Source organism: Dasypus novemcinctus, chromosome 6 (genome assembly GCF_030445035.2).
Source record: "Dasypus novemcinctus isolate mDasNov1 chromosome 6, mDasNov1.1.hap2, whole genome shotgun sequence".
Taxonomy (NCBI): domain Eukaryota; kingdom Metazoa; phylum Chordata; class Mammalia; order Cingulata; family Dasypodidae; genus Dasypus; species Dasypus novemcinctus.
Genome location: NC_080678.1, coordinates 98,722,247 through 99,010,604, shown reverse-complemented (window position 1 = coordinate 99,010,604; position 288,358 = coordinate 98,722,247). Strand labels below are relative to the sequence as shown.

The 288,358-nt window shown below is 45.4% G+C and overlaps 1 protein-coding gene, 1 long non-coding RNA gene and 1 pseudogene across 3 annotated transcripts; 2 read left to right on the top strand and 1 right to left on the bottom strand.

Annotated features, from left to right (window-relative positions):
* Positions 1-126,052: 126,052 nt before the first annotated feature.
* LOC131278897 (tyrosine-protein phosphatase non-receptor type 20-like) lies at positions 126,053-213,633 on the bottom strand (annotated as a pseudogene).
* Positions 213,634-213,703: 70 nt separating this feature from the next.
* LOC131278994 (anthrax toxin receptor 1-like) lies at positions 213,704-269,464 on the top strand. 2 transcript variants are annotated; one of them, XM_058299629.1, is made up of 15 exons: positions 213,704-214,066; positions 231,730-231,801; positions 232,479-232,550; positions 234,430-234,514; positions 234,619-234,652; positions 235,669-235,748; positions 235,826-235,894; positions 236,232-236,309; positions 236,428-236,488; positions 244,355-244,450; positions 263,441-263,510; positions 264,421-264,585; positions 264,941-265,429; positions 268,068-268,094; positions 269,380-269,464. In XM_058299629.1, exons 1-15 carry the CDS (start codon positions 213,876-213,878, stop codon positions 269,408-269,410), a joined length of 1,620 nt encoding a protein of 539 aa, XP_058155612.1. In that variant the 5' UTR covers positions 213,704-213,875; the 3' UTR covers positions 269,411-269,464. The 2 variants fall into 2 exon arrangements, with proteins under 2 accessions (XP_058155612.1, XP_058155613.1); XM_058299630.1 differs by lacking the exons at positions 264,421-264,585; positions 264,941-265,429; positions 268,068-268,094; positions 269,380-269,464 and adding an exon at positions 263,897-264,083.
* Positions 269,465-270,765: 1,301 nt separating this feature from the next.
* Positions 270,766-280,064, top strand: LOC131278993 (uncharacterized). Its single transcript, XR_009186340.1, has 2 exons — positions 270,766-270,845; positions 279,749-280,064. It is a non-coding gene; the product is annotated as an uncharacterized lncRNA (long non-coding RNA).
* The last annotated feature ends 8,294 nt before the right edge of the window (positions 280,065-288,358 follow it).

Sequence of the window (288,358 nt, the reverse complement as noted above, 5' to 3'; positions counted from 1 at the left end):
GTTTAGTGAGACTAACAAAGAAAAAAAGAGAGAAGATGCAAATACACAAAATAAGAAATGAGAAAGGCGATATCACCACTGACCCCACAGAAATAAAGACTATCATAAGAGGATACTTTGAAAAACTATATTCCAACAAAAATGACAATTTAGAGGAAATGGACAAATTCCTAGAAACACATAAGCAACAAATATTGACGAAAGAAGAAATTGATGATCTTAACAAACCAATCACAAGCAGAGAGATAGAATCAGTCATTAAAAATCTCCCAACTAAGAAGAGCCCAGGGCCAGACGGCTTCACAGGTGAATTCTACAAAACATTCCAGAAAGAACTAACACCAATCCTGCTGAAACTATTCCAAAAAATCGAAACAGGTGGAACATTGCCGAACTCCTTCTATGACTCCAACATTACCCTAGTACCAAAGCCAAACAAAGACACCACAAAAAATGAAAATTACAGACCAATTTCTCTAATGAACCTAGATGCAAAAATACTTAACAAAATACTTGCTAATCATATTCAACAACACATTAAACGAATTATACACCACGACCATGTGGGATTTATTCCAGGTATGCAAGGATGGTTCAACATAAGAAAATCAATCAACATAATACACCATATAAACAGATTGAAGGAAAAAAATCACATGATTATATCTATAGATGCAGAAAAAGCATTTGACAAAATACAGCACCCTTTCTTGATGAAAACACTCCAAAAGATTGGAATACAGGGAAATTTTTTGAACATGATAAAGAGTATATACGAAAAACCTACAGCCAGCATTGTTTACAATGGAGAAATCCTAAAATCCTTCACTCTAAACTCAGGAACAAGACAAGGATGCCCATTGTCTCCACTCCTATTTAACATTGTCTTAGAAGTACTTGCTCGATCACTGAGGCAAGAACCAGATATAAAAGGCATTCAAATTGGAAAGGAAGAAGTCAAAATTTCATTATTTGCAGATGACATGATCCTATACATAGAAAACCCTGAGAGATCTACAACAAAGCTTCTAGAACTCATAAATGAGTTTAGTAAAGTTGCAGGTTATAAGATCAATGCGCAAAAATCTGTAGCATATCTGTACACCAATAATGAGCAAGATCAGGAGGAAATCAAGAAACAAATACCATTCACAATATAAAATAAAAAACTCAAATACTTAGGAATAAATTTAACTAAAGAGGTAAAAAACTTATACACCGAGAACTATACAAGACTGTTCAAGGAAATTAAAGAAGACCTAAATAAATGGAAGAATATTCCTTGTTCATGGATAGGAAGACTGAATATTATCAAGATGTCTATCCTACCAAAACTGATCTACACATTCAATGCAATCCCAATAAAAATCAACACAGCCTTCTTTAAGGAACTAGAAAAACTAACTATGAAATTTATTTGGAAAGGAAAGAGACCCCGAATAGCCAAAGACATACTGAAAAAGAAAAACGAAATTGGAGGAATCACACTACCTGACTTCAAAACATACTACAAAGCTACAGTAGTGAAAACAGCATGGTATTGGCTTAAGGAGAGACACACAGACCAATGGAATCGAATTGAAAGCTCTGATATAGAACCTCACATATATATCCATATAATATTCGATAAAGCCACCAAACTCTCTCAACTGGGAGAGAGTGGCCTTTTCAACAAATGGTGCCTGGAGAACTGGATAGCCATATGTAGAAGAATGAAAGAGGATTACCATCTCACACCTTATACAAAGATCAACTCAAGATGGATCAAAGACCTAAATATAAGAGCCAAGACCATAAAAACCTTGGAAAGCAGTGTAGACAAACATCTACAGGAACTTGTAATAGGAAATGGCTTCATGAATATCACACCAAAAGCACGAGCAGCAAAAGAACTAATAGATAAATGGGACTTCCTCAAAATTAAAGCCTTCTGCACCTCAAAGGAGTTTGTTAAGAAAGTAAAAAGGGAGCCCACACGGTGGGAGAAAATATTTGGCAACCACATATCTGATAAGAAACTTATAACTTGCATATATAAAGAACTCATATATCTTGAAAATAAAAAGATAAACAACCCATTTAAAAAATGGGAAAAAGATTTAAACAGACACTTCTCCAAAGAAGAAATGGCTAAAAAGTACATGAAAAATGCTCCAAATCTCTAGGTATCAGGGAAATGCAAAGCAAAACTACAATGAGATACCATCTTACTCCCATAAGATTGGCAGCTATGAAAAAAACAGGAGAATACAAATGCTGGAGAGGATGTGAAGAAAGGGGAACACTCATCCACTGCTGGTGGCAATGCAGAAGGATCCAACCATTCTGGAGGACAGTTTGGCAGTTTCTCAAAAAGCTAACCATAGATTTGCCATATGATCCAGCAATACCACTGCTGGGTATTTACCCAGCAGAACTGAAAACAAGGACACAAACCAATATATATGCAATGTTCATAGCAGCATTGTTCACTATCGCCAAAAGTTGGAATCAACCCAAATGCCCATCAACAGATGAGTGGATCAATAAAATGTGGTATATACACACAATGGAATACTACACGGCTGTAAAAACAAATACACTACAAACACACGTGATAACATGGATGAATCTTGAGAACCTTATGTTGAGTGAAGCAACCCAGACATTGAAGGACAAATACTACATGACCTCAATGATATGAAATAAACAAGCTGCCTCAGAGAGCTAGAGACTGAACAATAGGCTTACAGGAAATCGGGGGGTGGAGGAAGGATGTGAGCCGATGTCTGCAGGGGTGGAATTTATGATGAGCTGGTGGTAAGTATGAACACAAAGAAGAGATAAAATGGAAGCAAGGGGTTGCCTTTGGGTGGGGCTTTGCGGGTTTGAGGGGGCCTGGGGATGGGCGGATGGGTAATATTGCCCAAAAAGTGGGGGGAGGGAGGGGTAGCATACGAACACAGGAGAGTGTTAGGTGTTGGTTGAGAGTAAAATGCTGAGAAAATCGTATCAAAATATCATTAAGAGGGTTACCTGTTTAGGATGCTCGGAAGGGATGGTCCAATGCGGGACGGGCTCCTGGGGAATGTCTGAATGCTCATTTTGCCAGAGTAGGTGATACCATTGGGTAGAGACCCAAGTAGTGAGAGTGGGGGTGGACCCACATCCTGGGGAAGACTAATGCCATCAAATAGAGGGAACTGTATCTCTCGAGAGAAAGGGTGGCTCCCAGGGCATTGGGGCAGCTGAGCAATTTAGGACTTGAACACTGTTGCAAGTATCTCTGGACGTGGCTCCTTGGGAAACGGAGGTTGGCTGTCACTGTGGGCACCAAGGGGATGGGAAAACGGATGTTACATGTGTGTAACCAAGGTAAATGTGGGGTAAGAGAGGAGTTTCATGAGAGTACACAAGGATGGATATAAAATATGTAATATTACATCATAAACATATAGGGGACGACAGAATGATAATGTAAACCATAATGTAAAACATAGGATAACTAAAAATGTTAGAAAACTGCGTGTCCTAAAGTATGCACGACAATGTAAGCACAGATGTCACCTGGTTTGAAAGCTATTGTCTCAGACTCTGTACATCACTTTAATTAAATATGTTGTGAATAGGCTGTTAGAGTATTGCTGTGGAAGGGAAAAGGTTTTGTGGTGGATGTGTGGGAGTGCTGTATATTGTATACATGAATTGCTGTGGTCTAGGGCTCTTGTGAAGAGAAGATCAATAATTAGGGGGAAAAAAAAAAGGAAAAGAAAAAGATAGGATGCAGAATTTTTCCAAGTCAACACGTATTCTATATCTAACCTTTAAACCCATCGCTATATCCCATTTTGCTAGTAAGAGATCCTGACATGATATTGGGGCTTCAATATTCAGGAAGTTCTGGATCCCAGAGTGGTCCAACAATGGCAGCGGAGGAATACTGGTATAGGATACTATTGACAGGGGATATATGGCTGACAGGGAGCTATACAGGGCATATGTCCAGGGTGCATGGTAATGTTTGGATATACTCATAGTGGCAACAATTAAAAACTAAAGCTGGGGGGGTACTGGGTCCCTGGCTGGGGGTGCTGTGCCGTGGTCCCTAGGGGAGCAGTGGCAGTCCCCCAAGTGCAGCAGCAAGGACCGAGAAGGAATGAGGGTCCAACAGTGAGCCCCTGATACTAATGACTATGCTTGTGAGCCTATATGCCTGAATTAAGAACAAGGCCTAGAGTAGCACTGTGCCTGGGAATTTCCTCCTGACAGCCTTTATGTTACTCAAATGTGGCCAGTCTTGAAGCCTAACTCAGCATCTAAATGCAATGCCTTCTCCCCAGTGTGGGACATGACACCCGGGGATGAGCCTCCCTGGCACCGAGGGATCACTATCAAGTACCAACTGATGATGCAACTGGAAAATGACCTTGAATTGAAGGTTCAATGCGGATCTAGCAGAATATCCCTGTCTACATATAATAACATGACTTTAAAATGCTGTTTGACCTAATGTAAGGGGGAAATGGAAAGGAGAAATGAGTTTATATGGCTACGAGTCTCTAAAAAAGAGTCTGGAGGCTGTCAGAAGGATTGCCCTTATGCACAACTGAGCAGAATCTAAGAGACAGATGAAGTAGATACAATCCCCAGGTATTGGTTCCTTTGAGGGCTAAAGGGACCCACGGGTTCTATGGTCATGGGAGATAGGGTTCATTGCCATGACAGATGGCCCTTCTTTGGAGCTGGTGTTTCTGCGTGTTGAAACTGGACCCAGAGGGGATCTCTTTTCATAAGACTATCATGCTACTTTACTGGAATTGTAGTTGGTATTGGGGTTTCAGATATATTTAGGGGATTGGATCTTTTTACTGACAATATGATAACCAGGCCCTGAGCCTCAACAGACTCCAGCTCCTACAATCTGATTTATTGGACTCACCTCACTCAGCTAAGATGGAGTTGAAGAAGGACAACCACCACACCATGGAGCCTAGAGTGCCTACAACTAAAAGCAGGAGGATTGCATCCAGTAACCAGGTGGAATCTGAGCCTCCTCTTGACATAGAGGTGCAACGGACACAACCAATCCAAGGACCTCAGAGAAAAGGTGGCATTGGAGTGGGAAAAGTGGACATGGTGGCTGATGGGTACGGGAATGGCAGGAAGAGATGAGATGTGGAGGCGCCTTTGGGACTTGGAGTTGCCCTCGATGGTGCTTCAGGGGCAATCACCGGACATTGTTAATCCTCCCAGGGCTCACTGGATGGAATGGGGGAGAGTGTGGGCCATGATGTGGACCAATGACCATGAGGTGCAGAGATACCCAGAGATGTACTTACCAAATGCAATGGATGTGTCATGATGATGGGAGTGAGTGTTGCTGGGGGGGGAGGGGTGCGGTGGGGGTGGTGGGGTCAAATGGGACCTCATATTTTTTTTAATGTAATATTTTTACAAAATCAATTTTAAAAAAAAGTCAAAAAAAAAAAAAAAAACAAATACCAGAGTTTATGAACTAATACAAGAGCGCACAAAAAATTTAGAAACCTGGAAATGAAAAGCAGTTATTGAAATCCAAACAAATCATGATGGGATGGATAAACTGGGAACTTAAGAGAGTCAAAGAGGAATGAATGCTTTAGAAAACAAGCTGTGAAAAAAATGTCTTGTAATCTAGTTAGCAAATAGAATGATAAAGAGACAGAAAATGTGAAAAAAAAATAGTAGACATGGAGGATAGATTAAGGATCTCCAACATATGTCTACCAGGAGTTTCATAAAGAGTGAAAAAAGCAAGGCAATATTTGAAGAGATAATGATGGACAATTTCTCAGAATTGAAGAGAGACAAGTGTCCACAGATTGGAAATTCTCACAGAATGCCAAGCTAAATAATTTTTTTTAACTTACCTGGTACATTTCCTAATATCCCTGCAGGGGGAAATCTCCTATAGGAGAAGAACCCATAGCACATGCAATCCCTCCCAAACTGCATGCCCTACTCATCCACTGCAGCAACACCCACCTCCTGCTAGTTGCCCTCTGCTCACACACCTGCTGTACCATCACCCCCTCCTCTACACCCCATGCCACCACATTTGCCCCACACCATCCACTCCACCTCACTTGCCCACATGGTGCTCCCTTTGGATGTTACGGTCTTCTCCTCTCTTCCTAAATCCTCTCTCTCCCCTCCCTGCCCTCATACACCCTGTGAATTTTCCCCTTCAGAAATGAATCTGTGGCCAAGAATTTTAGGTAGTAATAGGATACTTTGGAGTTGAACATTCCCAGGTTTCCTCCTGACCCTCTCTTGCCAGCTACCATCTTTCCACCTGTTTGAGGTCAGACAATCACATAGTCTCTAGGCAGGCCAAGCCCTAGCCGATGAGCACATTTTTTCTAGACATTCTCCCAGAGGGTCCATCCCAGCCCTGTCCCTGCTGGGACATTCCAGGGATGGAGAACCCATCTGCATGTAAGTCCCTCTAGGTAGAAGGGATAAAGGTGTACTAACTCAGGAAGCAAACTCTCAGTCTGTTCCAGTTCTACTGAATCGCTACTCAAGTCTCATGCCATGAAGGCGATGTAAAAAGTAAATCCAGTCCACTGGGAGCCTCTGTTCTTCCCCAAGGTGGTGATGATGTCATAAGAGGTCTTAGGTAGAGGCAGCACTGGCCCATGAGTCACCTGTCGGTTTGGGAGTCTGTCGCAATGAATGTAGTCTCATCTTGCCCTTGCTCATGAGTACCTGCTTGGGGTCTCCACTGAGGCCCCCATTCCTGTTCCTGTGGCTCCTGAAGGATGCGAGTGGGTTCAAGCCCATCGATGCCATCCCTGGGGTGTCCCAGGAGCCTGTCTGCGTCTTGGGGGACCACACGGGAGCACAATAAGCGTGAAAAGGCTCTCGGGGGCACCACCACACAGCTGGCTACTCTCTGGGGTCTCTACGGGGCCTGTCCAAGATGTGGGGGCATCTCCATCCTCTCCAGGTGCCCAGCCTCTGCTCTCCACCTGCTCAGCCTCCTCCATGCCCACCTCACCACCCTCAGCCCATTTTTCTAGTCTCTAGAGGATGACCTCTCTTCCACCAATTGCAACTATTTTTTATCTCAGAGGGACACACATTGTCTCTTCAAAGAGCTATGCTTTTGGAAACACAAAAGTCAGGGAAGGTCACTTTGCCACCATCACTCCCAGGCTTGGAAGCCAGGAGGAAAGGAGCAGTCACTGGAGAAAACAGAAACGGTTAAAGCTCTAACATCCACTCCATTCCACTCCTACTGACCAGAATGCACTTTCCTTAGCTCCTGCCCACTGGCACCAGCTCTTTCCTGGTGCCCATGGACTTGCCCCATTCCACTGCCTGCTGTCCCCATCTCCTCTTCTCCAGGAAAAGCCTCCCTGCCCCTTCAAGCAAGTGACACTTTCATGGCCTTTGATCTGTTCGGACAATCTTTCTGTTTCTAAGAAAGCTGAACCACCTTGGACATTTCCCTGACTTTTCTTTGTTTCTTTGCCCCAATTTCTTTATCTGCAGGATGGGGATAAGAATAGCCTGGGCTTCCTTGGCCGCTATGAGCTCCAGACATGAGCAGGGGGTAGAGCTGGACACTGGACCTTCTCTCTGGCTCCTCTCTGCAGTGTTCCCGCAAGTGACAGGGACTGACTCACTCAATCACTGCAAGACCTTTGGAGGTACCCTGTTATTATTATTATTATTATTACTATCCTCCCCATTATACACGAGGAAACAGGTACAGTAGGTGAAGTAAACTGTTAAATCAAGTGGGGTGGGCAAGATTTGAATCCAAAGGAAGTTAGTTTTCTGGCTAACTTTCTAATGGTGTGAGCCATTGCCTCCAACTCTTACCTTTTCCCGGATGTTTCCTCTGATTTTTTTCATTTCTGAGCTTGTCAGTTTCTGATTTCTCTCTTTTCTCTTAAAAAGTATTTCCTCTGGCTAATCAGTTCGGCAAACACATTATTCCTGAAGAATTGTCCCACATGGGTTCATTTGCTGAGTCCTTCCCTCTAGTTTATTTCTCCCCGTGTTTGTCTTGTTTCCTTCCTCCTTGTTCTATGAACCCGTGTCTTTGTTTCTTTGTTCACGTTTTAGGTCATCACAACTTCCTTAGCATTTTTATTAAAACTGCCTTTTAAAGAATGACTTTCCCTCCGAATGGTTGGCCTGAATCCATACACTTTGCTAGAGTGCCTACATTTTAATTGCTCTCGTAAATGCTCTCTTACTTGAGTTGAATTTCTTCCTTTCCTGGTTGATAGTTAGGAGACTATTTATAGATTCCGGGTGCTGAGGGACTTTTAGATCCTGCTTTTTGCTGCTTGTTTCTCATTTTATTATTTGGGGCACAGAATGCAGCACATATAATGGAGGTTTTCTGCAAGCTGGGCCTTGTTTGCCTAGAAATTTCTCCCTTCTGGGGTCCCAAGCTCAGGCACTCAGGAGCCTTCACATCAGTGAGGGTTAAGAGCCTGTCCCCTGGGTGTGTTTTCCCAGTTGCATGGAGCTTCCCTGAGGAAGGGCATTCCTGAGGGTGGGGGCAGTGACTGGGGCAGAGGTGGGGGCATTGGAGGGGGCAGTGAAGGGGGCAGTGGTGGGGGCAGTAGAAGGGGCAGTGGCAGGGGCAGCGGTGGGGGCAGTGGAGGGGGCAGTGGTGGGGCAGGGGCAGTGGAGGGGGCAGTGGTGGGGCAGGGGTGGGGGCAATGGTGCGGCAGCAGCAGGGGCAGTGGAGGGGCAATGGTGGGGCAGTGGTGGGACAGTGGAGGGGGCAGTAGAGGGGGCAGTGGTGGGGCAGTGGTGGGGGCAGTGGAGGGGGCAGTGGTGGGGCAGTGGTGGGGGCAGTGGTGGGGCAGTGGAGGGGGCAGGGGTGGGGCAACAGAGCATAGGTACTGGCCAGGACAGCCAGGGCACCCATCCCTGGGGAACCAAGGCCAGTTTGTCACGGCCACAGCCACAGCAGCCCTGACACCTCTGAGATCACATGCAGAAGTACCAGGACCACCGTGATGCTGGAGGCTGAACAGTTGGACTCTGTGGAGCTCAAGCATCAAAATTACCATCTTGTGTTCATGGAGTAACTTGTAGTACTGATATAGAAATTATTGAGGTATAATTCACATAACATTAACCATTTTTTAAGAAGGTACTGGGGATTGAACCCAGGATCTTGTACATGGGAGGCAGGAGCTCAACCACTGAGTGACAGCTGCTCCCCAATGTTAACCATTTTAAGGTGGACAGTTCGATGGCATTTAGCACATCCACATTGTGTGCAGCCACTGCCTTTATTTAGCTCTAGAACATTTCTATCACTCCAAAATACAACTCTGCACCCATTAAAAAAAAAAAATTGACGGGACCCAACCTACATGGGCTTCCAGCAGACAAGCAGGTGGGAGGGTTTTGAATCAATGGAGACAAACAAGGACACACAGCACTTAGCCTTAGGCTTGTCAGTCACTCTCTCATCCATCCATCCATCCATCCATCCATCCATCCACTAAGCTAGTATTCATGGAGGGCCTACTGTGTGCCTTCCCAGCCCCTGCTAAAGCATTGCCTTTGGTCCAGTGGCAAGTAGATCTCTGGATCTCTTGGGGTTTCACTCACTCCTTGAACAATGGAATATTTTTTCACACCTATTTCTAATTCCCATGTTTAGGGGGGCTTCTGTGGTGTAACAAAAGAACACGCATTCTTTGCTGCATAATCCTGTTTGAGTCACCCAACCTCTTGGATTTTCTGTTTCCCAAGCCACAGATGAAGAATAAGGATTCCTGCTCACAGGGCTCCCATGAGAACTCAACTGGAGATGGCCAAGGGAGAGAGAAAGTGTGATGAATCAGGAACCATGGGGTGACGCTGGTGCTGGTTGGGGGAGAGGGGGTGTCTTGGCAAGTAAAGCCCATGATTAGACCTAACTGTAGCCATTACAGAAAGATTGAAAGCAATCCACACAACTGCTTGAAAGTAGTCTCCCTCCTGGGAGGACCTGACATGTAAGGAATAAGCAAGGTCCTTCCCACTGAGCTCTGATCCTCTTTCTGCCATGCAAGAGACATTTTATTTCTAAACAGGCAAGCTTGTAAGTCTCAGCCTCCACCACAATGAGAAGGGAAGTTGCGTGCCTGGCCTGCCTCACCCAACCCTGGCCTCTCTCTTTTTATACCCCAGCCTGATAGGAGGTGGGGGCGTTTCAACGGCATCAACTCCTCACTTAGGGCTGAGTTTAAGGCTCCCCCTCTGGCCTGCATTCTGCTCTGATCATTGGATTTCTGCCTTGCTCCTAAGCACACATCCTCAACTGGACCCCAGCTCCTCTTGAGCTAGAACTTTCTTTTGCTCAAGAGAGGAGTGCCCCCAGGCTGAGACCAGACTGAATTCTGCAGGGGGTCTGGGGCCAACCTGTCACCTGCCAGGCTTTCAGGAAATCAGCATAATGTCCAAGTCCACCACACTCATGGGTGACCATCAGGCATGAGTTAGAGTCTTTAATGTCTTTAGGTGCTGGGACTGCCCCTTTTGCCTGTCCCAGGCCACTTATGCCAAGTGCCCCTTGGCTACCTGGACATGCTGGTTGGCCTGTGGGAGCAGGTTTGTCCAACTCCATCCCACCCCATTCTGTCATTGCCTCACCTCCCAGTTTAGCTCAGATTACAGATCTAGGATATTTTCATCTTGGCCAATCCTCTGTGCCCAGCCAATATTGGAATTTCCTCCACCTATGCTTCAGGTGGAGCCTGGGAGTAGCCATTTGAGAAGTCCTTGGGAACCCCAAACACAGTGGCTCCCATAACCGTTCCTGCAGCTGGTTTACAAATGGAGAAATGGTGCATGGGGGTCTGAAGGCTCAATAGGGAAAGGCTGGTAACACGCTAGAAAACAACAGCTGATGAACGAGAAGGCTACTTACTTGGGACCTTTTGTCCACAATAAATGAAAACGAAGGTGCACTGGGCTCATGACATATCAAGGTACATCAAGGAGCACAGCTAAAGCCCCAGCCCTTGGGGAACTTACAGGCCAGCTGGTCTCATGCTCCCAGGAAGACAAGAAGGAAGTGGCAAACTCACATTTAGTAATTAAACGCGAGTCTGTCTGAAGCCCTTGTCCATGGCTGCCTTGACTTTTAATTCAAAGCTAAATCCATACAGAAACCTGGAGTCAAGGGGTGCTGCTCTGCTAGAAATTTCATTGCAAAAATGTCTATACACCTCAGTCGAATTGTATTGATGATTTGGGTTTGAAAATAGCTCTGTAGTAAAACAAGTAATTGCTCTTGCTGAATTGTTTCTTCTTAGGGACAAAAGAATCTAAAAAAAAAAAAAACAAAGTATGAGCATTAGCCAAAGAAGCCACTCCTTGGCCAAGCTTTCTAACCATTGAAACCTAACCAGATTGGGGGCTTTGATTCTTTCCCAGATCTTGGGAAATCAGAGCTAAGTTCCATGCAACTTCCTGTCTTGAGAATGGAGTGCTGGGAACAGTCAACCACTCTTAGAGAGCAGCGTTAGTGACTTAAAGGTAAATGGATCCAAGACATAAGGCTTGCATTTCCCTTGACATACAAAGGGGTTTAAAAATTAGTGGGTGAGTCTGTAGGGAAGGGAGATTTTTGCTGAACCCAACACATTTTGCAAAACAATCTAAAAACAGCCACGGGCTTAGAGCCAACTAAACTCCAACTTCTTAATTTCATGTTAAACAGAACAAGCTTGTAGACTAATTTATACTGGTAACCAGGTTTCCCATCTAGACCAGAATCCCTGGAATCTGCAGGAAGGGAAGAAGTCGAGCAGCATTTTATGGCCTGCCCTTGGAAAGAATAACTGGTCCAATGATGACCCTGGAGGCCTGTGGCTTCCAGCTCCAAACTCAGAGAACCTGGGGCCTAAAGGACCCTGGGGGACAGTGGACTCCACTGGGAATCAGCAGGGGGAGGACCAGCAGTCAGCCAGCTCTGATTCCACCCCAGCCAGACCCTCCAAACACAGCCAGAGAAGCAGCAGGGCCAGCTCACCGAAGCCCCCCAACTCTCAGAAGCAGGTAGTACTATCCCATTCTTCAAAGAGGAAACCTGGGCCCATGAGGTAAGTACTTCTCCATGGTCAGAGATCTGCTGGTCCTGGAGTTGGACTTGCATTTGGCTGTGTCCAGGTGCAACCACCTGACCCCAGAGCCTTCATCGGAGGCATCTGTCTGGGCCAGAGCTGCAGCTGGTCCTGTGGGGTGCAGGGAAATGAGTCAGAGGGGCTGGGCTCCACTGCCCAGTTCTACCACCTTCTTCCAACCGAAGGCCTGGGTACATTTGATGGCACATGCAGAGTGTGCGTGGAGAGCAAGTGAGGCAGCAGGGAAAGCTAGGTATCAGACTGCTGCAGGTGGTCAGCCAGCGCACGCTCCCTCGCCCCCACTGGTCACCGCTCTGCAACCAAGGGCAGTGACCCCTTGACCTCTGTCCCACCAGAGCCCCTCCACACTCACCTGGTCTCAACAACAGCTACGTCACTTCAATTTCATTTTTAATGCAACAGGAACAACAAAATCTCTGCCTCACTTTAAGCTTCCTTGTGAAATTACTCTTATAATCAAATATATATCTTTAAAAAAACAGTTTTGACCACAAACAAGCCTACATAAGCCAGTCTGCCTATCCCGAACAAAAGTGCTTTTGAATGACAGAGGCATGATTGAAAAGCTTACTGAGACTAACCACACATCATAAAAATCAACATCATGACTCAGTCCAGCTCAGGGTGGGGGTGGCATGGGGTGGTGGGGGTTGGAAATCAGAGGCCATGGTGGGGGGCAGGGGCCAAGCCACAGATTCTTGGAGGGAGGCAGAGTCCACAGAACCAGGTTAAGACAAAGAGCCCATTGGAAGGTAGGGGCTCAGGGAAGGGGTCCCCACAGTGGTGGGTGACTGGCAGGGTTGTCCCAGCACCCTTCAGGGAAGCCCAAGCATCCTGCAGGAAGCTGGCCCCAGGAAGTCCAGGGAACTCGACAACTGATCCCAGGCTTTGCAGATGTCCTGCCGAGGTGCCGGGAATTGTAGCTGCAGGGAAGGTGACATTTGGGTACCAGAACATTCTCTTTATAATGCCCTTTTCAAGAGCAAGGGAGTCCATAAAACATGTGGGGCTCTGGTGTCCGACGTTGCTGTGTATTCAAGAATGAAACGGAGCTGTGTTTGGAGCAGTGCGGGGCACACTGACTGCTCGCACAGCCTCTCTTGGTTCACAAGTCTTTTCCCTGGACTCACACAGGTGGCCGCATGTAGAGAACTCAAGAGCTCTCATTTCTGAAAGCCCTTTTAAATAAGATTTGGAAGCAATAGATTTCGGAGTGATGTCTTCCGACTCCCTTCTTGTATTTTGAACCTTTCTGGTAAGCATCGTTGCTGCACTTACTTTTTCTCGAGGACCTTGAAGTGTGTCTTGCTGAGCTGTTGTACAAATGGGGAGATGGAGTCCACAGGGAGCTGTGGTCTCACAGCTGGTGAGGGGCTCAGAGCTGAACTGTTAACCCCAAAGTGCCTGGCTCCAAAGGTGGCCCTCCTGCAGCAAACACCCAAGATGGGACAGGTGCCAGGACTGCGGCAAGAGTCCATCTGTCTCCCGAGAGGCCCCATCCATGCGTCCAGGGCTGCTGGGCAGACATGCAGAGTTCATCTGTCTTTGGGAGCAGAGTTGTACTGCTTGCTCCAGTTCCAAGAATGATGTATCAAACCTCAGTTGTGTCATTTGCCCCACAATAAAAGGCTTCAGGGGGCTAGCAGGTAGAGGAATCACGCTTTTTCTCTTGCTCAGCCTGGAGAAAATACACTGAAAATGAAAATAAAATCAGAAAACTGCCAAAATCGCCTTATATTTCCATATTCTCAGTCTGATCTTACATCTGCCTGGGAACCTAACCAAGAGGTGGCACAGTCCATTCCCTGCACTTGCTTCTCAAAGGGTGGTCCACAGACTGGCAGCAGGTAAACCTTGATGCCCGTTAGCCATGAAGATTCACAGGCCCACCTGGAGCTACCCGCCAGCCTCCCTTGAGCATGTTAGGTTAAGCGGCACTACTCCAGGGCACCTTGCCCTGGGATTCTGTCTGATCTAGGCTTCCCAGGTTGAGTGTCTCCTTCTAGGTGACCTCCACCAGGATGGCTGGTGGTTTTGCACCTAGTTGCTTGAATTCAAGTTCTAAGGAGAGTCTGGTGGGACTGTGGATCAGTTACCCAATCTCCCAGTGCACCAATTCCCTCACTGTAAATGTGAACAGTAATGGCGCCTGCCACTGGGATTCTTGGGAAAGGGGGCTTTACAAGCCCAAGCATGTAACCAGCCCACCGTCAATGTCCATGGCCCTTCTGATGGGGATGTGAGTCAAGGCAACCCGTGTGGTGTGGTTACAGTCAGAACTTACTGGCCTGGGAGTCTTTAAAAGGATTTTATTTATCTCTGCTCTGAATTGAATATACTTTTTTGATTAAGTGTCCCCCTATTGCCAAGCTCTGGTAGTAACTTTCATAAAGGGACAAGACTTTCTGCTAACGAAGGTGGCTTCATTCATTCATTCATTCACTCATCCAGCTACAGACATTTATAGAGGACATACTGTGTGTGGGTTCCTGGAATTGAAAGGTTGTTAAGACACTGTCTTGGGGCCCAATTGGTGATGCAAGTGATGAGGGCCAAGTTGAAGCAAGAATGAGTTTCCATGGGAAAAAAAGAAGCATTTCCTAACCCAGTTGGGAGAAGGTTTCAGGGAGGAGGTCACACTGAAGCATGATCTCCCAGAGCTGAAGAGAATGGGTTAAAAATCCCTGGGGCATGGCAGATGCTTCCCCATAGCTGCCTTGTTTTCTTGCTAAGCAAACCTCAATTGTGAACATCAAATGAGAGAATGAGGAGAAACTCTGGTTCCTTAGAGAGGAAACCCAGAAATAGTGAGATCTGGTATTTGGACAACATCTATATAGATAGAAAAGAAATTTCCTAAAGTTAAAAGGAGGGGGTGGGGGAGACTTAAAGTCACAGGCTCTTATTCTAATCATTTAATTAAGTAAATTGAAAATCCAAACTACCCTTTGGCATCATAAAGAGTCTTCAATTCCAAGACAAGCAGGCATAGCTTCCTGTACAGGTTCTTCCAGTGCAGCTCTATGGACAAATTCCTTTACCTTGAGACCCTCAGTTTCTTTATCTACAAAATGGAGCAAAATCATATGCAAGTCACTGTGAATGCTTCGTAAGTGCCCATTAAATGCTCTCTACACCAGGGTGCATCCTGCAAACTGTGTAGAAAAGTTACAGATCCAGACGATAGAGGAGAATCTTGTCATTTGCAGAGGAGTTATCTGAACACTCAGTGTATTTTGCTATTCCAAAGAATATTATAGCAGAAACACTTTTTAAACCATTGCAAAAAATCTGTGCTGTGATCAGAGGTTTTTTAAAACTTCCATGTCTAAGTATGGGAAGACAGTTCCTACTCTTGTTGTTTAGTGTCCCAGACATCCCAGAATGGTGGGACGGACTTACTCACTGGAGAATACCACCATGTGACAAGTGCTAGGGCTGGTATCTCCTTACATTGATTATGACAGCTCGTGAATGCCATCACCAGCTTGTAACTCTTCTCCCAGATGAGCTTCATATGAATTACCTGTTGCTGCATAACAAAAGGTCCCCAATGTTAGTGTCTTAAATAGCAATGCTCATATATCTTCAGGTTGGGCAGGGTTCACAAGAAGACTCATCTCTGCCCTATGTAGCATTGGCTGGGTGGCTCTGGAGCAGCTCTCCTGGGTGCTACAGGAGCCACTTCCAAGATGGCATACACAACTGGCAAGTTGGCGCTGGGTGGTGGCTAGAGTTCAGCTGGGACTGTGGGTTGGAGATCTGTTTCTCTTCATGTGCGCTGTTTATGCTTCTTCCCAACATGGTGGGTGGGTTCCAAGGGTGAGTGTTCAAAAAGAACCTGGTGGAAGTACGTGACAATGTATACCATGCCTCCGATGCCACATCATGTCCCTTCTTCTTTTTCCATTGGTTGAGACAATCCCACAGGGCAGGTTCCTAGACTCCACTTCTCAATGAGTGGGGTGGGGAGGTTGTAGAAAAGCAAATGTGGGACAGGAGGTATTGTTGCAAAATATCTGGCACAAGTTTCCTCTTCAACTCAGAGGAGACCCTTCCCTGGTTGCAAGGTCAATCTCCTTCCTAAAATTCTCAGCTTTGCTAGAAGGAAAGGTTCCATTGCTCAAATCCCTAATGTCATCCTCATCCTCCCAGAGGTGTTTGCACAGCTTCCTCGTTTTCTCCCAAATCTCCTTTCTGTTGAGAATCAGAAGTTGCAGCTTCCTGTGTGTGTGATTCCACCAACACCTCAACTTTCTCTCAACTCCGTTCTCACTTGGTAATCAGCTTCCCAGCTGGAGTGCCTCTGAAATAGCTACAGAAATCATCAACGGCTCCCACTGGTGAATGATTTATGCTAACCTGAGCATCACTTCAAACAAGTGCAGCTTATTGCGAGACTTCAGTAAAGCTGTAAAAAGTGAATTCAAAAATATTACAAGGCCAAAGTGTTAAAAATTATTTTACATACAGGAAAAAGATTCATATATAACTCTTTTTGAGCAATTTTAATTAGTAAAAGATCTGTACTGACTTTTTTAGAGCAGTGAAACTCAAATACTTTCCCTTTTTTTCATCTCCAGACTCTTTTTGCAGAAAGGAGAAATTCACATGCCAGTAGCTTGGCTTTCCTTTAACCAAAGGAAGGAATATATGGTGGTGTTTTATCCCCCAAATAATTGGAAATCAGCTCATCTCACCATCCAGACCAGCCTAGGAGGTAGGGGTCAGATGAATTTTGTATGTTGGGTTTACAGATGCAGAAATTTCCAGGAGATCTCTGTGGCAGAAGAGAGGTCAGCCCAAGATCCATTTGCCTGCCTCTAAAACCCATGACACATCAGCTTTCATCCAGGACACATCAGCCCCCCTGGCATAGAGAGGAGGAAGGGGCAGAATGGATGGAGGCATGGTAACCCAGGCACCCAACTTCCCTGGGAAGAGAACTTTGGACCCCACTGAAATACCACCTAGAGAATCAAGAGCGAGGAGATTCAGATGATCTGTGTCTTGGGGGGTGGGTGGGGGTCCCTGGGAGATAGTCTTATCCTCCCTTTTCCCTCTGCTGCTCCTGAGGGGTCTTTCTCAGCCTGGAAATTTCTGTGGGGAGCAGGGAAATTCTCTCTCGCTCTCATCCCCTCCCTTTCCCCTGTGGAAGACACTTGGGGTGGTAAGAAGGGAGAGCTGCAGTTGGCCCCACAGGATTCCTTCTGAGGGTGAGGCCCCTTTGACTCCAAAGGAACCAAGTGTAGCCTAAAGGCAAGAAGCAAGTTGACTACTGTCTTCCAAAAGGTTTCCAGCCCAAGGAGACAGGGCTTTGAGCAGGAGCTTTCAGGGAGAGGACAGTCAGTTGGGGCAGTGGGCTGAGGCCAGGTGTGAGCTCCAGGCTGACCCCACAAGGATGAGGAGGCCAGAGGTCCCAGAGTATCCGAGGACAGGTGAGCAGGACCAAGGAGGTTGCCCCCTGGGTGGGTGGAGCCTCTGGGATGCGGGCCACAGCTTTGCTCCTCGGTTCTTGGGTACTGTTCCAGGTTGGGAAGGGTCCAGAACCCAGGACTGGGGTGGGAGGAGCAGAGCACCCAGGGGAAGCAGGGCAGGCTACAGGGCTTACTTCCTTACAAGGCTGCTCCCCTGAGCTGTCAACAACAAACAAAACCAAGCAAGTAAATAAGATGTGCTGTGGTTAAAACATGTTTGCAGAAGACCCAAGCAGCCTCTTCACATCAGCACTCTCGGGAACCTGAGAGTCACTTAGGGGAATGACAGCTGTCCAGGGGAGGGACACTGCCCAGGGGTAGTTGGTCACTGTGGTGGGTACCACATTGTACCCCCGCCTCACCCCCAGCTGCTCTGTCACCTTCAGGACCAGAGGACTCATCCCCCCAGCGGCTGGGAGTGCCATGGGCATTCTCAACCATCTTCAGATGGTCCCAGCTGAAGGGGCAGCTGGCATGGGTCTCACTCCTTCCTGGGAAGCATCCAAAGACTGGCCACTGCTGGAGATAAGGGTCCACACCCTTCTCCCTGACTGACAATATGTGGGCCATCCCAGCGGAGCTCCCTGTGCAGTTGCTGCAGCTGCACGGCAGCCCACCTGCTCCCCCTCCCCAGCCCCACTTGCCTGCTTCTGATCTGAGAGCACCCCCAAGAAACCTGGGGCGTTACTCTCTGTGGCAGAGTCCACTTCTCAGGAATCCAGCCTGCAGCCATCCTGGTACCAATTTGGGAACATCGCTTTCATATCTTGCCATTAGATTGTATGTTCACTGCTGTTTCTAATAATACTGCTTATTGCTTTAAAGACGTTACTTCCTGTCCCATGTTTGTGGAGCATTCTGTTTTTAAGAACTGCAGTTGAGTTGTAGCAAAAGCTTGAGAACATCTATCAAAATGGTCAAGGTTTTTTGTTTTTTTTTAATTACTTCTTTAACTTGTTGCTATAAGGGTCTGAAAGTTGTGTTTTGTGGTCAATTGAGTTATGTTCCCTGGGAAAAAAATATCTTCCTGGAGGTGTGAACCCATTGTCAGTAGGACTTCTTGAAGGCATTGTTTTTAGCTAACTTTTGCAGCAAGGGGCCATTTTGAGGGGCAACTTTCTAGTTCAGAGTGGTAAATATGACCCACATAGAGGGCAAATTAGACATCCCACGTCCCCAGCTCAGGCCTGCTGAGCCCCAGCCTCTGAACCCCAATGCTGACTTTATTTGGGGAGCTGCTGGCTAGATCGGGGTGCCTGGTGGCTGGAGCTCAGGGAGCCCCTGACAGTCTGCCCCGCTGGCCCTGGAGATTTACCTGCACTCATTTACAAACTGCGCCCAAGATTGTTTTATTTTTTTTTAAACAAATCAATTTTATTGATCCATATTAATAATTTATCCAAAGTGTACAATCAATGGTATTTGGTAGAATCACAAGTTGTGCATTCATCACTTCAATCACTATTAAATTTCAATAATAATAAAAAATAAAAAGAGACAAACAAGAAAATTGGAAATATTCTTATTTAAGCATTTCATTTTTGGGGCTAAAAGAAATGAATCTCTATTTAAGTGACTTATAGAAAGTATGTATTTTGACATTTGCCAAAACCAACAAACAGGGAGAGTCAACAAAGCCCCCTCGAGGGGTGGGATCCAGACCGGCAGGTGGGGGGAGTGGGGAACACTTACTGCCCTCCCCCCACTTTTGTGAAAGAGGGAACCAAGATCCAGAAGAGTGACAGCATGGCTGGAAGTCACACAGCCAAAAACTGACCTGGGGATTTGCACTCAGGGAGCCTAAATCCCCCGTGCCTCAGGCCGCCCTGGCCCTGGCCCTGTGCTTTCAGTCCTCCCTGCCCACAGAGCCAGCGCAGGTGTGACTGCCCAAAGCAGAGGCTTGAAATGACAGTGGCTTCAACAAGACAAAAATTTACATTCTGCTCTGTAAAAGAAGCCCAGAGGGAGGTAGCCCTGGACAGGCATTGCAACTCTACCACGTGAACAAAGAAAAGGCAGCTCTCACCTTTCCTCCACCGGGGCTTCCATCTGCATCACAGCTTCAGGATAGCTTGGCCGCTGAAACTCCAGCCACCACATCTTTATTCCAGGTATCAGAAAGGAAGAAGGGAGAGGGCACAATGGTCTGCATGCTTCCTGCATCAAGATATCTTCCCAGAGCCCCATGCAAAGACTAATTCTGTCTCATTATCTGTTTGCAAGGAATGCTAGAAAATGTCTTCCAGGTGGGCATGTTCCTGCCCCAGACAAAATGGGCTCTTGGAGATTTTGTTTCTCAGTGGCTAAACCAAATGCCACGTAGTGGGCGGGCTTAAATGATGGGCATCTATTGGCTCATGGGTTTGAGGCAAGGAGAGGTCCAAACTCGAGGGGTCAGCAAGGCCGTGATGTCTCTCTGTGTGTGGCACTCTGGGGCCGGCTGCCAGCCACCCTTGGTCTTTGGCTCTTCTGTTCCCTGGCAGTGCACTTGGCAGTGCACTTGGCAGTGCTCCTGGCCTCTCGGGGTTGTGCTGACATCTGTATTTTCCCATCACTTTCTTCTCTAGCTGACCTTCTCTCTCTTGTAAAGAAGTCCAGGAGTCTGGATTAAAGTTCACCTGATTCATTTGGGCCCCACCTTCCTGAAGTGACATCTTGAAGAGATGCTGTTCACAGTGGGTCCCCACCCGCCAGCCGGCAGACCAAGACAAGTCTACAGAGGATTACACAGTTCTGTCCTCATCAGTTAGGAAGCAGGAGGGAGAAGTGGACCCCAAGCTCCACCCACCGTGAAGCTCCCCAACATTCACTCATCCTCTTCCCAGCACCGGATGCACCCCTCCCCTCTTTGGGGGGCATGGCCCCGAAGCACCAGCAGGTGTCACAGCAAATCTAAAGTCCCAAACTCAGAGAGGGCAGCCATCTCCAGCAAGTGTGCAAGGGGCCTCAGGGACCTAGAGACAAGTTACCTTCCCCGTACCCCCAATGTTCAGGCAGAGAAGGGACAAGAGCCCCCAAGTAAAGACTCAGGAAATGCACTGAATGCCACAGTTCCTCGCCCAGGTCTCACCTGCATGCTGGGAACAGGATTCCCAGGGGAAAGTATTGGGTGGGGCCATTGGTCCATGTCTTTGTGGCCCCTGCCCCCCGCCCCAGCGGTGGCTTCTCATGTGAACAGGGAGCACCTTCTGCCTGCCAGGGGACCATCCCCACCCTGGGGTGCAGGGTGGGGGCCTAGAAATTACTGAGGGAATGAGGTTGAAAAGCCCGCCTGTTCTGAGCAGATGCTGCTGCACCATTGCAGGCTGGCCTGGGACCCTCTTTTGCCACCTCTGGCCTCTGGTCTTTGCAGGCTCCCCTGAGCTTCTGGGGCACTGGGGAGACAGGGCTGTCCTGGTGACATGGAGTGAACCATTGAAACTGTCATTTGGGGGAGGGACAAAAATAGTCAAAGAGCCACAACCGTGATTCACCCTAATCCAAATATTAGCCACTTTTGAGGAGGGCGTCATATAAAAGCAGGTTTGACGTAAGGAGTAAATACGTATCAGGTCTCTAAGCCAGTGGCCAACACATCACCACCCAACCAATATTGACTTTTTTTTTTTTATTAATTTTTTTATTTTTTATTGACTTTGTAATAATATTACATTAAAAATATATATGTGAGGTCCCATTCAACCCCATCCCCCCACCCCCCCTCTCCCCCCCCCAACAACACTCGTTCCCATCATCATGACACATCCATTGGATTTTGTAAGTACATCTTTGGGCACCTCTGCACCTCATATACATTGGTTCACATCATAGCCCATACTCTCCTCCATTCCATCCAGTGGGCCCTGTGAGGATTTACAATGTCCGGTGATTGCCTCTGAAGTACCATCCAGGGCAGCTCCATGTCCCAAAGACGCCTCCACCTCTCATCTCTTCCTGCCTTTCCCCATACCCTTCGTCCACTATGTCCACTTTTCCCATTCCAATGCCACCTCTTCTATGTGGACATTGGATTGGTTGTGTCCATTGCACCTCTATGTCAAGAGGAGGGTCAGATTCCACCTGGATGCTGGATGCAATCCTCCCATTTTCAGTTGTAATCACTCTAGGCTCCATGGTGTGGTGGTTGTCCTTCTTCAACTCCATCTTAGCTGAGTGTGGTAAGTCCAATAAATCAGATTGTAGGTGCTGGAGTCTGTTGAGGCTCAGGATCTGGCTATCACATTGTCAGTCCAGAGATTCAAATCCCCTAAATATATCTTAAACCCCAACATTAACTGCACCTCCAGCACATTGGCATGAAAGTCTTATGAAGGGAGATCCCATCTGAGTCCAGATTCATCACACATAAATTGACTTTTGATTGTTATAATGACCAACCAGGTGGCATTCCCAAATGTTAGCATTTGTAGAAAGTTGAACTGAACTTGGGGAAATGTGTTTGCGATGCCAAGTTGCCCTGGCTAATATTTATTCTCCCCTGTGCCCCAGGATTAAATGGCACCTCACTGGGAATTGCCTTGTCTACTGAAATTCTAAAAATTGAGCTCCCTGGTTGGCAGAATTTTTCACTTTTTTTCTAGTTTATCATGGCTGAAAATTTGACTCAATTGGGGTAATTTTTTTTCAGGTTGAATCAATGCCATTCTTTTTTTTTCCTTTTTTCTTTCTTTTTTTTAATTAATTTTTTAAAAAGAAGCTTTAGATTACATTAAATGTTACATAAAAAATATAGGGTGCCATGATACTGATGACTATGCTTATGAGCCTGAGTGCCTGAAATATGAGCTAGGCTTAGAGCTGCAGAATGACTAAGAGTTACCCATGTTGCTCAAATGTGGCCACTCTCTAAGCCAAACTCAGCATGTAAATGCATTACCTTCCCCCCAGCATGGGACATGACTCCCAGGGATGAACCTCCCTAGGGATTACTACCAATCACTAACTGGTGATGCAACTAGAAAGAGACCTTGAATAAAAGGATCAACTCAGACCAGCAGAATATCTCAGCCTACATATTGGATCAAGTGTTAAAAACTGATTTTTCTCCTTGAATAAAAGGGGGAAATGGAAAAGACAAATAAGTTTATATGGCTAAGAGTCTTCTAAAAAGAGTTGGGAGGTCACCAGACGGGTCACGCTTACGCACACCTCAGCAGGATCCCAGAAAGAGCCTAAGTAGATACAACTCTAGATGCTAATTCTCCTGAAGACTACAGAGATCCACAGGGTATATGGTCATGGCAGACAGATTTTGAGCTCTGTGCCATGTCAGAGGGCCCTACTTTGGAATTTGTGCTCCTTAGTGTGATGGAGCTAGACTCTGATGTGACCTTCCTACACACACTTCTTTTCACTTTTACTGAACCTGTGGTTTGTGCTAGGGATGGTGCATACTCAGGGAACTTGAATCTCTGGACTGCCATGTGCCAGCTGAGCCCTGAGCCTCAGCAGAGTTGTGACTCCTACTCTCTGGTTCATTGGACTTACCCAGGTCAGCTAACAGGGAGGTGAAGATGGTCAACCACCACACCAGGGAATCAAGAGTGCCAGCAACTGCAAGCAGAGGAATTGCATCTATCATCCATGTGGAATCTAAGTCCCCTCTTGATCTAGAGATGGAGGGGACATCACCATCCCAGGGTCCACAGAATGGAGGAATAAAATATGGATTAGAGTGGACTTACTGATATTCTACTATAAATACTATTATGACTAGTAATAGAAGAAATTCAGCATTGAGGTGGAGAAAGTGACCACAGTAGTTGCAGAGGGCAGTGAGAGGGAAGAAGAGATGTGATGTGGGGGCATTTTTGGGACTTGGAGTTGTCCTAAATGATATTGCAGGGTCAGATGCTGGACTTTATATATCCTGCCTTAACCTACTGAATGTACTGGGGGAGAGTGTGAACTATAGATTAAACTATTATCTATGTGATCCTGCAGTGCTCCAAAATGTTTTCACCGAGTGTGATGAGTGTGCCACAATGATGGGGGAGGTTGTTGGTGTGGGAGGAGTGGGGTGGGGGGGTGGGGGGTATACGGGAACCTCTTATATTTTTTAATGTAACATTTTTTGTGTAGTGTATATATCTTTAAAAATACAATTTACAAAAATGATGGGGCGGGGGGGGTTTAATGTGAAATTTTTGTGATCTATTAACTTTAATTTACAAAGTGTAAAAATAGGGGAGATTCTCTTATGCCCCTCCCCCTCCCCCACCTTCCCACATCAACAACATTGTTCATTAATGTGCTTCATTTGTTACAATTGAACACATATTGAAGCATTGCCACCAACTCTGGAGTATAGTTTACACTTCGTCCCACACAATTTTGTAGGTTATGACAAAATACATAATGTACCCATCACTGCAATGTCATGCAGGACCATTCCAATGTCCCCCAAATGCCCCCATATTACACCTATTCTTCCCCCTCCCTCCCCCCAGAAGCTCTGTGGGCCACCACCTTTATATCATTGGCAAAATTTCCTCCATTGCTAGAATAATAATTAGTTTAAGTCTACTTTAGTCCATTGTTCATTCCCCAGTCTTTAGAATTTGGGGATGGTGATGCATATTTGTTTCCAACTGAGAGGGATCTTAGGTCCCATGGGGCAGATGGATGGAACTGTCTTGCTTGCAGTTGCACATGTTCTCTGTTCCTTGGAATGGGTGTTGTCCTTCATCTCCTTGTTAGTTGTCCTGGGTGAGACCACTGAAGTGGAGAGTAGGTGTTGCAACGCTGCTGTGATTCAGTTCTCAACTGGCACCTGAACATACCAAAGATTTAAGTCTCTGGCACATATATTTAACAGGTATAGTGCTAATGATAGGTTCAAATAAAAGGGGCAGGAAAGCCATGTATACGGAAACTATAAATGAACCTAACTCTGGTACTCTGTAGAACATAAATTCCAAAGTAAAGCCCACTGACAGGTTGCTGCATTCCTGAGCTTGTCTGCCATGATTACAGTGCTTAGATGTCTCTAGAGGCCTCAGGAGTCCCTCTGTTTGAGGCACTGTTTACTGTAGCAGTCATTGAGATACTGCTGAGACATGCATAAACATAACTTCTGGAATGACCTCCCAACTCACTTTGAAATCTCTTAGCCTTAAAAACTCATTTGTCTTTACCCTTTCCCCCTCTTGCTCAAGGTCTTTTTCCAGATGCATTGCTCCCATGGTGCCAGAGGGGCTTATCCTCAGGAATCATGTCCCACACTGGAGGAAAGATAATGCATTTACATGCTGAGTCTGGCTTAGAGAGAGGCCACATTTGAGCAACAAGGAGGCTATCAGGAGGTAACTTTTAGGCACCCCATAATACTAGGCTATGTTTCAATTTTACAAAAAAAGTTCATAAGTACAGTCATCAATATCAAGGGCCTGGGGTAGTGGTCTGTGTTCCTTCACTAGGCACTGCTTTTGTACTCGGGGGATTCTTACTCTTCATTAGTGAATGGAGCAGGACTCCCCAGCATGGGAATTCAATCATCTTTTGATTATTGTATGAGTCTCCACTCACTGAGACCACGCCCCATGAACACGAGCATATTCATGTGCCTTAGAGGCATGCCCAGGCAAAGGCCTCCCCCCCATTGCCCATCACCTACACCCTGCACGGGTGTGATTCTGACACACACGCTCCTGGGTACCCAGGATTGATGGGCATCTGGACTTCTGCCTGGTCTGTGGATGCTGGTCAAGGGGCAGAGCACCATTTGCAGTGTGTCCAACTGAGGCACAAGGGGATGAGAGCTCCTGGGGGAGGCAGGAGCCCTGGGGAAGTGGGGAGGTGGCTGTTCCTCCCTGCTGCTGAGAGGGGCCATCCCTTGTGGGGACTGTGGGATGTGGCAGTGGGAGAAGGCAGAGCCTTTTCCTTTTCCTACACAGAACTATACAGTTGAATTATTGTAATTATTAGTATTATTATGATTACCATTAAAGTAAACTTACACATGGGAGCTAGTTCGAACATCAGGAAAAGAAATGTTCTTCCATATCTCCTCCACCCCAAAACCATTCTCATCTTCAGCATTTCTGCAGGATGCCTTTTGGTGGTAACCTCCTCATTTCCTCAATTCTACACAGTGTTCTTTACCCTGTTTAGTCAGATTTAACTTTCATTTATTAACTCTTATAAAAGCTGAGGGACTGAGCCCCATTGCTCCATTATCTTCCCTCCTTCCTCTCTTCTGCCCAATTTTTTTAAGTTATATATTCTTAGTTATTTTTTTTTAAATTTCCTCTCATGCTACTGAGAGGCAATGAACATGCACTCAACTTGGGCATCTCAGAAAATTTTAATGTATGTGTCTACCATGCAGCCTCCTCTTAGAGCCAGACTTAAAGTTAACCCCTTCCTGTGGGTGTCAACTCAGTGTAAGTAGGCTCTTTCGGCAAGTGAAATACTTGTATGTAATCTTAGGAGTATATTTTAATAGGTATTTGTATTTTGCAAATTTCCAAACATATGTAAAAATTAAAAGAACAATGAATTCTGTGCACTCTTCATTTAGATTTGCCAATTCACTTAATGTTTCCCTCTCTCTTTTTATATCCTTCCCTCCCCTCCCTTCCCCTTCCTCTCTACTTCTTTCCTCCCTTCCCCTTTCCCCTTCTCCCTCTTCCTTTCTTCCTTCCTTTCTCTCTTTCCCAAACCATTTAGAAGTAAGTTTCAAATTTCATGACTCTTCACCCATAATGCTTGAGTATAAATGTACTAAGAAAAAGGATATTCTCTCACAGAATCTCAGGGCCTTTATCACACCTAGGAAAATTAACAATAACTCCATAATATCCTCTAATATACAGCTTTCTTCAAATTTCTCTCTAATTATCACAAATATGCCTTCTTTGAGCTCTTTATTGGAATCCAGATGTAAAATCTTCATGCACTGTATTTGGCTGCCTTGTCTCTGTAAGTATTTTAATGGAGAACAGGAAACACCCCCCTTGACTTCTTTCTCTTTTGTGACATTGGATTTTTAAGAATTCCGGACAATTCTCTTGTAAAACATTCTACAATTTGGATTTGTCTGATTTTTTTCTCATTTTAGGTTCAAGTTGCATGTGTGGGGCAAGAATTCTACATGAGTGAGGTGTTGTACACATCTTTTTTAATTACATCGAGAAGCAGGTAATGATAGGTTGTCCCACACCTGGCGAGGTTGAATTAGGTCACTTGGTTAAAGCAGGGTCTGTTTCCTGGTGATGGCCAGAAGTCTGAACTCAGATGTCAGCAGGGCCACGCTCCATCTGGCCCCTCCTTCTCCTGGCCTCTGGCGCTGGCTTGCCAGCCGTCCATGGCGGTCTCTGCCTTAGTCGTTACACGGAGCTCTCTCAGTCCAAGCCAATGCACATGATGCCCTATCTCTTGCTTGTGAAGCTTTATTGTTCCCTTTGTAATTAGTAAGTCAACCGTGGGATGATATTTAGAGACAGCATGGGCATTTTACTCCCCAACAACCTTTCATCGCTGGCTGTAAACAACCACAGGTGATCTGTGCCCAGATATCAATATATTATTCCACAGGGGTTTGCAAAATGCTTATTTTTTTCAATGCGAATGTTTCTTGTAGTTTTATTTGCTGGCATCCTTTAAAAAGATTTCTCCCTTTCCCCCTCCCTCATATTATTACAGATGCATGGACTTACATTTTCATGTGTATTATACTTCTGAATATTTAAATTGCCCCAAACATGGCCAGTGGGACCACCTTAAATTGTATTCTTTTGACGTGACTCAGTTCTTCTTGAAACACATCCTTACTTTCTGACATTACAGGATGTTCCACGCTCACTTTATACTTTCCCTTCCCCAGACCCAGAATAAGCCATTTCCCCAAGGAGCCCTGACATTTAGAAACTAAGATCTGCTTCCCTAAGGTAAACTCATTACTACTTTCAGGGGCTAGAGCTTGGATGAATGGATGGGTAGATGGATGGATGGATGAGTGGATGGATGGATATACACACATAAAGCTATCAATTTATAGTAATATTTCTAATTCAAACTTAATACTATAGGATTTTTTCTTTATCTTAATTTATTCTCATATCTCCTTTCTCATAGTGAAAATATTTGTTCCCAATATGAATATATTTACCTATTTGTTTTATCTTATAATATCCCTTCTGGGAAGTGGATATAGCTCAGTGGTTTGGTGCCTGCTTCCCAAATACAAGGTCCTGGGTTCAGTCCCTGGTACCTTCTAAAAAATAAAAAAATATCCATTCTGTTTCTTGACCCTGAAATATAATTAGTATCTTATCTCATGATTCCTCAATAAATAAATGAGTAAATTTTGGCCCCTGAAAAATTTTCTATCTCTTCTCACCATTCCATCTCCTAAACATATCTTCACTTTTACATTTCCATTTTTTAATTTATTTTTGTCTTGATCTGCAACTGCCTTATGTCATCCCTGATTTACTTATATGTTGATTCTGAGAATAAAAATCAACAAATAAAATGTGTGATAGTGTAATTATTAAGTTGAAGCATTATAAATGATATGGAATTGCTCATATTCAACATTCTTTTACCTACAAAAATTGTGGCAATTTCATATGGTTCAACTAGATATTTTTATTAGAAAAAATATTCCCATACAGAGGAGGACATTTTCCTGGGTCACTGAATCTTTGCTGTTCTACTAAGAATAATCCAAGCTTTAAGGTCAACTAGACTTCCTTTCTCACATGCCATCAAGTGCTCAAGATTGTGCAAGTTTTTGTCTCAAGTTTTTGTCGCATGTTTGTAATGTTTCTTTATTTTAGAGCTTTTCATATTGTCTGGGGAATCTGGTTGCCTTTCATTTTTTCTTAATGACGGAAGGATTACTTGCCTTCTATACCATATCCCTAGTAACTTGGAACTGGTTCATCATATTTTTGTAAAGTGCATTAATATGTTTTTGGGGCCTCTTATCCAGCTGTGGTTTAAGAATTTATGTTTATTAGATCCCTGGGTATGTTCACTGATTCTTGGAATTCATAGCTGTTTCCTTTTTTTTTTTTTTACCCACTGAATTATGCACTTAACAAAATTCTTTGTTCTTTTTCAGATAGGGTGCATGGCAGGTAAATTTATTGAATCTCTGTAAGACAGAAAATGTCTGTTTTTCATTCTCACACCTAACTGCCAGATTTATAAATGGATACTTTTCCCTTAGAACATTGAAGGCCTTTCTCCCTTTAATTCTAGTTTATGGTAATGCTAGCAGGAAGTCTGATGCCAATTTGATTCTTTTTCCTTTGTAACTGTTCTATTTTTTTATTTCTAGAAACTTTTAAGATTTTCACTATATTCTTACAATATTCCCACTCTATGTATCTAGAAGTGTGTCTCTTTTCCATCTCTCCTGCTTAGAAGTCAGCCACTCCTTTCGATCTGAAGAATTGTGTTTTACATTAGCCTATGAAAATGCTCTTCAGTTATTTAATTCTCTTATTTCCAACTCTCCATTTCTCTGTTCCTTATGTTCTGGAACTCCATTTGGATGAGTGTTGATTCTTCACATTTCATTCTCCAGTGTGCTTACCTCTTTTTGTGTGTGTGGGTCTTCTTTGTATTGTTTTTCCATGTCTCAGGATATTTTCTTCACACTCTTTCCTATGCTGAATATTTTTGGTTTGGGGATCGTCTTTTTTTTTTTTTTTATGTTTTAATGTTCTCTCCTAATGAATAGAGAATTTTTTCATAGAAGTTTTGCTTTTCCATGTTTTGTGGATGCAATACTGTATTTCTGTTTCTGAGAATAGTAATAAGGATTTCACAGGGTATGGCTTTAATAATAAAACAAGAAATCAGAGTAAAAATGAAAAACAACATAATGACATGGAAAAGAAAATAGCAGATTTAAGGAATCCAATTGAGACCCCAAACAGCACTACTATAACAAGAAATAAAATAGACAGAGCTTAACATCAAACTTTTGGCACAGAAGAAAGACATATATAAGCAGTAAAATCAGATAGGAGATACTAGGGAGATGATAATAGGCAAAGAAGGTACAACAACATGGTAATAATTGGTGTTTGATATCTCAAAATAGCAACAACAAAAAAGAATAAAGTATAATCCATGCTGTGCAGCAATGCTCCAAAATGTACTAATCAAATGCAATGAATGTACCACACTAATGAAAGAAGTTGATGATGTGGGAGGAGTGGGGGGTATGGGGAGTGGGATATATGGGAACCTCTTTTTTTAGTTTATTTTTTTATTTTTGGAATTTAAAAATAAACTTTATTTTTTAGATTTTTTAAACAAATCAATTCTATTTGTACATATTAATAATGCATACAATCCATGCAAAGTGTACAATCAATGGTATTTGGCATAATCACATAGTTGTGCATTTATCACCTCAATCATTATTAGAGCATTTTCATTATTTGAATAATGATAATATAATAATAATAAAAACAGAAAAACAAACAATTCATTACCTCTCAATCTCTCTATGCTTCCCCTTCTGTGCATCACTGCCATTTCTGGCTATTCTTGCTCATTTGTTACTTTACTTATTTATTTACTTTAAAGCCATTTTATTGAGATATATTCACATAACATAAAATCTATCCAAAGTGTGCAACCTTTTTTTTTGGATTGAATAATTTTTATTGTAATAATGTAGGAGAGGCAAACTTAGAAGTCAAGTATAAGAAAAAGGTGTTATTCTATGATATTCCTTTAAAGTTGTTTTATGAGAAAATAATCCAGAGATTGTATGTATATTTATGTTCTTCTGTTTTGTTTTGAAAAATGAATCTATTAAATAAATTTCCATAATTTATATGTAGTGTTAGTAAAGTATTTCATCCATAATTTGGCCCATTTTTTTAAAAAACATCTAATCCTATTATGGGAACCTCTTATTCTTTAATGTAACATTTTGTGTGATCTATGTATCTTTTAAAAAAGAAAGAAAAAAAAAGAAAAAAAGTAGAAAAAAAGAATAAAAAGAAAATATGCCTTTGAGTAGGTAAAGTAAGAAAGAAATTCCTGAAGCGAAAGAAACTCTTAATCTACAAGCAAAAGGCACACATCATGTAAGAGAAAAAAAATAATTGCAAATAGGGACAGAGTCTGGTTAAGAAACTAACTATAAAAGATAAAGATAGATTTCTTTAGATAAATAAACATAAAAGACAAGGCAAGTATAGGCATGCCCTGCTGTCACAGTAACTGTTAGAAGATAATAGAGCAACTCCTACAAAGTGTTGGAGAAAATAAATACATCCCCAAAACAGCAGAACCAGCCATGTTATTATTAAATTATAAAAGCTGTAGGAAGATATTTTAAATATAAGAAGACTCAGGGAATGTAGAACCCAAGGAATTTCTTTAAAAGCAAAACAATAACAACAACAAAACTACCCAATGATGGAAGTCAGAGAAACTAGAGTTGAAATAAATATATACATACATACATACATACATATATACATACTATGAAACACTTTTGGGTGGGCATTGAATCCTTCTAAATATAGAACTAAGTTTAAAGAACTGTGAGAAATTAAGTGTCATTAATTTTGACATTATAAAAATGACAATAAGCTAAAAATTAGGAGGCCAAGGAAAAGGAAATTGAGAATAAATGCAGTAAATCAATCCTCCTCTTCCTAGCTTGGAGTTTAGGGAATAAGTAGGTGCTATTTAAGCAGAAACTTAAGAAACAAAATAGTGCTTAAAGTTATACCTGCAACAGCCAGAATAAACGCACACACAGAGAATATTATACATAGATACAGAACAATATGTGCTGGTATTATTTTTTCCTAAAAGAAATGACAAGAAACTGTTAACAAGGAGGATGTTTGAAGAGAGGCAACTTAAGGATGAGGAAAGAGACTCATTTTGCATTGCTATATGTTCCTAAACTGTTTGGCTTTACAAGAGTAAGTGAAAACTATGTATGGATAAATGTAGATCCATGTCCACACAGACGCCGGCACCTGTGTCTTATGGATTTGTGAATGTCTGTGAACCCTCCGTCACTCCTTTCCTTTAGCCCTCCCAGGGATAACATAAATAAGTGTGCATTTCTAAAGAAGTGTGGGCCACATTGAAACAGGCTGATAAGATAGAGAATGAATAGATGGATCTGGAACCTGACAAGAGAGTCCACGTGGACCTCAGTAACCCCCAAGGCGGCTGCTGGAGGACCCCCACCCCTGGGATTCTGTTACCCAAAACAAAAACTTCTTCCTGAGAACAAGGAAAAGCCCTGGATGTTCCCTAGGCACTTTATCATTGGGTCCTCATTAAGAGATGGATGGGGGGGGTAATCAATCAAAACAGCAAACAGCTGGAACCCCTCCCCTGCCATTAGCAAAGGGCTGGAATAATTAACAGTTTAAAAGCCAGGCACAAACCAGAGCATGGGCTCTTGCCTTGTTCTCTTACCTCTGGACCTGGACCTGTCCTGTGTGTGCTGCTCTCACCATTTTTCTTCTGCCGTATGGCCATGAAAGTAAACCTGGGGATTTATAATCTATAATGGGGAAGTGTAGCTTGTCAGTCAGACCTCTTCATCCCTTTTCACCCCCTTCCTCTCTATCTGGGACCCCTGCTCTGATATTTTCTGTTATTTTCTCCCATTTTTCTTCCCTCCCTACCTGAATAAATTACTGTTCTAACTGACCCAGTATGCTTTTGAAATTCATTTCTGCAGCATAGCCAGGAACCTAAATAAAATCTGGTAACATATTTGGCCAGCCAGTCCAGGAGTTTACTGGTGAGTGAAGCTATGGTCTACAGCCTGCTTAATGCCTTCCTTTGGCTCTCTGTTTTAAACAGTTTGCCTACAAGCCCCCACAGGATGTAATCCTGGGAGGGAAGGTGCTGGGGCTCTGGAATTCTTTACATCCATGCCGCAAGCCCCCCTTGTTAGATCTAACCCCATTTTGGGAAGGCTGGGGCACAGGGTGGGAGTTACCTAAGCCACTGGTCTTTCAAGTTGTTTTGGCAGCTGGAGGCCCTGCCCTGGCGCCATGACCGCAGCCTTCTCCCACCCTCTCTAGAGGGGATGCAGCAGTAACAGAGAGCTGGAGAGCCAAGAGCTCACCCCTCCCACCAGGTCCAGGCCTCTGCAAGTGGCTTCCAATCTGACCACATCCAGCTGCCTGGGGGATGAGTAGGACAGCGATGGGCAGAGCCAAGATGGATAGCATGGGAGATCCCCTTCCCCAGGTGACCAGAATACCCTTGCAATTTCTAACATTTACCCATATTTTACTTTTTTACTGAATCTCTCTTTGCAGGTTTGTGTTAGGATGCTTTGGTCTGTTTTAAAAACTGTGAAAATAAAGTTCTTGTGGAAAGTCCCTTTGTTTAGCAAGGAAGCAATTGCCTCAGAACTGCAAAGCCTATTAACTTGTACAATTAACCACTAATCACTTAATGGCCTTTTAATAACTGGTTTAACTGGGAAACTATCAGACAATAAAGTCAGAACTAAGGCTGTGTTTAATAACTCTGGAAGGATAGGAGGAAGAAGCACAATTTGACTTGGCAGCTTCAAGTTGAAAATCTAATCGACCTGTTTCCCAAGTCCGAGCTGGCCTGGGAATGCCTGGTGGCAGGGGCTCTCTGATTTCCTGTGGTGGTGGGAATCAGAGAGCAGCCAAATGTTTCCTGAGATTTAACTCAGGAACTTCTGTTTTGGTCAGTCTCAGACCCTGGAAAGAAGGGGGCTGAGAACCAGAGCAGGAAAATGAAGGGCCCCCACCCCTTGGGCACATCCATTCAGAAAGCAGCCAAATATCTTCTGGGACAAATGTCTCAGGTGCTTTGATTTGGGGCCACTGCTCAGGACTCCCAGTCAGCTTGGGCTCATTTATCTGATATCCAGAATCAGACACCCCCAAGACCTGCCCACAAGGACACTTGTGGGCAAGTTACACCCTGAAAATAAATATTCTCAGGATGCTGAGACAGGGTTTCAGCTTCAAATTGTGTGGAGTGGTGAATTTAGTCAGACTAGGTCTCTGGGACGCCAGAATGGTTGACTAAAGGGTGCTTCTTCATTCTTCCTAGAATAATGGGTGCAGTCTCTAGCCTACCAGCAAACTCCCCATAGAAGTCTCTTAGGAATCACAAAATTGTGCCTACTGCTGCTCCACATGGCTACAGTAGAGCCAAGAGCAGCCTCTGCATAGAACCCTGAATTCCAGTTAAACCAGTGGAAAAAAGAGAATAGATAGATCTGAGGTCCAGAAACCTCATGTCATGTCTCCTTAAAAAAATGAGGAAATAAAACTCAAACTTCTGTTTAAACTCAATTGTGCCTATAAAAGGTGTGAATAGTGATCAAAATAAAAGAAACCTCATGTGCCACCAATTAAGGTCAAAGTGTTCCCTGAAATGCTAAAGGTATAACATTCTCTCTTCTGTTTTAATTTATGCATAACCTTGTGTTCAACTTTGAAATCTGTGTTTAACTTTGTCAGTTTGCTTGTGCCTAGGAAATCAGATTTGGAGTTCACCTGTTACAAATGGGATAATGGTAAAAATAAACCTGAGAATTAGTCTTTGAGGGTCAATACTGTCTTACTAGTGGATTTAATGCATAAATCAAAAATGAAATTACTTCAGTTACTTGAAAAGCAAGGAACCTTCACAAAGTCGTTACTAATAAAATTCTGTGGCTTAGTTAATAAAGGTATCCACTTCACCTTAAGGTAAAAACTTACTAGAAACTGTAACTAAGAGTTAAGATCATTTGTAGATACATTTATATTATAAAACAGCAGAAGGATAATAACTGAAGTTATAACTGGGTAGATTCAGCCTGAATCTACTATTGTAAGTGTAATTTCTAAAGTGACCTTACCTGCATATAAACTTCAAGCCTAGCCTCCTCCCTTGCCTTTGATTATGTTTTTTTCACAACAGCTTCTGCCCCTATGGCTCAGGGGAAAGCAAATGTGAGACATCCCTGTCCACTGTTCTACTGGTATTAGTGACCCTGCTTTCACTCTTGGATCCCAGTGTGGACTAATTGCTGCCTGGTGGAATCCTTGACCCTCAGGGTTGAACATCTACTTTCCCAGTCTAGCAGCCACTGGAGTATTTTTATCTCCAAAGACTGGGAAGTGAAGGGGACTTCCTGCCTTGACTGTTTGGATTCCTAAAAGTGACAATTCATGAGAGAAGCCAATTTCCCTGAGCTCCAAAGTCTGCTAAAATCAAAGTAAAATATAAAGTACTAAAACAAAGGAAAGTTGTATTAAAGCATTGGGAATATTTTGGTTATAAGCCCTTAGTTAAAAAACAAAATTCTTGTGCAAAACTGCATGGTCATAGTGCAAATTAAAAAAGAAATAAAAAATAAAAAATAAAAAAAAAACCTTCCAGGGGATCTTGCAAATGTTTTGCAGTTAAACTTGTTTTGTAAAAAATGAAAGTTTTTAGTAACTAAGTTGTGTCTCTATGCCAAACTATTCATGTCTTCCTATTTGCTCAGTGTGTAACTTCATACATCAAAATAATATCAAATCAACAAATGATGAAAATTCTAAGTTCATATCTAATGAAATTAAGTTAAAGAAATGTAGGACTACCCTCTCTTAAATGCATAATGTAAATTCCATTGGTTTCTAATTGTAATCTAAGGTAAATTAGCCAGTCTGTGATTGTGATTAATTATAAAGAGTTTATAAAAGAATCTTTCAACAGAAAACCTAGGTTGATATTAATGGCAAAAAGTAACTTCATAGCAATGAAACCTGTCTGAAAGTCACCTCACTGTGCATATTCAGGTGGTAATAATGAAAAGTTACCTTGATTCCATTGGGAATCTTCAGTTTTCATTTTAAAAATGGGAAAAATAATTTTGCCTCTACTGCTAAAGTAAAATACCTGCTAACATCTTGGTAAAATTGTAGGAGTAAACAAAGTCATTTAATATGTAACACATTGCACTGGAAATATTTAAAAGTTATATAAAAATCAAGAAAGAGACTTCAGCATTGCATTGTCAAACTCTCTTTCAAACCAGGCCTTCAATACATTGCAGGTTGCCTCTCCGTATGAGTTATTGGCTAGATTGGTCACTGACCCCTCAAACAATAAAGGTATCTACTACATCTCTAGTTGTGCTCCTGAAGTTAATGGAAACTATTGCAGTTTCAAAGTCCTGCAGCAGCCAATGATGGCTCGGTACAGCCAAATGTACAATGGATATTGCCTCCAGACTGGCACTGTTTCATAGTGCCAGAGAACACAATGCACCAGGCCAGTAAAATACTGGAAACTACCTTCTTAGCTTCTCTCTGGGAACAATAGTGCTGCAGCTTGTTCACTGAGTGAAGAACATACCAAGTGGAGTCATAATCACCAGAGTACTGTAAGTAGAACTTAAACACAAATTGGCATTATGGCCTGCTCCCATGGAGAGATAACATGTAAGGTATTGCAAACCTGAAACTTGAATCTATTAATTGCAGCTCAAAGAGAAACGTATGCATTGAGTAGTACATTAATTAGTGTTAAGTACTCTGCCTATATCCTATTCTAGATAAGTCTAGGGATTATGGTAATATTTCTATTAGATCATATACAGAGGAGCATTGGACAAGTTAAAAGTCCTGGTAAACTTCATTTTCTGAGTAGTTGATAAACATGTCTCTAAAATAAAGGAATGGCAACCTTGCCTGAGAGCAGTGGGGGCAACAGCCCTTTTAATTAAGAAAGCCAACCAAACTAACTTGGGGGCAACCTCTCCCAGTTTCCACCCCACACCAGGTAAAGGATGTGCTTGAGGCCAGGGGCCACCAGTGGCTCACAGGAAGCCAGTTAATTAAATACCAGGCTCAAGTGCTAAAAAACCCTTAAGTGCAAATAAAGGTGTGTCAGACTCTTGACACAGCCACCTTTCTACCAGTAGAGGGCCCCAAGTCAGATCCTGAGGGGCCCCTTCTCCACTCCTGCCTCAAAACTCTTAACCAAAACTACCTGAGCAGGCCAGATTTAAAAGATGAGCCGCTTGTGAACCCAAACATTAAATGGTTCACAGATGGAAGCAGTTTTATTAAAGAAGGAATTTAAAAAGCAGGCTATGCAGTAGTTTCTCAATTTGAAACCATAGAAGCCAAAGCTCTTTCCCCTGGAACTTTAGCTCAAAAAGCAGAGCTAATTGCCCATACCCAAAGCTTAAAACTAGCGGCTGGGAAATGGGCTAATATTTACACAGACTCTAAGGATGATTTCCTTGTCCTTCATGCTCACTCTGCTGTGTGGTGAGAACGAGGCTTGCTTACCAATAGTAGGTCACCTCTTAATCATAAACAAGAAATCCTAGATTTACTAGAAGCCATACTGTTACTTCAAGAAATAATAGTTATGCATTGTTCAGGGCATCAGAAAACAAACACTGCTATAGCAAAGGGAAATACTCAAGCTGATGCACCTGCTTAAGCACCAGCATAAACCCAGGTCTTCCTCCTACCCCTATTCTAACACCTGTCAGTTAATAACTCAAACAACGGGAGGCTTCACCATCCCCCTTTCACGCCTCCTGCCCAGATGCAGGGATCATACCCTGGGGAGGACTGGTAGACACACATGCCACCCTACCAGGTCTAAGTGTTTTCCCACCAAAACGAAAACAGCAAACGAGCTGGCTAGAACCCACTTCAGCCTAGCCCCTTTGAGATGGTCCGTGGGCAATCCTTCCTTACCCAGGACCTGAAAATCAGGTTCTGATCACAACTTGATAAAAAACAAGCATCATCAGTATGTAAGAAACTTTACTCTGTAGTTCCGATTACTCCTACAGCTATTAAAGAAATTTCCAACTTGATGCACCAATCCTGAATGAAACCAGCTGCCCAAGAAAGTGCCAGCTCACCAAAAGCACCTGATGGAATGGACAAATGCCAGGCATTGGATGGCCTGAAATACCTCTGCAAGAGAAAAAGCTAAGTATTGTCTGCATCGAAGTCAACTGTCCCCTCTAACTCTAGCCCAAATGCCTATTGTTAGAGGGAAAACAAACCAAACATCCCTTACAAAACCCTTGTCTGTTTTCTTTTTAAAAAGGCAATGTCCCTTCCCATCCCCCTCTTAGCTGCTTTAAGCACAATCATCACCATCAAAAATTGGGGTTGGCAATCTATACCAAACCCCATTATCTTATTTTAATTGCTCCCTAGAAATAACTAACAGTATGGATAAAACCAGCTGTGCCTTAGGAGCTCCAAAACAGCAAGCAGACTCTTGTGCTGTGGTGATGCAAAATCACAGGGCACGGGACATGCTAACTATGGCACAGGGAAGGGCATGTCCTTTCCTTAAGGAAGAATGTCATCTCTAGGTAAATTACTCTAAAACAGTCCTATACAGTGTTCAGAACCTGCAAAATAGAACCCCGATGTCAAGGAAATGCAGCCTTTATAGACACCTGGTCTTTTCTACTCCTGTGGACCAGTGTCCTCTTAGCAGAACCGTGTATTCTCAAAATTCTAATTAAATTTACTTCTTCCAGAATCAACATCTTGTTAGCCATATGGGAACTTCATCCAGCATCATACAGGATGCCAGATCCGGCTTCTTCCAGGTGAGATAGAATAGCAAGGGAGTGCTGTACCTTGTCAGGTAGGGTCTCGAGCCCTTAACCAGCAGGAAGCAGCTACAGAAGAAAGATCATCTTCCTTCAGCACCGCTTTAAGATTAAAGGTGTAGAACTCTCAGAAGCAGGCTAATAAGAAGGGGAATTAATAGACAGACCTGGAACCTGGCAGAGAGTCCACGTGGACATCAGTAACCCCCAAGACGGCTGCTGGAGGACCCCCACCCCCAGGATTCTGCCTTTCAGAACAAAGACTTCTTCTGGGAGGGAGGAGAGGCCCCAGATGCTCCCTAGGAACTTGAGCATTGGGTCCTCACTGGGGGATGGATGGGCGGGGTAATCAATCAAAACAGCAAAGAGCTGGAACCCCCCTCCCCTGCCATTAGCAAAGGGCTGGAATAATTAACAGTTTAAAAGCCAGACACAAACCAGAGCACGGGCTCTCAACCTGTTCTCTTACCTCTGGACCCGTTCCTGCCCTCTGTGCACCGCTTTCGCCATTTTTTCCTCTGCCCTGTGGCCACGCATGTAAACCTGCGCATTTATAATCTATAACGGGGAATTGTAGCTTGTAAATCAGCCCTCTTTATCCCTTTCACCCCCTTCCTCTCTACCTGGAACCCCTGCTCTGATATTTTCTGTTATTTTCTCCCTTTTTTCTTCCCTCTCTACCTGAATAAATTACTGGCATACCTCACCTGGCATGCTTTTGAAATTCATTTCTACAGCATAGCCAAGCCACAAAATCCTGTAACGATATGGTTGTAGGTAGTTCTGAAGTTTCTTTTTCAAACTTCTCATGAATAAAGTAAACCAATACATTTTAAAAAGAGAAGACAAGTGATTGGAAGGAAATTTAGCAAAACATCCAAAGCAGTTATCTCTGGGTAATGGAATTATGGATTATTTTTTTCCCTAGATTTTCTAAATTTGATTTCCATAGCCATTAAAATAATGGTCTCTGGATCCAAGTTGCGTGGATTTGAATACTGGGTCTGCCTCTTGGGCAAGTGAAAACCCCCTCTGCATCTGCTTTCTCCTCTGGAAAGTGGGGGTTATACTGGTATATAGGTCATTGTGAGGATTAAGGGAGGACAGTAGTTACCTGGGCTCACCCCACCTTTCCCAGCTTCAGATGTCTCCCCCAATTTGGCAGGAGGGCTGGAGCTTCACTGACGCCCAGGCCAGCCGCCTCGGCTGGGGCGTAGCCCCCAGCTTCCCCCTCCTCCCCCGGTAATGATATCTACAGCCCCCCAAACAGAAGAGGTAAACTGAGGACATGCTCCTCTCTGAGCCCTTAGCCAGAGTGCCAGGGTGGAGGGAAGTGCGGGCAGGGCTGCCCCGCTGGCCGCTCCCTGCCTCTCAGGGGGGCTGAGCCGCATTTCCTTTCCTCACTTGGCTGAGTCCGCCTTTCTCATGGGTGACTATGGACCTCTGTGTCTTCTTCCCTGCCTTCCTCCAGCAAGACGCCCCCACCTGGGAGGAATCCTGCCCCTGGCCCTCTCCATGGGCCACTGATGTAAGTCCTGGTGGGTGCTTCTGTGTCCCCTGGTCCCTGCTCAGCCTCAGCAGGTCAGCGCAGTCCTGGCGGGGTGGGAGGGCGGGGAGGCGGTGAACAACTGGGTCAGGACGAGGGCGCAGGGGAAAGGCCCCTTTCCCCAGCACGCTCACCGCCCTCCTCCCTTCCGAGCGGGGGAGCCCTGCCTCCACGCCCACACGCCCCGATGGCGGCCCGACGTGGGGGCCCTTCCCCTGCCTGATGAAAGAGAGGACCTGGGGCCTACCCAGACCACTCTGAGCTTGGTTCACCCAATTCTGGTTAATTAGAAATGTGTCCTTTTGAGGGCCTGGCCTGCGTTGTCAGGAAGGGAAATGGCAGTTGGGAGCAAGGCCGAAGAACGGCTGAGGGCAGGCTGCTGCCCCCTGGGAGAAAGGGGGGATGTGAGTGAGAGGGGTGGCCACCCAGCCTCCTGCCTCCCTGCAGGCTTGTCTGCCCTTGGCTCTGGGGAGGTGCCCGGCACCTGCCCTTCCTCTCCCTTGAGGCAGGGGCAGCTGCTGCCATGGAGAGAAAACCACTTCCAATTGGCTCATGGATAAACTTGGAACTTAGGTGGCTGGGCTGTTGTGTTGATCAGAAACAACTCACAAGAGAGGATTTTCCAGTGAAAGATAGTTCTGAGCACCTGCCCACTCCCCACACCCACCCAGGGCCTTGCACAACGTCCGCCCTGCTCCCCCTTGCATACCCACATGCCCCAACAGCAGCACCCGAGGGCGGCTGTACCCCATCCACGGGCTTGGTCCTGGGGTGCCTGTCTGCATGGGGGATGCACTGAGCTTCCACCCTTTGTCCTGTGGTGGGGACGTCCCTGCCTCACCTGGAATCTTTCTACAGATGCTCCTTCTCCTTGCCGCAATGCCTGTGTTGACCTGCACGCAGTCACAGCAGACCCCAGAAAGTTCTCCTTGCTGGAGCCTTCCTCCACGCCTCTGCTGGGGCTTGCCCAGGGTAGTGGGTGCCCACGCTGCCCGAGGCATCTCCAATGGTTTCCTCAGTTGAATGTCTATGACAGTCCCAACAGGCGAATATCACCCCCGTACTAGTCAGGGCTCTCTAGGGAAACAGAACTGACTGGGGGATCCTGTAAATAGTGTGAAGTTTCATACCACTGTCTCACGTCATCACGGGGGTGCACAAGTCCACGTTTCGTAGGGCAGGCTGCAAAGCAGGGGCTCCGACGAAGGTCATGGATGCGTTTCCAGGAGACGCCGGCTGTCTGGAGAGGAGCTGGGGATTCTCTCTGAATGCTGAACCCCTTCCCCTTGGAAGGCCTTCCCTAGTTGGATGAGACGCTGCTCATTGCCGACGGCAGGCCCCTTGGTGATTGTAGATGTGACCAGCCATCCATGCAGTCAGCTCACTGACGATTCAAGTCCATGAAATGCCCTCGTACTACAATGAGCCCAGTGCTTGCTTGGCCGGGCAACTGGGCACTTTACCTGGCTGAGCTGACACATTAGCCTAGCCATCACAGCCCCCTTTCCAGAGACACACCTGCCTGTATCAGTCCCAGGCATGCCGCTCCGAGGGGGACAATGGAACACCCCGGGGCTCGTGCCCTTCCCTCTCTGCCTGTCGCAGCTCCAGCCACCCCAGCCCAGGGCCACCAGCATGCGGGGGACCTTGGCTGAGCACTTGCTGCACTTGCCTGCAACAGCCTGGCTCTCTGTGCTGGTTGGAATTTATTTTATTTCCCTTAGGGAAGAGCTGCACACAGGAGGCAGCAACTGGGCTTCCTCCCGGAGTGACATCAGAGACCGACACCTTAGGAAGCTGAGCAAGCCCTTCCCTGCCACCCTTTGTAGCCGCCTGCCTCCCCGGGCGCGCTTTCAGCCTTGACGTCCACGGTGGGTGATGACGACAAATGCGGCACATTCCCACGGGGTCCCTGGAGTCTCCCGCCATGTCCGTCCTGCGAATGAAAACTCCACAACTTTCCCTCATACGGGGGAATTGCCGGCCTGAGCACCTTCTCGTGATGACAGTTTTAGAGAATACCCTGCTCCCGTCACGTGTGCAGGAGCCGCCCGCGAGCTGCCCTGGGGCTCGAGCGAGGGCAGGCCGCTGGCTCTGACCTCCCTCAGCCCTCCACGCCAGGTTAGGGAAAGGAATTCCCCGAAGACAAGGGGCCTGCATGCTGGGCGGGAAAAGTCGTTCATTTCTACTCTGGACCCAGCGCAGCGCCCCAGCCGGGAGCCTGCGTCCCAGGGTGCGGAGTGGGTGGCTTGGGGACAGTAGGTGGGACAGGAGAGGGGAGAGGGCTGCGGGCACGCCCCAAAGACCTTCCTCGCACTCCTCCTTACGACGTCGGTGTTTTCCCTGTTTGACAGGACAAGACACTCGGGGCTCCCCAAGGTGAAGTGGGGTGCTTCCATTTATTAACCCAGGCAGATTAGGAAGTTACAAGGCGGCTGGGCAATCGTGGAAACGCATTTTAGTGGGGACGTTTTCCACGTGCCAGGGCGCGCAGGCGCGACCCCAGCGTCCTGGGTGTTGGAGGACGGCCCGCGGCCTCGGAGGCGCGCCCCTCCTGCCACCGCGGAGTCGAGCCCACCCGAGGCTGCTCCGCCTCCAGGCTCGGGTCTTCCCGGCGCGGCCTCGGCTCCGGGGCTTGATGCCCCACCCCTGCCCCGTCACCCGCCCTGGCGCCGGGCTGGAGGGGCCGGGAAGAGTGCGGGAGAGCCGCGTGCTCCTGCGCTGGGAGAAGCCTGGTACGACGGGCGGGGGCTGCGGGCTGTGGAGGGGCAGGGGGAAAACGGGGTGCAGGGGGCCTTGCTCCCCGTGTAGGGGGGGTCTTCGCCCAGACGCAGGAGCCCATGGTGGGCAGGAGGACGGCCGTCGGAGTTCCCCTTCGGGAGAACTTTCTGGCAGTGACGTGGAGGGTGACATGGTGGAGAAAGACAGACCTGAAAGCCACGAGGAGGGTGTCGCGAGGGCTGGTGAGGGACGAGGAAGACGTGCCCAGGGCAGGGCGAGGCTGGCGGGAAGGGTGGCAGAGGGGCGCCGGGGGCAGCGGGTGGGAGGTTGGTGTCGGCGTGTCGGGGCGCCCCAGGGGGCACGGGTCCTAGGATGAGGCTTGGTGTGGGCTTGAGGGTGCGGGGATGGGTTCCCACGCCGCTTCCAGGGTCACCCGAGGGTCCTGGCCCTGGATTCCCCTACCCCACCCGCAGGAACAGGGTAGCGTTGCTAAGGGGAGGGGCAAGGCTGGCCTTTCGCGGTGCTTCTGCGCCTGCGCTCCTCCTCCGCTCAGCCGCCCCTGCTCCGCTAGACGCCCCCCCTCTCCTGGAACGTCCTTCCCCGCCTGGTGGCGGCCCGGGGCAGCCCCAGTGCTGGGACCCCTGCTGAGGGCTGCGATCCGGCAGGAGCCCAGCACCCAGCCCCGCTGCCCGTCCTGCCCGACGCCTCTCTTCACCCGGCTCCTGAGCACCCCCTCCCCTCTCCAGGACACTTAGCCGCCGTCGCTCTCCCCGACGCACGGCCAGCTCCCGCCTTCGCGGTGGGACTGCTCCGTTCAGCCCCTGAGGCCTGCGTAGGAGCCCAGGGCCACCTGGCCTTCCCTCACCACTTCCGGTGGCCGCGGTGTGTGTCCAGGACAGAGCAGCGTTGGCACCCAGGGGGGCCCGCATCCTGCCAACCCCCTGCCCTTTGCAGGAACGCTTTCCAGGGCACAAACAGACCGGCTGTGGCACCGTGGCCGTGGAAGCTTCTAGAGCCTTGAGGAGGGGCCTGGAGGGAGGAAGGGCCCACCGAGGGGGCCAGGGCCTGCTGGCTCCTCAGCAGGCATGGCCCCAGCTGCAGGGTCGTGGGAAGGTGCTCCGGCCAGTTCCTGCTGCCTCGCCGAGCACCCACAGGACCCACGTGTTCCTCGGCAGCCAGGGGAGGATGAGCTCGACCTTCACACCAGCACAGATGGCCACAGGTAAAGGGGACGGACCCACAGGCGGCACAGGCTGGAGGGGCCGAAGTCACTCGGCCAAACTGAAGGGACAGCCAGGGGAGTCGGATGGAAACACCGTCAGGTCTGGCTGGCCCCAGGCTCCCCTGAAAGCCGGGGAGGAAGCTTGCATGCCACCGGGGCACATGCAGGCTCGGCCCCTTCACCAGCCTGTGGCCAGGCCCGGGCAGGGCCACCTGGGGAGAGAACCAATCAGCCTTGTCCAAGAGCTACGAGCCACTTGCCTTCTGTGGCTTGTAACTCCATCCCCACTCTCCACCCACCTCTACCCTGGAGATGGCCCCACATGACAGAGTGTCAGTCATTTACACCTGAGTGTGACTTACTTGACCAACTCTGTTTTTAGGGTGTTTATCTATTTAAGAGACATTTACTGGGAAGTGGCTGAGGCTCAATCAGTTGGGCTCCCATCTACCATATGGGAGGCCCTGGGTTCACATCCCGGGACCTCCTTGTAAAGGCAGGCTCACCTACATGCCACAGAGGGCCACCAGTCTGCAAGCACCAGGAGTGCCAACTCAGCAAGGTAACCCAACAAAAAGGGATACAAGTAAAAACACAGAAGAACGCACAGTGAGTGGACACAGAGAGCAGACAGCAAGCAAGCCACAAGGGGGGGGGGCGGATAAAAATATGTATATGAGAAACATTTACTAATCCCACCCTCTGTACCAGGCACTGGGCTGGGGGCAGGCAGAAAAGGGGTGGAATGGAAGGTGAACAAGACATGCCCCTGCTCTCAGGCGCCTGTAGGAGGGAGAAGGCACCTGCACCCTGGCTCCCAGGGAGAAACAGACACAAGTCACATTGGGGTCCCTGATGCCCACTGCGGGGTTCAGTGGGGTGATACAGAACAGCACGGGGAGAGGACATGGAGTCAGGCCTGCGAGGAGGACCATGCTCCATCAGGCGGAAGTGGGGGACACCGGGGAGACACATCCGTCAGGAAGAGGGTGAGAGTCCCACCTCATTTTTGTTTGTTTGGGTCTTGTCAGTTGCAAACACCTAAAGGCTAACAGTGCATACGAGGAAGGACACGGTGATGACTGAGGTCGTGCAGCCCGGGCATGCCCACCATGCTCCCCCCGGTCTCCCTGTGTCTCTCTCCTGCCCTGGGCAGGCCAGCTGCGGGCTCGCCATGGGCCCCTCTGCTCCTCACGCTCCACTGGGAACTTTCAGTTGACCATAACTTCCTTTTCAGAAGTCCTATGTGGCTTCAAAGTCACAGAAGATTGCTCCCCCAGGGGATGACAGAGATGTTCAGAAGTTGCCTCCCAGAGATGGCCAGAATTTGCTGGAAGTGTTAAGTGGGAGAAGGACTGAGGTGTGGGCTAATAACATCAGTCCTGTCCTTGTCCCTCACATGCAGAAATGAAAATCTCATAGACTTCTGTCCTCTTCATGGCGGAGGCCAAGGCTTAAAAGTTTCCTCCCCAGGAGAGCACTGTCTATCTTGGGAGGAGGGCACAGAAGGACAGATGATGAAGAGATGACCAGGGTCAAGACCCTGTGGCATCTTCAACCCGAACCCCAAGACCTCGAAGGGCCTAAAGAGGGACAAGGCTGTGAGCGAGGGAGTGGGTGGCTTTGCAGTGGAGCGAGCGCTGTGCAGCATGGGCTAACGTGTGGCCAGCGGGGAGGGTGGGCAGCTGCGGTCAGGGGTCAGGGAAGGCCCCTGGGGAGGTGCTCAGGATCAGAAGGGACAAGCCTGCTAAAAAGTGAGGGGGAAGGATCCCAGGTGGGGTGAATGGGCCGTGCAATGAGGCAGGAGGAGCTTGAAAGGCAGTTCAAGGAGCAGCAGATGGTCGAGTGTGGGTGGAAGGAAGCAAGCAATGGGGAGGGAGGTCGGAAAGGCGGTCTCAGAGGAAGGCAGAGTCCAGGTATTTGGGGCAGGGCTCAGGAGATTTTTCTGCAAAGGGCCAGAGAGTAAGTGTTTCAGGCTTTGTGAGCCCTGCAGGGTCTGGGGCTACTCACCTCTGCTGCTGTAGCCTGGAAAGCCACCGTCACCCACAAGAAAGGCAGGGACCAAGCTGGATTTAGGCAGGGCCACAGCTTGCCCTGGAGGCCAGAGTAAGAGTTTTGACTTTTACTGTTAATGTGAGCCATTGGAGGGCTTTCAACCTAAAGGAAAGTGATCTGTTTAACATTTTCAAAGATCATTCTGGCTGTTATGTAGAGAATGGATTGCAGGGGCAACCTTGGAAGCAGAGAGCTGTCTGAGTCTATTAAACTGCGCTCGGCAAGAGATAATAGAGACTTGCTCTGTGTCCCCTAAGTCTGTGTCCCCTAAGACTGGTAGTGATTTGCTTCAATCAATGAATTATGAGAAGGATACCTCTAAAAGCCAGTGTCTGACTTGTCCTTTCTCTCCTCTGCCATGTGACATTACAGATTCTAGAAACTCTGTCCACGTGGGTCCTTGAGTGGGGATAACATGGAGCAGAAACCCCTGATGACCTGCAGTGCCAACATAGCATCAATGAAGAATAAACTTTTGTTAGTTTAAGCCACTAAGATTTGGGGCTTCTTTGTCACTGACACTAACCTAGCTCATACCAACTATACAGTGGCAGGTTGGGGAATAAATGTTCAAGGTGAAGCTTATGAAAATCAATAAGATAGATAAAGGGTGTTTAGAATAAGAAAAACAGAGGATGACTCCCAGGGAATTTGGCCAGAGCACCTGGGCAAATGATGGCACCATTTTATGAGAAACAGAAGGCTGGGGGAGGAGCTTGGGGTCTAAAGTAAGTGTCTGGATTTAAATAATGGTTCTTCACACATGAGCTAAGAAACTTGGACAACTGGTCGCTAGAGAGGCTTCGGCCTGGGCACCAGCTGGTCTCTTGTCTTAGTTCCCACTCCCTGCTGATTGTCTCACTAGGGGACACTTCCTCTGCTTTCCCAGTCCCAGGTGGCCAGGACAGACCAGCACGTAGGGCTCTTATTTCGATGGTGAACACAGAGCCAGAAGGTCTTGCCTCTGGGACTCTGGCACTGTCTTCCCTCTACCCAGTGGTAGGAGGCAGGTGAAATCCCAGCATGAGTTCTGGAGGACCCTCACTCAGCAGCAGTGCCTGGTCATGAAAAGAAATGGAAACCTAAGCACAGCCTTGGAATACTGGTCCTCTCAGGCTGCACCAAATGGTTAGTTTACCAGAAAAGAACCCTGGGGGGAGGGTTGTAGTGAGTGCTGCGGTGTCTCTCCCAGAGCCCCCTACCCCATTGGGACCCCCAGCTGTAGGAGGGCTGGCAGCTGACAGCTCACAACTGAGGCCCCCTGGAGCTTGCCAGGCACACCCCCTTCCTAAGCCCACATTCTGACTGTTCAGTGCAGGGGCTCAAGTCCTGGCCCTTGGCCTCAATTCAAGACTTCTCTGCAGGGCCCTGCGGGCACCCAAGCATGCTGTGTAATTGGCTGAAAGGCTTCCTGGGCTGCCCTACTTCCCTGGTGCCCAACCTGCTTCTTTAACTCTTCACACGTGCTATTCACAAGGGCACCCCCCAATAAATTTCCTGGCACAAATATCAGGCTCAGAACCTGCTTCCCAGGGAGGTCTATCTGAGGCAGGCTGGCTGCAGACATGCATGGAGAATGACCTAGATGGAAGTGATGTGGCTTGGTTTATCACATGAGGATAAAATACTGGGTAGGCTCCCTTTTTTTATTTTCTTGACAAACTCCTTTGAGGTGCAGAAGGCTTTAATTTTGAGGAAGTCCCATTTATCTATTTGTTCTTTTGCTGCTCTTGCTTTTGGTGAGATGTTCATGAAGCCAAGGTCTTGTAGATGTTTCCCTACACTACTTTCCAAAGTCTTTATGGTCTTGGCTCTTACATTTAGGTCTTTGATCCATCTTGAGTTGATCTTTGTATAAGGTGTGAGATGGTAAACCTCTTTCATTCTTCTACATATGGATATCCAGTTCTCCAGCCACCATTTGTTGAATAGGCCATTCTCTCCCAGTTGAGAGGGTTTGGCGGCTTTATCGAATACTACATGGCTATATATATGAGGTTCTATATCAGAAATTTCAATTTGATTCCACTGGTCTGTGTGTCTCTCCTTATGCCAATACCATGCTGTTTTCACTACTGTAGCTTTGTAGTATGTTTTGAAGTCAGGTAGTGTGATTCCTCCAATTTCATTTTTCTTTTTCAAAATGTCTTTGGCTATTCAGGATCTCTTTCCTTTCCAAATAAATTTCATAGTTAGTTTTTCTAGTTCCTTAAAGAAGGCTGTGTTGATTTTTATTGGGATTGCATTGAATGTGTACTTCAGTTTTGGTAGGATACACATCTTAATATTTAGTCTTCCTATCCATGAACAGGGAATATTCTTCCATTTATATAGGTCTTCTTTGATTTCCTTGAACAGTCTTGTGTAGTGTTCGGTGTATAAGTTTTTTACATCTTTAGTTAAATTTATTCCTATATATTTGATTTTTTAATTTACTATTGTAAACGGTATTTGTTTCTTGATTTCCTTCTGATCTTGCCCATTATTGGTGTACAGAAATGCTACTGATTTTTACACATTGATCTTATAACCTGCGACTTCACTAAACTCATTTATGAGTTCTAGAAGCTTTGTTGTAGACCTCTCAGGGTTTTCTATGTATAGGATCACGTCATCTGCAAATAATGAAATTTTGACTTCTTCCTTTCCAATTTGAATGCCTTTTTATATCTGGTTCTTGCCTCAGTGCTCAAGCAAGTACTTCTAAGACAATGTTAAATAGAAGGGGAGACAGTGGGCATCCTTGTCTTGTTCTTGAATTTAGAGGGAAGGATTTTAGGATTTCTCCATTGTAAACGATGTTGGCTGTGGGTTTCTCATATATACTCTTTATCATGTTCAAAAAATTTCCTTGTATTCCAATCTTTTGGAGTGTTTTTATCAAGAAAGGGTGCTGTATTTTGTCAAATGCTTTTTCTGCATCTATAGATATAATCATGTGATTTTTTTTTTCCTTCGATCTGTTTATATGGTGTATTACATTGATTGATTTTCTTATGTTGAACCATCCTTGCATACCTAGAATGAATCCCACTTGGTCGTGGTGTATAATTCGTTTAATGTGTTGTTGAATACGATTAGCAAGTATTTTGTTAAGTATTTTTGTGTCTAGGTTCATTAGAAATATTGGTCTGTAATTTTCCTTTTTTGTGGTGTCTTTGTTTGGCTTTGGTACTACGGTAATGTTGACATCATAGAATGAGTTAGGCAATGTTCCTTCTGTTTTGATTTTTTGGAAGAGTTTCAGCAGGATTGGTGTTATTTCTTTCTGGAATGTTTTGTAGGATTCGGCTGTGAAGCCGTCTGGCCCTGGGCTCTTCTTAGTTGGGAGGTTTTTAATGACTGATTCTATCTCTTTACTTGTGATTGGTTTTTTGGGATCATCAATTTCTTCTTTCGTCAATATATACTGCTTATGTGTTTCTAGGAATTAGTCCATTTCCTCTGAATTGTCATTTTTGTTGGAATATAGTTTTTCAAAGTATCCTCTTATGATAGTCTTTATTTCTGTGGGGTAAATGGTGATATCTCCTTTCTCATTTCTTATTTTGTGTATTTGCTTCTTCTCTGTTTTTTTCCTTGTTAGTCTTACTAAAGGTTTGTCAATTTTATTGATCTTCTCAAAAAACCAGCTCTTGGTCTTGTTTATCTTTTCAAGTGCTTTCTTACTTTCTATTTCATTTAGTTCTGCTCTTATCTTTGTTCTTTCTTTCTTTCTTCTTCCTGTGATTACTTTGTTGTTTTTTTACTAATTCCTCCAATTATGCAGTTAGTTCTTCAATTTTTGCTCTTTCTTCTTTTTTGATGTATGAATTTATGGCTATAAATTTCCCTCTCAGTACTGCTTTTGCTGTATCCCATAAGTTTTGTTATGTTGTGTTATCATTATCATTTGTTTCAAGGTAGTTATTGATTTCTTTTGAGATGTCCTCTTTGACCCACTGTTTTTCTAAGAGTGTACTGTTTAATTTCCATATCTTGGTGTGAAATCTGGGCCTTGGCCCTTGTAGATTTCCAGCTTCACTCCACTGTGGGCTTCACTTTTCAGGAAGTTTTGGATCACAGAGTGGTTCAACAATGGCAGCAGAGAATACTGATATGGGATGTTATTGACAGGGGACATAGGGTTGACAGAGAGTCATACAGGGCATGTGTCTGGGGTGCATGGAAATCTTGGATGTACTCATAGTGGAAACAATTAAAAACAACAGCTGGGGGGGTGCTGGGTTCCTGGCCAGGGGGTCTCTGTTGTGGTCCCTAGGGGAGAAGCGGCAGTCCCCCGGGTGCAACAGCAAAGACCAGGAAGGAATGAGGGCTCAACAGTGAGTCCCTGATACTAATGACTATGCTTGTGAGCCTATACACCTGAAATAAGAACAAGGCCTAGAGCAGCACTGTGCCTAAGGGTTCCCTCCTGACAACCTCCGTGTTACTCAAATGTGGCCAGTCTCAAAGCCAAACTCAGCATGTAAATGCACTGCTTTCACCCCAGTGTGGGACATGACACCCAGGGATGAGCCTCCCTGGTGCTGAGGGATCAATACCCAGTACCAGCTGATGATGTAACTAGAAAATGACCTTCAATAAAACGTTCAACGCGGACCAGCAGAATATCCCTGTCTACATATAATAACAGGAGTTAAAAATGCTTTTTGACCTAAATTAAGGGGTAAATGGAAAGGACAAATGAGTTTATATGGCTATGAGTCTCTAAAAAAGAGTCTGGAGGTTGTCAGAAGGATTGCCCTTATGCACACCTGAGCAGAGTCTCAGAGACAGATAAAGTAGATACAACCCCAGGTATTGGCTCTTCTGAGGGCTAAAGAGACCCACAGGTTTTATGGTCATGGCAGATGGAGTTCACTGCTATGTCAGTTGACCCTTCTTTGGAGTTGGCATCTCTGCATGATGGAGCTGGACTCAGACGTGATCTCTTTTCACAAGCCTTCCCTGTTACTTTACTGGAATTGTAGTTGGTGCTGGGGTTTAAGATATATCTAGGGGATGTGAATCCCTGGACTGACAATATGATAGCCATGCCCTGAGCCTCAACAGACTTCAGCTCCTACACTCTGGTTTATTAGACTTACCCCACTCAGCTAACATGGAGTTGAATGTCAACCACCACAACCTGGAGCAAGAGTGCCTACAACTGAAAACAGGAGGATTGCATCCAGTACCCATGTGGAATCTAAGCCCCCTCTTGACATAGATGTGGAACAGACACAACCAATCCAAGGTCCACAGGAAGGAGGAATACAGTAAGGATTAGAGTGGACGTACTGATATTCTATTCATGAACTATTGTGGTTAGTAATCAAGAAAATGTGGCATTGGTGTGGAAAAAGTGGCAATGGTAGCTGCTGGATGCGGGGAATGGGAGGAAGAGATGAGATGTGGAGGCATTTTCAGGACTTGTAGTTGTCTTGGGTGGTGCTGCAGGGACAATTACCAGACATTGTAGATCCTCCCATGGCCCACTGGATGGAACGTGGGAGAGTATGGGCTATGATGTGGACCATTGACCATGAGGTGCAGCAATGCTCAGAGATGTACTCACTAAATACAATGAATGTGTCATGATGATGGGGGAGAGTGTGGCTGTGGGGGGAGTGGTGGGGTGGGGGCAGTGGGGGTGAATGGGGACCTCATATTTTTTTAATGTAATATTTTTAAAAAATGAATAAAAAAAAAAACACTGGGGTGTGGCAGAGAGTGGTGGTGGCAGGGAGAAGCCCAGGTACTAGATAACCCACTTCTGTGTGATTTAGGTTTTTGATACTGAACTCCTCCCCTGGCCATCCTACCTGCTTCTGCTCACTCTGAGGTTCTGCTACAAACCCCAGAGGTCTTGGGGAGATCCTAGGAACCCTGACAGTGGATGGTGCCTGGGGGTTCCTTCCCATTGACAAGATAAGTCACCCCTGGCAGATCTCTTAGGACACCTGCCACCTGCAGGTGAGATCAACCTATCACCTACAGTTACCATGGCCACAGTCCCTTGCATTCTGATGGCTGTGGCCTGAATCAGGAGAGAGGCTGTTAGAGCCCTTGAATGCTGGCTTGGTCACCCTCGCTGGGGACAGCCTCTTCCACCCACTCTAGGATGTTGAGATCTCAGGATGCATAACATCCAGGTTCTTGGCAGTTGCTGGTGGCAACTTTCCAGCATGCTTGGCTGTGTTTTCCTTCCTCACCATCCTCAATATGCCACTCTTGTTCAAGAATGAGGTCCTGGGATAATGGCTCAATTCATCCCTCAGGCACCTCTGTACTGCAGTCTTCCCAGGTGAATAATATATGGTCTGGTGTGTATCAACTGTATGTTCTCTTCTTTTCTTTTAATTACAAAGCTTAATCTTTCTAGAAATTTTTTAGGTGGTTACTTACAGTCTAAGATGAGAACCCACCTATCAAGGTACAGACAGCAAAACATCAATGTGGCCCTGTCCTCTTTTTTTTTTTTTAATTTTTTAATTCATTTTTTAAATATATTACATTCAAAAAATATGAGGTCCCATTCAACCCCACCACCCCCACCCCACCACTACCCCCACAGCAACACTCTCTCCCATCATCATGTCTCATCCATTGCATTTGGTAAGTATATCTCTGGGCATCACTGCACCTCATGGTCAATGGTCCACATCATAGCCCATACTCTCCCACGTTCCATCCAGTGGGCCCTGGGAGGATCTACAATGTCTGGTAATTGTCCCTGAAGCACCACCCAGGACAACTCCAAGTCCTGAAAACGCCTCCACATCTCATCTCTTCCTCCCATTCCCCACACCCAGCAGCCACCATGGCCACTTTTCCCACACCAATGCCACATTTTCTCTGTGGACCTTGGATTGGTTGAGTCCATTGCACATCTATGTCAAGAGGAGGCTTAGATTCCACATGGGTACTGGATGCAATCCTCCTGCTTTCAGTTGTAGGCACTCTAGGCTCCATGGTGTGGTGGTTGACATTCTTCAACTCCATGTTAGCTGATTGGGGTAAGTCCAATAAATCAGAGTGTAGGAGCTGAAGTCTGTTGAGGCTCAGGGCATGGCTATCATATTGTCAGTCCAGAGACTCAAATCCCCTAGATATATCTTAAACCCCAGCACCAACTACAATTCCAGTAAAGTAGCATGAAAGTCTTGTGACAAGAGATCCCATCTGTGTCCAGCTCCATCACACAGAAACACCAGCTCCAAAGAAGGGCCATCTGACATGGCAGTGAACCCCATCTGCCATGACCATAGAACCCGTGGGTCTCTTTAGCCCTCCAAAGAACCAATACCTGGGGTTGTATCTACTTTATCTGTCTCTGAGACTCTGCTCAGGTGTGCATAAGGGCAATCCTTCTGACAACCTCCAGACTCTTTTTTAGAGACTCATAGCCATATAAACTCATTTCTCCTTTCCATTTACCCCTTACTTTAGGTCAAACAGCATTTTAATCTCCTGTTATTATATGTAGACAGGGATATTCTGCTGGTCCGCATTGAACCTTTAATTCAAGGTCATTTTCTAGTTGCATCATCAGCTGGTACTTGGTAGTGATCCCTCAGTGCCAAGGAGGCTCATCCCTAGGTGTCATGTCCCACACTGGGGGGAATACATTGCATTTACATTTGAGTAACATGAAGGCTGTCAGGAGGAAACTCCTAGGCACAGTGCTGCTCTAGGCCTTGTTCTTATTTCAGGTGTATAGGCTCACAAGCATAGTCATTAGTATCAGGGGCTCACTGTTGGACCCTCATTCCTTCCTGGTTGTTACTGTTGCACCTGGTAGACTACCACTGCTCCCCTAGGGACCACGACAGAGCACCCCTGGCCAGGAACCCAGTACCCCCCCAGCTGTTGTTCTTAATTGTTGCCACTATGAGTATATCCAAACATTACCATGCACACTGGACATATGCCCTGTATAACTCTCTGTCAACCATATATCACCTGTCAATAACATCCTACACCAGTATTCCTCTGCTGCCATTGTTGAACCACTCTGTGATACAAAACTTCCTGAAAAGTGAAGCCCAATATATGGCCCTGTCATCTTGACTCATTGTTAAGACCTAAAACCTAATGTGGCAACTCAACAGATACAGGTCATTGGGAACTGCTCCCTAATATTTTTTTCTGCTCAAATGCCATAGGATTCACAGGATCCATAAAGTAGAGAGAGCAATCATTGCCCACTGGTCTGTGCAACTGAGGGAGGAGAGATTTCTCCTTGGTTCTACTATGTAGGATAAGACTTGACATTGACAAGAGATATTTCTTTGTTGGTTAAAATATTAAATTATCAAAGATGAGGAGGTGTTATACTCATCAGAGCCCCATGTTTTTCCTTCTGAATATCCATGATTGTATTTGGGTTGATGCCAAAGAAGTTAGTGACTGTATTTATCAGCCTTTACTAGGTTATGCTGCAGTAGCAAACACCCCCAAAATCATAGTATATTTCAACTACAAATATTTCTTTCTTTCTCATATTACATGTTCACTGCAGCTCCTTTTTGGGTATATTTCTACTTGCATTTTTTTTTTCAGCTTCTAGGAAGTGGGAGTAAAAAAAATGGGAACATAACTCTCACTCTTGATGTCAAATATTTGCCTCTGTTTTTTACGTATGAAAAGTAATTAATGACCTCATACATCCCAAGCAATATTCATGCTGGCTACTTCATATACAGCTATTGTGATCTTCAGTGAAAATTCTCCCAGGAGAAGTAGAACAGAAACATCCCCATCTTCATGGTTTCCAGAATCTACTCCAATCCTCAGAAGAGAGATATCAAGCATCACAATTAGAATTGAATATAACACAGGTGTTGGACTTATCAGAAAAGGAATTTAAAATAACTGTAATTAATGTAGTAAGGGCTCCAATTGAAAAAGTTGACAACCTGCAAGAACAGATGGGCAATATAAAGAGAAGCATGGAAATTCTAAGAAAGAATTAAAAGGAAGTGCCAGAAATTTAAAAAAACAACAACACTATAACAAAATTGAAGAATGCCTTTGAAGGACTCATCAGAGGAAAGGACATGGCTGAGGAAAGAATCAGTGAACTTAAAGACAGATCAATAAATAGTAACTTCCCAAACTTAAATGCAAAAAAAAAAAAGAATAAATAAAAGGACCCAAGAACCATAGGATAATTTCAAAAGGTATAATATATGCATAGTTAGGATACCAGAAGAAGACAAAAGAGGCAAAAGAGTAGAAGAAACATTTGAAGTAATGAAGACCAAGAACATAGCAAAATTCATCACAAACACTACCCTATAGATCTGGGCATCTCAGAGAACAACAAGGAGAACATAAAAAACCCAAAGCATACACTTCTGCATATTGTATCCAAACTCCAGAAAACCAAATACAAAGGGAAAATTTTGAAAGACGCTTGGAGTGGAGGGTTGGGATAAGAAACAGAGGAAGGAATCCTTACTTACAGAGGAAAAAGGATAAGAATTACAACAAACTTAGCACTGGTAATCATGACAGCAAAAAGAGAGTGGAGTGAAACATTTAAAGTGTGGAAAGGAAAGAAAAAAATACCACACTTGAGTTCTGTATCCAGCAAAGCCATCTTTCAAATGTGAAGGATAAATAAAGGTATTCTCAGATAAACATCAACAAAGGAAGTTCATTGCCAGCAGACCTGCCTTGCAAGGAATGTTAAAAGCAGTTCTTCAGGCAGAAAGGAAATAATACAGGCAAGAAACTTGAATCTTCATAAAGAAAGGAAGAGCATTGGTGAAAGAATGAATAAAGATAAAACAAATTGTGTTATTTTCCTTATTCATGATTGTTGTAAAAGTTAGCCATTTGTCTAAGGTAAAAATAGGAACGATGTGTTGGTTAATTATAGTATATGCATAAGTGAAATGAATGGCAGCAATGTCACGAGAGACAGGAGGGAGGAATTGGGCTACCCTACTCTAAGTTACCTGCACTACACATGAAACAGAATAGTATTATTTGAATATGGACTTAAATTAGTCAAAATGTATATTGAAAATTTTAAACCCTCTAATCATATTTTAAAGTATAATTGAGTATATAAAGCTAAGAGATCAAATGGAATCATATGAAATACTCATTTGAAACCAAAGAAGGCAGAAAAAGATTTTGACAGTGAATAGAAAACAGTAAAAACATGCTTGATATTAATCCAAATTTGTCAATAGTCACTTTAAGTGTGGGTGCTCTAAATGCACCAATTAAAAGGTTAAGTTGGTTAGAGTTGTCTAGAAGAAACCCACTTTCAATATAAAGATGCAGATAGGTTAAAAGCAAAGGGATGGAGAAAAATATGCTAACACTTTTCAGAAGAAAACTGGAGTAGTTATATCAATTACAAACAAAGCATATTTCAGAAGAAAGAAAAGTATCAGGGAAAAAGAGGGGGACAAGAAAATGATTAAAAGATCAATTATAAAAATTAAAAAACATAATTCTAAGCTTGTGCACAAAACAAAAGAATATCAAATTATGTGAGACAAACAATGCTGGAATGGAAAAGAGAAACAGACAAGACCACTGTTATGTTTGGAGGCTTTATCACCTTCCTGTCACTAACTGATACATCAAACATACAGAAAATCAATAAGGATATATTGAACCTACAAAGCCCCAATCAATCAACTTGGTCTAATTGAAATGTATAAACTACTCCACCCAACAGGAGCAGAATACCCTTTTTTCTCAAGCTCACATAGATCATTCATCAAGATAGACCACACTCTGGTCCATAAAGCACAAATTAACACACTTAAACATATAGAAATTGTACAAACTATGTCCTCAGACCTCGATTGAACTAAGCTATCAATAACAGAAAGATGGCTGGAAAACCAAAAAATACTTGGAAATTAAACAATGCACTTCTAAATAATTCATGGGTCAAACGAGAAGTCTCAAGAGCAATTTAAAATATTTTGAACTAAATAAAGATACAAGGTTTCAAAATCAGTGGGAAACATAGATAGCAGTCAACAGCATTAAAAGTAAGAAAAGAAAAATTTTAAAAAAGGAACTGGAAATCAATGAAATTGAAAACAGGTGAATAATAGAGAAAATCAATGAAGCCAAAAGCTGGTTCTTTGAAAAGATCAATAAAATTGATAAACCTCAAGTGATGTCATTAACATGGCGACATAAGGCATTCCCTGAATAAACCTCCCCAGAAACTCAGCAAATAAAAGGAAAAATCCCACTTGGTTAGAACTCTGGAGAATGGTAGACAAGGACTCCACAAATGCTGAACTGAAGAAAATAAAATTATCACATAGGAAATTTCCATCCCAGACCCACCAGTCCACTCCTTTCCCCCTCAGTCAGTCCTGCACAGCTTGGGAGTTGCTCAAAGGCAGCGATCCAGCTTCCTCCCACTGAGGACATAAACTAAAAAGCCACTCACAGAGGCAAGTTAGAACCCCATGCATATCCAGGCACAGGAAACCAAATCCAGAGACTCAGGACAGAACACAAGCTGCTCAGGAGTGCAGCATACAAAGGGGCTCCAAGTGTGTGTGTGGGGGAGGGAAAGACTACAATAGAACTACAGCTGGCAAGTGGTGCACTCACTCAATCCAGGTACTCACCTAGACAACTTAAATGCAAAAGGCATTTCCTGGGTGACCCACCTTTCTGGATTGACCCATATGGCTCCCTGCAGAAGGATTCCCTAATGGGGAAGAAACCAGAGGCAGAAAAGTTTCACAGAGAGACAGTAAAAAAGGGAGAAGGGAGTGGATATAGCTCAAGTGGTTGAGTGCCTGCTTCCCACATGCAACGTCCTGGATTCAATCCCCAAGTACCTCCTAAAAAATAAATAAATAAATAAATAAAAGAAACAGCAAACAAACAAACAAAAAAACCAACTCAAGGGAGCTGATGTAGTTCAGTGGTTGAGCACCAGCTTCCCACATAAGAGGTCCTGAGTTTAATCCCTGGCCCTGGTACCTAAAAGAATTTTTTTAATTAACAAAGGGAGGGGGGGCTAAACTGAACTGCTGTAAGACAGGAGGGTCCCAGATCTGTCCCAGAACTGAACATTTTAAGGAAAATGGGGCATTAAATTCGGGAGAGAATTTAAACAAATCATAGAAACTGGGGAGAATATTCTCCACAAAAGCAAACAGAACAGCTCAAGATTCCAAGAGAAAGAAGAGAGAAAAGGAAGCATTTTCCTGGAGGTGAAACAATTGCACAAAATATGTATCCTAAAAATTGTACCACATATCCAGGGCAAGAATCAAATGAAGAATAGCTGAAAAAACCTTATCAGTTAAACATGGGCTATACTAAAGGACTAGAATAAGTTGGACCCAGCACAACAAAGAGCCTCAACACAAACCTATCAACATTAAAACCCTAGGCAAAAGGAAGAAACTGACCTTCAGAGTTAATTCATCAAGGTAATAGTTGCCTAGACATCAGCCACACACACACAAAATTTACAGTCCATACTAAGAAACAGGAAGATATGGCTCAGTCAAGAGAACAAATTAAAACTTGAGTGGAAATACAGAATTGGGAACAACTAGCCAAAGATTGTTCAAACAAATCTACTAAATAAATTCAGGGAGATTAAGGACAATATGGCTAAAAAGAAAACGGATATTAAGAAGACAATGAGTATACAAAAAGAAGAAACTAAAAGTATAAAAGAAACATAACAGAAATTAAATTATGGGAATTAAAGGCACAATGGTAGAGATTAAAAATACACTAAAGGCATACAACAGCATAATTGTAGAAGTTTGATATGATTGATGAATAACAAAAAAAAATATTGGATTATGCTTCTAATCTGATATGTGCCTGTGCATGACTAAGTTATATGATTAGGGCATTGAGTCCCCACCCCTTGGTGGGTGGGGTCTCACAGATAAAAGGTATGGCAAAGGACAGAGTTGTGGGCTTTTAATTTTGGAGTTTTGATTTTGGAGTTTGATGCTGAAGACTTAAACTGGAGCCCTGGGAAGTCAGCACACAAAGGAAAGAGAAGCCAGCCCCAGGAAGGGAGGAATCTTGAAGCCAGAGTAAAGCAAGCCCAGGAATGTAGGAAATCAGGAAGCCTGAACCCTCACAGACATCGGCAGCCATCTTGCTCCAAATAGACTTTGGCAAGGGAAGTAACTTTTGCTTTATGGCCTGGTATCTGTAAGTTCCTACCCCAAATAAATACTCTTTATAAAAACCAACCAATTCCTGGTAGTTTGCATCAGCACCCCTTTGGCTGACTAATACAATATTTGAGCAGGCAGAAGAAAGAATCTGTGAACTAGAAGACAGGACAATCAAAATCATAGAGTCAGAAGAACAGATAGAGAGAAAAATGGAAAAACTTGAGCAGTGTCTCAGGTATTTGAGTGATGGCACTAAGTGCACAAACATACTTGTCAAGGGTATCCCAGAGGTAGAAGAGAAAATGGGCAAAAAGAATATTTGAAGAAATAATGGCCAAAATTTTTCCAACTCTTATGAAAGACATTAGTATACATGTTTAAGAGGTGGAACGCATTCCAAAAAGAATAAATCCTAAAAGACCTATTCCAAGAAAATACGCATTAGGATGTTAAATGCCAAAGATAAAGAATTTGGAAAGCAGTAAGAAAAAAACAGTTCCTCTCATACAAGAGATCCTCAAATTTATCTGGAAGGACAAGATGTCCCAAAAGCTAAACACATTTAGAAAAAGAAGAACAAAGTTGGAGGACTCACACTTCCTAACTTTAAAGCATATTACAAAGCTACAATGGTCAAAATAGCATGATACTGGTCCAATGACAGATATATAGACCAATGGAACCAAATTGAGAGTTCAGAAATAGATCCTCACACCTATGGCCAATTGATTTTTGACAAGTCTTCCAGGTCCACTCAATTCAGAAAAAATAGTCTCTTCAATAATTACTGGTAAGAAAATTGGAGATCCATATGCAAAGGAATGAAAGAGGACCCCTATCTCACACTGGATACAAAAATTAAAACTCAAGATAAAAACAGATCAAAGACATAAATATAAGAACCAGGATTAGGAGAAAATATAGAGAAGTATCTTAGGATCTTGTGTTAGGCAATATTTCTTAGACTTCACACCCAAATCACAAGCAATGAAAAGAAAAATAGATATATGGGACTGCCTCAAAGTTAAAAACTTTGGGGCGTCAAAGGACTTTGCTACAAAAGTAAAAAGACAGCCTACTCAATGGGAGAAAATATTTGGAAACCACATATCTAATAAGGGTTTAATATCCAGAACATATAAAGAAATCCTACACTTCAACAATAAAAAGACTACCCAATTTAAAAATGGCAAAAGGCTTGAATAGACTGTTTTCAAAGAGGATATACAAATAGGTAAGAAGCACATGGAAAGATGCTCAACATCATTACCTATTTGGGAAATGCAAATCAAAACCATAATGAGATATCATTTCACACCTACTAGAATGGCTACTATTAAAACAACAGAAATCTATAAGTGTTGGAGAGGATGTGGAGAAACAGGAACACCCATTCACTGATGGTGGGAATGAAGAAAGGTGCAGCCATTGTGGAAGACAGCCTGGCAGTTCCTCAGGAAGCTAAATATAGAATTACCATATGACCTAGTAACCCCACTACTAGGTATATTACCCGGAAGAACTGAAAGCAAGGACTAGAAGAGATATTTGCCCAAAGATAGAAGCAATCCAAGTGTTCATCAACTGATGAATGGGTAACAAAATGTGGTGCATACAAACCATGGAATATTATTCAGCTATAAAAAGGAAAGACATCCTTAAAGATGTGCCAACATGGGTGAACATTGAGGACATTACGTTGAGTGAAATAAGCCAGACACAAAAGGACAAATATTTATAATCTTACTGATATGAACTAACAGCAATAAGCAAAACTCATAGGGTTAGATTCTGGACTACAGTTTACCAGGAAATAGACTGGGGCTAAAGAATGGTGAGTGGATGGTTAATGCATATAGAATTTCTATTTAGATTTATTGTAAAAGATTGGAAGTAGATGGTAGTGATGGGAGCACATTATTGTGAGTGTAATTAACAGAACTGAATTATATAGGCAAATGTCATCAAAAAGGGAAATTTTAGGTCATATATATGATACTAGAATAAAAATGAAAAGATAAAACATAGTACTATATAACACAGTGAACCCTAAATTTGGAATTATTTCAAAATAAATTATATGGAGAAAAACAAAATTTTTAAGCTAGATGGTATCTCATTAAAAAATTAATAAACCCCTAACCACATTACCCAAGGAAGAAAAAATAATTTTATACATACTAGTTTATTGAATCCCCACAATAATCTTATAAAATGAATTCTACTATTATTTTCACTTCACTGATCAGGAAAGAGATACTGAAAGGTTAAGTAATTTGTCCAAAGTCACAGGACTTGGAAGTGGCAGAAGCTGGGATGGTACAAAAAATGACTAGAATACTCAAAGCCAGATTGAGAATTAATCCCAGACCAAGAGCAAAATATTTGGCAATATTCCAAGCTCTTTTTGGCCCATAAATGAGGTTGTTCTAGAATCCAAACTCTCTGGATCACTGACTTCATTCTGCAGTACCCCTAAATTGTCTTTTCAGTTCCCTCTGTCCTCTGCAGAATGCCACAGCAGGCCTTAATTATACAAACCAACATGAACCTAAGAAATTACTTCACTGTGGCAATTTTATAGCCGTTGAGTTGACTCGAGATACTCTGGATAGTGGACAACCATCTCTGGGTCTTTGTAGAAGCTTTGGTGATGTTGCCCACAGCCAACACTTTTCTTCAACTCCTAAAACCTCTGTCCTGGAGGATGCACATTTGCTTCTGCGCTCTTCCTTGGTAGTTCTCCTGTTTAAGCCTGGAAGTGGACATGCCAGGCAGAGGCCACTGCTGGGTACAAAAGGAACCCTGGGAAATGGCACAACTCAGTCCCCAGAAGCACACGGCCAGGCGTCTTCCTGTTTGGCCTTGGTAGACCCTGCTGGGAGGTGAGGCAGTCTTTGGGGAAAAGTGGGAGGAGGGGAGAATTGCTGGGCCCCATCCTCAGAAACAACACCAGAGAAAACTAAACTGTACACCCCAGTTAAGATGTTCTTAATTGCACCCTACCGCCCTGCAGTGGGAACCCATTGTTAGTAGGACCTTCTGAAATGTTATTTTTAACTCAGGTATGGGGAACTGAGACTGAGTGGATTATGGAAGGCCTTGTAAGTAGACCACAGGAGAAGCAGGGAGTCAGCCCAAACCTAGAAGGAGAGGACAAAAGCTAGGGAATCCCAAGGATGGCCTGCAGCCGGCCCAAGAAGAACACGCCTTTAGGGAGAAAGCATGAACCTGCTGATGCCTAGATTTTGAATTCCTCCTAGCCTCAAAACCACATGCCAATCGATTCCCATTGTTTAAGCCAACCCATGGTGTGTTATTGGTTACAGCAGTTTTGGAAAACTAAGACACCAACTGTGCTTCCAGCTGCCATCACGTGGGATGTGAGGGCCCACAAACCAGGGATATCTCTGCCAGGATCTGGATGCTCTGGGATCCATGGCAACTGCCCTTAGTCCCTGCAAGGATCAAAGAGAAACTTGCCCCGGGTTCATCTGCAAAGCATCAGGAAGTGGGAAAACTGGGGTGCAGGTATTGTCCATGGCCATACCGAGGAAGGGGTTCTGAGAAAGGAAGTGGGAGGCAGTGCCAAGGTGGCGGAAAAGCAGTGGGTTCCCCAGGGTCAGGGCAGGGGCCAGAGAGGAGGGCATGGGAGCCAATCTCCAGGAGAGGGGCTGAGCAAAGGCAGGCCCCTGGGTTCCCCATGCCCTTGAGGGTCCTGGGCATGCTGTCCTATTCCCTCCTGAAATCCCACTTTAAGTTAACACTCAGTGGGGGGCAATAAGGATAAACCTTCCATGACAAAAGAGACTGGAGAGGAGCTGATAGGAGTCAAATTTTGGATGCTGCAAAGCAGCTGGATGAGTGGTAAGGATGGAGCAACTCTGAGAAAACTGTGATCTAAGCAGGGAGATACCTGGAAGGAGACAGATTATCCCCCAGAGCCCCAGGAAGGGACAGGAACTGAAAGCACCAGGTACTTCTCTAGAGCTGACAGCAGAAGGGAGGCTTGGTTAACATTCAGTTTGTGTAAGAATAATTTGGCCCCTGTGGCAGTTTGATATTATTTATGAGTTCCAAAAAGAGATACTGATTGTTTGTAAATGGGTCTGTTTCTCTGGGGGTGATACCCCTTTGATTGTATTAAACTCAGAGGTTTCATTTTCACTTTATTAAATCAAGATGAGGGCTTCAATTCAACTACATCATTCGAGTGCAACTCAGCCTTGAGTCCCAGCCCCCTTGGTGGGCTGATAAAACACTCTCACACAGAAATAGATACATGGAGAAGAATAGAGAGGAATGAATTTGATCCTGTGGCCCTGGGGAGAGAGATGAGCATTCGCCTGATAGTTTACAGCTGACCTTGTGAAGCGACCAGAAAAAGCTGATCCCAGAAAGAAATAAGCCCCAGGAAGAGAGACAAGCCCTGTGCCAGCCTACAGCTGAGATGGGGAAAAGCGGGACCCACGGAGCCTCAAGAGGAAGAGGAGGGCTGAACCCTAGCAGATATCAGCAGCCATCTTGCTTCAACATGTGGCAACAGGCTTGGGTGAGAAAGTACCTCTTACAGTGCCTTGAGTTGGACTCTTTAGAGCCTTGTGGCTGTAAGTTTCTACCCCAAATAAATACCCTTATAAAAGCCTACAGATTTCTGGTACTTGGCATCAGCACCCCATTTGGTGGGCCACTGCAGTCCCTAAGCCCTTGCCCGAACCTGTACAGGTGAGAAGCTGCCTCTTGTCACCCTGTCAGGAGATGGGGCTCTATTCCCTGGCAAGATGGAACCAGAGGGATTATGAACACAGATGCGGGTGAGGGCACCAGGCTGAAAATGGGGTGTTAGTGAAAGCATACTGAATGCTGGACCCCAGCCCCTGACCTCCCTCACCCTGAGAACCAGGGACCAAGCTTATCATACTTAGGTAGGAGTCTGGGTGATTCTTCTTCTCTGGGGATATTGACCAGCCCGATGGAATCTATACAGACACTGAAAGTTGGGAGTCTCCCAATAAAATGGTCCAGCAGTCATCGTACAGTGTTTTAGTGTGCTAACGGCTGCCAAGCCAATATATCAGAAATGGGTTGGCTTTTCCAATGGGGGTTTCTTAATGTATAAGCTTACAGTTCCTAGGCTGAGAAAAATGCCCCAAACAGGCATCAGGAAAAGCTCTCTTTCTGAAGAAATATATCTTTCTGAAAACTCCTGTCACATGTCAGGGCACAACAGCAGGTCTGCCACTCAATGCCTTCTCCCCTGGGCTCCATTGCTTTCAGCTTCTGGCTGCTTCTCCTGTAGCTTTCTCTCTCCCGGATTCCATTGATTTCAGCTTCTTTCTCTTTTGGCTTCTGCGGGTTTCTGCCTGCGCTCCTTGGTCTTTTCTCTCTGCTCTGTCTCTCCATATCCATTCCATTTATAAAGGACTCCAGTAAGAAGATTCATATCCAGCTTGGGTCATGCCTTACAGAAGTAATCTAATCAAAGGCATGTACCTGAAGTGATTCAATCAAAAGTTCCCACCTACAGTAGGTTCACACCCACAGGAATGGATTAGCTCTGAGGACATGATCTCCTGGAATCCACCCAGCTTTAAACTGTCACATACAACAGATCTTGCTGTTGACAAACCACCCCTTCAACACACACACAGAGCTAAATATTTGTGTTTCAAAGACTTACTCTTCACTCGAAAGTTGGAAATGAAAATTACCAAAAATTTAGGAAACTCAAAGAGACCTGGAGGAAACACAGACAATACAAGGAGCAGAAAGAAATGGAAAAAAAAAAAAAAAGAGTAATATTTCCAGGAAATAGAGATCACATCCATGACATGAGTTCTGGTTGCTTAAAAAATAATAGAATAAAGTTTTAAAAGATATAGAGAGAATTTCTGAATTACTCTTGGAAATTAAAATGGCAATAAAAAACAACAGTAATAAAATAAAACTCAACAGAAAGGCTGAGCGAAATCTTCCAAAAGTTAGGACACCAATGAAGAGATAAACTGTAGAATGGAAGAGCTATAAATATATCCTGCCATAACCCACTGGATGGACTGGGGGAGAGTGTGAACTACAATGTACACTATGGTCCATGTGGTGCGGCAGGGCTCCAAAATGTATTCACCAAATACAATGAATGTGATGAAAGGGGATGTTGATGTGGGAGGAGTGGGAGGTGGGAAGTGAGGTATATGGGAACCTCTTATGTTTTGTAATGTAACATTTTGTGTGATCTATTTATCTTTTAAAAAAAGACAATATTAAAAAATAAATTAATTTAGGAAGAAAAGCTATGAAACTGTAAAGAGCCTTTCCAGGAAGTTTGCATTAGTTCCTCTTGCTGCTGTAACATATTACCGAAACTTAGTGGTTTAAAACAATGCAAATTTATTTTCATTCAGTTCTGAGAATCAGAAGTCCAAAATTAGTTTCACTGTGCAAAAGTCAAGATGTTGGTTGGACTGGCTCCTTCTAGGGCTCTGTGGGGAGAATTCATACCCTTGCCTTTTTCAGCTTGTAGTGGCTGCCTGCAATCCTTGGCCTTTGGGCCTTTCTCTATCATCAGGACACATAACTTCAATCTCTGCTTCCATCATCACATTGTCTTCTCTTCTGACTCCTAAGATCCCTCTTATAAACACTGTTATGATTTCACTGGGCCCACATAGATGACTCAGCATTATTTTGCCATCTCAATATCCTTAACTTAATCACATCTGCAAAGTCCCTTTTACCACTTAAGTTAACATTCCCAGGTTCCAGAATTAAAATATGTGGACATATTTGGGGAACTATCATTTGCCTGTGATAAGGTTCATTATAGAATACCAGAATTTTTTAAAAGAACATAGAAAATATAGGAGAAAAAAGTATTCATGAAAATAGTGAAAGAAAATGTCATCAGACTTAACAACAGCTCTGTTCAAAGTCTGGGGGGGGGGTCAAGAATCTCCAGCTAAACTGTCAATAAAATTTGAGGATGAAATAGCTACTTTTTACATATACAAACTCTCACAACAGTTTCCTACAAAGACCCTTTCTCAGAAAAATACTGGAGGAGGTGTTCCAATAAAACAAGGGAGAAAACTAAGAAAGAATCCTTGGAGTCAGCAATCAGAAAACCAAGACAGAAAAGACAAAGGGTTCTCCCAGAACCCTGAGCTTCAGATGGGCAGCATTATAGAGAGAGCCATCCCAGCACAGGGAGGTTTCAGGAGGAAAGTCAATGGGAAGGGCAAGGCCGAGTGATCAGAGTTTGCATCTGCATATACTGCAGGGAGAGCTCTCTTCTGGTCCCAAGTTTGGGAATGGTTTGTGATGGGAACATAAAATAGTAAACAAATGAAAAATGTGGCAACTATATAGTCTAAGTAAAACAAAAAGCTTTACAGAATAGGAAATGTATACCACAGGGTTTAGCTGTGTATAATGGAAACATAGTTATAACTATGCACATACTGAATACTGATTTAGCCAAAAGTTACAATATAATTTTCACGAAGGGAGCTGAGGGGGCCATAGATAACATACACATGCACACAGTGAGGGTGGTTTAAATGAGTTAAATCCTCATCTTCCATAGTAGGAATTCATTAAGAAATATTTACACTGGAAAATCAAGAATTGGCATTATAAGCATGTTATTTCAAAGCAAGGAGGAAAGCACCAGAATAAACAGCAAGAAGAATTTAAAGTGGTTGCCCCTGGGAAGTGGGACTCAGAAGCAGGAAGGGGAATACTGTTTTTCATTATAAGTCTTGCAGAACCATCTAACTTTTAAAACTGTGTACACATATGACTTTGATAAACATAAATGTAAAAAAAAAAAACCTCCCAAGTAATAACAAGAAAAAGATTAAATGGGCAAAGTCAGCACATTTCAAACCCTGTAACCAAAATATCTCCAATGAGTGAATAAGTCATTTGGGGCATTTCGGGAATAGACCAAAAAGTGGCAGCAATCCAGAAATATCTTTGAAATCTTGTTTATTGTCTTTAAAATTCATGCAGAAGCTTTGGTTCTTCCTCATCATACATCCCTGTTTGTTTTTACAGTATGAGGCAAAAGGTTTTGTGTTGTTTTATTTTTGCCTCTCCTCTTCCTCCACCCTTGGGCGCTGGCCTGGTCCCACTAAGCAGGAGCTGGGGGATGGGAAGGAGGGCAGGGCCCCTTTTGGGGAAGGGAAAGGAGAGTGGAGCTCCAGGAGGAATAGACAGCTCAGTCTCAGCACACGGGAGACCAAAGCTGCTCTGCACTGGGGGAAACCGGGGACAGCGGACAGAGAGGAGCGGCCCACGCCAAATCTCCAGCATGTCTCGTGGATGCTGAAATTCAGGCTATGGAGCAACTCCGAGCAGTCAGATCATTTGGGTCTCCCTTCACCCAAAGGGGTTTGGAATGAACAATGTTTTCACTTAGTGACCTTCATTGGTAAATGATAGGACAGTATTTGTCCTGCAGCTCAGTAAACCCTCGAATTCTCCCAAAGACGGCAGTTCCTCTGTTCAAGAAGCATGGAGATCATAACCAGGCAAGCGATTAAAGAGTGAGACAGACAAACGGATGTTTGTTGAGATGTGCTTTTGTGTTTGTTCTCCCTGTTTCCACCCCCTCGCCCTACGTATGAGGACAGCCCTTGAGCTGCCACCCTTCTGAGATGGTGATGGAGGATGGCAGAAAACTGACTGCCCCAGAGAGCCCTCATTCATTCCAGGCTTTTGATCTTCAGAATCCTGAAGGCGTGATGACAGGGAGAAAGGATTCAGCTGCAGGAGGCGAGCACTTCAAGTTCTTGCCCCTGCACTGCCGCTCTCCCTCTCCAGCCCTCACGCCCTTCCATGGTAACTGAGGAAAACAGTCTCATTTGTAACTGAGCATCATTCGGGGTGGTTGAGGGTGAGCCCCTTTTTCCAGGCTTTATGCCTCACAGGGGGGAGGGACACCCCTGCCCCCTGCCCCACACTGTGGGTGCTGGTGACAGCTTTGGGGGCAGCTGGCCATTGGGGAGGACTGAGGCATGGATGGGGGCCCCCACGACAGACTCACTCCCGCGCTGCCCTCCCTCCCTGCCCTGGGCAGGTCTCTCTGCCTTGGCCACCCAAACCTTCCCTGAGCTGGCCGTCCCCAGGTGTGACCGGGGCAGAGTGGGTGGGTGCAGAGAAGACACACCCTGTGCTGACCGCCACGCTAACGCCTGCTCCCCGCGGGCTGGAACCCCGTCCTCCACTCACCTGCCGCCTGCGTCCCATTCCTCTGGGATCTGAGTGGGGAGGGGACGTGTGGGGGTTATCTGAGTCCCTTGACGCCTCTGCCACCCATTTGTCAGGCTGGCTACTTGGAGCTTTCTAAAGGCACCATGACTCTCCACCCCACAACGTGCGGGGTTACGGGGATGGGCCCGTGGGCTTGCACCCTGGTCTCGGTGGTTCCCAGCCCTGCCCTCTCCTCTGGGCTGCCGTTGACCGAAGCGTGCTCCCCTCCTAGGGTGCCGTGAGGAAGCACCAAGCCAGCATGCCATCGAAGGCTGTGTCACCTGGAGAGCGAGGAGAGGTCCCGGTGCGCTGTGTCCTGAGGTCAGCGGGGTCCCAGCGGGGCCTGCTGGGCCTGTCTGAGCGCGGGCAACCGCAGCCGGTCCCTGCTGGGCTGCACCTCACGTCCTTCCCGGCTGATTTCACCCACCGCCTGCTTTCCATTACCGTCGCTGTGCTCAGATCGATGTCCCTGGCCAGACTTGTGCGCGGAGCGCAGACGCTCACCTCCCACGGCCGTGTCACATCTGCTCTTGGCTGCCCCCGAGCCTCCAAACTTCAGCACGTTCGAAGCAACCTCGGTGCCTTCTTTCCCAAGACATGCTCCTCCAGAACCTTGCAGCTCCATTGGCATTGCGGAGGTCAAGCCAGGTGCCCGAGCCGGACACGTGCCATGGGCCAAGCCCACACCTGGCTGGGAGGCCCCAGCCACCCACCCACCAGCACCCAGGGATCCACCTGTGTGCAAGTCCATGTGGTTTCTTGCCTGGGTTACTGGGGCAGCCCCTCTCTTGACCCATCCACTTCGTTCTGCGTACTGGCCTGTGTAAGCATTTTTAAGGCTAATCTGATCATGGCCCTCCTTTGCTGAAAACCCTTCCACATCTTTCTGAAGCTTTGGGGAGAATTCCAGATGTCCCCCCTGGGCCCACAGGCACAGCCCCCTCCTCAGAGCCCCTGGAACAATCTCTCCCTTGCACTTGAGCTCTGGCCCGGGAGTCTTCCTGTGGTCCCTCGAGCCGCCTGCTCCTTCTCCCTCTGAGTTTCACATGTGGCCCTTCTTCCTCTCCACCTTCAGCTCTCACCTCAGTGTCCCTTCTTGGGAAGACCCTCACCCCTTGCTTCTATGGAAAATGAGATGCCTGAGAAAACTTTTCTTGCAATGACATTTTTTACTTCTTACTTGTGCTTGTCTCCAAAATGACCATCTTCCCTGGGGGCCTCTAGTGTCGTGCAGACAGCACCCTCTGCCCAGTGCCTTGCACAGGTCTAGCATTTAGCTGGTGGAAATACTGATGGAATGATTATTTGGACGTGGCTATTAAAGTAAGATACAGAATGAATTCATTTTTTAAGATAAGCAAAAAGCTGTTTCAATAAGTTTTTAATGTACATAAGGTATATTCCAGAACTTTCTTCTAACTCTACAGTCATGCTTGAGTAGGTGCCTGAATTATTACGGTACTCCAGAGAAACAGAACTGTGTATTATATATATGTAAATACATATGCATATTTGTAAATATTGTGAGTCATTATATGATTTGGCTCACATGACCGTGGGAAATTTGGCATTCCATGAAGCGGACAGCAAGTTAGGAATGCCAAGGAAGGTTTCTATGAATTCCCCAGGAAAAGCTGGCTAAATGATGTAGAAAGAAATTCTTTCTGGAAATCCTCAGTTCTCCTTGAAGGCCGTCAGCTGATTGTCGGGGACGTCTCTCATTGCTGAAGGCCATCTCCTTTGTTGATTGTAGATGTCATGAGCCAAAGACGCAGTTCGCTGAAAACAGATGCAAATCCATCTAAGAAACACCCTCACAGCAGCAATCAGGCCAGTGCGTGCTTGACCAAACAACCAGACAGCATCCCCTGGCCAAGTGGACACAGGCACTTCCCCACCAGGGAGTTAGAGTGCTGTCTCTTAGTGGCCTGACTGGGCTGCTGAGCACATGTTACCCAGCCCAGGACACACAGCGTAGCTGCCAAAACACAGCCCCTCGCACATCGCACCAGGGCGCAGGGGAATGGCTCGGAATAAAAAGGTAAAAAAACCTTTGGAGAGAGATTCCATGTAGCAGGCGGTGGCTCCCTAAGAGGAGAGGGTTCCTCGTCTCAGTCGCCCTAACAAGGGGCCGAGGCCAGGGCAGGAAATGAGGCCAGTGACGGGGCAAGCAGGCACGGGGCTTGCTCGGGGCATTGCTGGGGAGGGGGAACCACCCTGCAGGCGATGGGCCACCTCTTCCTCCAGACTCCAGGGAGCTTCCCATCCCAGATGTGCAGCTCCGAGGCTGCACGGCCAAGCGCCTTTAATGCAGAGAGTGGAAAGTGGGCACCGTGTTTCGGACAAGGCCGTTTGTTCTGCGCTTTTGTCCTTTGACATGGTGACTGACCTCGGGCAGCCCATGGATTTTCACTGACCAGTGCCCATGATGTAGACCCTGCAGGAAGCCTAGCATCCTAAGGCAGCTCTCCTTTCCACTGTGACTGCCCCTCTTCATCTCCCTGACCCCTACTGACCTTCCAGCAATTTGGGGGATCCAGCTAAGAAGTTAAGTAGGGAATATGTGGTTTGAACAGTAGTGCAGATTCCTGGCTATCTTAGCTCCCAGGTGATTCCTTTCCATCACTCCAATCCTTCCAGCAACAAGGCTTGCAGGGGTGTAGCTCATGGAATGCAGCTCCCCAGCAGTCCCAGTTCATGTCTCATTGGGGGAGGACTTCTCTGGTCCCGAGTTCCTTTCTTAGCCGCTGCCCAGGGTTTTTATGGAGGAACGAAGCTGGCGGGTCCTGCATGAGGTTTCTGCTTTGGACAGATACTGGGGCCTTTGCATCCAGCCAGCTGGTGCCCAGGAACTTGTAAATCTGATTTGGGGTTTGCTGGCCACACAGTGAAGGTGTGGGCTGCATTGCTGCACGTGGCCTTCAGGACCGTGTGTCCATTCTTCAGGACAAAGTTATCTCCAGGACTGGGGAGTGGAGGCCCCCCTCCCCGAGTGCTGATGCTCCTAAAGGCAGCAAGGCACCATGAAAACCAGGCTTCTGGGAGAAACCAGCGACCTCAGTGAGCATACACCGGAATGAGTGCTTCTCATTCAAGGTCGGCCAAAGTCAAAGTGGGAAATAAGCAAAGTTCCAAAGTAGGGGGAAATGTTGTAAATTGTATTTTAAAGTACTGGGAACAATTTGACTATAAGCCAATAATTGAAATGGATGAAATTCTTCTACAAAACTACATGGTCACATTGCAGATTAATTAGAAATAGCCTTCAAAGAAATCTTTTAAATGTTATTTTACAGTTAAACTTATTTTGTAAAAGAATGACAGTTAAAGAAAACAAAAAACAAGAAATAACAGTAGTTTGGAAAGATAAGCCACCATGTTTCCATAAAGCAAGTGAGAAGGTACAGGCTTCCAGTTTGGGCAAAACTATATTTTTTCAGATTTAGATTTTTTTAATTAAAGAATTAAAAGAAAATTCAGATAAAATGAATGGAATATAAGACAAAAGTCATGAAGATCAACAATGGAATTAACAGAAGTTATTAATCAAGTAAAAATTTTTTTATTGACTTTGTAATAATATTACATTAAAAATATATATGTGAGGTCCCATTCAACCCCACCCCCCACCCCCCTTCTCCCCCCGCCAACAACACTCGTTCCCATCATCATGACACATCCATTGGATTTGGTAAGTACATCTTTGGGCACCTCTGCACCTCATAGACAATGGTCCACATCATGGCCCATACTCTCCTCCATTCCATCCAGTGGGCCCTGTGAGGATTTACAATGTCTGGTGATTACCTCTGAAGCACCATCCAGGGCAGCTCCATGTCCCAAAGACACCTCTACCTCTCATCTCTTCCTGCCTTTCCCCATACCCATCGTCCACCATGTCCACTTTTCCCAATCCAATGCCACCTCTTCTATGTGGACATTGGATTGGTTGTGTCCATTGCACCTCTATGTCAAGAGGAGGCTCAGATTCCACATGGATGCTGGATGCAATCCTCCCATTTTCAGTTGTAATCACTCTAGGCTCCATGGTGTGGTGGTTGTCCTTCTTCAACTCCATCTTAGCTGAGTGTGGTAAGTCCAATAGATCAGATTGTAGGTGCTGGGGTCTGTTGAGGCTCAGGACCTGGCTATCACATTATCAGTCCAGAGATTCAAATCCCCTAAATATATCTTAAACCCCAACATTAACTGCACCTCCAGCACATTAGCATGAAAGTCTTATGAAGGGAGATCCCATTTGAGTCCAGATTCATCACACATAAGCACCATTTCCAAAGAGGGACCATCTGCCCTGGTGGTTAACCCCATCAGCCATGACCATAACTCCCATGGGTCTCTTTAGCCCTCAAAGGAACCAATATCTGGGGGTTGTATCTGCTTTATCTGTCTCTCTGACTCTGCTCAGTTGTGCATGAGGGCAATCCTTCTGCCAGCCTCCAGACTCTTTTTTAGAAACTCATAGCCATATAAACTCATTTCTCCTTTCCATTTCCCCCTTACTTTAGGTCAAACAGCATTTTAAAGTCATGGTATTTTATGTAGACATGGATATTCTGCTGATCCGCATTGAACCTTCCATATAAGGTCATTTTCCAGTTGCATCATCAGTTGGTAGTTGATAGTGGTCCCTCGTTGCCATGGAGGCTCATCCCCAGGTGTCATGTCCCACGCTGGGGGGAAGGCATTGCATTTACATGCTGAGTTTGGCTTTGAGACTGGCCACATTTGAGTAACATGAAGGCTGACAGGAGGAAATTCCCAGGCACAATGTTGCTCTAGGCCTTGTTCTTATTTTAGGTTTATCAGCTCACAAGCATAGTCATTAGCATCAGGGGCTCACTGTTGAACCCTCACTCCCTCCCGGTCCCCGCCACTGTACCTGGGAGACTGTCGCTGCTCCCCTAGGGACCACGACAGAGCACCACTGGCCAGGAACCCAGTACCCCCCCTGCTGTGGTTTTTAATTGTTGCCACTATGAGTATATCCAAACATTACCATGCACCCTGGACATATGTTCTGTACAGCTCCCTGTCAGCCATATATCACCTGTCATTGGTATCCCATACCAGTATCCCTCCATTGCCATTGTTGAAACACTCTGTGATCCAGAACTCCCCGAAATTTGAAGCCCAATATAATGTCATGGTCCCTTACTAGAGAATGGCATATAGCGATGGGTTTAAAGGATAGATAAAGAACTTGGATAAAGTTAGATAAAGAGCTTAAAGAATGTTGACTTGAAAAAATTCCACATCCTATCTTTTTCTTTCCCCCCCCCCCTAATTATTCAGCTTTTCTTCACAGGAGTCCTAGACCACAGCAATGTATATATATAATATACAGCACTCCCACACATCCACCAGAAAACCTTTTCCCTTCCACAGTGATACTCTTACACCCTATTCATATCATATTTACTTAAAGTGATGTACAGAGTCTGAGACATTAGCTTTCTAACAAGGTGACATCTATGCTTACATTATGGTGCATACTTTAGGATACACAGTTCTTTACATTTTTAGTTATCCTATGTTTTACATTATGGTTTACATTATCAGTCTGTCATCTCCTATATGTTATGGTGTAATATTGCATGTTTTATATCCATCCTTGTGTACTCTCAAGAAACTCCTCTCTTACCCCCCATTTACTTTGGTTCCACACATTTAACGTCCATTTTCCCTTCCACCTTGGTGCCCACAGTGACAGCCAACCTCCATTTCCTGAGGAGCCACTTCCAGAGATAGATGGAATAGTGTTCAGGGCCTAACTTGCTCAACTGCCCCAATGCCCTGGGAGCCACCCTTTCTCTCGAGGGATACAGTTCCCTCTATTTGATGGTATTAGTCCTCCCCAGGATGTGGGTCCACCCCCACTCTCCCTACTTGGGTTTCTACCCCATGGTGTCACCCACTCTGGCAGAATGAGCATTTAGACATTCCCCAGGAGCCCGTCCTGCATCAGACCCTCCCCTCCGAGCATTCTAAACAGGTAACCCTCTTTATTATATTTTGATATGATTCTCTCGGCATTTTACTCTCCACCAACACCTGACCCTCTCCTGTGTTCGTATGCTACCCCTCCCTCCCCCCACTTTTGGGCAACGTTACCCATCCGTCCCTCCCCAGCCACCCTCAAACCCGCAAAGCCCCAACCAAAGGCACCCCCTTGCCCCCCTTTTATCTCTTCTTTGTGTTCATACTTACCACCATCTCGTCTTAAATTCCACCCCTGCAGACATCGGCTCATATCCTTCCTCCACCCTCCGATTTCCTGTAAGCCTATCGTTCAGTCTCTTGCTATCTAGGGCAGCTTGTTTATTTCATATCATTGAGGTCATGTAGTATTTGTCCTTCAATGTCTGGGTTGCTTCACTCAACATAAGGTTCTCAAGATTCATCCATGTTATCACATGTGTTTGTAGTGTGTTTGTTCTTACAGCCGAGTAGTATTCCATTGTGTGTATATACCACATTTTATTGATCCACTCATCTGTTGATGGGCATTTGGGTTGATTCCAACTTTTGGCAATAGTGAACAATGCTGCTATGAACATTGGTGTACATATATCGGTTTGTGTCCTTGTTTTCAGTTCTGCTGGGTATATACCCAGCAGTGGTATTGCTGGGTCATATGGCAAATCTATGGCTAGTTTTTTGAGAAACCGCCATACTGTCCTCCAGAATGGTTGGATCCTTCTGCATTCCCACCAGCAGTGGATGAGTGTTCCCCTTCCTTCACATCCTCTCCAGCACTTGTATTCTTCTGTTTTTTTCATAGCTGCCAATCTTATGGGTGTAAGATGGTATCTCATTGTAGTTTTGATTTGCATTTCCCTGATAGCTAGAGATTTGGAACATTTTTTCACGTGCTTTCTTGCCATTTGTATTTCTTCTTCGGAGAAGTGTCTGTTTAAGTCTTTTTCCCATTTTTTAAATGGGTTGTTTATCTTTTTATTTTCAAGATATAGGAGTTCTTTATATATGCAAGTTATAAGTTTCTTATCAGATATATGATTGCCAAATATTTTCTCCCACTGTGTGGGCTCCCTTTTTACTTTCTTGACAAACTCCTTTGAGGTGCAGAAGGCTTTAATTTTGAGGAAGTCCCATTTATCTATTAGTTCTTTTGCTGCTCGTGCTTTTGGTGAGATATTCATAAATCCATTTCCTATTACAAGGTCCTGTAGATGTTTCCCTACACTGCTTTCTAAGGTTTTTATGGTCTTGGCTCTTATATTTAGGTCTTTGATCCATCTTGAGTTGATCTTTGTATAAGGTGTGAGATGGTAATCCTCTTTCATTCTTCTACGTATGGCTATCCAGTTCTCCAGACACCATTTGTTGAATAGGCCACTCTCTCCCAGTTGAGAGGGTTTGGTGGCTTTATCGAATATTATGTGGTTGTATATGTGAGGTTCTATATCAGAGCTTTCAATTCGATTCCATTGGTCTATGTGTCTCTCCTTATGCCAATACCATGCTGTTTTCACCACCGTAGCTTTATAGTATGTTTTGAAGTCAGGTAGTGTGATTCCTCCAATTTCGTTTTTCTTTTTCAGTATGTCTTTGGCTATTTGGGGTCTCTGTCCTTTCCAAATAAATTTCATAGTTAGTTTTTCTAGTTCCTTAAAGAAGGCTGTGTTGATTTTTATTGGGATTGCATTGAATGTGTAGATCAGTTTTGGTAGGATAGACATCTTAATAATGTTCAGTCTTCCTATCCATGAACAAGGAATAGTCTTCCATTTATTTAGGTCTTCTTTGATTTCCTTGAACAATCTTGTATAGTTCTCGTTGTATAAGTTCTTTACCTCTTTAGTTAAATTTATTCCTAAGTATTTGATTTTTTTATTTACTATTGTGAATGGTATTTGTTTCTTGATTTCCTCCTTTTTAAAAGTTCAGACTTTGCCATCAAGAGACAGAAGCAGATCTCTAACAAAAATGAAAAATAGGTATGGATTGCTTGGTCATTTAATTCATTAAGAGAAGTTATATCTATGAAGACACTGGGAAAATATTTGCATTTCCTGCTGAATTGACCAAAATTGACAATCATAAAGAAAACACAAATCTCACAAACGTCATTACAACATAGTCATTGGTGGTGACCTCAGAGAAAATCTTACATTAAATACCATGCAGGAAAACTTGAAATGCTCCAAAGTCTTACAGCTCATGCATGAATTGAAATTGGATACCACATTCTTCAAATCTGATGACAACACTAAAATACACACGAGGTTGCCAGTGAGTTATGAAGTTGGAAGGAACTTTTCTAAATGATCAAAAAATCAAAATACAGAAATCAAAATTTGATCAGCCCTGCCAGAGGAAAGTCAGAATGATCTTTCTGTTGTAACTATAGAAAATCATTATCACATGAAGGGAGAACAAAAAGTGTGCAGCCAAAGATGTAGGAGGGGAAGTATTTCAAAAGTTTATTAAAAATCATATTTTTGAGCATTTTCCTATGTTTATGGTGTTTGTCCACTTCTTAGAAATTTGTAATTTATTGTGCTTCTTGCCTCATTTTAAATGACAATTCACTTTTATAGAAAAATTTTTTTTCCTGCTATTGTAGGTTTTTTCTTAAGGAAGTTCCCCAACTTGAATAAGGAATAATAGACCTAAGATGGAAAAAGCCCTCAGCACCCACAGACAGTCTCATGCCCGAAAACCACCTCGTGGTCTGGGGACGCCAAGGGAAAAAACCTTGGCATCAACAACAGCAGTGTCTTGTGGGGAGGTAGTGAGCTCTCCATCCCTGGAAGCATTCAACAGAGGGCTCCATCTTCAAGCTCTGCCTCTGTTTAAAGGCCAGTGATGGGCCTGCCACTGGAGGGCAAACGCAGTGACTTGAAGCTCCTGGAGGTCAAGTTGGCAAGAAACAGTCACAGCGCTTCAGCCCAGTGACTCTCCTCCTGGGCATCTACCAAGACAAATGATCCAAAATCCAGACAGATATGCCAGCAAGGGGAAGTCCCCACAGCCTTGCATATCATAATGACAGGATCACAGCAGTGTTTAAACGCACACACCCTCATCTGTTCTTTAGTCCTGTCAATTGAGTACCTAAGTTAATAAAAGATGTCTGAGTGGTAAAACTGAAAATTTTGGGGTGATTGTTACTTTTTTCTTCTTTATGCATACCTGCATAGCTACAAATAGATGATAGATGATGATAGATGATGATGATGATGATAGATAAATGATAGATACATAGATATATAGATAAATGGTAGATATCATAGATCATAGATGATAGATGAGACAGAGATAGATAGATAGATAGATAGATAGATAGATAGATAGATAGATAGATAGATAGATAGATAGATAGATAGATAGAATAAACACAGTTGACTCAGATAATCAGGAACAAGTGCACTTTTCAAGCAAACCTGGTAGGGAACGGAAAGTTGGACGCCTAAGCTCATGGTGACACACCTGCCGCACACCAAGGTCCGAGTGCCACATGAATGGCTTCTGCAGAAGGAAGGAAGCCCCATCTCCTTTCTCCCAGCACCTGTACTCGGCGGTGCCTGTGGACCTGGCACAGCCTGTTGTGAGCCTCCCTGCATTAGGCGAGGGGCAGCCTTCCCTGGGTGGGGCTAGGCAGGTGGTCTACCTCCACGGGGGCCACAGCAAAGCCTGGGAGGTCCTGGGTGGGTGGGCCTGGAGAAGCTCTTCCTTGCTGACCCAACTCCTTCGGACCTGGAAGCCTCCAGGGAGAGAAAAAGCACAGAGGCCCCCAAAAGTGGACTTGCCTGGCCCTCGGGGGAGCTTTCCTCTGCTGTGGTTCCCACCGGCCCTCCTGCCAGCCGACCTCTTCTGCAGGGGGAGCTGGTGGGGGCCGACAGCGTTGGAACTGCATGGGGCCACGACAGGCTTGGCCCTCTCTGGTTGTTCCATTTCAGGCTGGACGTGTCCACACCACTCATTCCCAAATAAAACCTCTTTTCCTAAGCCACCTCAAGGCACTTTTGAAGCAAGCCTGGGACTGTGTGACTAGGTGGGCCAGCAGGTATGAAGCAGGCAGGTGCGATGTTGTTAGCAGGTGGGAAGGGGCGGCGCCACCGTGCTGCTCCGGCGGTGCCGGGGCTTCAGGCACAGCTTGGTGGGATGGGTGGTCCAAAGAGGGGGGCAGGCCTGGGCCTCGGCCACCGCCTCCCTGAGCCCAGAGGTGGGGCAGCGGACACCGGGCCTCAGCGCACGCACAGGCCACTGCCTCGCCAGCCAGCCCCGCACCATGGAGAGAGGCAGGGGCTGGACCAGGCACAGGTTTGCCCCCTGGAGCTCCAGTGGGACTCGGCATCGCGGGGAGTCCCCGTGGGAGCCCTGGGGGAAAGGGGTGAGGAGGCGTCAGATGAGAGAGGTACCCTGGGCAAGGAGCTGCTCAGGTTGCCAACAGGGAAGGAAGCTCCCGGGGTGCAGCCTGTGGGCCCCAGATGGCCAGAGGCTCTGCCCCTACAGCCCCTTCCACCTCACTCCCCCTACTTTCAGAACAAGGGGCTTCCCGAGCATCACTGGGGCTTTTGCAAGAGTCGTGGACAGCCACGGCCGTGACGTGGGCAGCCCCAACCCGCGCACCCAGCCGGTCCATGCACCTGCTCCCCCCAGGGAGGGCCACTGGACACGGCGCCTTTGTCTGGCAGGAGGCGGCAGATTTTCAGAGTCAAAGAAGAACGGCCACCACCTCGGGGGAGCTGGGGAAACTGAGGCCCTGCGGGGAGGGGCCACTCACTCAGGGGCCCCAGCTGCTGAAGGCAGGCTTGGAAGCAGCTAGAAAACCACGCTGTGGGTAGACATGGTTCAGCTTGGCCTGCCACCTCAAGAGGGTCATTCCCCCCACACTGCCTGTTCATGGCAGTGTCCCCAGCTTCTCACGAAACCCACTCGGCGCGCCCCAACCCCATCACCACCTTCCTAAGTCCCGGCGGGCCTGGGCCCATCCCCACACCCTGGGGGCACCCACCCCAGCTGCGCAAGGCCACCCTCCCCTGCAGATGCCGGGAAATGGCTTGCAAAGCCCTGATAGTTATTACTTTCCAAATTTGTCATGGCTAGTTCTTCCAACATGGAAAAATGCGGTTTTGATTTTATTGTCAGTGCGTCCCACACCCCAGACGGGGTCGTGCAGTAGCTGGCCTGGGTCCTGCTGGGGGGGGGGGGCTCTCCCAGAGCCCTGAGCCTGGGCGCAGAGACGTGATGCTGCCGTGTGACCCGGGCCAGGGGTCCGAGGCTGGGGAGCTGCCGAGGGGACCCCGCCTCTGCCCTCACCCTCAAGGCCCCCTCCCCTCCAGCCCCTCCCAGCCTTTGTTGTTGGGGGTCCCGTCCCAGGCTGGCGACGGCCTTCCCGTCCTCCACTCCAGGGAGGCAGAGCGGCTGCCACGGGGGCAGGGTGCCCGTGAGCACCTGGCCTGTGGGTGCCATGCAGGCCTGGGGACAGATGACAACCGACACCCAGCCCTGCCCAGGGGGAGGTGCCAGACAGGGAGGGACAACCAGGCAGCCCCATCCTGTACGGCTGTGGGCGCTCAGCTGGGTCCCAGGTCAGGCTAGAGCCGGAGGCACCCTAATTTCCCAGAGCAGCCGAAACACCCGCCCCGGGTGGCTTGCGACAGCGGGCACCGGCTCTCACGGCTTGGAGGCAGGGCCCAGGCACCGGCAGGGCCCCGGGGAGGATGCCTCCTGCCCCTCCCAGCTACTGGCTGCCCCCGGCGCTCGGGGCTTGTGGCTGGTCCTTCCGCTCCCTGCCTCCGACGTCCCTCTGTTTCGGGGTCCCCATGTCCAAACCTCCCTCTCCCACTAAGGACACAGGGCACATGGGTTTACGGTCCGCCCTGACGCAGCCTGAATCACATCCACGAGACCCCAGTTCCAAATAAGTTTCCTGTGGACCGGAATTTGGGGTCGGATTTTCCAACCCAGTCTGGGAGGCCAGTGACGGGCTGTCCCTGTCACCGCTGTCCCACCTCTCTGTGCCTGCCCCGTGCTTCCACCTGTCGCCTCCACCCTCAGCTCCCAGCAGCCTGGCACCGCCCAGCTGGACAGCGCTGTACCCCGTCTTGCTCCAGCCACGCTGACCCCTGCCCCACCCCACCTCGAGGCGGGGTCCTGACCCGGGGAGCTGCGAGCCCTCCCCCGCATTCCTGCCCACCCCAGCTTTGGGTTCAGAACAGGTGCCCAGGGTCAGTCTGGGGGGCCTGTGGACCACCGGGGCCCTCTCTTGCCATCCCCCATCCCCTCCCTTCATGGAGGAAGGAGGCCGCCTCCCTGCTGGGGCGAGGGGGGCCATCAGCTCTGGCCATCTCTGTCCCAGGCATAGGGGGAGCCAAGCCGCTGGCCCGTGGACACGCTGCTCCCGCCAGATCGCCCGCCCAGTCCCTCTGAATCGCCCACTCTTTGGGCAGGGGGCCTCCCTCCCTGGTCCACGCCCTCAGTCCTGCTCCCGCACTTCGGGCCCAGCAACCCTGGTTGTCTCGTGTCCCCGTGCCCTCCCTCTAGCCAGATCGAGGCATGAAGGGCAAGGCATGAAGGGTTGGTGGACGGCATCCATCAGTGTTCAGGGCCACATTCAGGGGCTGTTAGTGGAGCTCCCTCAGGGGTCCAGGCAGGGAACTTAAGCAGGGAGGGAGGCACTATAGGGCATCGTGGGGTCTGTGGTAACTCTTGCACCAACTCAACTGGGCAACTGCTTTCCTTTCCCACAATGTTGCCTTATCATCCCATTTTTCAATAGAAACTGGAAATCTGGAATTGTATATGAAATAACCCAAGCTTTAAATGTGGGGACAGGTTCCAAAGTTTCTTAGGAATCACTCTGCAAGCCAAATCAAACTCACCGGCATGACTAGTGTACCCTGACCCCCACCCACCTGGGCCTGCCCTTCCCAGAGCCCCCATGGCACTCAGGCGACACGACCCCCCGACCCTGCAAAGCTCACTGCAGTCTGGGCCTCTCTGGGCTGGGCAGCCTGTTCTCGGCCTGCGGACCCCTGGGAGCCGCTCGGCCCACCCCTCACCCACACAGCTGACCACAAAGAGGCAGCGGCAGGAAGGTGGCCCAAACCACAAGGAAGCGCCATGGGGGCCTGGCTGCAGAAGGGCGCACGGCTGCTTGCTTGGGTTTCTTTCCCCTTTTTTCCTGATGCTGAAGGTGATGTTTAAACAAAGCTACTTCTTTGTGCCTGACTCAAGCAGGGGGCACAGGCGGCCAAGGCACACGGCGGCCACGGCCACGGAAAACGCTCTCGGCCGCCAAGCTGGCTCTTGCCTGCACTTGGCCGGCCCCGACAAGGCCAGAAGAACACGGGGCATCCCGCACTGGCCCCCCGGGCTGCTGAGTGGCCTGGGCAAGCGTCTCAAGCTCAGCAAACCTCGGTTTCCTTGTCTGTGAAGTGGGAACACTAACTTCCTTAGGATAGATGAAAGGGGATGAAATGAGATCAATCTTGCCCAGCTTCCCCACCTGCAGAAGTCCTGCGATAATGACGACAGTTATTCAAACATGTTTGAACCCAACTAAGTGCACAGCCCACAGGGGCTGGTCTGCCTTGACCCTTGATGTGAAACCGCAGGTCTCCCAAGGCGGTCCCCCACCCACCCGGCTCCCACTTTCTGTTCTGGAACATTGGCCTGCCTGACCGCATGCTGACCTCACCCTGCTGCTGCTGCAGGCAGCCTGCCAGAGCCACCCTTGTTTCAGAAGGACCCTGAACTGCCCCCCACCCCATTCCCTTGACCCCTCTGCCCAGCCAACTCCTGTTCATCCTTCAGAACCCGGTCCAGGTTACCTTCAACTGGAAGCTGTTCCAATCCCCTTCTCTGGGTCCCTCTGGCTCCCATCTGGCCTCTAGTATGTTCACAACACCACACAACTCAGAGTATATGGGTTTCCACCCAGCCTCCTAGCCCAGGACAGGGCATCTCCTTCTGTCCCCCTGCCTAGAGCCAGGCCCGGCGTCCAGCCAGGGCCACCTTGACCCCGGATCCCAGCAGCTCTATCAGGCTGGACCCCATTCCGTGCCTCCGGTGGCCCCCACCCCCAGCACAGCACACGCTGCTGGAGGCGCTCTCCTGGCCACGGTGGGTGTGTGGCGGCCCGCCGGGCGCCCCAGGCCACCGTGTTCCTCCTCACCCCAGCCGCGTGGACTTGGGATGCCCCCCTTTTCTCCCCATGCCCCTTCTCGTCAGGACAGTAAATGCTCTTCTCCTGGGGGGAGTGCGGCTGAGGAGCCTGGGACCCCCAGTCTGCCCCCAGCATGACTTCCTGCGGGCTGATTAGCATGGCGGTGATGAGGTGAAGACGATTTGTCAGCGGGGAGTGGGGTTAGATCATCCTCTACGTGTTGCCAGAAATGGGCACCCACTCAAAAATGTGCAACAGGCTTTCCAGTGGCAGGGCCGGTGCCCGGTGGCTTGGCGGCTCAGCGCCCCCTGCTGGCTGCAGGTGGGGCAGCTCCCCCTACAGGTCTGCTCTGTGGCCCAGACCTAAAAAGCCAGAGAAGGGACGGGGGTGGGTACAGAGTGCTGGCAGAGGCTGGGGCTTGGGGGTGCACCCGCCACTTCTTGCCCACTCTCTCTCTTTGAAAGATTTCTCCCTTGAGGATTCACCCTGGCCACTGGTAAACCAACCAACCAGTCATTTAGTCAGTCAACAAACTCCAAAGCCCTGCAGTGTACAGACAGTGCTGCCAGCTCACCTTGTCTGTGATGCCCCAGGCCCTCACTCCCTGAGTTCGCTTCACCTCAGAGTCATCCTTGCTCCTCGCTCCTCTTCTGGGCCCTGCCCAGGCCTCCTTGCTCCCCTCTAGGACTAGTGCCTAGTGGCCGATAAACTCCCTTCCTTGGCCATCCCTCTGGACCCACCCATCTTGCCCATCTCCCTGCGCTTGTATTCTGTAATCATAATCACTTTAATGCTGTCACAGCCTGCTCCAGGAACCCTGGGGGCCTCCCCTCACCTTGAGAAAGAGCTGGAAACTCTGAGGTGGCCTTTCAAACTTGGAACCTGGGACAGTGGAGGCTGAGCCTGGAACCTGGGGGAGCAGATGCTGAGCCTGGAGTGTGGGCCAGCACAGGCTGAGCCTGGAGTGTGGCAGGCACAGGTTGAGCCTGGATCCTGGGCCAGAACATGCTGAGCCTGGATCCCGAAATGACAGATGCTGAGCCTAGATCTTGAAATGGCAGGTGCTGGAGACTCTGGGGCCTGGAATGGCAGATGCTGAACCTGGAGCCTGGAAAGGAAGATACCGAGCCTCGAACCTGGATAGCAGACTCTGGGGACTCTGGCATGGAAGGACAGAAATGGAGCCTAGAGTCTGGCTCTTGGCAGGACCTTGGGCTGGATTCTGTCCTTCTGCAGTCCTGCAAGATTCCCAATTCCTGAATCCAGAAGACACAGGGAGAATGTGCAGAGGGAGGCAGAGCTCCTCATTCCCCACAACAACAGAGCTTGCTCTAAGGGACAATCTGGCCTGATTGTTCTCCACAGTCAGGGACTGTTAGCATCAGGAGGGACCCACTATCATGCCCCTTATCTTGACTAGTAGAGGGTTATCATACTGAGGACACAAGAGGCCTGAGTGGGCAGAAAGGCCCTGGGAGGAAGCCATGGGGATGGGAGGCCACTCTAACCAAAACAGAAAACAAGAGGCAACAGGGAAAAAAAGATGGCAACCATGAGATGAAGGATTTAGTAGAAAAAAGATTTTAGTAGAAAAAGTAGATTTTAGTAGAAAAAAGGATTTAGTAGTAGAAAGAGTTCTGTGATGGTTAGTTTCATGTGTCTACATGGCTGATTGTTTGGTCAAGCACAGACTTCCTTGTCTGCTTGTTACTATGAGGGCATTTCATAGATGGGAGTCGCATTGTAAGTAGCCGATTGCATCTACAGTCAGTTGATTTCAACTACAATCAACAAAGGTGATTAAATTGCTAAATTTAATTGATTAAATTCTTAGCTCTGCGTGTATGTCAGAGGCCAGAACTTAGGGTTTCAGAAATCAGAAGAATTTCTGCCTCGACTTCAGCTTTGGCTCTTGCCAGAATTTCCAGCCAGACTACTTCCCCTGAGGAGTTTAGTCTAAGGGCTCCAACATCACTTTTATTGGCATTTCCAGCTTTTGGCTGCCCTACTGAAATTGGACTTGCCAGCCCCCCAGTGGCAATAGCCTCTTGGTTCTGTTTCTCTGGAGAACCCTGTCTAATGCCAGCCCTGTGCCTAATGGCTCAGGTAGAAAGAGGGCTAGACACGCCACCTTCCAGGAGGTGGGAGGACAGTCCACAGGTCCTGTGGCTGGAACCACCCAGCAGGACTCTGGGAGGGCAGGGGGTGGTGGCTCCCGGCAGAAGCGCAATGGAACTCTTACTTGCTCTGAGATTCGACAGGCCCAGAGACTTCTGGGGAATCTAGGAGGCCAAAACTCGAAGCCCGAGCCCTGTGAAGGGTAAGGCCACGCCCATTCACAAGGCCCCTAGTTCTGCCAGTTTGCCCTCCAGGAGGCTGACGGGCCTGCGCAGCCCTTGCCCTCGTGCTCTCTGGGGCCTGCTGTCTGCCCGGCAGGTTCCTGATTGCCCCTCGTGCTCTCTGAACGCTGGGCCAGGGTGCCCCACCCCACCAGGCTTCCTTCCCACCCCAAAGCTTGGGAAAAAGCACACATGGGCCTGGACTATCTCTGCTCCCACTTCCTCGAGAACAGGAAGATTTCTCATGGGACCCCATTTTCCCTTCCGGGGGCCCAGGCTTCTACTCCACACAGAGAAAACACCTCTGCTCCCTGGACAGCTCCTCACAGCCGGATGCTGGCCCAGGGGGCCCAGTTCCCCATGGGGCCCCGGGATTCCAAAGCAGGAAGGGGCTCGGAGGCCATCAAAGGGGCTGAAAGGCCAACCCGGCACAAATCGCGCAGGATCGGGGGCCCATCGTGGGGCTGCGGGAGGAGGAACGGGTGGCTCAAGCTCGGGGGAGGGCAGGGCCTCCCCCATGGGGCTCCCGGCCAGGCGACACCCAGGCATCAGCTCCCGTGGAAGTGTTGGACAGGGGGGGTGCCACTAGTCGGGGTGAGCACCTGCCTTTCTGAAGTCCAGCCGGGAAGTCAGCCTCCCCGGAAGGCACGGCCCCCGGCCCCTGCACCGAGGAAGGAATAGCGTTTGGCCAATGCGCAGCTCTGTGTCCCAGGCAAGCGCGTGATCCACCGCATCCTGCCAGCTTCCAGACTGTGCCCTGCGCGGCTCCTGCCGGGAAGCGCCACCCTTTCTCCCTTCCTCTGAGGCAGGTGGTGTGGAAGGGGGATGGCCTGCCTGGAGGAGTAGGCCTCTTTCATTTAGACACTGTTTTGAGGAACAGATTCTTTTCCTGCTGTCCCATGAGATGCTGCTGCTGATTCCCAGGGTGGGGCAGTTGGGGTACACCTGCTAGACCACCGCAGGCTCGGCTGTCACAAAGCGCAGCTGGGGCTCCCCGGCATGGCATCCTGCAGGGCCACCCAGCAGCAGCGGTGCCCGGATGTCCCCAAGGTCGTGGCATGGCCAGCAGGCCCGCTGAGTGGGGTGCTCCTCCCAGGGGCCCTGGCTCTCTGGCCGAGCCTCGGGGAGCAGGCCCGGACCTGGGGTGCCCTCGAAGAGAGACCCCATGCGGGATGACGCAAGTGTCCTGGGGCAGAGCCTGTGGCCCATCTGCTTGCTGCTCCAGCCTCCCCCTGACTGTGAGCAGCTCCACGGGCCCCTGAGGCAGGCGCTCTGAGGACCCTGATTTCATAGCTGGGCAGCTGGTCACTGTGTAGGCCGGAGGCGCAGGCGTCCGGCTGGCGAGGTCAGGGCTCAGGGTCCCCCGGCGTCTGGCACCAGTGCCCTGCACTTGCCACGTGGGCCCCACTGTCATGAAGCCATGAGTCATCGGTCGGCTGGGAGCTGTGTCTGCTGAACACGCAGCCATGTCCCCAGCCCAGGAACAGTGGACCCAGTAGGGGGCTACGTACATGCTCATGCAATGAGTGGGTTTATGGCATCTCCTGGTCCTGGCCTTTGAGTGTTCGACCCCTGACACCCAAGCTGCGTCTTGAGGGACCATGGTTACTGAGGACACACCAAACCCACCAGGGGACACACCAAACCCACCAGGGGACCCCCAACAGCCATGCCAGGAGCACCGGATGCCTGGGAAAACCCACTCCCTGGATAGGCCCTCTGCCCGTCCTGGCACAGCTCTCCTGGCTCCCCAGGAACCAGCGCTCCTTACTGGAAACTTTGGAAAGGTGGGGGCGGTGGAGGGGCTAAAAGTGGCCAGAAGCCGTGTGAATCCCACCTCGCCACTCTGCAGCGGGGGTCCCGCTCCTGCACTGTGCACTGAGGGAGGTTTCTGACTGGGAAATGCGTTTCTGAGACCACAGTGCACTGGTCAGGGCGCTGGAATGTTCTCCAGCCTGTACTCAGGCCACTGGGCTAATTTCAGCCCTGAAGCAACAGTGAGGCCCCCTGCCTGGCCCTTGACTGCCCCTGAGGCCAAGGTCACCTGGCCACCACCCCCAGCCCTGTGGCTTCAGATGGGCGCCCCCACCCTTTCATCAGCACCGCCTCCTGCCTTCAGGGCTTACAATTTAATTAGACAGAAACAATCACGCAGAAAGGGTGTTTGCATACGCCTCCCCACACACGCTGCGGCTTTCCCTGTTATTAACATGCCACACTAGTGCTGTAACTGAGGAAAGAAAATTATTATATTATTAACTGTAATCCATCATTCCCACTAGGGTCACTCTGTGGGCTTGCCTTTTGTTTTAATTTTTATTCTGCAAAAATGTACCCAGCGTACACGTTCCAGTTTCCACCGCTTTGAGCACACAGTTCACTGGCACTAATGACATTCACGGTGTTGTGTCACCGTCACCACCCCACTGCCAAATCGTTGTCCATCGCCCGAACAAGAACTCTGCACCACTGAGCTCCGACTCCCCTTCCCTACCCCGCCCGACCCCTGGTAACCTGCCTGCTAGCTTCTGACTCTGTGGATTTGCTTATTCTGAGTATCTCATATCAGGGAGATCACAGCACGTTTGTCTTCACTCTTAGCCTACTTCTCCAAGTAAGGAATACTCACCCACTCTATCAGCAGTTACATTAAACCAAGGTGTTGGCAGTTCAGCCCCAAAACTGAAGATGCTTTTCAATGTAAGAACTCATGTCAGTTCTGAGTTCCTCTAGAATATCCCCCAGCCTGTGCTCAGAGGCTTTGGATTTGACTAATGGAGAGGAATCTCCTAATAAATTCAGAACTAGGTGGCATCATGATGGGAAAAAAGCTTCCAACATTCACCTTGTAAGGAAGCTGGTGCCTGGATAGGATGTCCCATGAGGAAACAAAAATATCACGATCAATAGAAAATTTTTGAGCAATCAACTTGCTGTTGCAAATTTGCTTTAGTTTTTCAAAAAGTGGAGTTCCCTAATCGGTTTCAAACTCCATGGTAAGCTTGTGTGCAAAAGAATTTAAGGTCACATCTGATCTGGGTTCCAGTGAATGCAATAGGATAAATGTTGATTCAGCTAGGGAGCTTAGATATTTTTAAAATATATGTTAAATTTAACAAGAAATCACCTTCTTCAGAAAAGCTAAATAAAATGCAAAATATAAGATGTAATGAAATACCAAGGCCCATGCATGTGGTGTCTACACGTGTTTATCAGGCGAGTTAGCAATCCTTCCAGGAACCAGCCAGCAGCCTCAGCTTCCTGCTCTGCAAATTCTCAGTGACATCTGGAGCCCCACGTCCAAACAGCCTGCCTCCCCCTTCCCCTCCCCTCCCTCCCTCCTTCCCTCTCCCTCTCCCAACGTTCCTCCCTTCTCTCTTTTCCTTCCTCCACTCACCAGTTACCCCCTGAGCATCCACTGAGCACCAGGCCAGGTCACAATGCCAGGACTTGGTGGCATGGCAGTGCTCAGGACACCTGTTCTCATGCCACTTGAGATCTAGAACAAGAAGAAATCTCTTAAACATGCACATACACACACATGCACCGTATAGTGGAAAAGAAGAAGAGCAGAATGAGGGACTGGAGAGTGGAGACCTTAGTCTTTTCAGAAGCCCTTCTCCTTGAAAGAGCCCCCTCTGCTGGGGCTTGGCGGGCACTCCCCTCCTCTCCACCCCAGCCCCATTGGACTGCACACGTCCCCCTGACTCCCTGCTGCCTCCTGCCTTCCTCTTCACGCTGGCTGAGGGCGTCCAGGGAGTTCTGGGTGTGGATCTATCGGGACCAGGGGCCCGACACCTCAGCAAACTTTTGTGGTCTCAGCTGGGGGGCCCGACGGGGCAGTGGTCCAGGGAGTGTGGTCACAGCCCCTGTCCAGAGCCCAAGCAGGTGAGTGGGCTGTCGAGTGGGCAGCACGGCAGGCAAAGGTGAGGGACTGGCCTCCCTTCTCTCCATGCGTGTGTGAGTAGCAAAGGCAGGTGTCCAGGCAGGGGCTGCTGAGGAAGGGGCTCCAAGGATGGCTGGGGGTAACTCTCGATGACTGGGAACAGCTCTGGATGGGTGGGGGCAGCTCTGACAGCCAGGGGCAGCTCTAGACAAATGGGGGCAGCTCTTGATGACTGGGGGGGGGGAGGTCTGGATGGGTGGGGGCAGCCCTGGACAGCTGGAGCAGCTCTGGACAGCCGGGGGCAGCTCTCGATGACCAGGGGAGGCTCTGGACAGCTGGGGGCAGCTCTGGATGGGTGGGGGCAGCTCTCAACCTGGGGCAGCTCTGGACAGCTGGGGGCAGCTCTGGATGGGTGGGGGCAGCTCTCGACCTGGGGCAGCTCTGGACAGCCGAGCAGCTCTCCATCACCAGGGGCAGCTCTGGATGGCTGGGGTCAGCTCTGGATGCCTGGGGCAGGCTCACACCACAGCCAGGCAAGTAGCTTGGCCACTCTGGTACCTGAGGACAGGCCTGGCTCTGCCCGGACCCCCAGGTGTGGCTCGTGTGGACAGAGCAGGAATCCAGAGTCCACCAGGCCCCCAGGAAGGGTCTTTTCCCACCACACCAGCCTGGCCAGAGCTGGCCCTGGCACCCAGGGGCAGTGGGATTGGGTGTGGGCAGCAGAGCCATCGGGAATGAAGGTAAGAGGCAGCTCTGGTGAGCCCGAACTCTTGGCTGCGATGAGCCAACACCGAGACTTAGAGCAGCCCTGGTCCCCATCTGCCCCGCAAGGCTGCATTGAGAACGAAGGAACTAATGATGGTCGACCCTCCAGCAGTGAGTGCTCAGAGACCGGCCATGGCGGGAAGTGGCCATGGTGTTGGCAGACTGTGGCCATGCCCCCAGCTCTAGCCTCCACCCCACCAGGCCCGGCTGCAGAAGCTCCACCCCGCGGTGACGACTGGTCGTATGTTCTCCTATGATTTCGCTGTTTCGGCTTGTGTCACAGCCCTAAAGTCTTGTCACAGAGGCCGTGAGATTTCCAAAGACACTTCCGCTCCAGCCCACATTGCTCTGGCCATAATTAACGCAAGCTGCCACGAGCATCTCCATGAGGCTGGAGGCGCAGGGTTTGTTAGCGTAAGGCATCCCTGGGACATCTGCATGGCCCAGGCCTGTTCCCCTGCCCCTGGCCCCTGCCCTCTCCAGCCACCGAGCCCCTCATTAAGGGATTAGCGCCCTGCTCGTTGGTGCAATGCTTTGGCCGTGGCCGCAACAGCTGTCAAGCCCGCCTGCTGCATCCACTTGGTGCCTTATCAGCGGCCAGAGCAGTGTTTGTGCTGCGGAAACCAAAGCCGGGCTTGGGGTGGAAATGATGGGCCTCTGGCGTCCTGTGCTGATTGAAGACAGGGTGGGATCAAGCAGGGGAGAGGGGCTGTGGGATTCCTGGGCTCTGGGCTCTGCTAATGCGACATTAGCTTTGCACAGCCCAGGGCCGCGTGCAAAGCCTAAAAATATTTACCATCTGGCATTTTGCAGAAAAAGGTCATCCACAGGGGAGTGGGTAAAGCTCAGTGGTTGAGCACCTGCTTCCCATGTACGAGGTCCCAGGTTCATTTCCTGGTACCTCCTTAAGAAAAAATAGAAAGAAATGCCGACCTCTGTATCAGGAGGTTTGCAAAAGTGGTTCTGTTTTGTCCTCAAAAAGTTCCTGGGCAGAGAAGCGGACTTGGACCAGTGGTTAGGGTGTCCGTCAACCACATGGGAGGTCGGCAGTTCAAACCCCGGGCCTCCTTGACCCGTGTGGAGCTGGCCCACATGCAGTGCTGATGCGCGCAAGGAGTGCCCTGCCACGCAGGGGTGTCCCTGCATAGGGGAGCCCCACGCGCAAGGAGTGCGCCCCCTAAGGAGAGCTGCCCAGTGCAAAAGAAAGTGCAGCCTGCCCATGAGTGGTGCTGCACACACGGAGAGCTGACACAACGAGACGATGCAACAAAAAGAGACACAGAGTCCCGTGCCGCTGACAACAACAGAAGTGGACAAAGAAGAAGATGCAGCAAATAGACACAGAGAACAGACAACTGGGGTGGGGGGGGGAAGGGGAGAGAAATAAATAAATAAATCTTTAAAAAAATAAGTCCCTGGGCAATAGATTTCCATTTGAAGAGAAGACACCGCGGCTGGGCAGCTGGGAAGGAGGAGAGGTGGGCCTCGTGTGTTTAACCTAAAGACGGCGCTCGGCGTTTGGCATCGGGGTGACATGTCATCTTGATGGCGCGGCTGAGGCCCTAGAACAATTGCGGCCCCCCAGCCGGCAGGATGTCCAGTATAGACCCTAGCTCTCCTCCACAGAAATTCTGGCTGCAAGCAGAGGACAAAGGGCCTTCTCCTCACTAACACTCAGGAGCCAAAAATGACAGTAAAGCGGCCTCCTCTGCTCCTTGGGTTTGCAGCACCATCTCCCCAGCCTCTTCCTCCTCCCTCTGCTTATGTGCTAAGGGCCTGAGCCCTATATATTATATAACATAGATAGATAGTGCATATATGTTAACATATCTATTAGACAAGACATTAATTCTGATGGGCCCACTCGGCTGGACCACGTGGGTTTATCACGGGCTCTCACAGACCCCGAGGCTCGGACCGGTGGCCCCTGGTTTGCTGTCCCAGGCCCTCAGCTTCCAGCTGGGCACGAGGCGAGCGTGGACTCCTGGAAAGGTTGAGATCATCCCACCCTCCCTGGAAAATGCCTTGGGTAAGTGGGAGAGAGCAGCATGGGGGGCTGGCAGGGGGTGGCCCTGGGGTCCCCCGGGACCACCGTGTGTCTGGTGGCTTGGCAGGCGAGGGCTCCTCCCACCAGGCAGAGACTGAGCTTCAGGGAGCGACTCCAGGAGCAGAGACCCGGCCGGGACCTGCGATGCCAACCCAGCCCCGTGCCCCCCGTCAGGGTGTTCCCACTCATCCCCCGGCCCTTCCCAAGGTCCAACTCCAGGCGTTCAGCGTCACGGACACAGACATACACAGACACACAGACACACATGTACACAGAGAGGCACAGACACACATATACACAGAGACACCGACACACACACATACATATGCACAGACACACACAGAGATGCACAGACACACATACACACAGAGACACAGACACACACACATACACAGAGAGACACACAGACATGCATATACACATACACACAGTCACACATGTACACAGAGAGACACACACACACATGTACATAGACACACACATCTCCCTGGGGTGCGGTTGAACTGGGATTTGCTAAGGTGGCCTCTGATTAGGCATCACCAGCCCAGACGCTCCCTCCCTGCATTCCAGAAAAAGCCAGGCCAGGTGGGCCAGGGAGCAGCTTCCAGAAGGGAAAGGTCAGGTGGAGGGTCATTTTCCCAACATCTGATGGCGGGTGGGGCTGAGCAGGGAAGCCGAGTGGTGGGCTTCGAGGCGGGAAGACACACGTCCCGTTGTTCTGGACAAGAGAGCATGAGCCGGTCCACAAAGTGGAAGAAAACCTGTGGACCCGCCTGCTGGACCTGCTGTGGGCCGGTGTCCACTGGACCAGGCACGTGGCGGGCCCAGCACTGGCCACGGCGGGTGCCAGCTATACGGTGCCAGCCTCCGAGCAGCACGATGCCCTGGTCTCAGGGCGCTAGCCCGCCACCCACATGCCCTGGGACATTGATCGGGAAGGACAGTGATGAGCACAAATGGCTCCTCTCGGCACTCGCTGTCCCTGTTAGCTCCCCGGGCAGGCCCGGAGCTGGAGCTGTCAGGCTCCGGGGGAATGAAACACCCAGCCTGGTGAAGACGGATGAGGCCCTCCTCGGGTCGTGGGGAGCCGCACTTCCATCAGCACTGCGCTCTCCCGCCGAGCCCAGTAATTGGAGGCAGGTGCTAAGTGCAATTTTAATAAAATGTCGAGGTAGCGAGGACAGCCGACAAGGATGTCACAACTTCCCTGTCGGCATTGTCCACAGGAATTTGAAGGCAACTTGGAGGGTTGAGAGATTGTTTCTCCTCAAAAACAAGTGAAAGGAATTCTTTTCTCAAGCTTTCCCTTTTGTGGCTTAGAAATAAGAAGGAGTACAAGCTTGTCTGCCTGAGGCAATGATGATGAAACACGCAGGACAGTGCCCCCACCACCACCTTTGCTCCCCCTTCAGATCTGGAACCCTGTTGGCAGGACCCCACAGCGTTCTCTCCCTCTTCTTCTCCTGATCCACTGCCACCATTTTACCTGCACTCCTTGTCACCTTTCACCCAGACCACTGCTATGGAGCCATCTTGCTAAAATGCATATGGCACCACTTCCTGGCAGGAAGTCTTCCAAGGCTCTTGGAGACCAAGGCTGCAGGGCGCCATGCAGTCTTCCTGGTTGGCCCTTGCTCGGCCCCAGCCTGACTCCTCGCCACCCCTGGCTGCCCCTTTGGTACTGCTGAGCCTCTGGAACCCCTCATCCTGCCAAGAGGACCCATTACCTCCAAGTCTTAATGCCATCCAGAAAGCCATGTGAGCCCTGCACCTGCTCTCTGTCCATCCACAGTGCAGCCCCTGCATCATTCCTTCCACAGGCTGCTGCCATGGAAACTTGTCCATCTGCCTCTCTTGGCCACTGGACCCTGGGGGACAAGTGAAACCTCGAGAGTGGGGGAGGGGTGCTTCCTCGATTGCGGTGGATAAAATCGTCCAGGGAGGAGCGGCCCTTGTGCCGCCTGCTTCCCTTACTACTCAGCACGTTCACCTCCAAGCTGAGTGAGGGTCGTTGGCGGGGCCCATGCCCACCCCTCTTTATCCCCAGGATGCCCCTCCTCCCAGTTGGTGATGCCATTTAATAAAAAGAGCCCCCAAGAGCCAGAAGCCATAACAAAAATGCAGATGAGTGGAAAGAAAACGGAGCCTGAGCCCCTCACCACACCCCCCAGGGAAGGTGTCCGGAGGTTTGCTCTCAGGCTCTGCCAACAGGGAAGGGATGCCACTGATGACACAGCACAGAGCAACCGACCTGCCACACCTCAGGGCCAAGGGCATCCTGAGGCCCAGGCGAAGACCCCGTCCGCATTATCCCCCGACACCCCCGGGGGAGGGGTTCCTGCGCTCAGCCCCAGCTCCAAGCCGCATGTCGCTCTCCACCCCTCGTCTCCTGGAGGACCTCTCAGCGCCTCCCCACATGCTCAGAGGAGGTGGGTGCAGCACATCTCCCTCCTGGGCTGGACTCCTGCTCAGAGACCCTACCATGTGGTCGGTGCCACCGCGAGGAGGCCCCATGCCACGGCCATCTCCATGGAGTGCGCATCCGGGGCGCACCAGGGTGGCCGCCCCCCATGGGACCCAGGCTGAGCTTGCCTTCACGACTTCCCACCACTGGGAGAAAGCCGCGCGCGTGTCTCTGATTCTTCTCGTCACTGTACCCAGAATCAGCTCAGCCAAGTAAAGTCTCTGGAGGCCTGAGATTCCAAGGCCCCCTCCCGGGCCTGTTGACTTCTTCCATCTGGGGCTCTCTCCTACCCCCGGACAGCCCCCAGCCCCAGGGCCACTTCCCCACTCTCTCTCTAGACCCATCCCTCCCCTGCAGACCAGCGCTTCCACCTCAAAGTTCTCCGGGCAGCTCAAACTCACCCTGTCCCCAGCGGAGCTTGGGGGCCCCGGCTCCGGATGTGCTTCAGAGGACAGCATCAGCCCACCGCCAGCCTGTGCCAGAGGCCTGGGAAGCAGGTCACGCGGGGAGTCATCCCCCCGTCCGCACACGCCTGCTGATGGCTTGGCGCTGTGGCTTGTGTCTGCCCCAGATGCTTCCAACCGAGCCCGTGCCCTTCCCCGCTCTTGCCTCCCCGATCCCGGCCCTCGTCGGCTTTGCTCTGGACTATTGCGCCAGTCTCCAAGCTGGATCCCTTCTAACCCACCCTCAGCACAGCTCCCAAAATGATCTTACTCAACGTCCGATGCGATGTGTCCTTCAGGCTCCAAAGCTGTCAAAGGCCCCCCATAAAGTTTCCAGGAAAACTCAGGTCCGGAGCGGAGCCGGTGAGGAAGCCGCACCTATCTGCCACTCCTCTACCTCCCTGCTTTTCCCTCTGGCACACTCGACATTTTTGATTTCTCTGGGCGAACCCTTGAATTCCATTCCCAGCCCTGAGCAGAGGGGTCCTCAAGCTGTCGCGTGCATCAGCCACAGGGTGCCCCGATTTAGTGAGCCCAGGGTGGGGCCTGAAGATCTGCATTTTCAAACAGGGTCCTTGGTGAGGCTGACCCTGCGGGTGCGGGCACATCGAGAGCCGCGGCTTCCCGTGAGGACTCAGCAGGTGCCGGCTGAAAGGGTGGCTGGATGCGGGCGCCCCCACCACCCTCATTCCATCCTGCCGCTCAGGCCGCCCCTGCTGAGTCATCTCGGGGGGATTTCTGAAGACATTAAGAGACACGGAACTACCTCGTGCCCTCACCACGGCCCTGAGGACGCACCTGCTTCCCTCTCCGTGCAGTGCTGTGTGCCTTGAGGAGCCCGTGCTCAGGTGCAGGGGTGGGAAGTGGAGGGCCCGCGGTCACCGCCTGCTTCCTCGGACGTCATCTGGTTTTCCGTAGACTGGAATGCTTACAGCAGCATCGAAGCACAGGTTGGGGCTTTCCACCAGCCCATTCCTGCTGCCTGGTGCTGTCCCAGGCCCCTGCCAGACTCGGGGGGCCCGAGCTGGAGAGCACCTGCATCCCAAGGAGGGGCTTTGGAGAATGGAAAGAGGGCAGGAAAGCTCCAGAAAAGGCCAGCGCTGGGAGGCAACCAAAGAAGGCAGGATGGCGAGAGCATGCTACACCAGCCAGGTCATCACTGTGGTGACTCCACACTGGTCCAGCACCATGCTTGGCATGCGGAAGGCCCCGGAGCCCAGCCCAGCTGTGCTTGTCCATGCCTGGGGCCCCGGCAGGGGAGGCAGCCACTTCGCCAGTGTGCAGCCTGAGCCCAGGCTCTTGCACTCTAATTTGACACAGGGGCCTTCCTGGAGTAGCAGCCTGCTGGGGACAGAATCAAGACCTCCCCAAGGTCATGTTCTAGTCCCAACGCCCAGAGCTGGGGCTGTGGACCCACCTGTAAACAGGACCTTTGACAGGGGGAGTTCAGGTGAGGCCAGACTGGATGAGGGTGTGACATAGTTTATGAATTCCAGAAATAGATACTGGATTATGTTTGTAAACTGGTCTGTTCCTCTGGGTGTGATTAAATTATGATTAGGGTGTCGGTAGGGCCACGTCAGTAGGACATTGAGTCCCTGCCCTATGGTGGGAGGGGACGGACAGAAAACTCATGGTAGAGAAGGAAGCTCAGAGTTCAGATCCCGGAGCCTGGGAAGTAAACACACAGAGAAGCAGATGTGTGAGGAAGGAGAGAGGCTTAACTGGTCTCAGCAGAGACCCCAGGGAGAGAGACGAGCCATTTGCCTGATAGTCTACAGCTGGCCTTGTGGAGAGAGCAGAGGAGCTGAGCCTGGAGAGGAACCAGCCCTGGGAAGAGAGGAGCCCAGGAAGCCTGAGCCCTGGCGGACGTCGGCAGCCATTGTGCTCCAGCACATGGCAACAGACTTTGGTGAGGGAAGTAACTTACGCTTTATGGCTTGGTAACAAAGTGTCTACCCCAAATAAGTACCCTTTATAAAAACCAGCTAATTTCTGGTATGTTGCCTCGGCACCCCTTTGGCTGACTAACCCAGTGGGCTTTGACAGAATATGGCTGGAGGCCCTCATAAGCAGAGGAAAATGGGGCACATGTAGGAGAAGCGGGAGATGGATGGATTCCTGTGATGGAGGCAGAGGTGAAGGCTTGGGAGAACACACGGCTTGCCAGGACCTTGATTTTGGATTTGCGGCCTCCAAAACTGTGAGCCAATGCACTCCTGTCATTCCAGCCAACCAGCCTATGGTATTTGTCATAGCAGCCCTGGCCAACGGAGACGGCCATTATCCTAGTCTCCGCGGCAAGCAGGGGTGGATCTGGGGAAAGCAGGGGGCACCCTGCGGTCATAGCACCTTCCCCTTTGGACCCACCTGGCTGAAAGATGGAATTCCAACCCTTCTTTAAAGGGCAAATTATCCTGAGTCCCCAAAATCCATCTCTTTTGGGACGTCCAGGAGCATTGGCTCCCCAACCACCCCTGCCCAGTGAAGGAGACTCAAGCTCCCCATGAGGGACCCCCATTCCAGTGGGCGGAGCTGAGGAGGAGCAGAGAGGTGACTAAGGAAGGATGGAAGAGGGGGCGGCTGGCAGGGAGCAGCCGTGCAGCCCCCTTTGGGGAGCGCAGCTAGAGCAGGCTGCCCTGGAGGCCCTGTTTAAGTGGAGTGGAGGCAGGAGGTGGCAGATAAAGGCCCAGGACAAAGCGTCACCAGAGCCAGCGTGACTGGCACGTCATCTGGAACACTGTCCATCAGGAAGGGGGCCAGGAGCTGAGGCTGGCAAGGAGGCCCCGGAGAGGAATTCAGAGGCCTCCCTTCCTGGAATTTGGTCATCTCCCAGCCCCTGGGAGAGCCGCAGGCTGGGCACCTCTGGGACCCCCTCCCCAGGTTTGTTCTGACACAGAGGAAGAGAGCCCCTGGCTCGCAGCTTCCTGCTCGGAGCTCCCATCAGCTAGGAGCAAGAGGGAAACCGAGTCCTGCAGATCCAATGCTGCTCATCATGTCACTTGTTGCTCATGATGAGCCCCATTTTTCAGGCAGGGAAACTGAGGCAACTGGCAGAGACAAGTCTCAACCCAGGCCTGATGGAGCCGAGCCACGTGGGGATGGGCACAGGGACCAGAGGTGGCCTTTGGGCAAGGACACCTGGCAAAATCACCTCGCTCTGGCCCCTAGGACTGCCACAGGCCCTTGCTGCCCTCTGCCCCTCCAGGAGCCAAAGCAGCAGTCCTAGAGCGGGGGCACCTCAGCACCCCAGCGGGGCTGACGGGAAACCCTATCGGGGGGCAGCAGGGTGCTCGAGGTCCTCCACCAGCCTGGAAGCCTCCTTGCGTGGTCAGTCACAGGGAATGGGCCTGGGGAGCCACAGCTCCCGGTGCAGGGCTGTCCAGGGACCGTGGCCTCAGCCAGGTGGCTGCAGTAAGGAAACGAGGTGGGGGTTCGGGGGCCTGGGCCTGAGCAGCTGCCCGTGGAGGCAGCAGCCGCCAAAGGCGCCTCCCTGGACCCGCCAGGGCCACCTCCGAGGCAGACCCTGATGTTTGGCCAGCCCCTGTTCACCCTGCTGGGGCTCACGCACCCCAAGGCCCCCTGCCCTCCAGGCAGAAGGAGTGAAGGTCCTTCCCAGCCTGGCCCCCATCCTCTCGGGGTCCATGGTCCCTGGTGTACCCCACAAGTCTCCCGTCCTATGGGGCACCTCAGCCCCCACCAAGCTTCCCACACTTCCCCTGGTGCAGGCTCAGACGGCAGGGCCAGGCCAGCAGCGGGGGCTTCCTCCACTTCCTGGCAGTGTGACCCTGGACATTTGCTTAACCTCTCCGAGCCTGTCTTTACAGCCATGAAGTGTCCCCAGCCTTGCAAGTGCACTGCCAACTCCAGGCTCCAGTAGGGGCTGGATCTGGAGCCTGTGCTTTCCAGGTGAGGTGCATCTGTTGGCCATGAACTTCGGGTTCAGCAGCCGGGAGCACGAGGGGAGGTGGGGAGTCCCAGAACCCTGCTCCCAGGACCAGCTCTGCCCACACAAAGGAGGCGGTGACACCCTGTGGGCACGGCTCTCGTGCCTTGAACCAGGAGGCTGGTTGGAAGGGGGGTTCCCGTCAGCACACAAACACACACACACACCACTGCAAACACACGCCACAAACACCAACCTGCACCCACACCCTTGCACCAACCATCCCAGCCTCCTCCCCTCCTGGGTCCCCTCTTGGGGGACCCCATCCATGAAGAATTCTGCCCCCCTAGACTCCCTTCTCCTTCCAGAAACTGATTCCATGGCTGTGCGAGGGAAGCCAAGTCACCTGAAGAGGAACACGGGTGAAATCACACTGGCTAAGTGCCTAGGGCCTGCCAGGTGTCAAGCTGCGAGGTAGGTGTCAATGTTGCACAGAGAGGTTAAGGAACTTGCCCAGGCCCACACAGCCAGTGAGCAACTGAGCAGCTCGATGCCTTGGTTCCTCCGAGGTCTACAAATTATTCCATTTTTCAAAGTGGCTTCTCTGGGTCCCTTAACGTCCCTCTGATACAGGGGTTTCATCTGAAACAAAATTAGTTTGGCCCATGATTCTATTCTTGGCCCTAACACGATTTTCTTAGTGACACCAGAGAACCCCTTTGAGCAGCTGTGGTTAAACCTAGTGTCTTGGTTTGCCCGGGCTGCTGTGACAAATGCCACACACTGGTTGGCTCAGACAAGTTGGCCTTTACTTGTCGCATGGTTTGGGAGGCCAGGAGCCCTAAATCAAGGTAGGGGCAAGGCCGCGAGTTCTCCGCAGTGTGCAGCACTCCAGCGCTGACTTGCCGCTGACCGGCTGCAGTCCTGGGCTCCCTGCTGGCCCCTCGGCCTGTCACACGCCATCTGCCTCCCTGGTCTCCCCATGGCTTTGTCAGACTTCTGGCTTCCACTTGCCAACGGCGTCTAGTTAGGACTTCAGGTGTGTGGACTAAGCCCACCTTGGTTGACCTTGGCCTCATCTGATAGGATCGTGAAAGGTCGATTTGCAAACGAGCCACACCTTGCCTGAAACACCGTCTTCAAAGGTCCTCCTGACAAACGGGGCTGCAGATGAAGATGGCACATGCCTTTTGTGGGGGACACGATTCAGGCCCAAAGTCAACCTGTCCTCTTCCTCCTCCCAGCCACGGAGTGTGTGTGTGTGTGTGTGTTGGGGTGGAGTTGTCAGCACGGATGCCACAAGCAAAGAGTGGCGGGGTCAAATCCCAGCTTGGCCGCGGTCTCCCGGGAGCGGTCCCCGCCCCCTCGGGCAGCCACACTCCTGTGTCATCCGCCCACCGCTGGACTGGGGACTGGTCCCAGTGACTTGCTCCAAGGAGTGGAATCTGGGAGAAGTGGCGGGGTGCCGCTCCCTGCAGCTCCAGCTCTCTCACCCTCTCCTGCCCTCTCGCTCTTTTCTGAGATGGACGCCAGGTCCCGTGTTGTGAGCTGCCCTGTGGTGGGTCCAGGTGGCAAAGTGCTAGGGGGGCCACAGCCAGCTGCTGCCAACCCCTTGAGAGCGCCTGGAAGCAGATCCTGCCCCCCATGGGGCCCTGAGGTGCCCACACCTAGAAGCAGCCTGTGGTGAGCCCTGCTTGGCTGCACCCAGCTTCCTGTTTGAAGCCACCAGGCAGTGGGGGTGGGAAATTTGTTAGGCAGCCATCGGTGACTGATACACTGGGCCTGTACTTTGCCTTTCTGAGCCTGTTTCCCTCCTCTAAAACAGGGCCTGGGTCATGAGGCATGCCTAACACAGTGCCCGGCATGGAACGGAGACGCCACAGTGCGGCGGCTTGCTCGGTCGGTAGAGGTGGGGTCTGGCTGCGGACGAGGGGTCGGTCCAGCTCTGGACGAGGGGTCGGTCCCGCTTGGGACGAGGGGTCGGTCCCACTTGGGACGAGGGGTCGGTCCGGCAGCAGACGAGGGATCGGTCTCACAAGGGGTTGCGCGGTTCGGCTGACGGGGTCGCCCGGTGAAGCTGGCGACGAAGGGGTCGCCCGGCGAAGCCGGCGACGAAGGGGTCGCCCGGAGAAGCCGGTGACGAAGGGGTCGCCTGGAGAAGCAGGCGACGAACTGGGGACAAGGGAGGCCAGGCCCTTGTCGGGGGCTCTCAGGACTGGAGGGCGCACGGCAGAAGAACCGCGGAGACAAGGTAAACACGCAAGTCCACTTTATTGAGGGAGAGGCAACAGTTTTATAGGGGCTGGGGAAGGCTGATTGGTCGAAGCCACGCCCTGTTCTGATTGGTTGCCGGAGAAAGGTCAGTGGGCGGTACTGGATGGGGGAGGGGCGGTGATTAGGGATTGGCTGTCGCTGTTGCTGGGGGAAGGGGCAGGGTTTAGGGATTGGTGGCTGCTGTTGCTGGGGTGGAGAGCAGACTGGATTTTTCCACCCACGCCTGGCTGTTGCTGCTGTCGGGGGAAGGGAAAAGGGCGGGCTGGATTTTTCCGCCCACGCCTGGCTGTTGCTGCTGTTGGGGGAGGGGAAAAGAGCAGACTGGAATTTTCCGCCCTGCGCCTGCGCAGGGAGAAAGAAGAAGAAGGGTGCCGCCCCACAGGCATCATGTGGCGCCATCCGGGAGGAGGGGCGGCCGCGGAAGCATGGCTGCTGAGAAGGGGAGACCCGAGGGCACTCTGCGCCCATGCCGAGCTTCCTTCAGGGGTGGCGGTGAGTCCAACCAGCCACCCTATTATGGGGGCAGCGGCTTGGCCTGCCGCGGCTGCTCCCCCGCCAGACAAGCAAAGCACACTTCAGCCCGAGGGGTGACCGCACCACAGTTTTCCTTTTCCTCCCCATACGGCACGGCAGCCTTAGGTGCTGCTCTCCAAAACATCAGGGTGGGATGCAAAACCCTAAGGTGGCAGGAGGCTGAAGGAGAGGCCACCCCTTCCCAGCTCCCAGGACCAGTGCCCCGGGAGAGAGGGCGAGGGCCAGTTGCTTGTGGAGAGTCAGGGCCTGAGCAGGGGCTGGAGGGCAGGTCTGATGGTGGCCACTTGGACCTCTGGCCGTTGAAGGGGAGGTAGGACCACCCAGACCCAGAGGCTCCTTGACATCTGAGCCATGGGTGGGAACAGGCCTCCCTTGGGCGAGGCAGGGCTGACACCCCCTCCTGCCTGCCTGCTGGGCCTTCTGGGGACCAGATGCTGGCAGCCTAAGGAAACCTGACCTCTGCCTGGCTATGGTCAGCCCAGAGACGCTCCCAGCCACCACCAGCCTTGGAGGAGAACCCAGTGCCACTGGCTCCTGCTTCCCCATTGTCACCCAGGCACCCCCAAATCCCTCTTGCTATCCTCCTGGCTGAGGATGCCCAGCTCCCTCACCCCCAGCTGCCCAGGACAAGCCCCCCAGTGTGTCCAGCTGGTATATGGAGCCCGCCCTCCAGGATGGGTGGTCGAGCCGGGCTTTGGGACACCTGTGCCCAGGTGAGCTGGTTCAGCCCCTCTCCTGCTCTCCTTGGTCAGGTGCATTGAGAGTGGAGAACACTCACCTCTGCGACCCTATAAGCATCGGCCTCGAGACCACGCTCTGCTGGGATTATCTCGTCCCAGCGTCCTTATAAAAGCCCTGTGGAAAGGATGCTGCTCTTCCCACTTTTTGGCTAAGAAAGTAAAACTCTGAGGTTCAGGGTCTTTGGCAAGGCTGGATGGCAAGGGCGGCAGCTCTTCAGCGTGGCCCACAAATTCTCTGGCGCTCCTCCCACCGAGTGGGGTTTACGCCCCTCGCTTTGAACCTGGGCTCTGTGGCTGCTTGACCAACAGAACACAGCAGAAGTGACATGTGCCAGTTTTCTGGGGACGCTTGCTCTCAGACCCAAGCACCGTTCTAGGAGGAGGCCCAGGCAGCCAGGGGAGAGCCCCACAGGGGAGGAAGCCAGGCCCCCAGCCCTGGGCCCCAGTGAGCCCCCAGCTGACAGCCTCACCTGCCATCGTGGAAGCAGGCCCCCAGTCCTCAGCCAGATGACCCCAGCGGACACCACATGGTCAGCAACCAGCCTTCCCTGCTGAGCCAAGGGCAAACTGCAGTTTCATGAGCTAAATAGAATGTTTTTTAAGCCATTATGTTTGGGGGGAGATTTGTTACACAACAATCAGTAGCTGATACAGCAAGAAGAGGTGAGGACTGTTCAGCTGACTCCAGTGTCCTTCTTTCTCATTCCCAGCCATGACAGCTTCCCTGTTCCCCACTACATTAGCTGGGGCACTTACTGGGGAGATGTGTGGCTGCCTGTCTTGAAAGGACCCCATCTCTCCAGGGCCAGACCCCTCTAGGAAATCCCCTTCCAGCACTTCCTCACTGCCTTCCTCCTCTAGCCCTGGGCTAGGCAAAAATTCTAAGCTGGCTGGAAACAGGGACTTCAGCCCGACACCCACAAGGAGCTGAGGACTGCTAGGACCCTGCATGAGCGGGAAGCAGTTCTCCCCAGAGCCCCCGGGTAGGAGCCATCTGTCTGACACCTTGACCTTTGTCTTTTGAGACCCTGAGCAGAGAACCCAGGTGAGTCCCCTGGACCGAGCGGTGGAAAGTGAATGCTACTTAAGCTGCTAAGTTCATGTTGAGTTGTTCACCACCAGAAAAAGCTCCTACCCCAATCCTTTTGTTTCCAGATCCTTCCTTCCCCCAAAATGTCTTTCCTTCTTCCTTTGTGGGGCCTTCGAGCCCTTGGCTAGGGTGAACTCCCGCAGCCTGGGCCAGCCCTCAGGGGAAGCGGGTCTGCCTTCATCAGGTCCAAGTGCGGGCCCCGGAAGGAGGACCTTCACGCACCCTGGATTGTCCCCATCGCCCAAGGTGAGTGTCCAGGTCTCAGGTCCCAGGGAACGGCGGCCACTGATGTGCGGTTAGGGTGCCAGAGCCCAGCCTCCATCAGCTGGCCAAGGCTGCCTGCAAGCTCCCTGTGCCCTCACTTCCAGGTTGAAATAGCTCTGTTTATGCCAGGCTGTGCCCCCACAAGCCCGCCCCAGATGCCGCGTGCTGTGTGCTTAATCTGCTCCCCGTCTGACCCCAGCCCCAGTCCTGCCTCATCTCTGCCTCCTCTGACACCCAGGCAACACTCTGACCCCAACCTACCAGAAGACAGAAAAGCTAACCGACGGCACTTAATGTGTGCCAAGTCCCTTCACACCCCTCTCTTCTCCTGGGCTCTAAGCTGCCATCCAAGGAGGGAGACTTTTCCAGATGAGAATCTGGAGCGTCAGAGCAGCTGGCGCAGAATGCAGCACCTCAATACAATGCTCTAGGGTTTTGGGGCTTTTAAGGACCATATCTTTTGTCTCCTACCACCACTGAAACTGGCCCCGTCAGGAGCACACGCCAGCCTAGATGCGCCACAAACCTGGTGACAAATGGTCTGCTCGCTGCAAGGTCATATGTGTACTTCTCAGATCCAGCTTGGAAAAGTCTTGATTCTTCCTTTCTTTACCAACTGTTTCATCCATGTGAGTTGTCAGTTTCTATATAGAAATAAATGAAACTCTCCCATTAGGATTACACTTTTGGAATTTCTTATAAATCTGTCAATTTTTGCTTGATGCATGTTGAGATATTGTTTTTTGATATTCCAAGCTGTGCTAAGTGCATACAGATCATAATTGCAGACTGAACCTATTTATTATTCCACATTTTCCACAAAACATCATTTGCCTTCTATTCTGTGTGTAAACCCATTTGAAGTTTCACGAAAATAGATGATTGAAAGAGGAGATTGGCCAACAAAGATAAAAGCACAGCAAAGATTTTTTTTTTGTTCTTTCTCTTTACTTTTTCCTGCATCCCTCTGGGTTACTTGAACATTTCTTAGGATTCTATTTTGGTTTGTCTATAAAACTCTTACATATTATAATTGTATATAATTTTATCTGTAACTAACCATAGCCTACTGGTATAGACCTTTTACCAATCTGCATAAAGTGTAGAAAGCTTACCTCCCTGTTTCTACCATTTATAAAATAATTATCTTAAATATTTCCTTGTCGTATATTGGTTACCACATCACGTAATGTTTTCATTTTTATTTCAACAATCAAACAATTTAGAAAACTTAAGAGCAGAAAAAAGTCTACTGTACTTAACTCTAGCTTTACTCTCTCCATTGTTCTGTTTTCTTTCCTGACATTACAAGATTCCTTACTTCATGATTTGTTTTTTGTTTAGAGAATTTCCTTTTGCCCTTCTTTTTGGCTAGGTCTATGGAGACAAGTTCTCCTAGTTTTCCTCCATCTGAGAATGTCTGGATTTGCCCCTTCACTCCTGAAGGACACCTCCACTGGGTATAAGGTTCTGGATGGAGAGTTCTTTCCTTTCTGAGCTTAAAACATGGCCCATTTCCTTCTGGCCTCCATAGTCTTGTTACCAAAGAAGAATTCTCTGAAATTGTTTTCCCCTAGAGGTAAGGTATCATTTCAGCTTCTACTGCTTTCAAAATTTCTTTCTTTGTCTTTTGATGTCTATGATGTGTCTTTGGATTTCTTTGGGTTTACCTTGTTTTGGTTTTGCTTAGATTCTTGAAGCTGTAGGGTTATGTCCTTTCTTATTTCAGGGAAAGTTTCAGCCACTATTTCTTTGCAAGCTTTCTCAGCCCTGCCTTTGTCCTCCTCTCCCTCTGGGACTCTGATGACACACATGTGAGATATGTGATGTGACCCCACAGTTTCCTGGAGCTCTGGTGTCTTGCTTAATTTCTTCCACCTATTTTCGAGTCACGGGGTCCAGGCCCTGGTCTCCATCTTACTGCTCAGCAGCGTCTGACGTTCTCTTCTCCCTACTCCCTGTAGCGCCTTCCCCGGTGGGCACCTCTCCTGGTTTTCCTGCCACCTTCGTCGTCTTTGCCCGAGGTTCTCCCTCTTCCTGTTACATCACAAGCCTTGGTCCTCGAAGCTCTTCTTCCGTCCACTGCACATTCTTCCAGGGATCTTACTTAGTCCTGTGGCTTTAGCTACTGCTCTCTTGCTGACAATGACAAAACTGATGGCTAGCCTTGATCTCTCCCCCTCCAGAATCGTGAATGTCCTCTCAACTTCTCCACTTGGATGACAACTTCACAGCCATCTAGCAACCTTGCCCTTTCCCGGGTACATCTTAAGTATTTTAGCCCCTGATTCTCCAGTCTTCTTTCCATTTATATTCCCGTCACTGTTCTCAATCCACTTTGGGCTCTCACCATCTTTCTCCCATCTCTGTGCGCCTTAAGATAGTTAAATCCCACCACCTTTCCATCTTGCCATCTCACGTACACCATTTAATTTGAAAACAACTAACCCTATTCGTCATATTGATCTTAGCCTATCACTTACATTGGTCTCTAGGCATTGGCACTGACACCTGGAACACTCATCAAGAAAGCGCACTTTCCCTCCCATTTTAGAGCCCCCTCCCCACCATGCTACCTGCGCCCACTGCACTGCGGTGGTTTCACCACCTCATTTGAAGTCGTGCCACCCGCTGATGGAGTCACCTCCCCAGAGCCTTCCTGCCTTGCACAACACTCCTGAAGCTCCCCGCTTTCTCAGAGGATGGAGACCCCAAGCCCTCAGGTCTCCTCTGCCCTCTGCCAGGCCAGGGTGGGGACAGTTCTCCACGTTGGTGGTGCACCCAGCTCATTGCTCCCACATGTCTGCGGCCTCTGGCTCCTCTCCTTTCAGCCTCACTCACACACACCCACACCTTGCATCTCTTTGATCCTCAAGAACAGCCCCAACTCCAAGGCCACGATCTAGCATACTGCCCGTGAGGACCCCAATCTGCTTGATCGTCCACCTCTCCCTGGTCCTGCTCACCTGCTGTCCATCCCCATGGAAACCACCCTGGTTCTTGGTCCTGAAACCATTTTCAACTCTGCTCACACACATCTGCATCCCTGGCCCTCCTGACACATCTCCAGTCCCACTTTGCCAAGCACCAACCTTGATCAGCCCGGCCACCTGCCTCCCGCTCCCCGCTCCTGGCCAGGCAGCCCCTTGGCCCTGGGCCAGCCGGTCCTCGCTGTCACCACCAGGGCCCCAGGGCTCCCACACAGCCCACTTTTCAGCCCTCACTGGCTTCCCAGGAGGTTTCCTCCAGCAGCTGTTCCCAATCTGCCTTCTCTTCCCAGGTCCTCCAGCCAATGCCCACTTCCTAACCTTGGAGCAGATGAATGTGCTTCATAATTTAGTGAGACTGTCAGCCGATAACGACGCGCTCGCCTCCCCCCCTTCTCCTCGGAATGTCTCTATCTTCCCCCAGCACCCCTTTATGGAGGCATATCCTTCCTCTTTTCAAAACAAACTTTCACCCCTGGGCTCTAGATCTCTTGCCTTCCTGATTCTTTCTTGACCACGTTCCATCTTTCTGTCTTATGATCATATCTTCCTCCACAAAACCCGTGAAACTATCCTCCTCAAGTGAAACCTTCCCTCAGTCCTGGGGTTTGCCGATTCCAGCCCCAGCTCCCTCCTTCCCTTCAGGATGATAAAGATGAGCAGTAAAGTCTACAGGTCCTGCCTCCGCCTTGCCCTCCAGCCGCCCTCGGCCCTGGGCCCACATTGCCGTCCAGCCACCCAGGAAACAGAGCTCCAGGAAAGCTCTCCAGCTGCGCTCTTCACCAGCTCCCCGGAATTTTATAGCTGTGGCTCCCGGCCTCAGTTTCTCCACTCTGACACGGGCAGGCTCCCTTTCTGCTTCACAGGCTCCAAGTCTCTGCGATTCTGCCCTTCACCCTCCTGCCTTGCCATTCTTCCTGTGTGACTCTCGATGGGGAGGCACAGCCCTTTGTCACTTATCCAAATTGGGATGCTTGGAAAGGGGGATGGGGTGCCGGGATCAGTACAACGAGGCGGCAGGTGTCAATGGGCTGTCCTGGGAAACTGAGAGGAACGGTCACACTACCCCAAAGCCACCAAAGGGGCTTCCCAGGAAGTCCAGCTCCACTCTCACTCCCCCCTCTACCTGCCCCAGGTAAGAATGACTGCTTTCCTGAGTCGGAGCAGCAGACAGGAGACACGTCCTGCCAGGGGGAGAAGAAAAGGAAAAAAGCCCTGGGGGTGGGGAGTAGAAAGGGAAACCTGTTAAGAACCACTGCCCTGCCCGTCCCTGGTCCCTGCCCCCATGGCTGATGCTGATGCCACACGTCCAAAACCTGGATTCCAAATCCTTCACCTCTTCCCCCTCCTCCCCTGAATAACTGAATTGGAGTTCCATTCTTCTGCTCCCATTTTCCCCCTACAGCTGGAAAGCCTTCCGCCCCAACTCCACCTTTATAAAAGCCCCAGCTTTCCTCCAAGGCCCCAGTAAAATGTCACCGTGTCCTGGAAACGCATCTCGACTCCCTCTGCTGTGTGCGGGCAGCAGCTGAGGTCCCCCCACCCCCGGCCCTCTCAGCCTCCATCCAGCACAGCCATCTCTCTGGGTCAGTGTGGGCGACCCGAGGAGTGGCTCCCAGCGAGCTCAGCCAGCAGGAGGGCGCAGCCACCCTGGTGAAAGCAGATGTGCTGAGATGGAATTACCTTGCCCTCAGCCCAGGAAGAGAAGTGCAAGTGCAGGCCGTGTGCTCAGGTGCCCATGCCTCACCCCGGCAGCAGATCTGGAGGGGAGCCTGGGGAAATGGATTGAGCCTGGGGCTCCATCCTGGGTCAGCCTGCAAGGCTCCTGGGGTGTGGGTAGGGACTGTGCAAAACAAACAAGGCTGACTCTCGATTAAACAAGGTACTGTTTTTGCTGAACTGCAGAACCTCTTGTAGCTTTAGATACCAAAGAAATCTATACAGACAAGGCTTCCAGGGGGAGGAAGGGGAGTTGAAGTATTTTGGGGGAGGGGGGAATTTGTGGCCTTTTTTTTTTCAGACTCATGGGGCTGGTGGTTTTTGAAACCTTGGCCTAAGAGAGATCCATGAGCACGTGCGGCCTGCACACGCTGCAAATCACATCCGACAGGCCGTCTCCTACTTCACTGACACGTGTCATCCTCGAGCCATCAATTAGGTCGACCTTTGCCCAGCAAAGCTAATGTGTCCCACCTGTTCCTTCTCTTGGGAAACCCCCCGGGGACCTCATCTGAGCGCCTCCTTCCCCTTGCCCTTGGCCCCAGCCATGCTAATCAGCTGGCAGTTCCCAGCAGACACCATGCTGTTTCTTGCCTCTCCAACTGTTTTCACACTCCTTGCTTCAACGGAAAACCAGTCTTTCTTTTCTCCAGCAGAGGAACTGAGGATGGCAAACGCAGAAACGTACATGTGAGGAGCAGAGGAGTTGATGTGTCAACGACCAGGGTTTAGGGGATGCAGCGCTGGCCCAGGAGACCCCTGTCCCCAAGCAGCAGGGGTCGCCCAGAGCAGGGAGGGGCTTTGGGAAGGAGCAGTGTGATATGGAGAAGACACTGTATGTGACATTGTTAGGCCGCAAGGCAGGGCCTCTATGGATAACAGGAAAGGGCATGAAGAAAACTTCAACATGAGAGTTAGGCGAACGCATTTATTACGTCTGCAGAGGTAAGGAGCCAAGGTCAGAGTAAAGCTACTCAGACCCGAACCCCCGTGCTGCAGTTTCACTCTTGCTTAAATACCCAAGTTACTCCTTAGCATTTGCTTTGATTATGCATTAGCCTTTCTGCATATTGATGAACACATATAGCTGGTTATGTAATTGCACGATTAGTATGTTCAGGAAATCATACTTGCACATGCATTGCATGATTTAAAAAGGGACGGATAACTCCACCCCTGGCTGGGAACTTGTTAACTAAGCAAGTTGAAGTGAGGACAGCAGGGGCTTCTTCTGCGCAGGCTCCAGCCAACCAGTCGAAGCCGGTTGTCATACTTCATTGCCTAAGCAGGATGTTCTTGACACCAGAAGCAGAATCTGGCACCAAGAGAGGGTTGCCTCTCATTACCTTCTAATTTACATACAATTCTGTCCTTTGCACCCTAGCAACAGGACAGAAATGAGTTACTTTAGGTATTAAGTCATCCGACATCCATCAACACGACCTCTTCCTGGAGCTCCGCGGAATGTCCGTGCACTTACAAAATTGACAAAATAGTGAGATTGGACAGCTTCAGAAAATGGGGAAAGTCTGTGCAGGGCTGAAGGGAGAGGGTGCCAAGGTCATGGGACTGGAGAAAAAGAGTTCTGAATTCGCGAAGATTGAGCAAGGAGCCTGGGCTCAGGCTATGTGCAACATTAGGCCTCTGAGCCAAGTTATCTTCCTCTTGGGGGGCCAGGTGGGCCCCAAGTGACACTTGAGCTATACAGAAAAGAGGGAAAAGAGAATGAGGGAAATGGTAGAAGAGGCACATCCCCAACCTGGGAAAAATGTGAGTTCACATTACCGCAAGTGCACGGAGTTTCTTTTCTGTGAAAGGGGATGACTCGGGGGCCGAGGACCCCCTGCATCTCGCTGTGCCTTCGAGTCGGTTGCTCTTTCTCTCCAATCCGTACTTCTCGTTATACATCCTTGTCCTGCTGGACACACATTCCATCCTCACCCATCATCGAGACTCTTGCTGATACCATCAACTCCTTGCCTAGCCTTTCAGGGTGCCCTCCAGGCAACTGCCAAACCAGGAGGCCCTGCTCTCATTTCCTCCACACCTGTTCCATGCCTGCTCATGGGCCTGCTCTCGTCTCCTCCATGCCTGCTCCTTTGTCCCTCCTCTTGTCTCCTCCATGCCTGCTCATGGGCCTAGTCTCATCTCCTCCATGCCTGCTTGTGGGCCCTGCTGTCATCTCCTCCATGCCTGCTCCTTTGTCCCTGCTCTCCTCTCCTCCACACCTGCTTGTGGGCCCTGCTCTTGTCTCCTCCACGCCTGCTCATGGGCCCTGCTCTCATCACCTCCACATCTGCTCACGGGCCTGCTCTCATCTCCTCCACATCTGCTCCTTTGTCCCTGCTCTCTTCTCCACGCCTGCTCATGGGCCCTGCTCTCATCTCAACCACTCCTGCTCCTTTGTCCCTGCTCTCATATCCACGATGCCTACATTGTGGACACTGCTCTCATCTCTTCCATGACTGCTCCTTTGTCTCTGCTCTTATCTCCTCCATGGCTGCTCATGGGCCCTGCTCTCATCACCTCCACACCTGCTCCTTTGTCCCTACTCGTCTCCTCCATGCCTCCTCCTTTGTCCCTGCTTATCTCCTCCTCATGGCTGTACTGCAGACCCCCTCTCTGCCATACACAATAATAGGGCGGGGCCCAAGGGCTCCACACTGAGCCCTTCTTTCCAACCACTTCAAACACCTTGCATTTCACACCTGCCCCGCTCTTCTCGCCAACTTGCTCTCCAGCCTCCAAAATGACTAATCTGAATCTTCTCCATCCTACCTAAAATCTCCCATAACCCATGTTCCCCAACTTGGAGCACATGGCCTCACCTCTTACTTTCCACGAGGGACACATTGTCCATCATGGTTGGAAGTGGCTGCAGGAGCCAGTGGCCCCAGCCCGCCTGACCTCCCCCTCCCAGAGGCAGGGGTCCACCTGTAGGTCCTCCTGCTAGGCAGGTGCTGCCCCTGACTTCCCACATCAAAGCAACCCCAATTCTGCCTGCTGCTCAACTCCTACGCCACATCCTTCCCAACTCTTGCCCCAAGGCCAGCTCCAATCCCTGCCGTGTCTTCCCCTGGCCTCCTCTTCCTTCCAGACCCCTCATCTGGAGTCAACTTGTAGTGATGAAATTTTAAAGACATTTTAAGCTTCCTGCTTTGAAAGTAGCATGTGAACAAGTTCTTATCTACTTCTCCCTCATTAGGTCGCCCTTGATATATAGGAAATGTTTAAAATATTTATTAAATGAGAGAAAGAGTGAAATTGAACAAGGATGTGAATGAATGAAAGCAGAGCCAATTACACCCATGTGGGAGAATCTTGATATGAAAAATAGAAGCCGTGGCTATAAACGGGGACTCACACAGAGCCCCATCTGTGTCCCACGGGCTTCCCTGGACAAGCCATCAAGCCTTCCAGGGCTTCGTTTCCATTTGTGAAGTGGACACGGTGCCCACTCTGAAACATGAGGAAGGGCTCTTGTAATAGACCGAAAGGCAATTCTCACAGTGGGATGCAAGCCGCCACTAACAGCCTGATGGGTGTGAAGGTGAGGTTCACTGGTCAACCTGGCTGGACAAGCACTGGCTTGATTGTTCTCGTGAGGGCATTTGCATCTATAGTCAATTGATTGCATCTACTGCTGACTGCATCTACAGTCAACAAAGGGGATGGCCCTCAGTGAGAAGTCTCTCCAATCAGCTGAAGGCCTTAAAGGAAAAGTGCTGATTTCAACAGTCAGAAAGAAGAATTTCCATCTCTGCTTCAGCCAGCTAGCTGTTCCTGGGGAATTCATCCACTCATTGGGGCTCTCAACTTGCAGCCTGCCCTACAGAATTGGGGCCGCCTGTGGGATCTCATGAGCCAGTTCTTCTGATAAATCTCATAATGTTGGCATACGTATAGATCCACCTCCTGCTGGTTCTGATTGCCTGGAGAACCCTAATACCAGGGGCCTTTCCTGGGCAAGGCCACCCCGAGATTGGAAGAGATGCGTCCACCATGCTGGAAGCACAGCTAGGTCCACACAGCCCCCGGGGGGTATGCTCTCCATCCACGTCCACCCTCGTGGCCCTGGGTTCCAGAACCAAAGGTGACTTCTCCAGAACCAGATGGGCAGGGACGTGGGAGGAAGCAGGAACAGAGCACAGCTTCAGCGGCCGCACGTGCTCGGCCCGCGCTGAGCACACCATCAGTGGGGGCTCAGCAGCCTTGCCGGGGCTCTCCCTACGTGATGCCCTCACTGTTTCCCAGCTTCCCCGAGGAAGCAGAAGCCTTCAGAACTGGCCAAGGCACATCGTGTTGGCTGCTTTCCCCTGTTCACGCAAACCCAGCCCCGATAGATCGAGGGGGCAGGGAAACGCATTCCACTCCCAAGGGGCAGAGCAGCGCGCATGTGGCGCGGGCTACACAGCGCCAGCTTTGGGACCTGCCTATCGCCGCCCTGGGGGTGGTGCTGCCCAAGAGGGAGGGGCTGGGCAGGGAGCAGAGGCCTGCAGGGTCATGGGCAGTAGGCGGGTTAGGAACCCCGGGCCAGGTGCAGGTGCTGGCGGACTCAGCCCCAAGTCCAAGGAAAACCCGCGCGTGCCTTCTGGGCAGCCCTTGTGCCCTGGGTCCCAGGTGGCCCTGGAGAGGGACCCAGGGCCTCTTTCTGCCCCATGTCTGGCAAGCGCTGGTCGGCAGCACAAGGCCCGGAGGGGCCTCGGGAGAGATGGGGAGCGGCGCCTGGGCGCAGCTGGGCCGGCTGGGGCATGCGGTGTCCCGGGGCACACGGCCCACCTTCCGGTCTTCCCAGGGCACGGCCTTGCAGGCTGAAACCCTCCTGGTTGTTCTCGTCCCTGAACGGCTGTGTTTTATGATGTGCTAAGTTTGGAAAAAAAGAGAGAACTCTCCAGCTGTGGAGCTCTCGCGGCCACTAGGGTTCCGGGGACAAGGATTTATGACGTGCTGAGTGCCCGCGGCGTGCCCGGCTCCCGGAAGGCCTGCGAGGGCCAGCCTGCTGTGTGCCCCCGGCACCACTGATGCCCCCGTGCGTGGCCTTCAGGGGGCAGCGCTCCCAGGTTTTCTCCCTACCCGAGACCAATCCACCTGGACATCCCGCAGGGTGGCGGGGCCGATGCCCCGGGGCAGCAAGTCCCGACTGCAGGACCCCTGGAGCGAAGCCACCTGAGGGTCTGGGCCCGGGGGCAGCCCTGTCTGCCCGGGCTTGGCGTGAGCTACGGGGCCTTTGCTGGGAGCCAGGCGGGGCCTGTTGGCAGAGGCCCCTGCTCCTGCGTGCCCCGTGGGACCTCCGTCCAGGAGGGCACGCCCCTGACTGGCATGTCCTGTCACTTGTGTGGCCGCTTAGAAGCAGCTAAAACGGACCCAGCCAAGGCCAGATGGGAAAGCAGCCCCTGTCCTTCTGGGATGGCATCAGTGCCCCTCTTGGAAGCCCACCAGGAATGCCTGCGAGCTAGGCTGGGGATGCGGGGAAGAGCGTGGAGGGGCGAGAGCAAGTCGGGTTCCTGGGACAGCCTGAGACTTTGGCCAAGTGCAGGCTGAGGCCGGGGCCACTGCTGCTGGCAGGCAGGGTTGCAAGCCACGCGCCGCCACCAGCACTGCCCGAGCCAGGCTCGTTCCAGCCACCTGCAGGCAGAACGTGACTCCAGGGAAATGGCTTTCATTCCCGGACACAGCCTGCTCCCCGGAGAGCAGCAGCCAGGTGGAGGACAGAGAGGCCCGGCCAGGCCGGCAGGGCCTGCAGCTCCCACACGGGGCCCTCGGGCCTTGCTCTTGCCGCACCCTTCCCTGGGAAGGCGGACGGGCCACCTGGCTGGGTGCTGACGTCCCGTCCCAGCATGGGGGCCACCGCCTCTGGCATGGACCGCTGTTTAGAGGGACGGTGACTGTGCCTGCCGCCTGTTCTCCCAGTGTGTACCTGGCCATCATGTCACAGTGACTGAAAGCATGAGGCACCGACAGCAAGGAGGGAGCCTGAGGAGCTGTGCTCAAGGTTCACTCCGGAGGGCGGTGTTGAGAACAGGGGCCTGGCAGTGAACCTCTGGAAGGGTCCCGATGTTGCTTTTTTGGGGGGGAGTGGGCAGGGGGATACTTTATTAGAGAAAATCCTGCATGGATGAAAGGAGAGCAGCTCTGGAAGGAGCGGTGCCTGCTGGGACCCCGGCCACAGGCTGACCTGGTGTGGAGGGACCATGGCTGGAAGAAGTGAGCAAATGCTGGAGGAGGAAAGCAGAAAGTGGGTCACAGCCAGCCATGCCCTCTGCCTTCTCGACAGCTGCTGGGGGCCAAGGCTTTGCCGCCCCAGCCTGACACACCAGGATGATGTGTTCTGGAAGATCCAGACGTGCTTGGCCTTTAAAAGGTGCTTGGCTAAATGGGTCTCAGGTTCTGAACAATGTCTGAAAGGACAAACTGCTGCCTCCATGAAGGAAAGGCCCAAGACCCTCCCTGGCACTACCACAGGGACACAGAATGCCACACACGAGCCCCACGCACCGAGGGAGGCCTGCGTCCAGGGCTGGTGGGAGACCAGAGCGGGCCAAGCCCGGCCGTGTGGAGCGCAACATGCCCGCAGCGGCCTTGTGCAGGGGCCGCGTGCGCTGCTTTGGCTCGGGGCCGGCATTACCATTATTTTATTTTAACGGGGAAACTTTGGTGTCTCTGTCATCAGCAGAAGCTGCTCAGTTAAACCGGCACTGCAGATTCAGAAGGGTTAGCCACAGGGCCCTCCCGAACGTCTTTTACAAACAGCAACATGCATCAGAATGTGAGCGCGCCGTGAATAACACACGCTCAGACCACGCGCTGGCCTCTTTGGAGCAACGGCCTGAGAGCGAATGGGGCTGGGGCCATAGCGCCTTCCATCTCCCACCCGGCGTCTGGGGAGCCACCCCAGTGAAAATTCACGTGGGTCTCTTCACCACCCGGGAAACCGCCTAAGTGGGCCCTCTCTGGTAGGACTCAAAAGACTCGCTCTCGGTCCCCGGGTGTTTGTTTGTTTTCTGCAAGTCCAAAAGTGCACTCGTGGAGGCCTGCTGCATCCAAAGATGAGGAAAAGGGCCCTGTGAAGGTAAGGCCTTGGTGTCCACCCGCACGTTCAGACATGTGCAGCAGGGGCCCACCCCGAGGTCAGCGACAGCAAGAATGAGCTTAAGAGACCACGGAGCAGAACCCAGCTGCCTGCCGGCCAGCCCTCTCCCCAGCCCAGCCCGCACCCAGCCTCAGCATTAGCTGGTGGAACAGACTCCTTTCTAGAGGTGGTGTCCTCAGAAAGGAGTCATCTCCTCAAACACACCAGAAGAAAAGCATGAGAGAATGGAACAGGGCCCGAGAAGAGCTGAAAATGATGGCTCAAGAACTAACGCTGGGGGTGTGTGTGGGAAGGGGTCCCACATCTACAGAAGGCGTTGAAGAGAGAGCTGGCGAACTCGGGGGAAAGCAATTGCTGCTCCGTCTTCCTGCCGGTGCCCTCTTTAAAGGGGGAAACGAAGCAGTGAGCTGTGGTCACCCTCAGTTTGTACGAGAATGATGTTTGTTTGAACACAGTAAGTTTCTTCATAACAACACTCAGTGTCGGGGCAAAGTAAGTAAAACTGTGTCTGTCAAACCTTCCAAGGAGACAAGGAGACACGTGCATTTTGTAGAGAGCCACAGTATCTCGCATGTAGGAAGAGACTTTCATGTATGCCAGACACCGAGGAATATACAACTCACGGTTCATCGTGAAAAGCCTAGTGGAGGATAAACTCTAACCATTCAAGTTAAGTTATGCTCAATGGAATTTTTACATGCCAGTTGAAGAGACAAAATCAAGGTTGTCACTTGTTACATTCTTTGGATATTTCATTCACTCATCCTTCCGTATTCATAATCCCGTGCCAGAGGCTGAGAGAATAATAAGACCTTTTCCTCCAGGTCCCCTCAGATTTTAATATGCCAGTGGGCACTGTGGAATGCCAAGAGGGACCCATGGGTGCTGGTCCCCAAACTTCTTTGATGGAGAAACCCTTCTCTCATTGAATTTTCCCATGCGGCGGGAAGGAGTGCTCTGGTCAAAGAACAGTGCATGTGGCACGAATACCGCAAAACTGCCCCAAACGTTCGATGATGGAAGTAATTACAATTTCTCCACTAGTCACCCCTCCACTCATGTGGCACCAATTTGTCGAGGATCTACTTGATTTGGGCATCGTGCTTAGTGAGAGAAAGCTGGATGACACAGAGGGAAGAAGCTTGGGGAAAGGCACCAACCAAAAGTCATAATACGACATACGCTCTAAGGGCAGTACAAACCCATCACGGAAAGGGTCCAGGGCCAAAAGTGACAAAAACATCTAATGCTTCACAAATCTGTGCCTATTTCATAGATACGGCATGACTTTGGAAGGAAAGGGTTCTGATTGGAAGAGGACTTTGCAGCCCACCCTCCTCAGGGGGGCTTGTCACAGGGAAAGGGGGTCACACCTGTGCAAACAGCCACATTCCTGGGTGCAGGCAACCAGAGGGCACAAGGGGGAGTAACAGGAGAGGGCACCAGCAGTGCTGACTGTGCTGGAACTTTCTGTACAGTCGTACTGCTCTACTCGCCTTGCTCTGACAGCTTATCTCCCACCGACGCACCCTCAACCTGACGTCCATTTCCTGAAGGTCCCTGAGCTGCCCTGTGCCATGCTGGGCCTCCCTTACAGATGCCTTATTTGTGGTCCTTGGAGCTGCCAGGAGCCCTGGCAGGCACTTTACAGCCTGGGCAACTGCCCCCCACAGAACCTGACCGGAGCAGTTAGAGGATGGCCATTGAGCCCAGTGTCAGGGCAGGTGGGGTGCCACTTAGCTTGGGGGGCAGCAGTCAGTGCCAGTAGGCCTGGCCATCACCTTTCTAGAGAGGTCATGAGAACTCAAAAGCTAAGCTGCGTCCACGGGTGGGCCTGCCCAGGCAGGCCAGGGCAGGCCCTGACACTCCAAGCTCCCGATGGCAATACCCCGTGGGCCATCACCGGGGGAACTGCACCCCATTTGTTTTGTAAGGCCAGTTGAAGCTCAGAACAAAGAACCCTGTGCCCCTTTGGTTTGGTTCTTTTTTGCAAATCACTTTAATGTCCTGCTCCTTTTCTGCTTCATGAAGGCAGAATTCCCTGTAAATAAGCAAATACGCACTCTAACGCAGTAGAGCACTGTGCCCTCCAGAGGAGCTGTCCTTGGAGAGTGAAGTACTGCTAACGGTTGCATTTGTCTGGCCTGTAAAATACCTTTATATGTTGGAGTTTTGAAAAGTGTGGTTCTGGATTGCTAACACCTCACTGGTCATCCTGAGCAAAAACGATACTTGGGGAAAATTTTAAAGGTGCTTTATGGGATATAATTAACCAAATCACCTCTTCCAAACTTAGAATTTCAGAATCATCTGCAGCAAAGAAGAGATGATCTTTTGCCTGAGGGACACTTAGTTGGCTCATTTGGCATACTTAGTTTCCCCAGGTCTACTCCTGCCCATATATCAGAAGACAAATCCAAGGCCCAACCTGATTATGTAGAACAGTGTTTTACTATTAAATGTGATGTCTCCTGTAGGTTTTCTGTAGAGATCCTCTAGCAGATTAAGATTGCTAAAATTATATAGAGAAAACCCTGGGAACCCCTCAGAGTCCCCCCCCAAAACCACAAAAACCCAAGCATTACTTCCTCTTTGAACTCTCTTATTACCTTGTGAAATTTGAAATCCCTGAAAAAGCAGCCGACCGAGGTAATCAGTCAAACCCCTAGTTCTTTATATTTGTCTCAATACAAAATAAAGCCCACCTACCCTAAACTTGCCCCTAAAAGATGGACAAACCTTTATCCAATCAGTAGGAGTCAAGCTAACTTCCTTTATACAGCCAAAAAAAACCATTTGCCTCTCCTAAAACCTTAAAGCTATGCCCAATCTAACAAGTCATGTGGGTTCTTTGCTGCAACACAACTCGGGTCTCCAAGGAAAGTGCAATAGTCTGCAAACTCAACTCCAATTTGTCTTTCAACAAGATAATTCCCTTCAAATCCTAGTTGGCTAAGAATGTTCTTTGTCTTTTTAAAACCAAGAAGGGAAAATCAAATTTGATGATTGTTTTATTTCTGCACCCATTGGCAGTCCTAGAATATCCCCAAGTTGGGCATGATATATTATCATTTCTATATTGCCTGGAAGAATTATGAAAGGATTTGAAATGGACCAAAAGATTCCTGGTGTCCTTAATGGAAAACGAAGTATTTTCTAATTCTAGGTTTCCTGCTTTTATGGAGTCTGCACCTTTCTTTGTCTTTGGACTATTTTAAAACTAAGTAAATTTTAGTTAAGTGATAGAAATGCAAATTAATTCTTCCAGTGCAGGGAAAACTTATTCCTCCCCCTACTCCCTATGGTAAGATAGTTGAGCATCTATTTGTAAATTTCTTTCAGCATTCCTTATTTGCCTAGATACGTGTGGTTCTTTGCATTGTCCTTTGAACCATCCTAAGGACTCCCTTATTAATTGATGGGTTAGATAAAATCTGACTCATGTTCATTTTATATTGCATCATAATTATACCATCTTTAAAAATTATCCTGTAACTGTTTATTTCTGGATTCAGTTTGCTACTATTTTGTTTAACATATCTACATATATGTTCATGAGTGAAATTGTCATGTCAGTCTCCTTTGTGGGTTCTGGTAGCAACATTATGCTCACCTTTCTTTTCTCTCAGAGAATTGTATGGAGTAATGCCTAATTATTTTGTGGAACTTGGCAGTGAAGTCCTCTGGACTTGAAGTTTCATTGTGGAATGGTTTTAATTATGAATTAGTTTTCTTAAGTTTTACAAGTGGATGGTTTTCTATTTTTATTGTGTTCAGTTTAGCATTTCCTAGGAATTCATCCATTTCATATTTATTGGCATGCACTTGTTCATGATAATCTCTCCTTTTAAGTCTGCAAATTCTGTAATGAAATCACCTTTTTCATTCCTGTTACTGGTATTTGTGCTTCCTTTCTTTTTGGGGGGTCATTCTTACTAGAATCAGCATTGCTAAAGCTATGTTGATCCTATTTTATATCTGTTTCCTATATGATTAATTGCTAGTCTTAACTCTATACTTTCTTCTACTTTACTTTGGTTTATTTTACTGTTCTTTAACTTTTTGAGACTAGATCTTACTTAGCTTACTAATTTTTGTCTGTTCTTTTCTAAAATATGTATTTAAGGCTATAAATTTCCCTCTAAGTACAGTTTTAGCTGCCTCACACTAATTTTAAAATATATTTTTATTTTCATTCAGTTCAAAACAGTTTAATTTTCATTATAATTTTTTCTTTGTCTATTTATTTAGAATATATCTAAGTTCTACATATGTGGGGTTTTTCCAGTTATCATTCTATTACTAGTTTCTAGCATAATTGCACTAGATTTAGGAAACATACCACATATGATTTCAATATTTTGAAATAAACTGAAATTTGCTTTATGAACCAAGGTATGGTCATTTCAAATTTTTTGGGGTGTATTTGTCATGAGAGCATGAAAAAAATTGTATTCTGCAATAACTGGGGTTGTGTTCTATAAATTCTTTTTAGGTCAATTGCTTAATCCACAATAAAAATCTTCTCTAGTCTCACAGATTTTTTTGTCTGCTTGTTCTATAAATTTCTACTAAGAGAGACAGGTTAAAATACCCAACTACTGGTTAGTAGTTGTCTCTCTCTTCTGTCAGTTTTCAGATTTTACATATGTGCCTTGCTTATTTTGCATATATGCTTTATATATTTTAAAGTCATGTTATTAGGTGCATGCAAATTTAGGATCATCTATTTCCAGTGAAGCTCTCTCATAATGCTTTTTGCCTTAATTCTATTCTTTCTATTCTGTCTGATAGTGATTTAGCTTCACCAGTTTTCTTTGGGCTAGTGGTTACATGGTTGGTTGGTTTTTACATCCTTCTCTTTTCAGCCTTTTTGCATCATTATGTTTTAGATTTCTCTTGATAATCTTCATTTATCACATTGTAATTACTGATATATTTGGCTTCAATCTAATTTTTATTATGTCCTTTCTTTTTTGTCTCATTTTTTTTTTTTTCCTTTCATATCTTGTCCACATTTTACCTTCCCTTAGTTTGGAAACTATAAACTCTTTTCCTATTCTTGTAGAAATTATAACAGAACTTAAGTTATCAAATCTAATATTAACTGATAACTCTTCTCTTGAACTGTGTGAGGACCTAAGAACATTTTAAATCTACTTACATTCCTCTTGATGGATATGCCATTGTTGTAACATATTTTAATTAAAAATGTATAGTTGAAATCCAACAAGTAGTTTAACCCAGTGCTGGGCTCTAAATTGCTACCTTTAGTTCAGGTTTTACTTTGCTTCTGGGATCATTTTCTGTCATTTTCACTTTTTAGAATTTCTTTTAGAGTAGTCTGAAGGTGAACTTTTTCAGCTTCGGTGTATCCTGAAAATATTTTTATGTCACTTTCATTCTTGCAAGATTCAGAAACCAAATTGTGGGCATTTGAGATGCTTATTGTTACTGAGTTGGTTACTGTTTCTGGATCATTTAAGTTTATCTATCTATCCTCTATCCTCTATCATCTATCATCTAGCTAGCTAGCTATCTCTTCCCTCTATTTATCATCTATCTCTATCCTCTATCATCTCTCACACATGCTCTCTCTCCCCTCTGTCATCTTTCTACCTATCTATACTCTATCATCTCTCTATCTACCTACCTACCTACCATCGATCTACATAGTTCCTGGGCTATAGTGGTATTTCCACTATAGGCCTGTTGGGTTTTTACTGACCGTCTGTATTCTACATGTACCTTCCCCACCAAGAACCCTCATTCACAAGAATACAAGGGATGACTGAAGGAGACACGCCCATCATTGCTTTACTCCACAGCACAATACTCTCAGAATAATAATCCAGGGCTCCGCCTCTGGCTGTTACCATCATAAACACAAACATATTTTTGCCTATGCTATACTCATTCTCTCCCATTTATAAAAATGGTTTCTTGGCATTGGCTGTTGTAGTTTGATATTCCTGGGTACATAATGTGTCATTTCAATTTGCAGTTTGAAATCCTTTAATTTCAGGAAAATTTTATTGTTCTGTACCCTTGCTTTGGTTCACTTCCTTAGAAATTTCTATTATCTATCTATATGCTGGTCTTTTTTGCCTATTGTCAACATTTGTAATGCTCTTAAATCCTGTTTTATGTTTTTCATTTTATTTTGAAACTATCCTTTCTCTTCAGCCCTTTATTTCTAAGACATGACTTATTGTGTTGCTTCTTGTGTTCTTTCTAGTTTAATCTTCATTTTTAAAATGGATTTATGCCATCCCCTGGCCTTTTATTTTTAATTTTTTAAATTAATTTTTTATTAGAGAAGTTGTAGGTTTACAGAACAATCATGCATTAAATGCAGGATCCCACCTACCACCCTATTTTTAACCCCTTGCACTGGTGTGATACATTTGTTACAGCTCATGAAAGCACATTTTTATAATTCTATCGACTCTACTCCACAGTTTAACTGAGGGTTTACTGCTTATGGTGTGCAGATTCCATTTTGAAGTTTCCTAATTCTGTTATTCCGTCATGTCTCATGTGATCTTCTGAATGTCCTTAAGCTCCCTTTGGAATCTTACGAGACAGTTTCCATCTGTTCTGGGAGCACCTGCATCCAGAGCTCCTTCCGTGGAGGGACACCGTTCATTCCGTGGTCCTTTGCTTTCCTGTGGTAACGTTTCTGACCTGCATCATGGTCTTTCCTGTTGCCCTTTCTCACACGAGCTTCTTCTGAGCTTTTAGTGGCTTGTCCAGCTAGCTCTTTTAAATCTGAGGTTCTCTGGCTCCCTTCCCTCATGCCCTTTCACATAGACTTCTCTCTTCTTCTGCCCAGCTGGCCCTTGGTTTCTCCTCAGCATGGGACTGTTGAGAGGGGCTCTTGGCTGGTCAGCCAGGAAGGCTAGCCCCTGCTAGCCCCTTTTGTCCTTCCCCTGTGCCCTTACACCTGCCCAGTGTGCAGCAGGCCATGCCCATCCCGGGACAGCAGCTGCCCCAAGGTAGCGCACCAGCCCTTATACATGAAACTTTATACATGAAACTTCTCAGGGATCCGAAAAGCTGCTAAAGGAGGCAGAGGAGGGAGCAAGGAGCATTAGGGGCTGCTTGGGAGAGGTGGCTCCAGGCTGGGTCCTGGAGGCAGGGGGGAGGAAAGCTGAGGTTCCCAGGCTCTGCCCCAGGCCCCACCCATGTCCCCTGGGGAGCTCGTCCATTCCCAACTTTAAGGCCAACCCTCTTCCCTGCCCCCCGACACAGCACTTCATCTCAGGAGTCTCTCAGAACGTCACCCATGGAGGTCCAAGGCAGGGCACACCCAGCACATCCCAAAACAAGCATGTGACTTTCCCCCAAAACTGTCACTGAAACTCCCAGGACACATTTTCACTTATCCAGAATCTTTTCTAATGTCTCCCGTGGTATTTTTCTCTGACTCATGATTTACTTAGAAGTTCATTGTTTGATATTGAAATAGCTGGGGATTTTTTTCAAATATCTTTCCACTATTCATTTCTAGTTAGTTCCATGGATATATTTTATATAGTTCCAGCCCTTTGAATTATACTAAGACTTATTATGCAGCCTAGAATATCGTCTCTCTTGGTGAATGTCCCACGTACACATGAAAAGCATGTGCATCCTGCTGTGGTTTGTGGCAGGGTGCCATGAGTGTCTATACATGGTTGAAAGCATTGTTCAAGTCTCTTACCTGCTCACGGATTTTCTGTTCACTTGTTCTATCAATTACTGAGGAAAGAATGTTGACGACAACTGTCATTGCAGATTTCTCTATTTCTCTTCCCAGTTTTATTAGTTCTATAGGTTTTGCTTAGTGTATTTGGAAGCTCTGGATTTGAAATGTTCTCTTTAGTATATAATAAATTCACAAATATCTATGAGGCCGTTTCACCTGATTTCTGACTCTGTCTGGATCCACTGATCCACTTATGTAACTTGGCGTCAGAATTGCATTGCCCTATTGCTGTGATTTTAGACAATACTTGAATTAGGGCAAACTTTCCCCTCTACCCAGTGGAATTTTCTTTTTCAAAAAATCTTGGCTCTTTTCATGCATTTATAGCTCGTTTAGAATGTGAATGCCAACTGCTCAAGTTCTTGTTCATTTAATCCTGTTCATTTTACATGTTTGTTGTGCAGGGATATCTTTCCTGTTGAAGACATGGGGCAAAGATTAACAAAGCTTTCTTTAAATGGCCAGAGAGTAACTACTGTAAGTGCTACAGGCCACATTCTTTCGCTATCATTCATTTTCCACCATTAACTCCTCCACTGCTGTCAGGGCACAGAAGCTGCCGTGGACAATGCGAACAAATGGGCATAAAGCTTTATTTACCACAACAGCCAACAGGGTGGATTTGGCCGGTGGCCCTGACTTTCCCGTCAATAATATAAAGATTAACTTTTACGTAGCTTTCTTGTATCCAGACTTCTTATTGAAAATTTTTAAATAATATTACTGTTTTTCAGTTGAGTCCACTATTTCTTTGTGCATAAATATTGAAACAAATATTCTTTTTTGTAGTCTCACTGCATTGGCTCTATGACTTGAGAGCAATACTCAACTCTAGTGCTAACGGGAGGTATAGTCTTGCTAATGCGAAGGTTCTATCTTTTCACCTTTAAATACAATGCTGTTGGTTTCTAACAAATGTTCTTTATTATGTCCAAGTTTCAGATATGATGGTTGTGTTGGATTTCTTCTAATTCGAGTTAGAATTAGGTCTATTTAGATCCCTTCTAATTCAAATTGTTTGATTATTGGATCATACTAATGGCCCTTTGATTATGGCAGTAGAAAAACTGAGAAGTGCTCTGAATAATCCATGACCCAATCCCATGGAACACCACTGAGCTGTTTTTACTTAATGGAGACTCCAAATCTTCTGGTTCAATTGCTTGAGCCTCAAGACAACCCAGAAGAAAAGTAATTCTTCCCAGGGGTTAACAAAGTAAGTAGGAAATTAAAACCTTTTTTGTTTTAAAGATTTTCAAGGTGTCTTCCTCTGAGATTTTAAAATAAAAACAAATCACTGAAATGGCTTCTGGGTAGTAAGCATAAACTTAATTGAAAATTCTAAAATGTTTGGGAAAGACTGCAGGAAGGGAGAGAAGGAAGGTCCAAAGCAATATAAATTTCTAAGACTTACATGAACATAAAATCTACAATGTTTATTTCTGAAAAGCTTTGGTCCAACATGTACACATCAAGTACAAACAACTCTAAAAATATATATTTAAAGTTGAAAATTAATAAATATACATATGCTTATATTTACATATTATAAAAGTTCTAAACTGGCTTTCAAGTGCTCATAAAGGTATCAATGGGAGTTTCATATTGGTATCCTAGGTAGAGACAGATTCATTATTGGTATAAAAGTTAGTATTTCAATAAGTCTAATGTTTTCAATTTGGAATTCACCTTCTAAGAATGAAATGAAAACAAATGCTGTCAGTATTTCTAAACTTACTTATTTAATTTCTCTGGGAAACTAAAAATTGGTTCAGCTGTAAAAACATGAGACACACATTAAAGAAGGGACATGTTTAACATCACGAATTATGGAATTTTTCCTCACAATAACATTTCAGTGTCCAGATAAATAAAGATACTTCAGGGAATACATTGTAAATATTTTCATTTAAATAATAGCATTGAATCCTTCTCAGGGAGATTGTTGTACATTAGGTCTACTATTTTACAGTAACAGTGGAAATATAATTAGGGATACACATATTAAAGGCCAATCATCAAAAGAAAATTAATGTCTAGCATAGACTCTTATTGATACTAATAATGTAAATAGCTAGAATCATCAACTTGACTTAATACAAGATGCATTTTAGGCATATAATTTTTTTAAATGAGAATTAATTTGAATTCAACCAACTCAAGTATTCACTCAGACAAGGGAAAAAAAGAACCTTAAAAATTCAGGTTTTACAGATTAGTGTTAGAAATGTTCTCAATATAATACAAATACTATTCTGATCTCCACTGAATTACACCTGTATGAAAACATTTATCAATGTCTTTGTAGCTTATAATAAAATATAACTGGTCACTAAACCTCTTGGACAAGAATATCAGGATAATTTTCCAAGGCAAAGTCCTAAAACAAGATGAAAATAACAGTGGCTATAATCTTTTCAAAAACAGAGCATGGAAGTTTCCCTTTCCACAACTATGAATTTGGTTTTCCAAAATCTGGTTCTCAAATCCAAAGTCTATATATTTCAATAGCTGTGGGGCTGTGATGGAGAGAAGTGATTTTAGAGGAACTCTGAAGAACAAAATAGCTATCATAGATCTTAGTTTGAAAACTTTATCAAATGACTCAGGAATACTCAACTAATGCTTCTATCAAAGTTTATTGATTAGCTCAAGGGCAGAGTAAGAGGCAGGTGAAATGGAGTATTTTCTTCTAACAAAGCAGACTGAGTGCTATGCTAAGTGCTAGGGTGGAGTGGGAAGGGCCTCACACTGGGCAAGTTTCCCCTTGGACTTTCTGTGTAAACATCTCTTTAGCTTTGGCCTCCTCCCGTGTGTGCTCAGGTGATGGAAAGGAGAGACTCTGCCCTCCCATGAAATGCTTCTCAGAGCAGCAGGGCTTGTCTCCGGGGTCTAAGGAAGCAGGAGACAATATGAAGATGGAATCCAACTGGCTTTGAAAGCTAATCCATTCTAATTGGGCTTTTTTGGTAAATTGAGCTATTTGAATGCCAGCTAGAAGTGCAGGCTCTTTTGCTAAACAACATGGACACACATCTGTCTTGAAAGTGCCTGTAAGACACCATGATGTAATCCTGTAGTTTATTGGCCCTACGTTCTCCCAGAATCAGGACTTTATAAGGTCTTGGAAATCCTCGGCTCCCTCTCGCTGCTTTCCAAATAAAATCTTAATGAATATAGTTGGAGCCCTTTATTAGGCTCTGTAATCCCTTCTTACCAAAATAGCCAGGCTAAAGGTGTTCCATGTAATTTTTGTTCCACTGGAAAGAGAAGGAGATTATTTTGACATTGTCCAGTAAGTTCAATGGGTAAATACTGTTCACCCCAAACCAAATTATGCAGCCTTCAGGGAGTTTTGAGAAAGAAAATCAACTGAACAGACCAAGAAAGAACTCTGTATACACAGCAAAGCTCTTTGGCAGTCAGAACCTGTTCTTCATGAGAAGGGGCCAAGCCACTTGGAAATTTCAAGTGAGAGAACAGAAGTCATCCTTACTCCAAGGTCAGAATTTTCTGAAGAACTTCAAGCACAATTTTATAGCAGAAGTGATACTGCTCCTATATGCATATATATGAAAATCAATAGAAAGTTAAGCAATTGAATAGCAATATCCACTCTTGAAAAATACATCTGTAATTGTCACCATAAAGTAATGTTCCTAAAAGTAGCATACTTAACCAAACTTCTTGATGCCCATAAAGTTTATAGAATATGAGCAGGATAAATGATCATAATATAATTCTTGGTCTAGAACTAGTTAACCTAAGGCTTAACTGAGCAGAGGGGAAACTGACTATCTCACTTTCCTGTATCTTCCCAGCTAAATCAAATTAAAATGTCTCTTGCATGAACTTTGACCATCTGTTATTTTTAAGATCTAATCTCATGTCTCCCCAGCAGTCCTAGTTCAAATGAAATACTTGCTCTCATTTGGACACTAAAATTTGGCCAACTTAAAGATTTAGGGGTACAATAGTAATCATAATAGTATGATTCATAATTAATCTGTGACAAACAAAATATATTTTAATGACATGCCAATAGCTTTGCTATTCTAGTGGTTACTGAGTATCCTAAATTGCTATCTAGAAATTTATTTAAAATAACTTAAGGTATGTGACTTAAGTAATATGACATTTTATGGAAAAAAAAAACATGTAATTAGCCACTGGGATGCTTGGGGTTCAGCCTTGGCACCTCCAAGAACTACCTGAGTGATTTTATGGAATGGATGCTCTTTTTGTGACTATGAAGTACTTCATCAGAGATATTAGAACAAAACAAATGTTCACCTCCAAGAGTGAGAATTAAATGAGATCATGTAGGCAAGAGAGCCTTATAAATTGGAATGCCTGCACAGTCTAATCCTCATTCTCACGGTTCTTACTAGAAGGTACAAGGAGAGCGCTTACCTTTGTCTGAACCATGCCAGAATGCTGTTCCCGCATTTGGGCCCCTATGGTCCTGATGTCAAACTGTGGACAGGATGACAGCAATTTTGTGTTATCCACGTGGGGCAAAAACACAAACCTGGAGACTGCCAATGAGTACTGCCAACCTCTTCCCAGTAAAGAGATTTAATGGGAGATTTAACAGGAGAGCCTCATCTTTAGCCAGAAGAAAATGTACTATTAATATTTTTAGCCCAGTCTATCAGATGAGGAAGCCTTGTTTAAATAGGAAAGGGGAGGATGCATTCAAGGCCTGGTGTCCACAAGCAGCAACAAGGCATTTATTTGCCCTTAGTACTCCTTTCTATTCTCTCAAGAGCACAAGGAAAGCAGTCTTGCCATCTGGGAAACGCCTGCAGTGCAGAAGCCTTTCTCTTTCCAGGACAGTGACCCGGTTGTTTCTTACATGAAGTGCCCTAACAGCCTAAACTGGGACCTTGAGCAACCCTGCACCTGCGCCACAGAGCGAGGAGGGTGAGCTGTTGCAGTGTGCCAAGGTCTGCTTCTAGTCCATGGCAAGGTGAGGGCAGAGCCTGCGAGGAAGGGCTCAGAAGCACCATAGCCAACTTGACATCGCACGGCGTCAGAGTCTCTAGACCAGCGCAGCCGCTGCCACGTCATCTGGAGCCTCGCGGGTGCTGCAACCTCAGTGCCAGTCTGGTACAGCAAGATGGTGTGGAGGTGTGATATTTTAAGATTGGTTCATCAATTGTAACACAAAAGCATGCAAAAATCTGAGAAAATGTAAGCATTTTATTTATTTGTGTAAGTTGTGTAAGTTGTGTAAGTTGTCATTTTGGTAATGATTTAAAGTATTAGTGATGCCTTTAAAATTTTATTTCAAAATACTCATACACAGGACATTGAAAAAAAAATGCACAGAGGAGTCCTGTCCATCCATCACCCAGTTTCCCCAGTGATATCATCTTGCATTGCCACAATATAAAAACCAGAAAAGTGACATATTGGTGTAATCCACAGAACACATGCAGGTGTGTGTGCATAGAGTTCTCTGCAGTTTTTTCACATAAGCACAGCCACAATCCTGATGCTGACCCATTCTATTCCTACAGCCCCCTCACCCCCCAACCCCCACCCTGCACTCTCCCTTTAGAACTACGTCCGAGGAAACCACTAAGCTGTACTCCATCTCTATCATTTTGGTATTTCAAAGGTACATGAGGGAAGCAGATGTGGCTCAAGTGATTGAGCTTCCGCCTACCACATGGGAGGTCCTGGGTTTGGATTTCAGTGCCTCCTAAAGAAGATGCATAAGACAGCAAGCTGACATGATGAGCAGGTACAGCGAGCTGACGCAACAAGATGACACAAGAGACACAAGGAGGAAACATAATGAAAGACACAACAAAAGCAGGGAGCAGAGGTGGCTCAAGCAATTAAGTACCTCCTTCCCACACAGCAGGTCCTGGGTTCAGCTTCCAGGGCCTCCTAAGAAAAGGAAGACAGGCATCCAACAGGCAGCAAATGCAAACAATGAGGGGGTGGGGAGAAATAAATAAATCTTTAAAAAAAAAAAGGTATATGAATGCAATTATACAATATCTAACCTTTTGAGATTGGCTTTTCCCCCACTCAGAATGATTGCCTTGGGGTCCAGCCAAGTTGCTGCCTGGAATGACAGTTCATTCCTTATTATTGTTAAATACTGTTCCATAGTAAGTGTTGTTTCCAGTTTGTGGCTATTATGAATAAAGCTTCTATGAATATTTGTGTAGAGGTTTTGTGTGGGCAGGAGTTTCCATTTTCCTGGGATAAATGCCCAAGAGTGCTATTGCTAGGTCATAGGGTAAGCTTAGTTTAGTTTAGTTTAGTTTTTAAGAAACTGCCAAACTATTCTCTAGAGTGGTTATACCATTTTATGTTGCTACCAACAATTTATGAATTATCCAGTTTCTCCAAATCTTTCCCATCATTTGGTGTTGTCACTATTTTTTTATACTAGCTACTCTGATAGGTACATAGTGATATCTCATTGTGGTTTTAATTTGTATTTCCCTAAATGCTATTGAAGTCAAATAGCTTTTCATGTGCTTATTTCTCATCTGTATATCCTCTTTGGTGAAATGTCTGTTCATATCTCTTGCCCGTATTCTAATGGGATTTTTTTTTTACTGTTGAGTTTTGAAGGTCCTTTATATATTCTAGTTGCGAGAGCTTTATTGGGTATGTGGTTTACAAATATTTCTCCCAGTCTGCAGCTTACCTTTCCAACTTCTTCAGAAAGCCTTTCATAGAACAAATATTTTAAATTTGCTTTTCTCTTTAATTTGCTGTCCCCTTAAGAAACAAGGCAAAGTTGTCTGCTCTAATCACTCTTATTCTGCCAGGATAATAAAGCAAGCAAAAGAAATAAAGGGCATATAGCCTGGAGAGAAGAAATAAATCTGCCCCTATTTGCAGATGGCATAGCTATCTCTAGAAAAGCCCAAGAAATCTATAAAAAGAAAAACACACATAAAACAGACTTTTGGAACTAATAGTGATTTTCAGCAAAGTCAAAAGTACAAGATCAACATGCAAAAATCAATCTTGTTTTTACATACTAAAAACAATTGTGGGAAAAAAATGTGAAAACAATGCCACTTACAATTACTCCAAAGAGAATGTAATGCTTAGGTATAAATACAGTAAAACACAAATAGGATCTCTATGCAGGAAATGACAAAATGCAGAAGAAATCAAAGACCTAAATAAATGGAAAGATATACTTTGTTCATGGATTGGAAAATTCTAATTTAACAACAGATTTAACATAATTCCCATAAAATTCAAGCACGTTTTTGTAGATATAGACAAGCTTATTCTAAACTTTATAAATGGAAAAGCACAGGCCCTAGAACAGCTAATAGCTTAAAGCAATTTTGTAAAAGGAGGATAAAGTAGAAGGAATTGCTCTACCCAATTTTAGGCTTATTAGATAACTCAGTAGTCGACAGAGTGGAAATGGTAGAAGGAGAGACACAGAGGTCAATGGAACAGAATGGAGAACCTGAAACAGGAACTGAAATATGAAGGCTCAAAAGAAATTCAATGGAGGAAAAATAGACTATTCTGTGCTGCTGGAGCCATGGGACATCCATAGGCCAAAAAAAAAAAAAAAAAATAATAATAATAATAATAATAATAATCTCGACCCCAACTTCACATCATATTTAAAATTAACTCAAAATGGATCATGGACTTAATATAAAATGTAAAACTACCAAATTTTCAGGTAAAAAAATCTTTAGAACCCAGGCTAGGCAATGAGCTCTTAGACTTGATATCAAAAGTTTAATCTATAAAGGATATTTAATAAACTTAGATTTCATCAAAATTAAAACCTGCTGCATCTGGAAAAGCCTTTTTCTTCCCACTCCCCACCCCCCCAAGATGGCTCCCTTATCTGTTTAGCTCATTCTTTTGCTCGTTGTTTGTGCTCATTACCTGCTCACTTTTTTTGCTTGGTGTTTTTACTCATTGCCTGCTTGCTTTTTCTTTAGGAGGCACCAGGAACTGAACACAGGACCTCCCACGTGGGAGGTGGGTGCTCAACTGCTTGAGCCACCTCTGCTCCCTTATTTTGTTTTTGCTCATCTGCTCACTGATTTTGCTTGCTGTCTGCTCATTGATTTTTGTCTTCTTTAGGAAGCACCAGGAACCAAACCCAGAACCTCCCATATGGGAGGTGGGTACTCAACTGCTCAAACCACATCCATGCCATAAAAAGCCTGTTTTTTCAATTTTATAATTTAACATGGTTAGTTGAAATATGTAAATAAATTTATATTATTAACTTTTTAAAAAAGATTTATTTTCCCCCGCTCACTCCCCTGCCCCTGCCCTGCTGTTTTAGCTGTCTGTGTCCATTTGCTATGTGATCTTCTGTCTCTATTTCTCTTTTTTGTCTTCTTGTCTTTCTCCTCTGGGATTCAGAGGGATTTGAGCCTGGGAACCTGTGATGTGGAAAGAGGCTCCTTGTCATTTGTGCCACCTCAGTTCCTGGTCTCTGCTGCACTGCACTTTGACTCTCCCCTCCATCTCTCTTTGGTTGTGTCACTATCTTGCTGTGTGGCTCTCTTGCGTGAGCACTGGCTCACTACATGGGCACTCACATGGGCAGTTGGCTCACCATGCGGGCATTCACACAGGCACTCAGCTCACCGTCGTGGGCACTGGCTCACTACACGGGCACTCACGTGGGCAGGTGGCTCACCATGCGGGCACTCACACAGGCACTCAGCTCACCGTCGTGGGCACTGGCTCACTACACGGGCACTCACGTGGGCAGGTGGCTCACCATGCGGGCATTCACACAGGCACTCAGCTCACCGTTGTGGGCACTGGCTCACTACACGGGCACTCACATGGGCAGGTGGCTCACCATGCGGGCATTCACACAGGCACTCAGCTCACCGTCGTGGGCACTGGCTCACTACACGGGCACTCACGTGGGCAGTTGGCTCACCATGCAGGCATTCACACAGGCACTCAGCTCACCGTCGGGGGCACTGGCTCACTACACGGGCACTCACGTGGGCAGTTGGCTCACCATGCGGGCATTCACACAGGCACTCAGCTCACCGTCATGGGCACTGGCTCACTACACGGGCACTCACGTGGGCAGTTGGCTCACCATGCGGGCATTCACACAGGCACTCAGCTCACCGTCGTGGGCACTGGCTCACTACACGGGCACTCACATGGGCAGTTGGCTCACCATGCGGGCATTCACACAGGCACTCAGCTCACCGTCGTGGGCACTGGCTCACTGCACAGGCTTTCTCTTTTTCTTTTTCACCAGGAATTCCCAGGGATTGAACCTGGGTCCTCCTACATGGTAGGTGGGGGCCTCATCACTTGAGCCACATCCGCTTGCCTGTATTATTAACTTTTAACCTTGATTTACTGAAGGCAAAACAAGCTTCACTGGACTATTTTGTGCAGAAAAGGCACAACTTTCTGAACACGACTTTAGTGGTAAACCAAACAATGAAAATGAAAGTGACTACAATGAAATGAAGACCAAAAGAATTCATGATGATTTGACCTGAAATTATGATTCCTCCTATATTGAGTGTTATAGCCAAAATTGGTTGTGAAGTGCTAAAAATCACAGTGTGCTTTTTATAAACACATACTGGCTAACAAAACAAAGGAAACACAAAACTTACATGTCACATAAAAAATTTTTTAAAGTTTGAAGCCAAGTCATTTTTAAGAATATTATATTAAAAAGCTAATATTCAATCTTCCAAATGTAAGATTAATGCTCTACAGACTTATAAAGTAGCACTTTGAATCACTAAGACTAAAAAACCATATAATATTACCCAGGCAACAGTGAAAGACTGTACCAAAGATGTGTTCTTGGAAATGTCTAAGTATGTGGAAAAGAAGGAAGTTAAAGTGCCATTCTCTAACTTCTGTGGCATCTGGACATGTTCAGGAGCTGGCTAGTGACACAGAAGTGGTGCTAACTCATAGGAAGAGCAAAAGCAGCGGAGTACTTGCCATTGCGTCTTCATGAACAAAAGACAGCCTGAACATCAGGACACTTCCAGTACATCTGGCCTGTGAACCTGTGATAGGAGGGAATAATTCTTCCTTTTGCAGCTTGATTACTGATAAACAGTAGTCCTAATCTCCATAAAAAATGGGAAGTACTACATTGCCAAAAATTGTCATTTGCAGCTTAAGTTATGTGTAGGATTATGTTCTGATAGTATAGACGCAATGACGAGAAACACTGTGAGGTAGCTGCACAAAGTAAGAGATTTATGTCAGAAGAACTCAATAACTGTTACAAAAGATCTGTCAGGTGCACTAAACAGCATGTTTGGTGATTTGCTAATGTTTTATTTTATTTTATTTTATTATTTTATTTTATTTTATTTTATTTTTTCTTTCTCCCCACCCTCTCGTTGTTTACACTTGCTGTGTCTGTCTGTCTTCCTTGTTTCTTTAGGAGGCACTAGGAACTAAACCTGGGACCTTTGACATGGGAGGGAGGCACTTAATCACTTGAGCCATGTCCATTCCCTGCTTTGTTGTGTCTCTCATTATGTTTTTCCTTCTTGTGTGTCTTGTTGCATCAGCTTACCATGCCTGACCATTGTGCCAGCTCGCTGTCTTGCTCATCTTCTTTAGGAGGCACTGGGAATTGAACTAGGGACCTCCCATGTGATAGGCAGGAGCTCAATTGCTTGAGCCACATCTGCTTCCCACTAACATTTTTAATTATGTAAAGGCAACGTACTACATTTTGGATTTTTTCTCTTCATTGTATAATAATATTGTAACTGATAATTAACAACTGTTATTGCATGCTAAAATAAGAGGGTTATAGTTCTTTCAAGAATGAATTATATAACCATCTTGGTGTTTCTGGACAACAGGATCTAGTTTTCTACAACATTTAAGGATTTTTAAATAGGCTGGATTTGAAAATTTAAGTGGTTACAAATAAATGGTTACATTTTCTCAGATTTTTTACATGCTTCAAGGTTATCATTGATGACCTAACCTTAAAAAGCCCCAGGTCCCAACGTGGCCCACCGGGCATGTGGCTTGCCCATAGCACTCAGTAGCCACACTCTGTTCACAGGGTGACCCCTGCGATCCTACTGGGGCGTCAGGGCAACAGCAAACTGCTGTCAGCGCTTCTAGACAGCAGTTTCCACCTACTCATCTTGCTGCAGGTAACAAACGTTCACAGGTGGGTGCTGTCCCAGCCCCCATGTGAGAAGCTCTGGAAACAGCAAGGAGCGCCGGGAAGGGCTTTCACGCTGGTGCCTCGCAGCTCAGGGCCAGGGGAAGCAGCGAAGGAACAGGCGGCTTCCCACTCTGCACCACTGCGCTTCATCTCGTCTGCGAAGCATCCTCAAGGCAAGAGGCGCCAGTACGCCATGTATCACTGAGAAAGAAAGCTTCTGCCAAGCTGTGCAAGCTACTGATTATAAAACACATCCTGATTTTAAAGAAGGTGCAAGGTAAAAAAAAAGTGCAACTTTAGAATCAATGAAATTTAATATTTAGAGTTTTACAGTTTCTGCAAGGAATATAAAATAAGGAAAATCATAAACTATTTAAGAAATGAGGATGGAGAATGCATATCTCAAGAAATATTACAGTAATGCATTTTTTGCTAAAAGGATAAAACAATAGTTATGAGGTTAAAGTAACATAATTGCACATTACTTAAATTTTCAGCATTGTTGAGGACATCTCTCACTTTGGCCACCTAGTTTATATTCCTTTTTCTTAATGATACCCTGAGTTTACTTTGGAAAACCATTCTGCTCTCATTCCCAACCATATGGCCTAGGGTAACCCTGACCGGCCTAAATGGACCAGCACATCCCACAGTGACTAGTTCAGGAAAATTGCTCCAACACAAGCAGCAAGAGTGAAATGCTAGGAGGTGCCTGCTCAAGCTGCTGTGAAGGAAAAGCTTCTGTCTCCCAAGGAGGTTCCTGGAATGCCCTACATAAGCCTGCGGTGTTGGCATCAGGACGTGAGTGCGGGCACTGCAGGAGCCATTGTGATGCTACAAGGGAAGAGCCTGCTGTTGGAACACAACTGTGTAAGGCCTGGGAATCAGAGCAGAGATTTAACACTTGTCCAGACATCAGGTCCCTGCAGGATTTGCCCACTAAGGCAAAAGCCACTGTGCTGCTTTTTATGACTTAGGTATGGATTTCCACGTTCCTTGCAGTCACGGTAACAGCTACTTTCCCCTAACTCCTGCTAAGTAAACAGATGTCTTCCCCTCCTCACTTCTACGGCACAGGAAAAGAGTTGAGTACTGCCCAGCTAGGGCTCCAGCTGCAGCACACACAGTGCATGCTGATACCAGGGGAGACGAGGGAGGCAGAGGGGACGGAGAGAAGGGACGGGAACGATGTTGCCTGATGACTTACTGAATGTGAGGCACTCCTCCAATAACTCTGGGAAGTACTGGTTATCATTCCACATTCACAGACCAGGAACCTGAGGCTAAATAGCACAGTCAACTGAGTGACAACCAGAAGTGGCCGGGTGGGCTTTCAAATCAGCTCCATGGCCTCTGCTCTCTTTCCCCAGGCCACTGGGGCCTGGGCAATGTCAGAGACCACTTCCAGATGAGGACACATGCCTTTCCACTACGTCAGATGAGGTTTGAGGTCAGTTCCCATTTAGCTCACCCCGGAAGTGGTTCAGAAAGCTCAGGGGGAAATAATTGTTCACATGAAAGCAGCAGCAGTGACAGGCTGTTTTCTCTGCCTTCCTCCGGCTGGAAAACCACCTAGATCATAGATTTCTGTTGCCCATTCTGATGCTGGATCACAGTTTGGGGAATACCTGAAGGCAAGGTAAAAATCCTCTGCCCAGCACTGCCTAGCCCAGCATGGGCACAGTGTGGGAGAGAGGAAGGTGGTGGAAGGAGGAGGAGGCCCCATGCCGCAGCAGACAATCTCTTCCCATGCACACCGTGGACTCGCAGTCACGCGCTCCCTGAAGCAGTCCTCGGCTAATTGTTCGATGAGCAGCATGACGGCAGGGGCTGGCCCAGGTCTCGTCCCCTCCGCAGACCTCAGAGGGCTCAGCAGGTGGGCTGGATGGAGCAATGAACTGCTCCAGAGTTCCCTGCCTGTCACCACACGACTGTGAGCTCTCCAGGGTTCTTGATTGTGGCTTTTATAAAAATACCTGCACCCCCAGGTACATAATAGATGCTCAGTATTTGAGGAATGAATGAATGGAAGCAGTGTCTAGAGAGAATAATTCCCGTTGGGTTGTTTTTGGTTTTTGAGGTATCTGAGCAGGGGATTGCACCCAATGCCCAGGACCTCATGGCTGGGAAGCCGGGACTCAAACACTGAGCCACGATGGTTCCCCTGAGCTGACTTTTTGTTTTGCTTGTTGTTTGTTTGTTTTTAGGAGGCACCGAGAATAGAACTGGGGACTTCCCATGTGGGAAGCTGGCGCTCAACTGCTTGAACCACATCGGCTCCCCTCATATTGCTTTTAAGGTTAAAATTCTTAATTTCTTCATCACTTTAACAACTGCAGTTAAACGGCCTCAGGCCCAGAAGGACACAGGAAAAGGACGACATGTCCTCTTCAGTCCACGTGTTTCCACAAAGAGCAGCACCCTGGCCCCTCCTGCCCAGCCCTCTGAGGAGAAATGGAGCACTTCCTGCCCGCCCCCTTGGCACCCTCCACCTGGAGCCAGCTGGCGCCCCTCACGTGGGTGCCCAGGTCGGTCTGGGCCTGGGGTGGGAGCAGGCTGCCTGAGGGAGGGCCAGGGAGCCTCCTTGGTCCCCGTCCAAAGCGCCACTGCCCGAGCAGTTCAGTCAGTCCTAGCTGCTTCCACGTTGGAGGGGAAGTGAAGATTGTTAGTGACTGCCTCCCCCAGGCCCAGCAACGTTGCTAGCCCTATTTTACACACGGAAAGCTGGGTTTGAGGGAATGAGCAATTTGCACAGTCACCAGAATCTGAAGTTTGTGGCATAACCGGAGGTCCAACCCAGGGCCCTCTCCTTAACTCCAGAGTCCACATTTTTCCCAGCGTGCTAACATGACTGTATTTCTGCTCATTAAACACAGGCATCTTTCAGCAACACTCTCCAACAAGATTTTGAAAAATGTGCATGTGGGGTAATGGGCAGGAAAGGGGAAATGAACTCCCACTTACTGTGCTCCAGACTCTCCCATGAGTCATTTACTTGCCATTTAATTCTCACAACCCCGCCCCCGGGAATCTGAGGTTAGTAGCGATTAGGTAACTTGCAACGAGATTGAGAACCAGGTAGCCAAAGCTCACGTGCACGGCTTTAAGCAGGGGCGGCGAAGGCCTGCTGCCAGGCTTCCACAGGAGACGCAAAGGCTCGCGTCCCGCGGCCCGGGCGTCGGCTGGGATCGGGCACTTACGCAGGAGTTCTCCACGGCCCAGAACACCACGTCCGCGCACAGCAGCACCCCCGTGCGGCCGATGCTGGCGCTGCAGTGCGCGATGATGGGTCCCCTCTGGTGGCTTTTCCGGACATAGGGAACGAACTTGATAAAGTCATCTGCCGAGGCAGGAGTGTCATGGTCTGGCCAGTTGACGAACTGCATCTGTTTTACAAGGTGACTAGTGTCCATCTGCTGGGGGTGGGGAGGAATCGATCAATCGCTTCTATCTAAGATCTCATTTCAACTTATAACAATAAAAATGGCTATATAACATTATCATGGCTTTCAAATGAATACTGAAACTTCATTTTGATGTTTATATGAATTCTGGAAGTTGCCAGGAATAGAGGGATTTCCTCAATTTACCAAAGAGAACGTAATAAAATAACAATATTGGCAGGTGCCACAAATTGAGCACTTGGCTGCGTGCTGGGTGCTGGCCCGGCACCCACGCGCACGGGCCCACTTCATCCTCCTGCGGCCCTGATGAGGCTCACACTGTTTCATCCTCTTTGGCTTCTGAAGAAACCAAGTAGCAGAGGACTTGAGAGACAGGGGCTACCAGGTTTGGAGCTGGGACTGCGGCGCGGGCAGCCTGAATCCTCCACTGCCTTCTTCTGCAACATGAGGACACAGAAAATCCAAGATTCCAAAGTATTTAGGGTAGAAGATGAGACAGAAGGGCGATGCCCCTGAGCTTCAAAATTATCCTCCTGAGCGTAGGTGCAGCAGGCAGGGGCTGCCAACCCCCTGGTGGGGGCGCCCCTCTCTGCAGTGAGGACAGAAGGCCCCAATGACCTTAACCGAAGACTACAACCCCCAAGTCTGACGCCGAGCCCTCCTGATGGGCAGTGACATGACCCCTCCAGGGCCTCTGGCATGACGGGGCACTTGGAGGACGCCCATGAAACCTCCCTGGGTAGTATGGGGCCACCACTGCCCTCGCGGGGGACCCTCATGGGGAGGCTCAGGGTGGGCTTCTCACCCCCCCCCACTTCTCCCTAACAGACCAATTTTTTTGAAGTTCCTTTAAAAAGCTGCTGATGTTGAGAGATCCCTTTCTAATTCGAAGTATCTACTGGAATCCTTGACTGACTTTTTAATAAAGTTTTCTACCTGGAATCATAAGTCTAGAAAACCCTCCCAACTCACTTTGGTTACTGATGTTTTCAATATCATTAATCACTTGATAAAGACACAAACGTCTTCAGATCCATAAAAAGCACCAAATAGAGAACCAGAGTTTGAGCCATTGGCACCGACACTGCAGGGTGGAATCAGCCCCTGGACACCCTCGCAGGCACCAGGCAGGGGCAAGCTGCCCGCAGCGCATGTCAGGGCTGGCTGACCCTGCTATTCGGACCTGGCGGGTCAGGAAGGAGGGCCCGCGGGTTTCCTGGCACCCAGCAGGAAGCCTCAAACTCCCCCACGACAGAGGCGGTGGCGTGGCTGAAGGCCACCGCTCCTGCCACCTCGTCAGGGCCCTGCGAGGTCTGCCCTATGGGAACCACACTCGACCTGGCCCACTGTGTCCCCCATACTCCCGCCCCCCTGTCTCCTCCAGCGTGCTGCCTCACCTTCCCAGCAGGGGCCATGGGTGGGAAGTGCCTCCCTACTCCACGGGGCCCGGTGCTCTTCTGTCCCCAGCACGGCACGGGCCCTGGGGAACAGCGGGCTCTCGGCGGGCAGGAGGGGAGACCCCTGAGGCCTGGCGACGGCCCTGGCTCCATCCTCACACTCCTCGGCCATCTCTTCCCTCTCCCACCCCCTGCCCGGGCACCTCAACTAGCGAGTGCGAGGAGCCACAGACTCCTGCCTTTGCACTCAGGCCCCATCCCGCTTAACATCCCAGACACCCTCACCGCCTCACCTCTGTGCCCTCCGCGCCCTCGCCCCTCCTCGCCCCTCCTGGCATGGGGCAGCCTCCCTGCAGAGTGCCCTCCCCCTCTCCCAGCCTCAGGTGCCACAGCGAGCACCCCTTGGCCTGCTCAGGTGCCAGGGCAAGGGAGGGCTGCACCCCTCGGCCCGCTCCGGTTGCCAGGCCATTCTTCCTTCTAGCTGTCCAGAAGCCCCCACACGTTTGCACATCCCACCTCTGACCCTTGTCTTCTCACTGCTCCACCAGTGGCTAAATGTCCTGGTCATGCACACCCAGTGAGCCCGACGCCACCCAGGGCAAGCCCGGCGCCCCGCAGGCCCCAGGCTCTCGGGTCTTGCAAGACTCGATTCTTCTCTGGCAGGGCGACCACTGCCTTGCTTCTCGTCCCCACAAGGGTGGTCTGGGTCCCTGATTTCCCTCCCAGTGCCACCTGTTCTGGGTGACCATTTCACTCTCCCCTTAAAGGCCTCCATGTCTCCAGCTATCTTCATGATGAAGTCCATCTCCTCAGCTGTATCCACGATGGACAATGTCCTGCCTGGGCCTGCTGGATTCCTCTAGCCTCTTCTCACCCCTCCTTACTCTCTTCAGTGAATGTTTACATTCCAGCAACTACTTCCACTCCTCCGTACACACCCCATGTTGTTTTATATTTAGGTTATGGCTTTCCACTGCTTAACTTTCCATTCAGGTAGTTCCCAATCCAGATGTCACTGCCTCCAGCAAACCTTCCCCCAAACTCTAAATAAAGCTTTGAAACTCTCTTCTAAGTCCCCGAGACTTAAATATTGCCACTGACCACAGCAACCAGAAGGCTGGGTGAGTGGACCCATCTTCCCACGCTCAGCGTGGGCTGTGAGTGCCTGGCACAGACTGGCACTCAGTAGGAGCTTAGTACGTGCCTGTCCCACCTAGAAGTAGGCAAAGTACATCCCAGCATCACACAGTTTCTAATATTCACCCCCTGGCCCCAACTCCCTTTCTCAGTTTTTTCTTCCCTGCAGTCAGAATTTGGTTAAACAGAAGAAGCAGTGGTGCTGGCTTTGTTTTTGGTACCAGGGAGAAGTAAAACTGAGTCACCTAATTAAAAAGCATCCCAAGTCTATATCCCAGCCCACTCCTTACTTCTAGTCCGGCTGTACCTTCTTATGCAGTGAAATATATCTAACACTGATTTTTAAAGACTTACAGACTTCTTCACAACTTTGAACATTCAAATGATGAAACATTGAAGTGTCTGGTAGTTCTCCAGGGAGACGTAGAAGTGTTTCAATTCCAAAGGCTTATTCAGAGAAACTGGCCAGTAAAGGTGGCATTTGACCACTCCATTTTCCATCTCTCTGGTTATCATGGCAATAACATTGGAATTATTTTCCCAAACCGTTTGCCAAAAATCCTCTATGGTGGTGGGCAGTGGTCCTTGGGTAGCGATATAAAAATACTCTTCTCCTGAATTGACAATTCTAATGTAACTAGCACTGATGTAGTCCTTGCTTTCTCCAAGAGGAGCACATGTTGAGTCATCTATTAAACAGAAACACCTGGCAGAGGAAGGAAAGCCGGAGATGCACGAACCCAGGCTTCTGGGGAGCATTTCACCAAGGGAAGCCTGAATGCCACGACGCTAACAAAGAGTAATGTGACTTATGAGTTTGTAAGTTCACCCCCCACACGCTGTTCTGACAGGACCTAAGAAAGAGCTGATAAGGAGAACATTCTGTACTGGTGCTTACAAACCAGGGAAGGGTGCTGTTAGCTTCCCAGGAGCTTTGAAAGATTTATGTCAGAGACGACAGGGGGGATTAGGCAAGGGCGCTATCCCCTGCTCTACAATCCAGCACAGCAGGGGAAGAGCCTCTGAGGGAGGAAGTGAATGGCATTCCCCACAGATCCCAGGAAAGCTTTAGCCCAGAGCAGTGGGGGCCAGGGCTGCAGGGGACTGTGGGAGCTGATGGGAGTCCTGTCTTAGGACCCTCCAGACACCGTTGCTGCCACACGAGGCACCAGCGTGGACGGCCATCCCCACCTTCTCCAGGTGCCGTGGCCTAGTCAAAGCCAAGGCACTGTGGCAAAAAGGATGCTTCCAAGGGAATCTGCTCCAGCCAAAGTGGGGCTCGTCAGACACAGACTGCTACAACAAATACAAGAACAGAGAAGTCATTGCTTGGCCTCCAGTAAACTTCACTTCCCCAGGAGCTCGTTCTTCACTCCTCATAGACTTCTGGGATGCTGGCTGCCCCGCTGCTCCCACCGAGAGAACAAACAGCAAAGCAGTCCCCTCTCACCGTGCCTGTCTTCCCCATGACCTGCCCTTTCCCACATCTCACGGCCAAGTAACCACTGACCTACCAAGTATGCTCATGACAAACCTAACTGAAAGCAGATTTACACAGTTTTTCACAAAGCACTTCTCACGTTCCAACAGAGTAAGCATAAAACTCCCTCTGTAAATGTGAATAAATGGGAAAATTAATGACTAGATATAAGAAAACATCTAGTACTTCAAAAAAGGAGGCCATTCCAAGAAATTATAGCAAGTGTTTTCCTTTCCTTAAAAGGAGAGAGCACTTTAAAAACTACCATCTGTATTTTAAATGAGATTTCAGAGAACATGATTTTATCCTTTAAAAGGATAATATATACTATGTTTATTGACATAAATATGTTACTTTATTTCATTATAAAGGGGGTAACAGCAGAATTATAATGAGATCTTTCATTATATGTGTTGCATGTATATATATTTCATTTTATACATACACCTATATGTATATATGTATGTATGTATGTATGTATGTATACCTGTATGTCTGTCTGTCTTAGTTAGCCAGGGTTGTTATAATAAATACCACAGACTCGTTGGCTTAAACAACAGCAACTTACCATCTCATGGTTTTGGACACAAAAAGGCCAAAGTCAAGGTGTTGGCAGGACCCTGCTTTCTCTGGAGTCAGCAGCGATCCAGTGGTGGCCTGACATCACCCACAACTCAGTCGCTGCCTCCATCACATCTGTTCCTCTGCCTCCCACTCTCTCCTAGCTACTGAGTCCACCTTTCCTCTGCTCATAAGGCCTCCAGGCATACCAGAGGAAGGCTCCCCCTGATTCACTTTGGCCTCTCCTTAATCAATAGGATCTTCACAGACCCTAGTCACAAACCAGCTGAGGCCCACAGGACCAGGGATTAGGACTGAATATGCATTTGTGGGGGCCATGATGCCATCCATAACTACATATATACACAACTATATAACTGTGTATATGTAACCATATAACTATGTATGTAACTATATATATGTAAATATATATATATTTGTGTGTATATGTATATAAGCATATAACAAAAATAACCTGGCACAATATTCACAAAATGTTACAGAACCTATTTCATCATCTAAATTTTTAGAGTGGGTTTGTATTACTTTTAGAGTAAAAAAAGCATTTTGTGATTTTGGAAAAGGAGATTACATGTGAGAAAATTAAGCACTCTAAATCAACAAAAGCTTGCTTTCAGAAGAAAATCACAATTAATTAAAACCCCTAAAGTGGGAAGTGAATAGAAAAACAAATTACTGATTTAGAAAACTGACTAAAGGAATTTCCACAGAATTCAGAGAAAAAAAGACAATAATGGTTAAAATGCTAAAGAATTCAGAGGATATAAAAAAGAATATTAAAAGGAATTTCAAAAGGAACTATACACAGTGGGAAAGAAATAATCCAAGTGGTCATAAAAGAAAACATTCTGGAAACTGGAAGCCAGGGTAACCTACACATCTGACCTAAGCCAGGCACGAGCTACATCCTCCACTTGGAGGATGCTGTCTGAACCTCAACAGTCCTCCCAGGGCTGTTCTTGTCATTCGCACTTTGCATATGAGGAACCTTATTCTAAGTGGCCAAGTCTGCAGACTCCATGCAGCAATTCTTCTAGGCCAGAGCCCAAGACACAGCAAGCTCTGCTCCTCTCAAGGTCGTCTCAAGCTGGCTGAAGGAGAGGTCCTATCAGAGGCGGGCAACATTAATGAAGAGAGCCCTGCATCTAACATCACCTAGTGAAAGGTTAATTTAAGGATAAAGAAAAGAGGAATCTGGTCATTAAGGCAGGGGAACAGTTGGCCCATAAAGAAACCTGCCTCATTTTATCTTCAGACATCTCTCAAGCAACCTTAAATGCTGGAATTCAACAAAGTAATGTCTATGGAGACCTGAAAAGAAAAGATTTGGACCAAAGAACTGAATATTCAGAAAATTTATCATTATGAGTGAAGGCAAGAAAAATACATTTTCAAACATGCAAAAGATTCAGAAAGTATACAGCTCAGTCCTGAAAAAAGTACTCAGAGCAGTACTCCAACTCTGGAAAACTAAGTCAAAGCAAAGTATTCAGATAGGAGAAAGATATGAAATAAAAGGACAGGGAAGCAGATGTGACTCAAGCAGTTGGGAACCTGCCTACCACAAGGGAGCTTCCAGGTTTGGTTCCCAGTGCCTCCTAAAGAAGATGAGCAAGACAGTGAGCTGACATGATGGGCTGGTGCAGCAAGCTGATGCAACAAGATGACTCAACAAGATGATGCAATGAGGAGACACAAGGAGGAAACACAATATGAGACACAACAAGCAGGGAGTGGAGGTGGTTCAAGGAATTGGGAGCCTCCCTCCCACATGGGAGGTCTCAGATTTGGTTCCTGGTACCTCCTAAAAAAAAAAAAAAGAAGAGCATAGAGAGTACACAACAAACAGAAACAGAGAGCAGACAACAGGCACAACAAGGGTGGTAGAAATAAATAAATCTTATTTTAAAAAGTAAGGGCAGTGATAATGAAAGAAGAAATCATTATTGGAATTACAAAAACAGGTGAAATGACAAAAATAATCTTGAAAAAGTTGGGTTACTTGAAAAAGTGTGGACAAAGGAAGTTAACTCATAATGGGTGATGTCTCCTAATGGATACAAATAGAGGCTCAGTTAGGTTTCTTCAGAATATATAGGTACTGCTGTTTGAATAAAACTTAATATAACATTGCTCAAAAGAGAGTGGGGTGGGGAAGCACCTTTACCTTTCTATCTAAAGTAGGGAAAAATCAAAGGAAATAATTAGAAAGCATAATAAAAGAAAAACATAAAAAGATGAGAGAAATAAGGACACACATTTAACTGATCATAATCCATGATGACTAAATTAAAAAACAATGAAACAGAGGGACCTAAAAGACATCAACATACAGACACACAAATAAAACCAATAAAGAAACTTATAGCCTGGTCTTTGAAAGCACAAAAAGTTTAGGAATACAAATTTAAAATAAATGAAAAGGCGAACATCTAATTAGGCTAATCAAAGAAAATAAATAAAGCACATTAGGAATACAGAAGAAAACAAATGATTAGAAGAAAATTCTATATTTAAAATTAGGATAATAAATCCAAAAATCACAAAATGAAAAGCTTTATAGAAAAATATCAATTACCAAAGTAAATCAATAATAGAGAACCTGAATAGGCCAGTAATGGTAAAAGAAATTGTTATATTTATGGGTCTATTGTTCATAAAAAGAAAAATCAAGGTAAAGAATAAGAAACCTAAGGGGAACTTCAGCCAGACAGAGTAAGAATGATCAGCAAACAGAAAACAAGTGTGTAATAAATTCAAATGGCTGAAGGATGAGATGGCTTCCACAATATCAACACAGCTGAAAGAACACATAAAGAAACTCAAGGGTATGCTTTTCTGGAAATGAAAGAATATAATTTGCAAGCTAAAAACTTTAATAGATGACTGAAAGGAAGAAGGTCATTCATGAAACAAATTAGTTTACTGGATGATCCAGTTTTTTTAAAAAAGAAATGAAATTTAAAAGAGAGAGAATGTGTGCACAACCACAAAGAGGAGGAAATAAAGAAGGAATGAGAGTGGGAATGTGGGTAGGTGGTATCGCACTAAGTTCAATTCTCTCACAGAAGCAATGGAGAAAGAGCCAAAGCTGCCTGAAGGCAGTGCTACGCAACTCCCAGGAGGTGAGGGGCAGAGACGGAAAGAGAGACCTGAGTTCCCAGGCCCTGTGGGACTCCCCCACCCCCAAGATGTGAAGCTGGGGTAAAACCCTGGCTCACAGCAGTGACTGAGAGGAGAGCAGACACCTTCCTCCCTGTCAGCTGTTTAAAGGAAAAGGGAAGGTGAGTGAGGGGCCTTTTCTTCAATGAATTCAGCTAGTAGAGGCTGCTTGGAATCTCTAATCTGGAGACTGAACACAGGAACACAGGAAAGCCCAGACTGAAACACCTCAGGTGGAAAAGTGTGCTGACTAGTGCCATCTTCTGGCTGGTCTGGAAATTGCATGGACAAAAACTGTTCTCTGTTTTATCTGTATCCAACCCTGGGAGAATATCTGCATTCCACTGGTGAGGCCCTGGCTGGACTTGATAACTTAAGCTGGGTAATTTTAAAGACTTAGAATAAGTTGAACCAAATATCAAAGAAGACCTGTGGAAAACTAATAGGCAAGAGAGAGAAATTGGCCATCAGAATAAATTCACCAACATATTCAGGTGCCTAGATATCAGCAAAAAATTACAAACATTACTAGGAAATAGGAACATATGGCCCAGTCAAAGGAACAAACCAAATATTCTGAAGAGATACAGGGAAGAGACTTGGCTCAGTGGTGAGGTCGTCTGCCCATCACATGGGAGGTCTGCAGTTCAAACCCTGGGCCTCCTTGACCCGTGTGGAGCTGGCCCATGTGCAGTGCTGATACGCACAAGGAGTGCCATGCCATCCAGGCGTGTCCCCCGCATAGGGGAGCCCCATGTGCAAGGAGTGTGCCTTGTAAGGAGAGCCTTCCAGCGTGAAAGAAAGTGCAGCCTTCCCAGGAATGGCGCCACACACATGGAGAGCTGACACAACAAGATGCACAACAACAGAAAAGAAACACAGATTCCCATGCCACTGACAATTGAAGAAGTGGACAAAGAAGAACATGCAGCAAAATGGACACAGAGAACAGACAACTGGGGGAAAGGGGGGAAGGGGAAAGAAATAAATAAAAATAAATCTTTAAAAAAAAAGAAATAGATACAGTATTTAAGATGATCAGTGATAATCACACAGCTCAGCCTGAGTCACATCAAAGAATTTAAAGGAAACATCTCTCAATCAATAAAGGATATTAAGAAGACACTAGGTGAACATAAAGAACAATTTGAAAGCCTACAAAGGAAAGTAACACCTTATGAGAATGAGAGACACAACAGATGAGATTAAAAATATGTTAGAGGCACATAAGAGCAGAGTTGAAATGCTCAAAGACAGAATTAGTGATTTTGAAGACAGAACATCTGAACTGGAAAAGACAGGAGAACAGAAAGAGAAAAGAATTTTAAAAAGGGAACAGGCTCAGGGAACTGAATGACAATGCAAAACATATAAACATTCATATTATCAGTGTCCCAGAAGGAGAAGGAAATGGAAAAGGGGCAGAAAGAATATTTGAGGAAATAATGACCAAAAACTTCCCCACCCTTATGAAAGACATAAATATCAATATCCAAGAAGGATGATTCACCCCAAACAGAATAAATCTACATAGAGCTACCCTGAGACTCCTACTATTCAGAATGTCAAATATTAGAGATAAAGAGAGGAACCGAAAGCACCAAGAGAAAAGCAAAACATCACATACAAGGGAAACTCGGTAAGATTAAGTGCCAACCTCTCATCAGAAACCAGGAAGGTGAGAAGTGGTATGATATACTTAAGGTCCTGAAAGAGAAAAACTGCCAGCCAAGAATTCTGATAACAACAAAACAGTCCTTCACAAATAAGGGTGAGTTCAAAGTCTTCACAAACAAACAAAAACTGATAGGAGATGTTACCAAAAGACCAGAATTACAAGATACTAAAATGAGTGCTGCAGCCTGAAAGGAGAAAACAAGGGCAAGAGATTTGGAGATGAGTTTAGAAATGAAGATTATTAGGGAGGGTAAACTAAAGGGTAAGAAGATGGGCAATAGAATGATATGACAACAATCGAAAGATAAAACGGATAAGGTAAGTAATGCACATTGGATGTATATGGATTGAACTCCCCAATCAAAAGACATAGACTGAGAGAATGGATAAAACACTATGAGCCCTCTCTATGTTGTCCACAAGAGACCCACCTCAGATGTAAGGACATGTATTAGTCAGCCAAAGGAGTGCTGATGCAAAATACCAGAAGCCTGTTGGCTTTCATAAAGGGTATTTATTTGGGGTAGGAGCTTACAGATACCAGGCCATAAGGAATAAGTTACTTCCCTCACCAAAGTCTATTTGGAGCAAGATGGCTGCCAACTTCTGTGAGGGTTCAGGCGTCCTGGGTTCCTATATTCCTGGAGCTTGCTTTTCTCTGGGTTCAAGGTTCCTTTCTTTCTGGTGCTAGCTTCTCTTTCCTCTGCATGCTGACCTCCCTGGACTCCAGGTTAAGTGTTCAGCATCAAACCCCAACATCAAAAAACCCTCGACTCTGTTCTTTGCCATGCCTTTTATCTGTGAGTCCCCACCCACCAAGGGATGGGCACTCAATGCCCTAATCATGCCCAGGTACAGATTAGATTACAAGCATAATCTAATATTTCTTTTTGGAACTCATCAATAATATTAAACTGCAACAAGACACAACCAGGTTAAAAGTGAAACATTGGAAAAAGGTATTCTATGCAAATAATAACCAAAAAAGAGCTGGAGTAGCAAACTAATACCAGACAAAATAGATTTCAAATGAAAAATTGTTATAATGAGTGAAGAAGGTCATTTTATATTAATAAAAGTGGCAATTCAACAAGAAGAAATAACTATACTAAATATTTACCCATCTAACCTGAGTGTCCCAAGATACATGAGGCACTAGTAAAACTGAAGAGAGAATAGATGTCTCTACAAAATAGTTGGCGACTTCAATACACCACACTCAGTACTGTATAGAACATACAGACAGAGGATAAATAAAGAGAGAGCCTGAATAATATAATAAGTGAACTAGACCTAACAGGCATTTATAGAGCATTGTACCCAAAAGAGCAGGATATAATTTCTTCTCAAGTGCTCATGGATCCTTCTTCAAGATAGGCCATATGTTGGGCCACAAAACAAGTCTCAATCAATTTTAAAAGATTGAAATTATACAAAACATTTTCTCTGATTACAATGGAATGAAGCTGGAAAACAATAATGGATGAAAAAAGAGAAAATTCTTAAATATATGGAGAGTAAACAGTACTCTCTTAAATAATCAGTGGGTCAAAGAAGAAATTGCCAGAGAAGTCAGCTAATATCTTGAGATGAATTAAAATGAGAACACAACATATCAAAGCCTATGGGATACCACAAAGGTAGTGCTGAGAGGGAAATTTATAGCACTCAATGCTTACATTAAAAAAGAAGAAAGAGCTATAATTGAATATCTAATTGCACACCTGGAGAAACTAGAAAAAGAACAGTAAGCTAATCCCAAATGATGCCAAAAGAAAGAAATAGTAAAGATCAGAGCAGAAATAAATGAATTCAAGAACAAAAAAGCAATAGAGAGAATCTATCTTCTCAAAGAGAAGATTGATTTGAGAATCAACAAAATGGACAAACCATTATCTAGACTGACTAAGAAAAAGAGAAGATGCAAATAAATAAAATCAAAATGAGAGGGGGGACATTACCACTGACATAGCAGAAACACGAGTGCTCATAAGAGAATTCAATGAACAACTGGATGCAAAAACTAGACAACGTAGAGAAGATGGACAAATTCCTAGAAACACACAAACCACCTACACTGGCCCTAGAAGAAACAGAAGATCTCAACAAACAAATCACAAGTGAAGAGGTTGAAACAGTCACCAAAAACCCCCAAAGATGACCATCAGATGGCTTGACAGTCGAATTCTACCAATCATTCAAAGATGATCTAATATCATTCTTGCTCAAGCTCTTTTAAAAAATTTAACAGAAAGAACACTACCAAAGCCATTCTATGAAACTAACATTACCCTAATACTAAAACCAGATAAAAGATACTACAAAAAAAGAAAATTACAGACCAACATATCTAATGAATAAAGATGCAAAAATCCTCAGCAAAACACTTGCAAACAGAATCCAAAAGCACATTAAAATGATTATATATATGGGGGCATTTTCAGGACATTGGATTTATCCTGTATGACATTGCAAAAATTGCACAGGACAGAGTGTCAACTATAATCCATGGTTAGTGGCAATGCTTCAATATGTGTTCATCAATTGTAACAAATGTACCACACTAATGAAGGATGTTAATGTGGGAAAGTGTGGGAGTAGGAGGGAATTGGACATATGGGAATCCCTGTATTTTTTGTGCAATATTTGTGTAACCTAAAGTTTCTTTAAAATAAAAATTTTTTAAAGAAAGGATTATACATCACAATCAAGTGGGTTTTATCAGAGGTATGCAAGGGTGGTTCAACACAAGAAAACCTATTAGTGTTATAAACCACATTGATAAATTGAAGAAGAAAAATCACATGATCCTCTCGGTGCAAAAAAAAGGGATTTGACAAAATACGGCACCCTTTCTTGATAAAAAACACTCCAAAAGACAGAAATAGAAGGAACCTTTCTTGATATGGTAAAGTGCACATATAAAAATCCTACAGCTAGCATTGTACTTATTGGTAAAAGACTGAAAGCTTTCCCTCTGAGATCAGAAACAAGACAAAGATGCCCATTATCACCATTGTTTTTCAATATTGTGCTATAGGTTCTAGCTAGAGCAATTTGGCTAGATAAAGAAAGAAACGGTACCCAAATAGAAAAGGAAGAAGTAAAACTTCCATATTTGCTAATGATATCAAGAATCTCCTGAAAAACCCACAACAAAGCTACTAGAACTAATAGATGAGTTCAGCAAAGTAGGAGGATACAAGCTTAATTACCAAAATTCAAGTGTTTCTATACACTACTGACATGCAATCCAAGGGGGAAATCAGAAAAAAAAATCCATTTATACTAGCAACTAAAACTATCAAATACTTAGGAATAAACTTAACTTAGGACAGAAAGGACCTGTATTCAGAAAACTACAAAACATTCCTAAAAGAAACTGAAGAAGACTTAAATAAATGGAAAGACATTCCATGTTTATGACTTGGAAGACTAAATATTGTTAACATGTCAATTGTGCCCAACCTTATTTACAGATTCAATGCAATCCCAATAAAATTCACAAGAGCCTTTCTTGCAGAAGTGGAAAAATCAATTATCAAATTTATTTGGAAGATTAAGGGGCCCCAAATAGCCATAAAGTTCTTTCAAAAGAAGAATAAACTTGGAGGACTTTCACTTCTGGACTTTAAAGCATATTACTTAGCTATAGTGTTAAAAAACAGCATGGTACTGGAATAAAGACAGACACACATTGACCAATGGAGCCAAATCAAGAAACAGACCCTCATTTCTACAGTCAAGTGATTTTGACAAAGCTGTCAAGCCCTCCCAGCTGGGCCAGAACATTCTATTCAACAAATGATGCTAGGAAAACAGGATATCCATACCCAGAAAGAGAAAGAAGTCCCCCTATCACAGACACATGTACAAAATTTAACTCAAAATGGATCAAGAACCTAAATATAACAACAACCATAAAACTTCTGGAAGAAAATGTAGGAAAACATTTTCAAGATCTTGTGGTAGGCTGTTTCTTAAAGCTTACACCCAAAGCACAAGCAATGAAAGAAAAAATAGAAAAGTGGGACCTCCTCAAAATTTAACACTTTTGTACCTCAAAGGACTTTGTCAAAAGGGTGAAAAGGCAGTTGACTCAATGGGAGAAAATATTTGGCAATTATATTTCTGATAAAGGTTTAATATCCATGATATACAAAGAGATCATACAACTCAACAATAAAAAGACAAACAACCTGATTAAATAATGGGCAAAAGACTTGAATAGACAATTGTCCAAAGAAGAGATACAAAAAATGCAGAAACACTTGAAAAACTATCAACATCAGTAGTGACTGGGGAAATGCAAATTAAAACTACAATGAGGATGGCAGACTTGGCCCAGAGGTTAGGATGTCCGTCTACCACATGGGATATCTGTGGTTCAAACCCCGGGCCTCCTTGACCCACGTGGAGCTGGCCCATGCACAGAGCTGATGTGCGCAAGGAGTGCCATGCCATGCAGGGGTGTCCCCCGTGTAGGGGAGCCCCATGCACAAGGAGTGCACCCTGTAAGGAGAGCCACCCAGCGCGAAAGAAAGTGCAGCCTGCCTAGGAATGACACCACACACATGGAGAGCTGACACAGCAAGATGATGCAACAAAAAGAAACATAGATTCCCATGCCACTGACAACAACGGAAGTGGACAAAGAAGACACAGCAAATAGACACAGAGAACAGACAATTTGGGTGGGGGGAGGGGAGAGAAATAAATAAATAAATCTTAAAAAAAAAAAAAACTACACTGAGATATCATTTCACACCGATTAGACTGGCCACTACTAAAAAGTTGGAAAACTAAATGTTAGAGAGGATGTGGAAAGATAAGAACACTTATACACTGTTGGTGGGAATGTGTAATAGAATGGTACAGCCACTGTGGAGGACGGTCTGGCAGTTCCCAAGTAAGTTGAATATAGACTTGCCATGTGACCCAGCAATACCATTACTAGGTATATGCCCAAAGGAACTGAGAGCAGAGACATGAACAGACATCTGCACATTGATGTTCACAGCCGCATTATTCATGATTGCCAAAGGTTGGAAACAACTCAGGTGTCCATCAACTGATGAATGGATAAGCAAACTGGTTTATTCACACAATGGGATATTATGCAGTCTTAAGGAGAAATGAAGTTGTGAAGCACATGACAACATGGATGAGCCTGGCGGACATTATGTTGAGTGAAGCAAACTGGACACAAAAGGACAAATACTATATGACTGCATTATTATTAACTAAATACATTGTGTAAACTCAAGGAGTAAATAATTAGAATATTGGTTACCAGAAAATAGAATGAGGTTAGCGAATGGAGAGCTGAGGTTTAATCTGTGCAGAATTGGTAAAAATGTTATTTATAAATCTTTAGAAATGAATAGAAATGGTGAAAGCATATCATGGTGTTTGTAACTAGCAGTGCTATGTATGGATATATAGTGGTTGAAAGGGAAAGTCTAAGGTCATGTACATTACTAGAAGGAAAGCTAAAAACTATAACATGGGACTATATATGACAGTAAAACCTCATGTAAAACATGAATATGGGAATGCATGTATAAGACTGTTTTATACTAGAGAGAAGGAAGAAGAATAGCAACTATGTATGGCAGGGGAAGCATAGATTGAGAGATGATGAGTTTTGTTTGTTTCTGGTTTATTATTATTTTTGGAATAAAGAAAGTACTCTAAGAATGACTGAAGTGATGACACACTACTATTTGATTACATCAAAGACCACTGATTGTACATGTTGGATGGATTTATCATTTATTAATATGTACCAATAAAATTCATCTATTAAAAAAAAAGGAGAAGTAATGATAGGTAAGATGAAAATCCAAGAGAGCAAACCTCAAATCATAGATGCTTCAGAAAAAAAACAGAGCAGATGGAGGAGAAGCAATTACTAAGCAACTGAAGGCACTTTCCTAGAGCTAGACAAAGACTTAGTCTGCAGATTAAAATGTTCTACAAGTTCTAGGTAAGACTGATGAAAAGGAAACACCTGGTAAAGTTACTGAATCCCAGGGGGAAAAAATAACGTTCTAAGACTTCAAATGAAAGAATATCTTTTTTTACCAGAGAAGGAGATTCAGAGGCCCATCCACTTCTTATCTACCACACTGGAAGCTAGAGGCAAATGAAGTAATACCAGGGAAACTGAGAGCAAAAGGCTGAAAGGACAGGACCCTCAAATCCACAAAGATACTTTATCAAAATAAAAGAAGAGAGAGAGAAAGAGCTAACTACGGATGGGCAGAGATTGAGACAAGGTCAACTACTTAACCCACTGCTAGCCAAACAACTAAGAATTCAGAACAGGGACCTTATATTAAGGGAAGCCTGAGAGAAAAGGAAGCTGTAGAGGGCAACAAGCCTCACAAAACAGTTTTATACACACACACACAAGTTATGACTGGAAATCTATAATTTAGGTGCTAAAAAATGGTTGCTTGAAATAGTAAATGACAATTCTGCAAAGGAAGACCTACTAATAGTCAGGAAAGAGAAGTAAATTAGAGGAGCACACCAACAAAGTGGTTAAGGCTGGGGTGGACCCCAGACCCCATATTTGCATGTGACTGTGGAGAATTTACTTCATCTCTCTTAGCCTCTCTGAAAAATGAGGACACTAAGAGTACCAACATCAAAGATGGTTGTGAGGATTACAAGAGCTAGTATCTCTCAGGTGGTAATGTGTAGGCACCCAATAATACTGGACTAAGTTTCAATTTCAAAAGTAAAGGTTCTAAAGAGCAGTCATCACTGTCAAGGACCCACCAATGGTCCATCCTCCTTCCATAGTCACTGCCCCTGTGCTGGGGGATCCTTGCTGTCCCGTTAGAGAATGTGGAGGAGCTCCCCAGGATGGGTTATTGTGTGGATCTCCTCCCAGTGTGACAATGCCCCATGAACACTCAAGCACATTCATATGCCTTGTAGGTATGTCCCACGAGCACTTCCTCCCATGCAGCCCCCTCTCTGACACCCTGCACCAATGGTCCTCCCTCTGTGATCCAAAACTTGTTCATAATTGAAGTCAACAAAATAATGGAATATAAGTAAAAGGAAAATGATTTAATAATGATAGTTTTAGAAATAACAAATAAAATACAAAAAAAATTAAGTTTAAAATAATTTTAAAATTTTAAATTTAAAAAGAGTTTGACATCATGTCCTTCATCACTGTAAGATCTGTTGTCTTATATGTACAGTGACATTTTGTTCCATTTATTCCCCCAGTGACTTATTCTTTTCATTTTGTCTTCAGAGAAGCTTTAGGTCATAGAGAAATCACATACAGAATATAGGTGATTCCTGTATACTGAACATTTTCCCCCTTTCCCCCTTTCCCCCATCAACAACACTTTATACATGGATGGTACATTTGTTTCAATTGACATACAAATATTGAAACTCTGCTACTAACCATGGTCAATAATTTACATTATGGTTTACATTTTCAACCATACACTTTTATAAATTTTGATGAACTTTGACATAGTCTGTATCCATCACGATAAGATCACGTAGAACAATTTCGTCACCCCAAAAATGTCCCAATGTTCCATCTACTCTATTTCTCTCTCCCCTTCTCCTTGGGACCCACAGCAAACACCAAGATTACTTATTGGGGAAGCAGATGTGGCTCAAGCAATTGGTCTACCATATAGGAGGTCCAGGGCTCAATTCCCAGGGCCCCCGGTGAGGCGAGCTGGCCTGTGTGGTGGGCTGGCCTGAGCAGAGAACTGGCCCATGTGGAGTGCTGGCCCACGCAGCATGGTGGCCCGCACAGGAGTGCTGGTGCAGCAAGATGATGTAACAAAAAGAGGAAAAGAGGAGAGACAACAGGAGACACAGTGGACCAGGGAGCTGAGGTGGTGCAAAAGATTGAGTGCCTCTCTCCCACTCCAGAAGTCCTCAGGATTAGTTCCCGGTGCTGCCTAAAAGAAAAGACAAGTGGACACAGAAGAACATACAGCGAATGGACACAGAAAGCAGACAGCGAGCACAAAACCACAGTGGGGGGGGGCAGGGAGGAGAAACAAATCCTTAAAAAAAAAGATTAACTCATTGAAGGACAAGATTCAGTTACTCACAACAACACTGAGGGCTTGACATATTGGCTTGTCCTCCCCTAGTAGGCATTGCCTATGATCTCAAGAAACTCCTGCCCTTCTATCTAAGATCACAGCAGGACTCCCAGGATAAGCGTCCAACACCTCCCCACTTATTATGTGGGTCTCCAGCCACTGATGCAGCACACTATGGCAAGATGAAGGCTAACACTACCTAGAAGCCTTCCCCAGGTTTGCCTTGTCCTGCATATGCCCCATGTCCATCACCTTAAACCAGTAACCCTCTCCTGCCATATTTGCCAAAAGAACATTCCCAGCTCTCAATGAGAGGCAGAGTGGGCACCACCATCCCAGAATCCTCAGGTTTAGGGAATAAGCAATGGACTAGAGTAGACTTACTGTTAATCTACTATAGACTTATTGTGAGTCTAGCAATGGAAAAACCCTTATCATTGATGTGGAGGCAGTGGCCACTGGAGATTCTGAGGGGAAGGAGAAGTATAATCAGGGGCATTTTCAGGGCTTGGGAATTGTCCTGAATTACACTGCAATGACAGATACAGGCCCTTGTATATCTTCTAATAACTTAAAAAAGTGTGTGTGGGGGGGAGAGTTAAAGTATAATGTAAACTATAATTCACACTTGTGGCAATGCTCCAAGATGTGCAATTGTGGCAAATGTACCACACTAATGAGGGATGTTGTTGATGTGGGAAAAGGTGGCAGGGCTAGGGACTGTGGCATATGGGAATCCCCTATATTTTTTATGTAACATTTATATAAACTAAGTTTCTTTTTAAAAAAATTAAAAAGCATATTTTTAAGAAAAGCTAGTATCTATAAAGGACTAGATAAGGCCCAAGCAAATATAAGTGTATTACTATTATTATTATTACTGATCATAAGACTACTACTATTATTTTACTATTTACCATTAATAGTAGCAGTAATGACTATGGTAACTACTACGATGATGATGGTAGGAATAGAAACAAACAGTGACCACTAAAGTATGAATGCTTTTTGAAACTCTACCTTAAAAAGCTGGGATTTTTCTAGCAATCTGTATTAGAGTGGTTACAAAAATTGTAAAAATGGAATTTACCTTGTCCACTCAAAAACCTAATTTTAACAAGTTTATTGAGGTCAAATTGATACACATGTGCACCCTTGAACCCAACAGCACTGAGAAGCTCGTGGACATATCCATCACGCACACCACTCTAATCCATCTTTCTTGCTCTGTGCCTGCCCCAAGGCAACTGCTCATCTACTTTATGCCAATAGAGATTACTTTGAAATTTCTGGGATTCTACATAACTGGAATTCCATAGTCTGTACTCCTTTGACCGGTTTATTTTACGCAGCATAATCATCCTGATATTTGTCATTGCTATGAACGGGTCATTTGTTTGGATGTTTACTACTGCTGAGGAGTACTCCACTGCATGGGCATACCATCACTGGTCTATCCACTCTTCTGCTGATGAGCATTAGGCTTGTGCCCAATTTGGGCTATTGCAAATAAAGCTGATATCAACATTCATGCGTACATCTTTTTGCAGATGCCTGTTTTATTTCCACTTAGGTAAATATCTAGTAGTTGAGTAGCGGAACCACACAGTAGGTATACATATAATTTTATCAGAAACGCTCTTCCATTTTAGTGGGTGTGAAGTAGTATCTCACTATGGTTTTAATCTGCATTTTCTTGATGATTAATGATGTTAGTATCTTTTCATTTATTTAAATGCCATCTGTATACTTTCTCTGGTGAAGTGTATCCTCAAATCTTTTGTTCATTTACTATTAAGTTGTTTGTTCTCTTAGGACAGAGATATAGGAATGCTTTACATATTACAATTAAGGTCTTTTATTGGATGTTTTGCATGTACTTGCATGTATTTTCTCCCAGTCTGTTGCTAGCCTGAAGAAGAAAAGGTTTTAATTTTGATGAAAACCAATATATTTTTTTTCTTCTATAGCTTGTGGTTTTTGTGTCCTATTTAGGAAAATTTTGTCAAACCCACAGACATTAAAATCATAAGCTTTCTTTCAGAAGTTGTATAAAGGTTTTAATTTTAATATTTAGGTCTATGATCTGTTTTGAATTACTTTCTGTGAAGGTGTGAGGTAAGGGTCCAAGCTCATTTTTCAGTATATGAATATGTAATTGTTCCACAAGCCTTTCCTTATTGAGTTGCACCTTTAAATGCAGATATCATCTGCTTTGCCTTCCTCAAGTGACTGTAGAGAACATTCAATGTAATATATAAATATATATATGCATACTATGAAAAGTGGAAAACTAATAGAAATGAACATCATCACTGTTATTAGTTCTTAATAAATCCTGACCCATAGACAGGAAATACAAAAAATATTAAACCACTAGTCAGAGAAGCTGACATGTAGTACAGCTTCACTCCTATATTAACCTTTAAAATGCCTTTTAACCTCTGAGCTTATTCCAATATATTTGAAATGAGAACTATAATATTTGACTACTCTACATTAGGGAGATTTTATGTAGATTGTATAAGATCACACAAAGTATACTGTCACTGTCATTGTATGGGTCTCCACCAATGATATAACCCACTATGACAAAATGAACACTCACACATCCCTAGAAGCCTGCCCTGTGTCAGATGCCCCCATTTAAGCATCTTAAACAGGTAACCTTCCTTATTGTTTTCCAAAGAGTTTTCTCAACATTATAGTTTCAATCACATCCCTGACAATCTCCTATATTCAAATGTTCCCCCCACATTCCCCCCAATTTCTTGGGCCATCTGACCCATCCTCCCATCCCTAGCACCCCTCAATTCCACAAAGCCCCACCCACCTATGCACCCATTTTATGCCCCCTTCCCTGTACAAATACTTATCATAGACTTCACCCATGTAGGTGTCAGCTCTCAACCTTCCTCTACCCCCTAACTTCCTTTAAGCCTATCATCCAGTCTCTACTTCTCTGAGGCAGCTTGGTTTACTTATTTCATATCATTGAGGTCATGTAGTATTTGTCCTTCAATGCCTGGGTTGCTTCACTCAACATAAGGTCCTCAAGATTCATCCATGTTATCACATGTGCTTGTACTGTATTCGTTCTCATAGCTGAGTAGTATTCCATTGTATGTATATATCACATTTTATTTATCTATTTGTCTGTTGATGGGCATTGGGGTTGATTCCAATGTTTGGCAATAGTGAATAGTGCTGCTATGAACATTGGTGTGCATATATTGGTTTGTGTCCTTGTTTTCAGATCTACTTGGCATACATCCAGCAGTGGAATTGCTGGGTCATATGGCAAATCTATAGGTAGTTTTTTGAGAAACTGCCAAACTGTCCTTCAGAATGGCTGGATCCTTCTGCATTCCCACCAGCAGTGGACGAGGGTTCCCATTCCTCCACATCCTCTCCAGCACTTGTAGTCTTCTGTTTTTTTGATAGCTGCCAGTCTTATGGGAGTAAGATGGTTATCTCATTGTAGTTTTGATTTGCATTTCCCTAATAACTAGTGATTTTGAGCACTTTTTCACGTGCTTTTTAGTCATTTGTGTTTCTTCTTTGGAGAAGCATCTGTTCAAATTTCTTGCCCATTTTTCAAAGGAGTTGTCTTTTTATTTTTGAGATATAGGAGTTCTTTTTATATGCAGGATATAAGTCTCCTATTAGATATATGGTTACTAAATATTTTCTCCATTGTGTAGGCTCTCTTTTCACTTTCTTGACAAACTCCTTTGAGGTGCAGAAGGTTGGTGTATACTCAGGAGACCCGAATTTCTGGACTGTCCATGTGACAGCCGGGCCCTGAGCCTCAGCATACTTGCAACTTCTACCCTCTGGTTTATTGGACTTACCCCAGTCAGCTAACAGGGAGGTGAAGAAGGTCAACCACCACACCAGAGAGCTAAGAGTGCCTACAACTGCAAGCAGAAGAATTGCATCCATCATCCATGTGGAATCTAAGTCCCCTCTCCATATAGAGGTTGAATGGACATAACCATCCCAGGGTCCACAGGATGGAGGAAGAGAGTATGGATTAGAGTGGACTTAATGGTGTTCTAATATGGAACTATTGTGATTAGTAATGGAAGAAATTGTAGCATTGATGTGGGAAAGTGGCCATGGTAGTTGCTGAGGATAGGGAGAGGGAAGAAGAGATATGATGTGGGGGCATTTTCAGGACTTGGAATTGTCCTGGGTGGTACTGCAGGGACAGATGCTGGACATTGTATGTCCTGCCATGGCCCACTGGGTGGACTGGGGGAGAGTGTAAACAACAATGCAAACCATTATGTATGTGGGGCAGCAGTGATTCAAAATGTATTCACCAAATGCGAGGAATGTTCTACGATGATGAAAGAGGTTGTTGATGTGGGAGGAGTGGGGTGAGGGGGGTGGGGGTGGGGTATATAGGGACCTCATTTTTTTAAATGTAACATTTAAAAAATAGAGAAAAAAAAGATCGTACAAAGCATTTCAAAATGTTTTGTAATTTGTATAATGCTATAGAAATGCAACCTATTGTTTGTATACCTTTTATAACTTTAATGCCTGAAAATCCCTGAACTACATAAGGCTCTTCTTGTTTGCATGGTAGTACAGAACCATTTCAGTGCAAGCTAAAATCATACAAAGTGATTTTATTAAGCAAAAGGAAATATTTTCCATGACCTTTAAATTTTTTTTCAATAGAAATTTTTGTAACATTTTAAAAGCTCCCATACTACTGGTTATAAATATACAGGAAAATTTAAAAGAGCATAACTAATATTTATTTAGAAAGCTATAATTTAAAACATCAGAAACATTGAGAGTCAAACTGTTTTATTTTGTGAAACCTGATAAAAACTAGTTTGAGCAGTGCTTGCCTTTTCTTTTCATTGTATAACTTACGATCTAGAGCAAGTATCTTTGCTATGCCTTGGAAAATTATCATGCTCCATTCTAAATTTGAACCAGTTTACAACACTTTATCCTTTGCATTTTCAAGGTCTAGAGTTCCTTTAATGTCAGGTTTTCTGCTGGCATCACTTCTTCCAGGACATCTTCATTTTTCATCACCACTACTTTCTCTGGGACATCTTCATCCTTTCCTTATGACCACTTAGCTCATTTATATTATTAAATTCACCTTCACAAGGTCCATCTGGCTGCAGTTCTAGAGTCTCTTGAATGGTGGCAGAGTCAACACTCCCACAGTCAGCTATTTCTTCCATAATTCCATTTACATTCCATTCAAATTTCACTTTCAGCTTTATCACTTTTCCTTTCATTTCTGTTCTTTCATTTTTGGTTGCCAGTTCCTTCTTGTGGATATCCATTTTTGTAAACATCATATTAGCTTACCACTGGGAGACAAGGAGACAACATAACTGTACATTTTGCTGTTTGTGCATGAATTGAATAACAGATATTCAGCAACCAATCAGCAACAGACTCTGAAAGACGTGACATGACTGGGGTCACCGATCATGAAGTGCATTCCTATTTACATAGTGGTTTGTGTACAGAAAGCAGTGAAGTTGGTACTTTATGCAATGTACACAGTTAATATATCATGATAACTGAAATTTTAAATGTATTTTTAATAGACTGGTGTTATTTAATTAAACATGGTAACTGATATTCGTATATATTGGAACCACTCAGAGAGGCCTAAATGAATTATTTCCCTGGCTTTCTTGATGTGAGTCTTCAGTGCCTTTTCTATAATTTCAAGAAATGTATGGAGAAGAAATCAAAGAAGCTTCCTATGACTACTGTCACTTAAGAAATATGTTGATTTTCAGGTACGATTGTGTTCTGTTATGAGATATACATATATACCCATGGGTCTTAAATAGAACTTGGTTGAATTAGAGCCTATTTTCTATTAAAAGAAAAGAAAAACATTCTATATGATTTCTCTTAGTTCTAATCTCTAAATTTTCTTATTTACCTTTAATATCTTTGCATCTCTTTAGTTGTCATGGTTTTACCACACAGAATGAACAGTTTATGTCAGATCATCCTAAATCAAATTTCCTACAATCCTGAGAGGCTCACTTTAAAGATCTGTTGCCCTCAATGTTCTAGAGGTCTAACTGCACATGGAGGGAAGGATATACCTAATCAGAACCTTTGGCCTGTTGGAGAGGCACCCCATTGTTGGCATTACATATCAAAATGTCTAATTGATTTCAGAAGTGTTCAATGTACTTCTCTACATTCTGCTTCCAAAGATTAGCAGAACAAATTATTTTAACCACCTGTAGAAGATACTTACTATTTTCATAATTATGTTATTTTATATCTTCATGACTCAACTAAACACAAAGGTATTGATTCAATAGTGTCAACCACTGATTCATTCAAATTTTATGATGACAACTACCTCAAGTCTAGTGGGAAAAGCAGGATAATAAATAGATAATGAATGAAAATATAGTTTGGGACTTTCAGTTTAAAGCCTAGAGTCATTACTCACATCCTCACAACAAGTGAAAAGTTGAAAGATTGAAAAACATCAAATCTTCTTTGATCCTTCAGAAAACTGAGATCACAAACAAACCACCCCCTGAAAACTGGAGAGACTGGCAGTTACAGAAACTCACAGATTAACAGAGGCAGAAATGGCTGCTGGAGTCAGCACCAAGTTAGAACACTTAAAGGGTAATTGATTACTTGATGGAGGTTAAGTGTGGACTAGCTTAACAGATAAAAATCCTTGGAGGCTCAGCATTAGAGGGGCTCTGAGTCTTTTAGGAGTTTTAGCTCTAAAAGTCCCACAAGGTTCTCTCTGTAAAGATGAGAAAAAAATCAGCACATGCTTTCAGCAGGGGGAGGGGAAAATCAGTGTTCTGATCTCCTTAACAACATGAGTTTTTCCATAGTCTAACAGCTCCCTCTGGCTCACCTAAAGTGTGTGTGGGGGGTGGGAGGGGAGACGGAGAAGCACTTGAGAAGATGAGAAGCCCAGGGCCACAGGCTCAGTAACCCACTAAGACCTAATCATAAGATTATAGAACGTTCCCCATCCTCTACCTCTTACACCTTTGGTAGAGCTCCTACATAATAACAGGGGATTACAACTGACAGATTACAAGGATCACACTCTATTTAAGAAGGAATCTTTAGGGAAACCCAAAGACAATAGGGGAGAGAAAAACAAGGATACAAGATGATATTGTATCCTCTGACAGATGATGCAAACAGTAAAAACAGGCTAACACCTAGACAGATAAACATTAGCTTTATACTAAATGCCCATTTGCTGCAGTTTCTTGTACCTGACACATCACTTCTAACTCTGAGCAGAAAATTATAAGGCATGATAAAAAGCAAAAAAAAAAAAAAAAACTATGAAGATACTGGGCAATCAGACTTAAGTAGACTTTAAACAGAGATTTGGGGATTATCAGACCAAGAAATTAAAAAAACCATGATTGATATGCTAAAGACTCTAATGGAAAAGTGGAACAACATGCAAGAAGTGATGGTTAATGTAATTAAAGAGATGGGGGTGGCGGACTTAGCCCAGTGGTTAGGGCATCCGTCTACCACATGGGAGGTCTGCGGTTCAAACCCCGGGCCTCCTTGACCCGTGTGGAGCTGGCCCATGCGCAGTGCTGATGTGTGCAAGGAGTGCCCTGCCACGCAGGGTTGTCCCCCACATAGGGGAGCCCCACATGCAAGGAGTGTGCCCCGTAAGGAGAGCCGCCCAGTGCAAAAGAAAGTGCAGCTTGCCCAGGAATGGAGCTGCACACACTGAGAGCTGACACAACAAGATGACACAACCAAAAAAGAAACACAGATTCCCATGCCACTGATGACAAGAGAAGCAGACAAAGAAGACGCAGCAAATAGACACAGAAAACAGACAATCAGGGTGGGGGGGAAGGGGAGAGAAATAAATAAATAAATCTTTAAAAAAAAATGAGATGGGGACTCTAAAAAAGAATCAAAAGGAAATGTGAAACATGAAAGAAAACACTGTAACAGAAATGAAGGACCACTTTGAAGGGCTCATTAGTAAGACTGGACATGGCTGAGGAAAGAATCAGTAACCCTGAAGCTGTGTCAATAGAAATTTCCCAAAATGAACAGCAAAGAGGTACAGTAAAAATAAAGAATATAGAGGGGGGAGTGGACATAACCATCCCAGGGTCCACAGGATGGAGGAATAGAGTTTGGATTAGAGTGGACTTACTGATATTCTACTATGGAACTATTGTGACTAGTAATGGAAGAAATTGTAGCATTGATGTGGAGAAAGCAGCCACAGTAGCTGCTGAGGGTAGGGAGAGGGAAGAAGAGATATGATGCAGGGGCATTTTCAAGGACTTGGAGTTGTCCTGGGAGGTACTGCAGGGACAGATGCTGGACATTGTATGTCCTGCCACAGCCCACTGGGTGGACTGGGGGAGAGCATAAACTACAATGCAAACCATTATCCACGTGGTGCAGCAGTGCTCCAAAATGTATTTACCAAATACAATGAATGTGCCACAATGATGAAAGAGATTATTGATGTGGGAGGAGTGGGGTGAGGGGGTGGGAGGTATATAGGGGCCTCATATTTTTTTAATGTAACATTTTAAAAATAATAAAGAAGGAAGGAATAAAAGAAAAGATCCAAAACTGTGGGATAATGCCAAAAGGTGTAACATACCCATAATTAGAATATCAGAGAAAAAGAAAGAAAGGAGATGAAGAAATATTTGAAATAATAATAACAGAGTTTTCTAAAAGTTCTGACAGACACCAAACCAAAGACCCAAGAAGCTCAAAGAACAAAGTCAGAGGACTGACACTACCTGAATTCAACACTTACTAAAAAGCCACTTTGATCAAGACAATGTGGGGAAACGGACTTTTGCCCAGTGGTTAGGGCGTCCGTCTACCACATGGGAGGTCCGCGGTTCAAACCCCGGGCCTCCTTGACCCGTGTGGAGCTGGCCCATGCGCAGTGCTGATGTGCGCAAGGAGTGCCCTGCCACGCAGGGGTGTCCCCCGCGTAGGGGAGCCCCACGCGCAAGGAGTGCACCCGTAAGGAGAGCCACCCAGCGCAAAGGAAAGTGCAGCCTGCCCAGGAATGGCGCCACCCACACTTCCCGTGCACTCACGACAACAGAAGCGGACAAAGAAACAAGACACAGCAAAAAGACACAGAAAACAGACAACCGGGAGAGGGGAGGGGAATTAAATAAATAAAAATAAATCTTTAAAAAAAAAAAAAAAGACAGTGTGGTATTGGTGAAAGAAGAGATAAATAAATCAGTGGAACAGAATAGAAAGCCTGGAAATAGAACCATGCAATATATCCAAGTGATCTTTGACTAGGAAGCAAAGGTGATTCATTGGAGAAAGGATAGTCTTTTCAACTAACGGTGCTCTACATCCACATGTGAAAAATAAATTTAGACATAGACCTTACATCTTTCACAAAGTATTAACTCAAAATATATCAGAGACCTAAATGTAAAATGAAAAACTATAAAATTTCTAGGAGATAACACAGGAGAAAATCTAAGTGACCTTGGGTTTGGCAAATGCCTTTTATTTTATTTTATTTTTTAAAAGATTTATTGATTTATTTAATTTCCCCCCCCTCCCCTGGTTGTCTGTTCTCTGTGACTATTTGCTGCGTCTTGTTTCTTTGTCCACTTCTGTTGTCATCAGCGGCGTGCACGGGAATTGTGGGTGGTGCCATTCCTCGGCAGGCTGTACTGTCTTTGGCACTGGGCAGCTCTCCTTACGGGGTGCACTCCTTGTGCATGGGGCTCCCCTACATGGGGGGCACCCCTGCGTGACAGGGCTCTCCTTGCGCGCATCAGCACTGCACATGGGCCAGCTCCACATGGGTCAAGGAGGCCCGGGGTTTGAACCGCGGACCTCCCATGTGGTAGACGGACACCCTAACCACTGGGCCAAGTCAGTTTCCGGCAAATGCCTTTTAGATACAACACCAGAACACCAAAACACAATCTGGGAAAGAAAACTATAAGTTGGACTTTATTTAAATAAAAAACTTCTGCTCTGTAAAAGACACTGTTAAAAGAATGAAAAGATTGGGAGAAAATATTTGCCAAAACACATATCCAATCATGGACTTGTATCCAAAAAATATACAAAGAATTCTTAAAACTCAACAAGAAAAAAAAGAAAATTACACGCAGGGCAAAAGATCTGAACAAACACCTTACCGAAGAAGATATATAGATGGCAAAAATACATAAAAAGATGCTCAATATTGTATTAAAATCTAAAACATCAATGAGACACAGCTATATACCTATTAAAATGACTAAAATAAAAAACACTAAGAATACCAACTATTGTCAAGGATGTGGAGCAAGAGGAATTCTCATTGTTGGTGGGAATGCAAAATGGACCAGCCACTTTAGAAAAGAGTTAAGCAGATTCTTATAAAGCTTACACAGTCTTACCATATGAACCAGCAATCAGGCTTCTAGGCAAATTACACAGAGTTGAAATCTTATGTTCCACACAAAAAAACCCTGCACACTAATGCTTAGAGTAGCTTTCTCCTTAATTGAAAAAGACAAATGAAGAGAAGAATGGTAAATCTCAGAAATCAAAAGTTCTACACGAGAGGTGACGCTAGAAAGGCAAACAGAGGTGAAATCCTATGCCAGGCTAATGGACTTACCCATGATAATAATAGTAACAGAGAGCTAAGGAATCACTTTAAAAGGAAAGTAGCACATTCCTATTTGCATTTTAGGAAGGTTCTGTAGCTGCTGTGAATGGGACACAGTGAAGAGGGCAGAGACCAGGTGAGAGATGGAAGGTGCTGCCACCAAGTTCACATAGTAGGAACAGAGAGATGAAGAACCTAGACATAGGAAGGTGATAGAATCAAAAATACTTTGTGGCCACTTTTGGATGCTGTAGGTGACTCAAAGCTTTCTGGTTGGACAACTGGGTAGTTACATTAAATGAGCTATAGACTAAAGCAGGAGGATCAAGTTTGAGGAAGAAGTATGGTCAATTAATTTGGAAAAACTGAGTTTGAATGGAATGTGAGTCAAAGAATGGGATTGCCTACTTGATATTAAAACTGTGTTGCTGTGATCTGTTTCTGTTTTATGGTTAGCTTGAGACAGGTGAACAGCCAAAAGCAGCCATGTGTGGGCTGGGGGCAATACCCTTGTCCCACTGCCAATGGCAAGGCAGCATGTAGGCCCCTGCTGTAGATGGACAGCTCTGTTCCCTGTTGTATCTGTAAAAAATTACCAATGAATGTGGCCAGAGCTTGAGGTCTCCAAAGCAGCAGATGTCTCAGCCTATTGGATATGTTTTCAAGGCTTTGTGGCCTGAGAAGCAGCAGTGCCTAAGAACAAAGTAAACGGATCGCTGCAAATAGCCTAGTGGCAGTGGCTGCAAGAACTAGCTGGCCTGGGGGACCCACATCCGAGAACATGCGTAAGGCCCCAGTGCTAGCTACCAGAGCTCATCATCATGTCACAGCTCAAACCCCTGACAACAAAAGTCATACTACTCACTCTTCACCTTTCCCCCTATGTAAACAGGAAAATAATCAGAACCATTTTTAGCTTACATGGAAGGATATCTCGATATCTGTTTTTGTCTCTGTTGCTTGGTTCATTCCCACAATTTCACTCATCAGTCGAATTCCTTAAAGAGGTAAGAAATATAAATCGTGTATTTACTATAACCACTCCCCAAATTACCTTTTTTCAGTGTGGCAATCCTTAAACCCCCATATGTCATGGCCTGCTTTAAATGTGTTGTAAAGTAAAAGTAGAAAAAGTTAGAAGCCCCATTAAAAGAGAATTATGTAAAATATCTCAGGATTGAGATGCCAATCAACAACTTGTTTAATAGAAAATGTTAAAACCTTTACAGATACTTTTCCCCTTATGAAACTTCATTTTTTTTCTTTTTCATAAGAAAAAAGGCCTTGTAGAATATTTACTCCTTAGGACCCCCTCTGCCTACCCATCAGTTTATGGATATCTAGTATTTTCCAGATATTGAAGTACAAAGATGAATTGAAAGTGGCCTTACTCTGAGGAGTTAGAGTAGTTAAGAAGAAGGGTTGCTGCCAAATAACATGATCAAATTCAGAGAGAGGAGTATGGCAGAGCCTTAGGCTGTGCCCAGAACGTGAGGTAGCAGCACTTGAACTTGGCCTTAGTGAATCGTCGGCAGTCGCCAGCTGAAAGTGAGTATGTGTGGGAAGGAAAGAAGTGGGAAGATGAAGCCACAACTTTCTAGGTGGAGGATGTGAGTAGGCCAGGGAACAGCGTGCTAACAAGAGCACCAAGCACAAGAGCTGGCCCAAGGCAGGCTGGAGCTCCGCTGGAGGCCTAACTCACAAAAGAAAGAAAGAGGTATCCTGTCCTATGTACTCGAATATCTGTGGGGCAAGCCTGAGAATCTGCATTTTAATAAGCACTCCAGGAACTCTTGGGTAGCAATCTTGGCACCACCAGTCATTAAATAAGCATTGGCAACTGGCACCATGGGGAAGGAAGAACCAATGATGAATTTAAGAAGGAGGCTAATGTGGTCAGATTTGTACCCTTTTAATCTTTGTGAAAGCTGATTCTAAAATAAACCTGGAAAGAATCTGTGAGAAGAACCAGAAAAATTTTATAAAAGAAGAATAGTGAGGGGTGACTACTCTCAACAGATGGTACAAGATAATACAAAGTGAGGCTAACTAAAAGAGTTTGGTACCACCACATGAATGAGCATATCAATAGGAGGAGTCCAAAAATAAAAAAATACATATATGTGGGGCTTCAGGATATGATAAAAGTGGTATTTTCTATCACTGAAGAGAAGTTTCAAAAGGATCTTGGGAAAATTGGATCACTACCAAACACCTTAGACCAAATTAAATTCCAGCTAGATTGTTTTAAACATTAAAAATATCATAAAATCACTAAGGAAAAAACAGAATAATTATGGTCCTAAAATAAAAGAGGCATTCCAAAAGAACAAAGAATACTTTGAACCATAAAAGAAAAGCTTGACAGAATTGACCACTACAAATAAGCTGTTTCTTCATTATAAATATATGTGTGTATGTGTTCATTGCACATGTGTGAGACACAACAAAGTAGAAAAATGCCATATATAAAACATACAAAGGGGATCGTTTCCTCATAATATGAGTCATTATTTATAAGAAAGAGAATAGAAAATTGGACCAAGAATAAGAACCAGCAGTTCCCTGAAAATAAATATGAAAGACATAAAAACATATGGAAAGAGACTCCTTGTCCTTACATTTAAAAAAATGCCAAGTAGAACATCAACAAGAAATAACATCATTTAAAAGACAAACAAAAATCCACATATCTGAGAGTACAAAATACTGGTGATGGTGTGAGCAAACAAACACTCAGATTCATTATTTTTATGAAGACGTAAACTGATGTAACCTTTTTGAAGAGCAATTTAGCAAAGTCAAAATAGAAAATATCTGCACCTTTGACCTGGAAATTCCATAGGACTTCGTCCTGAGGCATCCTCCCCTCCTGCCCAGCCGTGGGAAAAGGGATGGTTGCTGTTCAGATCAGCCTGCACGCCCACCACAGAGGCCTACTCACATACACCCAGGTACGTGCCCACACGGTCAACTACCGTGCAAGACCTGAAATGATGAGATAGAGGTAAATGTGCGGATAATATATTTGGAAATTGTATCTTATGTGGAAAAAAATAAATTATAGAACAGTGAATGAAGTACATGCCAACAATTTTTCTCGAAGTTTACATGAAAAATTTAATAGTGGAAAGGGACCCTCGGAAGTCTAAAGTGAGAGAAACACTTACTACCCATTTTCCCCTGTTTAATGCTATGTGACTATTTTACCATGCATATTTGTTACTTTAAAAACTAATTTAACATTTAAAAGAAGATCACTGCTCCCAATTAAAAAAGAGAGAGAAGCAAATGAAATGAAACCCTCTGGTAGTGTAAAAAAGAAATCACATAGATATACAGATAGATACTTTTTCACTATCTAAATATTTACCATAAATTCCTGGAGAATTTCAGAGTTTGCTACTTTTTCTTCAAGCTTTTCAAAACAAGCCTTGATGGATGATTGCGCTGAAACAGTGAGTATCAATGGTTGAATCTGAGCTAAATCAGCTAGCTCTGTTTCAGAAACAATTTGTATACCTAAGAAAGGAAAAAACCACATTTGGAAATTACTTGTATGTTACAGTGTTTAAGGGCAATTTTATTTTTGTGTTGTTTTCTCTTAAGTACAGGTACAGCCATTTAAGAGTGAATGGCTTTTTACTGTTTAAGACATAAACAGTATATTACTTTGAAAGAGACTGCCTTTGTTTTAGAAAAAGCATGACTATGCATATTTTAATTACACAAAACCTACTGTTCTTGGAAGAACTGTGAAGTATTGACAATTGTGTGCATAATTAAATGAATAACTGACAATTATACCATGGCAGGAATAAATGAGACTTGCACTAGGAAAAAGCGAGACCCTGCTGCCCTCCTGGGGCTGAGTGCCCCCAAGTCCCAGACTCTGGCTGAAAGACTGCAGAGACCCAACACGTTCTCCTCCTCTACAGCAGACCAGGCAGGTAGGCCCGCACCCTCCCTCCAAGGGCAGGGAAGAGCTGTGCACCATAAGTACAAGACTGAACCACAGACAGCTCCATCTGTACAGAAACGTGTCACCAGTAACAAAAGAAGAGAATTCCTTCTACTTAACAGCATGCAGGGAGTCACCGTTTTTAAAATGATATTTTAAGACACATTGACAGATCAAATTCCAAATATCTGAAATTGTACAGAACATGTCCTCTAATCCAGATGCTATCAACCTAGAAATCAAAAGAAAAAGAATATTTTTTAAAATTTCAGAATTTTGAGGTGAAAATGTTGAAGTGAAACCAATTTTAAAAATCTCCCTTCCCAAATGGCAAGTAATACGAATAAAAATCTAATTAATGTCAGGAAAAAATATACAAGAAGCAGTTAAGCAAAAGAATGGCTACCTCACACAAAGCAGAAGTTTCTAAGCCTCTGCACAGCCCTGGGCAGCTCATCTTATTTTGGAACCCCAAAGGGATAGACAGAGTTATACAAGCTAATGAACAAGTTGGAAATAAAACAATCTGTAGGCATGATGCAGAATAAAATGAGGCATGCAATATACTATGTATGTTAGGGTTTTCCAGAGAAAAAGAACCAACAGGATACATGCCTAAATCAATCAAGTGACTCATTTTGTGGACTTGGTTCACATGACGTGTGGGCTGGCAAGTCTAAGATCTTGGCACAGGTTAGCAGACTGGAAATCCCAGCAAGCGCTGATGTTGAAGTCTTTAGCCTGTGATCTGCAGAGGAAAGCAGCAGGCTAGAAATTCAGAAAGAAGTAGATGGTGTGGTCTTGAGAAAGAATTTCTGTCTGTCTGTCTCCCTTTCTTTCAACCTCAGTTCTTAGCTTTCAAGGCTTTCAGCTGACTAGATTAGGGCCACCCATGTCATCAAGGGTAGTATCCTTAAAGTCAACTGACTAGATGCTCATCCCATCTACAAAAGACCTTCCCAACATCTGGGCCAGTGTTTGGTCAAATGACTAGACACCAAACCTGGCCAAATTGATACATACAATTAACCATCACAGTATGCCAATTGAGTCTTTATATCCTGAAATGGAATATAACTTAAAAAAGAAAATTTACTGAGAATAAGTCATCTGTAGAAAGAAATAAGAATATGATTTATTTAAGTAAATTCTTAAATAAAGTATTCTTTAATTTTAAAATTAAATCATAAAACAATAGAATGATATGAAAAAGAAGATACAGGTATAAAGAAATAAATTAATATTCCAAAGTTCTTGATTATTGTATTAGTCAGCCAAAGGGGTGCTGATGCAAAATACCAGAAATTGATTGGTTTTTATAAAGGGTATTTCTTTGGGGTAGGAGCTCACGGATACCAGGCCATAAAGCATAAGTTACTTCCCTCACCAAAGTCTATTTTCACGTGTGGGAAAAAGGTGGCTGCCGATGTCTGCCAGGGTTCAGGCTTCCTGGGTTCCTCCCTTCCAGGGTTCCCTTCTCTCTGGGTTCAGGGTTCCTCTCTTTCTCAGGCTTCAGCTTAAGGCTTTAGCATCAAACTCCAACATCAAAACTTCAACATCAAAAGCCCCCAGCTCTGTCCTTTGTCTTGCCTTTTATCAGTGAGTCCCCAGCCACCAAAGGGTGAGGACTCAATGCTCTACTGGCACAAGAGGTTTACATGATTACTTAATCAAGCAAACCTCTGAATCCAATATAATCTAAAATGCCCAGAGGAAAAGATCAGTTTACAAACATAATCCAATATTTTCTTTTTGGAATTCATCAATATTATCAAACTGCTACAATTATAGAATAATAACTAAATTTTTCAAAATGGAAAGAAACAAAGCTATAGTTGAAAATTAAGTGATTGACACAGGACAGAAATATGTATCCTTAAAGGTAATGAAGAGGGAAAAAGGCAAAACAAAATACACAAAAATCATGATAATGCATGTGTGCATCTCATCAGAGTTTCAGGAGAAAACAGCAGAGAAAGGATGAGGGACTGGGAAAACCCTCTCTCATGGTCCAGGCTTTGGGAAAGGAGCAGTAGCTTCTGCAGGAAAGTCATGACATCCCACCCAGATCCTTTCCCCCTATCTCCTTTATGAATCAAAAGCCTAAGAAGGTGAGGAGAGGACAGCAAACCCTGTTGTCTTTAAGGCCCAAAATAAGCCCCATAACCTTTGGGGACAAGGAGGGGGACCTTAGGGGATCCTCTATCCTGAAGAAAGGCAAGATAACTAAGCAGGTACCACACCTGAGACCTGAGGAGGCTGCACTGGGCTGCCTAAGAGTAAGGCTGAACAAGAACAACAGAGAATGCCACCACCCCCTCCACACCCCATCCAAACAGGCAAGCAAAGGACTGGGTTACAGATAAGGGAACAAGCATACTCTACTTCTGAGGTATGGACAAAAACATGCAGAGGGACTTTCTCCAAGGTCCAGGCACAATGGGAATTTCTAAAGCAGACAGTGGAGTAAACATTGAGAAAAACCATTTGGCAGGGAAGGGATGTGGTTCAAGCAGTTGGGCACCCACCTCCCATATGGGAGGCCCAGGTGCAGTTTCCAGAGTCTCCTAAAGAAGACAAGCAGACAAGGAACTGGCACAACGACCTGATGCAAGGACTTGATGCACTGAGGAGACACAATGAGCAGGGAGTGGATGTGTCTTAAGTGATGGGGTGCCCGCCTCCACCATGGGAGGTTTTGGGTTCAGTTGCTAGTGCCTCCTAAAAATAACAAGTAGACACAGCAAGCGGACACAGTGAGAGGACACAGTGAGCACACAGCAAGCAGACACAGAGAGCAAACAGCAAGCGCCAACAACGACAGATGAAGGAATCATCTTGGGCAGTGGGGGGAGGGATAAATAAATAAAAATAACTAAATCTTAAAAAAAATTTCTGGCAAAGCATTCCCTATTCTAAGCATAAGGCAGGAAGTACAACAATTTGAACCTGAGGGTAGCCATAGCAACATCAAAACCCAAACCCAGTTCAATTCCTGACTAAATGAACTCAACTCCCCACACTAAGACTTACCAAAGAAGAAACAAGGCTTTTCATAATTATCTCAGTCCCTGAACATAAGATATCCCTCTTTCGACAACAGCCACCAAAAAACCATGACATATATATCAGCAAAAAGGGGGAAAAACTGTCATGAGACACAGCAATCAGCAGAAGGAGATGCAACACAGATGTTAAAACTATTAGACAATTAATTTATAATAACTATGATCAGTATGTTATTGGCAAAGTAGACAACATGCATAAACAATGGGAAATTTCATCAGAGAGATGGAAACTATAAGAAAGAATTAAGTGGAAATGCTAAAGAAAAAAATTTTTTACCAATGAAAAATGCCATCAGTGGGCTCATCATATGGCTTGACAAAGAAAAGAATCAATGAACTGAAAATATGTCACTAGCATGTGAACGGGTGAACAAAATGTGGAAGTACACCTGGCAGAATACTAAACAGCAGTGAAAAGGAGTGAAGTCCTGACGCACGCTGCAACGTGGATGAACCTTGAAAGCATTATGTTGAATAAAATAAACCAGATGCAAAAGGATAAATACTGCATGGTTCCACTTATATAAAATATCTAGAAATAGCAAAGTAGATTAGAGTTTATCTGGGGATGGGGGAAAGGAGGAGTTGTAGCTTAGTAAGTAAAGAGCAAGAAAGAAAGTACGGATCTCACATCAGACCTACTGAAGCTGAATCGCCAGAGGTGGTGGAACTTTAAAAAGCTGAGGATGGACTTTGGCAAGCCAGACGAAGAGCAAGACAAGATGAGGTTAGATGTAGACAGGAACTGACATATGCAGAGTCTTAAAGGCCTTACTAAAGAGTCTGAAATATATTCTGCTATTTTACATCTATATTGTGTTTTAATTTCTTCTTTAATAAATTATGAAGCAGGGAGATATTCCACACAAGCATCTTCCATGGTTTTCAGTGGAGATGCTCTTTTATTGTCCATTGTTTAAAAGATAAAAATTTTAAAAAGACAAGGGAAATTACCCAAACTAAAATGTAGAGGGAAAAAAAGAAAGAAGGGGGATGAGGGGAAGAGAAGAGAACAACCAAGCGCTACGGACTGATATTAAACAAACTAATATGCCTGCAATAGGAATCCAAAAAAAGAGAAGAGAGAATGAAGCAGAAAAAAATCTTTGAAACAATATTGGTTAAGAATTTTTAAAAATTAATGCAAGCTACCAAGCCTCATATCCAAAAGCTTATAAGAAATAATATAAGCCAGAAGACAGTGCAGTAACATCTTTAAAGTACTCAAAGAATTTTAAAAAAGCAACTCAGTCCAGAATCCTCTAGCAACAAATATAACTTTCAAAGAAATGAAGGAGAAATAAAGACTTTTACAAACAACCAAATACTGAGAGAATTCATTAACAGCAAATTTTTACTATAAGAAATGATAAAGAAGTTCTTTGGGCAAAAAAGAATATATGACAAAACAGGAAACTGGACCTACACAAAGAAATGAAGAATTCTAAAAATGACATAAATATAGTTAAACATAAAATTATTTTTTCTTTTTTTAAAGAGGTACTGAAAATTGAACCCAGGACCTCATACATGGCAAAGAGGCACTCAACCACTGAGCTACATCTGCTCCCCAATTAGAGTTGTTGTTTTTTTCACTTGTTTGTTTGTTTTGTTTTTAGGAAGTACCAGGCATTGAACCTCATACATGGGAAGCAGGTGTTTAACCACTTGAGCTTTATCTTCTCCCCTATTTTTTCTTAGTTATCATTTTTCTGGAGGATTAATGGCTATCTAAAGCAAAAAATGATAGACATGTATTATGTGTTTATTGTATATTAAAGTTAAAATTTACGACAACAATTGTACAAAGGATGGGAAGGAAAAATTAGGAAAACACTATTGTTAGGTCCTACACAGATGTGAAGTGATATTGATGTGGGCTATGGGTGGGAGGCTCTTTGTCTCTTCGGAGATAACCTAAGCTGTCTGTGATTTGTGGGTGTGGGACAGTAAGAGGCTGCAGTCCTGCCCTTGGTGACCATGGCAATGACTCCAGTCCTGGGAGGCAATTTACAATGCAAAGTCTATATACATACCAGTCAGTCCAGGGAAACTCTGATAGTGGTGATGCCAAAATTTAAGGGAACTTGGACTTGGCCTTGAATGGGCAATATAATATAGTCTGTGCATAAATTCAAAATCATCTAATTCTGTATCCAAGTATGCCTAGTCTCTAGAAGTCCAGTTAAGTGACATGGACTTTGAATGTTCAGAAAGGATGCAAGACTAAATGTGTATTCAAGGTTGCATCCAGACAGAATGTGGGCAAGATGCTAATTCTGATATAGCCTGTGCATAAATTCAAATTGTTTCCAAGTGTAACCTAGTCCCTAAAAGTCCAAATAAGTAATATAGGCCCTACAGTCTTTGAATGTTCAGAAAGGATGTAAGGCTGAAGGTGTATTCAAGGTTGCATCCAGATGGAATGTGGAAGATATGCTAAACCCAAGCTGGCTTGGAATGTGGGGAATATGCAACTCACCTGGAGGAAACAACCTATGTGACGCTCAGCTCAAACACTGAAGAAACTAACCAAAGGTCTGTTTGCATACCATCACCCTTTGTCTCCCTAATTTTAAACCTCTGTATAAAAGGGACTGAAAAATGTTATTCAGGGCTCAGTTTTTATTAGGACAAGAGCCCACCGAGTCTGGCCAGTCAAAATAAACCAATTTCCTTCTCAGAGTTCTCGTGTCCTGGCCTTCAAAACCACGCACACCCCACTTCTCTACAACAATTCAAGCTCACCTGAAATGTGGGTGATAATGTTAATTCAAAACCTACCTGGTACTCAGGCAAAAACTTAACTAACAAAAACAGTAGTTTTCTTTGATAAAAGCACCATTTGACTCCCCACGCTGTATAAAAAGGAACTTGAAAACTTGTTCAGGGCTCAGGTTTGAAAGGGAAAGTTCCCAAGTCTGGCCTGCCATCAATAAATCATTTTTCCTTCTCAAAATCATTCCTGAGTCCTGGCTTTTCTAATAATTGAACCTCTCTCAAATTCTACAACAATAATAATTGAACCTCTCTCAAATTCTACAATATGATTTGAAAGTAGACTGTGAGTAAAAAAGAAATTATAAATTATAAGGTAAAAATTTTTAAAGAGGCATAAATAATAAGCCAATTGTGGAGATAAAAAATGGAATCACAAAAATAATCCAAGGGAAGGAAGTAAAATAGGAAAAAATAAAGAAAAGAAGGAAGAGAAACCTATCAGCAAGATGTTAGACTTAAATCCAAGATGGTAGCTATAAATGCAAACAGTATAAATATACCAATTGAAGGACAGTGATTTTCATATTGGATGGAAAAGCAAGGATTGGCTACATGCTGTCCACAAGAAATGCATTTTGACTTGCCTATGAACATAGGCAGGTTAACAGTAAAAGGATGGAAAAATATATACCATGCTAACATTAATCCAAAGCAGAGTGGCTACATTAATATCTGAAAAAGCAGACTTCAGAACGAGAACATTAAGAGGATAAAAGGGTCATTATATACTGATAAAGAGATCAAGTCACAAAAAGATGTAACAAACCTAAATGAGTAAGCATGTAACAGCGTTTGAAAACGCAGAAGCAAAAAACAGATCTGAAAGAGGAAACAAAAAAATACACAATTGTAATTAAAGATTTCAATATTCTTCTTTCAGGAACCATTAGAAGTACAAAGAAAATCAGTAAGAATATAGAAAAACTAAGCAACACTATCAAACAACTTGAATAAATGATCTTTATAAAATACTCCTTCCAAAAACAGTAGAATAACATTTCTTTAACAAGTGTATGTGGAACCATCACCAAGATAGACCGTATTCTGGCCAAAAATCAAACCTTAACAAATTGGAAAGTACTAGAATAACACATAGTACGGTCCCAGGCAATATGGAATTAAGATAAAAATCAATAACTGAAAGAAAATCCTCAAGCATTCAGAAAGCAAAAACATACTTCTCAGTAACCCATGGATCAAAGAGAAAGTCACAAGAGAAATTAGACACAGATTTTTAAAATTCATACTTTATTTTTTAGAACAGTTTTACATATACAGAAAAATTAAGCAGACAGTACAGAGAGTTCCACCACATACACGCACATGTTTTCTACTATAATGAACACCTTACATTAGTATGGTATATTTGTTACAATTAGTCAACCAACACTGACACATTATTATTAACTAACATCCATTCTTTATTCAGATTTCCTTAAGTTTTATACCAACTACCTTTTATCTGTCCCAGAATCCCACCCAGGATCCAACATTACATTTAGTTTTGGTGTCTCCATAGGCTCCTCTTGGTTTTGACAATTTCTCAGACTTTCCTTGTTTTTGACGACCTTGACAGTTCTGATGAGTCCTGGTCAGTTTTATCGCAGGATGGCCCTCTATGGAATTTGTCTGATGATTTTCTTATGATTAGACTAGAATTATGGGTTGTGGAGAGGAAGACTGCAGAGTTAAAAAGTCCATTTTCAAGACATCACATCCAGGGCATGTACTATCAGCATGATTTATGACAGTCGATGCTGACCTTGAACACCTGGCTTGAACACCATTTTCTTGTTTCCATCACTCCCCCATTCACATGTGCTCTGAGAGGAAGTCTTCATGCACAGCCCACCCTTAAGGGAAGGGGGTTATGCTATCTGTCCTCCCATGGTGGAGTATCTACATCATTTATTTGGAATTCTTCTGCATGGGAGATATGTCTTTTCATTTATCAATTTATTCTGTCATTTACTTAATTACTATGGATTCATGGATACTTATTATATAAATATCCACTACTACTTTAATTTGTTGCTCACACTGTTCTGACTTTGGTCATTGCAAGTGTGAAAAGATTTTTAATTGAATGAAAATAAAACATCAACATCTGTGGGATGCTGCAGGTAAGAGTGCTTAGAGGAAGACTTATTGTATTAAATGCTTATGTTAGTAAAGAAGAAAGAACTTGAATCAATGATCTAAGCTTTCACCTTAAGAAATTAAGAAAAGAGTAAATATAACCCAAAGTAAGAAGGAAGAAAATCATAAAAATAAGTGCAGAAATCAAAAAAGTTGAAACAATAGAAAAAAATAAATGAAGCTAAAATTGGAAAAGTTCAATAAAAGTAATAAATCTCTAGCCAGATTAATCAAGAAACAGAAGATATATTTTACCAAGTCAGGAATGAAAGAGAGAGCATGAATGCAGATCTTACAGAAATTAAAAGATTAACAAGGGAATATTATGAACAGTTCTATGCCCATAAATTTGAAAACTTTCATTAATAAGAAAATTCAAGTAAAGATGCATACTGGCAAAGCTCATTAAAGAAGAGATAACTTGAATAGTCCTATATGAATTAAAGACACTGAATCTGCAAATTTTATTTTAAAAAACATTTTATTTGTCTAAATAAATAAACTTGAAAAGTACACATAAGTGTAACATTGATGAATTTTCACCAATTCTGCACCCAGATCAAAAAACAATATATAACTTGTACCCTAAAAGCCCCTCCCCTCATAATTCCCTTGAGTTGCTACACACATCATGGTTAACCTCTGTGCTAACTTCTAACATCATGTATTACCTTGGCATGTTGTGAAGAGGAATGTAATCACATAATGTATAGCCACAGTTCTCCAGAGAAACAGAACCCATAGGAGATTTTATTAATACAAGTGTATATATAAACATGCCCTTACATATATAAGTATGTACATCTATACACCCACAGGCATACATCTGAATATGTATTTCAAATTCTTCTCATAAGCAAACTCCAGACCCAGAAGTCTTCACTGGTGAATTCTACCAAACATTTAAGGGAAAAATAATTTCAATATAATACAAACTCTTCCAGAAGATAGGAGGAACACTGCCCAACTAATTTTATGAGGCAACATTACCCTGACACCAAATGCAAAGATATTAACAAAAACAAGAAGACTGCAAATCAACAGCCACTATGATCAAAAATGCAAAAATCCTCAACAAATACTAGCAAGTCAAGCCATGCAATATGTAAAAATGATAGTAATCTTTGAAGACCAAGTGGGGTATCAACATTTGAAATCAAAGTAAATCACCATATCAATATATATGATCATGTCAATAGATGCAGAAAAAAGCATTTGACAAAATTCAACAGCCACACTTTATAAAACTTGCAGCAATGCAAAAAGGCATTCACAAAATGCCTACAGCTAACAGACAATGATGAAAATGGAATGCTTCCCCTATAAAATCAGGAATAAGGAATACTTATTCTCACCACTCCTATTCAACAGCATACTAAGTCAAGAACAAGAAATAAAAGGCATACATACTGGAAAGGAAAAAACATAAAATTTTTTCTAATCACAGACAACATGAGTGCCTACTTAGAAAATCCTAAAAATTATACAAAAATATTCCTAGGATTAATGAATGAGTTTACAAAGTTGAAGTTACAAGAACAATATGCAATACTCTTGTAGAAGTTGAGAGATGTTCAATTATTTGCATATAGAAAGGCCAGGACTCAGGAATGATTTTAAAAAGGAAAAATGATTTATTGACTGCCAGCAGGACTCGGGACATTTCTGTTTCAAACCGGAGCCCTGAACAAGATTTTCAAGTTCCTTTTATACAGGGTGGGGAGTCAAATGGTGCTTTCATCAAAGAAAACTACTTTCTTTGTTAGTTAAGTCTTTGCCTGAGTACCAGGCAAATTAACATATCACCCACACCTCAGGTAAGCTTGAATTAGCATCTTGCCCACATTCTGTGTAGATGCAACCTTGAATAGACATTCAGTCTTACATCCTTTCTGAACATTCAAAGCCCATATCACTTAACTGGATTTCTAGAGACTAGGCACACTTGGATACAGAATTAGATGATTCTGAATTTATGCACAGGCTATATTATATTTCCCATTCGAGGCCAAGTCCAAGTTCCCTCAAGTTTTGGCATCACTGCCATCAGAGTTTCCCTGGACTGACTGGTATGTATATAGAGTTTGCATTGCTAAATGGCCTCCCAGGACTGGAGTCATTGCCATGGTTACCAAGGGCAGGATTGCAGCCTCTTACATCCCACACCCACAAGTCAGGGCAGACAGCTGATCTCCGAAGAGACACAGCTTCCCACCCATAGCCCACATCAATATCAATCATGTATTTCTATACACTAGCAATGAACAATTGAAAGTTGAATTTTTTAAAGTACCATTTGCAACAGCATAAAAATCATGAAATACTTAGCTATAAATCTAACAAAATATGTATAAGAACAATATATATATATATTTTTCTCACTGAGAAGATGATTTATTCCAAATGCACAAGCAAGTTATTAAGGGATCTGCCCAAAACCAGTTCAAAGTGAGAAAGTGTCTAGGGCTTTTATAGAGGGAATAGGGGTTGAGGATCAAGCGATGATTACATGATATATGTAATGTGGGTGAAGATTCTGGAATTTTGCTTGCAGGGTCTCCTGTGTTATCTCCTATATGCAAATCTCCTGTTTGATGCCTAGTTTGCAGCCTTTTATCCCAGGGAAGTTGTATTGTAGCAGTTGTGAGAGGTTCAATTATTTGTGTATAGAAAGGCCAGGACTCAGGAATGATTTTGAGAAGGAAAAATGACTTATTGATGGCCGGCCAGACTCAGGAGCTTTCTGTTTCAAACCCAAGCCCCAAACAAGAATTTTGAGTTCCTTTTATACAGAGGAAGGGCTAAATCATTCTTTGTTTCAGTGCTCAATAGGTTTGAATTAGCATATATATCTTCCACATCCTAGGTAAGCTTTTAGCATGGACTTCATACATTCTAGATAAGCTTTTAGCACATTTGGTTTGCATTTTCCCTGAATATTTAAAGTTTATAGAGTTTGCATTGATAAACTGTTTCCTGGGACTGGAGTCGTTGCCATGGTTACCAAGGGCAGGGCTGCAGCCTCTCACCATCCCGCACCCACAAGTCAGGACAGACAGCTCAGGTTAAGGTTATCTCAGAAGAGACAAAGAGCCTCCCACCCATAGCCCACATCAGTTGCAGATTTTCTGGGCAATAAGGTGCTCCTGGTACCATTCTGTGGTTTTGCGGAGATGTTATCTTACTACTGACATTCCTGGAAGTAGAACTGGGAAGTTCTGATTATTGTCCTTCTAAGAACTAAGACCAAAATGTAAACTACTCTGATTAGGTTAATAGAAAACTAGTTCAACTAGATCTGGAGAGGGTCTTGGAATTTTTCATAACTGCTTAAGAAAAGAAATTTTCAATAAGCACATTTTCCAGCTATCAAGTCCCTCCTTGTGATTATACTCTTCTTATTCTTAAGAAGAAATATTTGTAAGCATTCCCCATTTGAGGGGAATGGGCAAAGGTCCATCTTCAGTAGTTACTTCCTGCTGAGCATGGGTGAAGAAAATATCCATATTATTTTAGAGGATGCTCTTGACATAAACCCACAAAGACAACATAGACAGCAGCAAGACAAGCACACGGCAAGCAGAACAAAGGCAGTTCTTGAAACAGCCACTCTCCATCTCGTAGGCAAGTTCATCAACCACTCAGAAAATGAATCTAGTTTTCTGAGATTTTTAACATGTTCAATATCACTTTGCATATGATCCAGTACAGGAGATATTATTATTATCATATTCACCAGGTACAGTACTTAATACTAATCAATGCACAAGTTTTTCTCTGAGTGGCAGTTAATAGATCTAAGCTCCAGGTTTGCAATACTATACATGTTGTCCCTCCATGGAAGCAGGCCATAATGCCAATTGTATTTGTTTAGGTTCTACTCCTTTACTCTGGCAATTATTGCTCCACTGGGTGTATCCTTTACACAGCCAGCACAGTGCAGCACTGTTGGTCTGCAGATCCACTGGCCTGGTACACAGCACCCTGTGGCACGATGAACAGAGCCAACCTGGAGACAAGTATCCATTGTAAGTCTAGCGATATCAAGCCATCACTGGCTGGCAGAGCCACAGGAGCCTGAGGCAGGAACATATTTCCACCTACTTCAGAGCATGACCAAATGTGGCAGATACCTTTATTGTTTTGGGGGTCTTAGTGACCAATCTAGCCAATAACTCAAACAGAGAGACACCATACATGGCACTGGGGCCTGGTTTAAATGTACAAGAGAGTCCAACAACATCCTCTTAGTGTGTGGCTTTCTGGATATGTCCCTATGTCCCCTGCTGTAAGGCACTGTTTGTGGCTGACATTGAACAGGCCTCACAATCTTGTATGATATGAACTTGTATGATATTAATAGGGAAGCCTAATGCCTTAGCCAGGCCCACCCTGTGGCAGCTCCTCTATGCTGTGCTTTTTGTATATGTACCCATGGGGCTCTTCTTTATCACTTCTAGAGCTGGAAACTTTAACTCTGGGTTCCTGATGTCATATGGGTGCTTAAAAAATTTGGGGAGCTATTAGGTTATACGTAAAAAACAAAACATCTCAGGATTTAGAAATACCAATCATAGACCAGAGCTCAAGAATAAATGTGACTGCTATAAAAGCTTACAATCTAGGCCTCAATATCCTTAAATTAAGCTATTTCTAGAGATCATAAACTACAACTTATAGTAGATGTTTTGTTTCATCTTGCTTTTACTCTTTTACCAAGATTATGTTAATCAATAGGAAAAACATAACAAACTTCTGCCTTGCTTTTTCCATTAAGGTCTTTTTGTTTATGACGGGGTGACTGCATGATCTATTCGAGAAGCATCATAGCAAAAGAGTGTAGCTGATAAGAGATTTTGGTTGTTCTCACAGCATCACATTTTTCTAAGAATAACTAAAAATATAACCAAAAATCATGTCATACAGATCAGTATTAGGATAGAACAGACAGCGTGAACTTTGAAATTCTTTAAGAATTTTTTTATATATTCCCCAAATATATAAGGAAATTACACATTTAATTCCTTCTCCATGTTTTCTCTTTTAGAAAGATACTGTTTACCACAAAGAAACTTCAGAAGTGCTGGAAGAAATTTATTTTTGTAAATTTATGAAAACTTAAGATTCCCTATGGAATCAAGATCATATTCTTGCTACCACCAACTTAGTATATTACCAATTTTTTGGGACATTAATATCCCCACCATAAGAATATATTACTTTTTCTGTGAGCAAGAGAAGATGTACATCACCATTGCAGGGTGAGGGGAATATGGAGAAACATGGGAAAACTACAATTGGTGTGACCTACAGACTCTGGTTCACAGCAATACTATAATATTCTTGCATTAATGCCAAGCTATACTGTGTTGATAACAGAAGTGTATGGAAAAAGTGTGCCAAATGTATGCTATGGACCATGATTGGTGGTAATAGTCTGATATTATCTCATAATCTGTAACAAATGTTCCACCAAGGTTTGGAGTTGTATGGGAAATCTATACATTTGTATGATTGTTTTGCAAGTTCACAATATCTGTAACAAAAGTACATTAAAAAATAGTATGGGTTGGGGGAAAAATACATCAAATGTAAGATAAGGAATATAGTTGGTAGTAATATTTTGACAATGCTCTTGCATAGTTTGTAACAAACGTTTCACACCAATGCAAGGAGTTGGTGGAGGGGTGATGTGTGAGACCCCTGTGTGAGGTTATGTATGTTTATTTTTAAGTTCACAATCTTTACTATATACTTATTGTTTATGTGTGTTCATGTATGAATGATATACTTCAATAAAATAAAATTTTTTTAAAAAAAGAATATATTACTTTTAACAATGTGGGTGATTCCCTAAACTTCAGAGTGGTAAATGTAGTATGGGTTTTTACACATTACTAAGTGTGTATATTTTAGCACCTCACTTTTTACAAGGCGAAAAACAAATTCTTCTATAACAATTTGCAATTAAAGAAGTCCTTAAGGGTTTTAGAACATTATATTCGAACAGGCCTCTACTTATCACAGTAACAAATAAGTTAATCAAATAGTAAGAAAAGACCACTTCTAAAATAGTAGTGGCTCTCTATTGTTTTAAAACCAATAAGGATATGATGAAGACATTCTGATAAGGCACCGATTCTTTGTTATATATACACTGATTGTCTCAAAAGGAGTTTTATATCCATCCACTCAAAGCAGACCAGACATTTAAGAAAACTGTGTTACTTTAACAGAGAGAGAAAGTCAAATTTTAGTTTTGCATCAGTACACCACTTAGGAAACAAATCTTAGCATATATTAGAACAGACTGAGGATAGGTTTTTTGCTATAAAGTTAATTTTTGCTATCAATATCAACTCTTAGATTTCTACTTAATAATGATTTCCTGAAATCAGTCCTTTACATTGTAATCTTTTAGTTTGGAAAATGCTTTTACAAACTTCCCATAACCATCCATAACCACATAGACTAATTAATTCAAGACAAATTTCACCTTTAAACAAGCTTATTGAATTACAGTTAGCAATAAGCAAAATTCCCTTCTGCTAACCGATCTACAACTTTCCATATGCATTTAATTCTTGTCCTACATTTTTCCATCCTGATTTTATGAACACCGGCCATCTTATCATAGGACAAAAGACACTACCTTAAAGAAGCTTTCACAAACCTTCTACTTCTTTCATATCCATTCATATCTTATATCGTTCATTCTGAAGAACTACATTTTTAAACTACAAAACAAATAAGCACTGTTGAAAGAAATCAAAGCAGAACTAAGAAGAATGAAGAATGCTTCCATCAGAGGAGACAACACTGAACTGGAAGTTGAGAATATCACCAGGCCATTTTGGGCTCCTCATGCTACTAAACTGACAGGCAATGAAGGGGATTTCTGTGCTGCCTGATGTAAGTGATTCTAATTATCAAGGGGAAATTAGGGTGCTGCTGCACAATGGGGAGTATGCAGGATGAGTGTGACTGGAATGCAAGTGACACTCAAGGGTGCTTCTTGGGTGATTAAAGTAGAACAGATGGGAAACAAAAACAACCCAATTTAGGGAGGACTGTTAAAGGCCCAGACCCTCCAGGAATGAACAAACAAAATATATGAAACAAAAAGTGACAGAATGCAAAGAAGAAATAGACCAATCCAAAATTGTAGCTGGAACCTCAACACTCTTCTCTTGCTGATTGAAAGAATTACATAGAACCTCATAAGGATGTAGAAGACATGAACAATTCTGTGAATTCACCTGGCCTGACAGAGAACATAGCACCCAATTACAGAAGAAGACACATTTGTTTCAAGTGCCAATGGTGCATTCACTAAGATGGACCATATTCCAGACCATAAAACAAACTTCAACAAAGTAAGAAGAATTAAAAGCATGTGAAGTATGTTCTAACCACAACAGAATTAAACTAGACATGAATAAGGAAAAGATATGAGGAAAATATGCAGATATTTGAAAATTAAGGAACAAACTTCTAAATGACACAAGTATCATAGAGGAAGTCACAAGGAAATTTAGAAAATATTTTAAATTGAATGCAAATATCAAAATTTCTCTGTGCAGCTAAAGCAATGTTCAGAGGGCATTTATAGCTTCTATTAGAGGGCTTAGAGGAAAATTATAGCACTAAATATTTACATTAGAAAAGAAGATCTTAAATCAATGATCTAAGATTTCATCTTGAAAAACTAGAAAAGGAAGAGCAAAAGCAAGCAGAAAGTAATAAAAGTAGGAAATAACAAAGAAAGCATATTAAAGGAAATAATAAAGATAGTAACAAAAGTTACTGAAATAAAAAAGGGAACAAAATCAAGGATATAAAACCTGATTCTTGAAAAGCATCAATATTTTGATGAACTTCTAACAAGACTGATTCAGAAAGAAAAGAGAAGACAACAATATTAATATCAAGAATTAAAGAAGAGGCATCACTACACATTCTACAGACATAAAAAAGACAATAGGGGAATATTATGAACAATCTTATGCCCCAAAATTCTACAACTTAGATGAAATGGACAAATTCCTAGAAAAACACTAACTACCAGAGTTCACTTTTTTAAAAGTATGTATGCATATATATATATATATACAGAATGAATAAATCTATGTTTAAATGAAACATTATAGTTTATAAATTTTTCAACAGACAGAACATTGAGCCCAGATTGCCTAATAAATTTAACCAAATATTAAGAAAGACCCAATTCTCCACAAATTCTTCTGAAAATAGTAGAGAAATAAGCACATCATAATTCATTTTATGAAGGCAACATTGCTCTTACCAAAGCCACACAAAGACATTACCTTTAAAAAATAAATGAAGACCAATAAGCCACAGGAATAGAGATATAGAAACCCTCAAAAGATTATCAATAAACCATATCCTGAAATGTAAACAGGGAATGAAAAGTCGGTTCAACATTCAAAAATCAATATAACTCAGGATATCAACACACTAAAGAAGAAAACCATATGACCATTTCAATAGATACAGAGGAAACATTTGCAAAATTCATTTTTCAATGCATGATGAAACTTTCAGCAAGCTAGGAATAGAGCTTCCTCACCATGATAGAAGACATCTCTGAAAAAACTACAGCAAACACAATACTTAGGTGATGAAAAGCTGAATGCTTTCCCCTAAGACAAAAATAAGGCATGGATGTCCTCTCTCTCCACTCCTATTCAATAACATAATGGGAGTTCAAAGCAGTGCAATAAGGCAGGAAAAAAAAAGGACTAAAAGGCATACATATTGGACAGGAAGAAATAAAACTTTCAATTTATAGACAGCATGAACATTTACATTTAAAATCCCAAAGAAGCTACAGAAAAGCTACTTGAAGTAAAAGAGTTTAGCCAGGTTGAAGACTGAAATAACTTTGGGAAAGACAAAAGTAAAGGGAATGAAAACAGATCAGTGGCTGCCAAGTGCTGGAGGTGGGGTTAGGGACTGACTACAAAGGAACACAAGAGATGTGTCGGAGATGATGGAAATGTACTAGATGGTGACTGTGGTGGCAAATATAAGACTGTATACCTTTGATAAACCTTATTGAACTGTATGCTAAAAGGGTGAATTTCACCATATGTAAATTATACCTTGACTTTTGAAATATATTTTCTGGCTAACTATTTCTGTATGAGACCTGTATTTTAATAATTGCATAATATAATACAGTTTTTATTAGCATAAATGACACCAGGACTTGATGGGAAGTTACATGGATGATCTTTTAGATCCTCTAGGATCCAAAGTTTTGAGGTACATTTGTGATTCTCCAACCTCACACACAAAAATTATAGATACATATATATATATATCATATATAGGCACACATATATATTCCTATTTATAGTTATTATGTTTATCTTATATAAGATAATGTGTACACATACATATAATTTTTTTTGAAATATTCTTCAGTGTTATGATTTATTTTATTAAACATGTTCAAATTTTCTTTTTTTCCACATTAACATATGGTTATTTGTAATCCAAAAAAGTTACTATTTTAGATAAACAGTAAAAACCATGCAACAAATCAAAACTAAGTTAATGAGGAAACAGGTCAGATTACTCAAATTTATGCAAATCTATAATCCCTAGTTTAAGAAAACATCAGTAGTTCATTGTATTAAATTGGCATGTTTGATATGATTAAATTCTTGAAGGAGTAAAAATTTGCCCTAGTAAATGGGGGTGTGAGGACATTTTCTTCAATTTAGAAAGAAAATCCTAGAAAACTGTTCTCCCCCATTTTAAAAACTTTCTTCTCACTTTTTCCTTCATTTGTATTAGAAATGTCTTTGTGCCCTCACTCTGAAATACATCCTCCTCAGAAATTTGCTAAAAATGATGAAATCGTACCTGCAAGCCCAAAGGATGTTTTCCATGATGACCCTGCGTCCTCTTCATCCTTACTGCACCAACTTGCTCTTGCAAAGCGTCCACTGGGCTGCCACACGGTAGGCTTACTCTCATTAGAAAAGAAATTTATATAGTTATCCATGGTGTCAAATAACACATAAATTTTAAAAAGGATCTCTGATAATCTAATTATTCAGTTGACATTCATCTCCATTTTAGTTCAGCCACTCTCCTTACCATCAGGCAGAAATGGACCACTTCTGAGCTAATTCCCAAATCCCAATGTCTGATTACAAGCTCCATTATTTTACACTTCCACATGGCTTGCAAGCGAGCCTCCTTGGGTCCATCCACATATTCTTCTTCTCCCCTAATTTACCAAAGCTGTGGGAGAGAAGTCCTGGGCTCACTGGGGTTTCTAAACCCAGCAGAACCATTTGGAAGATATTTGCTACTGTCCCTAGCCAGTTTCCTCTACCCTTCCTTCACTGCAGCTAATTCCCAACTACCACCCTCTTCTAGCCCCTACCTTAATTCTTTGGCTTGTGAAAGTGTAGCCTCTTCTTAGAAGTGCAAGTCCGTAACTCATTCTCTTTGTATACGTAGATGCATCAGCATTCTTCATAACACCTTACTTTCCCCTGTTCAGAATTAATTCTTCCACATTCTCAACCCTATTTCCTTCTGCTTTCTCTGAGACTTTTTTCCATAATTTATTTTTCATCTATCTATATATATACACACACACACATATATATAATCTCTACCTATCTACAAGTTTTTACATATCATAATTCTCAATTCTCTCACCTTAAAAATAGAAATCCCTTTCAACTTTCCATCTCCATCTAGCTACTGCTTTAGCTCTAACAGATATTTCAAATACTAGTCTATACTCACTTTCTCTGTTTCCTTTCCAATGTCTCACTACTCAACTTACTCACTTAGGCTATCTACTTGGCACTGGTTGAACTTTGGTTTGCAATTCCACTTAGCAAAAGTCTCCTAAATTGCCTTCTTGGGTCTAGTCTCCACTGTCTAGGAAAAAATTCTTCCTACAATGCAAATCTAATTATAGCCGCCCACCGACTTCAAGATAAACCATGGATTCTTGCTAGGCATATAAGTGTAGACCATTGACTACTTGGCCTTTGCCTGCCTGCTCACCGTGACCTCTACTAATTTCCTACATGTACTTTATGTTTTACCCATAGCAAAATACATGGCTTTTTCTTTTGCTTCTATGGGTAAATTCAAGTTTCTAACTCTTTTCTCCTTTTCATCTTTTCTTTTAGATTACTGTAAACATCTACCTACTAATTTATTGTGAATATCTGTCTAGTAATTGTTTTTCACTTCTTGCCACTCCAACCTATCTTCCACCTTATCAGCAATCCACCTTCTAGACAAAGAGATGATACATAGATGGTAGGTAGACAGATAGATAGGTAGGTAGGTAGGTAGATTACAGATAGATAGATAGATAGATAGATAGATAGATAGATAGATAGATAGATAGATGTAGGTAGGTAGACGAGAAAGTAAAACAGGAAGTCTCCATCTCTGTTTCATTTTCATTCTATGGGACTGAATCAAATGCATACTCCTTGGCATCACATATAGAATTCATTTCCACTCTGGCCTAGTTTCTATTTTTGGCTCTATCTCTCTTCAGGTTTCCTAGCATTCCACCTCACCCATTCCCTACAACTCCTATTACATAAAATTTCTCACCACTAAGATCTTTTCACAACTCCTTGTCTTTGCTCCACTGTAGCCTGGTTGAGATTCTTATAACAAGTGCTTATTATTGTAGTTTACTGTGAATATAAAACTTCCAGCACTATATTTATCTTTATTTTAGTATTTATTCCATCTAATCCAATAATATTATGTAGTTCTCCCCCATGAGATTTTGCTCTGCCTGAGGAAGACTTTTAGTCCACTTTGATGCATTTATAGCATCCTCTACAGTACTTGGTCCAAATGGGAATGAAACTGAATTACATTAGATGGCAGAAAAAAATCACATTAAAATAAAGATTCAGTAGTCAGTATTTTAGCCCTCGATTCTGCATCATCTACTCATTCATTCAAAAAATATTTTCTGAGGACCTCCTATGTGCAGATATTATTCTAAGTGTTTGGGATACCCAGTGAACAAGACAGATGTGCTCTGCCCTTACGAGTGTATATATTCTCATGAGGAGACAGATAATAAACTGGCAAACAAATAAATCATTGCCACTGGCGATAACTATTAACAAATAGAGCCTACTGATACATAACTGCCATGTGCCTAATATATGAAAAGAAGCTCAGCAAGGAGCAAAAGGAATGACAGGTTCAAAGGCCCATGGCCTTAAATTAGCTGGCCCTGCCTAATTCTCCATCCTCAGCTCATGTCACTCTATTGCTCCCATTCCTGCTCCAGCCATAATCTATGCCCTTTCTTTTCATCTTCTTGGTGGTGTCTGTTTATAATTTTGAATGCATTTATTTTTTCCTTTCTTGCTATTTAGTGCTATTTAGTGTGGGTGTGGGTGTGGTGCTTAATTCTATTCCATGAGATGCTCTAGCCTTGGAATGACTCTTACAGACACAATTAGATATGTGATTCCAGAATAGGGGCCTGAGCACCATCATTTTTACCAATAAGCATGTACATGTACACATGTAAACAACTACCTTGCATTCCTATTAAGCAATTAGTTTGGCTGAATGAGCCAAAACATGTTTTTACACTAACATGACTATGAATCTCCTTACAATAAATATCAGTCAACTTGTGTTTTAGCAATAACTTGATCGTTTTGGAATGTATTAAGTTCTAATGGATTTCTAAAATACAGTGCCATTTTGAGTTATATATAAAACATAGATTTAAAAAGCCATTCCCTACAATGAATAAGAAAAATATCAATTCTACATATACTACTTTTTAAACATTTTTGCTTTTCCCTCTGACGATTTAGTCTCCATGGAATGAACCTCAGTGAACCTGCCCATTCTGCTCAACCACCAAAAGTGGGCTGTGAGCTGCTCACTCACTCCATTAGCTTCATGGAAGGACAATGGAGAGGAACCTCAGCATGCTTGCAGGACAGCCTAAGCAGGGGGCCTCAAAGCAGTCTAGGGTCAGGCAAGTGTGAGGCAGTGAGAGCACATGGGTGGGTCCACGAGAGCCCCAGGTCCACAGGAACCAGTGTAATAGAGCCCACAGACCTAACTTCTGGGGATCACAGTGAGAAACGTCCACATTTAGAGCAGACTCCATCTGTACTTTCAACAAGTCACAGTCCCTCCAGTCCAGATGCAGTTCACCAGTCAGCACTGAATTTACCCTGTGCAGTGGTGCTGCCAGGTGACACAGTGGAGATTCTACTTTTATCAGGTTTCCAGAGAAACATGGTGGTAGCAGGCTAACAAAAGACCATTTTCTTATTGAGAAGGACAGGCTTGATTGACATTTACTCACAGGTAGTATTGAAGTTTTATTTTTACTATTTGGATAAATTGCTCCAGCACAATTCATCGAGCTGACCATTCCATCTCCAATGATTTGCAATGTCACTTGTCATATATAAAGTGCCCATGGGTCTTTGCCAAGACTCTCCACACCTATGCACTGGTCTTAAGTGCCAATTTCTACACCATTACCACATTTTCTTAATGTACAACCTTATAATATCTTACGATCTTACTAATTTGCAGTGCAAGCCACCCCTCCATCATATATACTGTACACATGCTTTTTGCTTCTTTTCCTTTTTTTTTTTTTTTTCAGGAGGTACTAGGGATTGAACCCAGGACCTTGTATTAATATATGTGAAGGCAGGCACTCAAAACTGAGCTACACCTGCTCCCTCCTTCTTTTCCAAATCTCTCTTGGCTATTCTTGACCTTCTGCTTTCCCAAGTAAATTTTTGAATCAGTTGGTCAAATCTACCTACCGTGCAAAAACAGATATACATTGAAATTAAATTCATTATGAGTATTAAGTTGGGGATATCTGATATCTTCATTATAGTATGCCTTGCTATCCATCAAAAACATTTCTAACATTCTCAAAGGCAAATCACATCTTTTTAATTTATTCTAATACTATATAATTGATACTATTGTAAATATAAGACTTCTAAATTAGATTTGCAAAGCACTGTACAATCAGCAAACTGCAAGTTTTCATGTAAAATATTTTTATATGTATTCAATTCTAAATACTTGATATTCCTCTTGATTTCTTCTTTAACTCACAAGTTTAAAACTATGTATTGTGCCTGAGTTATTCAATGCATTTTCCAAAACTGTGGAGGATGGTAGAGACTGGAGGACTCCACAAATGCTGATTGAAGAAAGAGTAAAATATCAGATCCAGTGTCAAACATGAAAGTGGACATGCATTGTTAAGCTCTTTCTGCAATGAAGACAGTGTTCTGGAGACTGAGGCAAGATGGCATTGGTTTAAGTGCTCACTCACCACCTCTCTCGCAAAAAAGGCTAGGAAGGAACAAGATCCTGGCCGAGAGAGCTGTTTTGGGAACACACAGAGCAGGAGGCATCAGGGCATCGATCTGCAAGGAACAGGGCAAAGAGATAAAAAAACCCAAAGGAAAACCATCAGTTTCTCGCCCCAGTGACTGGAAACGGTGGGCAGCTAGGCCCTCAAGGCAAAAAACCACAGCTAACTCCCTGACTCCCAATAGTCACTGAGCAGGAGGGAACGTTCTCCAGGATTAATAGGGTTCTGGCAAAGGGTGGAGAGGGGTTTCCTTTCTGTGGGCTTGGTTACCTGGTCCCCCTTTGAACTTTAGGGAGCATACCTAGGTGGCCCCAGGAAGAGGGGAGGGCAAATTTGCTCAAGCATCCTGATTTACCAAGCTGATCTGGGAGAGAGGAACTTGGGCTGAGATGGTGGAGTCAGGCAACTGACTGGTGTGGTGCTGAAAACTAAATTCCAACTCCCCTAAGGGAGGCAGGCAGTAGGAAGCATTTGATAACCTTCCAAGAGCCTATTAGGGTCCCCCGGGTGGAGGGGGAGGTCTGGAAGAAGGTTGAGAGTCATTTCTCCATGGTGAGTTCACATAACAGGGTCCCATTTGAATTTCAGGAGGGAACTCAACCTGACCAGGAAAGGTGAGGGGAGATCCAGTCACACAGACTGTCATGTCCTGCTGCCCTGGGAGAATAAGCAGTAAGAGTAGAAAGGGGGGGCAGGGGACAGACAGGCTCCTATAAGTAGTAATACTCCAACTGCAGGGAGTCAAGCCTATCCTGGGGAAAGTGACTGGATAGCTCTCTAGCTAACAGACCAAAGTAGAAAGGTTAGCTCAGTGGAGGAGTCTCCAATTTGAATATACAAGGGCCCTGGCTTGATTCCCACCTCTCCTTAGAGTAGTGATCTACCAGGTGATCAAACACACAGCTGATACTTTAGAACAGGAAACACATAAACAGTATTGTATTAGCTTCTCTTGGGTCTCTTATTTTTCTTCAAAAAAGGTTCCTTTTTAAAATTTTACTTATTTTACTTGCTAAAATCCGATTCAAAATTTGCAGAGGGCAGGCTGCAGGGTAACTGATTGACAAACACTAGTAACCTGAGAAGCTCTTCAGGGGCTTAAGTGAGAAGGCTGTTTCTCCTAAATTTTTGTTTGATTGCTTATTTTTTTGTTCTTTTTTTCCCCTTTTCCTCCCCTTCCTCACCATTTTTTAAAAATTAGGTACTGCTGTCTTGTTTCTTGTTTGCTATGTTTCCCCATCCTTTGTTTCCCCCCCTTTTTTTTGTATACAGATTTTGTCTATTTATGCTATTTCTCTTCCTTCCTTATGTTCCAATATTCTGCTTTCTGTTTTGGTTCTTAAATTCTGCCTCTCTATGTTTAGTCTTCAATTTTTCTTATTTTTATTTCTATCTCCTCTATTCTCTGTTTTCTTTCATTTTTAACTTTTTTTCTTATTGTATTTTTTCTCTTTCTGTCTCTTCTTACCATTCAGGCCTTTTAATTCATTCTAGATATTTTTCTCTATTCAGTTTTTCATTTCATTGTACCCCTCTTCTTTATTCTAATTCCTCTGTACTTCTTACATGAGTTAATTATTCATTTTCCTAGGCCTTATATGGTTCCTCTTCTATCTTTTACTATTATTATTTTTGTTATCCTTTTTCTCTTCTTACCTCTTTCCTTTTCTCTGGCCCTAATCTTTCTCTATCAAGGGAACACAGACAACAGTAAGGAAACAGAATAGGAAGAACTAAGTGTCAAAGAGAAAACTTACCACACACACAAAAACAGCAATTAAATAAAACCCAAGTAGAGAGAGAAACTAATCAACTGAATAAACCCATCAAGATAAAGAGATGCCTAAAAACCAACAAAAATTTATAAGTCATGCTAAGAAACAGGAAGGCATGGCCCAGTCCAATGAACAAACTAAAAACCAGGAGGAGATACAGAACATGGAACAACTAATCAGAGCTGTCCAAACAAATATCTTGAACCAATTTAATTAAGAAAAGGAAGAGATTAAGGATATTAAGAAGATGCTGGGAGAGCATACTGAAGAAATTGTAAACATATATAAAAAGATAATGGATATGATGGTGATGAAAGGCACAATCCAAAAAATCAAAAATACACTGGAAGCATATACCAGCAGATTTGAACGGACAGGCAGAGGAAAGAATTAATGATGTGGAAGACAGTACAGCTGAAATCAAACAGAGAGTAGAAATGATAGATAAAAAGAGAGCAAAAATCTAGCGGGGACTTAAGAATCTGAACAACACAAAACACTCAAAAATATGCATTATAGGCATCCCAGAGGGAGAAGAGAAGGGAAAGGGAACAGAAGGAGTATAGGATGATATAAGAGCTGAAAACTTACCAACCTTATTGAGAGAGATGGATGTACATGTCCAGTAAGTGGAGTGCACCACAAACAGTATAATTCCCAAGAGGCCTACTGTAATACATGTACTTGTCAAATTGTCCAAGACAAAAGACAAAGAGAGAATACTGAAAGCAGCAAGAGTTTAAAAGAGAACCATCACATACAAGGGAAGCTCAATAGAATTAACTGCTGGTCTGTCATCTGAAACTATGGAGGCAAGAAGGCAGTAGTATGACATAGTTAAGCTGCTTAAAGAAAAAAACTTATAGCCAAGTTTATCCAACAAAACTGGCATTCAAAAATGATGGAGAATTCAAAATATTCACAGACAAACAGAAAGCAAGGAAGTATGCCAATAAAAAACCTGTCCTTCAAGAAATAATAAAGGGAGTACAGCAGATTGAAAGGAAAAAACAGGAGAGAGAGAGTTTGATGACAGTGTAAGAAAAAATAAATTTAAAAAAAGACAGAGAAACAAAAACAACACATGACGTACATAAATCCAAAGAAAATATAAGCTTATATAAGTAATTCCTTGAAAGTAATAACACTGAATGTTAATGGATTAAACTCACCCGTCAAGTGACAAAGAATGGCAGAACAGATAAGGAAATATGACCCATCTATATGCTGTCTACTAGAAACCCATCTTAGACCCAGGAATTCAAGGAGTCTGAAAGAGGTTGGCTGCAAAACCATTTTATAAGCAAACAACAATTTAAAAAGGGCAGGAGTAGCTATACTAATATCAGACAAAGTAGACTTTAAATGCAAAACTATTGAAAGAGACAAAGACAGGCACTATATATTAGTAAAAGGGGTAATCTTTCAAGAAGAAAGAAAAATCATAAGCATTTCTGCACCTAACCAGGGTGACTCAAAATACATGTGGCAAACACTGGAAAAACTAACTGGAGAAATAGATACCTCTAAAATTATAGTGGGAGACTTTAATACACCATTAACACCACTAGACAGAATTTCTTAACAGAATCAATAAAGAAGCAAAGACTCTGAACAACACATTAGAGAATCTGGACCAAATAAACTTATACAGAACACTACAGCTAAATACAGTGGGATATACATTCTTCTTGAGTGCACATGGATCATTCTCCAAGATATACCACACGCTCGGCCACAGAAAAATTCTCAGTGAACTCAGAAAGACTGAAATCATACAAAGTAACTTCTCTGACCACAAAGGAATGAAGCTGGAAATCAGTAAGGGCAAGGAACCTGATTTGGCACAAAGATAAGGAAGTTAAACTACACACTAATAAACAAACAGTGGGTCAAGGAGGAAATTTCAAAAGAAATCAGTAACTACCTTGAAACAAATGAAAATGACAACACAACATATCAAAACCTATGTGATGCAGCAAAAGCTGTACTGAGAGGGCAATTCATAGCCATAAGTGCATACATCAAAAGAAAGTGCTAAAATTGAAGACCTAAATGGACACATAGAGGAATCAGAAAAAGAACGAGAAAGTAAACCTAAAGGAAGTAGAAAGGAGGAAATAGCAAAGATTAGAGCAGAACTAAATGAAGTTGAAAATAAAGCACTAGGCAAACAAAACCAAAAACCTGATTCTTTAAGAAGATCAACAAAATTGACAAAGCCTTAGCTAGACTAACGAAGAAAAAAAAAGAGAAAAGATACAAATACACAAAATAAGAAAGAGGAAAGAGATATTACATCAACCCCACATAAATAAAGAGTATCATAAGAAGTTACTTTGAAAAATTATATGCCAACAAGAAGGATAATTTGGAGATAATGGGCAAACTCCTAAAAACACAAAAGCAGCCTACATTAACAAAGGAAGAAATTGGTGAACTCAACAGACCAATCAGAAGTAACAAGATTGAACTAAGAAGAGTCCAAAACTAGATGATTTCACAGGTGAATTCTACCAAACATTCTGAAAAGAACACTAATCTTGCTTAAAATATTCCAAAAAATAGAAGTAGAAGAAACATTGCCTAACTTATTCTATGATGCCAACATTACCCTAATACCAAAGCCAAACAAAGACACCACAAGAAAGGAAAATTATAGGCCAATCGCTCTAATGAATGTAGATGCAAAAATACTCAACAAAATACTTGATAATCATATTCAACAATACATCCAATAAATTATGCACTATCACTAAGTGGGTTTCATTCCTGGTATGCAAGGATGGTTCAACATAAGAAAATCAATCAATGTAATACACCACATAAACAGATCAAAAAAAAAAACCACATGATCATATCTATAGATTCAGAAACAGCATTTGACAAAATACGGCACCCTTTCCTGATAAAAACAATGCAAAAGACAGGAATACAAGGAAACTTTCTGAACATGATAAAGGGTATATATATGAAAAACCCACAGCTAACATCATTTACAATGGCGAAATCCTAAAATGTTTCCCTCTAAGATCAGGAACAAGACAAGGATGCCCACTCTCACCATTCCTATTTAACATTAGAAGTACTTGCTTGAGCACTTATGCAAGAAAAAGATATAAAAGGCATCCAAATTGGAAAGGAAGAAGTCAAAATTTCACTCTTTGCAGATGATATGAACCTATACATAGAAAGCCCTGATAAATCTATGACAAAGCTTCTGGAGCTTATAAATGAGTTCAGTAAATTCACAGATCATAAGATCAATGCAAAAAATCAGTAGTTTTTCTGTACACCAATAATAAGCAATCTGAGGAAGTCAAGAAATAAATCCCATTTACAATAGCAAGTAAAAGAATCAAATACCTAGGAATAAATTTAACTAAAGATGTAAATGACTTATACACAGAACATCATACAACACTGTTAAAGGAAATCACAGAAGACTTAAATAAATGGAAGAATATTCCCTGTTCATGGATGGGAAGACTAAACATCATTAAGATGTCTATCCTACCCAAACTGATCTACAGATTTAATGCAATTCCAATAAAAATTAACACAGCGTTTTTTACCAAATTGGAAAAACTTTGAAATTTATTTGGAAGGGCAAGAAGTCCCAAAAAGCCAAAGAAATATTGAAAAAGAAAAATGTAATTGGAAGAATCACACTAGCTGACTTTAAAAACTACTACAAAGCTACAGTGGTCAAAACTGCACGGTAATAGCACAAGGATAGATATACCGACCAATGGAAACAAATTGAGAGTTCTGATATAGATCCTTGCATATACAGTCATCTGATATATAACAAGTCCACCATGCCCACTCAACTGGGAGTGCATGCCCTCTTCAACAAATAGTGCTTGAAGAACTAGATATCCATATCCAAAAGAATGAAAGAGGAACACCATCTCATACCCTATAAAAACTCAACTCAAGATGGATCAAAGATCTAAATATAAGAGCCAAGACCATAAAGACCTTGGAAGATAACATAGGGAAGCATCTACAAGACCTTGTAATAGGAAATGGTTTCCCAAACTTCACACCCAAACCATGAGCAGTGAAAGAAAACATAGATAAATGGAACCTCCTCAAAATTAAAAACTTTTGCACCTCAAAGGAGTTTATCAAGAAAGTGAAAAGACAGCCTACTCAATGGAAGAAAGTATTTGGTAACCATCTATTTGATAGGAGCCCAATATCCAGCATATATAAAGAAATCCTATATCTCAAAAAGAAAAAGAAAAACAGCCCATTAAAAAAAAATGGGCACGTGATTTGAACAGATACTTTTCCAAAGAAGAAATACAATGGCTAAAAACCACATGAAAAGATGCTCAACATCACTAGTTATTAGGGAAATGCAAATCAAAACTATAATGAGACTTCATCTTAAACCCATTAGATAGGCAGCCATTGAAAAAACAAAGGACTACAAGTATTGGAGAGAATGGGGAGAAATGAGAACCTTCATCCACTGCTGGTGGGAATGTAGAATGGGTCCAGCCATTGTGGAGGCCAGTTTGGTGGTTCCTCAAAAAACTAACTATGGATCTGCCATGTGATCCAGTAATTCCAATACTGGGCATATACCCAGAAAAATTTAAAGCAAGGACATGAACAGATATATGCACAACAGCAATTCCAATACTGGGTATATACCCAGAAAAATTTAAAGCAAGGACATGAACAGATATATGCACAACAATGTTCATAGTGGCATTATTCATTACTGCCAAAAGTTAGAATCAACCCAAATGCCCAAAAAGAGATGACTGGATAAATAAAATGTGGTACATACATACAATGGAATATTACTCAGCTTTAAGAAGGAATACAATAGCAACACACAGGATAACAAGGATGAATTTGGAGAACCTTATGCTGAGTGAAGCAACCCAGGCATTGAAGGACAAATATTACATGACGTCACTGATAGGGATTATGCAAATCAAGCAGAATCAGAGAGCTAGAGTCTGGACAATAGGTTTACAGGAAATAGAAGGGAGAAGGAAGTTGTGAGCCAATGCCCATTTGGGCGAAATCTATGATAAGGTAGAAATGAGTAGTTGTGCAATGAAGGAATATGACAGGGATGTAGTGATACTATTGGGTTGGGTGATGTAAGTTTGACAGGAGAGTGAGGGGGAAGGGTGGGTTGGACATTTATAGAACTGTGAGAGGGTTGAGGAGGGAGCAGGTGAACTCTGGAGATTGGCTGGTATGTGGTTGAAACTACAATGTTGAGAAACTTTTTTTGGCAATATGACAAGGAAGGTTTACTGTCTTACGGTGTTGGATGAGGGGGCATTTGGGACAGGGTGCACCTGGGGCAGTCTTCTAAAGAATGTGCAAGTGATCATTTTGTTATAGTGTGTTGTATCAGTGGGTGGAGACCCACATAATGAGAGGGAAGGAGTTGGACTCACATCCTGGGGAGGACCAATATATTCTCAAATAGAGGGGTGGGTGTCTCAGAGAGCATGGGTGGTTCCTAAAAGGTGGGGACAGGCCAGTGTGTCAAGCCCTTGGTGTTGTTGCAAGTAACTATGAATCCTGTCCTTCAAGGAGTGAAGCCTGGCAGTCACTGTGGGTCTTCACAGGAGGAGGAGGGAGGAATAGAGTATATGGAAGAGGGGGTATTTAGGGGGCAATGGAAGTGTTCTGCTTGATCTTGCAATGATGGATACAGGCCATGTTGAATTTCATTAAAAAATTTATAAACATGTGTGGTCTAGAGTGTAGACCATAATGTAAACCATTGACCATGGTTAGTGGCTATGTATAAATATTTATGCATCAGTTGTAACAAATGTACCATCCATATATAAAAAGTTTATTGATACAGGAAGGGGGAAAAGAGGGAAGATGTTGGGCCTATGTGAGTCCCCTGTGTACTGTATGTGACTTTACTGTGACCTAAAATGACTTTTGTAACATCATTTACAATGGTGAAATCCTAAAATCTTTCTTTCTAAGATCAGGGACAAGACAAGGATGCCCACTATCACCCCTTCTATTTACTATTGTGTTAGAAGTACTTGCTCGAGCACTGAGTCAAGAACCAGATATAAAAGGCATCCAAATTGGAAAGGAAGAAGTCAAAATTTCACTATTTGCAGATGACATGATCCTATACATAGAAAGCCTTAGAAATCTACAACAAAGCTTCTAGAACTTATAAAGGAATTCAGTAAAGTTGCAGGTTACAAGAACAATGTGCAAAAACCAGTAGCATTTCTGTACACCAATAAAGAGCAATCTGAGGAGGAAATCGAGAAACAAATACCATTTACAATAGTGAATTAAAAAAATCAAATACCCAGGATTAAAAATTAACTAAAAATGTAAAAGATTTATACACAGAAAACCAACACTGTTCTAGGAAATCAAAGAAGATTTAAATAGATGGAAGAATATTCCCTGTTCATGGATAAGAAGACTATCATTAAGATATCTATCCTACCAAAATTGAACTACAGATTCAATGCAATCCCAATAAAAATCAACACAACAATTTTTAATGAACTAGAAAACCTACCTATGAAATTTATTTGGAAAGGAAAGAGGCCCCAAATAACCAAAGATATATTAAAAAAGAAAAATGAAATTGGAGAACTCACATTACCTGACTTCAAAACATACTACAAAGCTACAATAGTGAAAATGGCATGGTAGGGAAGTGGACGTGGCTTAACTGATAGAGCATTCACCTACCATATGGGAAGGTCTAGGGTTCAATACCCAGGGCCTCCTGACCTGTGTGGTGAGCTGGCCCCCATGCAGAGCTGCCATGTGCAAGGAGTGCCATGCCACTCAAGTGGTGCACCCTGCAAGGAGAGCTGCCCCATGTTGAAAAAAGTGCAACCTGCCCAGGAGTGGCACTGCACACATGGAGAGCTGATGCAGCAAGATAACACAACAACAACAAAAGAGACGCAGTTTCTCAGTGCCACCACGGGTGCAAGCGGACACAGAAGAACACATAGTAAGTGGACACAGAAAGCAGACAATGGGGGGGAGGGGAGAGAGGGAAGAGAAATAAAAAAATAAAACATAAAAAAAGTGGGATGGTATTCACACAAGGATAGACACACTGACCAATGGAACTGAATTTAGAGTTCTGATACAGATCCTCATATGTACAGTCACCTGATATTCAAAAGGCCACCAAGCCTACTCAACTGGGAGAGAATGGCCTCTTCAACAAATGGTGCCTGGAGAATTGGATATCCATAAGTAAAAGAATGGAAGAGGATTACCTTCTCACACCTTATACAAAAATAAACTCAAGATGGATCAAAGACCTAAATATAAGAGCCAAGACCATAAAGACCTTGGAAAGCAATGTAGGGAAGCATCTACAGAACCTTGTAATAGGAAATGGCTTCATGAAATTCACACCCAAAGCATGAGCAGCAAAAGAACAAAAAGATAAATGGGACTTCGTCAAAATTAAAGCCTTCTGCACCTCAAAGGAGTTTGTCAAGAAAGTGAAAAGACAGCCTACCCAATGGGAGAAAATATTTGGTAACCATGTATCTGATAGGAGACTAATATCCTGCACATAAAAGGAACTCCTGTATCTCGAAAATAAAAAGACAAAAGACCCATTTAAAAAATGGGCAAGAGATTTGAACAGATGCTTCTCCAAAGAAGAAACACAAACGGCTAAAATGCACATGAAAAAAATGCTCAAAATCACTAGCTATTAGGAAAATGCAAATCAAAACTACAATGAGATACCATCTTACTACCATAAGAGTGACAGCTATCAAAAAAAAGAAGACTACAAGTGCTGGAGAGGATGTGGAGGAATGGCAACACTCATTCACTGTTGGCGGGAATGCAGAAGGATCCTGCCATTCTGGAGGACAGTTTGGCGATGTTAGAGGTTTGCAATAATTAACAAGCTGTACCTGTTTCCCCTGATATGCACTGGGAAAAAGGTAATCCCCCTCCCCCCTGTGGCACTTTCCCACAGGTTAAACAAAGGAACCCAGTAAGGACAGGAGTAAAGGGAGATAGAGATCTTCACCATCTGCATATCAGAGGGAGATGGAGATCTTTACTACCTCTAACTGCATATCAGAGGGAGATGGAGACAGAAACCTTCACTATTTACAGACCCTTTTAAAACCCTACAGATCAAAAGAAACATTTGCTCTGGCAGCTTTCCAAGAAGCCATAGATAGCCTCAAACCCCCCCCCCCCCACTAACTATCATTTCTCTGCCTAGGAAAGTTCTGTATAAACTCAAGTTCCCCTTTTCCAGGAGTGGGCTGAAGTCTCTCTTCAGACCCCCACCATGCTGGTGGGGAGATTGAAATCTGTTATTCAGATTCCCTCCATTGGGAGAGTTTCTCAGTAAATAAATTCTTTGCTTATGGTCAATCAGTCTCCATGTCTCAGTAAGAGCCATATTTTCTCCAACAGGTGATTTCTAAAAAAACTAGCTATAGATATGCCATATGACCCAGCAATCCCATTGCGGGGTATATATCCAGAAGAGCTGAAAACAGGGACACAAACAGATATATGCATACCAATGTTCATAGCAGCATTATTCACTATTGTCAAAAGTTAGAATCAACCCAAATGCCCATCAACAGATGAATGGATAAATAAAATGTGGTATATACATACAATGGAATACTACTCAGCTATAAGAAGAAATACAGTACAAATACATGGGATAACATGGATGAATCTTGAGGACCTTATGTTGAGTGAAGCAAGTCGGGCATTGAAGGAAAAATATTACGTGACCTCTCTGATATGAAATAAGCAAATCAAACTGTCTCAGAGAGCCAGAGACTGGATGATAGGCTTATAGGAAATTGAGGGAGAGAGGAAGGTTGTGAGCTGATGCCTACATGGTTGAAATCTATGATAAAGTAGAGGTAAGTATTTATACAGGAAAGGATAAGATAGAGAATTAAGGATATCTTTGGGTGGGGCAGTGAAGGCTTGGGGGGGGGGCTAGGTTTGGAAGGGTGGGCCAGATGGCCCAAGGAATTGGGGGGAGGGCTGGGGGAACAGTTGAACATGGGAGATTGTTGTGTGTGTGGTTGACACCATAATGTTGAAAAAACTCTTTAGAAAATAATATAAGGAAGGATTACCTGCTTAAAGGTTCTTAAGGGGGGTGGGATGTGCACAGGGGCAGGCTTCTAGGGAGTGTGTGAGTGCTCATCTTGTCATAGTGTGTTATACCATTGGGTGAAGACCCATACAATGAGTGGGAAGGTGTACCCACATCCTGGGGAGGCCTGATGTTCTGAAATAGAGGGAATTGTGTCTCTTGAGAGCATTAGTGGCTCCCAAAGCCAAGCCCACAGCATTGTTGCAATTATCTGTGAATCTGGTCCTTCAAGCAGTGAAGACCAGTTGTCTCTGTGGGCTCTGAGGGGAGGGAGAGAGGAATAGAATAGATAGAAGCAGGGCAACTGGGGAGGGCAATGCAAGTGTTCTGAAAGATTGTGCAATGATGGATAAAGGTCATGTTAAATTATAACAAAAATGTATAAAAGTCTATAGGCTAAAATGTAAACCACAATGTAAAATATAAGGTAGCTAAAAATTTTGAAAATTTTACAGTCTAAAATATAAACCATAATGTAAACCAAAATGGAACCATGTTTGGTAGCTATGTTTCAATATCTGTACATCAGCTGCAGCAAACATAACATGAACATGTAAAAAGATCATTGCTGGGGAAGGCAGAAAAGGTTTTGATGGTAGATATATGGATATATGGGAGTCCCCTAAGTAGTATTTGTGATTTTACTGTGATCTGAAACTTTAAGGCAAATTAAAAATTAAAAAAAAAAAAGGATGTAGACATTGAGGAAGAAATGAAAAAAATTGCCTTGTCACTGTACATACAGGGCAATATCCACTACAGTGATGAAAGGCAAAACTTCAAAAACAAAGTATTATAGTATTTTTCATTTTTTAATACACCAATTTATTTTTACTTTATTTTAGCTTTTCTAAATTATGTATTCTATTTCTAATCTTTAAACCTATCACTACTATTACATTTTCCTATTAATTGAATTTGGCAATATATTAGAATTTATTGTTGAAGATGTCTTGGTTATTTTCATAGTAGTTAGAGTTACAAATGACAACTGAGTGAGTGCTGAGTTCCCAGCCAGAGGAGCTCTGTCACATTCCTCAATGGAATAGCAACAATTATTCAAGAGCAAGGGCAAAGACCAGTAAAGAAGGATCCTCCAATGATGAGCCCTTGATTCTGATGACAATGCTTATGAGCCTGTGTACCTGAAATTTCTATGAGGCCTAGAGCTGCAGGGTGCCTAGAAGTTACCTCCTGAGAGCCTCCATGTTGCTCAAATGTGGCCACTCTCTAAGTCAAACTGAGCATGTAAATGCATTACCATCCCCCCAGCATGGGACATGACTCCCAGAGATGAGCCTCCCTGGTGCTAAGGGATTACTACCAATCACTAACTGGTGATGCAACTAGGAAAAGACCTTGATTAAAAGGGGGAAATGGTAAAGACAAATGAATTTATATGGCTAAGAGACTTCAAAAAAGAGTCATGAGGTCATCATAGAAGTTGACCTTACTCATGCCTCATCAGGATCCCAGAGACAGCCAAAGTAGATACAACCCCAGGCACTGGTGCTCCTGAGGGCTATGGAGACACACAGGCTCTACAATCATGGCAGTTGGCTCTGGAGTTCAGTGCTTTGTCAGTGGGCCCTACTTTGGAATTTGTGTTCCTGAGTGTGATGGAGTTGGACCCAGATTCAGATGGGACCTCTCTACACATGCCTCTTCTATCACTTTTACTGGACCTGTGGTTGGTGCTGGGGTTGGTGTATACCCAGGGGACTTCAATCTCTGGACCTACCATGTGGCACCTGGGCCCTGAGCCTCAGCAGAGTTGCAGCTCCTATTCTCTGGTTTGTTGGACTTGCACAGGTCAGCTAATAGGGAGGTGAAGGTGGTCAACTACCACACCAGGGAACCAAGAGTGCCTATAACTCCAAGCAGGAGAATTGTGTCCATCAGCCATGTGGGATCTAAGCCCCCTCTTGATATAGAGGTGGAGTGGACATCAACAACTCAGCATCCACAGGATGGAGGAATAAAATATAGATTAGATTTAACTTACTGTATTCTACTATAGAACTATTGTGACTAGTAATGGAACAAACTGTAGCACTGATCTGGAGAAAGTGGCCCTGCTGAGGGCAGGGAGAGGGAAGAAGAGATGAGATGTGGGAGCATTTTTGGGACTTGGAGTTGTCCTGAATGATATTGCAAGGAGAGATGCTGGACATTATATATCCTGCCATAACCCACTGAATGGACTGGGGGAGAGTGTAAACTACAATTAAACTATAATCCATGTGGTGCAGCAGTGTTCCAAAATGCATTCACCAAATGCAATGAATGTGCCACAATGATAAAAGAGGTTTTGATGTGGGAGGAGTGGGGTGGTGGGGTGTGGGGTATGTGGTAACATGTTATATTTTTTAATGTAACATTTTTTGAAATCTATGTATCTTTTCTAAAAAAAGACAATTTAATTTTTAAAATTAAGAAAAAAAACAAACCGTAATGAGATATCATCTCACACACATACACACACAAAAGCATAATAAAGATAAAAAGAATTGAATCAACCTTGCATCCTCAGACTAAACCCAATTTGTATAATGTGTATTTTTCTTTACATATAATGCTGGATTCTATATAATAATATATATTTTAAAGATGCCAAGTCTTTATTCCTCAGTAATATTGACCTATAATTTTCTTTTTCTATCCTGTCTGGTTTTTCTAGTATGGTAAATTTGACATTATGATCTAATTTTGATAGACTCCCACAGTTTGCTTTGAAGACAATTCTAATTAAAATTCCAATTTTGTTAATGAAAAAAGTAATAATAATAAAACTGCTTTTAAGACAAAATGAAAAAAAGTAAGACACTGGGGGAATAAATGGAATAAAATGCCACTATACACACAGGACAACAGATCTTACAGTGATGAATGAAAAAACATCAAAAATTTTTAATATTCTTTATTTTTTTAATATTCCAATTTTTTTATTTTAGTTTTACTTTTTCTAAATTATTACATATTTTATTTCTTATGTTTAAACCTATCATTATTATTTCATTTCACTATTAATTGTATTTCATGATCTTGGCTTCATTTTTGAAGAAGTTTTGGACCACAAAAGGGTCACAACTGTGGCAGGGGAGGATCATTGGTATGGGCTTCAGTGATAGGGGACACATGGGAGGAAGTTCACCTGGGCAAACCTATAAGGTACATAAATATGTTCAAATGTTCATGGGGCATTGTCACAGTTGGTGGAGATTCACACAATAACCCAAAGAATATTGAATTCCCATCCTGGGAGCTCTGCCACATTCTCTAATGGAACATCACTGATCCCCGAAGTGCAGGGCAATGACTAGTAAAGAAGGATGGTCCATTGATGGACCCTTGATACTGACAATTATGCTTATGAGACTTTGCTCTTAAATTGCAACTTAGCCTAGTGCTACAGGGTGCCTAAGAGTTCCCTCCTGTGAGCCACCTTGTTGCTACAATGTGGCCTCTCTAAGCCAAACTCAGCATAAAAATGCTTTATTTTCCTCCAAGCATGAGATATGACTCCCAAGGATGAGCATCCCTGGCACCAAGGGATTACTACCAAGCACCCAAAAGCAATGGAACTGGAAAAAGACCTTGAATAAAAGGGGGAATAAGGTTTAAATCATGTCCTTTTTCAAGCAGGTTTATGAGCAGATTTCTATCAAGTAAGTCTTTTTCTTTTCTGCCTAATCATCCTAATACTTAAATGCATCAGGGAATAGCTCTGCTGGAAAAGCATTTATTCCATGCATGACATCCCTGTCTGTGCACTCAAGGTTCAAAATATGAAAACCTGTTCTGTGTGTGTTTGAATAAAAACCATAAATAAATATTTTCTTTAAACAAAAAAAAAGGGGGGGGGAGTAAAGACAAATGAGTTTATATGGCTAGGAGACTTCAATGTGAGTCGGGAAGTCATTCCAGAGGTAATGCTTATATAAGTCTCAGTAGGAGCTCATATATTGCCAAAGTAGATACTGCCCCAAATAGTGGGGCTCCTGAGTGCTACGGAGACACCCAGGGCCTACTGTCACAGCAGATAGCTCCAGAGTTTGGTCCCTTGCCGGTGGGCCCTATTTTGGAGTTTGTGCTCCCCAGTGTGACAGAGTTTGATTCAGGTGTGACTTCTCTACACATGCCTCCACCATCCCATTTTATTTGAATCTATATTTGGTGCTAGAGTTCTTAGGTGTATGTCCAAGAGATTTGAATCTTTGGGCTGCCCATGTACCAGCTAGGACCTGAGCCTCAGCGGAGTTTCAACGCTTACTCTCCAGTTTATTGCACTCAACCAGGACAACTAACAAGAAGGTGAGGATGAATAACCACCATGCCAAGGAAATGAGAGAGTCTACAGTTGTAACCAAGAGAGTCCCATCCATCAATAGGCAAGATGGCAGCAGAGTAAGGCACTCCTAGAGTCAGCTTCTGCTACAGGGCAGTTAGTAAACACCCAGAGCTATCTGGAGCTAGCTGAAACACCTATCTGGGGCTTCCAGGAGACCAGAAGAGCATTCTGCAACATCCTGGAAAGAATGGAAAGAGGAGACTGCCCATCTGCAGAGAAGACTCATAAGTAGAGACCTCAATGCCAAGGAGGGTAGTGCACATCCTCTACTGGAGGCTCAAGCCGCCTTGGGAGCTGTTCTGGGACTGGAATTGAAAGCTCCATTTCCCAAAAACAGGGGAACAAGAGACGGTTTTTCAACAACTTCAACTACTTATGAGTAAATTCAGCAGGCTAAAGTATAATCCTGAGAAAGCTAAAGTTTGAATCTGTCCAAGTCAGAAATAGGCCAGTAGCCACCATCTTAACTCCATGCCTGGCATCAGGAGAAGTGGGGCAGAATGAAAATCACAGTGCTGGTAGGGACTGGCTTCTCTCCATCTAGATCAGTTTGCAGCTCTAGCATAAGACCAAACCCCACCTGGAAGCCAGGGGGACCTGTGCCAGCCTCTCCAGGAAATTACCAGCCAAGCCACAGAGGCCAGTGATCATCCTACTTTGGCAGTACAAACTGTCCCAGGAGCTATTCTGTGGCTGGAATTTGAAGCTCCATTTCCCTAAAACAGGGGAGGAGGAGATGGTCGGACACTGATTTCAGCTACTGATTGGCAGATTTGACTGGCTAAAGTATAACCCTAAGAATAGATAAAGTTTGAACTTGTCCAGGTCAAAAAGAGGCTGGTACTTGCCATTTTGACTCCGACCCCAGCATGAGGGAAAGCTGGGCTGACAGAAAATCACAGTGAGGGTAGGAACCAATTTCTTTCACCCAGATCAGCCTACAGCCCTAGCCTAGGCAGCAGCCCCACCCCTAGCAGGGAGAAGGCTGGCAGGCCCTGCACCAGCCTATGCAGTAAACTGCAGGTACATTTGATTGGCACAGACTGAATAATCAGAAATCTATCAGGGCAACTGCAGTCATCTTGGACCCACACTGCTTAGATTGCTGCCCACAGCTGCAGCTCCATCACAGCCCCAGGTAGGGGAGAAAAGGACATGAAGGGACTTCAGTCTCTCTGGGCAAATAGTGTATAGGCCTAAACAACTTGAATTATTCCACACAGCTGTGACTCCATCCCTACCCCTGGAAAAGGAGAAAATTGGGAGAAGCTTCATCAGTCCCTGGGGTAATGAGGGCAGCTTGAGCCTCCACAGCTTATAATACCAACTACATCCTTGGTTTCTACTGCACAATCAGCAAAGGAGAAAGGGCAAGAAGCCCTAAACTAAAGAGAAAAACTACACCCAGAATAATTATGCTAGTAAGCCAGGTGCCAAGACATCAACAAAAAAATTACATCCACACCAAGAAAAAGGAAGCTATGGCACAGTTAAAGGAATAAGTTAAGCCTCCAGATGACATAAAGAAGTTGAGACAACTAATCATAGATGTTCAAACAAATCTCCTTAATAAATTCAATGAGATGGCAAAAGAGATTAAGGATATTAAGAAGACATTGGATGAGCACAAAGAAGAATTTGAAAGCATACATAGAAAAATAGCAGATCTTATGGGAATGAAAGGTACAATAAATGAAATTTAAAAAACACTGGAATCATATAACAGCATATTTGAAGAGGCAGAAGAAAGCATTGGTGAGCTTGAAGAAATGGCCTCTGAAAGTGAACATACAAAAGAACAGTGTGTTATATCATTGGGTGGAGACCCATACAATGAGTGTAAAAGTGTACCCACATCCTGGGGAGATCTGATGTTCCCAAATAGAGGGAATTGGTCTCTTGAGAGAATTGGTGGCTCCCAATTAGTTAGGGCAGTCTACTATGCCAAGCCCTCAGCATTGTTGCAGTATCTGTAAATCTGGTCCCTCAAGTAGTGAAGATTAATTGTCACTGTGGGCCCTGAGGTGAGGGGGAGAGAGGTATAGAATAGACGGAAGCAGGGCAACTAGCAGGCAATGGAAGTGCTCCACAAGATCATACAATGATGGAGATAGGACATGTTAACTTACACCAAAAGTGTATAAAAGTTTATAAACTAAAATGTAAACCATAATGTAAAACATAAGGAAGCTAAAAATTTAGAAATTTGTACAGTCTAAGAATATAAACCATAATGTAAACCAAAATGGAACCATGTTTGAAAGCTATATTTCAATATCTGTACATCAGCTGCAGCAAATATAACATGAACGTGTAAAAAGATCATTGCACGGGAAAGGGGAAAAGAGTTTGATGTTGGGTATATGGGAGTTCCCTATATTGTGTATGTGAGTTACTGTGATCTAAAACATTTTCTAAAAATTAGAAAAATAAAGGCTATAGACACTGAGGAAGAAATGAAAGAAAGTGCCTTCCCACTGTACATACAGAGCAACAGCTATTACAATGATAAAAGGCAAAATGTTTGAAACAAAGGTTTATAATATTTTACATTTTATTAATACACCAATTCATTTTTACTTTAGTATTTCTCAATTATTATGTATTCTATTTCTAAGCTTTAAACCCATCACTGTATTTCAATTTCCTATTAATTGAATTTGGCAATATATTAGGTTTCATTGCTGAAGAAAATTTGGACCACAAAGAGGTTCAACTATCGCAGTAGAGGAACACTGGTGTGGGATGTTATTGATGAGGGGCACATGAGTGAGGGGGAGTTCTCCAGGGCATGTATATAGGGGACATAAAAATGTTCTGATACATGTTGGATATTTTTATAGTAGTTACAGTTACAAACATCAACAGAGGGAGTACTGAGTTCCTACCCAGGGGAGCTCTGTCACATTCCCCAATGGAACAGCAACAATCCCCCAAGTGCAACGGCAAAGACCAACAAGGAAGGATGGTCCAATAATGAGCCCTTTATACTGATGACTATGCTTATGAACCTGTGTGCCTGAAATATGAACTGGCTTAGAGCTGCAGGGTACCTAAGAGTTACCTCATGAAAGCCTCGATGCTGCATAAATGTGGTCACTCTCTAAGCCAAACTCAGCATGTAACTGCATTACCTTCCCCCCAGCATGGGACATGACTCCTAGGGATGAGCCTCCCTGGCCCCGAGGGATTACAACCAATCACTAACTGCTGATGCAACTAGAAAGAGACCTTGAATAAAAGGGTCAACTCAGACCAGCAGAATATCTCAGCCTATATGTATGATCAAGTGTTAAAAATGACCTTTTGACCTTGAATAAAAGGAGGAATTGGCAAACACAAATGAGTTTATATGGCTAAGAGTCTTCAAAAACGAGTTGGGAGGTCATCAGAGGGGTCACACTTATGCACACCTCAGCAGGACCCCAGAGAGAGCCAAAGTAAATGCAACCCTAGGTGCTGGGTCTCCTGAAGGCTATGGAGATCCACAGAGTATATGGTCATGGCAGATTGATTTGGAGTTCTGTGCCATGTCAGAGGGCCCTACTTTGGACTTTGTGCTCCTGAGTGTGATAGAGCTGGACTCAGATGTGACCTTCCTATACATGCCTCTTCTGTCACTTTTACTGAAACTGTGGTTGGTGCTAGGGATGGTGCATGCTTAGGGGTCTGGACTGCCCATGTGCCAGCTGGGCCTTGAGCCTCAGTAGAGTTGGGACTCCTACTCTTTGTTTCTTTGGACTTAGCCAGGCCAGCTAACAGAGAGGTGAAGATGGTAAACACCGCACCAGGGAATCAAAAGTGCCAACAACTGCAAGCAGAGGAATTGCATTCATCATTCATGGAACCTAAGCCCCCTTTTGATCTAGAGGTGGAATGGACATCACTATCCCAGGGTCCACAGGATGGAGGAATAAAATATGGATTAGAGTGGGCTTACTGACATTTTACTATAAAACTATTGTGACTAGTAATAGAAGAAATTGTAGCATTGAGGTGGAGAATGAGACCACGGTAGTTGCTGAGGGCAGGGAGAGGGAAGAAGGGATGTGATGTGGGGGCATTTTGGGGACTTTGAGTTGTCCTAAATGATACTGCAGGATCAGATGCTGGACTTTATATATCCTGCCATAACCTTCTGAATGTATGGGGGGAGAGTGTGAACTACACATAAACTATTATGTATGAGGTGCAGCAGTGCTCCAAAATGTGTTCACCAAGTGCAATGAGTGTGCCACAATGATGGAGGAGGTTGTTGGTGTGGGAGGAGTGGGGTGCGGGAGTTGGGGGTATACGGGAACATCTTATATTTTTTAATGTAACTTTATTTTGTGTGATGTATATATCTTCAAAAATATATAATTTACAAAAATGATGGGGTGGGGGTGGGGAGTGGGGTATATGGGAACCTCATGTTTTTTAAAATATTTTTTAATGTAGTGTTCTTTGTAATCTATTAACTTTAATTTAAAAAGTGTAAAAATAAATAAAACAAAATGGATCAAGGACCTAAATATAAAAGAGACAACTATAAAGCTCCTAGAAGAAAATGTTGAGAAACATCTTTGAGATCTTGTGGTAGGTAATATTTTCTTAATCTTATACCAATAGCACGAACAATGAAAGAGAAAATTGATAAATGGGACCTCCTCAAAATTAAACACTTGGTCCTTATAGGACTTTGTCAAAAGGGTGAAAAGGCAGCTGAATCAATGGGAGTAAATATTTGGCAATCACATATCTGATAAGGGTTTAATATCCATGATATATAGAGATCATACAACTCAACAATAAAAAGTCAAACTGCCTGATTAAAAAATGGGCAAAAGAATTCAAAAGACAATTGTCCAAAGAAGAAATACAAATGGTGAAGAAACACATGAAGTATGTTCAACATCACTAGCAATTAGGGAAATGCAAATCAAAACTACGAGATATTATTTCACACCTGTTAGACTGGCCACTAGTAAAAGTTGGAAAACTGTAAGTGCTGGAGGTAGGAACACTTATTCACTGTTGGTTAGAATGTAGAATGGTACAGCCACTGTGGAGGACAGTTGGGCATTTTCTAAGGATGTTGAATATAGACTTACCATGTGATCTGGAAATACCATTACTAGGAATATACCCAGAAGAACTGAGAGCAGGGTAACGAACAGACTTCTGCACACCCTTCTTTATAGCATCATTATTCACGATTGTTAAAAGTTGGAAACAACCCAGGTATCCATCAACTGATGAATGGGTAAACCAATTGTGGTGTATTCTCCCAATGGAATAGTATGCAACCATAAAAGAAATGTGGAAACATGACAACATGGATGAACCTGGAGGACATTATGGTGAGTGAAGCAAGCCAGATACAAAAGAACAAATACTGTATGATTGTGCTATTATGAACTGAATATATAATATAAAATTATGGAGTGACGCCTTCTCCCAGGGGTTCCAGGCACCCTCTGCCTGCCCCTTCTCCCCCAGCAGCTGGGATCCTAGGCCCTCCCTTCAACAACACGTGCTCGCACCCGGAGCCCCTGCACGCCGGCTTTGCGCTCCCTCCCTCAGCAAACACTTCAGCCATGTCCCCCCGGGAAGCTGCGTGGAGGAGAAAGGCCCCAAAGGACCAGCCGGCCCCGCGGGGCGGCCCCACCACCGACTCCACGAGTCCCAGCGCCGCTGGCATCCGACTCCACGGTGTGGGCACGGCTGGTCCCGGGGCCGAGGCTCCTGGTCTGATAAGGGCTGAGCACGGGGCTCCCCTCCTCCGCGCACAGGGCACTTCCCCGCCGCCCGCAGCCAGAGCAGGTGGTGATCGCAGTGCTGAGCTCAGGGATGTGAAAGAAGAGCCCGTGCCCAGTCACTGCAACCCCAGCCCAGAGACAGCTCCAGGCCAGTGGACTCAGAGGGACCCCAGCCCCCCTCCCTGCAGGCTTGGAACGCGGCGTGGCCCCGCGGCCCTGTCAGCGCCTGGCCCTGGCCCAGGGGCGCTGAGCAGGCAGGTCCCCACAGCTCCGCCTCCGAGCCAGGAGAGTCTAGGCTGGGCCCGGGCGGGACTTTCTCTCCAGGAGAAAGGGCCCCTCAGGACAGACGGGGGCTCCCAGAGCCCCTCCTGCTCCCCCAGCCGGCTTTCCCTCCCACCCCTCCAGAGGCAGCCCCAAGGGAGAATCGGGAGACCCTCGGAGCCCGTGACCAGCCCCGCCTCCCCCACTGCCTGCTGCAGGCCCTCGAAGCTGGCCCCTCCTGCAGGGCCTCGGTTTCCCCCTGGAGCTGGTCAGGGGAGGACCGTCTCCTGCTGGGTGAGGAGAGGGAGGCTTCCTCAGCCTGCGAGCACCCTCTGGGTTCCACTTGCGTTCCCCGCAGGATTGACAGTAACTGAGGACCAGAGAGATGCCTGAGCCCAGCCTCTGCCTCCAGGCTCTGCTCCCAGGCCGGGGTGGGGAGAGCGGGTGGGGGGCGAGGGAGTGCCGGGTCCTCATCCGCAAACACCCAGACCCTTCTGGTAACATGCTATTAAGCAAAAACGCAGCGATTTTGAGGGTCCTAGAGCCCCCCTGTGAGGGTTTGGGGGAAAGGGGCCCCTCGTTTAGCCCCTCCCACCCCGCACAGATCCTGTGACTCCCCCTTGCTGTTGTCAACAGACCCGCAGTGCTGCAGGTCACAAAGTGGCCACGTCAGCCTCATGGCCGTCATAATAACCTGGCCCCGGGAGGCGGAAGGGGGCGAGCAGGCAGTTGCTGCTGGTGCCCAGAGCCAGCCGCTGTCTTGCTTGGCGCGCTGCGCGGGTGCGTGGCGAGGTCGTGCGGGTCTAAGGTAGAGGCGCGGGCCGGCGGCTGCTCAGCATGCACAGAGGCGGAGGTACCGCCTGGAAGAGACGTTGGTGGAATTGCTGGGCCTGACTGCAGGCTTCCAGAGAGACCAGAAGGATGGGGAGCCGCGCTCCCCGGGCGCCCGGGCCAGCGCCCTTATGGCTGCTGCTGCTGCTCCTGCAGCTGCAGGTGTTGAGCGTGGGGGGCAGACCCCATCACGTTCGGAGCGGGAGGGGCGCGGGGCTCCAGAATTCTGGGGATTTGGGAACCTGCCAGCCCTCCTTGGATCTCTATTTCGTCCTGGACAAGTAAGTTGCTGGGGGCACCTGGTGCACTGGGGGGGGGGGGGAAGGGGGGCTGGGGGGAGGGTTGTTGGAGCAGGTCCAGGCTCCACAGGGAGGTTCTGACTGGGTCCAGGGCCTGGGGAGCCCCTGTCTTGTGGGCGCTGCGGGAGGCCCAGGGGTGAGTCGCAAGAGAGGTGGCTCTGGGAACGCCTGGTTTCCCGAGGCAGAAGGATGTTCCAGGCTTTTGTGTCCAGATACTTTTCCTTTGGAGGTTTCTACTGAGAAATAGACTAAGCTGCAAGGCAACCAAGACGTTCATCTGGGGTCCTGAATGGCAATTCGGGGAGCAGAGAGTCAGGGAGCACCCCAAGTAGTGTGTGTTGTGGCATTTCCAAGCAAGAGATTTCAAAGAAAAAGACGAGCACAAAAGTTGACTCTGGTTGGAGGATGGTTGGGGTTATGTTAGGAGTTAGCTGAGTCCTTTCATTGCGCTTTGCTTTTTGGTGTGGGGATGCCCCTGAGGTTTTGAGGAGCCTGTGCCTGAGACTTTGCAGATTCCAGCGGTTTGTGACACCTGAGACCTGCCTAAGAGTCACCTCCCGTGTGGCCTCCTGACTCCATTTGAAATCTCTTGGCTGTCTAACTCTGTTTTCTTTTAGTTCTTTATGAGGAAGGGAACATAAGCCACCACAATGTTTCTGAAGCTTCTGTCCCTCCTTTTAAGTGACCTTCAAGTGGGCTGATCTTTAGTCTAGAAGACTTCTGTCTCTACAGGGTCCCAAAGAAGCAGGTTCGTGGCTTTCTTTGGGTATTTTAAGTGTCGCTGGTGCTTGGAAAATCCTTTGCTTTGCTTCTTCTGGTGGCTTTGCTTCCTTCTTCACAGTCACTTTCAGGAGCAGCTGGCGGGTCTGCTTGTGGCCTTGGCCCCTGGGCAGTGGCTCAGGTGCCTCCTGGCCCCTGTGAGGTTGTCCTTCCAAAGAAGGAAAGGGAGGTGCAGGGTCAGCCTTGGAGAGATTGTCTTGCTTCTACCTTCAGCTCCTCCTGTTGGGTTGACAGTGAACTTTGCATTCATTGAAGAGTAATGGAAGTGCAACCAATGGTAATTCTGCTGGAGCACTTTACGGTTTCACTGTGGTTGTCTTCTTTCATCCTCCAAACAGCCCTGGAATGGACAGGAGCAAAGGGGGGTGTCCATCCAATTCTGGGTGGGAGGGGTGAGGCCCTAGGGGTGAGTGAGGGACCCAGGGTCAAGTGATGGCAGCAGATCTTGGAAGAGAATCCCTTCCTCTGCCCAGTGGGGGGACTTCTGACATACCCTGGACAGGTCTCACCTGGTTGACGTCCCCTTGACGAGTGGATCAGGGTTGGAGGACGGCTGGATCTGGAGGGGATGACAGCCTCTCTAGTTTAGTCTTTTTGGAAAGGGCAGTGAGGCCAGAGGGCCCCCCGCTGCTGGGCAGCCTTCCCACTGCTCTCCCAGCCTCTGCTGTTTGGCCCAGTGGGGGCACAGCCCAGCCAGGGTTGGAGGAGGAGCTCTGGCACCAGGGGTGTGTGAAATCACATTAACTGAGCACTTACTACATGATAAGCAACGTACTAGACACTTTAGTCCCTGACAACTGAGGGAGTGTGTTCAATTCCCTCTTTTAGGATGACGCAACTGAGGCTTGGATGGGCTAAGTGGGTTGGTCAAAGCCAGTTAAACCTAGTTTGCATTTATATTTCCCTACTGGCTAATGTTGTAGAGGCTCTTTTCATATGCTTATTTTTCATTTGTGCATCTTCTTTGGTATGTTCAAGCTTTTGCCTTTTGTTTGACTGAATTTTTTATGCTTCTGTTGTTGCATTGTAAAAATTTCTGTATATTTTAGACATTAAACCCTTATTAGTCTATGATCTGCCACTATTCTCCCATTTTGTAAAATATTTTCAGTTTTTTTAATACTGCCTTAATGAATTAGTTTTAATTGTCATGAAATGAAACTTACATTTTGTTTCTTTTGTTGTTCATGCGTTGGCATCATATCTATGACTCCATAGCCAAATAGTATATCATAAAGATTGTTTTCTTGAAAGAGCTTTGCATTTTTAGCCATTATAATTAGGACCTTCATCCAATTTGAGTAATTTTTGTATATGATATGAGGTAGGAGTCTAGCCTCATCCCTTTGCAAGGGGATATCCAGGTGTTAATGATGTCATTTGTTAGAATCTAATCTTTCACATATGTGTGTTACTGACAATTTTGTACAAAATCAATTGTCCATATATGTTTGGGCTTATTTCTGTACTTTCAATTCTATTCCAATGGTCCAACGATGCATTATCTTTAGGCCAGTTCCACACTGTTTTGATTACTGTAACTTTGTAGTGTATTTTGAAATTGGAAAACGGTATGCTTTCAACCTAATTCTTCTCTTTCAAAATTGTTTTGTTATCTGAGGTTCCTTGCAGTTCTATGTGAATTTGAGGATCAGCTTTTCCATTTCTGCAAAAATGGCTGCTGTAATTTGACAGTGATTGTGTTGGATCTACAGATCCTATTGGGCAGAATTGACATTTTGGCATTATTAACTCTTTCAATCCATGGATATGGGATTTGTCATGCCACACATTTATGCCTTCTTTAATATCTTTCAATTCTCTTTTGAAATTTTCACTATAAAAGATTTTACATCCTTGCTTAAATTTATTCCTAGATATATTATTCATTTATATGCTTTCATAACTGGAATTGTTTTCCTATTTTTGTGTTTAGATTGTGCATTGTTAGTATATAGAAACATAATTGATTTTTTAAAAATTATTATTATTTTTTTAATTACTTTAAAAAAAATATGAGGTCCCATTCAACCCCATTGCCCCCGCCCCCCACTCCCCCCACAGCAACACTCTCTCCCATCATCATGACACATCCATTGCACCTGGTAAGTTCATCTCTGAGCATCACTGCACCACATAGTCAATGGTCCACATCATAGCCCAGACTCTCTCACGTTCCATCCAGTGGGCCCTGGGGGGTCTACAGTGTCCCATAATTGTCCGTGAAGCACTATCCAGGACAACTCCACGTCCCGAAAACGCCTCCACATCTCATCTCTTCCTCCCGTTCCCCACACCCAGCAGCCCACATGGCTACTGTTCCCACACCCATTCCACATTTTTTCTGTGGACATTGGATTGGTTGTGTACCCAGTAGCTTTGCTGAATTTGTTAATTCTAGTAGTTTTCTTATGGATTCCCTTGGCTTTTCTATTTAAAAGACAACATCATTTGCAAAATAGATAGTTCTATTTCTTGATTCCAATTTGGATACAGTTTATTTCTTCTTCCTTCTTAATTGTTCTGGCTAGAATTTCTAGTACAATATTGAATATTGAATAGCATGATTAAAATAGGAATCCTTATCTTGTTTCTGATTTTAAGGGGAAAGATTTCAGTTTTCATCATTGAGCAAGATGTTAGATGTGAGTTTTTCTTTTTTCTTTTTTGTCTTTATTTTTTTTAATGTTACATTAAAAAAAAATGAGGCCCCATATAACCCCCACCCCCTCACCCCACTCCTCCCCCCATAACAACAACCTCCTCCATCATCATGAGACATTCATTGCATTTGTTGAATACATCTCTGAGCACCACTGCACCTCATGGTCAATGATCCACACCATAGCCCACACTCTCCCACAGTCCACCCAGTGGGCCATGGGAGGACAAACAATGTCCAGTAACTGTCCTTGCAGCACCACCCAGGACAAGTCCAAGTACTGAAAACACCCCCACATCACATCTCTTCCTCCCATTCCCCACCCCCAGCAGCCACCATGGCCACTTTCTGCACACCAATGCCACATTTTCTTCGATTACTAATCACAATAGTTCATGAATAGAATATCAGTAATTCCACTCTAATCCATACTCTATCCCTCCATCCTGTGGACCTTAGAATGGTTGTTTCCACTCCACATCTATATCAAGAGGGGGCTTAGATTCCACAGGCATGCTGGATGCAATTCTCCTGCTTTCAGTTGTAGGCACTCTTGTCTCCCTGGTGTGGTGGTTGACCTTCTCACCTCCTTGTTGGTTGAGTGGGGTAAGTCCAATAAACCAGAGTGTAGGAGTTGCAAGTCTGTTGAGGCTCACGGCCTGGCTATCACATGGTCAGTCCAGAGATTCAGGTCCCCTGGGTATACATTAAACCCCAGCACCAACTACAGTTCCGGTAAAAGTAACAGGAGACACTTGTGGACAAAGATCACATCTGAGTCCAGCTCCATCACACGGAAACACAAACTCCAAAGTAGGGCCAACTGACATGGCACTGAACTCCATCTGCCATGACCATAGAACCTGTGGGTGTCTGTAGCCCTCAGAAGAACCAGTATCTGGGATTGTATCTACTTTATCTGTCTCTGGGACTCTGCTGAGGTGTGCATAAGGGCAACCCCTCTGATAACCTCCTGGCTCTTTTTGGAGACTCATAGCCATATAAACTCATTTGTCCTTTCCATTTCTCCCTTTTATTCAGGTCAAAAAGCATTTTTAACTCCTGGTATTATATGTAGACTGAGATATTCTGCTGGTCCGAGTTGACCCTTTTATTTAAGGTCATTTTCTAGTAATTGACCTTTATCATAAAGAAAAAGTTCCCTTCTAATCCTAGAATTCTAAGTGTTTTTATCAAGAAAGGATGCTGGTTTTTTTTCCAAGTGTGTTTTCTGCATCCACTTAGATGATCATGTGTTTTTGTTTCCTTCATTCTATTCGTGGATTGATTTTCATATATTGAGCAGTCTTGAATTTTGGAATATATACCACTTGGTCATGGGTACAATCTTTTGTCACATGCTTTTGGATTCAGTTTGCTAGCATTTTGTTAAGGTTTTTGGCATCAGTATTCACAAGGGAACTTGCTCTGTAATTTTCTTTCCTTATCAGCCTTTGGTATCCAGGTAATGCTGGCCTTATAGAACGAATTATAAAGTGTTCCTTCTTTTTGAATGCTTTGGAAGGATCAGAGAAGGATTGGTGTTATTTTGTACTTGAAGTATTGGTAGAATTAACTATTGAAACCATCTATTCCTGGACTTTTGGTGGATGGTTCTGTTTATTCAGTGTCTTTATTTGTTATAGATTTGTAGAGATTTTCTCTTTCTTCTTGAGTCAGTTTAGGTAGTTGATGTATTTTTAAGACTTTTTCTAATTGACCTTGGCCCTCTGATTTGTTGGTATAAAATTGTTTAGAGTACTCTTTTATAACTCTTTTTATTTCTATAAAGTCAGTAACGACATCATTATTTTATTTTGATTTTAGTTATTTGTAGATTTTTTCTTTGACACTGTAGGTAAAATACAGTCCTTTTTGTCCAATTATCATAAACCCAAGTTTATTTCCGTTGATTGTCTCAAATGGTTTTCCATTCTCCATTTCATTAATCTGTGGTCTAATATAGAAATTATTTCCTTCCTTCTGGTAACACTGAATTTATTTTGCTCTCACTGGTTCATCAGGATGTGAAGTTAAGTTATTGATTTGAGATTTTTCTCTTCTTTTTCATATAGGAATTCATTGCTATAAATTTCCTTTTCAGCACTGCATTCATTCTATCCCATGAATTTTGGTATGTTGGCTTTAAAAAATCTTTCTAAGTATTTTATCTTTTTTTTCTTCCTTTTTAATTTAAAAAAAAAAGTTACATTAAAGAAATATGAGGTCTCCATATATCCCCTACCCCCCTCACCCTACTCCTCCCACATCAACAACTTCTTTCATCATCGTGGCACATTCATTGCATTTGGTGAATACATTTTGCAGCACTGCTGCACCACATGGATAATGGTTTACACTCTAGTTTACACTCTCCCCCACTCCACCCCGTGGGCCATGGCAGGACATGCAATGTCCAGCATCTGTCCCTGCAGTTCCACCCAGGACAATTCCAAGTCCTGAAAATGTCCCCGCATCAGATCTCTTCTTAATTTCCTCTGTGATTTCTTCTTCAACCCACTGGTTTTGAAGAGTTTGTAGTTTAATTTCCACATATTTATAATTTTTCCAGTGATCCTTCTGTTATTGATTTCTAGCTTCATTCCATTGTGCTCCAAGAAGTTACTTTGTATGATTTTCATTTTTTAAAATTTACAAGTTTTATGCCCTAACATATGGTCTTCCTATGGAATGATCCATGTGCACTTGAAGGATGTATGTGTTCTGTGTAGTTGGGTAAATTTCCCTATAGATGTCTCTTAGTTATAGGTGGTTTATGGTGCTATTTCAATTTTCTATTTCTATGCTGATTTTCTGTCTCAATGTTTTATCTACTATGGAAAATGGTGTGTTGAAACTATTATTGTAGAACTGTCTATTTCTCCTTTCAGCTCTTTCTACTTTTTCTTCATGTATTTGGGGCACTGTTGTTACATGCATATATGTTTTATAATTGTTATATCTTCTTTTTTAGTTGACACTTTTATCAATATATAATAACCATCTTTGTTTCTTGTAAGAGTGTTTGCTTACCATATATTTTTTCTGATATGAAAGATATCAGATATCCATCTTAGCTCTCTTTGGGTTATAATTTGCTTGGGGCATTCTTTTTCATTTTTTCACTTTCAACCTATTTGTGTCTTTGGAATAAAAATGAGTCTCTTGTAAGTGCATATAGTTGGATCATGCTTCTTTATTCTTTCTGCCAATCTCTACCTTTATATTTGAGTGTTTAATTCATTTACACTAAGGTATTTATTTAAAAGGCAAGACTTCTAGCATTTTGCTACTTGCTTTTTGTATGTCTCATACATTTTTTATCCATCCTTTGCTCCATTATTATCTACCTTTCCTGCTAAGGTGATCCTTTATCATGACCCATTTTGAATCACTTCTCATTTCCATTTGTGTAGATAATTTGGACATTTTTGTCATTAACATATTTGACATAATAGATCTATTATAGTTTATTTTCAATAGTTTACACATAATCTTTTCCTATTTCTCTCCTTCCCTATGCTACATTTATTGAAAGGTACTTCTTACATGTGTGCTCTATAATGTATCATTATGGTTGCCTTTATGCATTTGAACTTTAAGCCATATAATAAATAAAAGATGGTTTTACAAATGACACATGCAGTAATATTGACATTTACATTTAGCCATATATGTACCTAAACCACAGGTCTTTATTTTTCAGACAGCTTGGAGTTGATGTCTAGTGTTCTTTCCTTTCAATGTGAAGGAGTTCCTTTAACATTTTTATAAGGCATGTCTTTTGTAATGAACTTCCTCAGTTTGTGTTTATTTGGAAATATCACAGTTTCTCCCTCATATTTGAGGAGAACTTTTATAGATATATTATTTTCCTTTGATAGTCATTTTTTTCTTTCAACTCTCCAAATCTTTCATGCCATTGCCTTCTGTCTTCCATATATTTGAATTACCAACCAAAGTTAATCTTACTAAGCATCCTTTTACAAGATGTATCACTTCGTTCCTGCTGTTTTCAAGATTCTCTTTTTATCTCTGGGCTTTGCCATTTCCACTAAAATGTGTCTTAATGTAGATCTCTTTAAATTTATCTATCATGAAGTTGATTGAGCTTTTTGGATTAGTTTATTTCTATCTTTCATCATATTTGTGACATTTTTGGCAATTATCTCTTTTAGAATTCTTTCTTCCCCTTTTTCTCTTCTACCTCTGGAATTCCTATGACATATGAATTGGTACACTTGATATTGTCCTACCATTTCCTTATACTCTCTTCACTTTTTCATTCTTTTTTCTTTCTGCTTCTCAACTTGCATAATTTCAATGGTCTTATCTTCTGGTTTGCTGATCCTTTCTTCTTGTTTCAGTATGTTCATGCTATTGAATTTTCCTCATGTTAGAATAATTTTATTTCAAGAATTTCTATTTGATTCCTTTTTATAATTTCTGTCTCATGATTTAAATAATATTTTTGTTAATATATTGTTTTCCTGGTTTCCTTTAGTTCATTTGTCCTATTAAGAGAATTGATCTATGATCTTTGATTAGTAATCCAAGTGACTGGGATTCCTCTGTTAAAAGATTCTTTTGAAGTCATTTTTCCTGCAAATGAGTCATACTTTCCTCTCTCCTTGCATTTTTGTAATTTTTGGTTGAGAATTGGACATTTTGAGTTTCGAGTATTCTGGTCACCCTGCAGGCTAGCTATTGCCTTCCTCAGTCTGCCAGATCAAATAAAAGAAAAAAAAGTGAGGGGGTATAATAATAAGGAAAAAAAAATACCCTCACCCCTTCCAAAAATGTCTGCCACTCCTTAATTCTCTAAGTAGATGCCAGTGGAAAGCTGGAAGCTATTGTTGCCAGGAAAGCAAAAATCAAGGCTTGTGTCTCTGCAGGTCCTTCATGACCCATCCACCAGGAAATACACACAAAAAGAGAAATGAAACTGTGTTAGTCAGGGTTCTCTAGAGAAACAAAATCAATAGTAGATATCTGTCAATAGTATGCGATTTTATGAGTCTCTTACATCACCATGGGGTTGCACACGTCCATGTTCCACAGGCAGGCTGCAAATCATGGCTCTGATGAACGTCCAATGAAGGTCCTTGATGAGTTTCTGGGAGATGTTGGCTGTCCAAAGATGAGATGGGAAATTCTCTCTGAGTGCTGAATCACTTCCCCTTTTAAGGCATTCAACTGATTGGATAAAGTGTCACTCATTGCTGACAGAAATCTCCCTGACTGATGTATATGTAATCAGCTATCTATGCAGTAAAGTCAGTGGTGACTAAAGTCCATAAATGCCCTTTTACTACAGTTAGCCCAGTGCTTGCTTGACCAAACAACTGGGTACGATTACCTGGCTGAGTTGACACATTAGTCTAACCATCACAGATACCGACCAAATATAAAGATGCTTTGATCTTTACCAGAACCCCCTTCTGCTGAGTGGGCCCAGACTGAACTTAGCATGTGTGCTGGTGTCTCAGGATTTCCCAAACTGACCTTGACCTCCAGCCAGACTTTTGGAAACTGATGTTTCCTCCGCCCACCGTACCTACAGCCAACTACTCCTAGAATCTATGACATGTTTCCATAGCTGTGCCACCTCCACTGCCAGCACTGCAGGTCTCATGGTTTCTAGTCTTCATTACAAAAACTGAATTCTTGGCAGTCTTTCCTTACATCCTGAACTCCCATCGTTGTTCTGAATGTCTGATCTGGTTTTGGGGTTACCCCCTAGTTAATTACACTCTCTTTTTCTAGCTCATTTTTTTTGAGGTGGAGGGAAGATTCTTTAATACTTCCTATTTTACCATTTTGCTCCTAATAGCTCTCATTTGGCTTCTTAAAAGAGGGGAGGAAGCATAGGTACCTCTAGGTATCCTTGGAGAGCAGGGGACAGGGTGAGGAACTCAAGTTGCCTATGGTCCAGATCAGACCCTAGGATTGATGATGCTCTACACGGTCCCTTCCTCAAACTCAGTCTATACATTTGCCAGTCCACGATGCTACTGGATTATGAAAATGGAGTGTATGCTGAGCTTGCCAAAGAAATCGCTCTTGTATACACATTGCATATCCTCAAGCTGGCATGTGGCCAGAGGTATGTGCAGAAGTCTTATCAGGACCACAGTGGACTTCTTAACCCCAGGGAACTAATGTGCCCTATTTCCTGAGCCCGGCATGCATTCACATGGGGGTTGGAGAAGATGATGGGGAGGATAAAGGTTGGTGGAGAATATGGTAATTGGCCATATTCCAAACCCATATTGAAAGCAGAGGCCATGAAATTTTTGACAGTTTGAGTGGGAAGGTGAGTTGTGGCCTGGACTGGGGTAAGTGTAAGGAGGAAGTTAATGCCCCTGACTGAATGTCTGACAACACTGTGGGTAAATGGCATTACCCTTACTTTGTAGAGAATGAGAGGAGGAGGCTCACAGACTGAAAGTGATCTGTTGACACTTCTAGAAGGAAGACATGGAGACAGAATAGAAACTCTGGAGTATGCAACTCCAGGACCCAGTCCTAAACCAATGGCTGGGGTCCCTGGGAGCTGCTGATGTGGTCTTGGAGGCAAAAATAATCTGTTAGGGAAGTAGCTGTGGCTCAATCAGTTGGGCTCCCGTCTACCATATGGTGGTAGGCTTGTGAAGGCAGGCTCGCCTGCACACCGTGGAGAGCCAACCCTGCAAGGTGATGCAAGTAAAAGGGAGACAAGTAAAATCATAGAGGAGTGTGCAGCAAATGGACACAGAGAGCAGACAAAAAGCAAGCCACAAAGGGGGGGGGCAATAAATAAAAATAAATATACAGACATACAGAAGAAAGCACAGTGTATGGACACAGAAAGAAGACAACAAACAAGCTGCAAGGGGTGGGGGGAATTAAAAAAAAATCTGTTAGCTGTGTGGAGGGTCTCTGGATATCACTCCCGTTCAGGGACACCCAGGATTTGGGGACCAGGTGTTTACACTGGATGGACTTGGAAAATGTGGGTGAGCTCCTACTGTGTGCGCACTTCCTTGACCGGGGCACCTCTGAGTTCTAGGGAAGGGACTCCATGCTGAGGGCAAAGCCTGTGCAGAGATCCAGAGAAAGCAGATGTCAGGTGGTCTAGGAGCTTAAGGAAGGAAGGGGAGAAAGGAAGAGGAAGAGGAGAGGACAGGCCAGATGGCAGGGACCTGGGGCCATGAATAAGGTTTGGTCTTCATCTCAAGGGCATTTGGGGGTCATTGAAAGGAGGCCTTCATCAGAGGTGTGATGGGTCAGACTTGTGTTTTCAAAAGAGCCTTTGGCATCCATGGAGAGAATGGATATGAAGGAGGAAGGATGGAAGCAAGGACTGAAGTGCAAAGGAGAAGTTAGCCCAGACTTCTGCTCCCATGGCTCTGCCCCTGCAGTCATTTTTTTCTTGATTTTGCCCCATCTCTGACCCTTTGTGCCAAGGCTGGCAGTGCCTATACTCAAAAAATTCTCAAAATTCTTGTCAGTTTTGCATGCAGTTCAAGAGTGCCCATGCTACCAGACAAAAGGATTTCCCACAGATCCTTCCTGAATAAACGCATTTCCAAGCCTGACTTCCTCTGAAGTGGCTGGTTGGATCCATGAGTCATACACCTCATCTTTGCAAATTTCAGTTCAACCAAAGCCTCCTGTGGGACCGTGTTCTTGGGAGCTGCCTTCCTCCAATCTTGGGGAGGTCCCTAATAGAGCTGTTTCCTTGCGTAATCAGAATATATTGTCTTGATTGGCTTAGAACTTTCCAAAGCATCAATAGCTGGTTCCGTTTAGACTTGTTTTCCCTCCCTCAATTTGCTAAAAATAGCAAGGAGATACCAGGCAGCATTTTCCACACTTACCTTGGAAATTTCCAAGCTAAACATCCAAGAGCTCACTTACAAGTTTTGTCTTCCATCCAGCTTAGCTACACAATTTCACCAAGTTCATTGCTACATAATAAGGATTTGCCTTTCTTCCAATTTCCAAGAACACATTCATCATTTCCTCCTTAGGCCTCACCAGAGGCACTTTTGATGTCCCTATTTCTACAAACATTATGTTCATTGCAATACAAGTATTCTCTAAGTTGATAAGAAGCTTTCTCTACACCTTTCTGTTATTTCTGAACCCTCACCAGAAACATTTGTTTGCCAATTTCTCTTTTTTTATTAGAACAGTTGTAGGTTTACAGAAAATTCATGCAAGAAAAAGAATTCAAATATACCACCCTATTATTAATACCTTACATTAGTGTTTTACATTGGTTACAATTCATGAAAGGACATTTTATAATTGTATTATTAACTGTAGTCCATAGTTTACAATTTGGTTCTCTGCCTGAGTTGTACAGTCCTAAGTTTTCTTTAAAAAATTTAATCTAGTAACATATTTACAACCTGACATTTCCCCTTTAACCACATTCATAATGTAATTCAGGGCTATGAATCAGTGTTGCTAATTACATTCACAATGCAGTGCAACCATCGCCACCATTCCTTACCAAAACTTTAGGATCAAACCAAATAGAAATCGTATACAATTTACTTTTAATATACACGTTTCTACCACTCTTCTCTTCAAAGTAATCTAGGCTTTTTTTTTTTAATCAAGTGCTTCACAGTCTTCCAACCCTCACCCATTATCCAATTCTAAAGCCACTTCCATATGTTTAGATAATTTTAAAAGCAGCACCCCACTCCCAGTACCAAAATCTGTCTTGGTTTGCCGACGCTGTTGAGGCACACAATGAGTTAGCTTAGAACAGCCTTCTATTGGCTCATGGGTTTCGAAGTCCCACACTAAGGCCCGATCAAGGACATGCACTTCCCACAGTGTCCAGTATTTGCTGATGGTGTGCTGCAGTCCCTGAGGGTCCCTGACTGACTTTCTGCTCTGGAGGCTGTGAGTTAGGGCCCCACACTGCCATTCCTCCTCAGTCTCCAGCCCCACCTCCATCAGGCTGGATGGCAACACCTGGAGGAACGAGCCCGGTGCCTCGACCCTGTGAAGAAGGAAGGAATGTTCCTTCTCAGTTGCAGCTTTATCCTTCCAGGTTTCGACCAGAATGAGGCAGGCCCACTCTCGTTTCTTTTCACAGAAAAGGAAAGGCTCAGGTTGAGTGAGGAAGCCCTTGCCTGTATCTCTGCTGGGTTGGCTGTTCCTGTCCTTAGCCGTCGGCCAAGATCCCTGCAGCTGGGATAGCCTCTGCCGTTTCAGGGCCCATGCCGAAGCCCCCTGGTGGGGGGATAGCCCCACAGGCAAGGGAGGTGGGAAGAGATGTCCAGGGCTGCCCCCACACCCCTCCACTCTCTGTAGCACCCACAGTACCCACTCACACCCTTTGTCTGCTCACGATGTGGCTCTTTTCTGGCAGCACCCAGGCCTCAGAGCACATGCCAGGCATCCCGACCTGGGTTCCAGGCCAGGCTCTGTGGGACGTGAGCCAGGCCCACCCCTCTCCATGCTTGGGGATCTCGAGGTCAGGATGTAAAATCCCTCGGTTCTTTCTTAACCAGCTCTCTGTGCAGCCTCCCCACGAGTGCTTTGGATTTGGACTGTCCTGTCGCTTCTTCATCTCTGGGGTTTGCAGCCAAATTTGGGGGGGATTTAACTGAAGGAAAGCCAAAGGATTTCAGCTGGTTAATTCTTTCTTGGGCCTGGAGTAGATGGTTGAGGAGCGGCTTCTGATAGGCTGATGACAGATCTAGAACCTGTCCTAAATTCTCTTCCAAAAGGGGAGAGGTCCTGCCTGTCCTGCTCCTCTCCTGGGCATCTCCGAGTGTCCATTCATCTCCCTTTGGCCTGTGACATGCACTTGGTCCATCTTTTCTTTGAGACTTCACACAGCTTGCCTCAGGGGGCTGCAGCCTGGACCCCCCAATTCACACCAGGCCTGAGCCAGTGTCACAGCAGAGATTTAGCCAACGGCCTGAGGCAGTGAGCCTGGAGTCTTCCAACAAAATTCTTTCAACCCATGAAATAGGCTGCCACACAGCTTTCCTACAGCCTTGGCTGTGACTTGTACCCTCTTCCTCAGCATCCTTGAGATCCTGGTGTACTGCCGGATTAAGTCAGTTTCCAGGAACTGACCTTAGGAAGGCAGCAGATGCACAAGGATGAACAGAGACAGGCAAGGCAGCAGTTAATCTGTGCTCTCCCTTTCAGAGGGCCATCCAGGTTCTCTTGTTTTCACCTTCTCAGGACCCCTCACAAGGCCACAAGGAGGCACCTGTGGCTGATGTGCATGTGTGAAATAAAGGGCATTCCAGGGTAAAGGCTGGATGGGATGCCTGGTCCCACCTGCAGCCTCCTGTCCTTTCCTCTGGCACTCCTGCCATCCACCACTTCCTGCTGGGAGTTGTCATCTCACTGCCCAAGAAGCATCAGCCTGCTCCAGACACTCCTAGTAGCCAAATGTTGGGGCCTCTCCCCAAGATGCTTGAGACCTAGCAGCTCACTGGATGCCCTTGCAGGCCAATGGCCCCATGTGGCTTTTGTGGTCTGACCTCAGTATATTCAGGCAGTGGGAAGATCAGGAGGAAGGTACAAGCTTGATGCTGAAACATATTTTTTCCACCCTGTCTTGTTTGCTGCTTGGTTTCAGGATTCACAGCTCAGAGAGTGGTTAGTGACCTCACAGGTCATCAGGCTCAATCTCCACCTGGGGATAGAACTGCACTGCTAATCTACCTCCACTCACACATGTCCAGTGCCCAGGGACACATTCTTTACGGAGACACTGTGAAGATAACTCTGAATTTTAGGTCATGTTTCCTTGCATGGACCAACATTTTCATACCCTGCAGGAATGGCCCCATCGAAACTGAAAATTAACCTCCCATCTCCTGACCTCCAGTCCTACCTTCCAGAAGCAGCCACTTACAAAACCTCTTCTTTTGTGAGCATGTTGCACATTATTCTGATAACATGGTTGTACTGGCTGCAGTTTCCTATTAAATTTTACATATTATCTCTTGACCTCTTCCATTTTCCTAACAGAGTTAAATAATTTCAGACTAAGTATTTATTGCTTACTTTGCCATTACAATATAAATATTGTTTATAGCTGAGCTATTTATTATGGTGTTTAGTTTTTAATGATTTGATATGTTTATTTTTTATCTTGTTACTTCAGGGATCTTTTAGTTTCCCATGCTTTCTGATTATGTAGAAGCTTCCCTCTTATATAACTAGCTTCCCAATTTTTTCATAGATATTCTCTTAATTCTCTGAGACTATGAATTGCAGAATTTTTATATTTTATCCCACTCACTAATTCTTCTGATTTTTTCTGGTTGTTGCTGTAGGTACTGATATTTTGGTCACAAATTTTAAGAGCTGAGGTGTTCCTCGAGTGTCTGACCATCTTTGTCCATTCTCATTTAAAAGGGGGGCACAAAAACACTATTGCAGCTCATTGTGCCAGAAGCTTTTTGCTATTCCACACTGTGTCCTTCTCCAGTCTTTGGGTATCCTGTGACTCATTCTACTGGCCATAAGCCCTTGCTTTCTTTCTGTATCCTAGACCCTCCTTCAAAATCATCTCAAACTGGGAACTTTCCTAGATGGTGTGTGTGAGTTGATGACTCTTGCTTCCTAAAAATATTCTTGTAATTGTAATTCTTTGGAAGGCCCTTTTCAGTCAGGGCAAGAAGAGAAGAGTAGAGAGAAGTGTTAGCATTAGCTAGGAAAAGGAGGGGCCTTGTACTTTTTCCTGTGGGCTGCCAAGGGTAAAGTCTGTACTGTGGGTGCCTTTTCAGAAGCTAGAGCTTTGCAGTCCAGAAGTTGTCCAATGCTAGAGAAGACTCAGAGTGCCTGCACCTCCTGCAAAGGGCAGAGCAGGTGCTTTGTGATTGGAGATGGGTTCTTATCCATGCTAGCCCCAGAAAGTGTGGCCAACGACTTGACCTGCCTGACCCTCAGTTATCCCATCTGTGAAATGATAGTAACACTGGGTCATCAGGTTGTCCTGGAATTGGAAGTCATGCATAAAAAGTGCCTGGGATATAAATACCCCATAATGATAGTCCTGATATCTTTAGAACCATCTGTCCTTAGTTTCCTCATTGTCTGCTGGCAGTTTTATTTATTTACATTTTTTTTAAAAAAAAGATAAATAGATCACACAACTCTTACATTAAAAAATGCAAGTTCCCATATACCACACTCCCCACCCCCCACCCCCGCTCCTCCCACATCAACATCCTCTTTTATCAGTAAGGCACATTCATTCCATTTGGTGAATACAACCTGGAGCACTGCCCTGCTGACCGTTTTAGACACAGCCTAGAGGAGGCAGTAAAGAAGGAGGGGAGGAGAAGGTTGCTCTTGGGTGTATAGCAATGTCTGTAAACAGGACATTGAGAATTGTTTTAGTTTCCTCATTGCTAAAGCAAATACCATAGAGTGGGTTGGATTAAACAAAAAGCCAGCTAACAGGGAGGTGAAGAAGGTCAACCACCACACCAGGGAGCCAAGAGTGCCTACAACTGCAAACAGGAGAACTGTATCCATCATCCAAGTGGAAGCTAAGCCCCCTCTTGATACAGAGGTGGAGTGGACATAACCATCCCAGAGTCCACAGGATGGAGGAGTGGAGTATGGATTAGAGCGGACTTGCTGATGCTCTATTCTGGAATTGTGATTAGTGATGGAAGTAAATGTGGCATTGAGTTGGAGAAAGTGGCCATGGTGGCTGCTGGGGGTGGGGAGTGGGAAGAAGAGATGTGATGTGGGGGCATTTTCAGGACTTGGAACTGTCCTGGGTGATACTGTGGGGACAGTTACTGGACATTGTATGTCCTCCCATGGCCCACTGGGTGGACTGGGGGTGAGTATGAACTTAAATGTGGACCATTGACCATGTGGTGCAGCAGTGCTCAGAGATGTGTTCACCGAGTGCAGTGAGTGTCCCATGATATTGGAGGAGGTTGTTGTTGTAGGAGTGGGGTAAGGGGGTGGGGGGTATATGGGGACCTCATATTTTTTAATGTAACATTGAAAAATAAAGACAAAAATTTATTGGCTCATGGTTTTGACGCTGAGAGAGGTCCAAGCCAAGATGATGCTTTCTTCCCGAAGACTGGCCTCCCAGGGCAGGCTGTTTAGGTCTTTGGTCCTGAGCCCCTATGTCATGATGCAATGCACTTGGCAGCCTCTCCTGGTCTCCACATTCTCTTCTAGGCTCTGTTGACTTTTACCTTCTAGCTGCTCTCTTTGTGGCTTTTTCTCTGTGACCTTACCTATAAGGTCTTCAGTAACAGGATTAGGACCCATTCTGGACCACATACTATCTGAGGCAACCTCATCAAAGTCCTTATCCTCAAGGGTTCATACCCAGAGTAATGGATTTAGTTTCAGAACATGTTTTTTATGGGATACAAAGCTCCAAACTGCCCAAAGGTACATTAATTGCTGGAAGGGAAAGGAAGGGCCTCCCTGTGGGTTGGTCCCTCTGATGCATGTAATAGGGGGGACTTGAGTGGTCACAGATCCAGGGAGAGAGCCAGCAGGGAATAAGGAGGCCTGGGGTCAGGCTTGCCCCCATGATTTACCTCTGCAGGCCCTCAGACTGCAGGTCTGAAAGGAACTCAGGCACCTACCACTTCCTTCCATAACCTGAGTCATGCCCAGCTTCACAAAGCTGTACACAGCAGATCTGTGGATGTGCAAAGACCTTGAACCCAGGGGAGATACGTAGATATGAGCAGCTTCCCACCTGGCCAAAAGGGGCTCTGAGCTTGAGCCTCCTCCAAACACCTCACTTCTTCCAGGCACTGAACACAACCTGGAGAAGCTTATCCATTTACTGAGAGGGAGAAAGAGCCTGAAAGTGTGGGCGGGAGGGCCTGTGGCTTTCCCTGCTGGTCAGCACCTGATGGGCTCAGCCAGCCAATCCATCGCCCCCATTCCTGGCCCTCTCAGTCCCTCCAGGGTCCACACCTCCTTCTGCCTGGGGCTGACTTGGCTTCAGCACTGGAAGGTCCTGGTCCAGGAAGCTCCTCTGACCTGGGCAAACAGGCTGGGGGCGCCCCCCTGCCCTGCTCACCAGATGTGCCATGCGGCCTGAGGGCTGCTCTCCAAGGCTGTGTCCGGGAGGGAGGCACCTGTTAGAGAGACTGCTGGAATTGGGGGACAGGTAGAAACTCTGCTTGCCCGACGGGGCACCTCGTCCCCCTGACCCATGCCCTCTTGTCCTCAGGTCGACGTTTGTGGGAAAAAGCTGGAGGAGCATTTACAATGCTGTTGACAACATCATGAATAAATTAAAGAAGTATGGCTTCTCCGAGCTGCGGGCCCCTTGGTCTGTGGGAGCTCGGCCCTGGCCAGGCAGAGCACACATCCCTTGGAGCCTCCAGGGGCCTGCATGTCCATCGGGTGGGAGCCCCGAGCCCAGGGCTCTGAACCAGGGCAGAGGACAGATGGACAGATGCCAGTGGACGCCCCCTGTGGTGGCTGAGGGATGGTGCCAAGGGGGGGAGCTCAGTAAAGTCCATCCATGGCCAGGACAGGGAGGTGGGGACCAGCTCCCCAGAGAGGGCTAATTGTTGGAGGAGGGGCGATGGGGGAGGGGAAATGGGGGAGGGGAAGGAGGGACAGAGCTGCAAGAATATCACAGTAGAAGGGAGATGCCTCAGAGATGCGAGTGCAGGTCTTGATGTCACTGCAGGTGTGTGTAGGTGTGTGCAGGTGTGCACATGTGTGTGCAGGTGTGTGTGTGCATCTTCTGGGGTGTTGGGCTCTAGGGGTGGGCAGAATGCCATCCTGGCACCCGCTCTTGCATGAAGCCTCCAAGTCCTTCACCCAAGTTGTCTGCACTGCCTGGTGGGGAGTGGGCCCAGACATGAGACGTGGTGGGGAGGGGGTGGCTGGGCGGGGGCCCAGCCTGGCTGCCTGGGCGTGCGGCTTCCAGCTGTGAGCGGCCTCTCACAAGTGGGTGCTTCCTCGCAGCCCGAAAATGCGGATTGCCTTCATCACGTTCGACTCTCAGGGCTACGTGTCCATGGACCTCACGTCAGACGAGTAAGACCCCCCGATACCCTCGGCGGACCCGGAGGCCCTGCAGGCAGCGAGGAGCGAGACCCAGCATCAGGCTGGCCCTCACCCAGGACCTGGGTTCCTTGGGGACGCCTGGCACCTGGCACTGTCTCCCCCAATGTTCTCTCCTCACCCCTTCCCCTGTCTCCCTTCTGTTGCAAGCACCCCCTGGCAGCAAGTCCCTTCAACAGAGTCTCTGGAGAGTCCGGGGACCCAGGGGGTCTGGTGGAGACTCGTGCGTGTCCTGTGCCAGCCCTGCCTATGCTGTGAGCCCAGCTCTGTGCCTGCTCGTCCCCCTCTAGATTTGGGGGGGCAGGGTCCGAACCAGGCGGGACGTGGGGCAGTCAGGGTGCTGGAGCAAAGGGTCTGGGGAAGCCAGAGTGGGTAAAAAAGAGGAGCCCAAGGGCAGGGTCCCGCAGGCATGGGGCGGGCACAGCTGGGGGCATGCGGTGGCCTGAATGAGGTCACAAAGCCTGGGGATGGGGCTGGCAAAGTGCCTGGTGGCCGCAGGGTCCAGGCACTTGGGGACGCCAGTGCTGGGGCCCCATCCCGAGTGGGGAGCCCAAAGGAGCCTTGGGTACATGTCAGCCTGGGGGTGGCACCTGGGTTGGAGCAGAGCACGCTGCCCGCACCTTGGAGGGAAGCCAGGGCAGCAGGGGAAGGAGGAGGCAGCACCTGAGGGGGGGTGCTGGGGGGGCCAGTCCTCCCCATGGTGCTCCAGGAGGAGCTGCAAGGGCTGATGCTCTGGGCAGGGGTGAGAGGGTGGAGGGAGAGTGGGTGTCATGTGGGTTTGGAGGTGGGAGGAAGCAAGTCTTGGAAGGCCCCTGGGTGGGGCCGTGGTGTCCAGGGGGAGCTTGCCTGGGGCAGGAAGGCCCCCCCAGGCAGGAGGCTATGGGAGCTGTGCAGGAGGGACATGTGCAGGGAGCCCCAAGTCCTCAAGCAGCAGCCCTGGGGGCGCGTGGCCTGCAGCAGAGCTGGGGCGGCCTGGGACTGGTGCTCCCACATGTGCTCCCTGTCGGAGCTGAGGAGGGGTGGGGCAGAGGGGTGGGGTAGGGCCTGAAGGGTCGCTGGACTTGGGACCAGAGGGAGCCCGACCCCCTGGGGGGTGTGGAGAGCGTGTGGCCGCGGGCGGCAGGTGCAGGATCCTGGTGGATCTGCTGTGGGGGCAGAGGCCAGAGCACAGGGACTGGGTGGCCCCAGCTGGGCTGTCAGGAGAGTGAGACCAGGGAGGGGGGTCCTAGGGCAAGAGGCACCTGCAGGAGGAGGGGCTTGCCCAGGGAGGCGGAGCCTGCACACCAGCCTCCAGTGGTCCCACCCCACCTCCTGGGCTGGGCGGGCCTGTGAGGCCACCCCCACTGCCCCCCTCTGCCCACAGGCCACCCTCCTTCCAGCTTTCGGCCTTTCTCCCCCAGCAGCCCAGGAACGCTCTTAGGCCTATTTGCTGCTTCCTCTAGCACTGACACAAGCATCTAGTGGCACTGAGCTCCCCCCCCAAGGGGGCTGCTGAACAGGGGAGGGGGCGGGCAGTGGAGAAGCAGGATGAGCTTTCCCAAACAGCCTCCAGTGGACTGCCTGCTGGGGGTCCCCCAGGAGTTCCACAGAAACACTGGTCCCTCGTGAGTGCTGCCTCGCAGCTGCACATGCAGGGATGCCCCCGCTGTGGAGTGGACGGTCAGAGGCAGGGTCCCTGGGGCTGGGGGCTGGGTGCTGTGGGTCAGGGATGCACCCAGCAAGCCAGGCCGAGCCCATGGGGACAGCGGAGTCCTGTCTGCATGTGAGATGCACCCGCGTCCTTGCATGTTCACGCAGAGCCGCTGTGGGAGGGCCACGCCCACCTCACTGCCTTCTCCATGTTGCGTTTCAGAGAATATCTTCAACAAGGTCTTCGGAGACTCATGCGTGAGCGTAATCTGGTGTCATCTTCCTACGTGAATGAAGGACTAGAGAAGGTACAGCTGCTGGAGCCTGGGGAGTTCATCCCTCTGTATCACGTTCTTGGAGTGCTCCTTGTTAATCTAACCCCCTTGTCCAACATTTCCTTCTTTTGTTGCAGGCAAATATGATGATGAGAAAATCCAGCTCTCAAGGTAAGCCCCCTCCTGCCCTCCATGTTCTCAGGGGTCGAGGGCAAAGCCGGGCTTGGGCATCAGCGCGTTCAGGTTCCCATCCCTCCCCCACGTTCTAGCTCTGAGCTGGAGGAAGTTCCTTATGGTCTCCCAGTTACAGATTCCTCCTCTGTACAAGGAGGCTAAGATAATACCCACCTTGCCTTTATGAGAACTAAGGTATCTGCCTGCACCTTTGGTTTTGAGAGGCTGCAGGTGCGTCCGGGTAAGTTCATTTCCCTCTCTGACATGCAGTTGTGAAAAGAAAAGGAAGCAGACGAGGGCCCCACGCAGACATAGGGTTTGATTTATGGAACGTCTTCTCGATTGCCACCCTTTGTTGCCTGCTGCGCCCTCTGAGCTGCACTGTGCCTTTTGGCTCTTCTTCCTTCCACCCTGTGCCTCCCTCCCTGATGGTGTTGGGTGCTGTCCTCAGACCAGGACTGACGTCCTTCCAGGCTTCTCAGGGGGCTGCACTGGGGTTTGCAGAGCCCTTGGCTGGGTGCATGGTCCCCCATCCAGGGCCTTGGCCAGGGTCCCTGGGGCCCAGGACACTGGCAGGAACCCCCAGGCCAGCCCAGCTCAGGGATCCCTTACCCTAAACCTGCAGCCCACCCGTTACAGCAGGTCAGCCTGTGGTCTCCCTGCTGTTCTGGAGTCTTGCACCTGTCAGGTGCACGAGCTGGGTTTCCCTTCCTGGCACAGGTGGTACCATCTGGTGGGGGAGGGTGGGGCAGCCAGGCAGGAGGGGCCCTGAGGTGGGCTCGGTCTCCTGTCTGCCATGTGGGTCCTGGGCTCCGGCCCTTCTCTGCTGAAAGCCTGCACAGTAGGGTGGCCGGCACATGCGTCCCGGTGAGATGCCACGCCTTGCCTGCGAGGACTTGGTGTGGGGCACTGGGCCATGTCCCAGCACGGGCAGCCCTGAAGTTCTGCTGCCGTGGCTCCCTGGTGCACCCCAGGTGCCGTTCCCACCTGGCCCCTCTTTGCTTGTCCTCCAGGTAGGAAGGTCACCAGAGTGGTCTATGTTCTGACAGCTGCAAAAATACCTGAAGGGGCAGACTGGCTGGCTGCGGAGGAAGTGAGTCCAATCCATCATTACAGCCATTATGCTGTGCTGATTCTGGGGAATTCTACTCAACGCCTTCTTTCTCTTAGGCTCGAAAGGCTCGGAAGATGGGAGCGATCGTTTTCGCCATTGGTGCAAACGAGTTTGAGCAAAAACAGGTAAGTGAGAACAGGTAATGTGGGGGCCGCCCTTGAGCCTGGTTGGGGGCAGGTGTCAGAGGCTGCTTTCCCCGGGTAGCCGAGGGATGCCATCCTAACCCCCCGCAATTACTTGGGTCTACCCCATCCACTTTAAAGGATGGAGTTGGCAGGCTCGGTTGCACCCCAGCTGAGGGTGGAGGCTGTCCCCCATGAGTTCTGCTGCAGATGAAGGATCTAGTTCCAGGGAAACACTGCCCAGACACTGATGTGTTGGCCAGGCACTGTCCTGTTTGTGGAACCAGCTGCCCCTTCCATGCCCTGGCTGTGCATCCCAACTACCTCCTCTCCCTTGTAGCTGGAAGGAATTGCACATTCCAAGGACCATGTGTTTGGGGTCCCTGATCTGAACTCCCTGTCAAGCATCATTTCCCAGGTGAGTGGGAACTGGACGTGAGAAGCTCAATGGGCGTGAGAAGCTGAAAGTGAGGAGGGGCTTGTTGAGAATCTCCCCACAGCTCATGCCCTGCCCTTCTGCCCACTGTGGATTCTAGGTAATTGAGAAGAGCTGTATCGAAATTAAATATCTGGAGCCTACCAGTGTCTGCATGGGAGGTAAGGGCTGAGGTGTCCCTGGTGTAGACAGAGGTATGTGTGTGCATGTGTATGTGGATATGCATGTGTGTATGTGTGTGAATATATATGGGTGTGAATGTGTGTATGTGTGTGCCTTTCATGAGTGTATATATGTGCATGTGGGTGTTGGCATGTGTTTGTGTGTGTGTGTATGTACATGTGTTGTTGTGGTGGTTGAGGCTGTATAGACCCCAGAAAAGCATGTTCTTAAAGCTATTCCTTTCTTGTGGGTGTGAACCTAATGTATGTAGGGTCTTTCCCTTTTGATAAGGTTACTTCATTTAAGGCATAGCCCAGGGTTGTTCTCTGTCCTATTACTGGAGTTGTTTAAAGTGAATGAAATTCAGAAGAAGAGAGAGACAGCAACAGAAGCAAGATGCTGGAAATAAGGACATCCAGAAGAGAAGAGAGAAATCAGCAGATGCACCATGTGCCATGCAACATACATTGGAGTCCAGGATCATCAGCAGGTGGTCTTCAGGAAGAAGACCTCAGAACTGTAATCTGAAAGCAAATAAATCTCCACTCTAAAAGCCAACCCATTTCTGGTATGTTGCTTTTGGCAGCCTAGCAAACTGGAACAGATTTTGGTAATAAGAAAGTGGGTAGCTGCTATTGCAAATACCAAAAATGTTTAAAATCTGTTAGATGGGACAACCAGCAAAATGGCAACAGAATAAGGAGCTCCTGGAGACAGTTTGTGCTACAGGGCAGGTAGTAATCCCCCAGAGCTGTCTAAAACACCTGTTTGGGGCTTCCAGGAGACCAGACAAATATCCTGCAACATCAGGACCTATTCTGTGTCTATAAATGGAAGTTCCACTTCCAAAAACCAGGAAGAGATGTTTGGGCACCAAATTCAACTACTAATTAGAAAATTCAGCAGGTTCAAATATAATCCTAAGAACTGCTAAAGTTTGAGCCAGTCCAAGTTTCAAAGAGGCCAGTAGCCACCATTTTGACTCCATCCCCCTGGATGAGGTTAAGCCAGGTTGACTGAAAATTACAGTGAAGATAGGGACCAGCTTCTTTCACCAAGATCATCCTGCAGTCCTAGCCTATGCTTCAGCCCCACCTCTAGCAGAGAGGAAGCTGGCAGGCCCTGCACCAGCCTCTCTGGGTAACTGTGGGTTCATTTGTTTGGCACGGACCAAATAGTCAGAAGTCTACCAGGTCATCTGTCATCATTTTGGGCCTGCATGGCATAGATTGCTGTCCACACCTGCAGCTTCATCTCCTCCCCAGGCAGGTTTAAAAAGGGGCGTGAAGCTTCATTAGTCTCTCTGGGCAACTGGAGTCTAGGCCTGTATGACTTGGATTATTATACAAGGCTGTGGCTCTGTCCCTACCCCTGGCAAAGGAGAAAACTGGGAGAAGCATCATCAGTCCCTGGGACAATGAGGGTAGCTTGAACCTCCACAGCTTACAGCACCAATGACATCCTTGGCTCGTACTAAATAACGAGCAAGGGAGAAAAGGCAAGAGCCCTAAAGAGAGAAACTGCACCCAGAATAAATACATTTAGTAGCCACATGCCAAGCAGCAACAAAAAATTACAATCCACACCAAGAAACAGGAAGATATGGCCCAGTTAAAGGAACAAGACAAGCCTCCACATTACATAAAGGAGTTAAAACATCTAATCATAGATGTTCAAACAAACCTCAATAAATTCAATGAGATGGCTAAGGGGATTAAGGATATTAAAAAAACATTGGATGAGCACAAAGAAGAATTTGAAAGCATACATAGAACAATAGCAGATCTTATGGGAATGAAAGGTGCAATAAATGAAATTAAAAATACACTGGAATTATATAATAGCAGATTTGAAGATGCAGAAGAAAGGATTGGTGAGCTTGAAGAAATGAACTCTGAAAGCAAATACACAAAAGAACAGATGAAGAAAAGAATGGAAAAAATTGAACATGGTCTTGGGGAACTAAATAACAGCTAGAGAAGTGCAAACATTCATGTCATGGGTGTCCCAGAAGGAGAAGAGAAGGAAAGGGGGCATAAGGAATATTTGAAGAAATACTGGTAGGAAATTTCCCAACCCTATTGAAGAATATAGATATCCATGTCCAAGGAGCACAATGTACTCCCAACTGAATAAATCCAAATAGACCAACTGTGAGGCACATACTAATCAGAATGTCAAATGCCAAAGTCGAAGGGAGAATTCTGAGAATAGCAAGAGAAAAACAATGCATAACATGTAAAGGACACCCAATAAGACTAAGTGCCAATTTCATATTAGAAACCACAGAGGCTGGAAGACAGTGGTTTGATATATTTAAGATACTGCAAGAGGAAAAGTTTCCAGCCAAGAATCTTATATCCAACAAAATTGTCTTTCAGAAATGAGGGAAAGTTTAGAACATTCACAGATAAACAGAGACTGAGAGAGTTTGTAACCAAGAGATCAGCTTTGCAGGAAATACTAAAGGGAGTGCAGGAGCCTGAAAAGACAGGAGAGAGAGGCTTAAGAGAGATTCTACAAATGAAGAACATATCAGTAAAAGTAAGTAAAAGTGTAAAAAGAATAGTGAAACCAAAATACAAAAGATAAAACCCAAATATTTAGAAATAAACTAAACCAACAATGTAAAGCATTTTTATTCAGAAACCTGCAACTCATTGTTAAAAGAAAAAAAAAAGACCTAAATAATTGGAAGAACATTCAATGCTCACATATTGGAAAACTAAATATCATTAAAGATATCAATTCTACTCAAACTGATAAACAGATTCAATGTAAACCTGATAAAAATTCTACCAGCATTTAAAAAATAAATGGAAAACACACTTATCCAATTTATTTGGAAGGGTAAGGGGTCTTTAATAACCAGAAACATCTTAAAAGGAAAAGTGAAGTTGGTGGACTCTCACTTCCAGTCTTTAATTCATATTACCTAGCTACAGTGGTAAAATAGCATGGTCCTGGCATAAAGACAGAAACATAGACCGATGGATCCAGACTGATGGTTCAAAAATAAGACCCTCACATCTATGGTTTAGTGACTTTTGACAAGCCTGTCAAACACCTCCAACTCGAGCAGAACAGTCCATTCAACAAATGGTGCTGAGAGAACTAGATATTCATAGTCAAAAGAAGGAAAGAGGACCCCCCTATATCTCACACTTTCTACAAAAATTAACTCAAAATGGATCAAAAATCTAAATATAAAAGCAGGAGCCATAAAGTTTCTAGAAGAAAATGTAGGAAAATATTTTTAAGACCTGGTGGTAGGTGGTGGAGTCTTAAAGGAGATAAGAGGAGGACTGAGGTATACCTCTGATGTTTAATGTATGTAAAAGTTTTAATTAACCTTACTGTAAAAGTGTGGAACTGTATAGAATTGAAGGTACCACATTATAGTGAGTAACAGCTGGTTTATAAATGGGAATGTGGCTGAAAAGGGTAGTCTATGAATGTAAATGCCAAATGACAGAAAGCTAGAGAATTACTTAGGGACTAAATCACACAGTAAAACCAGAGGTGGGTGGGAATTGTGGTTGATGGTACAGATGCAAGAATTCTTTGTGAGCTAGAGCAGAAGTACATCACTATTGCAGGTTGGTGGGAATGTGATGAAGCATGGGAAAACAATTGGAGTGACCTATGTGCTGTCATTAACAGCAGTGATGTAATATTCATGCATCTATGTTAAAGATGTACTGTGTTGATACTGTGGGAGTATGGAAAAAGTGTGCCAAATATATGCTATGGACCTAGTAATGATCAATGATATTATCTCATAATCTGTAACAAATGTTCCACCATGATGTGATGTGTTGACAGAGGGATGTTGTATAAGCATTCTGTACATGTACATGATTGTTTTGTAAGTTTGTAACTTCTATCATAAAAATACATTAAAAACATAATAGCAGGGTGGTTTGGGGGGAAAATATACCAAATAAAAGATAAGGACTATGGTTAGGAGTAAGATTTTGAAGATATTCTTTCACAATTTGTAACAGATGTCTCACAACAATGCAAAAATGTTGGTGGTGAGTTGATGTATGAGACCCCTGTATGATGTTATGCATGTTTGCTTTGTAAGTTCACAACTTTTCTATACACATATTATTTATGTGTGTTCATGTATAAATGATATAAACATAAAAAATAATAATAATAGGGTGGGTTAGGGAAAAATAAACCAAATGTAAGATTCTTTGGTTATTAGTAGTATTTTAAGGATGCTCTTTAATCATGAGTAAAAAATGCTCCACAACAATGTAAGGTATTGGTGATAGGATGAGGTATGAGAGCCCTGTATGAGGTTTATATGTTTCTTACACTATTTCTTTATCTATGTTTATGCATGAGTGATATAATTCAATAATGTTAAAAAATACAAAAAAAAAAAAATAGATGTTCAATGGGATAAAAAGTAGAGGTGGGAAGAATTGGGTAGGGCTTGATAGGAATGGCCCAGAGTACTTTGAAGAGATTGTTGGTAGAAACACAGATGCTAAAGGAACTTCTGATGAGGCCTTAGTCAGAGATGATGAGTGTGTCGTTGCAAACTTGAAGAAAGGCGATACTTGTTTTAAAGTGGCAGAGAATTTGGCAAAGTTGAGTCCTGATATCATATGGAAGATGATAGAATTTGGAAATGACAAGCTTGGAAATGTAGCTGAGGAGATTTGAGACTAAATGTAGAAAATGCAGCCTGGCTTCTCCTTGAAGCTCATAGTAAAATGTGAGAGGTAAGGGATAAGTGAGGACTGAACTGATGGGTACAAAGAGAGCAGATATTGATGACTTGGTAAATTCTGAGCTTCTGGAAAGTGAGTCTCCAGAGAATAGTGCCCCATGTGAAAACATCTCTGAACAGGGAGCCGGTCATCAGTGTGCATCAGGACTGGGAATGCAACCATCCAGGGAGGATCTCCAGAAGGTCCTTTGTCTTATGGCCTGGACCCCAGTGTTCTACCTGTGAAACCAACAAGTTTTTTGCAAAATCTGTACGAATGGAGCCATTACCGGTTTGGTCTATAAGGAACAGAAATGGGGTAGATTGATGGAAAAATGACTTCAAAGGCACAACCATGGCAGCTGAGGTCTGGACTGTAGACAGTATTCAGCCAAGAGAGCAGACCAGCCCTGCCATGTAGAAGGTGTGAGTACACCCAGGAGCCTGGAGGTCATCCCTGCCATGTGGAGGTGTGAGTACACACAGGAGCTTGGAGCTCAGCCCTGCCATGTGGAAGGTGTGAGTACACCGAGAGCTTGGAGATCAGCCCTGCCATGTGGAAGGTGCGAGTACACCCGGGAGCCTGGAGGTCAGCCCTGCCATGTGGAAGGTATGAGTACACCTGGGAGCTTGGAGGTCAGCCCTGCCATGTGGAAGGTGTGAGTATGCCCAGGAGCTTGGAAGTCAGCCCTGCTATGTGGAAGGTGTGAGTACACCTGGGAGCTTGGAGGTCAGCCATGCTATGTGAAGGTGTGAGTACGCCCAGGAGCTTGGAGGCAGCAACCTTTTGCCTTGTTGTTGTAAGAGTGGCACCACCCCAGATTTCTCAGATGCCTTGGGGATGATGGAGAGGCTGTTTGCCACCCAGATGCTTGACAAGGTGGGGCTGAGAGCTGGCTGTCACCTCAACATTTGATGATGCTGGAGCCTTCACCCTAGTGTTTGGGGCAGGCAGGGACCCTGTCAAACACCTGGAAAGGGTGGAGCTTCTGATGTACTAGGGCCTGAGGTCACACCGTTGTTCCATAATGACTCTCAGACCTGGAAATCTCATGGGTCTGCCCTGAAGGGTTTCGGAATTGTTTGGGACCCATGACCCCTGTTTTCCTTCCAATTTCTCCCTATAGCAGCGGGAATGTTGGCCCTATGACTATCCCTTCTGTGTCTCTTGAAAGCAGGTAACTTGTTCTCTGAGTCCCCAGGTCCACAGCCAGAGGAATTGTGCCCCAGGACAGATGACAGCTGTAACTGATTTTGATGAGAAGTTTACTTAATATTGTTACTGAAATGAATTAAGGCTTCTGGGATGTTGTGATGGAATGAATGTATTTCAATATGGCAAGAACATGTCTTTTTGGAGTTCACGGGGTGGAGTGCGATGGTCTGAACCTGCGTAGACCCCAGAAAAGTACGTTCTTAAAGCTGATCCATTCCTGTGGGTGTGGACCTGTAGTAAGTAGGGCCTTTTGATGAGGTTCCTTCAGTTAAGGCCTGGCCCAGGGTGGGTCTTAATCCTCTTATTGGAGTCCCTTATAAGATAATGAAATCCACACAAAGAGAGAAAGCCATGGAAGGAAGAAGCTGGAAGCAACACAGCCTGGAAGAGGAGGGAGACCAGCAGATGCCACCAAGGACCTTGCAGTGTGACAGAGGAGGCTAGGGTCACTGGCAGCCGGTCTTCAGGAGGAAGGTACCATCTTGATGGTGCCTTGATTTGGACCTTTCCAAGGCTCAGAACCATGAACTTGTACACTAATAAATCCCCACTGTAAAAGCCAACCCATTTCTGGTATATTGCTTTCGGCATCCTAGTGGACCAGAACAATTGTGTGTGTGTGCAGGCATGCTTTTGTGCACAGATACGAGTATAAGAGGAACATGAACCTGTATGTGTGTATGCATGCATGTTTGTGTGTATGTATTTCAGACTTCATATGTGTGTGCATGTGGATATCATCATGTGTGTACATGCATGTGTATGTGTGTATTTGGGTTGTGTATGTGCATGCATGCATGTCCATGTGTGTTTGTGTGTTCATGGGCATGTGTGAGAATCATGTTTGTGTATGTATCTGTCTATGTACATGCAGTGTGTGTGTATTTGCAATGTATGCATATGTACGTGTGAGCATGAATATGTGCGTTTGGATGTGTGGTGTGTGCACATATGCATGTGTATGTGCCTTTGTTTATATTTGGGTGTCTATATGTGTGTGCATGTGTTTGTGTGTGTGTGAATGTGTGTGGTGTGTGAGTGTGTTTGAAGTGTGCAGGAAGTTGCTCATTTGTGAGTGGCTCTGTGAGGGTGCTTGTGGGTATCTGTGGGCAAGTACATTTTTCCCCTCTCGAAAAAAAATGTTTACGAACAAGAAGAAAGGAAAAGCATATTTAGAGCCCCCTCGACACAGCACCAGCCAGTGGAGCACAGGAACACACGAGATGGACGTCACACAGCAAAAATTAGCCATCATCCCCGCTGCACAAAACTGAGTGGCCATTTGAAACCTGCAAGTCACAGCATCAGAGGACGGGGAGCCCGACAAGCGCGGCTCAGGCGTGGAGGAAAGACATGGCCAAGCCCGATGTCCAGCATGCTCCAGCTCAGCGCAGGGGGAGAAGGGCCTCCCAGCGTGGCAGGGGCACCTGCTCATTGGCCGGCAGCTGCCTCCTCCCCGAGGTGGAATCCTGAGCCCCGTGCCCACCCGGGAACTGGGCAGGAGCCCTCTCCCCGGCCACAGCCATGGGGCCCTGCTGAGCGCGGCCAGTGGGGACCTGCTCGACTGTGACTTTTGGTGCCGGGTCTGCGAGTGTGGGAGGCCCTCCGCACCTGGGCTGAGCTCTGCTCTCACCTGTAAAGCAAGGGGTGACTGCACACTGCCAGCATCCCATGGCTTTAGGGAGCCCCATGGGATTTCAGGGGTGGAGCTCACCCTAAGGAGAGGCCTGGCAGGGCACAGTCAGGGTTTCTAAGAATCAGTGGTGAGAAGAGGCTGCTTGGAGGCGGTGTCCCCACAGCTGCTTCCTTGCCTGAGTCCCCTTGAGTGTTCGTTCTGGGGCAGCTTGTCCTGAAAGGAAGAGTCGAGGGAACACAGCCCTGAGTGCGTCCTCACAAACCTGTTCCACATTGTCCTTGCAGAAAGCCCTGATATCAAGGTGCATGGAAGAGGCTTTGCGAATGCCCTGAATAAGGACATTATTTGCAGATTCAAGTTCAGCAGAACCAAGTTCAAAGGTAAGTACCTGCCCAGATGCCTCTGAGTCCCGAGTGACCCCACAGCACGTGTTGCTTCTGAGACGCCTAGCCTTGCCTGTCCTTGCTGGCCTCTTTCAGTAGACACAGTAGGGTCAGAGGTAGCATGCCACACAGGGTCAGATGGGTGAGGGGCCTGGCCCCCTCCCACCCTGACCAGAAACAGACCCCAGGCACCTGGAGCAGGGCTGAGCTCCGCCTCACATGGAGTCCTCCCCAGGGCCAAGATGGAGGCCACAGGTGGCTCTGGGGGCATGGGCAGCCAGCCTGGGCCCTGTGCCCTGCCTGGGCCACTGGCCCCTGCAGGGAAGGTGGCGCTCCAGAGTCTGAGGCCCAGGCCCCAGGGCCTTGGCTCCTGAGCCTGTTTTCTTTCCTATAACATGGGCCATGGTCGTGGCAAGATCTCGTAGTAGAGGGGGAGGTGCCCTTGAGGCCATAATAATTGTGTGAAAATGTAAGAAGCAGCCTATTACTTGGCAGGACTGAGGTGCCAGGCACGTGGCCGAGGGTGAGCAGCCTTAGGAAGCAGAGGGCCTGGCAGGTGGCCCCTGGGGAGCTGGGGCTGGGTGGGCCTTCCCCAGAGCCTGGGCTGCTGGGCGGCCCTCAGCACCCTCTGCCTGCCAGCTCCTCACTGCCTCCGGTTGTTACGGTTGCATTTTCCTGGGCCAGTGCCTTGCCCAGCCACCTGGTAGACCCAGAACTGCTCCCTTCTCCAGCACTGGTGGGCATCTGCTCCTCTAGGTGGGCAGAGCACAGGGAGGACCTTGGCGCTGGCTCTCCACCCAGGAGAGTGCTATTCCCCTTTACCTGCCCTTCCCCAGCGTGGGTGGACCCGAGCCCCCCAGTGCTGATAGCCAAAACCATGGAGGGTGCCTTCTAGTTCACCTAGAAGAGAGTTTCTGGTGCAGGCGGAGCCCACCTGACGGCCCTGGAAATGCTTCTGGGTCCTTCCCAAGAGGGCTGGGGGTTCCTGTGCCCCCTCGGGGGTCCCTGGTGTCCCCTCTGAGTCAGTGCTGGGTGCCGGGCACCCAGTCACACCACATGGGCAGAGCCACAGCATGTGGCACATCGTGAGCAGCTCTGATGTGCTGAGAATTTGTCTTGTTCCTTCCAATCATGTTTTCCTCTTATTAAAACACCTGGGAAAACTTTTGGAAAACTGAGAAATGAGAAGAAAAATTTAATAGCCAGTGTGGCCCCCTGTTCCACAAGTTTTGTCTTTCATATGTTGTTTTCACGACAGGGGAAAGGCCTGTGAATTCGGGTGATGAGCTCATTCTAGGCAGCCCCTCCCTCCTGATCTGCCCACCTTGCCCCTCACACAGCCGTCTTGGCCATGAGCCATCTTGGCTGTGACTTGGCAGCACCTGCAGTGCCCTGCACTTCCTGCCCCTGACCTTGGACATGCTGTGGTCATCCACTCCCTGGGGCTCTGTTTTCCAGTGAATCCCAACCTTCCCACATTGCCTCAGCACCTACTTTGGAGATGAGTTTCCAGATCTGTCCAGATCACCAGTTTCTTGGCTCCTCTGACAATTGAGATGGGCCAACACGCCCGTCCCCATGGAAATGAACCGTTTTGTTGAGAAGAGCCCTGATCCATGGTGGAAAAGAGATAAACAATCACAATTGTTAAAGATTCTTAATTATAAGATTGATGTGGCCACAGGGAAGTAGAGGAAAGAATAGAGAATAAAACATTACCCTGATCCCAAACCCAAGTAACTATTGTTTCCAGTCTCAAATGCAGCATAGTGAAATTTACTTTCCTAAATTTATGGAAGAAAAACAGACTGAACTGGAATCAAAGAAACTGTAATCCCCTACAGATATTTCTTCATGAGACCTATGAGTTTCTAAAATTAATGAAGTGGTTAGGGCCATAACTGAGGGTTCTGTTTCATTTTTGATCCATGTGTTTTAAAAATTAAGTTACTCAGGAAATAACACCTGGATGCCAGTCCCATCAAAATTAGTGAGCATTTCTAAACTGATAACACACTTAGTTTTTTTTTTAAACAATTCTATTTTATTGAATCATATTAATAAAGCATAAATCCTTCCAAAGGATATAATCATTGGTATTCATTATAATCACATAGTTGTTCCATTCATCACTTCAATCATTTTTGGAGCATTTTCATCATTCCAATAACAGCAATAACAATAATAATAAACAAACAACAAACAAACCAAACTCAACACCTCTCAATCTATGCTTCTCCTGCCATACACATAGCTGTTCTGCTCTTTGTCTAGTATGTTTGCATTTACAGTGTGCATGCAGTATCACACATATTCATATTTTACATGAGGTTTCACTGTTATACAATCCCATGTTACATTTTTTAGCTTTCTTTCTAGTAATAAACATTACCTTAAATGTACCCCTTCAACCACTGTCATAGCCATATAATAGCTCTGCTAGTTAAAAATACCATGATGTGTTCTCACCTGTTCCACATTTTCTGTCTTTAGCATGTACTATTTTCACAATAGTACGTGCTAAAGACATTTATTTCCAAAGATTTACAAACAACCTTTTTACCAATTCTGTACAAATTAACCCTCAGCTCTCTATTCTCTAACCTCATTCTATTTTCTGGTGACCTATATTTTAATTATTAACTCCATGAGTTTACATAATACATTTTGTTCATAATAGTGCAGCCATACTGTATTTGTCCTTTTGTGTCTGGTTTACTTCACTCATCATAATGTCCTCCAGGTTCTTCCATGTTGTCACATGCTTCATGACTTCATTTCTTCTTAAAGCTGCTTAATATTTCATCATGTGTACACACCACAATTTGTTAATCCATTCATCAGTTGATGGACACCGGGGTTGTTTCCAGCTTTTGGCCATCATGAATAATGTTATGAACATGCATCTATTCTTGTCACTGCTCTCAGTTCTTCTGGGTATACACCCAGTAGTGGTATTGCCAGGTCACATGGCAAATCTATATTTGACTTCTTTAGAAACTGCCAAACAGTCCTCCACAGTGGCTATACCATTCTACATCTCCACCAACAGTGAATAAGCATTCCTATCTCTCCACATCCTCTCCAACGCTTTCAATTTTCAGACTTTCTAATAACGGCCAGTGTAACAGGTATGAAATAATATTTCATTGTAGTTTTGATTTACATTACCTTAATCACTAGTGCTGTATAACATTTTTTCATGTTTCTTTGACATTTTTATTTCTTCTTTGGACAATTGTCTTTTCAAGTCTTTTGTCCATTTTTTCATTGGGTAGTTTGCCTTTCTATTGCTGAGTTATATGATCTCTTTATATAGCATGTATATTAAACCTTGATCAGATATGTGATTGCCAACTATTTTCTACCATTGAGTCAGCTGCCTTTTTACCCTTTGGACAAAATCCTTTGAGGTACAAAAGTGTTTAATTTTGAGGAGGTCCCATTTATCTTTATTTTCTTTTGTTGGTCATGCTTTTGGTGTAAAGTTTATGAAAATACAGCCTATCACAATATCTTGTAGATGCCTTCCTACATTTTCTTCTTTCTGTCTTTCTTTATTTATTAATTTTAACAATGGGGCATCATTAACTTTACTGACAAAGATTTTCTTACAGCTTCATTGAGACATAATTCACATTCCATAAAGTTAAATGTTAAAAAAGGTACAATTCAGCGATTTTTAGTACATTCACAGAGTTGTGCATCCATCACCACTATCAAATTCCAGAACAATTTATTTTGGGAATTTTATGGTTCTCGCTTTTATATTTATGTCCTTGATTTTTTGATTTAATTTTTTAAAATAAGGTGTGAGATAGAGCTCCTCTTTCTTTTTTTGGATATGGATATCCAGTTCTTCCAGCACCATTTATTAAAGAGACTGTTCTGGCTCAGCTGGGAGGACTTGAGTGCTTGTCAAAAGCCCCTTGCCTGTAGATCTGAGGATCTATTTCTGAGTTCTTGATTCATTGGTTAATCTGTCTGTCTTTATGCCAGTACCATGTTTTTAGTGATGTAGCTAAGTGTATGCTTCAAGTCAGGAAGTGAGAGTCCTCCAATTTTGCTCTTCTTTTTAAAGACATTTTTGGTTACTGAGGGCCCCTTACTCCTCCAAATAAATTTGATAATTGGCTTTTCCATTTCTGAGAAGATCAAAAGGGTGCCAGGATTTTTAATGTAGTGTTGAATCTGTAAATCAGTTTGGGTAGAATTGACATCCTAACGATATTTAGTCTTCCAATCCAGGAACACAGAATGTCCTTACATTTATTGAAGTCTTTGGTTTCTTGTAGCAATATTCTAGTCTTTTGAATATAGATCCTTTATGTCCTTGGTTAAGTTTATTCCCAAATATTTGATTCTTTCAGTTGCAAATATGGAATTTGTTTTCTCGCTTCCTCCTCAGATTCCACATCAGTAGTGTATAGAAATGCTATTGCCTTTTGGGTATTAATCTTGTGTCCTGCCACTTTGCTGAACTTGTGTTTTAGTTCTAATAGCTGTGTTGTGGAATTTCCAGGAATTTCTGGAAATAGGATCATATCATCAGCAAATAGTGAAAGTTTTACTTCTTCCTTTCCTATTTGGGTCCCTTTTATTTCTTTATCTAGCCTAATTGTTCTAGATAGAACTTCTAGCACAATGTTGAATAACAGTGATGGCAATGGGCATCCTTGTCTTGTCAGTGATCTCAGCAGGAAAGCTTTCAATCTTTCATCGTTGAATACAATGCTAACTAGTTTTTTCACTTATGTGTTTTACCATTTTGAGAAATCTTTCTTCTATTCCTATCGTTTGGAGTATTTTCTATCAAGAAAATGTGCTATATTTTTTCAAATGCCTTTTCTGCATCATTCAAAGGGATCGTGTAATTTTTCTTCTTCAATTTATCAATGTGGTTTATTACACTAATTTTCTTGTGTTGACTCACCCTTGCATACCTGGGATAAAACCCACTTGATCATGGCATATAATCTTATTTTTTAAAATAAAGATTTATTTATTTATTTGTTTGTTTATTTATTTTTAACTTGCTCCCAGATGGCTCCCTTGTCTGTCTGCTCATTGTGCTTGCTGTGTCTGCTCATCTTCTCTAGGAGGCACCAGGAACTGAACCCAGGACCTCCCATGGAAGCAAGTGCCCAAAGCCCTGAGACACATCCACTCCCTGCTGGCTGTGGTGTCTGCTCATTGTGGTGGTTGAGACTTCTGCTGATTATGGTGTCTGCTGATTGTGGCAGTCTGCTTGTTGCAGCGGTTGCAGTATCTGCTTGTTACAGCGGTTTCATCTGCTCTTGTGGTGCCTGCTTGTTGCAGCATCAGCTCTCTGTGGTGTCTTCTTTAGGAAGCACTGGAAATCAAACCCAATTTGTTTAGTTCCTCATTGATTTCTTTTAACATTATTTTGTAGTTCTCTGCATGTAATTCCTGTACTTCTTTGGTTAAATTGATTCCTGGGTATTAGACTCTTTTTCTTGCTATTGTAAATGGAATTTACCCCCTGATTTCCTCTTTGGATTATTTAATATTAGTGTACAGAAACACTGATTTTTGCATGTTGATCTTATATCCTGCTACTTTGCTGAACTCATTTATTGTTTCAAGTAACTTTGTGATAGACATTTCAGAATATTCTAAATATAGTATCATGTCATCACAAATAGTGAGGGTTTTACTTCCTCTTTCCCTTTTGGATGTCTTTTTTTTTTTTTTTTTTTTTTACTTCTCTTGTCTAATGGCTATGGCTAGAACTCTGGCACAATGTTGAATAACAATGGTGACAGTGGGCATCCTTGTCTTGTTCTTGATCTTGGAGGGAAAGCTTTCAAACTTTCCCAGTTAAGTACAGTGTTGACTGTGAGTTTTTCATATATGCCTTTTGAGGGATTTTCCTTTTACTCTTAACTTTCAAAGTGTTTTTTTAATCCAGAAAGGATACTGGATTTTGTTGAATGCCTTTTCTGCATTAATTGAGATGATCATGTGTTTTTTTTTTCCTTTCAATTTCTTAATGTGTATTACATTGATTGATTTCTTATGTTGAACCGCCCTTGCATACTAGTAATAAATCCCACTTGGTTATGATCTATAAGTCTTTTGATATATTAGATTCTATTGGCAAGTATTTTGTTGAGAACGTTTTGCATCTATATTGATTAGAGATTGGTCTGTAATTTTCTTTTCTTGCAGTGTTTTTATCTGGTTTTGTTATTGGGATGATGCTGGCTTCATAAAATATGTTGAGTAATTTTCCCTTCTCTTCAATTTTTTGGAAGAATTTAAACAGGATTGGTGTTAATTCTTCTCAAAATGCTTGGTAGAATTCACCTGTGAAGTCATCTAGTCCTGGACTTTTCTTCGTTAGGAGTTTTTTGATGACTGATTCAATATCTTCAAATGTGATTTAAGTTCTTGTATTTCTCGTAGCTTCAGTGTAGGTTGCTTATAGATTTCTAGGAATTTGTCCATTTCATCGAGGTTGTCTAGTTTGTTCGCATACTATATTCTCTTATAATCCTTTTTATTTCTGCAGGGTCATAGCTGCATCTCTTTCCTTTCTGGTTTTGTTTATTTGCATCTTCTCTCTTCTTTGTTAGTCTAGCTAGGGGTTTGTCAGTTTTATTGATCTCAAAGAACCAGCTTTTCATTTTGTTGATTTTCTCTATTTTTTTATTCTCAATTTCATTTATTTCTGCTCTAATCTTTATTATTCCCTTCCTTCTGTTTGCTTTGGGAGTGGTTTGGTGTTCTTTTTCTAGTTTCTCCAGTTCAGCCTGTTCTGACTTTTGCTCTTTCTTCTTTTTAATATGGGTGTTTAGGGCTATAAATTTCCCCTCTCCAGACTGTCTTCAATGTATCGCATAACTTTTGATAAGTTGTGTTCTCATTTTCCTTTGTCTCAATATGTTTACTGACTTGACTTGCAATTTCTTCTTTTTTTTAAAGGACTCTTTTTCTTTTTTTAAGATTTATTTTATTTATGTCTCTCCCCTTCTTCGCCCCCGTCTGCTCTCTGTGTCCACTGGCACCCTTGGTGGCACCTGGAAACTGCATCTCTTTTTGGTTATGTCATTTTACTGCATCAACTCTCCTTGTGTGCAGTGACACTCCTGGGTGGGCTGTGCTTTTTTCATGCAGGGTGGCTCTCCTTGTGCATGGCGCACCCCCATGCAGGGCCGTCCTGCGCGGCATGGCACTCCTTGTGTGCAGCAGCTCTGTGCATGGGCCAGCTCACCGCATGTGTCAGGAGGCCCTGGGTATCAAACCCTGGACACTCCCATATGGTAGCCAGACACTTTATCAGTTGAGCCATGTCTGCTTCCCGCAATTTCTTCTTTATCTCATTGAATATTTAGGAGTGTTGCTTAGCTTCCACACATTTGTGAATTTACCTAGTTCCTGTCTATTATTAATTTGAAGTTTCATTCCATTATGATCTGAGAAGGTGCTTTGTATAATTTCAGTCTCTTTGTATTTTTTGAGAAATGTATTGTGATCTACCATGTGGTCTATCCTGGAGAAAGATCCACGTGCACTTGGGAAGAATTATAACCCACTGAGTTTGGGTGCAACATTCTGCATATGTCTGTCAGGCCTAACTCATATTGTTCAAGTTCTCTGTTTCCTTGTTGATCTTCTAACTGTTCTATCTAATCATATGACTAGTGTGCCAAAGTCTCCAACTGTTATGGTAGAGGTGTCTATTTCACCCTTCAGTTTTGTCAGAGTTTGCCTCATGTATTTTGGGGCACCCTGGCTAGGTGCATAGACATTTATGACTGTTATTTCTTCCTGGTGGATTGTTCCTTATATTAATATATAATGGTCTTCTCTATCTCTTATAACTTTTTTTTGCAATTCAAGTCAGTTTTGTCCAATATAGCTACCTCTGCTCTTTTTTTGGTTACTGTTTGTGTGAAGCATCTTTTTCCAACCTTTCACTTTCAGCTAGTTTGTATCCCTGGGTCTAAGGTGAAACTCTAGTAAGCAATATATGGATGGTTCTCTTTAAAAAAAAAATCCATTCTGTCACCTATATCTTTTGACTGGGGAGTTTAATCCATTCACATTCAATAATGCTACTGTACATACATTATTTACTTATACCATTTTATTCTTTGGTTTTCATATATCAAAGATTTGTTTTCATCTGTCCTTTTACTCTTTTGGTTATCCTTTCTGCTATTCCTTCTTCTATCCTGTTTTCCAAACCTCTCTCTCCTGTCTTTTCCTTTCAGGCTGTAACTCTTTCTTTAATATTTTCTGCAAAGGTGGATCCTTTTTGTTTTTTTAATGAATTATCTTAGTTTCTATTTGTTTGTGAATGTTTTACCCTGGCCTTCATATTTGAGGGACAATTTTGCTGCATAAAGGATTCTCAGCTGGCAGTTTTTCTCTTTCAGTATCCTATTTGTATCATATCATACTGCTGTCTTCTTGCCTCCATGGTTTCTGATGAGAAATCTGCACTAGGTCTTACTGGGTGTTCCTTGTATGTGATGATTTGCTTCTCCCTTGCTGCTCTCAGAATTTTCTCTGTATCTTTGACATTTGACATTCTGAGTAGTATGACTCTTGCAGTGGGTCTATTCAGATTTATTCTGATTGAGATACACTGAGCTTCTTGGACATGTAAGTTCATTTCTTTTGTGTGAGTTGGGAAATTTTCAGCTATTATATCCTCAAATATTCTTTCAGCCCCTTTTCCCTTCTCTTCTCCTTCTGGAATTCCCTTGACACGTATGTTGTTGCATTTCATGTTATCATTCAACTCTGAGCCCCTGCTCTATTTTTTCCATTCTTTTCTTTCTTTCTTCTTTTTTCTCTTCAGTTTCAGCGTTCTGTCTTCTATATGACTTATTCTTTCTCCAGTCATTTTGAATCTACTGTTGTATGCCTCTAATGTGGTTTTGATCTTACCTATTTTGTCTTTCATTCCCATGAGCTCTGTTACATTTCTGTTCAGGTTTTTAAATTCTTCTTTGTGTTAGCTCAGTATCTTCTATTGTAATATTATTTTTATTTTTAAAGAAGCTTTGGATTACATAAATGTCACATAAAAATTATAGGGAATTCCCATATGTCCCATCCTCTCCCCCGTCCACATTTTCCCACCTTAACAACATCTTTCATTAGTGTGGTACATTTGTTACAATTGAAGAACACATACTGAAGCATTGCTCCTACCCATGGGTTATATTTACATTATAGTTTTTAACCTCTGTCCTGCACAATCTTATAGGTTATGACAAAATATATAATGGCCTATACCAATCACTGCAGTGTCATGCAGAACAATTACAATGTCCTGAAAATACCCACTATTGCACCTATTTTCCCTCTCTGTCCCTTCAGAAACTCTGGCGGCCACTGATTAGTGTTTTCTTGATATTCTTTATGTCTTTGGATGCCTTGTCTTTCAAGTCATTAATTTGATTTTGGAAATTTATGTTCATCACATTGATTAATTGTCTCAAATCTTCTGTCTCTTCTGGAGTTTTGATATATTCCTTTTCTTGGGCCATTTCTAACATTTTCTTACTATGGCTTGTAATTTTTGATATCCAGGCATCTGATTAGGGTGGTGAGTTTACTCAGATGCTAAATTTTTTCCTCTTTCATAGGGCTTTAATGGCAAGAGGCTATGTGTTACTGCTATTCTTTGATTTTTGGTTCAATCTGTTCTGAGTCTCTGGGATTGTCCTGGTTAGTTGATCAAATTGAGCTATGAACCCAGTAATGGGGAGCAGACCTGCTTCCTAGGGCCTTGTGGAGGGAGATTGTAAAGGCCAAAAAAGCCTCTCTTTCTTATTTAATTTTAATTTTCTCACATGCAAATCCTTGGTCACCCAGCAGATGGCGATCTTTGTTAACCCTCTTTCAATGCCCAGTTGAAGTGTGTTGCTGCAACATCGACTGGATCATTGTGACAAAGTTTCCTGTCTGGAGGCTAATAGCTTTGTAATTGACACTTTCTCAGGGGCAGTTCTCCAAACTTTGCTGGCTGCCCCCTCTCATTTCCCAGGTGGGAAGTAATTTCTCTCCCCTTTGTGACCTCAAAAACCAGTCCTGGTCAGTAGAGAGGGAGATTGAGAGAGTTGGATCTCTTTAATCTCTTGCTAGCTCTTAAGACAAACAATGGTGTGGCCCCATCTGGCTTGGAAGGGCCCATGGGACACAGCAGACCAAATTTGTGTGTCAAAAGCTGGGTCAGCCTTAGGCTGTGTCCTTCTCTCTCACTTTTTCTGGGGAGGTAGATCCCTAGGGCCCCATTTGTAGCCATCAATCCAGAGGCCTGAGAATTCAAAAGTTTTTATATTGTGGGGGAAGGTGCTGGCATTTGCAGCTATGGCTTTTAATGCATAGTTTTGTAGACACAATTATTTTCCCTTGCCCCTTTCTCTTCTGGGCAGTGTCCAGCCATCCCCTCATGTCCTAAAGCCTAGAAGATTATTTTCCCAAGCTGTTTATGTCTGCCGTCTAGATATTTTTTAAGGAAAGAAGAGAGTCCAGTGTGTTTTTAGTCAGCCATCTTTCTGGAAGTTCTAATGTATTTTTTAAAATATTATTTATTATTATTGTTATAATTATTTATCAGTTGTATTGGTGTATATCATTCATACATGAACACACATAAACAGTGTGTAGTAAAAGTTGTGAACTTACAAAACAAACATGTATGACATTATACAGAGTCCCATATATCACCCCACCCCATATATCACCCCACCCCACATCTTGCATTTTTCTGAAATATTTGTTACAAATTATGAGAGTATCATCAAAATATTACTACTAACCATAGTCCATATCTTATATTTGGTGTATTTCCCCCCAAACCCACCTTATTATTATTATTATTTTAATTTGATAAACTGCTTTTGTCTGTTATTTTTATTTTATTTTTATCCCCCCACCCTTATGGCTTTTTGCATACTGTCTGCTCTCTGTGTCCGTATGCTGCACATTCGTCTGTGTTTGTATGTATTTATTTTATTTCCCTTCCCCCCTTGTGGATTGCTTGCTGTCTGTTCTCTGTGTCCATTTGCTGCACGTTCTTCTGTGTTTTTGCTTGTCTTCCTTTATTTTTTTGTTGTGTCATCTTGCTGAGTCAGCTCTCCACACTGCTTGTGGGCTGGGTGGCTCTCCGCAGCATGCAGGTGAGACTGCCTTCACAAGGAGGCCCCAGGATGCGAACCCAGGGCCTCCCATATGGTAGATTGGAGCACAACTATTGTGCCACAGCCGCTTCCCCCTATTATTATTTTTTAATATATATTTATTACAGAAGTTGTGCACCTATAAAACAATCATGCGTATGTGTAAAATTGCCATACAACAGCCCTTCACCCTTCACCAACACCACACCGTAGTGAAACATTTGTTACAGATTATGAGAAAATATCATTAGACAATTACCACCAACTATGGTCCATAGTGTACATTTGGCATACTTTTTTCTTATTCCTTCATGATCAACATAGTAATCTTTGGCATAGATGCAAGAATATTACATTATTCCTGCTAACCACAGTCCATAGGTCACAGCAGTTGTATTTATTCCATGCTTCTCCACATTTCCACCACCCTGTAATAGTGATGTACATCTGTTCTTGCTCACAGAAGGACACTCTTTCATCTGTACCATCAAAAATTCTCTTCCACCTCTGGGTTCACTGTGTTATTTAGTCCCTAGATTAAGCTCTAGCTTTCTTTCAATTGACATTTACATCCCTGGATCACCCTTTCCAGCCACATTCCCATTTATAAACCAGCTGTTATTCACTATAATATGTTACCATCAACTCTGTCCATTTCCGTGCTTTAACGGTCAAGTTAATTAAAAATTCTACATACGTTAATCATCAGTACTCCTTCTCAGACCTCCTCGTAACTCCTGATAATCTGTCCTCTAGGGTTTAACTCCATGAATTTATTCTTCATATTTCGTTCATATTAGTGAGACCATGCAAGATTTGTCCGTTTGTGTCTGGCTTACTTCACTTAGCATAATGTCTTCAAGATTCATCCATATTATCATTGGTGTCCCAATTTCATTTCTTCTTAATGCAGCGTAGTATTCCATCATATGTATATACCACATTTTGTTTGCCATTCATTGGCTGTTGGAAACTTGGGTTATTTCCATCTTTTGGCAATTGTGAATAATGCTGCTATGAACATCGGTGTGCCACATGTTCTTCTGTTTGTGCCACAGATTTCAGTTCTTCTGGATATATTCCTAGTAAAGGAATTACTGGATCATATGGCGGTTCTATATGTAACTTCCTGAGGAAGAGCCAAACTGTCTTCCACAGAGGCTGCACCATTTACAACCCCACCAACAGTGAAGGAGTGTTCCTATTTCTCCACATCTTCTGCAGCACTTGTTTTGTTTTGTTTTTTAAATTATGGCGATTTTATGTGGTGTAAGATGAGATCTCATTGTCGTTTTGATTTACATTTCTCTAGTAGCTAGTGATATGGAACACTTTTTCATGTGCTTTTTGGCCATTTGTATTTCCTCTTTGGAGAAAAGTCCATCTAAATCTTTTGCCCATTGTTAAGTTGGATTGCTTGTGTTTTTTTATTGTTGTTGTATGCTCTCTTTTATTTAGAATGGAAATCAAGCCCTTATCAGATATGTGGTTTCCAAATATTTTCTCCCATTTAGTGGGATGCCTTTTCACCTTCTTAATGAAGTCGTTTGCATCACAGACGTGTTTGAGTTTGAGGAGGTCCCATATATCTATGTTTTCTTTTGTGGCTCATGCTTTTGGTATAAGGTTTAAGAATCTACCACCTACCACCAGGTCTTGAAGATGTTTTCCTACATATTCTTTTAGGAGCTTTATGGTTCTTGCATTTATATTTAGGTCTTTAATCCATTTTGAGTTAATTTTTGTATAAGGCATGATATAAGGGTCCCTTTTCTTTCTTTTGACTATGTATATCTAATTCTCCCAGCACCATTTGTTTAATAGACTGCTCTGCCCCAGCTGGGTGGGTTGGATAGGCTTGCCAAAAATTACTTGACCATAGATATGAAGGTCTATTTCCAAACCATCAGTTTGGATTCACTGGTATATGTGTCTGTCTTTATGCCAGTACAATGCTATTTTTTTTTTAACCATTGTAGCTATGTAATGTGATTTAAAATCTGGAAGAGAGGGTCCTCCAGCTTTGCTTTTCCTTTTCAAGAAGTTTCTGCCTAATTGGAACCCCATTACCTTACCAAATAAATTCAATAATTGTGTTTTCCATATGTTTAAAAACTGCTGGTGAAATTTGTATTGGGATTGCATTGACTCTATATCAAATTGTGTAGAATTGATGTCTTAATGATATTTAGTCTTCCAACATATGAGCTTGGAATATTCTACCATTTATTTAGGTCTTTTTAAAAATTTCTTTTGACAATGCATTGTAGTTTTTTGAATGCAAGGGCTCTACATCCTTGGTTAAAATTATTTTTATATATCTGATTCTTTTAATCACTAATGTAAATGAAATTTTTTTCCTGACTTCCTCCTCAGACTGCACATTATTAGCGTATAGAAACATCACTGATGTTTTTGTGCATTGCGGGTTGCTTATTGGTATAGCATGCTGATTGATTTTCTTGTGCTGAACCACCCTTGCATCCCTGGTATAAAACCCACTTTATCATGATGAATAAGTTTTTAAATATGTTGTTGGATTCACTTAGCAAGTATTTTGTTGAGGATTTCTGTACCTGTATTCATTAGGGAAATGGGTCTGCAATTTAAAAAATTTTTGTAATATCTACATCTGGCTTTGGTATTAGGGTGATATTGGCTTCATAGAATGAGTTTGGTAGCGTTCCTTCTTATTCCATTTTTTGGAAAGAGCTTGAGTAAGATTGGTATTAATCATCTTTGAATGCTTGGTAGAACTCACCTGTGAAACCATCTGGTCCTGGGCTTGTCATTTTGGGAGTTGTTTGATGACTGTTTCAATCTCTTTACCTGTGATTGGTTTGTCGAGGTCTTCTATATCTTCTAGGGTCAGTGTAGGTTGTTCATACATTCCTGGGAATTTTTCCATTTCATCTACATTGTCTAGTTTTTTGGTGTACAGTTGTTCATAGTATCCTATTACGATATCTTTTATTTCTGTGGGATCAGTAGTAATGTCCCCATTTTCATTTTTTATTTCATTTATTTGCATCTTCACTCTTTTTTTCCTTGTCAGTCTAGCTAAGGCTTTGTTGATTTTGTTAATCTTCTCAAAGAACCAATTATGAGTTTTGTTAATTTTCTCTATTGCTTTTTGTTCTCCATTTCATTTATTTCTCTTCTGATAGTTGTTATTTCATTACTTCTACTTGCTTTGGGATTAGTTTGCTGTTGTTTTATTCTTCATTTTAGCTCTTTCTCCTTTTTTAGTATAAGCATTGAGTGCCATCAATTTCCCTTTCAACACTGCCTTCACTGCTTCTCATATGTTCTGATATATTGTGCTCTTGTTTTCTTTTGTTTTGAGATATTTTTTGTTTTCTATTGAAATTTCTTCTTTGGCCCACTGATTATATAAGAGTGTGTTGTTTAATTTCCATATATTTGTGAATGTACCCTTTTTCCACCTCTTGCTGATTTTCAGCTTTATTCCATTAAGATCAGAGAAGGTGCATTGTATAATTTCTATCTTGTTGAATGTATTGAGATCTGCTTTTGCAGAGTTAAAATGGCAGCTACTGGCTGCTTTCCAACTTGAACAGGTTCAAACTTTAACTGTTTTTAGGGTTATATTTTAGCCAGCCGTATTTACTAATCACTACGTGAATTCAGGGGCCAACTATCTCTTCCTCCCCCATTTTTGGTAAATGGAGCTTCCAACTCCAGCCATGGAATAGCCCTTGAGGCAGCTTCTCCACCAGTGGAGAATGGACACTGGCCTCCATAGTGTAGAGTGCTCTACTCATGAATCTTCTCTGCAGATGGTAGGTCTCCTCCTTCCATTCTTTCAAGGATGTTGCAGGATGCTCATCTGCTCTCCTAGGGCCCCCAAGCAGGTGCTTTACATAGTTCTGGGAGATCACCAATTGCCTTGTAGGATGAGCTAACTCTCAGAGCACCCTACTCTGCTGCAATCTTGCACCTCCTCCATCTAATGTATTTTTTTTCTAATTTTTCATACTTTATTCCCTGTATGAATAGGTTAAGAAAGTAGAATTTCCCCAAGCACTGATTTATAGATAATGTGAAAAAGCAGCACACAAAACAAAACATTCAGTTTCACAGATAGTTACATTCAATGATCACTTAAAATGCAATTTCAACTCTCATTTTAAGCTAAGTGCAATAATAATTTAATACAAGATAGTTAAATACACACACAACCTGTATATCCTGAACTACAAGTGGTTTCTGTCGCCACATATGCTTTTAGGCAAGTACACATTTCCACAATGAACAAGTACTAACAAATATATTAATAAAACACTACCCCAAATGCTTATCCTGCCATCAGCTTTTTAAGCAATGCCATTCATGCTACTGAAAGCATTTCTTTTTAGAAGATTTAAGCTGACTTGGGAAACTCAGTTGTAAAGCTTGACAAACAGAATGTATAAACCCCAAAGATTTTAAATTAAAAAAGCCTACCAACACTGAGGCATTTACATGAAACTTAGTTTCTCAAAAAACAAAACACTCTTGCTATCTGAAGAAAATTAAAACAAATGACCACTTAAGACACTTAAGCATTCTCTAAAAATACTGTATTTTCCTATATAATCATCTACTTAAGAAAAACACAAACCAGTTCACTTCATTAGTAATATCAGAGTTTTGTCTAGAAACTTAAGAAAATATAAAAAACATGTCTCAGCTATCACAGGATCAAAGGTGCCATTACTTGTCACATATAAAACAGCCACAATATAGCCTACAATGACAAAAAAGGACACCTAACACATAAGTACTACTTCATCATCTAGTCAAAAGTCAGAAGGAATTACATGAATTGCAAGGTACTTTAACTTATATATGATCATTAAAACCCAATGGCAATATAAAGACAGGCAATTAAGACTCAAAAGCTCTAAAATTGAAGACAGGAAAATAAAGGCTGAAACCTGTATGTTTCTCCAGCTTTCATTTTCATGGTTAGATATCCAGACCTTACTATAGGAAATATGCAGTTACTATATATATTTGACCCAGAATATAAGGAAGCTTTAAGAAGTACAAAAAGGATCAAGATCCATAGTTTGTGTGATCAAATGCTTTTCTAGCTTGTTTCAATTCTTCATTCATAGTAAGTATTTAACCCTAGCAAACTTCCTTGGGTCCTTTCGAATCAAGAAGGTGATATATTCAACTTGTACTCGACCTTGTCTTCCAATTGACATTGCCTTGTGAGTCATCTCAGTGATGACCTCTATGACAAGGTCTTCAAGAATATCCACTGACTCAGTATAAGGATTCTGGTCATCCCCAAATCCATACATCATACACTGTAGTTCCTTAGAAAAAAGTCTCTATTACTCTGTCCACCTTCTGCACCTCCTCCAATTTCTTCATTTTCTTCCTCAAATGTGGGGCCTTCCTCTTCATCTTTCTATTTTTAATTTCATCCATTGTGTCTTTAATTCCCATTAGCTCTGTTACTTTTCTTTGCAGTCTCAAATTGGTCTTTATGCTCACTCAGTGTCTTCTTAATACTCTTTATCCCTTTAGTCATATTTTCTTTCAATTCTTGGAAGTGATTTAGGAGTGTTGCATGATTATCATTCATTAATTTTCTTAAATCTTGTATATCTTCAGGATATTTGGTCGGTTCCTTTGGCTGGGCCATGTCTTCCTGCTTCCTAATATGGCTTGTAATTTTTCGCTCATGTCTAGGCATCTGAATACGTCAATCAATTTGCTCTGATAGCCAATTTCTTCTGTTGCCTGTTTGCCGCCTCCCCCCCCCCCACCGCCCCAGCTCTTCTTTGATACTTGGTTCACCTTATTCTGAGTCTTTAAAATTACCCAGCTTAAGTTATCAAAACCGGGCCAGGGATTCACTAATGGTGTACAGATTTTCTCCCAGGAGTTGGGGTTAAGAGAGTCCTTAAAGCAGTTTTTGTCCATGCAATTTCCAGACCAGCCAGCACATGGTGTTTCTTGGAAAACCTTTCCGTGGAAGTGTTTCTTTCAATCTCTACTTTCCTGTGTGGTGCAGTCAGAGCTGAAACTCACAGCAGGCTTTGCTGGCTGAATTCATGGAAGAGAAGCCTTCTGATGCCCCTTCCCTTTTCCCTTGAAACAGCTGGCAGGGAGGAGGACATCTGTTCCCCCCCACTGGGCTGCAGGGAGCCAGGGCTTTTACCCCAGCTTAATATCTTGGGATGGGGGAGGGGAGCCCTTCCCAGCCATGGTGGGCATTTGATAGCTCAGGTTTGTTGTTTTGGGTTCTTCATCTCTCTGTCCCTTGCCCTCCTGGGAGTTGCATAGCACTGTCCTGGTCATTGACTCCCAAAGCAGGTCCCTAGGACAGCTTTTGGCCCTTTCTCCATTGTTTTTGTGAGAGAGTTGAGCCCTGCCTGCCTACTCCAATGCCATCTTCCTGGAACTCAACTAGCCTAGTTGAAATGAAAACATTCCACAAGAACCACCCCTGTGAGGTGGCTGGCCTGCCACCTCCAGGGTCCTTCTGCTGGAGAGGGCAGCACTCCCAGCAGCTCTGGGCACAGCCCTCATGGGCTGCAGGTGGTGGCAGACCCAGCCTCCATCCTGCAGAAAGACAGTGGATGCCGCTGCTCACCCTCCTCCCCGGGCGCAGCTGGGCCCGGGCCTTGGAAAGCAAAGGTCCTGCTCCTCCAGCCTGGGGGATGACTGTGAGGCCAAGCCCCGCTCAGAGGGTGGCTTTGCAGTGCCCTTCACCCGAGTCCAGGGGCCAGTGAGTGTGCAGGCTGCAGACTGAGAGGTGCCCCCATAGCTGTGGGCCTGCACTCAGCCTCCTGTGCCCCAGTCCCAAACCCCACAGTAACCAAAGGCTAAAGGAAAGCCAAAGCATCCAAAATCCCCTCCCATGTCAGGCTTCCCCATTGCAGGAAAGGGCACCCCTAGCCACTCAGTCCTCTCCTCCAAAGCTCACGGCCCCCTCGTACCTCTTTGTTTCCCCCACATCCAGCCACCAAAAGTCCTGCTGCCTTCAAGTCCACACCACCCCGGGATCTGTCAGGCCCTGGCACACTCGCTGTCCTTGGATAAAGCCCACGCTGCCTGTCCTGCTCGCTCCCTTACTCCCTGCACAAGCGCGAGTAGTTCTGACCTCAGGACCTTGGCACAGGCCCCTCCACAGCCTGGAAGATTCCTCTCTCAGACCTCTCCCTGGTGGCTTCCTCACCTGTTGGGGCTCAGAGCAAGCACTGCCTCCTTGGAGAGGCCTGATTTTTAGTGAAGGTTCAACAGCATACAATTGTTGTGAGAATCGTAGAATGAACTTGAAATACTCATCACCTGCTGTCAGTAATGGCCCACCCATGCCAAGCTGGTGACGTCAGTATCCCCGCTGCCGCTTATTTGAAGCAAATCCCGGACATGATGTCAGTCATCTGCAAATATCGTAATGTCTCCAAATGAGAAATTGTAAAAGATGATCCAGGCCACCCGTTCTGAAAGGATGTCCCTTCACTTCTGTGCTCTGTGCCTTCCCCATTTTCATTGGCATGCACTTCACACTCCCTGACATTTATTTTGTTCATGGTTATATTTTATGGGATTGCCTCCCCATCCAGTCATGAGAACGTTCCTGCCCTGAGAACGTCTCTCTGCCTGCCTTGTTTCTGTTAAATACCATCGGCTGCCCAACGCCTGGGGCAAGGCCAGGGATCCCACAATTTCTCTGAGTAGACGATGACCGAAGGAGAGGCTGGCCACCTGCCAGGGTCCACTTGTCTGGCCGAGGGCAGCAGGAGGTGGTGGATGGATGGACATGCACTGACCTTCTGCTGTGGGTTTTCTCTTTTAGATAAAGCAGCAAGCTCTTCTGGAGACAATGTCATAACTTGTCCTGGAGTAGAACCTCAGATACTTGGAAAGTAAGTGCCCCGACCTGGGGACCCTCATGGCAGGAGACCAGATGGGCAGTGGTTTAGGGGTCCTGGGTGAGGACACCCTCGGCCGGGGCACCCGGGGAGCCCTCTGTACCTACCCTGATGGGTGGTCCTGGGGGTGGGCAGGGATCCATGTGGCCAGGCTCTGCTGAGGACGGCAGGAGGTGGAGGGTGCCTACCTTAGTTTCCCCACTGCTGGGACATCTAGCAAGCCATGGGTTGTCTTGACAAGAGGGATTTCTTGGCTGCCAGTGTTGGGGCTGGAAGCTGGCTCCCTCCAGGGTGGGCAGCGCTCTGGTGCTGGCAGCCGACAATCCTGGGGTCCCGTGGCTCCCCCACCACATGGCCGTATGCTCTCCTCTCTCTGCCAGTTCCCAAGGACTTCCAGCATCTTCTCCTCCAAGTGGCTTTCCCTTGAAAGCCCCCAGTCACAGCACTAAGGGCAGTCTCATTCCCCTGACTGCAGCATAACGATGTCCTCAGAAGTTCCACTGACGCTGGGTTACACCCCAGGACTGGGTGCAGGTCGTGAACATGGTTTTTTCTGGGGCACGTGCTTCAGCCCATCCGGTTCCAAAGGGCTCCTGCCACTCGCCAGAGCTGAGTCCATGTGCCCTGCCCACACGGAGGAGCCCAGGGAACCCCCCCATTGCTGCCACTCACGTGGCACGTGGCCACACGGCGGGCAGAAAATACCGGGCTCCTGGGGCCAGCCGTGTCCCTCTGGGCCTCTGCGCCAGGCCGACCTCATGCTCTGGGGAAGGAGAGCTTGCCCCGTTCTCTCCACTACCCCAGTGCCTTGCTGGCAAAGTCACTGTACCCAGGAGAGCTAGGGGCCAAAGCTCAGCCACAGGGGAGACCTGTTTGTCACCGGCCCACCCCCTCTGTGCTTTAGGCCCATCTTCGTTGAAATCAGCCTCAACAAAGGCATAACCTTCATCGCCAACAACCTCAAATTCAGAGGAAAGGACTGCATGAGTACTGGGTGGGGACACCCCCATCATGGGGCCCATCGGCCCAGCCCTGATGCAGACACACTGGGAGGCAGCTGGCAGCCAGGGTGAGTGAGTGGGGCAGGGGTCCACTAAGACCAGAGTCCAGTCCTGCAGCACCCCTGGCTGTATGGGCCCCAGGGCCCACCCCTCCAGGTCGGGGTTCAGGCAGGGGGATGGGGCAGCCTTCACCACACATGGCATCCGTGGCCCTGGGTGCTGCCGATGTGGTCTGGGCATCTGGCCATGGACTCCTGGCCCCTCTGGGGTCCCCCGAGGTGGAGTGCCTGAGGAGAAGAGGAGGCTGAGGGTGGAATGCCTGGGGATGGGAGCTGGGAGTGGGCCACCCAGCCCCATCCCAGCCCTTGGCCACACCTGTTCTCTGGCAGCCAAGGCTGGATGGTGATGGTGGCCTTTCCACAGGGGGAGAATCCTGCTGCCAAACCCACCGAGGGCAAGGCTGGGAACACAAGCAAGGTCAACAGCCAGCGCCCCATTGAGCAAACCCCTGAGAAAGCCCCTGAGATGCCCCAGGAGGCCCCCCCAAAAAACCTCCCTGGAAAGGTCCCCAAGCAGGCCCCTGGAAAGCCGCCTGAGAAGCCCCCCGCAAAGCTCTTCAAGCGTCTTGCAGCCAGAGCCCTCGAGTGGCTTTCCAAGTACCACAGTGGTGATACCTACCGCAGTGGTGATGCGGACAGCAGCAATGAGCGCACTGACCAGGAGGGGACCCCCGAGGGCGAGGGCGGTGGTGAGGAGGCGGAGCCCCGTGGCTTGGAGATCCCCTTACCACCACTTGTTGAAAGCTTCATCAGCACCAGCAGCAGCGACTTCCCCTGGATCCCCTTGGTGGCTGGCGCAGCTGCCCTGCTCTTCCTCCTGTTGCTGTGCTGCTTCTTCTACCTGTGCTGTTGGGTGAGTGCCCCTGCTACGTGAGCAGGCAGGTGAGTGCCCCTGTTACCTGAGCAGGCAGGTGAGTGCCCCTGCTGCCTGAGCAGGCAGGTGAGTGCCCCTGCTGCCTGAGCAGGCAGGTGAGTGCCCCTGCTATGTGAGCAGGCAGGTGAGTGCCCCTGCTGCCTGAGCAGGCACCTGAGTGCCCCTGCTGCCTGAGCAGGCAGGTGAGTGCCCTGCTGTGTGAGCAGGCAGGTGAGTGCCCTGCTACGTGAACAGGCAGGTGAGTGCCCCTGCTATGGTTGCATCTCCCAAGACTGACCAAGGCTCAGGCCCCATCACCCCCTGGAGCCTAGAGGTGCCCTGGCTTCCTGCCCCACCTGCCATGGGGTGCTCACGGGGAGGCTGTGCATGCTGGGCCAGGCTGCTCCGGTGCCCACAGCCTTTCTAGAGGTGACCAGAGGCAAGTGTGCAGCAGGGCAGCAGGAGGACAGAGAGGAGTGCTCCTGGGCTAGGAAGGAGGGGACTTTGAGGGCCTGGAGGACCGTCCCAAGGGCTGCAGGAAGGAGGAGGAGAAAGGGGGGGGCAGAGAAGGAGCAGGCGGGTCCCTGCCCAGGGAGCGCTCAAGGGAAAGCCTGTGGGGACCATCCCACAAAGGGCTCTCGGCTTGGGGTGGCCTCAGCCTGCCTGGCCTGCCCCAGCCCTCCAGGGAGGGGCAGTGTCCCCATAAGAAAGGAGGAAACTGAGGCTCAGAGGCAGCCATGCTGACCACAGCCCCGCAGGCATCAGTCTGTGCCCCATGGCTCTGAGCAGGGTCCCCACCTCTCCCAGGGGCTGAGGCTGAGCCCAAATCACACCCTCCAGCACAGGTTATGTCTTTTTTAAAAATATTTAATTTTAAAGAAGCTTTATATTACATAAATGCTACATAAAAAATATATACATAAGGGATTCCCATAAACCTCACTGTCTCCCCCTCCCACACTTTCCCACATCAATGACAACCTTCCTTAGTGTGGCACATTTGCTAAAATTGATGAACATGTATTGAGGCATTGCTACTAACCATGGACTCTAGTTTACATTACAGTTGACACTCTGTCCTGCACAGTTTCGTAGGTTATGGCAAAATCCATAATGCCCTGTACCCATCATTGCCTTGTCCTGGAGGACAACTCCAATGTCCTGAAATTCCCCTCATGTGACACCTCTTCTTCCCTCCCCCTCCCCTCAGACCCTCTGGTGGCCACTGCCTTTCTATCAATGATAGAAGTTCTTCCATTGCTAGAATAATGTCTATAATAGAATAGTAATAAGTCTACTTTAGTCCAGTGTTCATTCCCCAATCTTGAGGATTTGACGATGGTGATGCAGTTTCTGATTGAGAGGGACCCTGTTTCCCAGGTGGTAGGTTGATGTTACTCTCTTTCTTGCAGTTGCAGACACTCTGCTCTTTGGGATGGGCATTGTCCATCATCATCTCCTTGTTAGTTGTGCTGGATGAGTCCAATGAGCTGGAGAGTAGGTGCTGCAACTCTGCTGAGATTCAGGACCCAACTGGCACATGGATGGACCAAAGATTTTAAGTCTCTGGAACATACATTTAATAAGTAGAGTGCTAATTATATTTCAAATAAAAGGGACAGAGGAGCCTTGTTTAGGGAAACTATTCAAGAGTCTAAGTCTGTTACACTGAGGAGCATAGATTCCAGAGTAAGGCCAGCTGATAGGGTGCCTAACTCCTGAGCTGCTCTGTGCTGCTTTTGGTGTTTGGGTGTCTCTAGCTCTTAGGAGCCCTGCTGTTTGAGGCATTGTTTACCATGGCAGTCAATGGGATCCTGCTGAGCCTGCTGAGATGCACAGAAGTGTAACCTCTGGAATGACCTTCTGATTCACTTTGAAATCTCTTAGCCATAAAAACTCATTTGTATTGAATATTTCCCCCTTTTGGTCAAGGTCTTTGTCTGCATGCGTTGTTGGTTGGTGTTGGTAATAATCCCTTGGTGCCAGGGGGGCTCATCCACAGGCATCATGTCCCATGCTGGGAAAAGGATAGTGTGTTTATATGCTGAGTTTGGCTTTCAGAGAGGCCACATTTCGGCAACAAGGAAGCATTCAGGAGGTAACTCTTAGGCAATATATAATGTTAGGCTAAGTTTCAAATTCACAGGACAGGTCTGTAAGTACGGTCATCAATATCGAGGGCCTGGCATCATGGTCTCTCCTCCTTCACTAGGCACTGCCCTTGTACTTGGGAGATTCTTGCCATGCTGTTAGAGAATGCAGCAGCCCTCTCCAGGATGGGAATTCAATATTCTTTTACTAACTGTGTGGGTCTTCAACCATCCAGACAGTGAACGCTTGAACATATTCATATGCCTTCGAGGCATGCCCCAGGTGGACCCCTTCCCACATTTCTGTAAGCTACAGCTTCTTTGAAAATAAAGTGGAAAAAATAAGGTCCTGGGGGAATATACAGGAGAAATTATTACTGTACATACAAGACAACAGACCTTACAGTGATGAAAGACACAGTGTCTAAAAACTTTTTATATTATGTCAATTTTTAAAGTTTTTTTTGTATTTTACTTGTTATTTTAAATACTAGTATTATTTCATTTTCTTATTAATCTTATTTGGCTATGTCTTTTTAACTTTCTAGTGTAAAAGGGAGCCGGACCCATGTAGGGTAAGTCCTAAGTGCGTCCTGACTTCCTGTGAGCTCATCTGCCATGCACCGAGCCTCCCGCTGCCCATGGAGGGGTCCGCTCCCACCCCAGGAGCTCCACCACCTGTGCCAAGAGCCTGCAGAGCAGGAGGAGGGGGGCACAGGGGTGGGGGGGTTGGAGGCTGCTAGGGAAGCCAGGCGTCCCCCTTCCCGGGCTCCCACCAAAGGGGCAGTGTGGGCAGCCTGTGGGGGATCTGCCACGGGCCCTCCTGAGACAAGTGGGGCACTTGAGCCCCTGCCGGCTGGCAGGATGGTACTTGCCCAGGACTCAGGGAAGCTTCTGGAAAAGGAGCCTCATGTTGCAAGGACCCACCTCTGGGATCTGCCATGCCCTTTTGTTAATTACGGTCTCCTCGTGGGCAGAGGGGCCTGGCCAGGTCAGCCCTTGGGCCTGCAGCGCTGAGGGTGGGTGAGGGAGCTTACCTGGCACAGAGCTGCGAGGGACGCCCACCCAGGGGAGCCCAGGGCTGGGTTCAGGGCAGCAGCCATGGGGCCAGGTGGGCCTGGGGTAGTTGTGCTTTCAAAGCTGGAGCCCAGTGGCTGAGGGGCATCCCCTGCCCATGCGTGGACCCCTGGCTGGCCCAGCACATGGTGTCTTCATTTGCCAGGGCAGCTCTGACAAATGCCATGCACCAGGTGACATGAACCTGGAGGTCACTGTCTCTGGTCTGGAGCCCAGAAGTCCAGCTTTCTCCCGGATCTGCAGGGTTCCAGTGCCAGTCACTGCAGCCCTCGGGGTCCTTGGCTGCCCTCATGCCTCGGCCACACGGCGCCATCCTTGGTCCCCTCCATCCTCTGCTTTCAGGCTCCTCCCAAGTCACATTTCCTCCTTCATGAGGCTCCTGGAGTGGACAGAGCCCCTGCTTTTCTTTGGCCACCCCTCCAATAGTGACTTCCTGGGCACGCCCTGTTACAGACGGCTCCCCCCAGAGAGCACGGCTGCAGGCGTGAACCCCTCTCTTCTGGGGCCCTCAATCCAAGCCCCACACAGGGCACAGCCTCAAGGAGGCTCTGCCAATGGGGGCATCAGATGAGCGAGGGGACAGGGGAGCTTTGCAGCACTTTGGGGACGAGCCAGATGCCGTCTTGTTTGCCCCAGAGGATGCTCCCTGGAGGCGCGGGCTGCTGATGGAATCCAGGGTCCCTCACTCAATCGTTCCTTATTCACCCCACAAACATCGGCTGAGTGGCAGCACCAGCCCCCCCGGTTGTGCCGTCCTGGAGCAGGTGCTTTCTCTTCCTACAGACAGTGTGCTGCAGCCCGCCATGCCCCATGATGATTACCCGCTGCTGTGACTGCCCGGACACTGGGCATGTGAGGCAAATGGAGGTGAGGAGGGCTGGGGCAGGGGGGAGGGTGATGGTTCAGGTGCAGAGGCCCTGCTGGAAGGCTCCACCTGGGGGAGTCCAGGGTCCAGGGCACTTTGCTTCCTCCCTGGGTGCCGGGGGCCAGGGGAGGGCACGAAGCTGGGGGTCAGTGTCCCAGGTGCTCCAAGTCGACTGAGCCCAGCTGCCCCTGCCCCACCTGGTTGCTGGGTGGTGGCAGGCAGCCCACAGGAGGCAGGTAACTGGTTGCCACCCAGGTTTCCTCAGCTCAGGTGTGGCTCAAGTTTCAAACCCCAGCCAGGGGTGGAGGGAGAAAAACAGCCTGAACCACAAAGAGGGGTGAATGAGTCATAGAAATAGAGACATTCTGAGCAGCCACTGTTAGCACCTTCTCAATTCTCTGGAGACACCGCAGCTGTGTCTGGCCCAGCAGCAGCCTTTTTGGCAGATTGAGGACAAGAGCTGCTGGCTTCATGGCTGGTGACACGGGGTGCAGGGCTACAGGGAGGAGGAGCCCCAAGACCCTGTCCTTGAGTGACCAGTGCTGGGCCTTGAGTCCTGGGAGCCCAAGTCTCAGCCCTTCACCCCTCCCTGGACACGCTGCTGCCCACCTGGTCGGGAGAGCCCTGCCAGGCCAAGGGTCCTGGGGTGAAAGGGCCACCTGGAGGACAAGAGCCCCAACCTCCTGCTGGCTGGGCCCCTCTGTCCTGCTCTTGCATCTGCTCTGTGCTCCTCTGCAGCCCTGGAAAGCACTGGAACAGCCAGCCCTGCCCTTGTCCTGACACAATGACTTGTTCGGCCTGCTTGGCCCAGACCCGCCCCGCCCTGTGGCTCAGGCCAGCCAGGTGCTGCCCTCCACCGGCCCAGGGCTCCTTCTGGACTGTTCTCTGCCCTTCCCACCCCCATATCAGGAACCTGCCCCTGAGCTGAGCATGGGACCTCCCACCTGGCCCCTGCCTGCCCCCTCCTCCTCCACCCCAGCACAGGCCTCCCTGCCCACCGTGGGCTCCTGCCCAGCTCCCCGCACCCCCCAGCTGCCCCCTCAGGGACCTCTCCTGGCTCCTGGTGTAGCTCACCCGACCTGGGAACTTGTCTCCTAAATGAGCCACTGACCCCCCACACCAAAAGGGTGTCTTGTTCCAGATTCTGACACTTAGCACAGTGACCACCACCCCAGCAGGCACGCAGGCCGCCAGGCTCCGCTCCCGAGCTCATGAGGGTTCTTGGGGCTCAGCGGGGGTGCCTGACCCTCTCTGGACGCGTCGCTCAGCCATGCCGCATCCTCATGCCACGTCTCCTTTGCAGGGCAAGCTGAACCTCCTGTGTGCCCTGTTGAGTCGGCGCTGCACCCCAGTGCGCCTGGTGCGGCCCCTGTTCCAGTGCATGGTGAGCAGGCGCGGTGCTGCCCCCATGGCAGGCTGATGCCCCAGTGCTTTTCCTCGTGATGCCTGCCCACAGACAGGGGCCCAGCCCTGGGAAACGGCCTCAGGAGCACGCAGGCCCCAGGGGCCGGCCGTGGCCGCCCATGCGCTCCTTCCCTGTGGTCTTGGATGGGCGGGGGACTGTCCAGGCTGGAGGCTGAAGGGCCACGGCCAGAGTCAAGGGCAAGGGGCTACAGAGCAGGGCCGACCGCCGGCTCCAGCACTCCTGGCCCATGAGCCCCCTGCGCCTGCAGCCCTGGGGGTCAGCTGGCTGGCTTTATGCCTCCCAGGAAGTGGCCTCCCATGTGAGGGCCTCTGGGTGGAGCCCCCACGGGCTCTTCCAGGTAGCCACAGTCCCCTGGAGTGGGCTCCCCGGCACAGGGGGTAAACGGCAGTGCTGCGTGTGCACCTGGAACCAGGGCGGTGCTGTGCTCGTGGTGGACCTCCTGGGCAGCTGCCCTCAGGGGGCCCTACAGTCCTCCCCTCCAGCCCCTCCTCCGGCCCGAGCCTTGGCGCTGTGGTTATGTGCAGTTGTAAAGACCGGGAAGCAGTAGCACAGAGAGGCTCGTGCCTTGCCCCACCTCACACAGCCACTGCGGGGCGGGGATGGACCAGGACCCAGCAGCCTGGCTCCGGAGCCCAGTGCCCTCCTCGCCCTGCACTGCCTGTGCTCGGGTCAGCACTTGGGATCTCATGTGGTCATCCTACATCACCTGGCAGCTGTGCCCACGTGGCTGCGGGCCCCCTGACCCAGCCTGCTGTCCACCCTGTGCGGCCTCCCCCATCACGCTTTGTGCAAGTGGGGCAGGGGCCCTGGAGGTGCCCAGCCCTTGACTGCCGTGTCTGTGGCTCTGGTGGTGCTCCAGGACTGCTCTGGGCTGGGGCACAGGCTCACTCTGGGCACGGGCCAAGGCCCTGAAGGTCACTCACCTGGCGTCCTCACCTGGGTGCAGGGAGGCAGCCGCCCACCCCTGACCGGCCCTCACCCCTGCCCTGGCCGCCTCCTCTGCACCTCCCAGGTGTGGAGACAGAGGCTCCGCCTCAGCAAAGGGCTGGGTACTGCAGGGGGCAGTTCCTCTCCCCACAGAGCCCCTGGCTGGCCCGCATCTGGCCGTCAGGTGGACCCTGGGAACACCTGGAAAGCACGTTTCTGTAGTGGACTGGGCTGTACGTGCAAGGCTCTCGGGCACTGGTGTCTTGATTTCCACCCCATGTCCCAGCAGACTCCTTCTCCATGGGAACCCGCCTGTGTTTGTGTGCCTTGGTTGGAGCGTGTTGGGGTGGGTCTGAGGCTGCACGGGTGCCCAAGGGGCAGGTGAGTCTTGTTCTTCTCATCCTGCCCATGATGGAGCTGGACCAAAGGGGGCACAGACGTAGGGCTGGGGAAATCCTAACGTGACAGTGTCCTTCCACCAGCGATCTTTAGAAACATCTCTGCTCGTGCCTCTGGACTGTGATGGCACCTGGCTCCCCTCCCTCCCACTTCCCCAGGAGATCCAGAAACAGGGTCCAAACCCCAGAGCCCTGGACGCTGAGGCTCCCTATCAGCCCTACCGGTCCCTTCAGGAAAGGTCCTGAGCTGCGCAGTAGCGAGCTGAGGAGACATAATGGTAGTTGGCTTCACGTGGCAATCACTGATGGCCAGAGAGGAAGGAGAGCTGCCCCCCCCAACCTCACATCCCTTCACCCCCTCATGCCCATGCCACGGACTCAGGATCCCTGCAGCCCCCAGAGGGCTCCTCTCCTGGGTAGAGGTGTCCAGGCGCTTACATCTGCCCCTCTATCAGCACTTGTTCAGATCATTCCAGGGTGCCCCTGCAGCCCCAGGATGGGCATGATTGGGGCAAGAGACTGCAAGTGTCCCGTAGACCATGCCCTGAAGGAAAGCAGAGGGACCTGCAGCCCTTGGGGAGCACCAGCCCCAGAATCAGTTGCTCATGTTCTGGAATAAATGAGCAGAAATAAAGGAGCGAGAAACAAAGATAAAGATTCCATTCTATGCCCAACAGCGACAAAAACCAAAGTTCCTGTAAATAAGTAGAACTCGATGGATGTTATCCCAGGGTGGCATGCTCTGGGTGAAGAGAGAGGCAGCAGGTCTAGAGAGAGTGGGAAATCAACATGATCTTCATCAGCCCAGTGGTCAAGGTGCTCGTGATGATACTTAGTGTTGGCACAGAGAGAGGGTGGGGGACGGACATCTGCCTGCCCTGCAGGCGTCAGTGTGGACAGGATCAGCTTTCTGAAGCACTTATCATCCTGTGCCTGGGCCTGTAGATGCAGCACTCTCTGTGGATGGAGGAATAGATGGATGAATGGGAGGATGGATGGATGGGTTGATGGGTGGATGGGAAGGTGGAAGAGTGGGTGGATGGATGGAGGGATGGAAGGATGGATAATGGATGGATGGGTGGGTAGATGGAGGTGTGATGGATGGATGAATGAGCATTTATGGTTGGACAAGGGCCTGCAATGTTACTTTTAGTCATTTCTCTGACACCAAGATGCATGTTTGGATCTGGCATGTATGAAGGCACAGAAAACCTCTTTGGGGGACAATTGTGGAAGGATGGAAGGGGTCCCTGTAACATTTTCAGGGGTGACCATAGGAAGAACTTTGTTTAACCAGTTACTGCTTGTGTAAACTTGGCCTAGTTTCTTAACCTCTCAAAGCCTCACTTTTCTCATCTGAAAAACAGGGAAAAATAATAAAACTCGCTTGTCCTGCAAAATACAAAGGCCACACACCAACCAGGCCCAGGCGGGAGCCCCTCCCCAGCCCAAGAGTCACAGTCCCCAGGCCAGATGAGTAGAGGGTCTCGTGGCTCAGGGTCAGTGCTGGGGGACAAGTGCTGTGATTGCAGGTAGGATTGGGAAGTCCCAGGAGGCACAGGCATTTTATTTTATTTTTTCATTGATTGAAATACATCACTCATACATAAACATTCATAAACAATAAATGTATAATAGTTGTGAACTTACAAAACAAGCATATATGACATCAAACAAACATATATAACATCTCGCCCTACCACCAATAACTTGCATTGTTTTTAAACCTTTTCAACTAATGATTAAAGAGCATTGTCAAAATATTACTATTAAGCAAAGTATTTTTCCCCTATCCAATCTGATTATTATCTTTATATTATTTATATACAAACATACATAAACAATTAAGTGTATAGTAAAAGTTGTGAACTTACAAAGCAAACATGCATGACATCATACAGGGGTCCCATACATCAGCCCTCCACCAACACCTTGCATTGTTATGAGATGTTTTTTACACACTGTGAAAGAACACTGTTGAAATCTTACTACTAATCATAGTTCCTATCTTACATTTGGTGTGTTTTTCTCCCAACCCACCCTATTATTATTTTTTAAATGTATTTTTTATGACAGAAGTTGTAAACCTATAACACAATCATGCACATGTGCAGAATTCCCAAACAAAGCACCCCTCCATCAATACACCACAATGTGGTGTGTCATTTGCAACAGATAAAATAATATCATCTGATTACTGCCATGTCCATAGTGTACATTTGACTCACATTTTCCATACTGCCTCAGAATAAACACAGTACATCTTTTGCATTGATGCACGAATATCGTATTATTCCTACTAACCACAGTCCATAGGTCACTCCAGCCATACCTTTCCCATGCTTCTCCACATTCCCATCGCCCTGCAGTAGTGATATACATTTGTTCTAGCTAACAAAGGACACTCTTGAATCTGTACCATCAACAGTTCTCATCCACCTCTTGGTTTACTGTGCTACCCAGTTCCTAGATTATTCTCAAGCATTCTGTCAGTGGCATTTACAAAACTAGACTACCATTTTCAGTCACATCCCCATTTATAAACTAGCTGTTACTCACTGTGTGTTAGCATCCACTCTATACATTTCCACAATTTTACAGTAAAGCTAATTAAAACTTCTACATACATTAAACATCAGTAGTCCACTCAGTTCTTCTCTTATCTCCTTTAAGAATCCACCACCTACCACCAGGTCTTGTGCTACATTCAGCTCACAATAGGTTGGCTTGAAGGGAAGGCAACACAGAAGTAAAGGTAGAGACACAAGAGGGGAGAGAAACCTGAGACCAGGGGACTCACGGCTTCTGGAATGAGAGCCTCAACCCTGGTTTTCCCATTGCATTTATTGGGAACTACCAAGCAGTTGTTTGCTATCTGAACTACAACATCATTTACAAAAACAGGAAACAACTGCAACATCTAACAACAGCTACGTTTAACAGGTGTAACATTTACAGTAACAAACAGGTAAGCCAGTTTTCCACAACAGTCTTGAAGATATTTTCCAATAATTTCTTCCAGAAGTTTCATGGTTCTTGCTTTTAGTTTTAGTTTTTTGATCCATTTTGAGTATGTGTCTTGGAGTTGGTCTATTTGGATTTTTTCAGATGGGAGTTTGTTGTGCTTCTTGGACAGGGATATCTATGTCCTTCAATAGGGTTGGGAAATTTTCTACCATTATTTCTTTAAATATTCCTTCTGAATCTCTGGACTGACCATGTGATAGCCAGGCCCAACAGACTTGCAAGTCCTATACTCTGGTTTATTGGACTTACCCCACTCAGAGATCATGGAGGTGAAAAAGGTCAGCCACCACACCAGGGAGCCAAGAGTGCCTACAACTGAAAGCAAGAGGATTGCATCCAGCATCCATGTGGAATCTAAGCCCCCTCATGATATAGATTTGGAGTGGACACAACCATTCTAAGGTCCACAGGATGGAGGAATAGAGTATGAATTAGAGTGGACTTACTGATATTCTATTCATGAACTATTGTGATTAGTAGTAATTGAAGAAAATGTGGCATTGGTGTGGAGAAAGTGGCCATGGTGGCTGCTGGGGGTAGGGAGTGTAAGGAAGAGATGTGATGTGGGGGTGTTTTTGTGACTTGGAGTTGTCCTGGGTGGTGCTGCAGGGACAGCTACCAGACATTGTATGTCCTCCCATGGCCCACTGGGTGGACTGTGGGAGAGTGTGGGCTATGGTGTGGACCATTGACCATGAGGTGCAGTGGTGCTCAGAGATGTATTCACCAAATGCAATGAATGACGGAGGGGGTTGTGGTTATGGAGGGGAGGAGTGGGGTGAGGGGGGTGAGGGGTATATGGGGGCCTCATATTTTTTTAATGTAACATTAAAAAAACAAATAAAGACCAATAAAAGTAAAAAAAATATTCCTTCTGCCCCTTTTCCCTTCTCTTCTCCTGCTGAGACACCCAGGACACGTATGTTTGCATGCCTTTTGCTATCATTTAGTTCCCTGAGACCTTGTTCAATTTTTTCCATTCTTTTCTTCATCTCCTCTTTTGTATGTTCACTTTCAGAGGCCATTTCTTCAAGCTCACCAATCCTTTCTTTTGCCTCCTCAAATCTGCTATTATATGATTCCAATCTTTTTTAAATTTCATTGATGGCACCTTTCATTCCCATAAGGTCTGCTAATTTTCTATGTATGCTTTCAAATTCTTCTTTGTACACATCTTAATATCCTTAATCTCTTTAGCCAACTCATTGAATTTATTAAGATTTGTTTGAACATCTATGATTAGTTGTCTCAACTCCTTTATGTCATCTGGAGGCTTATCTTGTTCCTTTACCTGGGACATAGCTTCCTGTTTCTTGGTGTGGATTGTAATTTTTTTGTCGGTGTCTTTGCATCTAGCTTACTAGGGTATTTTTTCTGGGTGCAGTTTTTCTCTCTAGTTTAGGGCTTCCTGCCCTTTCTCCCTTGCTGGTTATGCAGTAGGAGCCAAGCATGTAGTTGGTCCTGTAAGCTGTGGAGGCTCAAGCTGCCCTCATTGCACCAGGGACCAATGAAGCTTCTTCCAACTTTCTCCTTTGCCAGGGACAGGGACAGAGTCATAGCCATGTGGAATAATCCATGTGCAGGCCTAGACTGTAGTTGCCCAGAGAGACTGATGGAGCTTCACATCCCTTTCTCCCCTACCTGGGGCAAGGATGGAGCTGCAGGTGTGGGCAGCAATCTCTGCAGTGCAGGTCTAAGATGACTGCAGTTGCCCTGGTAGTCTTCTGATTTTCAGTCTATGCCAGCCAGAGTTCCCTGCTGTTGCCTGTATAGGCTGGTGCAGGGTTCCTCAGCCTCCTCCCTGCCAGAGGTGGGGCTGAAGCCTAGGTGGGCTGCAGGCTGATCTACGTGAAAGAAACTGTCAGCCCAGCTTCCCCTCAGGCTGGGGGTGGAGTCAGAATGGTGGCTACTGGCCTCTTTCTGACTTGGGCTGGTTCTCACCCCAGCTGTTCCCAGAGTTATCTCTTAGCCAGCCAAGTCTCCCAATCAGTAGCTGAAATCGGCAGCTAACCGTCTCCTCCTACCCTGTCTCTGGGAAATGAAGCCTCCAATTCCTGTCACAGAACAGCTCCTGGGGTGGCTTGCACCACCAGAGTAGGATCATCACCTGTGTCCATGGTTTGGCCAGTAATTTCCCAGAGAGGCTGGCACAGGTCCCTGCAGCTTCCTCCCTGCTGGAGGTGTCTCTGGGGCCGAGGCTGGAGCTGCAATCTGACCTGGAGGGAAAGAAGCCAGTTCCCACCAGCACTGGGATCCTCAGTCCGCCCCGCTTCCCCTCGTGCCAGGCACGGAGTTAAGAAGGCAGCTCCTGGTCTCTTTCTGACCTGGACAGGCTCAAACCTTAGCTGTTCTCAGCATCATACTGTAGCTGACTGAGTTTACCCATCAGTAACTGAAGTTGGTGCCCACCCATCTCTTCCTCCCCCATTTTGGGCAAGTGGAGCTTTCAATTCCAGCCACGGAACAGCTCCCGAGGCGGCTTGTGCCTCCAGTGGAGGATGGGCACCGGCCTCCAGGGTGTGGAGCCTGTACTTACGAGTCTTCCCTGCAGACGGGCAGTCTCCTCCTTCCACTCCTTCAAGGATGTGGCAGGATGCCCTTCTGGTCTCGTGGAGCCCCCAAACAGGATCTTCAGCTAGCTCCAGAGAGCTCTGGGTGTTTGCTAACTGTGCTGTAGCAGGAGCTGACTCTAGGAGCTCCTTACCCTGCTGTCATCTTGCTGGTTCCCCAGGCGCAGTCATTTTTGATGGAAATGAGACTTTGTGGAGGAGGTAAAGTTTGGGTTATCTTTTAAAAGATGAGTAGATGAGAAAAAAAAGGGCATTCCAAAGAGAAGAAGAGTGTATATAAAAGCTTAGAGATGGGGAGAGCTTAGTGAATGTAAGATTTGGCCACATCCTGAGCCCCCTGAGCAGGCTGCCCCGGTCCCTGCCACGGTGGGATTGCTGCAGGCCAGCACAGGCACCACGGGGCCAATGAGTGACCACAGCCAGGGGACAGCAGGTCTCCGACCCAGGAGGCATCCACCCAGCAGCAGCGTGTCCGCGTGCTGGAAGGTTCTCCGAGCACTCCTGGGCAGTTCATGGCCCCTGAATCCAATACCCACTGTGTCCTGGGTTGGGGGTCAGGCCCCGTGTCTTGCAGAGGAAAGCTCTGAGCTTCCTGAGGTGCCGGGCCCCTCCTCAACCCCAGCTGCGTGGGGCTTGCTTCCACCTGCCTTCTGTGTCCTCCACCGTCCCTCATGCATGAGGTCCTGAGGTGACCCCACCACACAGGACAGACCCTGGTGTGTGCTCAGGGTGTGGGGAGAGATGCATGAAGTCAGCAGGGCCTGGGGACCTCACGTGGTTCCAGTGGCCATTCCTGTGTGGCTTGGAGGCTGTGACATGACCGTTCCCTGGGGCCCCTGCTTGGCTGTCCTGGGCAGTGTCTTAGCTTCCTCCAGCTGCCATGGAAGTTTCCCGAGCTCCGTGGCTTCAGGCGCGCACACTGGCCCGTCCTCCATCCACAGGCTGGAGGGGGTCTCCAGGCCCCTTGGCCTCACCTGGTGATGTGCACAGCTCTGCAGGCCATTTGAGGACCTGGGCGCCCTGGGCTCACTTTCCAGCAGCCGGGGGGCCACGTGCCTGAGAGCAGGGCTGTCTTGACATCAGGCACCTGGCTCAGAGTGGGGCATGGGCAAGCCCTCATGGAAGGCCAGGCAGACACGGGTACACAGGCGAGCTGGAGGACCACGGCCCCGGGCCTGAGCTGAGGGGGGTGGGCAAGCACCCGCCGGGGCCCTGCTGGGCCTGTCCTGCTGAGGCTGGCCTCTGGGGCACTGAGGGTGCTGGGCTCTAAAGGCAGACGCCAGGGTCTTGGGGTGCTGCCTGCTGGAGGCAAGCAGGGGTCCCAGAAGGCCGGGGGTCTCCCTTCTCCCAGGGGGCTGCCCGAAGGTGCGGGGAGACCCTTCCTCACTGGAGTGAGGGAGGGGCCAATGTGCTCTGGTTGCTTGCGGGGGCCTTGACTGGAGGGTGGGGGTCCTCGGCAAGCCCGGGTGGGAGGGGCAGGGAGGACAGCAGCGCCGGGGCAGCGGGTGCCACAGACAGACGCAGGGTCTGCACGGGCTTCCTTGCACAGTGGGTGGGGTAGACCCTCTGCCTTCAGGGGCCCCTGCAGCCCCCAGCCTCATGTCCTGCAGTGGCCCAGGGCCATGGGGAGGGGTCCTCCTTCAGCAGACACTCGCCAAGGCCCAAACCAGGCAACGCTGCAGCCCCAGGGGGAGTCGGGACACAGGGAGAGGCCAAGGTCAGAGGTCAGGACTGGGGAGGGTGGGGGGACCCCTGCAGAGGAGGTGACAGCCGAACCTTTTCACCAAGTGGAGTGGAGGATGGAGGCCAGCACCCAGGGAAAGGTCCACCGATGGGTGCAGGTGTCCTGAGCCCAGCCCACCGTGCCAAGGGAACTGTAGCCTCCGCTCCCAGGTCGGATGACCTTCCTGTGACCTTCTCTCTCTTCTCTGCCCTACAGGGGAGGTGCCTCACCTTTGCCCCAGTGAGAACCCCATGCATGCCGGTGGTCTGCGACCCAAACCTGTGTGCCCCACCCTGCCGCGAGGGGGCCCCTGTTGCGGCGTGCCCGCAGTACTGCCGTCCCCCCACTGCATACCCCCATCCCTGCTCCCGGGCTCTGGCTGCCTGCCCTCCACGAGCCCTGCCTGCAAAGCCTCATCGCTAAAGCGTCAAAGGGCCAGGATTGTTGACTTGATGAGGTGGACACATAGTTTTGGTTTTACAATCAAAAAGATGTTGGCATTTGTTGCTGATGATTAAAAGAGTTTATTAGATGGTGAGTTTCTGTCCTCTCCGAAACGCATATATGCTCCACCTGCTAGAATAACGCATCCCGGGGCCCCGTGGGGGATGGACATGGATTGTGCCTCTCACAGCACCTCGTCTTCATCCATCTGCCAAACTCCGCTCCATGAAAAAGCCCAAAGAGCCTGTTTCATGTGAATCCAGTCCTAACTTCATGCAAAGAGAAGCCTTTGAATTTCTCATCTCCTTTCTCCATGTCCCTGGTCTCCCACTTTGGAGTCCCACATTCTGAACGTGTCATAGAAGGTGGTGAGGAGCCCCCAGGGTCACTAGCTGGAAGCACAACTTCTCCATCCAGGTGCCCTGAACTGTGCCCAAGCCCAGAAGGATTCCACTGAACCGTGTCCTCTCCACTAGAGAAGAAAATTGAGTCCCCATCTGGGTCCATCTGCCCCTGCTGGAGAATCCACGCCCCAGAAGGATGAGTTTTAGTGAGCAGCGTCCTCCCACCAGGCGCAGCCCACGGTCTCTCTGTGTCTGTGAAATCACCAGGCCCCCGGGCCCCCGGAACCCAGCGTGGCATCCCTGAGCCCCTCAGGAGGGTCTGCAAGGGCAGCTGTGACTGAAGGCGCCCAGGCATTCTCTATTACATTATTTTTTCATTTAAAAAATTTATTGAAATATATCATTCATACATGAACATACATAAATAATAGGTATGTAGTAAAAGTTGTACACTTACAACACATCATACTGGGCTCCCATACGTCACCCCAGCACTAATCCTTGCATTGCTGTGAAACATAGCAAACTATAAAAGAGCATCATCAAAGAATTACTCCTGGAAAACGGACTTTGGCCCATGGTTAGGGCGTCCGTCTACCATATGGGAGGTCCGCGGTTCAAACCCCGGGCCTCCTTGACCCGTGTGGAGCTGGCCATGCGCAGCGCTGATGCGCGCAAGGAGTGCTGTGCCACGCAAGGGTGTCCCCCGCATGGGGGAGCCCCACGCGCAAGGAGTGCGCCCTGAGGAAAGCCGCCCAGCGTGAAAAGAGAGAGCAGCCTGCCCAGGAATGGCGCCGCCCACACTTCCCGTGCCGCTGATGACAACAGAAGCGGACAAAGAAACAAGCCGCAGCAAATAGACACCAAGAACAGACAACCAGGGGAGGGGGGGAAATTAAATAAATAAATAAATCTTTAAAAAAAAAAAAATTACTCCTAACTACAGTCCATATCTTACATTTGGTGTATTTTTCCCCAACCCACCCTATTATGTTTTTTATTCATAAACCTTACAATTTATCTAAAGTGTAAAATCCATTGGTATAATCAAAAATTGGGTATTCATCATTTCTATCAATTTTAGAGCATTTTCATTATTTAAAAAAAGGCAACTGTAATACCTATATATTAGCAATTCTGATTACAAATTCTCTTATGTGCTTTTGCCATTTCTACTCATTTCCAAACATTTACAAACTACTTTTTGCCAATTCTGCTCAGATTAAACCCAACTTTCCATTCCCTAACTACACTCTCTTCTCTGGTGACATGTCCTAGTTAGCCATTCTTTATTTTTATTTTTTTTAAAGATTTATTTATTTATTTGTTCCCCCGCCCTGGTTGTCTGTTCTCTGTCTATTCGCTGTGTCTTCTTTGTCTGCTTCTGTTCTCAGCAGCACAGGAATCTGTTTCTTTTCATTGCTTCATCTTGCTGTGTCAGCTCTCCGTTTTTGTGGCACCATTCCTGAGCAGGCTGCACTTTCTTTCACCCTGGGTGACTCTCCTTATGGGGCGCACTCCTTGCACGTGGGGCTCCCCTATGCAGGGGACACCCCTGAGTGGCAGGGCACTCCTTGCATGCATCAGCAGTGTGCATGGGCCAGCTGCACACCAGTCAAGGAGGCCCGGGGTTTGAACCGCAGACCTCCCATGTGGTAGACGGATGCCTTAACCACTGGGCCAAGTCCGCTTCCCAGCCAGTCTTTATTGATCTTACTAGTTAGGAAACTAAACTCTCCACCTCAGTCCTGTCTTCTTGAAACTTTCAAGTGAGTGTAAGGCAAGAACAGGTTCTGGTGTTTAATCAATACTGATTGAAAGAAATAACCATAATATCTCCCATGTTTAAAAAAAAATTCCTGGAGGGGCCCGTTTCTGTGTATGCAGGTTGTATGTGCAGGCTTACCCTGGGACAAATAACCATTGACCTTCAAAGCCTTCCTGTCTGGCGTTGCTGCTGCTTGAGGGAGCCCCCTCTCCCCCTCCTGCCCCTCGCCCTCCTGTGCAGCTGAGTCCCCCATCTGTCCAGCCAGCTCCCAGGACGGGCTTGGGGAGAGCATTTCCCACTCACCTCCCAGGCTGTCTGTGTGCCAGCAAATCCTCTCCCAAGCTGGTGGTAAGAAGGTTGTTCCTGTGACAAAATGCCGCTCAAGGCAAATCTGAGCAATGGGCCAACTCAGAGCCAGGAGCGAGGGAGAGGGGCTTAAAGCCCTGGGGAGGGACTCGGCAGTCAGTTTAGGCCCCATTTGGAGACTCGATCCCAGGTCAACTGTAGAAGCGGCTTCCCCACACTGCGCTTCCTGGCTTTCTCTGCAGGATGTGGAGCCTGACTCAGTCAACTCTTTTTTCTGTTTTCTTTTTATTTGTTTCACAAAGACTAAGAGCTTCTGGTTGTATAAATAAGAGAATGCTAACGAGGAGGAACAGGACATTGCACTGCTGGCCATTGGAGACACTCATTCGGAGGACCTGGCTAGCACGTCCTCCACCCCAGGGGCAGGAGGGGCCACAGGGTCCTGACGTCATATGGGTAGGAGGGAGCTACACCCCTGAGTGTGGTGACCCGCTGGCTGGAGGCCCCAGCAGGCCATGTGCCAGGTGTTCCAAGAGCCCTGACCACTGCAGGGGAGGGCGTGGCAGGACCCTCTGGACTTTGACACCAGCCTGGGGAGGGGGAGCCCCCATGGTGAGAGGGGGGCTTCAGGAGCTCAGAAGGCTGCAATCTTTTTTTTCTTCAAAATTAATATAGTTTTTTATTATTTTTTTAAAATGTTACGTTAAAAAATATAAGAATTTCCCATATGCTCCCCCGCCCCACTCCTCCCACATCAACAAGCTCTTTAATCATCGTGGCACATTCATCGCACTTGGTGAATACATTTTGGAGCACTGCTGCCCCGCATGGGTAATGGTTTACGTTGTTACACTCTCCCCCACCCATTCAGTGGGTTACGGCAGGATATATAATGTCTGGCATCCATCCCTGCAATGTTGTTCAGGACAACTCCAAGTCCCGAAAATGGCCCGCATCACTATTGCCTAACATGGAAGCTTCCAGAGACCCAAGAAACCTGCACAACTCTCCACAGGCCACTTCCAGATGCCCCCAGCCTGCGGTGTCCCTCAGTGCCTCTGTGCAAGGGGCTGTTTTCATGGAAACATCAAAGCTGCGCTGCCAAGAGCACAGGCCTGACCCGCCTCAGGCTGTGCAGAGGCAGCGGCCCCAGAGCAGAGGACAGGGCTGAGGGGGCGGGACCCGGGGCTGGGTTGGAGCCAAGGGGGCGGAGCCACGGGGGTGGAGCCAAGGGGGCAGAGCCAAGGGGGCGGAGCTGAGGGGTGCGGAGCTGAGGGGGGGCGGAGCCGAGGGGGCAGAGCCGAGGGGGGGCGGAGCCGAGGGGGGCCAAGGTGGGCAGCCAGGCCCAGGGCTCCAGAAGCTGGAAAGCCTTGGGAACCAGCAGCGTTTCCTCCTGCAGGCTCCTGCCCTCTGGGTGCTGCCCGCACCCCCCACAGCCCCTGCTTGGAGGACTGAGGGGCTCCCAGGCAGCTGCCCGGTGCCCTTACTGGTCAGGGTCCCTCCTCGCCACCCACTGGTCACGTGACTCCAACAGAGCTGCTGTCAGGGCCCAGGCAGGGGGAGGGGCAGTTAGGAGGCAGCCCCGGGGCTGTCAGCACCCCCAGAGTTGTCTCCACATGTTGGGGAGCCTCTGCCTCTGTCCTCACGGGAGGCCTTGGCATCAGGAAACCGAGAAGGGACGAGGCTGGAGAGGTTGGGGTGCAGGGCCCTGCCCTGGGTGGGCCGGGCTGGAGGCTGTCTCAGATGCGGCTGAGCCAGGGGTGCAGGGCCTTCCTGCCTCAGCACCAGGCGCCCAGGTGGGGCTGGGGGTCGGGAGGCCCGTGTGAGGTGCAGACGGCTCCCAAATGGCGCTCGTAGCTTACATTCATCTCCTTGCCCAATGGCATGCCCAGGCTTCCGGGTGGACAGCTGAGGGGGCTGTGAGCAAGCGGGGAGGGTTCTGGGTGGGAGAAGCGCCTGAGAAAGGCCCTCTTGTGTGGGAAATGCCTTCAGAACCTTCTGGATGTGGAGACGTTCGGACCCCAGAAACAAGGAGAGAGGAGCCTGTCCCTCACCGGGTGAGCCCCAGTGACAGGGAAGTCAGGGGAGCAGACCGAGGGCCTCCCAGAGGCCGACCGGGAAGGGAAGGCGACAGGAGCGGGGAAGCTGGCGGCGTGCGCCCCTCCTCACAGAGCCAGCCAGGGGGCCCGAAGGGGCCTTGAGGAGGCGCCTCCCACCGGATCCTCACAGCAGTCTTGGGCGTGCCGGGACAATTCCGAAGTCGCTATGTGCAGATGTGATTTCCAAATTGGGTGTTATCGAGGTCTTCTCGTAGGGTTTATGCACCCTCTTAATTCTGTGTGCGTCTTTGCCAGGCTCTGTTCCAGGTTCTGTGTGGAAACTGGGTTCATTTTATACACATTTTACGTGTGTGGTTGAATGCGTGCCACCAAGCCCGTGTATCCCCGCGCCCTGTTTCCGCACGGGTCACTCTGCTGGCATCTGGAGCCCCCAGGTCCACCGCTGAGGTGCCTAAAGGATGCACAGCCTGCAGGCCAAGGTCTTGCCCCGCCCTCGTGTGTTCCCCGCGAGTTCCTGTCCCCTGGCCTGGGCAGGGCTGGCATCAGCCTCCCTCTCCCGCTTCTCGCAGGGGACTCAGTGCCTGAGCACGAGCTCTGCGGGCGTGGAAAGGAGCCGGCCCTGCACCAATGCCTCGGCTTAATGATTAGAGGGATGTGACCCAACCAGTCCTGGAAGCATCAAACCAGGATGGGGCGAGGTCACTCACCCACTACAAGGCTGGGCTCTGAGCCATGGTCCCTGGGCTAATGCCCTTCTCGGGCAGACAAGGGCCAGGGGGAGGTTTGAGTCTCAGCTCCCTGTGGGAGGAGCTGTCATAACAGCGCTGGCCTCGGGCAGGAGCCCTGCATGGTCAGGAAGGCCATGCTCTCCAAGAGGGGACAGAGAACAGAGCAGGGATCCCTGAGCTGAGAATTTGGCGCATCACAGTCTTGGGGACACATTAGGGAGCCGGCGGTTCCAGCAGGGCCTGGCAGGAGCCTCTCCAGGGCTGGGCTCCTCCCAGCCTTCCATGTGGGGGAGAACACATATTCCAGCCAATAGTTTAAGTGACAGGTGGGAGGGATTGCTAATACTACATTATAAAGTACCTTAACTACCTGTGAGGATATAGTGTTATTTGAAGGTGGATTTGAAAATTCCTATTTCAAGCTTTAAAGAAACTAGTAAAATAATTTTAAAAGAAATATATTTCTTATGCTAGGAGAGGAGAGAAAATGGAATAATAAAATGCTTACTCAAAACCACAGAAGGCATAAAAAGAAAGAAAAAGATGTTAATGGGGAAAAGTGGTGGGGGAGGAGGTAGGGTATATGGGAATCTATATTTTCAATGTAGTCTAGAGCTTCTTTAAAAAGAAATTAAAAAAAAGAAGTAAAAGACAGAACAAGGACAACAGTTACAAAATGAAAATAGTTACAAAATGATATATATTAATCCAAGCATGTCAATTGCTTTAAATGTGAATGGTCTAAATACAGCAATTTAAAAACAGACTATCAGCGTGGATTAAAAAAAATAAAAAGATGACCCAACTATTTGTTGTCTAAAGAAACCCACTTTAAATATAAAGACAAACACAGATTAAAAATAAAAAGGATGGAAAAAGATGCACCACACAAACACTAATCAAATAGAAAGCTTTAATAATTCTGTTAACTTCAGACATAGCAGATTTCACAGTAAGGAAATTTATCAGGGATAAAGAGTGGCATTACATAATGAAAAAGTGGGCAGATTTTTCAAGACACAACAATCCTGAATGTATTTGTGCCTAACAGTAAAGCACCAAATGTGTGAAGCAAAAAGGGTAGAACTGCAAGGAGAAAAGACAAATCTCTCTGGAGACTTCAGTGCCCCTGTATCAACACAGATCCAGAAGGCAGAAAATCTAGAAGAATACATTTGATATCAACAGCAACAATCAACTAGATCTAGTTGACACCAATAGAATTCTTCCTCCAAAAACAACAGGATACACATTCTTCTCAAGCATCCAATGAACACTCACCAAGATAGCCCAAACCCTGATCCATAAAACACATGAACAAATTTAAAAGACTAGAAGTAAGACAAAGTATGCTCTCAGATCACAGTGTAATTAAAGTAAAAATCAATAACAGAAAGACCACTAGAAAATCCCAAAATATTTGAGGATTAAACAACACATTTCTAAAAAACCCATGTGTCAAAGAAGACATCTCAAAGGAAATATAAAATTCATCTCAAATATCAGGGCTACCTGCCAGATATTAAAGCTGTTTTCTTCTTTGCCTTGCTATCACTTCAATGGATAATTTATAAAATCTTGGCAGAATCAGGAGATGTATTCAATTATATATAATATTTCCACTAAGGCCAAATGCATTCCTGATAGTCCTTTAATAGATACCTCCCAGCATTTGGATACTTATATATGGTGATACATTATAGAAGCTTTACCTAGGCCTTTGGGACCATAGGTTTTCTCTTAGAAATATTGAATATCTGTCTCCCTTTGTTTAATTTTTTTGAAGCATATAGGTTAAAGGTTTAGATGCCCACTAGTCCAGAAAATATATCCATTTAGTTTGAAAAAGCAACAATTTTTTTCTCCACACAGTAGATTTAGAATACAAAGACCAACATGAATTTTTAAATAAGGAGATCCAACTTAAACATTTTATTCAACCATATCTCTTAAATTTACAAATTTGAATACTGTTATGGATAAATTATATTTGCACATACTGCATAATAGGAAACATACAGAAATACTACCTTAAGTTTGCTTCTTTTTCTGTAGATACCTAGAAATGTGTTACCTTAAGTCTAATTCATGGCTTCAGAAAAGAGCATTTTGCCTTTGCTTGTCTTGCATTATGAGCCAATCTCCTATAATAGATTTATCACCATTGGCAGTACTGATCACTAGAATTTTAACTGGATGGCAAAGTTTAAGTAACTCTTGCTTAATTGTATTTCTTCTAAGACTCGCTCAAATATCAAATCAAATTTACTTAACTTATGATTGAAACAGTTCTATCAATTTCAGACATAACACTTTCTGGCATGTTTGAAACAAATCATTCCCCAAAATATACCACTCTATGAATATAAGAAAATAGGGCACTCTCAAATACCAGGCACATTAAATTCTGAGTCTATTTAAGAATGGTTTATACTGCGAGGGAAAAAACATGTCTGCTTTCAGGAGGAAAAATGGCTTCATTCAAACAAATTATCCAAACTTTCCTCCTGATGATGGTGCAGCTATCAAAATAAACATCATCGCACTTGGCACATGTGCAATAGAATGAAGTCAGAGATGCCAGTCAAGGTCTTAGTTTTCCTTCTCTGCAAAAAAAAATACGATGAAATGCGTCCATGTTCCTAAGCTGCCAACTTTCAAATCACAGGTATCTTTTTATACCAAAAATATATTCAACTCCCACCCCAGTGCAGAGAATATCATGAACATTTCATGTGTAATATATCAGTAATAGGTCACTTATTTAAAAATAGAACATATTAATTAACACAAATCCATCACCATCTCATATTTCCTGTCCTTCCAAAGCAAAATAAATATTTCACAAAGCAATGAGTGTTTCATGCAATGCACATATACATTGTACTTGGGAAACTGTGTGTACGCTAGTGTTCCAATATATTTGTTTATAGATGTGCATTATTGCCATTTGCATGTGAATAATGGTCAACCATTTTCTATTTGACCCTTTGCTTGGAGGGCAGCATTCATCTCTGTTTAAATTATATGCTCTTTGTAACATATTGGAAAGCTAACCTGTAAGACAAAACTCTCACTGTCGGTTTTCCTTCCTGGAAAATGGTGCATAAAGTCTTGTTTAAGTGAGTGATACTCCTGAAAATAGAATACATCCCTCTGAGCCTCTCCCATGTCCA

Coding starts and splice junctions, on each gene's coding strand:
- LOC131278994 (XM_058299629.1), top strand. CDS start 213,876: ATGGGGAGCCGCGCTCCCCGGGCGCCCGGGCCAGCGCCCTTATGGCTG. Junction 244,451..263,440: donor CAGCAGAACCAAGTTCAAAG/GTAAGTACCTGC, acceptor TTTCTCTTTTAG/ATAAAGCAGCAAGCTCTTCT. Junction 265,430..268,067: donor TCTTCTACCTGTGCTGTTGG/GTGAGTGCCCCT, acceptor TTAACTTTCTAG/TGTAAAAGGGAGCCGGACCC.